This window comes from Lemur catta, chromosome 7 (genome assembly GCF_020740605.2).
Source record: "Lemur catta isolate mLemCat1 chromosome 7, mLemCat1.pri, whole genome shotgun sequence".
Classification (NCBI taxonomy): domain Eukaryota; kingdom Metazoa; phylum Chordata; class Mammalia; order Primates; family Lemuridae; genus Lemur; species Lemur catta.
Window position 1 is genome coordinate 98,745,815 of NC_059134.1, and position 277,690 is coordinate 99,023,504.

Here is a 277,690-nt window from a genome sequence, read left to right on the forward strand (position 1 = left end):
AGAAATATGAACCAAAAATAAAATCCTAAGCCCTCAGCTAACTGAATGGACCCCTCTCTGCCAAGGGGACCCTAAAACACCTTAAAACTGAGTTCCCGGGGGGGGGGGTGAGAGGGCAAGGGCAATATACGTAACCTAAACTTTTATATCCCCACAATATGCTGAAATAAGAATTAAAAAAAAAAAAAAAAAAACTGAGTTCCCGGCCATGACTGGATGGGAGAGAGAAAGCACAATTACATGCATATTTTCCTTCGTGAATATTCATCACTCCTCCTATAGCTTGTTGAATATGTATATTTGACTACCCAACTCAGTATAAAATCCTGTTCCCTTTTGTCTCTTCTTTGAAGCACATGTGCCTGGCTTCTCGCTGGGGCTCTGCTTCCCAACCTGTTGGAATGGCCACTCAACAGGTTGCTACTCTTCATGAGAAATAAAGCTCTCCTTTTTCCAAAGCATAAACCTTGCTCATTTTTTCTTTCTCTTTTTTTTTCTTTTTTTTTTTTTTTTTTGTTGTTGTTGACAGAAAATACTGCTGTTGGATTAGCTTGTGTTTATATTCAGCAATCTTTTCACTGACTGGTACCATGTTGGAAGATGGAATGTGGATGTGATGGGTGGAGCTAGAGTACTTTCTTGAACCATGAGGCGACCATGGGAACAAAGGCCACACCTGGTAGCATAACAAAATAGAAGAAGCCTGGGCCTTGACACCGTAGCGCACCGTGATGCTACTGGATGCTGCCTCTGGGCTTGTACATGAGGGGAAAATAAACCCCGTTGTGTAAGCCACTGTTTCAGATTTTATGTCACTTGTGACTTTAGGTCTTAGACTCCACTTCTAGAAAGCCCCTCTCCCCTCTCGTACCTAAGACTGGGTAAGTGCCCCCCTTCTGTGTTATTTAAACACTCCCCACTTCTCCCTTTCTTAGCATTTTCTATGCGCTTTTCTGCGTTTGCTCATTCACTCCCCCTAGATAGCAACTTCTCTAAGGACAGGCAAAGACTCTGTTTTACACATCATTTTATGCAGATGCTAGAAACTGCTAAAGATGCAACAGCAACAACAAGCCCTGTGAATGTGATAGACACGATGACTCCACCGAGAGTGCTGAGGGGAAATGACAAACTGCCGCCTATCTCTGCACGTCCTGGGTCACGGTCAAGTCATCTCATGTGGGGGGAAGGTGCTGGCCCTTCCGAATAACCAAAGACAGAGAATCAGGGCGCAGGAGGGAGGGGGAGAAAGTCGCAGGAAATCAGGTCAGCTGAGGCAGGCGGCAGGGAAAAGGATGCTCTTTCTATTTTGTTTCCTGCTCTTTCCCACTGTGGCCCTTTTCAGCTTCCACTGGCTCTAGTCCCATCCCCTCCCAGCCTGCCACTTACACCTATGTCCCCCCATCCTGTGCCTTAATTACAGCCAGTTTCATTCATATCTGGAGTGGCTCTGATACATGGGGAAAAAGAAAGTTATAGACACCAACAGCCGCAATTAGAGAAGGCAGCACCTTGCTCTTTTCTCTCATTCATTCATTCACTTGTTCACTGTGGATGCAAAGGTAAACAGACACCACCTTCAGCCTCGTCCCATTCTCTGCTGGGATGTGACAGGAAACAAGCTCTCCCTGCCCCAAGATATCTCAGTCCTTCCAATGACCTGTATCAGGAACAAAAAGTACTATAGTATCTTGAAGTATACGTTGTGTTTTCTCTCGACCCCCTTTTTCAAAGGAGGAGTTTCTGTTTTGCTAGCTTGATTTGTTTGTTTGTTGTTTACTGGCTGAAAGGACAGACACGTGATGTAAACAGAACTGAGGAAGGCGGGGACAGGTGGGTTATCGTTTGAGGTAAGGAGACATTTGAGCTTTGCAATGTGATATGTGTAATCCCTGATTTGGTCTTCAGGAGATAGTCGGTGAAGAGTTACTTTGTCTTTTTTCCCCTCTTAAAGTTGGAAGTCATATCTGGCTGACCAGTTTGTGGCTTCCACTCCTTCCTTCCGGCCTCCATACTGTGCAGGGCAGCCCAGCCTTCACAATCCGGAAAACATACTATGTCTCGGAGGTAGGGGCTGGTAGCTGCCTACAAAATTATCCATTCTCCCCTTTTCCTTAAAAACAGTATATTTTATTCAGGATAGTAATGTGTCCAGTCAGCCAAAAGACTGCATTTCCCAGCCTGCAGTGCTATTAGTTGTGGCTAGGTGACTTTGTGATATAAGCAGAAGTGGTGAAAGGGATTTCTTGGAAGGCCACTTTAAAGGAGCTGATTCAGCGGGGAGGTAAGTCGTTTTGCCTCCCCCTATCTTCTTCTCAAATACTGTCTGGATTTCAGATGTGATAGATGGAACTCCTGCAGTCATCTTGGACTATGAGGTGACCTTGGAAGTGGAAACCATTCAAACTTTGAAATCCTACAGATTTAAGTTGGAGGAAAAAATAAAGTATTTATCTTAAGTTATGGTTATTTTAGGTTTTCTGTCATGTGCACCTAAACTTAAACCTGATACTACTACATAGTTAATATATGTGTCTTTGCTCAGGATGCCATTAAAAAATACCATAGACTGAGTGACTTAAACAACAGAGATTCATAATCTCACAGTTCTGGAGGCTGGAAGCCTGAGACCAGGATGCCAACATGGGCAGGCTCTGGGGAGGGCTCTCTTCCTGGCTTGCAGACAGCAGCCTTCTGGCTGTGTCCTCACGTGGTGGAGAAAGAAAGAGTAAGCAAGCTGTCTGGTATCTTTCCTCATAAGAGCATTAATGGCATCATGAGTACCCTGCCCTCATGAACTCATCGAAAACTAATTACCTCCCAAAGGCTCCATCTCCAAATACCATCACATTTGGGAGGTTAAGACTTCAATATATGAACTTGGTGGGGGAAGGAGAGACACAATTTAATCCATAACAACATGGCACAACTTTATTATTATTTTGGAGGGGGTTTGGTAAATGAATTTATATTTTACAAATTTCTTTTAATATTTTATTAAATTAATGCATAAAGCCATACATATAATCATGCATAAATGCAAATTGTAATTATAAACATGGTTAAAATATAATTTGGGGATTTTTTTCTTTTCATTTTTTTGCTTGGTTTTCCCGCTTATTAACAGCCTAGTGTGTGTCGTCCCGTATAATCTCATTCCAATCCATATATACTGGCTGAAACGGGCCCTGGCACCCACCTACAGAGGATCAGACGTTCTGTCCTTTCCTGCAGCCCAGAATCCATGCAAGGAAGCCACCCCCCCTTTCCCCCAGAGCGGAAGTCCTCCTTCCTTTTAACTTGGCACTTACCGCTCTACCCTACTCCCCACCTGTGGGCACTCTCACTTAACTTCATCTTCTAAACATGGGCTTGGGGGAGAGTTTCCTTCAGCGCAGTCCTAGAACACGACAAAGTGATTAACTGCCACCTCTCACCCTCAAAGAACAGCCCTAGCCTGCAGTGTTAAATGTTCGTTCCTTCTCTCCTACAGCTGTGAGAACAAGAAGGAAATTAACATTTCAAAATATTATACACATCCCCCATCCGTGCAAGGTGCTTGCACACAGTACAAATACCAAAGTTGAGTTGATACAGAAGTTGTTATCAGATAAAAGTTAAATCTGCCTCCCTACGATTCCCAACCTTTGTCCTTGTTCTACTCTGAAAATTCGCCACAGAATAAGTCTAGTCCATTATTTTTGTATAAAAACCCTTTAGGTATTTGAGGTTGGCCCCTAAGCCCCAGCAAAGTCTTGATTTTCCAGTCTAAGCAACCCCCCAAAATATCTGTCTGGTCTCTGTCTGCTCCACTCACCTCTCTCTGTCCCTCCCCACGCTCTCTCTTTCCAGTGAAACGGAGAGTTGGAAGAGCACAAGGGGACATGCATTCAACAGGTGTCACGGGGCTCCTCCGACGAGTCAGGCTCTGTGGCTGGAGACCCAGTGGCCAGGGAAGGCCTCACTGAGCAGGAGACATTGAGACGGCAGCTGAGTGTTGAGGAGGAGCCAGCCATGCAAAGAGCTGAGAGAACTTTCCAGACAGGGGAAAGAGCAACTGCAAAGGCCCAAGGTAACCAAGCTCCAGAAATGGCTGCTTTTCCATCTCCAGCCTTCCTTCCATACTTGGACACACCATCACCAACCAGGGGACATGGAGGCCACAAGTTACCCACCGTGACCTCATCTCACACTTGAATCATTGACTCGAGGCAAGTTACCAGCAACAAGCCATCAACGACCCCCCCCAAGAATGGCAAGCTTGGGGCTACATGCAACCCGAGGCAGGAAACCTGGGGTATCAACAGAGCCGAGTTTGCTCTGGGCCCAAGGCCATGTGGATAAGCCAGTTATCACCAGCAGCACCCATCCCAGGGGCACAGTGGACATCACTGCCACCAGCAGTGACTCTGGCCCTCTCAGTTTGCTTGTCCTCCTAGGTGGAACCCCCAGCACACCCATGGGGCCAGGAGGAAAGTAAAAACCCTTGTCTAATCTCCCCCAGTGGGATCAAGGTGCCCCCGGAGGTGGCTGTTCCCTTGGCAGAGTCTGATTCCCCCATCCCTTCGTGGAAGGTGGCCGTGGACACCAGCACCAGCACCTGACCCCGAGGCCTGTTGGCTGGAATTCAGGGTGTGATCAGGCGGGACCGAGTAACACCCAGCCTTTCCGCATCCAGATCCATACAGCAAAGTCCCCACGAAGCATGAGCCTCCCAACTCAGCCAAGTATCTCCTGAAGAAGAAATAAGACATTGGGTTTCAGATGTCAAAGTCCGACCAGAAAATGCTCATTACTCTAAACACAGGCCAGTGCCGCGCCACCTAATGAGGGTCAGAGTTGTATGAACAAGGAGGAGAAGCCATAGGGCTGCCACGCTGGGCACAAGTCAGGCCCTAACTGGTACCACTGCCTCCTGCTTCCTGGTCACTCCAGCTGGGGCTGCCCCTCTGTGCCTGGCACCTGGCAGGGCCAGCTCCCAGTGTGCTTTCCTGCTGCTACACAGTGGCAGGTCTGGCAACACAAGTGGAGTTGGACTTGAGGAAGCGGAAAGAACCTCAGCTCTGGCACCTGCAGGCCTCTGGGACTCACCCACGGAAGCTGGCAGCAGTGAATGCAACGGGGCATTCTCTGACCTTTCCCTTCTCAGAGCTCCCCAAGCCTATGCCCGGGTGGGAAGAGATTGCCTGGAGCCCAGCACTTCACCAATCACCTGGCAACCTTTCGGTAAGTTACACACCCCAGCTCTCAATTTCCCCATCTCCAGGACAAGGAGACTGGACTTGTCCAGAACCTCCACACTGTTTTCCGTAGTGGCTGCACTAATTCACATTCCCATCACATTCCCTTTCTCGGCATCCTCGCTGGCGTTTGGTATTCTCTGCCTTTTTGATAATAGCCACTTTAACTGGGGCAAGATGATATCTCACTGTGGTTTTGATTTGCACTTCCCTAATGATTAGGGATATTGAGCGATTTTTTTAATACACCTGTTGGCCATTTGTACGTCTTCTTTTGAGAAATGTCTTTTCAGATCTTTTGCCCATTTTTAAATCATATCGTTTGGGTTTTGGGTTTTTGGGGGTCTTTTTTCTGTTTGTTTTTGCTATTGAGTTGTTTGAATTCCTTATATATTCTGGTTATTAATCTCTTATCGAGTGAATAGTTTGCAAACATTTTCTGCCACTCTGTAGGTGTTTCTTCACTTTGCTGATTGCTTCTTTTGGTGTGCAGAGGCTTCTTAGTTTGATGTAAACCCATCTGATAATTTTTGCTTTGGTTGCCTGTGTTTTTGAAGTCTTACTCAAAAAATCTCTGCCCAGACCAACATCCTGAAGCATTTCCTCAATGTTTTCTTCTAGTAGTTTCATAGTTTCAGGTCTTTCATTTAAGTCTTTAATCCATTTTGATTTGGTTTTTGTATATCTGCAGTCCCCAAACCCCGGGCTCCATGGCCTGTTAGGAACCGGGCCACACAGCAGGAGGTGAGCTGTGGGCTAGCAAATGAAGCTTCATCTGTGTTTACAGCCGCTCCCCATGGCTTGCATCACTGCCTGAGCTCCACCTCCCACCCAGCCCTCCCAATTTATGAAAAAATTGTCTTCCATGAAACCAGTCCCTGGTGCTAAAAAAGTTGGGAACTGCTGTTGTACATGGTAAGAGATAGGGGTCTAGTTTCATTGTTCTGCATATGGGTATCCAGTTCTCCCAGCACTATTCATTGAAGAGACTATCCTTTCCCCAACGTATGTTCTTGGCACCTAAGAAGCCAATCTTAAAATACTACATACTGTATGATTCCAACTATATGACATTCTTGGAAAAACAAAACTATGGAGGCAATAAAAAGATCAGTTGTTGCCAGGGGCTGGGGGAGGAAAGGATGAATGGGCAGAGCACGGAGGATTTTTAGGGCAGTGAAACTACTGTGTATGATGCTCTAATGGTGAGGACGTGTCATTACACATTTGTCCAAACCCATAGATTGTACAATACCAAGAATGAACCCTGATGTAAACTATGGACTTGGGGTGATAGTGATGTGTCACTGTAGGTTCATCGATTGTAACAAATGTCCTGCTCTGGTGCAGAATGTTGTTAACGGAGGAGGCTGTGCATGTGTGTGCGGTGGGGGGTATGGGGAAATCTGCACCTTCTGTTCAATTTTGCTGTGAAACTAAAACTGCTCTAAAAAATAAAGTCTGTTTTTTTTAAGTTGGGGGGGTGCTGGTTGGAGGGGTCATTTGTCCTACGGGATGCCCCACTTAGTAGATGATTGCTTCCTTGTTCCTCTATCTACATATTTCCTGTAAACTGGTAAGTAGATCTAGACTTGAGTTCAAATTTTTTTTTATTGAAATACTTCATAGGGAGTTCCATATATTTCTTATTGCATCACATCGAGAGGCACACAATTTCTGATTTCCCAATTTTATAGTTGCTCAGATTAATCAGTGGGTCCCAGTGCTGTCAACCTAATCCATCCATTATGAGCCTCCCCTTTGACCTTCTGCCTTATGGTCTTAGCATCCACTGAGCATCTTTGCCTAGTTCCATTGTTTCCTCAGAAGTTGGAAAACAGTGAGTTCCTGATTCTACCATTCATTCTGAATTTAATCGTTGGAATTTTTTAATTAAAAAAACTTTTTTATCAACTATCTGTGGTTACCTGAAATAACACTCTCTGCACTCTAGCTTATTCAACGGTCACCACTGGTGGACATTTCTGGTATGTTTCTAATCTTTTGCTATTGCAAATAGCGTTGCAATGAATTGCTTGTGCATACAATTTTTGGTATTTTGCCAGTGTATCTTTGGGATAGATTCCTAGATGTAGAATTGCTAAGCTAAAGGGCATGTATGTGGGTGTAATTTGCTAGATGTTATCAAATCCCTTTCATAGGGGTAAAACTGAATTACGACTATGCAGAAATGAGGAGTAAGACACAGAGCCCTCATTCCATCTGCCACCCAAGCCTGGGGATCAGGTCAGCCTCCACATAGTTCTACCCAAGACAGGCCTGGACCGAATCCGGATCTCACAAGGGAACACCAGGACCCTGGGAGTCTTGGAAGGAGACATAAAATTCTGTTTACTTTATCTTGGCTGGAAAGATGTCAGTTTAAGGGTGTAGCCCTGCTCTTCTCAGGCTGAGCAGAAGCTCTGGGTGGTCCTTTTCTGTCTTCTTTGATTGATAAGACTCTTAAAAAATAATTATTCCTTAATATGTTTGATTTGGCAGACAAATGTTTCCAGGCTTGGATTCTATCAGTGGAGTTACAGCAGGTGCTCATCAAGCGGAAGTTCTCATTAAGTTCTTTGGTTTGTCTGACCCTGGTGGTCTTTTATTGCAAATGGAAAGAAAATTGATGTGGTCGGGATGCGTTCAGTCTCTTACTCATTCAGCCAGCGTGAACACCCTCCCAGCCCCTCTCCGCTCCCACCTCTAGGCCAGAAATAAGCCCTCCCCACAGCCTGCAGGCTGAATCCAGCCCAGGGGTACTCAAGGGGTGGCCCGCACCGTGTTTCTCGGAAAAACAAACTGATTAGCTGCCAACCTTTAAAGATCAGGGATTTCACATAAACATCCAGACTTCTGATTTTTATGATATTTAGGTAGATAGATAGATAGATATAAAGTTTTTGTCCACAGTTCCTGGTTCGTAACTCCCATTGCCCTTGTTGCAGTCTTTTGCTGTAACATTGGGGAGCTTTAGGCCTCAGGAGCAGGCCTGAGAAAACAGCATCTCTCCCTCTGACCAGCTTCTCCTGCCCTCCTTTCACCTGCTCCTTTTTCTCCCCAAGGCAAGCCTTAGGAACTAAAAATGTACTCTAATCTTTCCCCACCTCTGGCCATGAGGAAATTCTCTGATCTGCTGTGTCTGATTGGAAGTCGTAAAACTCCCATTTCAAAAGAGGCCCTGCCCATCCCCTGTAGGAAGGAATGCTACACAGAGAGGCCCAGAAGAATCTGAACGGACAGGCCGAGCTGGGTTTCCCACCCGGGTCTGTTAGCATCAGCTCATCCTCTTCTTGTCCAGTCACGTTTCTCTACACGGTTGTCTATGAAGTTTCCTTAAAAGATCCGAGAGGAGGGAGCAGAGGGTGGGGTGGGGGATGAGAGTTCCTGGAGGGTGGCCACCCGGGCAGGGCATGGAAGCTCTGTACCCCTCCCCTGTACCTCTCTCTGTGCGTCTCTTCACCCCTGTCCTTTGTAACGTCCTGTGTAGTAAACAGGTAAACGTGTTTCTCTGAGTCAAGTGAGCCACTCTAGCAAATTAATGGAACCCAAAGATGGAGTTGTGGGATCTTTAACTTATAGCCGGTCGGTCAGAAGCACCGGTAAAACAACCAGGGGCTTGTGATTGGCATGGGAAGTGGGGGACAGTCTTATGGAAATGAGCCCTCAACCCGTGGGATCCGACGCTCTCTCCGGGTGGCTGGTGTCAGAATTGAGCTGGGGGACACCCAGCCGGTATCTGCTGCAGAACTGATCGCCGGCTTGTTGGTGGGGAGACAAGCTACACACATCTGGGGTCAGAAGCTTGTTGTGAGAGTATAGTAGGAGAAACACAATTTGAGTTTTCTCCACTTCTCTTGAAAACTTGGCCAACCTGGCATCACAGCCTGCCTTCCAGCATGGCAACCGCTGGTGGAGCAGAGAAGAGCCCGTGCCCCTGCAGTGGGACGGTACTACCCATGCCTACGAGGCCCGCCCAGCACTGCCACTCATTTCCTTGCTCCTTGGGCCTTGAGTTTGTGACCCTGGCCCCAGAATGCAAGCTCCCTAAAGGCAAGGGCTGCTCTGTCTTGCTCAACTTTGATTTCACAATATCTAGCCCAGTCCCTAGAGCACAGTGGGTCTTCAATAGATGCTTATCGCATGAAAACAATATCTTTCGGATGCATAAGTCACATTTCTTCCAACGTGAATATTGTACAGCTGTCATACTGCTGAGCCTAGATCCTGGAAGCAGATAGGCATCAGGAGTACCTGCGCTGTGCCAACCCACCGTCCAAATCCACTCCTATGTCAGTGGGCGGCTCCCAGCGTTTTCACTCTGCAGTTTGACCCCTCTTCCTCCTAGCGATCTCCTCTCCGGTGAGGAGGGCAATGCACACCTCCCAGGGTTGCTGAGAAGACTGCCTGAGACCATGGTTGTCAAACATGGCACTTATTTTTATCACATTATTCGCAGTGCCTTTATCTCCAAAATATAGCAAGAGTCTAGCGCTCTTTGTTAGCCCCTGTGGTTTGGTTTTGTTTTTTCAGCCAAGCCCCAAGGTAGAGATTACAATAGAAATCTTTGTTTTCTGAGAATTTTCTGGGTCTCCTCTGCACAAACAGTCATGGGGGTAAAGATCTTATCAGGAAAGTTTGCATTTCTTACAAGTCCAAGTAGTAGCCCTTAAGGGGATGATTAGGGCAGATCTGAGCATGTTTAAAATGAGCAACCTTTGACAGCCACCGCATACTCAGAACTTTCTCTTTCCTGAGTGCTGTAAACGCAGGAAGGAAGCATGAAGTGGCTTGGGGTCCTCAGCCTGGTGGCCCTCTCAGAATGCTTGGTCAGGTAAGCTATGGGACAAGTGGCAACAGCTCTCTTTCTGGACAGTTTCTTGCCCTTTTATTCTCTCACCCTTATTCTCCTTCCAATGCAGGAGTGAAGAATGAAACTTATTCTCTGATGCTCATTAAGTTCAAGTCTCCACTTATTGACGTGTAGTTTGCCACGTGCACTGTAGGACACAGGGGTCTTGGGGTAGGCCTGAGGGGTTGCACAACTCCAGGGGCACCAGTCACATCATAAGCTATGTGAATGGCATTTCCCAGAATTGTTCAGTGCACAACCTGTGCAGCTGTATAGTAGTCCCATCTAGGAACAGTGTGTGTTCTGCATAATTTTCTAGGCCTTCTCTCCGCTCTCTGCCCTCTCTGTTTCCTTGTGTATGTGTCTCTGTGACTACATCTCTATCTCCGCATCGCTCTCCTTTATCTCTCTGTCTCTTTTGGTGTCTCTGTGTATGCAGAACTCTGTTTCTTTCTGTTTCAACTCATTCTGTTTCTCTGCCCTCTTCATTTCCCTAATTTATTCCCCACATCATCATCCTTGAGTTTTCTGACGTCCTGGCTTCCTCTCTTGGCCCTCTCTTCTGATCAGAAGGGCCACACTGATGAGCAGTGTGACCACAGCCAAGTCACAACCTACCTGCATTTCATATTCCTCACCTGTAACGAAAGGATAACGATCCCCACTGTACCTCCCTCCCAGGGCTGCTTTGAAAAGGTTGCGTTGAGATGAGCACAGCAGTGGTAATGGCTGTCACCGTCGAGACCTGCTACAGGGCAGGTGCATCGTATCCACCATCTCATTTAATACCTCCAAACATTCTATGTGAGGGGAGTATTATCATTCCACCTTTTTTACAGGTAGGGAAACTGAGGCTCAGAAAAGTCATATGACTTGCCCAAGATTATACAACAGAACCTGGATTCAAACCTAGAGCCACTGCCATGGTCTTTCCATTGTATCGGATGGCCTGTCCTCATAATAAGATAGCACTCGTTAAAATGCTCAGAAAAGGCAAAGCACAATTATAAAGCATGTGACAGTCACATTGTTGGAAGGGGCAGTCGATTGCGTCTCTTACTTGTTTCCCTTCCCAATGCTCTGTTAAAGAATCCCTCTGACGAAGGTCAAATCCATTCGAGAAAACCTCCGGGAAAACGACACGCTGAGAGATTACCTTGAGAAGTATCCTTTCAACCCCGCCAGGTTTCTTAGCAAATATCATCAGCACCGGGAAGTGGCTTTGGAGCCCATGAAGAACTACTTGGACGTGAGTATGCAGGGAGGATGGAGCTCCAGAGCGCCCCCTACGGCTCCTGCCGGGCACGGGGGCTCAGCTGGGGGTGTGAGCCGGCAGGTTAGGGGCTCCTGCAGGCAGAAACACTGGGGACAGGGACCCGTGCCCAGGGAAGAAGGCACTCGTACCCTCCGTTGTTGCTCTGCATTGATTGGGCCCAGCAATGACCAGATGCCAGGTAAACGTCCATTTCTGTGCCAATGACACGTCACTGGGCACCTGTGAGCCACAGTGGTGCTTGGTTGGGGTCTTTTTGCTCTGTCTGAACTAAGTGAATCACTAAGCTAACAGAGCCGCACAGAAGGGTGAGCCGTGTCTGATCGAATGACAACAAAACCAAGTGCAAATCCAGTTTGATGCCCTGGCTAGAGAAGTTCAGCCTCTTCGGCCCCAAGAATCACACCAATAAAAGCTACTGAGCCCTGTGGTGTGGGAGGCTATGATACACTAACAATATGGTCATTGTCACTGATAACCAAAGACCCCATCTCGTCTTCAAGAACCTGTAGCCTGGCCAGAGAAACAGGCAAAGAGTAAATCAATGTCAAATAAAAGGGCCAACTGTGTGGTATTGAGATTATGTGATTTGAGTTTGGAGGAAGGAAAGAGCACAGTGGCCTTGGTGACTTTAGGAGGGCTGCCTGGAGGAGGAGGCACTCAGGCTGGGCCTTCCAGGGTGGAAAGGATTTGGAGAGCTGCAGGGAAGGCTGGAGGGCTTCTTGAGTGAAGGCATTGGCTTGAGCAGGGGTTACAAGGCAGAGCAGTTGGAAAGTGATTTTGGGGATGCATGGGGACACCCAATGAAGGCAGGCACCCTGGGAATCAGGGGATGGCCAGGGCAGCCAGGCCTGCCCTAACCACCCCTCCCTGGCCCTGGTAGATGGTCTACGTTGGCATCATCACCATTGGAACGCCGCCTCAGGAGTTCAGGGTCATCCTTGACACAGGCTCTGCTGACTTGTGGGTGCCCTCCACCTATTGCAACAGCATGCCCTGTGGTGAGTGTCCCCTGCCCCCCATCTCCTGCCCTCCCACCCCCTCCATCCTCAGCACCTGATGGACATCCACCCCTTGTGTCTGCAGGTGGCCACCATATCTTCAAGCCTCAGCTATCCTCCACGTTCCAGACCTCGGGACGGCACATGAACATCGCCTATGGCTCCGGGCAGATATCGGGACATGTTGGCTATGACACCGTTCGGGTAACACGGGAACCAGAGGTGGAGGCAGGGCTGGCCCTAGGTGTGACCACCACTCCCCAGTCCAGATGCAGAGTCAGCAGGGAGTACCTGTCTTTCCCAAAGTCCGCCACCGGCAGGCCACCGGCCCTGTGGGGCTGTGTCCCTGGGGAGGGAGTGGCCCTGCTGGCATGCAGACTCCTCCAGGAAGCTGACCCCAGACAGCAGAAGCATCCACTGGAGGTGCCTGGGTGGAGGAGGCACGAATTGCAGCTCCCTTCCCTGTAGTTAGCACGAGGCTGACTTTGCTGGGAGCAGGAAGAGAGGCGGGCAAAACCCGCCCCCTTTCACGCTCTCACACTGTCAGCCACTGTGCACCACTTTCACTGCAGCTGCTTGTTTCATCCCCCAGCAGCCCCACGTGGCAGGCACTACTGACATCTCCATTTTACAGAGGAAGGAACAGAGAGTAAGAGCCTTGACCAAGGTCACACAGCTGGCAAGTGGCAGAGCTGGGGTGGGACTCAGGACCCACGCGGGTGTGGGGCCCCAGTCTGTGGCCTCTGGCCCAGGCCGGGAAAGGGGGTGGCCACAGGTTCAGAAGGGCCCTGCCTGACAAATGGCTTCTAACCCTTGCAGGCCTCGGAGGCCTTCGAGAATCTAAGAAAACTAGGGGACTCCCTCCTCCAAAGTGCTGAAGTATACACAGAGACACACAGATACACACACACACACACACACACACAGTTTCCCAGGCAGAACTTTCATAAGAACCCTGGTGGCGACATGATATCACGGGCAACTGTTTCCCTAGCGGGTGCAGGAAAGACCACTTTTGGAGTTCCTCCATTCCTGTCCTCAGACCCTGGCGACACCAAAAAGAAGATGACTTTACTCTCTCTAATGGTTCCTCAAGTGGGAACCGTTTGGTCACACTCAGTCTCAGTTTCCCCGCCTGGGAAAAGGGGATCAGGCCTATTAGACTAACTCCAGGTGGCATGAGGGGGAGGGGTGTTGTCAGAACCTGCAGTTCGGCCCATGTGGAACCCGCACTCTTGTTCTGGCCGGTCGTGGTCATCTGAGGTGCAGCCCCTGGCACAGCCGCCTCAGTGACCTGACCGTGGTGCTGGTGGCATCTCCTCACCCCGTCCCCCCAGCCGAGCCCCAGCCCCTCCCCCAAACGTTTACACGGGAACATCCTCCTCTCCCACAGATCGGGGGCCTTGTGGACGAAAACCAGGCACTTGGCCTGAGCCGTAAAGTGCATGGCAATTTCATGGATTTTTCAGTCTTTGATGGCATCTTGGGACTGGGCTACCCTGGCCTTGCCATTAAAGGAACCACCCCTGTCTTCGACAACCTGTGGGAAAAAGGCCTCCTTTCTGAGAACGTCTTTGCCGTCTACTTGAGCAGGTAAGTGAGCTAGACAAGCCCTTTCTTCAACTCAGCTCTAACACACTTTTGGTTGCCTGAAAATTATAGAGTATCTGACCCAGAGTTTCCTTAGAGATAGTCTAGTCCAGGGGTCAGCAAACTATAGCCTGGGGGCCAAATCTGGCCCATCACCCGTTTTTAAAAATAAAGTTTTATTGGAACACAACCATGTTCACTCCCTTACATGTTGTCTATGGCTACCTTTGCATACAGTGGCAGCGTTGAGCAGTGCAATAGAGATTGTGCAGCCCACGAAGCCCAAGACACTGACAATCCGGCCCTTTACAGAAAAAGTTTGCTGAGCCCTGTTGTCTAGTCCCGTCGTTCAATGGATGAGGAAACACGTTCGGAGAGGGGTTTGCACAAGGTTTCCCAGTCGGGTATTGGTAGTGGCAGGACTCGAACTCAGCCCTCAGGGCTCTCCCTCATGGCAGGTGGTGAATCCATCAGCAAGTCTCCCGTCACTGGGCTCAGTAAAGAAAAGCTGCAGTTCCCTGACTGGCTTAGGGTCTGGTAGGGGGTGGGGGAGAGGGGTGGAGCACAGACAAGAGAAGGACCCTGTTGACAGACTGTGTCTTCCCCACAAAGGCAGCGATTGGCGCCATAGAGTCATGCAGGAGGCGGGAGGGTGTGGTGGTTGAGGCTGTAGCTCTGGGGGCCCTGGATTCAAAGCCCGGCTCCAAACCCTGACTGTAGGCAGGTGGTTTGAACTCGCTAAGCCTCAGGAACACTTGCATCCAATCAAAGGAGATAATTGGGCACCTACTATGTGCTGGGTACCGCTCTGTACACCTGAAGCAGACAGGCAAGTAGAGAAGGCAGACACGAAATAAGTAAATAAATAAAAGAAAAAGACAATTCCAGACAGTAATTGGTTCTGTGAAAGCAATAAACCAGGCTGATAGAACAGGCAGGGGTGAGGGTGCGTTCTGAGCTGGGCGGCGGGGAGAGGGCACTCCGAGCCGGGCCCTCTGCCATGGGAAAGAGCCAGGTGTGAGACTCTGCGAGCCAGGCGTGGGGAAGCGCGAGCCCAGAGCCCAGAGGAGAACCACACGCGTGTGCAGAGCTGCGGCACCGAGGACCCGCCAGGGCACCGGCGTGGCTGGAGCCCTGGAGGGGGAGGCAGGGACGATGCCGCCCTGGGGCTTTGTCCTAAGTGGGAGCAGAGACCTCTGGCAGGGGACTAAGCAGGGAAGAGACATGATCCGACTTCCGTTTTTGAAAGCTCACCCTGGGTGCCCGCTGGAGGGTGACTGGACGGAGTGGCCGCCAGGGAAGAGAAAGGGTGGCAGCCGGACCCAGGGGAAAGGAAGAGCCATGGGGAGGCAGGCTGGGGTTGCAGGGAGAGACAACAGGATTTGCTGATGGATTCCGTGTGGGAGGAGAGGGGTCTGCAGGGATGTTCCTCCCACACTAAGATTTTACCCTGAGCCCAGGAGCAGCTACGTAATTTGCAGGGCTGGGTGCAAATGAAAATGTGGGGACCCTTGTTCAAAAAGTATTAAGAATTTCAAAACAGCAATAGCAGAGTCACAGGGCCCTGTGGATGGCATAGGTCGCAGGCCCATGAAGCCAGCCCCGTGTGAGCCTGAACACACGACCCTTGGTCCCCCTCGGGCCTCAGTTTTTCTGGAAAATGACAGCCTACACAAGGTGGAGGTCAGACGTCCCTCGCCATGGATCCTCCAACTGCAACTTAGAGTCTGCTCTGATTGCTGGAGGGGACCTGGCCCTTCTCAGAGGAGTGGGGTGGTCGGAGCCCGGCTCAGAAGCCAGACTGGTTCAAAGCTCAGCTTTGCTACTCACTAGTCATGTGTGACCAGCCCTGGGCAGGTATTCAACCTCTTTGCCTCAACCTCCCCATCCATAAAATGCAGACTGCAGCAGTGCCTACCCCCCAGGCTGTGTGAGTGTGTGGATTGGGTGAGCAATGATAGCAACCCCCTAGGCAGCGCCTGGTGTGTCGCTGAGCCTGAAGAATGCTACCCAGTATTCATGGCAACGAGCCCTTCCTCTTCTTCCTCTGCAGCAGGAGAGAGAGAGGCAGTGTGCTGATGCTCGGCGGGGTGGACCCCTCCTACTACGTCGGGAAGCTTAACTGGGTGCCAGTGTCCCAACCCCTCTACTGGCAGGTAGCCATGGACCGGTAAGCCCCTGCCTCCGATTCCTGCCCCAAGTGATGCCACACACTGCCCCACACATGCACACACACATGCACACACAGACACACATGCACACGCATGCACATGCATGCACAGACACACAAACACACGTGCACACACAGCTACACAGATAAACAGTCACAGACACATACAAACTCATGCAGTCACGAGACATACACACACACAGCCATGCCACACACGGAAGCAGCCACGCAGACGCCTGCACACACAGCGCCCCTGTGGCTCCTAATCCCTCCAGGCCTCCTGACCAGGGTCTTGATGAGAGAAGACAGACCAGGCCTGAGCTCTGGGCACCAAGAGAAGGAGCGGGGCAGCCCCACAGGGCTGGGAAGCTGGGATCCCTGCAAGAGGCCATGCAGTGTAGGGGGCCTGGCGAGCTGTGACGTGGGCAGGAAGGGTGGTCTGAGGATCAGGGAGAAACCCACCGGGCCAAACAGAGCCATGGCAAGTGACCAACTGTCCTGGTTTACCTGGGACCCAGGGGGCTTCCGCTATGCAGGACTTCCGGTTTGAAAACAGAGGAAGTCCTAGGCATACCCGGAAGGTGGGTCACCCCAGGGAGAAGATGCCCAGCAATGGAGAGAGGTCTGCCTTATTCTCAAACTGAAAGAGAATCACACAAAAAGGCAGTCCCCGCCCAGCCGCCATCCTCAGCATACCGTGGGGCCAGGGACTGTGACAGAGAATCAGGAACCTGGGAGTCCTGCAATGCCAGGGAACACAGGAACAGTAACCAACTGGATTCCGTGTGATGCCACTGGCAAAAGTTTACAATGTCCTTTGGAGGCATCTGTAGCCCCTCGGGCTGCCTTAGGCATTGCCTGGGCCACGGGCCTCAGCGTCCAAGCTGGGACTCCTGGGAGTCAACCTCTTCTGGAGCAGCCTGCAACGCCTTCCCACCACTCAGAGCATCTGCTGCCTGAGAAGGCCTCCTGCTTCACTCTGGGGCCCCGAGATTGATCAGATACCGGATACAGGTCTCCAGTTTCCCTCGTTCATTCATTCAACAAACGTTGAGCATCCACTGTGCGCCGGACACCTGAGTGGAAGCACTGAGGACACAGCCTGCTCTTACAGTCCTCACCGTCCAGTAGGGCAGCAGGATATGAACCCGTGAGTCACAGAATGATGAATCCCCACTTCGGTACCTGCTAGAAACGAGCAAGAGGATGATGAGGGTGGCGAAGAGAGAAGCCGGATCTACTTCCCCGGAAAAGTGACAATTAAGCCGGAACCTAGAGGTTGAGCAGAAATTATCCAGACAGAGGGGTGAGGGCAGTTCTAGAAAGGGAGGCCAGCATGTGCAAAGGCCCTGAGGCAAGAAACAGGCTGGAGCATTCAAGAACCGAAAGGAGGTCACAGAAGGTCAGTGTGCCCAGTCAGTGCAAAGGGAAACAGAGAGTGGGGACACGAGCTGAAGGGCTGCTCTGGGGACAGGCAGGGACGGGCAGGATGGAGGGAGGCTGTAGAGTGACCCTGGTGTCTGCTTTGCCCCGTCTCAGCATCACCCTGAATGGGACGGTTATTGCTTGTAAAGGCGGCTGCCAGGCCATTATTGATACCGGGACCTCCATGCTGACCGGCCCGCATACCTCTGTCACCAACATCAACCACAAGATCCGTGCCCTGTACTCCTACGGAGGCGAGGTAAAGGGTCTTGCCAGAGGTCGCCCGGGGCCTCCACGCACTGATGGACCAGGTGGGCCAACCTTCTCTCTCTCTCCGACAGTACAGAATCCACTGTGACACCATCGACACCCTGCCTGACATCGCCTTCATCATCAACGGCATCAGCTACCCAGTGCCGGCCAGTGCCTACACCCGGAAGGTGAGGAACGGTTGGGCTGCGGGAGGAAGAGGCCCCCCCCCGGAGGCCAAGCTGAGCCATTGCAGACCCTGCCCCGCCCCCACAACAAACACCTGCTTGGCAGGGGCACCCTGGGACACCCATCACCTCCGATAGACGTGGAGCAATAGTCACCCCGTGCTGGCACGGTGCTAGGAACAGGGCGGGAGGGACAGGATGGGCATCTGCCCCAAGCAGCTTCAGTTCAACCAGGACACTCCGAAGGCCGAACACGGGAAGTCGGCTACAGAAATGCTTGAAATATGCCAAAGGAATAGTGACAGACAGGGTTGGCTGGGGACAGTCCCAATGTGTTGTCCCACCACAGTTACTCACAGTGCTCCCTTCCCTTCTCCAAACTGTCCTGGTTCGGATGATAACTTATATGGTCACCCTAGTCCCAGGCCACAGCTTCACTTTGCTGAGCCCCAGTTCCTTCCTCTGCAAAGTAGGGTAACAGCCCCTCCCTCTGTGGGGTGCTTAGGAGGTTGACATGAAGAAGGACACGCGGGGACCACATAGTACCTGGCATGTATTTGAGGCCCATGGGGGTCAGGGAGGCTGAATCGGTTAGAAGAAAGCTGTGAGGAGAGAGGGAATGTAAACAACCCTAAGCTCCAGCCTCGCAGAGGTAGGAAGAGGCCTGCTTGGCTTAGAGGCAGGTCTACACCGGGCTGCACTCAGATGGCACCCCAGGGAGCTGGGCAGCCGGGGGCAGATGAGCTGGCAGACCAGGTGAGCCACCATGGTAGGGGGCTGGGGGCGCAGCTGGGACCAGGGAACCACCGAGGAAAGTCACCTGTCCCAGCCTGTGGTGGCTGAGGAGGCCAAGCCTGGGTCCAGCAAGGCTGCCCTGGGGTGGGCTGGGGTGCTGGGGCTCAGCCTTTAAGGATGAGGGGTGAAGAGGAGAAGGAAAGGCATTCTCGCAGTGGGAACAGCGCAAACGGGGGTCAGAGGGAGAGACACGGCCGAGTGTGTGGGAAAACACAGCGGCTCTGGGTCCTGGGTGGGCAGCTGCTCCCCCCCACCCCCCGAGAGAGAGCCTCTGGGCCCCTGGCAGAGGAGGGACACCAAGCTGAGAAGCCACCAGGACTGGATACGGAAGGGGCGGCAGGCGAGGACGCAGGCTGACCGCTGCGTGTCCCCGTGGTCTTCTCCAGGCCCACGCAGGCACCTGCTACACCAACTTCGAAAGTTTCCACAGCAAATCGCCAGAAACCAACACCTGGATCTTGGGAGACGTTTTCCTGAGGCTGTATTTCAGCGTTTTCGATCGGGCGAACAACATGATTGGCCTGGCTCCTGCGACAGCATCGCTGTAACTTCTCCAGAAAGCAGCCAGGCGCCCCCCAAACACAAACTCCAACACTCCTCCGGGGGCTGCTCGCCGGGGGGAGCTGACTTGAGCTGTGTGTGGTGCTCTGCAAAGCCCTGAGCTCAGTGGAGAATAAAAGATTTTCTTTTCAGTGGTGCTAACAGTCCTGGTCTGCTTGGGCCGGGAAGGTACATTGCAACGAAGCAGGACTCTAGAATCAAGTCCAGACCACAAGGGAGGGGGGCCAGACCCAGCTGGCTGGAAGGAAAAGGGAGGCTTATCAGGGCAGGATTCTGGGGCAGTTGCAAGAACCAGACCAGGTCCAGAGATCTTGGTGACTGGACCCCAGAAGTCACAAACCATCCACTCACTGTTTACCTCCCTCCTTTCCTTGTCTCATCTCCGATTCTCTTCACCTGATGGCTTTCTTTTCCCAGGCTTCTGCCCATGGTGGAAGACTTTGCCGCTGCCCACCCCAGGGCGTTGTGCCCTTAAGGCATCTAACCAGGAAGAAGCTCAGAGAACACCAGGGCACCGGGGAGGACTCTGATTGGTTCCCCTCAGGTCATGTGTTCAGCCCTGGACAGAGCATCATGGCCCGGGAAGAGGGTACCATGATTGGCCTGGCCTGGGACCTGGAGGTGATTGACAGCTTCCTCTAGAACCACATGGCTGGAGCTAGGGAGGAGCAGGCCCCAAAAGAAGTGGCAGAGGGGTGCTGTAGACAGGTGGAACAGTCTGTGACTGCCCCACCCACGTTTGCCACCTCTTTATGCAGAAGGACGGTAAAGGATGATTAAAAACAGATTCTCTTCTTCCCACCTTCAAAGGGCCTTTGACGGTGGCCTTCTGCTCAAGGTGGGCTCTGGGTAAGGCCCTTCACATGGGGGTGGCTCCACCCTGGCTCCCCGCAAGGCAGGCACAGGACCTGGGCCGCCAGCTCTCTGCCACCTGCAGCTGCAATGTCCATCCCAGTCCTGCTTTACACAGGGACTCCTTGGCCATTCCCACCCCACAAACACCCAGCACGGCCCTTCCCTTGGCCTCAAAGACTGTCTTGGGGAGGGGGTCTGTCATATGGAAGGGCACCAAGGGAGACAAAGCCCCCAGCCTTCCAGAGCATGGCACCCTGAGCTTCCACCGGGCACAGCCACGAAACCACTTGGTTTGAGCTGCCAGGGTTTGGGAAGTTTGGGGTGGGGGCATCGCTTCCTCCCACTTGGAGAGCCCAGGCAGAGGCCCAGGATGAGCGCAGCAGAGGTCAAAGGCAGAGGGAGGGGAGCCCAGGTGGAAGAAGGAGCAGGAAGAATAAATAAAACAGAAAATAACGCCCATCTCAATGCACAGTAATACCCTTTACTCCGGTGGGATGAACATCAGCAAAAGTGCTGTTGTCTTCCTTCCTTCGTCATCCTGTCATTCAGCACATATTTACTGAGCACCCACCATGTGTCAGGTGCTGCAGTGGACCCCTGGGGTAGAGGGCTGGCCGTTGTGTCACGAGGACAGATAAAGAGACAAATTCTAACACTTAACACTGAGGGCCTGATGGGGACCCACAGAGGTGTCGGGAGGTCGCCAAACGAGCTATGCACTGTCTTCAGGGAGCCAGGAAAAGGTTTCCAGGAAGGGTGACGTTGAGCTCAATCTTGAATGACAACCAGGAATTTCCCAGCTCTGGAGGAGGAAGGCCACCCCAGGCCACAGAGGCAGGAAAAGGTTTCCAGGAAGGGTGACGTTGAGCTCAATCTTGAATGACAACCAGGAATTTCCCAGCTCTGGAGGAGGAAGGCCACCCCAGGCCACAGAGGCAGGAAAAGGTTTCCAGGAAGGGTGACGTTGAGCTCAATCTTGAATGACAACCAGGAATTTCCCAGCTCTGGAGGAGGAAGGCCACCCCAGGCCACAGAGGCAGCGTGTGTGCAAACACCAGGTCACAAAAGGACACCTTCCTGATTTCAAGGGACCCTCAGGCTAGAAAGAACCATGAAGGGCCACCTGGTCCGATGTCCTACCTCTGTCAAGGCCATCCCACAAATGAAAGGGTGTCTTCCCTGTGACAGCCCCAGAGGTCATCTGTCCCTGGACCCCAATCCCACATCCCACATCCCTCACCATTGAGATATCATCTTTGTGGACTTCAACAAACTCCACTCCTAGGCAGGTCTGCCTTGGAAACATGCCTCCTGGAGTTCCCCCAAAGACTAGCAGCCCTCTCTTGCCACCACCCCCTAAAACACACCCCAAAGCCCTGCAATTCCTGCCTATGTGCACATCCACTGTATGTGCACCGCTGTGTAGACTCCATCCCTTCAGGACAGCATAGGATTGTGTATAGTGTAAGGGCAAGGAAAGGGTGAGACCAGAGTGGTTTTGTTTTTAAACAAACTGTAAATATAAACTGGGCTTCATGGAGACTCAAGTTTGTAAAACTCATTTTCCAACTAGGTCTTCATGGAACCATACGCCACATTTCTCTTGGTCACAAACCACCAATAAGAGTAAGAAAATAGCTCCAACTGATTTATTGAGGGCTTTCCATACATTACTTCATTGTCTCCCCCAACTCCCTGCAAGGTGGTTAATGTTGTCCCCCCAGATGAGGGAAGCCGCCTCAGATCTGTCTGGCTCCAGCACCTGGTGTCAGGCACATAGTAGTCCCTCTGGAAATACATGCTGAATAAATGAATGAAGGCCAGGCGTGGTGGCTCACCCATGTAATCCTAGCACTCTGGGAGGCCGAGGTGGGAGGATCGCTTGAGGCCAGGAGTTCAAGACCAGCCTGAGCAAGACCGAGACCCCATCTCTACAAAAAATTTAAAAATTAGCTAGACATGGTGATGTAGGCCTGTAGTCCCAGCTACTCTGGAGGCTGAGGCAGGAGGATCACTTGAGCCCAGGAGTTGGAAGTTGCAGTGACCTCTGATGACACCACTGTACTCTAGCCCAGGCAACAGAGCGAGACCTTGTCTCAAAAAATAAATAAATAAACAAATGTAAATAAATGAGTGAGTGAATTGTAAGTGCTCCCACTAGAGCACACTGCTGCCCCTGTGTCAACATGGCTTATTTCAATTATGTCAACCACAGAAGATCGACGTTTGCTCCCCTAAATGTGCCTGAGGCCTAGGCTGGAGCTGGTGTCTATTAATGAACCAGGCCCCTTGGGGCCCTATACTTACGGCTCATGCCACCAACATGAGGATGAATTCTGATATTCATAGCAAAAATCTGCCCCCTCCACTTTTATCCTTTACCAATTGCAGGCCAAACAGATTTATTGCCTTTGGTGACAGAGAATGTGGAGGAAAAGACAGCTCTTACTAAATCTAAACTTTTTCTCTTTAAAACTTTTTAGAGTTGTGGCATCCTTGTGTTGTATTGGACCTCAACAAGAGAATTGGGTTAAATGATTCCCACTTCTGGTTTTGCATCAGAGTCCCTCAGTTTGAGAGGCTTTTGTTATTAATGCATGTTACCTGGGATTCGTTTCAGAGCTTCTATAAAGAATCTCTTTCTATTCTTCTCATTATTTTTATGCTGTTTCCTAAGAAGTGAGAAGAAATTGGAGCAACTGACAATAACTTCTATCAGTAGCTTGTGTTGAGTAAGTGTCCTTAGTTCTATGTGATAAAATTAGCCTGCAGTTATAATTTTGGTAACATGAAAAAAGCATTAAAGCATATTAAGAAATAAAACACATTTATTTGGGGAAAAAAAGATGGCTGTTGAGCACTTCTTGTAAGAGTATAAATTGGTACAATTTTTTGAAGATGATTTGTCCTTAAAATATGCATAGTCTTTGTCCCAGCAATTTTGCTTCCAAGATTTATGCTAAAGCAATGGTCAAAAATGCCCACAGACATGAATGAACAAGGATGTAATCTTTAGAGTCTCCCACACAAGGGAAAATCTGGAACCTACCAATGTCTGTTAAACACTGAATGTCCACAGCACAGATAGAACTTCATGCTGCCTGCCATCTTAAGTCATGTCTTGGGGGAATATGTAATGTCATGAGAAATATGCTGTTAAGAGAAATGAATAGAGTAACAAGATGGCATGACCCCAGGCTTGCTACATGCACAGAAGACAGTAAGGCATGGCCGCCAGGCATGCAAGTCCCAGAGCCTTTCTGACTGAGTTCAAACCCCAGCTCTGACAACAAGTCACATGACCTTGGAACAGTTCACTTCTGGACATCTGTTTCCTGTTCTGTAAATTTGGAATAAGAAGAGTCCCTTCCAGTCAGGACAAGAGTAGGAATGCTAATAAGAATGGGATTGCTTTCTGGGGTATTGAAAAGGTTCTGAAATTAAATCATGGTGTTATTTGTACAATTCCATGAATATAATAAAGACCACTGAACCGTACACCTTAAACGGGAGAATGCATGATATATGAAATGCATCTCAATAAAGCTGTAAAATTACATTAGTATAAACTAAAAAAAAAATCCCAGGAAAGAATAGTCCCTTCCTTCTTGGACTATAGTGAAGACTAAATGAGTTAATCATATAAAGCCTTTAGAACGGTGCCAGTCACATAGTAGCATAAACTGTTACTATTTCAAATATACATCAAGGACCAAAAGGTTAACAGTTAATCGAAAGATATAATAGCCATTATCTCCAGAAGGTAGCTCTATGGGCAATTTTTCCTCTCTTCTTATATTTCTCTTAGTTTTTTTCAGTGATTGCTTTTAAGATCAGGGGAAAGCCAAGCATTATTTTATAAAAGAAAATGAAACACCTCCAACAGAGAGAAGACCTTACCTTTGCTGGGCTGGCCTGGGTTTCTGCTGGAGTGAATTGTGTCACCCAGGAGCAAAGGGTCAGTGAAGGACTGACACCTAGTGGCCAAGATGGATATTACACACACACACACACACACACACACACACACACACACACACACACACACACACACACACACACACTCTCTCTCTCTCTCTCTCTCTCTCTCTCTCTCTCTCTCTCTCTCTCTGCATGTCTCGGACCTACCCACTGGTCCCACCTACTTGAACAGTTCTTTAATGACATGAAACCACTGTCATATAAACTCTCCTACCTTTAGACCTGCGAATTCCACTTTGACAAATATACCCCAGATAAATAAATATTTTATTTATTATTATTAGTCATAAATTATTTATTAGCTATAAAGATTCTCCCAGGGAATCTATTTATACCTGTGAAACTTGGAAACCAACCTATATTCTAACAGCAAGGGAATTACCAAAGCTACTGTCACCACTAATGGGACAAATCAACACTAGGTGCCTCCCGATATGATGCACCGAGAAGCACACACATCACTTCCATGATATTCCTGCTAAAAGGCAGATAGGCTCGCGCTAACCATAAGGAAACATCACACAAGCCCAAATTGAAGGACATTTTGCAAAACTGGCCTGTACTCTTCAAAAATGCCAGTCCAGAACAAAAAAGGCAGGCTTTTGAGGGACTGTTGAAGACCGAAGGAGACCCAAGAGACCTGGCAACCAAAAATAATGTACTATCCTGCGTCAGAAAACTAAAACTCACACACACAAAATCATGGTTTTGGTTGTACAATTCTGCAAACATACTAAAGACCACAGAACTGCACATCTTAAATGGTAGAATGTATGATATATAAAATACATTTCAATAAAGCTGTAAAATTATATAAACTAAAAAAAATCGCAGGACAGAATAGTCTCTTCCTTCTTGGGCTATAGTGAAGACAATTAATTTTAAGACAACTGGTGAAATGTGAATATGTGCTGTGTGTTAAGTAATAGTATTGTTGTCAGTGTTAGAGTCCCTGCATGTGATCACTGTGACATTGCCCGTGTAAGCAAATGTCTTTGGAGATACACACTAAGGATTTAGGAGCAAGGGGTCAGGATGTCTGCGAGTGACTCAAATCATCCCACTAAAATTGTGCATGTGTATGTGTGTGTGTGTGTGTGTGTGTGTGTGTGTGTGTGTGTAGAGAGAGAGAGAAAGAGAGTGAATATGGTAAGATGTCAATAATAAGTGAATCTGGGTGAAGTGTATATAGAAATTTGTTGTCCCATTCTTGCAACTTTTCTGTAGATTTAAAATTTTATTTATTTATTCATGTATTATATTTTTGAGAGAGGGTCTCACTGTTACCCAAGCTAGAGTGCAGTAGTGTCACCATAGCTCACTGCAACCTCAAACTCCTGGGCTCAAGTGATCCTCCTGCCTCAGCCTCCCGAGTAGCTGGGACTACAGTTGTGCACCACCACACCCACCTAATTTTTTAAAATTTTTTGTAGAGACGGGGTCTTGCTATGTTGCTCAGGCTGATACCGAACTCCTGGGCCCAATAGATGCCCCCACCTCGGCCTCCCAAAGTGCTAGGATTACAGGCATGGGCCACCGTACCCAGCCTTAAAATATTTTCAAAATAAAAAGTCAAAAAAAATTTAAACAGCTTCCTGCCAATGGAAAACACAGCTTCCTACCAAAAGGCAAATACTTTAGGAAGGGGAAGGCACGCGTGACTTCGTTTCTCATACTGTTCTACTGCTTCGGCAATAAATGAGGTCACACTTTTTTCCTTCCCACAACAAAAGTGAGGAGAGAAGGGCCCTACAGTTTTCTGTTGCCTGCTATGCACCTATTTATTCTGGTCAATGACCCGACAGGTTAGGCACGATTGCTGGTCTTTATAAATGAGGACATTCATACAGAAAGACCGCGCAAGGTCACTGATGTGGGAGCAGGATTCGAACGCAGGCCTGACTCCCAGGTCTCAGCTCCCCTGGCCATGTCTACCTACCAATTGCTCCGTGCTGCCTGCCAGGCCAGGGCAGGCGATGCAGTGCAAGGATGGTGAGACTGTTTCTGGCCTGGAGCTCACAGTCTGCTGTGGGTGGTCGGGCGCCATCTGCTGGGGGCTGGGGGACAAGGCAGCCGCAGGACTGGAGGGAGGGACGGAAGTGAGGGTAGGTGGCATTAGCAGGAGGCTCTTCTTGTTCCGCCCCCCACGCTTTCTGCCGCGATCTGCCCTGAGCCCGGAGGCTGACCCCGTGGCTCCGAGCCCTCTGCCTCCAGCCCCAGCTCAAGCCAGAGAGACGTGCACGCAAAGGGAAGGGCGTGTGCCCAGGCCCAGGGCAAGGGTGGACATGGCCCACCGGAGGGTTCACATGGCCCGGGGCAGCAGAGGGCAGGAAGGCGAGCTGTGTCGGCCCAAGTCATAGCTCTCAGCATTGAAATCAAAACTGAGACACCTCCTGCTTGAACCCCACGTCCACCACCCCCATACGGATCTATCGGCCGAGTCCTGCCCACAGCCTTACCTGGGCCAGTCACGGGCTGTGGGCTGGGGCAGCGGGGCAGGCCCAGGGCTCCACCCCCTCCATAAGCAACGGGATTTCGGACCCCGAGCCAGGCCCAGCAGCGCCTATCCCAGCAATTGAAACCTCATGCCAGAGGGCCAGCCTGAGTGCTCAATGCTCAGCCACTCTCTCCACGGTCCTCTGTGCCAGGCTCAGGTCCTTGTAAAAATCAGATCCCTCGGGAAGGGGGAACACACTGCTGGACTGAGTTCAGCTCAAATGCCTCCTCCTCCATGGTGGCCTCCCAGATGTCCCCTAGAAGGGAGCTACTTTTCCTGAATGACCCATAGCACGTCGCCCCTTCTCTCCCCTTTGAGGTATCTTGCCCTGGTTAACTGTTACTACCATTTTCTGCTTTACATTACAGCACGAGTATGGGTCTTCTATTAACAGGTAAACCCACTGAGGGCAAAATTCATGGCTGATTCATCTCTATCAAGCCTACTGCCTGGCGTGCGGAATGAAAGAATGAATCAATGAATGAACAAGGAGACGGACAAGGCAAGGGGCTCATGAGGGCTCTGGTACTCAGGGACCTGGCCAAGGATACAAAGCAGGAGGTAGCCGTAAGAAGATGGCAACGCCCTCCACTTGCGTTGGCTGCCTTGCTTCCCACGCCAGGCCAAGGCGTGAAGCCCCTCGAAGCTGCTGCTCCAGGTCCTTTGGGGGGCAGGCATCTGGGTGCCCCGGCTCTACCCATCTGGAACAGGAGACCCGGGACAGGCGTTTTAAATATCCTCCGGCCACACCCCCAGCCTCCCTCCCCTAAAGCCAAATGTGGCAGAGTCACAGGTTGGAAACCAGGACTCAGGTCACCACTTAAAAGAAACAAGACCGACATCAGGTCAGATTGGATCAGAAAAGGCTGAGGAAGCCAGGTCCAGAGCTGTGCTCACCTGGGAAAACATGGCACGTCACCGATACCGAGGACAAAGGAGCTGGAGGGGTAGGAGCCACTATCAGAGGACCTTAACCTCTGTCCCCAAGAGGGGGTCACCCCAGGCCACCAGCTCCACTAGGTCCACACCAGGTGCCTGACCAGGTGCAGCATGGGGCCGTGGGGGCAAAGGCGGCCAGCCCAGACCTCTCCGGCCCTTCTTGGAGATGGCAGGCCAACTCCTTGGTTATGCCCCAGCCCCCAGGAGTTTTCCATCTCCTGTTTAGTAGCTCCACGCTCTCTCCATCCTCCCCCAGCCCACTCCCAGGTCCTGAATATTTCCTTTTCTGCTCCCAGGTAACCCCTGCTCTGTCCAGTACAATTCCTGCCACCGCCTCCCTCAAGCCCTTCTCTCGTCTTTTACCCAAAGCAGGTGTCAGACCCTTTCCTGAGGGCCAACCAGCCTGGTGCTGGGAGGTGGGGGTCGAGGCTCCGGCCATCCTCGCCCTCTCCAGGGCCAGGGCACGAGCACATTCCTGTCCCCAGGAACCATTGCCTCTCTCTGCTTCCTGACTCTGCCTGCAGAGCTTGGACCACAGACCCCAGCGACCCCTGTTCAAGGCACACAGATTTGGAGCTATCAGGGATGGCTCTGTTTTTTCCAATTATTTCATCATAGTAAAATATACATAGCATAAAATGTATCATCTTAATCATTTTTAAGTGTACAGTGCAGTGGTATTAAACACATTCATAATGTTCTGCAACCATCACCACCATCCATCTCCAGAACTTTTTTCATCTTGTAAAACTGGAACTCTGTACCCACTAAATACTAACTCCCCATTTCCCCTTCCCCAAGCCCCTGGCAACCACAGTTCTACTTTCTGTCTCTAGGAATTTGACTGCTCTAGGAACCTCGTCTAAGACGAATCACACGGTATTTGTCTTTTTGTGACTAGCTCCTTTTGCTTAGCATAGCACTCTAGCCTGGGCAACAGAGTGAGCCTCTGTCTCAAAAAAAAAAAGAGGACATACAAATGGCCAAGAAGCACATGAAAAGATGCCCAACATTGTTATTTATCAGGAAAGGGAAATTAAAACTACAAGAGGATATATCCTTACAACTACTAGAACACTGGAATGGCTAAAATTAAAATGACTGACCTGCCAAGGTTGACATGGACGTGGAGCAACTGGAACTCCCATACACTGCTGGTAGGAGTGTTAAGTGACACAACCACTTTGGAAAACTGTTTAGCAGTTTCTACTAAAGCTGGACCCGTGCCTACCCTGTGATCCAGCAATTCCATGACTGGGTATACAGGTATATACCCAACATATACATATGTTCTCTAAAAGATGTGTATTGGGATGACTATAGTTAACAATAATATATAGGTTCAAACAGCTAGAAGGAGGATATTGAATGTTCCCAAAGCAAACAAAGGATAAATGTTTGAGTTGATCGATATGCTAATTACCCTAATCTGGTCACTATAGGTTTCAAAACATCACTATGTACCCATAAATATGTACAATTATTATATGTCAATTAAAAAATAAAAGAAAAGAGGAACAAGAAGTGTATTAGAATGTTCATAGACATGGCTTCTCAGCCTTTTGGCTAAGACCAAGTGTGGAATGTTCATGGAGCACTGTTCCAAAGACCCCCACACTGGAATGTGCATTGACTAGAAAAGAGATAAATGAAGGGCGTTTTCACACAACAGAATAATATACAGCAATGGAAATAACCGATTTACAACTGCACACAACATCATGGGTGATTCTTGAAAACACGATTTTCAGCAAAGAAACTAGACACAAAAGAGTACGTGGTCTATGGCGCTGTTTAGCTACAGTGCAGAAACAGGCGAAATGAATCTTTGCTGTTTGAAGTAAGAGTAGTGACACCCTTGCTTCAGGGGTGGGTTAGTGACCGGAAAGAGCCCAAAGGAGCTTTTGGGGTACTTGTAACGTTCCATTTCTGGATCTGGGCTGTGGCTACACGGGTGTGCTCAGTTTGTGAAAATTCATCACGCTGTTCCTCACAACACACATCTTTCTGTGTGCAGATTATATTCCAAGAAAAGTTGAAAAAATGATGATGTAGACTTACAAGAAATCACTTGGAACGTACAATACCACTTTATTTTTCTTTTAAGAGCAGATTGCAAAATAGCGTGCATTGTACCCTGTGGTCCGATCTCTGTAAGTAAATAAATATATTCATTTACAATACTAATGGTGGTTAGTTCTGGGTAGCGGAACTATGAGTCATTTTAAAAATTTCATTTATCGATAAATAATCTACAATGACCGTGCATTACTTGTAGACTTGGGCCAAAAATGTTATTATAAATTTAATTTTTAAAACCTTTATGCACCTCTGGAGAAGCAGGCCAGGTCTGGGGCTGGGGAATGGAAAACACAATGCTCTCTTTGTTGATGGAAGATTGTGTCCCTTTGGTAAAACCTTGTTTGAAAGCTCCTAAGGGACCAGCCGTCCAAGCCCTATCAGAGCAGCTCGATAACACTTATCACGTTTAATTGTTCTGTTTCCAGCTTGCCATGATCGGGCTCTTTTGATTTCATTCCATTGCTTGATTGGATATGTTCACAGAACATTTCTGAACACCTGTGCCCTTGCCAGGGGGCGCCTGCCTTAGAGGCCATGTTCCCAGTGCCCCTCAAAGCAAGGCACTACGATATCGAGGGAGGCAGGGCTAATGGCAAGGCAAACATTGTTGTCTAATCTTTCTGCTGGACCAGTCTGGCACCATGAGATCACGTGGCTCTGCTGCTGGCAGCCACGGATCGGCCCTGGCTGACCAGACCTCAGGGAGAGCACACAGTCCCAGAATCAAGGCTCCCTGTTCCCTCCCAAGAGTTCCTCTGGCAAAGGGGGCTGTGAAACGGCTTCTCTGAGTGGCCCTGGGATGGAGGCTGTGGCCATCAGGGAATGCCCACAGTACACTCTAACTCATGGGCAGAAACCAGGTGCGTGTTCGTGGACACAGAGTGTGCCCTGGGACAAGAGCCTTCTGAGACCCAGGTTCAGGTCCCGCCTATGTCACTACTCAGTTATGTGAGCCTCCGCTGATCACTTAACCCCTCTGAACTCAGTCAATGGGGAGAAAGCAGGATTAATAATTTTTTTAAAAAAGATCATATATCTCAAAGCTTTCAGAAAAGTATAAACAGCCACAGAAATGTAAGCCCTGCTGTGTTGATGGAGGTTTGCAGATAACTCGACTAATGATGTCAACTTCCTCCTTCTCAGATCGCTCACATTGCCTGAGCAGAAAACCACCTCACAGGGCACTAAAATGTCCCCCAAAAGAGGAAGAGCACGAACAGCCAGGTGGATCTTTGTGGAATTTTCAAGGAGGTTTCCAGTCCTGTTTTCTATTGCTGATGACAAATTAATACAAATTTAGTGACTTACAACAACTCACAGTTTCTGCGGGTCAGGAATCCAGGCTCAGTTTAGCTGGTTTCAGAGTCGCTGATGAGGCTGCAGTCAAGGTACCTGCCAGGGCTGTGGTTGCATCTGAGGCTCAGTGGAGAAAGATCTGCTTCGAAGCTCACGCGGTTGTTGGCAGGACCCGGTTCCTTGCAGACAGTCAGACTGAGGGCCTCAGTTCCCTGCTGGCTGCTGCCTCAGTTCCGTGCCATGTGGGCCTCTCCATAGGGCAGCTGTCTTCGTCAGAACCAGCAAAGGAGAGAGTCTATACAGAGAGTCAGCTAGCAAGACAGACTGTACAATCCTATATAATATAACCACAAAAGTGACATCCATCTGCTTTCCTGTCTCCTGTTGGTTAGAAGCAAGTCACAGGTCCTGCCCACACTCAAGGGGAGAAGATGACTCAGGGGCGTGAACCCCAGCAGGCATAGGTCACTGGGGGCCATCTAGAGTCTATCTGCTCTGTGCCCTGAATTGATGTTACCAAGCATGTCAGCCTCCCTCAGGATGCAAAAATCTCTAATGTGGGAAGACTTAATTACTTCACCAATCCAAGAGCTTCCTCCCCTGGATGTGATCCAAATACCCATCCAGGTGGGAAAGAAAGACCTCCCCCATCCTGACCACAGATTCACTGAAGACACGGCCTATTCCCATCTTGCTCACGGATGTACCCTCAGCTGCTAGAGCATCCCTGCACAGTACACAGCAGGTGCACAATAAAAAACATGTTGAATGAATATGTAAAGGAGCCTGCAGGTTTTTGCCTGAGGGTACTTCCTCTGCTTCCCAAACAGAGCTCTCCTCTCCAAAATTCCCCTGTGGGTCCCCAGACAAACTGTGCCCCCAAAATCAATGCCCATCCTTGGGCTCCAAGCCCTGCACACCAGCTCCGGGATGCCAGGGACCCTGAACACGATCTGCTCTTCCTAGAAGGAGCTGACACGAAAGAGCCTCTCTGGAGGGCCCAGAATCCAGGAGGTCTGAGAAAAAGGGGGATTCCTGAGTCAAACGGCAAGTGCAGGTTTGCCTTCTAAGAAACTGCTTAAACTGTTTTCCAAAGTGGCTGGACCATCCTGCACTCCCACCAGCAAGATCAGAAAGTTCCAGTTGTTCAGCCTCCTCGTCAGCACGTGGTGTGCACCATTGTTGTAATTTTAGCTGCTGTGGGTGTGTGGAGGTGAGCACTTCATGTTTAATCCTCACAACAATCCCACAGAATCAATGGTACCATTATCCCCACTTTACAGGCGAGGAAACAGAGTCTCAGAGCAGCTGGGTCACTAGTTCCAGGTCTTATATCTACTCAGAGGCAGGGCTGGGTTGAAACCCAGACCCTGGAGCCAGGGCTCTTCATACAATCCTTCCAGGGCCCCCAGCAAGCCCCAGCCAGTGCAGTAACGGAGAAGGCACAGGGATAACAGGGACCTAGATCCAAGTCCTCACTCAGTCACTCCTTATCTGGGTCACCTTGGACAAGAGGCACTACTTCTCTGAGCCTCGGTCTTCTCATCTGTAAAATGGAGATAATAACATTGCTTACCACACAGAGCTAAGAATAAATCTAAACGCCCCTCTCTCTTTGCCACAAGGAAGAGAAACACAAACTACGTTGCTCTGTAAGTTACCAGAATGGCTGGCAAATGGCAAAAATAGCACATTCCAGAAAATCCTGACCCCATTCTAAGGCACATTCCCAAGCTGTTCCTAACTAAGCTTACCTGGGATTAATTTTAAAAACTGCTTTGAGCACTTCCAGGCACCGTGCAATTCACTGAGAAAGATAAAAATGAATAAGCCTGGTTCCTTCCCCACACCCCCATCCTGAGGGTGCCCTGACTCTGCCAGTGGCCCACAGCTGTAATCCCAGCACTTCAGGAGGCTGAGGTAGGAGGATCACTTGAGGCCAGGAGTTCAAGACCAGCCTGGGAAACATAGTGAGACTCTAGCGCTACAAAATATTTTTTAAAAATTAGCCAGGCGTGGTGGCCCATGCCTGTAGTCCCAGCTACTCAGGAAGCTGAGGCAGGAGGATCTTTTGAGCCCAGGAGTTCAAGGGTACAGTGAGCTATAATGATGCCACTGCACTGCAGCCTGGGCGACAGGGCAAGATGACCCTGTCTCAAAAGAGTATGCATAAAGGACTCAGCCTTTCTTTCTTTCTTAAGAAATTATTATGAAAGTTTTCATACATGCATAGCACATACATAAAGTGTAAAGAAAATGACAAACACCGAAGTACCCGCCACCCAGCCTAACACACCAACACCTCTGAGGACGCCAGTGAGGGCTCCCCCGTCACATGCGTCTGTCCCTCCCACCCAGTGGTAGCCTTGAGCGCGGGGACTCCATCTGGTGACCCCAGGACTCAGGCAGGCATCTTCAAGACCATTGTGTCCTCCATACAAGTGCCGGCAGCAGCCCGAAGGTGAGAGCACGGCTCCAAGGAGAGAGGCTCCAGAGGGGGGGAAGAGAGAGGAGAAGCAGGCTCTAGACGTGAAAGTGGAACTGCAGGGCAAGGATTCACATCTGAGGCACAGAGATGTCTGAACAGGTGAGTGTGAAATGCTGACGTGCTTGGTACTGACAACCACTGGCCCTGACCTTGATCCACACTGCCCCCCCCTCCATACCCACCTAGAGGCATGGGGGGGATCTTTGGAGCTTTTATAGACTCTGTGGCTCTCAAGGCTGGAAAATCCAAGGATGGCCCAGGGGACCCGATTTCAGAGCAAGACCCTCAGACGAGGCTCCCTCCCTACCTCATAACCGCTCCCCACCCTCCTCCCCAATAGTTCATGAATTAAGTGTTCACTCCACTTCGCCCACTGAATAAAACCCCACAAAGTAGAGAATCTACTGGGTTGGTAAGCATCCTTTTCTAAGAAGAGAACCTTCCTGAGTCATTCAGACCCTAGTATGAATTCACGTTCACCGATTGCTTTGCTCCGTTGCAGCTGATTTCAGCCCAGTTTTAAGCATGGAGCATCCGGGGGAATCAGACACAGGCGGGATCCCAAAGGTGGAGAGGGTGGAAGGAGGGAGCAGTGGGAAGAGAAGGGGTGCAGAAAAGGAGGGACACGGTTCCCAAAGACAACCTGGCCTGTGTCCGGTTTGCCTCCTCCAGGAAAGGCAGGCAGCATCCTTCCCTAACCCCCTCCTCGCCAGACTCAACCCATCCGCCACAAAAGCAAGCCACGGTAAGCCCCCCAGGCTGGTTGGACACCCAACGACCCCACACAATGACATTTACGTGGGGAACTGTGTCCTGAGTCACAAACAACCTGCCTACCCATGTGTCTTGGGTTCACAACTACAGCAACCTCTGCTAAGAACCCCAGCTGTGTGTCCCACTGGGACCAATCAGGGTACACGGAGCTCCTTTGACATCTGGTCAATGGTATGTTCGGTGCACTGTTAATCAATTTTGTCAAAATACTCAGCCTGTAAAGTTTTGATGCAGGCCTTTTTCATTATTTCAGAAAAGCGACCACTCAATCTCTCCTCTCTCTCTCTCTGCGGGCCGTCCCAGTCCAGGCCGTGGGTACAGTGGAAAGCTACTCAACCGGAAACTTGTCAGAACATGCATGGCTGGGGGTGCAACAATCTTATCAGGCACTTTTCTGTTTGGGGTTAGGATAATCGGTGACATTTGAGGGCTGATAAGGCGGGTGACGGGGACCCGAGCTGTATATAAGGCGCAGCTCCCGCTGCTGCTGTACACCTCATCCCACCTTGCCTTCTCCCTCGACTTGGGCGCAGGAAGGAAGAACCATGAAGTGGCTGCTGCTTCTCAGCCTGGTGGTGCTGGCCGAGTGCACCCTCCACAAGTGCGTCCGCCACGGCTGCTTGCGGGACGGCTTCCCCGGGGCCACCTCCTGGCCCCTTGGCTGCTTCTCCTGTCACCTTTCTTTCCTCCCACATTTTTCTTCTTCCCTTCTCCCCTCAGTCAAAGCCTTCCTTTCCTGGCTGTCTCTCCCCCCTTCTGAGGGGCAGCCTAGACTTGCTTCCCGGCCCCGTCACTGGGCAGCAAGTGCTGAACTTCCTTGCATTATTGGGCAAAAAAATGGGAGCTTCTCCTCTCTTCCTTCCTTCTTTCCCTCTTGGACAAGCTTTCTTTCCCCTCCGGGGCTTCCGCAGCACCCCATGGGCAGAATGCTCGCCCACTCACTCTTCCTCCTCCGCACCGCAGGGTCTCCCTTGTCAAAAAGAAGTCCTTGCGGCGTAACCTGATCAAGCATGGCCAGCTGAAGGACTTCCTGAAGAAGCACAGCATCAACCCAGCCAGCAAGTACTTCCCCAAGGAGGCCACCATGCTGTCCACCCAGCCCCTGGAGAACTACCTGGACGTAAGAGCGTGGGCAGGCGGCGGGGCCAGAGAGAGGGCATCCCAGGGGTCTCAGAGGACAGGCCAAGGCTCTAGTCTCCAGGCAGTAAGCCAGGGCTGCTCCCTGGATCTCAGCAGCCCAGGGCTTTCGGGAAAACTCCTGTTGCTCTCATTTTTTCATTCATTCAATGTTTATTTCCACTGAGCACTTGTCAGGGCCCTTGCTGGGCCTGGGGGATGGCAGTGAGCAAAGTCACAGTCCAGCAGGGAGAGAAAGACAGTTATCAATGAGAAGAACAACCAGGATGAGGACAGGAAGTGAAGGAGTCGCACTGTGAGGGTCTGACGCCTGGTGGGCAGGGAGGCCCCTGGGGCAGTGAGGGAAGAGCAGGAGTTTCTAAGAGCAGAGGAGAGAGCTCGGGAGAGCTGGACCACTTGCGCCAAACCCCAAGGCAGGAGGGAGCAGGTGTGCTTGAAGCAAAGAGGCCAGTGCGTGCAGGGAGAGCAGAAAGGGACACAGGGTGCTGCAAGGGGAGACCCGAGGGGCCCAGGGGTAGGGCCAGAACAGAAAGAGGCCAGGGACGAAGGCGGTTTATATCCTAATCGCCACCGATTTATCTGAACCAGGGGGTTGACATGATCAGATCTGAGTTTCAGGAAGATCAATCTGACCCTTATTTGAGACCCAGTGGCAAGGCCACCGTATGTCCCCTCTGTGAATGGCACATGGCCAAGGGCACAAAGCAGTGCTGCCTATGGTTAAGAGCTTGGCCTCTGAAATCCACCAGGCCTTGTGCAAACGTGGGTTCTAATGCTCCCAAGCCCTGTGACCTTGGGCAAGTCATTTAAATTCTCTGAGCCTCAGTCTCCTGGTCTGTAAAACAGAACCACTAATATCTGCCATCGGAGGGTTGTTGCTGGTAATAACACAATAATGTTTTCTGGAGTGCTTAACACGGGGCCTGGCTGGCCCTCGGTAAGAGGCTTAGTTAGTCTGTTTGCTGATTTGACAAATAGTTAAGAAGCACCTAGTATGTGCCAGAGGCTATGCAAGTTGCCGAGGAAATAATGGTGAATAAGCAAAGATCCTGGAGCCTATATTCTAGGAGGAAAGACAAACAAGTGTGTGAGATAATTTCAGGAAATGACAAGGGCCAGGAAGAAAAATTAGTTAATTGGAACAAGGGGAAGAAGAAGGAGGAGGGGCAAATTTAGACAAAGTTGTCAGGGAAGGCCTCCTGGCAGAGGTGACATTTGACTAGAGCTCTGAATGATTGGAAAAAAAGGAATTAGCCAAGGAAAGATCTAGAATAAACATTTTCCTAGGAAGAGCAAGTGCAAAGGCCCTGGGGTAGGAATGAGCTTGTCACCATCAAAGGATAGCACGCAGATCAGTGTGGCTGGAACAGAGCTGGCCGGGAGGAGATGCTGCCACTGAGAATAAGAATATTGACAATGCCCTTTCTTGAAACCTGCTGTACACACCTAGATTTTGAAATAAGAGATCTCAGGCTGGGTGTGGTGGCTCACACCTATACTCCCAGCACTTTGTGAGGCCAAGGAGGGGGGACTGCTTGAGGCCAGGAGTTCAAGACCAGCCTGGGCAACATAATGAGATCCCATCTCTACAAAAAAATAGAAAAATCAGGCCAGGTGAGGTAGCTCACGCCTGTAATCCTAGCACTCTGGGAGGCCTGGGCGGGAGGATCACTTGAGCTCAAGAGTTTGAGACCAGCCTGAGCAAGAGCGAGACCCCGTCTCTACTAAAAATAGAAAAAATTAGCCAGGCATGGTGGTGCGAGCCTATAGTCCCAGCTACTTGGGAGACTGAGGCAGGAGGATTGCTTGAGCCCAGGAGTTTGAGGTTGCTGGGAGCTAGGCTGATGCCACGGCACTCACCCAGGCAACAGAGTGAGATTCTGTCTCTAAAAAAAAAAAAGAAAGAAAGAAAAATCAGCCGGGCCTGGTGGCACACCACACCTGTAGTCCCAGCTACTCGGGAGGCTGAGACGGGAGGATCATTTGAGCTCAGGAGTTTGAGGTTGCAGCGAGCTATAATGACCCCACTGTACTCTACCCCGGGCAAAAGAGCAAGACTCTGTCCTTCCCCCTAAAAAAGAAAGAAAAAAGAAATAGATCTCTAAAAAATAAAAATAAGAGATCTCGGGAGGTTTCCATCTTTAGGTGACTTGTTTATCTCCCAATCAGCAATTTAAGGAACAGACATTTACACCTCTACTCTGCTGGGTGCTGTAAGGCTCCATCCTGTCCTCGTCCTCGGAGAAGTGCTATCTCTAGGATGGCAAGACTAAGACATACGAGGCCATGGCTGGAGAGTGGAAAGCAGATTGCTGTTAGGTGCTAATGGTACTCAGGAGAGAACAGGCAGTGGGTAATCCAGGGAGCAATCTGGGAAGCCTTCAAGGAGGAAGAGAGACCAGGCTGGGCTTTGAAGGATGAGTGCAGAGAAAGGCAAGATGGGGGAGAAAGGCAAGAACTGTGAAGGGAAAGGCAGGGAGGTGGAGTGAGGAGAAGACCCAGAGACAGTCACCGGGGAGGCCCGGAGAGGGAGGCCGGGTCCCTGAACGTGCCACCCTGGCCCCGGCAGACGGAGTACTTCGGCACCATCGGCATTGGAACCCCCGCCCAGGACTTCACCGTCATCTTTGACACCGGCTCCTCCAACCTGTGGGTGCCCTCGATCTACTGCTCCAGTGCCGCCTGCGGTGAGTACCTATTGCCCTGCTGCCGGCCTCAGCAGGGAACCTGGGAACCCTGAACACTCACGGGCTTCAAACAGGTCCCACTTCAGGCCTGTCGGAGTCAGGGATTCACTCAACATTTACTGATCACCCACTGTGTGCCAAGCACTGGGCTCGGGTGCTCTGGGGGGTGCAGGGATAAATCAGACGTGGTGCCCACCCTCGGGGAGTTCAGTCCCAGGGCGGAGAGAAGCTCTCCTAAGTAACCACAGCCGGGGAAGAAAGTGTCTGGGGCCCAAAGCAAGAGGGGGCTACGGGGCGACAGGACGGGCAGCCGGGAGGAGAGTCCAGCGTGAGAAAATGGCTCAAGAGCCTGGCTAGGGGCACCTACAGGTGAGCAGTGAGCTCATTTTTTACAAACATCATTGGTTTGCTCATGTCAGAGAGTTCGTCTTTGGAAGTCACAGACACTGTTGGAACCTCCTTCCTCTTCCAAACTTTTAACCTGAGTTTTACCCAGAGCAGGTGCCCGTGGACTGGCCCACGTCACCACAGGAGCACTGGCCATGGCCGTGGTGTGATGGCTCTCGTCACTGGCAGCCACAGGCTCTGCTCCACTCAGTGTCTGCCGGGGGCGTCCTTGGGAGGACGGTGGGGTTGGCTGGGGACCTTCCAACAGTGAGACAGTCCCAACTGATCCAACGAGACGGGAACAGAAGCTGGCGTCTCTTGGGCTCCAAAGGTCTGGGGAAAAGGTCACCTCCTCCCCCGGAGCCCCACCGAGGACCACGGTGCCCCATCCCAGGGAGATACCCCCCCACCCACCGTGACCCCGGCTTCTAGAGGCTGAGGGTGCGACTTCTCCCACCCACAGAGAACCACAACCGCTTCAACCCCGAGGACTCCTCCACCTACGAGGCCACCAGCGAGTCCGTCTCCATCACCTATGGCACCGGCAGCATGACAGGCGTCCTCGGCTACGACACCGTCGAGGTGGGTACCTGCAGGCTGTCGCCACGTCCTGTCCAGCCCTGGGGCCAGCTTCTGAGGACCTTGGGGACCACAGTGCACCCCCAAAATAAACTCATTCAAGCAAGATGAGTCCCAGTGTTCACAAAAGTAACTAGTGATTGGGAGGGGGAGAAGAGGTGGCAGAGATGTCACAGACATTTCTAGCTGGGGCGGTAGTGGCTACAGCCTCAGCCCCACCCAAGCTGCATGTTATGGAGGGGTAGGGGTGGGAAGGAGGTAAGTAAAGGCTCAATTCTCTTTTTAGCACCCCCTCCTCCCCCCCATCTGCAGCCCCTCTGTGTCACGAAACTCCACAAGCGTCCCCCGCAACTTTCAGGGCAGGCAGGGTCAGGGCCCTGACTCGCCGGGGTCCGCTTTGCTCTGCTCGTGATTAACACAAGCGCACAGTGACCACCTGTTCTCCAGCAAAATCTCACACCGAGTCACAGGCTGCGGCCATCTGGAGATGCGCTGCCACGGGTACCCCCAGGGGAGACACCAGCATTCCAGGAGACAGCCCCTCTCCCCTCCTTCCAGCCTGACGCCCTGGAAGCTGAGTCCCACACAAAACGAGCCAGTGTCGCTCTGGGCCCAGGGCTGGCGCTCGGCAGAGCTCCATGAGCGTGAGCCGATGGTGAGCATCACCTCGGTCCCCCCCACCCCGCCCACTCAGGTTGGAGGCATCTCCGACACCAACCAGATCTTCGGCCTGAGTGAGACAGAACCCGGCTCCTTCCTGTACTATGCTCCCTTCGACGGCATCCTGGGCCTGGCCTACCCCAGCATCTCCTCCTCCGGGGCCACACCCGTCTTCGACAACCTGTGGGACCAGGGACTGGTTTCCCAGGACCTCTTCTCCGTCTACCTGAGCTCGTAAGTTGGGTGGGGAGGGGCCTCTCCCAGAGAGGTCACGGTCACCTGGCCCAGCAGGGAGCCACCCCGGCTGGGTGGGTGGAGAGGGTCTTGGAAAACAAGGGATTTGGAAAGTCACAGTCTGAGCGTGGAGAAGTGTGTCTTTGGAGAATAACGTGCTAACTCTCTCTGTGACGAACCAAGTGCGTTCATCTTATTTTATCAGCGTGGGTCACTGTCCCCTTGATTTGCACAACTCAAATGTCATCAGCCATTTGCCCTCCAGCCCCAGTTCCCTCGTCCTTGACCCCTCAAATGACAGCATTTAAAGTGAATCCACTTAAAACAGGGACCGAAATTTCATAGCAAAACAAAGAGAAGATTTGATCAGGACTTATATCTTGAACAAAGACATTTTAAAATGATGAAAGCAAGTTTCTTTGACGATTTAACAAAAATCTAGGTTCCACTTGCGACAGTGAGTTAATTCTAAGAATGAACAAAGAACAAACCAAGTGTTAGTTTTGGCTGAGTAGAGTTTCATGCAGGAATATCTGAGGGTGTCACCAACTTTCTCAAGACACTCACCTCCTCCTCTTTTGAAAGGGTTCCTCACCATTTGCATTAACCATTCTGCTAGTCTTCCTATACTGCAGGACGTTCGCAGCAAAGGTGGGGCGAGTTAAGTGAGTGGGATCATGTTATATAAATAGCGAGCTCTTAGGGTAATTAATTTCTTATTACTGCTTCCCCAACTAACCTAAAACTACAGGTTAGAAAACTACATTTAGAAAATGAACATTCCAATAACAAGGACCCCTGCAATTTACAACAGGAGGGCTCTTTCATCATTTTTTTTTCCTCTTGGCCACTTAATATTCATCTCTGCCTTTGGGCGTGCTTAAATACTTCATGTGGGGCCTCTTTATCTCTCCAGCGAGATCAGAGTCTCTCAGTCTCAGCACTGTTGCCATTTTGAACCAGATAATTCTTGGCTGTCAGGGGCTGTCCCACGCACTGGGGGACGTTTAGCAGCAGCCCTGGCCTCTACCCACTGGAGGCCAGTAGCACCCCTACCCCCACCGGATCACGACCATCAAAAATGTCTCCAGACATTGGCAATTGTCCCCTGGGGACAAGGCTGCTTCTGGCTGAGAACCTGAGCTACACCATCACGTCCTTAAGAGCCATTGCAGTCACGCCTTCGCTTCTCTTGTGGTCCCCAAGGCAACCAGTGAGAAACCACACATTTTGAAACCAGAGGACTTGGGTTCTTCTGGTCTCAGTTCTGCCACGTCCTGGCTGTGTGTACTTGGGCAAGTTGCCTCACCTCTCTGTGCCTCAGTGCCCTCATTGTAAAGTGGGAACAATAACAGTGACCACTGCATGGGCCTTGGCGTAAGATAGAAAGAAACCATTTCTGTCACACGCTTGTCACAGCCCCTGGCACTGGTAAGTGCTCAGTCAAGGGCAACTCTTAGGATGCACACAGCAGATGTCCAGATGAATGAATGAATGAATCCCTGTCTTCTCCCCTCACTGTCCACAGCGATGACGACAGTGGCAGCGTGGTGATATTTGGTGGCATCGATTCTTCTTACTACAGTGGAGAGCTGAAATGGGTGCCTGTTTCTTACGAGGGTTACTGGCAGATCACCGTGGACAGGTGAGACCACCCACAGATGGGCAGCGTCTGCCGTGGGCCCCAGATCCCCTTCCTCTGTGGACTCACACCCAGACTGCCAGACCCCCCGGAGCAGCCAGCACAGGGAGGACGTGGTCCAGAAGGAAGCCAGAAGTTGGCCAAGCCCGAGAGACTCTGAGCAAGGCATCTCACAGAGGCGAAGGGAGAGCTGTCTGGGAAGCCCAGACTCTCTGCAGGAGTGAGACAGCCACTTCCCTTCTGGTCAGAGGCAGGGCAGTCTTCCAGCACCCCGAAGGAGAGCGGGAGGACCCGCTTGACCACACATCTCAGCATTTAGGGGGCCTGTGAACCAGCACACGCAGCCTAGGGGCCAGGGCAAAATGGCTGAGAAATCACTTCCAGCCATCCCTTCCCACCCTACCCTCCAGGGCCTTCCCCTCAACCTGCTGTAGCCTTATTCCCCTACTGTTCGTCCCCTGCTAGCCTGCTAGGGTGACAAATTGTGCAGGTTTTCCCAAGAGTGAGCAATTTCCCAGGACACGACACTTCCAGCACTAAAACTGGGCAAACCAGGCCACATTGGTCACCTCACGTCTGCCCAGCCATGCTAAAACTTCACCAATTCCTGCAACCACCGCCCCAACGCCCTCTTGTCTCTGTTGCTCCCTGCTGCAATGTCTGCTCCTCTCTTCACCTGCCTGGAACCTCTGGGGTCTGCTCCCCCGAGAAGCCTCCCTGGCGGCTGTCCACCACCCCTCACCCTGGACCATGTTTCTGTCCCTGCCATGTGTCCTGCCTGTCCTGCTCCTCCACTGGCCAGCCACGTTGGGAGCTCCTTGTAGCTGGGAACCGTGTGGCTGGCACAGAGTAGGCACTCAGCAAATATTTGTTGAATACATGAATGCAGGATGAAGGAGGGAAACTGAAGTTGTATGTATTGGCCAATGGGTGGGATGGGGAGGGGCTGTCTGGGGTCACCTGGTTCCTTCTTGGGGAGATGCACCCCCAGGGGGCTCAGGGGACCCTCACCTGCATCTCGCCCGCAGCATCACCATGGACGGAGAGACCATCGCTTGCAGTGACGGCTGCCAGGCCATTGTTGACACCGGCACCTCTCTGCTGACTGGCCCAACCTCCGCCATTTCCAACATCCAGAGTGACATCGGAGCCAGCGAGGACTCAGACGGCCTGGTAAGTCCACCCCGACTGCTCCGTTCTAGACTCAAGCGGTGGCTCGTCAGGCAGAACAAAAACCCTTCTAACCATCTCACCCTCGCCCTTTCCAGCTGGTGGTCAGCTGCTCCAGCATCGACAGCCTGCCCGACATCGTCTTCACCATCAACGGCGTCGAGTACCCCCTGCCCCCCAGTGCCTACATCCTGCAGGTAAGGGGCTCGGCGGTCCCCTAGAGGGGCCCACCCAGAATGTGGCCACCCAGTCCTCTCAGCAAAGGAAAAATGCACTTTGACGAGCTGAAGGCGAGAGGCCCGTTGCCAGCTGTTCTGGACAGGCTTCAGAGAAAAAGAATATATTAAAAATAGATGCACGAATGAGAATTCGGATGCAGCCCCTAAGGGAAAAAGCAAGGCAAAGGATGGCAGGGCGAAAGGAGGAGTCTGTCTATTTGGACACCCGGGTCCAAGTCCTGGGTCTTAATTACTAGCCCACGGACTCTGAGCAGGTTGCAACCTCAGTTTCCTCAGCCTCAGTTTCCTCACCTAACACCTACCGATGGCAGCTTTCCCCACCCTCGCGGTGTGGCAGGGTAATCAGGTGAGACTGGCCACATCAGAGCTACCAAGGGGCGGGCCAGTGGAAATCCTGACTTCCATAGGTTTGGGGTTTACAACACTCCTCCTACCATCTCTACCAAGTAACAGATCTTAGCCAAAGGAGCCCCAGGAAAACTCTTCACCTTCTATTATACCGTCAGGTGGAAAACTAATTTTGTCCAGTGCACTGACGTTATTCAACAAGAGTACTGGGCCCGGCCCAGGTGATTCTGAGTACATGAGGAGGGAGTGAGGCCTGAACAAGTGGCGAGGGAGGGCGGTGTGCAAAGTTTCCTAGGTGGTTCTAACGTGCAGCTAAGGTTGCAGCCGGTGACCTAGTGAGGGAACAACAGTCCCTCTGGTCTGCCACTGGGCAGGATCGGAATAATGAGAAAAGGCTGTGCCATCAGGGTTTCCAAACTCCTTCCAAGCAGCTGAGTTCTCCCTGAACCCCTTAGCTCCAGTGCTGATGTCAGGGTTCATGTGCCTTCCAGAAATGTCCAGTCACCTGTGGACACCAATGGTTCTGAGAACAGCCCCGTCCCAGACACTGGGCCAGGAAGCGCCTTGCACGTGCCTTGCAGCTAGACCACGGCACCCCGGTGTTTACCACCCAGGGCCTGTCCCTGCTGAATCTGTGTCCCAGCTCCGCTTTTGTTCTCCTTTTCTCCAGGAGGATGGGATCTGCACCAGCGGCTTTGAGGGCATGGACGTCTCCACTTACACCGGAGAGCTCTGGATCCTGGGCGATGTCTTCATCCGCCAGTACTACACCGTCTTTGACAGGGCCAACAACCAGGTCGGCCTGGCTCCAGTGGCCTAAGCTTCCCGAGAGTCTGACCTCCGTCCCGTGCCCACTTTAGATGTACATAATTCTCCTGACTGTCCTTCCTCGAGGAGTGTGGAGGTGGATTCGTGGCCCTGTTCCCTGTCATACCAATAACGTAGAATAAAAACATAACCTACTGAAAAACATTCTGTGGAGCTGTTTCTCTTTGCTGACACTTGTCCTTCACATCGCTGGGGAGGGGGTGACACTGAATAATAGAGCTGGGAAGACAAACGGGCCCCAGCAGGTCATGCTGGAAGCATCGTCAAAAAAGACTTGGGGACTAAAAATGCTGGGATCGTTGTCTCTTTATGGAATCGGGCACCTAAGCTCTTGAAGAGTTGAAGGAGTCAACTTCTTCTCCCGAAGCCAGCTAGAGATAATGAGGAAAGGGACGAGATCAAGGAAGGGTAGGTGGCCTCTGTTGGTGACGTTCCTAAATAGACAGGACAAGGCAGTATTGTCTGCAAGACATGGACGGGAGAGGTGAGAGAAGCTGGCGCCTGGTCACCCTCCAGGCCGCCCTTGTGATTAGATGGCTGATGGAGGCTAAAAGACACTGAGCTGATCTGTTTCCCCATCTGTAATTTGAAGAGGACAGTCTCTGTGATTAAATGCATAACTGGGATGGCCTTCCCCCTCCCTGAGCAGAGGTTGTGAGGGGAGAACTAGGCACGCTCGTTAGCATATGTGCCCTAGAACGGCAAACAGGAAATAGTCACAGCAGTGCTTCTCAAAGTGAGTTTAGTAGCAAAATGTTCAATGACAAACACAATCTCAAAATAAGTGTGGAACCTGCTACATTCTAGGCCCTTCTCCAAGGTTCACAAAGTACAGTTCCCAATCCAAGGCTCTGAGAAGTCCTGCCGCAAAGTGCTGTGTTTCACTTTGACTCAGCTTAGTTTGATCCCAGGCTCTCTCTTGCTAGTAAACCTGTTACAGCCCTGTGCTCCTGGCTGGACGTTGGGAAAATTCCCACAGCTCCTGCCCCTGCCGACAGCTGACCCAGGCCGTTCGCTGCAGACACTGGCCCACAGGCTGGGGCTGGGTTCTGGGAAGGGTGGGTGGACTCCACTATCCAATGCCACAGTCACTCTCCCCCTCCTGAGCCCACTTTCCACAGCTGAACAATCTTTTTGAAACATCAATTTGATCACATCCCCCCTCGCTTCAAACCCTTAATCCCTTGCAATTACAGTTGGAATAGAACAACAAATCTTTGGCATGGCAGCCAGGCCCTGTGTGCTCTGGGCCCTGCGAACCTTTCCTGCCTCGCTTTGATCCCTTTACCCTGAGCTCCCTCCACCCTGGCCTTCTCTGTCCTCCACAAGCAGCCCAAGTTCTTCTCCAGACCTTTGCACATACTGTTCCTTTTGCCTGGCTTGCTTTTCCCTTTTTCTTGACTTACCAACCCCTAGCATCTGCAGACCCAGGCATTTATTACTTCCCTGCAGAAGGGGTCAGTCTTCCCAGAGCACTGTCTCACAGAGCCGGGCCCTCCTTTTCCCTCACGGCACTGGGTACGACCTGTAATCATGCATTACGTGAGTGTTTCTTTCACCCGAGGGCAGGGACTGTGGTCCTTTGGTTTACGATTGAAGCCCCAGCAGCAAGAGCAGGGCCTGGCACACAGTAGATGCTCAATAAGTATTTGTGGAATGAGGGATTAATTAGAGATGACTTTTTAAAAGGAAACGACTAAGACAGGACTTGACTGAGGACAACAGATCAGTCAGCTCCCACCACCAACATTCTGTGCCAGACATAGTGGGTCATGGGACAAGCAGGTGGGTTTCTCAGGTTTCTGGGAAGGGACTTCACTGTGTCCTGGCTGCTTTGCTGCATTTGTTTCCTGACGCTCCCCATGCACCTACTTTGGCGGGGCAGAGTGCTGGGCTCTGGACTGCAGCAGATCTTCCTGGATCCCTCCCGGCCTCCCACTCCTGGCCCCATCCTTCCTTCCTCCCCCTTCTCAGCTCCAGCAGCTGCAGCCCAGCCTCACCGCTGCTCCAGCCCCTCGTCCATCCCCACCCCAGGATCCCTGGCTCCAGACAGAACCCAAAAAGCCCCCCATCAGACAGGTAGTTTGCACTAGCAAGCCCCGTGCTCATAGCCGACCTGACACTTCCCACCGGGCTCCAACAGGTAGGACGGAGTCACGTTCCTTTCCCACGGTCTCCAGCCTCTGCGTCACGCACCTTTCTCCGAGGGCCCCACAGTCTCGGAGCAGCTCAATCGTCCTTTTCATCCACACTCGTCCAGGAGTGTTATTTTAATCTCACAGGTCTCTGCCCCACTCATCCCATCCCTCTGCCCAAGGTCACTCTTGCCACTGCTGTGGGGGTGAGAATCGGTATCACTCCTAAGGAGCAACCTGTGCCTGTAGCTATCAAGATTAGAAATGCATAAGCCTTTTGGCCCAGTAACTTGACCTCCAGGATTTATCTTAAAGAGACACTTGCACACATGTAAAATGATGTAAAAACATCATTCTTTGTAGTATCACGTGGAAAAGCAAGATTCAAAATGACCCAAACGTCCGTCCACAGGAGAGGGTTAAACAACTTATGGCGCGTCCCTGCAATGAGCCCCTACACGGCTGTGAAAAGGAACAAGTGGGTATGCTCCTAGGTAGGAAGACGGAAAGATCTTAAAAAGAGATTGAGTTTAGGAAGAAACAAACGGGTGCACAACAGGGCCTGTACTATGCTATCTTTGGATGATAAGAAAAGAAAATAAGAGTATCTGCTTACTTATCACAAAGGAATTCAGGAAGGATGCCCACGAACCAGAAACCATGGAGAGAACAGGGGAATGTCTCACTGAATACAATTTACATATTTTCATTTTTAATGATGCAGACGTACTATACATTCAAAGTAAGTTGTTTAAAGCTATTTTGAGCCAGGCACTGTGGCTGGCACCTGTAACCCTAGCATTTTGGGAGGCCAAGGCAGGAGGATCACTTGAGGTCAGGAGTTCAAGACCAGCCTGAGCAAGAGCAAGACTCCCATCTCTACAAAAAACAGAAAAATTAGACAGGTGTGGTGGCACACGCCTGTAGTCCCAGCTACTCGGGAGGCTGAGGCAGGAGGATCACTTGAGCCCAGGAGTCTGAGGTTGCTGTGAGCTAGGCTGATGCTATGACACTCTAGCTCAGGCAACAGAGCGAGACCCTGTCTCAAAAAAAATTGAAAAAGCTATTTTGAAACCTCTGAAAGTGTATCCTAACTAGAAACCTACTGTGATCTGTCTTCAGGCTCAATCACCTAATAACTTCCAAAATCAGGTCTCTTGAAACAGGTCTGATCGTTTGGCACGCTGGAAAGCTCCCAGGTCCAGGGGACGTGAGGCTGCGGAACAGGCTTCTGACATGCCACGTCCTGCACTGCTTCTCAGAACCCCAGCCAAGCGGAATCCTAGCTAGGAGGAGTGCAGGGAGTCTCCATCTAAGAACACACACACACCCTTGCTTGTTGGAGCCCAGGCTGCTGAGAATTCAGACCAGCTCATCCCGCTAAAAGCACTGCTCGCTCAGCTGGAGTCTCTGGGTGGTCCCCAGCCTTCTGGTGCCAGCCAGCCCTGGGCAGGGGCCATACACGCAGGGCTTGTCATGGCAGAACATGTTCTTACCTACCCCAGTGCGAGCCCCGGCCCAGCCCGGGGCCTCTGCAGATGGTGCCTGCACCTCTCCCCCAAGAGCCTCCTCATACCTGGGAGCACCAGAGAGGAAGCAGGTTCAGCCCTTGGGCAAGGCCAGCTGGACGTGCTGGAGAGCCCAGGAGCCAGGTTCGCCCAGGAAGGAACAAGAGAGAGGGGACAGCCACTCTGCAGCTCCACACCCTCAGGGGGACAAGCCTGGGGCATGAACATCCCTAGAAGGCCGGAAGTGCCGATTGTCCCAGCAGTGACCAGCTCATAAATGCACCTCAGCTGGTCTCCTTCCCTTGACTGTCACCCAGATACTTAGCTCTGAGTATGCTCTGGCGGGGACCCAAACTCAGATAAGCTGGTCAACTGTCTGTCCGAACTCCAGCGGAAGGACCTAAGCAAGTGAGATGTGAAGGAAAAAAGCCGGGACCAGGAGTCAGGGAAATGAGGCTTTCCTCCCAGCTCAGCCGCCATAATCTGTGCAACTTTAGAACCCTCTCCTGACCTCTCTGGGCCTCTGCTGCATCAGCTGGAATACTGGGGCTGGGGGATAGTCCACATAAGTATGTCTGTATGTATTTATTTATTTTTTGAGACAGAGTCTTGCTCTGTTGCCTGGGCTCGAGTGCAGGGGCATCATTGTAGCTCACTGCAACCTCCAACTCCTGGGCTCAAGTCATCCTCCTGCCTCAGCCTCCCAAGTAGCATGTCCATGCCACCACGCTGGGCAATTTTTTGTTTTGTTTTGTTTTGTCTTCGTAGACACAGTCTCGCTCTGTTGCTCAGGCTAGAGAGCAGTGGCATCATCATACCTCCCTGCAACCTCAAATTCCTGGACTCTTGCCCCAGCCTCCCGAGTAGCTGGGACTACAGCCAAGCACCACCACACCTGGCTAATTTTTCTTTTCTTTGTAGAAATGGGGTCTTACTCTTGCTCAGGCTGGTCTCAAACTCCTAGCCTCAAGTAATCCCCCCACCTCGGCCCCTCAAAGTGCTAGGATTATAGGCAAGAGCCATTGCTCCTGGCCCAGATAAGCATGTCTTTATACTTGGACCAACTTGGAGAACATGTTCACAGCTGTCTCCCTGTCCACTCCACTCACCCGCCACCTTTTATTTAACATTCAAAATGAACAACATTGACTTGGGTCCTACGGAGGGGGAGACTAGTATTAAAACTTAAACTACAGACGTATTTACTGAGTAGAGGGACAGTGATGAGAAAGTTGGCACTGATTTTTAGCCACTACCATTGTGACAGCCAGGCTGTGTGAGAAGGTGCAACATGGAGGCAGCGACATTCTACACTCTCGTCCTGAAATCAGATCGCGGTGGCATAGTGAAGCTGGGTGGGCTGAGGCAAGCTCAGGGGCCATTACTGCACGTCATCGTCACAGCTCCATAAGGCAGGACTGTTTTCTATCCCCACTGTCTGAGGGAGCAGAGACCTAAGCCCCCACCGCTAGTCAGCAGCTGAGCGGGGCCCACACCTCACCCCAGATAGACACCCTTGTGTCTTACTGGACAAAACAGCCGCTCAGTCTTGTGCTTGTCTAAACTCTTTGATTTTCATGCTCCTAACTCCCAACTTCATTATTCCTGCCACTGTACTCAGATCAGGATGCACGACTACACGGGGTCTGGGCTGGAGCCCCCAGATTGCCTGTGCAGCCAGCAAGCCCGTCAGCAGACCCCTCCCCCGGGCAGTCAGGGGGGGCAGCAGGTCAGGGAAGGGCCAAGAAGAGAGAGGGTGGCCCCGGCAGCCTCCAAGGGTTTCAGTGGTAGCCAGTGGCGACTCAGCGACAGGCAGCTCTCTGTCTTCCGGCCTCATCTCACCTCGCCCCAGGAATGATGGACATCGTGCTGCACTGCCCAGGGCCCCTACACCTGCTGAGGCTGTTGGCTGGCAACTCAGCACCAAGCCTCAGAGGGGGCAGCCTTGGCTGGGGAGAGCTGCCTCTCCCAAGCTCACACCCTTTCCTGGAGTGACCCAGTTGGAACTACTGGTCAGCATGGTGACACAAAGCCCTGGCCCCTAGCCCCAACTCAGAACAACTCTGAAGAGCCATCCCAGCCTCAGAGCTTGCAGAGGGGCCTGGCTGAGGCTTCGGGACCACGCCACAGCCCGACTCTCCCTGCAACCTGCCTCCCGCCCCCCTCCCGCCCACAGGTGTTCGTGCCGAGAACACGCCCTAAGAAACCGTCTGCCTGAGATTTCCTCTCAGAGCTTCCTTCCCAGGGAGCCCAACCTGCAAGGCCCTCTGCACTGTCTTCTCCCTTCTCACGCCACAAGTCTCCCAACGCCAAAGGCCACCAGCCGCTTACACCAGACCCCTCCCCATCCCAGCCCCAGTGTGGTGCCCGCTTCTCCCCCAAGCAGCAGGGTTAGGGTGGGCGCCCGTTTACCACCTGTGGGCTTGGGGTCATGTGTCCCACCTTCCCCCAGGTGAGAGGGGAATGAGCAGGGCAGCCTGGGGAACCGAGACAAGCTTTAATCGGGAAACCTCAGAGGACAGGTGAGGATGGCGGCACAGTCCCGGTGGCATCCTGGCCCTATCTGACGCTCCTCATCCGGGGGAGAGCTTGGCAGCCCTGCACTTTCTCCAACGACGAGCAGCGTGTGGTCCAGGGAGGACGCTGACAGTGGACAGCACCGTTTGCTTAATTCTTATAGCACGTTCCCAGTGCTGCTCGGGAACAGGCTGCATCCAGCCTGGGGCCTTCCATCCCTGCGAGGAGCCCCGCGGGGGTGCACCCCTGCACCACCTGCCAGGTTCGTGCCCGGAGCTGCCCTGCACGCGCCCTGCGCCACTGGCAGAGCTTCCTCTGTCCGGAGTCTCCCAGGCACGGTGACCTGCTTACGTGGTGGACTCTTGTCGCCGTGAGGTCCCCGCCGGCCGCTGCTGGGTGCCAGGGCGGGTGGTGGCTGCAGGGGCCTCGGAGAGGCTGGAGGTGGTAGGAGAGAGTGTGCGAGGCCTGAGGGGGGTGATGCGGGTCTCTGAGGGGCTGGGGTCCGTCGTGGAAAGTGCTGAAGCTTCAGTCAGGAGGGTGGCAGGCAGAGAAGGCCACCTGGATGCTGTCCGGGGCCCGGAGGCTGAGGAGGAGCGCTCCGGAGTCACAGCAGGTGGCTGAGGAGCCCCCAGAGAGGCTGGAGGTAGAGAGGAGGCTCCTGGAGGGGTCGAAGGCCGAGGAGAGAGTGGAGGGGACTGGACAGCCCTGGGCTGCCCTGGGAAAGTGCCCCGTGGCCCCAGAGCAGGTGCAGGCGAAGCCTGAGCCCCCGAGGGGCTTGTCGGCGAAGTCTGTGTGTTAGACAAGTTCGTTCTCAAGAGGAGCTGGAGCAGACGGAGCGCTGGCCTTGGGGGTGATGCCGGCGGGGGCCCCAGGCAGGAGCTGCAGTTGACAGGGGCCTCGGAGTCTCCACGGGGGCTCCGGGCAGCTTTGCTGAATTCCATGTCTCCAGGAGGGGAGAGCCCCTGCCTTCCTTCCAGAGGAAACGGAGAATCTAGAGAGACGGGAAACGGGATGCACCATGGTTCTTCCCAGCGGCTGAGGTGGCTCTGGGACCAGCGGGGCTGGTGACAGACACCAGGCCCTGTCCTTGGAGGGGCCTCAGCACACCTGGTCGGGACCAGCCAGCTCCTGCCCTCGGGAGAGAAGACTGAAAGGGAATCATGAACAAAGGGAGGCAGTTCACTGTGTGACCTTGCACAAGGCAATGTCACTTCCCTGGGCCTCCATTTCCTTGCCTGTAAAATGGTCAGAAGAATAAGGACTGATTCTCAGAGTCTCATGTGCGGGGGTGGGGGGGGGGAAGAAAGAGGAGTGAGTCTGAATGACCAGGTACATGGAGAGTCTCAGCCTAAACCCCAACGTGAACTACAGACTTTGGGTGTTAATGATATGTCACTGTAGGCCTGCAAATTATAACAAATATGCCACCCTGGTGTGGGTCTGTGGTAGATGTGGTGTCGGGGTAGACGGGAACTCTCTGTACTTTCTACTCAATTTTGCTATGCACCTAAAACTGTTCTAAAAAATAGTCTATTTAAAGAAAATTTGTTTAAAGTCTCAGCGTAGAGCCTGGTAAGTGCTGCATACACCGGGGAAAAACAAATTCAGATGCCCGTCGACTGACGACAGGGCTGCGTCCCAACAAACCCATCCTAAGTCAAAAACGCGCTTGCTACACCTAACCTACCAAACATCAGAGCTCAGCCTAGCCCACCTTACACGCACTCAGAACACTCACGCTCACCTGCAGTTGGGCAAGATTATCCAACACAAAGCCTATGTTACAATAAAGTGTGAATATCTCATGTACCACGCATCCCTCGCCCGCGGGAAAAGATCAAAATTCAAAGTACGGACAGTTTCACATCATCGGAAGGTCGAAAAATCATCAAGCTGAACGATCACGTGAGTCAGGAACTGTCTGTAAGGGAAGGAGGAAGCTCAGCAAGAGGAAAATGAGAGTGAAGAAGCAAAAGGAGGAAGAGATTCGAAGGCAGATCAAGGAGGAGAGGGATGTTGTCAAGCACATAAAAAACTAGGATGATCAGATTTGAAAAATCATTAAGAGGACGGTTGCACAGCTCTATGAACATGCTCAAAACCACTGAATCACACACTTTAAACGTGTGAATCGCAGAGTATATGAATCATATCAAGAAAATTATTATGGTTTTTAAAAATCATCAAAAGAGAATAATTTATATTCTGGTTCAGTAAAAAGTTGTTTTTCGTTAAAGAGAGCTCTGGGTAGGAAGAGGCATGTGGCAAACGTAGCCAGGGCAGTGTGTTCCAGGAGAAGGAGCTGGCCTCTGTAGGGTCACCTCTTTGGGCCTCAGTCTCCCCGTCTGGAGACAGGCAAGCAGTGGGAAAGAGCACAGGATAAGGAAAGAGACAGACCGAGGCTTGAGTCCAACACCACCAACTAGAACTTACCTTCTCTGAGCCGCCGTTTCCCCATCTGCAAAAGGGAGATAATGGGGCAGCCACGCCCAGACGTGCTCACGGGCATATAAATGCAGTAATATAGGAGAGTGCTCAACACACGGCCTGGCGCGTTAGCCAGCAATTAGTCTCTAGAACACTGGGGGAATAATATCTATCAGCTTGCAGAGGCATTTGTGGTGGTTAAAACAAAGTAAAATCTATAAAGTACTAAACAGTTCCCACACAATGAATTTACACACTCAGTAGATGTTCCCAGCCCCACCGTCCTAAGAGTAAGTAGCTCAGTGCGCACATCTGAAGAGCTGCCCTAAGAACAGGATATACTCTTCAAAAGGGCAAAGGAGGCCGGCGCAGTGGCTCAAGTCGGTAACCCCAGCACTCTGGGAGGTCGAGGCTGGAGGATTGCTAGAGGCCAGGAGTTCAAGACCAGCTTGGGCAATATAGCAAGACTCTATCTCTACAGAAAATACAAAAATTAGCCGAGCATGGTGGCATGCACCCTGTAGTCCCAGCTACTCAGGAGGCTGAGGCCAGAGGATCGCCTGAGCCCAGGAGTTCAAGGCTGTAATGAGCTATGATGACGCCATTGCACTCCAGCCTCGGTGACAGAGCAAGACCCTGCCTCTTCCAAAAAAAAAAAAAAAAAGGCACAGGAGGAGTTAAACAGATATTTTATATCTTATACAAGAGGAAATCCAGGCCACAGATCAGTGACAACAAAAATTCCCTGTCTTCCTAGAAGTTTAAAAACATAAAATAGACCCAGCAATCCCACTCTGGGTATTTACCCGAAAGATGTGAAATCAGTTTGTGGAAGAGGTATCTTCAGTCCCATGTGCACTGCAGCCCTATTCACGATGGCCAAGTTATAGAATCCACCTAGGCGTCCATCAGCACATGAATGGGTACAGAAAATGTCCTATATACCTACACAGCAGAACACTATGCAGCCTTTAAATGTATAACGTGTAAATGCATTGTGTTGGGAACTGTTTAGCATTTTATAGATTTATTTTGTTTTAACCACCACAAATGCCTCTGTGAGCTGACAGATCTTATTCCCCCAGCTTTCTAGAGACTGACTGCTGGCTCACGCTGTCATTTGTGACAGCGTGGATGGAATTAGAGAACACTATGCTAAGTGAAATAAACCAGGCAGACAAATACTGCACGATCTTACCTATATGTGGAATCTAAAAAAGCTAAACCCATAGAAGCAGCGAGCAGACAGTGGTTTCAGAAATGGGGAGACAATGGCCAAAGGGAAAAAAATCTCAGACAGGAGGAGTATTTTTTTTACTTCTATTGCACAGTGTGGTGAACAGAGTTAATAATAGAACAATTGTACATTTAAAATTGCTAAGAGAGTACATTTCAAATGTGCTCACCACAAAAATGTTAAGTATCCGAGGTGAGGGCTGTGTTAACTAGCTTCATTTCATTATTCCACGTCGTATTCATAAATCGTAACATCACTTTGTGCCCATAAAATCCATACAATTAGAAATTGTCAATTTACAATAAAAAAAGTTTTAAAAAACAAACAAAAAATAAGCCACATTTAGGGTACTTTATGGATACAGTTAATTTAAAAAATTAAAATTCTAAACATAGAGCTGTAGAATTGGCGGGAACAGGGAGCCAGCCACGATGCTGCACGGTGCTGCAGGTTCCCTCTTCCTTTAGGGCCCTGTCTGGCATCCCTTTTCCTTTAGGGCCCCGTCTGGCATCCTGTCGTGGGAGTTACCAAATCACTCTGATGCCCCGGGGCCCGGGGACTCCACCTAGTAACCAAACAGTCTGAACACAACTCACAAGATTTGAAAAATATATTGTCTGACCAAAGACTTTTCCCAGTAGTTCTATTATGGATAGAAAAGAGAGAAGGAAAGAAGCCACCTAAACGCCATCTGAGCAGGCAGGAGGGAGGCAAACCAGCCCGGGAGGGCACTTGGGAGCTTTCGAAACGGCCGGCTGTGAGCCGCAGCAATACAGGGCTTCGGAGCTAGGGGTATGGCAGGTCGTCGTGTCCTGCTTATAACTCTGCAGAAAGATGCACACGGACATGTACGAACAATGGAGAAAGGTAGACAGATGAGGCAGTAATTTTCGGGAATGACCTTGAGCACATCCTTGCACCTCTCTGTGCCTCAGTTTCCTCACCTGGCAAAGGGCAACGATAAGAATGCCTGTCTCAAGGATGGCTGGGAAGATGGGACGTAGACACATGAGGTGCCCGACACACAGTGAGTGCTTGGTGCACATTAGCAATGACTCTTCTGCAAGACAGATGCAGTTCCTAAGTTGTAATTCAAAGTAAAGAAGAAAGCAGAGGAATAGATTAAGGAAGGAGGTACTGAGGAAGAAAAAGGAACAGTAAGTAAACAAACAAATACATCAGGCGGCACATTCTGGTGTGGCATTATCAGCACTGGTCGAGTGTCACCAAGCCCCGCCATGGCTGTGCAACCTGGAGCAAGCCACTTCCCTCTCTGAGCCTGGGTTTCTCACATCCAGCCCTTTATAAGTTCTATGTTTCTGGGAAGAAGGGTGAAGCAGAAGAGGATGGCGGTGAAAGTCCAGGACCCAGAGGCCCACTTACCTGGGCAGGTGGAGCAGCAGTCCCCGGGGAGCAGGGAGGGGTCCGCGCAGGCCCGCTGGCAGGGGACGTTCTCACAGCTCACCTCTCCCAGCTGGGGAAGCAGAAGGACACCCGTGAGGAAGCCCTGAGCCTCTTGCCTGCCCAGGACAGTGTCCTCAGGGGGCTCCTGCACCAGCAGTGGGACCCCAGAAGACCCCGGGACAGAGGCTGCAGTGCCTGGTCCTCGCGGGGAAAACAGGCGAAGCAGCGACAGCGGGGCTGCCGTAAGGAAACCACTTCTCCACTGGACACCCACAAACAGGCAGGAGACGGCCAGAACCAAGGGTGTCCTGGCAGTTAATTAAAAGAAGAATGGCTCTTTCGAGTCCTCACTTCCAAGGTGACAAAGAAAGGAAGGAACAATGGTCACGTCCACAAGGGCCATGGCCAGCACAGCCTATTCATTGCACGACTGTGCCTGACATGCGCCCAAGGACAAGGCTATTGCAACGTTCGTCATTCAAAACATGGGGAGGACCCAGCTGTCAGGGACATGTCTGAAGCGAGTGTCTTCGCCCTAGCATGGGAAGCCGCATTGCTGCGTGAGTTGTGCCATTCACACAGGGTCGTCAGGAACAGATGGAACCCCCCCACCCCGATTTAGACCTGTGGGCGCCGCCCCGGACCTCGGCCCGAGCCCATGTAAGGAGCTGAGTCCTTAAGGACTGACGAAAAACTATAAAATAAAATGGAATTTTTTTTTTTTTTTAAATGAAGAACAACAGGAGAGAGTGGACTCACATTGGCTAAGGGCCTCCGTGTTTTGCAAATGGACAACAGGCAAGCAGCAGCCCCCTGGCCGGGCAGCTCCTGGGCTCCCAGGCCCAGCTCACCTGGCACGTGCACCGGGTACAGGGCTCATCGTCCAAGGTGAACACCTGGCCATTCACCACCTTCCTCCCCTCGTAGTTGCAGTCTGCAGAGGCAGGGGAGACAGGGCCCATGAAGGCCAAGGCCTACCCAGGAGCCCAGCACGGCGGGCAGCTGGTCCCACTCACCTCGGCACACAGGGCAGCACTCCCCGTCAGGGTGGAAAGGGTAGGTGCAGGTGATGGGGCAGTCCACAGGCGAACAGGCCACTGAGCCCAGCTGCAGGACACGGAAAATGTACAAGGCCTTTTGTTCAGGGCAGTTGGTGGATGCTCAGGAAAGCACAGGTTGTGCAGCCACTGAGCACCCATCAGAGCAATCACGGGTGGGAGAAGTCCACAGGGGGGCAGGCGGCAGGGACGGCATCTACTCAGGGTCCATTTTCCTGCTAGAACGCAAGGCCCACAAGGCCAAGCGCCGCCTTGTCCACAGAGTTCCTCTGTCAACAAGTGCCTGCTGTCTGGGTGCAGTGGCTCATGCCTACAGTCCCACCACTTTGGGAGGCTGAGGCAGGAAGATCACTTGAGGCCAGGAGTTAGAGACCAGCTGGGAGAATATAGCAAGACCCCATCTCTACAAAAAATTAAAAAATTAGCCAGGCATCATGGTACGTGCCTACAGTCCCAGCTAAAAAAAAAAAATTCAAATAAATTAAAAAAAAAAAAAAAACCTATACAAGTGCCTGTTGCTGAACTGCCCAGGAAGGTTAAGCACCAAAACCCAAGGAGAAAGAAAGACCCAGAGGCCAAAGCTCCCCACAGCACGTGGCTGTGAGCAAATGGGGCCCGTGCCATGGGTCACTCAGGGTAAACACCCCTGTGGATGTAAATGGCCACGAGGATGTTTACCCCGAGTTTCTCAATCTTCTGCAGACCACGTCGCTTTCCACGCACGCACCCAGCTGAGGCTCCCACCCACGCCCACGCCAGCAAGGCAGCTCCACTCAGCACTAACAGTCTCGGTGAGACAAGCAATAAGGTTTTTTTTTCATTTTTCGAATAGTAGATTATACTTCTATCTAACACGCTTTTTCAGACCGAGAGGCAGCGTGCCTGAGGGGTAGAGACGTACATCCCGGAGTCAGAATACCAGGGCGCAGTTCTAAGAACCTTCACTAACCAGCTGCAGGGTCTCAAGCAAATGACTTGGCTCTCCGGGCCTCAGTGTTCTCATATAGAAGAAGGAGCTGACTGTGGCACCTACCCCGTGAAATTCTCAAGGGCATTCACCGAGTTCATGCATATCAAGGCCTAGAACAGGGCTGTTAACAAAAAGATTCCACTACAGAGCCCTGTAAAGGGTTTTCACACCTCCTCGCTACCCTCACTACCCTTGGCAGGAATCCCTGGGCCTCGTTTTACACTTCGAGAAAAAGCCCCCAAGACTCTCCCTGGTAACTCAGAAGCAGAGGACTTTTGCCAACTGGGCTTAAAAATATTTCTCTGGCCCAGTCTAAAGATTCACCCTGGGCAGGGCCGGAGGGAGCCGACTTTCGCCATGAACCTGAAGCGACCCTTCTCTTGGGAGAGCTCTGGATTTTTGCATCTGGGGTTCAGGAGTTGACGGCAGTCGCTGGGGACTTTCCAGAGATGGGGTCAGGTCTGTGTGGTCCATACCAGGCAGATGCAGCTCAGACACGGGTCCAACACGGACGGGAAGGTCTCGTTGTTGTAGAAGATTCTGCCTGTGTAGGTGCAGCCTGCCAGAGAGCACGCGGTGAGCTGTGCCAACCAGGGGGGTGGCCAGTGACCCGGCTCCCCACTAGGGCAAAGGTCGGAGGCTTATCTGGAAGGCAAAGGTCAGGCCATGCGCCTCCACCTCCAAGGCAGTCACCCGGGGGTGAGGGAAGGGACAAAACACTCATCCGAATTGAACTGGGCGCTGACTTTTGTCCCACTGGATTCAGCAAAGGGATCACAGTGTCTCGGCCCTTGGTGTTCTCACCCCAGAGTGGGGGAGATTCCTCTACCCCCTCACCAAGGGGGACCGGGAGGTACAGGGTGTGTCGAGGCCTCACAGCAGCCCCCCGGCATCCTCTCTGCCCCTCCCCCACAGCCACACCTCAAGCCCCCCTGCCCAGCTCCCCCACATCGCTCCCTCTCTGACTCCTGACGCCGCCAGAGGCCCGGCCTGAAAGACGCCACCTTGACGATCTCATCCCGTACTGGGAAGTGGAAAAGCAGGTGGCGACACGGTGCAGGAAGATGGTGTAAAACAAAATACACATAATACACATCAATAAATATTACATATGTGTGCATGCGTGTGCACTGCAAAGAGACGAGAGGGGAATAACCATAAGATTAACAGTGGTAATGAGCCCTTTTAAATTGGTTTTTATTTATGCTGTCTGTATTTTCTGCAACAAAATGCTATTTTTGAAATCATGGAAAAGGTAAAAATTACCACGCAAAAATAAAGTATTGTGTTTTTCTCCCCTGGCTGTTCTCTGTCTCACAGGTACAGTTCCTACACGGCCCCACCCGGGCCGTAAACTCTGCGCCTTCACATCCGCCTCCAGCGCCCAGACAGGACCTGCCTTGGCCAAGCTGTTTTGCCTCTCTGAGCCTCGGTTTCCCCGTCTGTAAATCAGGGCTGCCCCTCAGGGTTGCAGAGAGGATGACAAGGGATGAAGCCTGTGTGGTGCTTAGCAGAGAGGAGCCTGGTGCAGGGTGAGCCGGATGAGGGAAGCCCTGAGTTGTCCTCCCCTGGGGCTGGGGGTGCTGGGCAGGGGATTACCTGCCGAACAGTCTGGGCAGCACTGTCCAGGGATCCGGATCGGGTGAGGGCAGGAGTCCACACAGTCTGTCCTCTTGCAGCTCACGGAGCCATCTGCCTGAAGGAAGGAGGATCTTCACCAAGACCCCACCTGTGACACCAGTCCCTGCCTCCCCACCCCCCAAAGAAAGGGCAACACTACAAACTGGCCAAGGCGTGCCCTAAGGGTGCCATGATGTGGCTGGGAGGTGACAAGTTCCCCCTAAACAGGATCAGCTACTTGGGAAAGGTGATGTGAGCCTTCCAGAAAGGTTTCACATATATAAAGAGAAGGAAAGTCAGAGCCTGTGGTCCCCTGGGCTTCCTGTCCACCCCCCGCAGCAGCCAAAGTCAGCACCCTTAGCCCATGCAAATTCTTCCCTCAGCCTTTCCCTGAAACCCTGGCTTACGCCAAATTTATGGAGTACAATAAAATTCTACCTTTATAGAAAACTATTCCACCAAAAACATCTGTTTCAGAAGACCAAAGTGCCATACAAGGTTTCTTTCTTTCTTTCTTTCTTTTTTTTTTTGAGACAGAATCTCACTCTTCTGCCCAGGATAGAGTACAGTGGCATCATCATAGCTCACAGCAACCTCAGACTCCTGGGCTCAAGTGATCCTCCTGCCTCAGCCTCCCGAGTAGCTGGGACTACAGGTGCACGCCACCACACCCGGCTAATTTTTTCTATTTTTAGTATAGACGGGGTCTTGCTCTTGCTCAGGCTGGTTTCGAACTCCTGACCTCAAGCAATCCTCTCGCCTTGGCCTCCCAGAGTGCTAGGATTACAGGCGTGAGCCACTAAGCCCAGCCTTTTTTTTCTTTTTTTTAAAGAAACTGAATGTTGGCCTGGGCAATAATTCACCTTCATGAAGAAAGCATCACAATTTCATAGAAACAGCCCTAGCACCTGGGTCCCGGGCAGCCCAGCTCCCCCCGCCATCCGATAGGACGCCTGACGCTAACTCCTTGTGCTAGCAGCTCCCTGGACAGACACAGCGTGTCACACACAGTTCATAAGGCACATTGCCGAGCTCCATTGTCCTGAAACCTCTACCAAGAGCCCGAAAACTGGACCCTGGCCCTTTCTGCAAGAGTGGAACGTGACAGCACGGGAGGGAGACCGAGGCAGCCTGCGGGGGCCCAGCCTCCGGAGGGCAGACGCTGGGTCTCTGCTGGCAGGCGGGCGGGCAGCGGGTAAAGCAGCTGAAGGCGAGCAGGTTGTCATTCACCTGGCAGATGCATAACTCACAGGGGTCACCGGGCGACCAGATCTGTCCAATCGGAAATTCAACCCCGTTGTCGTCGAGAGAGCAGCCTGGCCAGCGGACGGGGAGGAAGGAAAGGCAGTGGGCTCAAGTGCCCGCCAGACCTACAGCACCACCCCCAGGACAGACACCTGACACAGACACACGGACACACACGGACACATGGACACACAAAGCTACACACGCTCACACAGACACACTCGTACAAATGTACACTTACGCACACACACATATTCACATAGACACAGCAGATACACAAATATGCACGCTCACACAGGCATAGTCACACAAACACATACAGACACACAAACATACAGACACACTTGTACATACACTTACATTCACACGTATATATATATTCACACAGATACAACAGACACAGATACCTCTCACGCAAACACACACATACTACACACAACACAGACGCATGTATACACACTCGCACACACAGATACCACTAACACACATACTAACAGTCTCAGCAGGTGAATTTAACCTCCCTCCCCAGGGCATCCAAGCCCTGAGACGGCCTCACCTGTCGTGGGCGTGGGCTCCCGGCAGGTGAAGCAGCACTGTCCAGGGCCCAGCCACCATTCCTCTCGGGGACAGTCCAGCTCTGGACACGGCATGAAGGAACATTCCACCTCCCCATTCTGGAAGAGAGCCACGGGCCACAGGCCAGTGAGGGCAGCCCCCACCCTAGGCCACAGAGTGCTAAAGAGGATGCTGGCGGGCTGCCATCACCCTCCCCATCCCCTCAAGTAGAAGTGATAAAGAAGTCTCCAGGGAGTGGTGGTTGGGGGGACAGGCCAGTCCTTCATCGAGGACTGGGGTGTGAGGCTGGGGAATGTCCTGCGAATGTGCCAGGTCCTGCATGGTCACTTCCCCCTGCTGCGGGCAGCAAAGAGAGTCTGTACAACCGGCTCATGCTGGGGCACAGGGCTGGGCTCCCAGGCACAGTCCCCCCTCCAGAGCTCCCCAGGGGTCAGCCCGAGAGCACCCTGCACTGCCCTGTCCTGCCCGGGCCTCCTCCCCAGCTGCCTGTCCCGAGAGCATTCCCTCGGTAAGTCACCTGCACAGCCCCGCTCCTAGGGACCCAACCAAGGCAGGACTCCTGCCCGCGGCCCCGCCTCCAGCCAGGATGGCCAGTCTCAGTCCTCCACCCTCCCCCACCCAGTGCCCTCTGCCAGGCACAGCACCCGGCTCCCTGCCATCCTCTGGGTCTCCACCTGGCATCTCACCCTCCAGGAGGCCTCAGGATTCCCGGTTACCCGGCCATGGCCTGCCTCGGCTGTGGGCTTCTGGACTGAGGGCACGGGGGACCTCTTGTGCTTAGCCGTGTCCCCAGCACACAGTAGGTGCTCTACAAACAGCAGTGCTTAAGAATGAACTTCAAGGAGACTTGGGAAGGCCTGGGGAATCTCTGTAGTAGGTTTGCTGCCTCAGTTTCCCTTCTGCTGCATGGCAGCTCATCTTGTCCTGGTCAAGCCATCCTGGGTAAAGTCCTATGTCCTGCCCTCCTCCCCGTCACCCACCAGGACCCTCTGCCTCCCTACCTGGCAGACACAGGTGGTACACTCGTCACCTCCCCCACTGAACACAGCCCCGTCCGCGTACCACCGGCCGTGGAAATAGCATCGCACTGCAGATGAGAAAGGGAGAAGCAGCTCAAGGTCTGTGGGCGGGGGCAGCTAAAGAACAAGGGGAACGAGTGGGCGGGGGGTCCTGGGGCGACTGACACCCACCCACTACGCTCCAGAGCACACTCCAGGCCCAGGAACCCGGAGCGCTTCTTCGCCTCCAAACCCCGATGCAAAACAAGTCACTACGCAAAAACCAGCAGAGAATGAGTCACATGCAAGATGAGGTCCCCTCAGCCGAAAGGCCGGGGAAGCCCCAAACAGCTAAAGAGTAAGAGGAAAAAAGAAATAAGAAGTGACGGCCCCCGACACCTAAGACAAAGGTCTGGGAATGACGCCACCCTTGGAGGTTGTGAGGGTTTAGTGAGAGCCTCTGATCTAAAGAGCCCCCCTGGTGAAAAACAGCCCCAAACGCTGCCCAGGCCCACCTGCCTTTAGCTGGACCACCTGGGTGCAAATCCTCACTACACAACTCACTAGGGAGGGACTTCGGCAAGATACCGAGAGCTCCCTCAGCCTCGGTTTTCTCATCGGTACTGCTGATGACAGTTCCTACTTCATAGGGACTACACTGACAATGCAAAAACAATCTAATTTTAAAAAAAACATAACACTTAAAAGTTAGGAAAAAATATTTTAAAAGAACACCAGCATTGAACTCAGGTAGACTTAAGTTCAAGTTCTGCTCCCTTACTAACTGGTTGTGTGTCTTTGGGCAGTGACTTGACTTCTCAGAGCCTCAGTTTTCTCATCTATAAAATGGGACAATGAATCGTACCCCTCACAGTGTCAACACAAGGACTCAGTGAGATCCAGTGCTGGCAAGTGCCCACACAGCAAGGGGCGCAGAGCTGGCAGGGAGTATCTGTGAAAGGGTCAAGGCCATCCAGGCAAGAGAACCATGCTAAAAAACAAAGGAACAACTAAGGGGAGACCCCTCCCCATCTAGAGAGACAGAGCAATGCCAAGGGTGGACTCTGAAGGTACCTCCTGGGGCAGGGGGCAGGCCAGGCTGTGAGCACAGTATCCCTCCCTTACTTACACGAAAAAAGCAAAATGCCCCAAGACAATCACTTACCTGGGACACAAGTACAGCAATCAGACTGTGGAGGGGTCTGACAGGGGCCAGAGGGACACTCGGGGGAAATGCAGGACACGTTTCCAGCCTGAGGAGGAGGGAAGAGATGGCACTGGGGCTGTCGGGGGTGGGACGGGGCTCCTTCCCTATTTCACACCTGCCTTCCCAACACAAAAGCTGCCTAGAGGAAGCCAGCCGGAGACCTTCAAATGCTGCCGCGATCACAGGGACCACGTTCCTGTGTTTACTCCGGTGTGGTTTAGAACATCTGCTTTGCCAAGACACATTGTTTCATGAAAAAGGCCAGTGCGGAGGGTAGAGCCTGCCCCCCTCCTTACGCAGAGGTGCCAGAACACTCCGCGAGGGTGCCGAGGGGTGCAGAACAGTTGCCCCTGCACCTCCCTGTGCGTCTCAGTTTTGAATCAAGTGGCTCACATTGGCTATTCAAAGAATTAAATTTCAAAATAAATTTGAAAAATTTGGCTTTAAGACCAAAAAGCCCCCACTCTGGAGTCACCCAGAACTAACGAGGCTTTAGGCAAAGTACATCACGTCTCTGAGCCTCGGTCTCCCTGCGAGATGGACTGGAATTGGCGCCTCTCTCAGGGGTAGCCAGGGGTCACGTACAACAAGATCACACATGAGAGCCCTGGGCCACTGTGCACTGGCCTGACACACAGAAAGAACTCAAGAAATCGTGCAGTAACTGATATCATGCTGCAGCTTCCACCCTCCATGCCAGAGCAGGAGCCACTTGTTTTTATAGACAAGGTCTCATGCTGTCACCCAGGCTAGAGTGCAGTGGCATCATCATAGCTCACAGCAACCTCAAACTCCTGGGCTCAAGCGATCCTCCTGCCTCAGCCTCCCGAGTAGCTGGGACTACAGGTGTGTACCACCACACCTGGCTAATTTTTCTAACTTTTGTAGAGATGGGGTCTTGCTATGTTGCCCAGGCTGATCTTAAACTCCTGGCCTCAAACGATCCTCCTGCCTCAGCCTCCCAAAGTGCTGGAATTACAAGTGTGAGCCACTTTTAGATTGTCAGAGGGCAGCAGGATGAGTTGGTAGACTTTGGGCACATACAGACCTCAGATCAAACCCCAGCTCTGCCACCTCCCAGCCTCAATCTCTTCACCTATAGAATAGGGACAATAAAGCTGACCCTGAAGAGCTGCCAAGGAGCCTCGGTGAGGACAGAGATAAAAAGCACCAACTCTGGGCCTGACATGCAGTGGGTGCTTAAAATCAAATACATTTGACAGCATCTGGTGGTGTCTGCACACAGTAGGCGCTTAAAAACTATTTTTGGAGGAGGGAATTTGCCTAAAGCAAAATACCCTTAACAAGGTGCGTTTGGTAAGGAGCTTTCTGCCTCCCTGACGTGAGACCTTTATTGTGCCGGCAAATATTTTGCCTGGAGAGAAAAACAGCCTCCCCGGTGGGAAGTTTCCAGCGAGCTTGGTGCCCCCCCTTCCTCAACAGACGGACCCTGTTTGCCTGTTGGCTGTTTTCTGCCCGGCAGAAGCCTCCCTGACTCCACGACCTTCAGGTTTTACACTCCCCCGCCCTTTTAAATTCTGCAGGTTCTAACCAAAATCCACAACCTGAGAACTCTCCCTCCCACCCAACAGGCTCACCTTCAACATCCAGTCTTCCCCCCTCCTCTGAAACCCCAAAGGTTAAGAAAACAGCCACGAGGCTTTGAGCATCCTGTGATGCCTACCAGGCAGACACAGACGGTGCAGTTCTCCTCGGGAGGTGAAAACACGTCCCCTTCAGCTCGGACCACGCCACTGTGAAAACAGCCTTTGAAAGACAAACAGGAGGTGGTGGCATCAGACCTCTTCAAAGAAGAGGAAACTTGAGGTCTCACTACTTTTCCAGGCATAACATAACTGGAACCTTCCCTCACTGCCCTGGGTGCCCCAGGGACGGCAGATTCAGGTACCCTAAGTGTGTGGTCCTAAGACCCCTGGGGAACTACCCAGGAGACATCCGCAAGGATCAGCCCCTGGTGGCCCCAGGAGGGTCTATTCATGTCTGGTAAACCCACAGCTGTCTACAGGACACAGCATCTTATTCCCAGAAGGCAGGAAAAGCAGCCTGGGTGCAAAACCTGGTCTGCCGGCTCAGTTTACCCGAGTGGCCTTGGACATGCCATCAACATCTCTGGGACACAAAACGGGATATACCACCATATACCCTGCAGGGGACTTGAAGGATCTGAAACCTCAGATATAAAGTACCCAGTACTTTATATTCAGGGCTCAGTGCATAGTAGGGATATAGCAAAAGATCACAATTATCATTAAGAAAATCACTAAGTGCATTTCCATTTTAATCCTTTTTTTTTCCTCCACGCATACTCAAGTCCATCCATTTTAATCCTTAGGAAGACTCTTTAACTGCTGCTCAATGTCCAGCAACCTGGGCATCCTATCACAGAGAGCATCAGAGGAATGAAGATTCTCAGGCCTCTCCCCAGACCTACTGGATGAGACTCTGCGTTTCAATAGGAGCCCAGCGATTCTTGTGCAGGGCAAGTTTCCAGGAGGTCTGTGAAGGCCCTGTTAAGAATTTGGGTCCTATCCTCACCGCCGGGAGAAGCAAACGAAAAGTTAGAAGCAGATGGGAGGGAGTCAATAGGGGGGGTTGGGACAGAATTTAGAAATGACGACTCCTCCATCGGTAGGAGGGGCATTGGGGCAGGGAAGGGGACTGCAGAGTGGATTTGGAGAGGCTCATTGAATGAATGAATGAATGAAAGAACAAATGAATGAGTCTCTAGAAGGATTCCCAGAAGATAAAAAGCTCCCCTTGAGGGATATTACTGCATAGACAAGTGGTTCTCAAAGTGTGGCCCCGAGACCCGCCGCACCAGCACCCCCTGGGAACTTGTCAGAAATGCACATTCTCAGGCCCCATCCCAGATCTGCTGAATCAGGAGCTCTGGGGGAGGGCCCAGGATCTGTGGTTCCATAAGCCCTCCCGGCGATTCTAATGCACACTGAAGGTGGCGCACAGCCTTCGGCTGCAGGAGGGCTGGGGGAAGGGAAGAGGCAGGACTGTGTCGTCCCCTGGCACCCGCTCTCACCTGTGCAGGAGGGGCAGCACCCTCCGTCTTTGGAGGGAATCGGGTGGGAACAAGCAGCTTCACACCTCACCTTTTCACAGGTCACCTCCCCATCCTGAAAGCACAGGCAGGAGTTACAGCCACCACAAGGCCCCAGATGCCAGACCGGGACAACTTCAACGGCCCCTGGCACCCACCTCACACCAGCACTGGGAACACCCAGGCTCTGTCCAGTGGCTCCCTGATTCGTATATGGCTCCCAGGCGCCAGCAGGGAGAGGGCCATGTTGCCAGTCCTGGGGCCTCGGGGCCCCTGGGTGAGGAAGGGGTCCCCACCACCTCCCCCTGGAGGAGTGAGGGAGGCCTGAGGGTCCCCAGCAGGGAGGCAGTAGGCACTGGGGTGGCCATGGGACTAGAGAGCAGCCTTGTAGGGGCAGAAGGGGAGGATGTGGGTAGTGGTGGGGTGGGAGATGGCAGGCGGGTGGTCCTGACTCCAGCTGGGGGCCCTGGAGCCCCAGAAGGAGGGCTGTGTCCTGGGGACAGGGCAGGCCGGCCGGCCTCTGGAAGCAGCAGGAGCATCTTGGGGGGGTGCTGCCGGGGCTGCAGGATGGCGGATGGGGCCAGCACGGCTTTTGGGAACGCTGAAATGGAAGCACAGGATCTCTTGAGGGGGAAGGCAGGGGCAGGAAGGATTCAGGGGGACCCGGACTTGGCACCACCACCAAAAGTCACTGAACTGGGCCAGTTTCTTCATCGGTATAATGGGTCTAACTGCTGGGGTGAGAAGCCCAGGAGAATATGGATGGAAAACCACCAACGAGCAGGAGGAAGCTACACTTGGACATGTCGGAGGTCTGGCTGCTGCAGAAGCTGCATGACCGCATTCTCCTGCCTCCCGTTCCTCACCCGCCACGAGGGAGCTGCAAGTGTTCCAGGCGGACCTGTAATCCCTCAGGGACCCATCCTGGGTAACCTGCCCCCACTCCTACGTCCTGACAGGTCGGAGTGTGTCCCCTGCACCCACCCAGCTGTGGCTTTCCTAGAGGGGTCGCTGAGGCTTGGGATGGAGGAGCAGCCCAGCGGCCGCTGCAGCCGCGCAGCAGACAGGTCCTGCCCTCGACACACACACTCAGGACAAGGAACGGCATCTTCCCTGCAGACGGACTCCCACTGCCCAAAGGTCTGAAAGACCGAGAGAGAATCAGAAAAACTAAGAGGAGAGAGAAGGTGGCAAGTGAGGGATTCAGGATCCCAGTGAGGCCAGGGAGACAGCAGGCACCAGGCCAGGAGAGGCAAAGGACAGGTGAGCTCAATGGTCATCCCAGGAGATTTACAGGATGTGAAACTCGCCGTGCACTGGAAGGAAAGAGGTCGCTTTCTCAGCGCTGACAAGGAGAGACCCCACGGCACCCTGAGAAGTGAAAAGTGGAGGGTTCTGGCAAGGCCCCCCCCATTACGTGCACGACATTAGGCATGTGTTTGGGGCACTATAAAAGCGCAGAAGGGTGGTCCCTGGGAGCTCTGTCACATGTTCTGGCGGTTTCTTTCCTTTTACCATTTGGGAGGAAACAGAAGAGCTGGGGAAACAGTGAAAACAAAAGGGAAGAAGAGAGGATGCAGAAGTGGAAAGAGAAAGCGAGGAAGAAAGCAAGATGTTGAAAATAAACAAGATGGGCCAGGCGAGGTGGCTCACGCCTGTAATGCTAGCACTGCGGGAGGCAGAGGCAGGAGGATTGCTTTGAGGTCAGGAGTTCGAGACCAGCCTGTGCAACATACCAAGACCGAATCTCTACAAAAAATAGAAAAATTGAGGCTGAGGCCGGAGGATCGCTTCAGCCCAGGAGTTTGAGGTCACTGTGAGCTATGATGACGCCACTGCACTCTAGCCAGGGAGACAGAACGAAACTGTTGTCTCAAGAAAACACTGAAGATGAACTGAAAACAAGGTGGGACAGGAAAAGGGCTGCCAGAAGGGCGGGGCCTGGTGCTGGGGGCAGGGCCAGTCTCCAGGAGGGCGAGGCCGGCGCTCACCTTCACAGGACACGCGGTCAGCTCGGAGCCTGAAGCCAGGTCTACATGTGCACAGGAAGCTGCCCACGGTGTTATGGCAGGAATGGTGACAGACTCGCCTCTCCAGTGGCCTCCGACACTCGTTTACATCTGCAGGAGAGCGTCGCTGCAGACAGCTGCCTTGTCCAGGCTAGGGAGCCCTTCTTCCTCCCATCCCTTAGCCCAAAAGACTGGGGGAGTCCCCCTCCCAGGTTCTTATGGGGTCCATCCCTGCCCCAGGGTGCGGGATGTGGCTCAGACAGCTGGAAGCAGGGCTGCAATCTACTGCTAGTCTCCTTGCAAGGTTCATACGTACAGTAGGATTCAATGGGTACCTCAGTGACTCATCCCAACACTATGAGCAATGATTAAGCACTAATGAGCAACGATTAAGCGCTACCTGGGAATCTCTTCACCAAACCTTCCACCCTCCTGTTTTCTTTCTGAAAAAGTCTCCACGTTCCCTGAGCTGCTCAAGGTAGGCTTCAGGACAAATACCTAACTCCACTAGAACAAGGTCTTTTTTCAGGCCCACGGGACCCCACCTTCAACCCATGAGCCAAGCTCAAGCCAAACATGCCAATCCCTTTCTGGAAATTTCTGCTAATGGGCTGAAAACACAGGGGTCTCCTTCTAAACCAGAGGAACCAAGACATAACGTGCTTTATTTACCCAGGGGAGCAAAGGCAGCCAAGAAAATGGGTGAGCAGAGAGGAATCCTTGGGGTGTATCTGGGGGAGGAGCGGAAGAGAAACATAACAGGATGAAAGTGGCACGTGGCCAGGAAAAGTCCGAGCCGGGATCTCCCGTGGGGAGCCACGCCAGCCCGAGACGGGCAGGCTCCCAGCAAAGGCTCCAGCCCCTTCAGGCTCCAGAGGACCAGGAGGTCCAGCTGTCGACCTTCCGGGTCCCTGGGCTTGCCCTGTCCATCTTCCTGAGTGGCAGCCTAAGTGTGCAGGCCGCAGGGCCCTCCAGGCCTTACCTACGCAGGAGTGCCGGTTGCCGTGGAGGTGGAAGCCGCTTCGACAGGAACACTTGTAGCTGCCGATGCTGTTTTTACACCTCTGCTGGCAGGGGGTCCGCAGGCATTCGTCAGTGTCTGGAAGGGAAAAGTCCAGGGCGGGGGTCCATTTCCTCACGGAGCTTTGGAAATACGTGGTCCCCTCTTCCTCTCTCATCACGATCTCCTACCCTACGCAGGGTCGTGGGGACCACCTTAACTCCCTCTCTTCCTCGCCACCCACATCCAGTCCATCACCTCCTAAAAATGCCCTGGACCGGCCCGCTTCTCCCCACCCTCACTGCCACCCCCTGACCCGGGCCACTTTCATCTCTAGTCTGGAGAGCAGCCAAGCCTCCTGCACATCTCCCTGCCTCTACCTGTTGCTCACAAGCCGTCCGCCACACAAAGGGGACTCCTAAATCAGGCCACCCCCTGTTTAAAGCCTCTCGCGGCTCCCAAAGGCCACAGGTCTTATCCTAGGATAAAGCACCAACCTGCACCATAGCTCACAAGGCCTTGGAACACAGCCCTCGGCTGTGTTCCCCACCTCCTTCCCTGCCCTCACCTTCACTATGGCCTAAAGTCTTGCCATCTTCCGAACACACCACGCTCTTTGGGCCTCTCCCTTTGCCCACGTTCTCCTGTCTGCCTGGTATGCCTTATCCTCTTGTCTGGCTGGAAAACTCCTACTCATATCTCAAAACTCAGCTTTGATAGCACCTCCTGTATAAAAGCTTCCCCATGCTGTTGTTTGAAATTGTGAAAACTGGAAATAATCTCCATGTTCATCAATAAGAGAAGAGTTCGTAAACTATGGACTGCAGGGTCAGCAGGGAAAAGGAACAAGGCAGGTCTATTTATCCTGATCTGGAAAGATCTTCAATACCAATTGTTGAGGGGGACAAAAAGAAGCAGAGGAATGACTGGGTTCAAATCTTAGCTCTAACATGATCTTGGTCAAGTCATTTGATTTCCTTAAGCCTCAAGTGTTCCTATCACTATGACTTTTAAAACTTTTTTATACTTTATGAAAATTTCGAACACACAGAAAATAATAGCACAGTATCAAAGGGGAGCTTTTATCTGATCTCTTTTGTTTAAATGAGAATGTTTCCTCACATAACTCGTGTAAATGCAAATCATTTTAAAAGAACAGTGATTATTATACAAGATCTCTCCTCCTGCTCACCTAGGAAGAAAGGTTCCTCCTCTTCCCCAGGTTCCTACAGCACTTATCACGCCCGCCCACCTTGCTCTTCCCCTCCCCACCAGATTATGGGGGCAATCTCACTCCCCAGGTGGCTCCAGACACCTGGGCCAGCACAGGCAGGTAGAACCAACGAACGAGAGAATGAATGGCCAGTGTGCCCCTCCCACAGCTCCTCTGTTCAGGCTCACAGCCCTCCGGCCACCTCCACCCTCATCCTGGTGGCCTCCTTCCCCAGGCTAGTGGGCCCCACCCCTCCCAGGGGCCTGTCCTCCCTCCCCACCCTCTAGGCTACACTAGCAGCAGCAGGTTCTAATTGTCAGACCTGCTGTGCCAAGATTCAAACCCTGACTCCACCTCTTACTAACAGAATGGCCTTGCGCAAGCCTCAGTCTTCTTCTGCAAATGAAGCTGATAACAGCATCTCCCCCAGAAGATCTCGGGGAAAGCGATGCGTGGATAGCACACTGCGCTGGGCCCAGCAGGGCCTGGTGTTCAACTTGGCATCACTGTCACCCCTCCCAGAGCGGCCATCCCTTCCCTGCAGGCTCACCTTGGCAGCTGTGGCGATCGGCAGACAGCTGCATACCCGGCCCACACTCGCACACGAACCCGCCTTCCGTGTTCACGCAGTGGCCCTCGCAAGAGGAGCTTAAACATTCATCAATGTCTGGGAAGAGAAACACCTTTGCACGATCCACTCTGAGCATGGCTGTGACTCAGGGAACAAACTGACCCCACGAGGACCCTGTGCCCACACTGAGCCTGCCCTCAGCAGCCTGGAACCTCCACCTGCACCCCAGGAAGAACAAGAGAGCAGTGGACGGGAAGAGGGATCAAATTATCAACAGCGTCATTCCCTTAAATGTTCACTGAGCACCAATTGTGTGCAGCAGACCTGGAGAGGGACCATTAAGGACACACATGTGGCAAAGACACAGCTCTGACTCTCCAGATGTTTACGGTCTGATAACATAGGAGCCACAACGCACGCCCAGCGGGGCCAGTGCGGGCCAGTGATAGATGCCCCACCCAGGAACCACTGGCCACAGCAGGTGCCCTGGAGGCGTCATGGGCTGGGAGGACCAGGGCATTAGGAGGAGGAGGAGCCCCCAAGTGGAGAAAGAACTTAAGAGGCTTCCGGGCAGCAGCTGGGCTCTGTGGGGACTGCACTGAGGCCCAGGCTGGCTGAAGCGTGGGTTACCATCCAGAGAAGTGGCTTAAGATAAGACCAGGCTGTGGAGCACAAAGGAGTTCCCTGAGGCCTCTGCCCAGGGTGGGGTGACCAGATCCAGGCAGTGCTTAGGCAGGTGAGCTTAGGCTTGGTGAGATGCTCTGGCTTCAGGGGTGCGGGCACTGGGAGCTAGAACCCCCAAGTCCTGTTGCATGGCACCTCTTCCCCACCAAAGAGCCAGGGCAGCTCCTGAGGCCCCACAGGATCGGCCAGCCTGCTCCAGTCTGCACCGTGTCTCCTCACCGCCTGGCCCCCACGCCCACTGGACACCTCCACTCCCCTTACCCCCTACTCAGCCTTCTCCCTGGTATCTACTTGCTCTTCCCACCGGCAGGCCCTTCAAGACCATGCCCACCACCTCTAAGAAGCCCACCCTGACTAACCCCATCCCACTGGGATCCCTCATGGCTACGGCCAGGGCCACTCTGTCCTGCACCCTGTGCTCTGACATTGTTCTCTGGTTTTCCCTTGGTCCAGTTTGCCCCGACAATGAGAAGTGCGTGCGGAAAGCACCCCATGATGAAAGACGAAAGGCATTCTGGGGCAGGATCATTGCTCAATTGCTTCTCCTTTCTGGAGGACATGGAGCAACAAGCAACGAGCTCTAAGACTCCTTCAGGGAGACCCTCTGACCCAATACTTCTCCTTCTGGGAAATAACCAGAGTAGCAGACAAGAAGCCTCTCTGCTGCAGCATTATATAGCAGTGAAACACTGCAGACTGCCTAATGAGGGGTAGCAGGCTAGTATTGCAATTACAGCAGCCAAGTACACAGCTGTCAAAAACTATTTTGCAAGTATTTAGTGATTCAGTATAAAGCTAAATGGGAAAAATAATAAATAAAAACTACAGATAAGTTACAATCGCAATTTTATAAAACGTATATATGCATGCCTATCATAGATATATACGCATGTACACATATACACACATAAGCACTCACAAAAAAGGGCAGAAAAAATAACTTCATTTTAGTAACAAATGTCTCCAGGTAGGGACTTCCAGGAAATGTTTATTTTGACCTTTCTCCTCTTATTCCAAATGTTCTAAAATGAAATTATCTCTTACTTTTCACGGGGACAAACATTATTTTTACAAAGTTAAAACTCCAAAAGGCTTTCGCTGCTCTGGCAAGACTGGCGAGAAACTTGTCACAGTGGCTGCCTCTGGGGAAGGTAACAGACTTTGTCAGTAGGAACTTATTTTAATCACAAATAATACTTTTACAAAATAATTAGTGAGTTTAGCTTTCCCAAGGAGCCTTCCCTTGCCAACCCCCCACCCCAGACTCCAGCTTCGTGCCTCTCTGCAGACCTCCCCACCTTGCACGTCCCAGTTAAGGTCCCCATTACGTTGGGCTGTCCCGTTCCTTGCCTCCCTTCCACATATACGGAAGCTCCATAACAAACAACAGGGACCAACTGTGGCTCCAGTAACCCCAGGCCCTAGCTCCGTTCCTGCCCACAGAGGTGCTCAAAAAATATTTGGGAAGTACCAGAAGTGACACATTTCTTTCGTTTGCACGCCTCCCTGCCCACTCTCAAATGTCAGAGTTTGCCCTGGCTCAGCCTGGCTCTTGGAACTCTCTGGAGACCATCCTGGCAGGACAGGGAAGAAACACAATTCCCGCCCTTACCCTCCCCCTCCCCCACGGCTCCCAGGCCTCTCACCTGTACATCTGATGCCAACAGCTGTCTCTGTCATCGAGAAGCCCACGGGGCACACCCGGGCCACCTCCTGACAGCCGCCATGGTTACACGTAAGGTCACAGCCGTACTCCCCACAGGGTCCGTGGGCCTCTACAACAGGCATCGCCCCCGTGAGCACACACCACGCGGCAGGGCAGCCCCAGCCACCCCCACCTCGCCAGGCTCATTTCTGTTGGGACGGTGGCTCTGGAGGCAAATAGGCCTGAGTTTAAATCCAGCTCTGCCACTTACTACCTGTGAGACCCTGGGCAAGACAGTAATTTCTGTGTCTCAGTTTCCTCCTCTATAAGATGGGAATAAAAGGTCTACCTAACAGGGCTCTTTGTAGATGACATTCTAGAATGCATCTCAAGTGCCTGGTGCCCGGCGTATAACCTCAATGTTACTTCAGTCCTTCCCATCAGCCACTGCCCATCCCCAGTTACCTGGGCAGGTGGCCCCTTGTTCTCCATCCTGGCAGGAGCAGACATTGGGGGCGATGCAGACGCCACTCCCACATCCAAAGGAGCAGAGGGCTGAGGGGAGAAATGCAGGTGAGGGACTAGGCACTGGGGCCCCCAATCTGCCCGCAGACCAGGCACTGGGTGCTGGCAATGCACACTGCTGGTGGAGAAGGCTCGGGGCACAGGGACAAGCACTTACGCAGGGTGCAGTGCCCACTGCCCATGGAGGGCGCCCAGCCAGGGCAGCAGCCACTCCCGAACCCAGAGAGGCAGACGTGGGGGCCCAACCGGCGCCTGCAAGAGAAAAGAAAGCACTTTCCACGTTCTATGTCAGGGGAGGGACCGGCCAACAGGAAAACTTCCCAGCCAGTCTGTAAGTCAACCAGCAAACAGTTCTCAAGAACCCCAGGAGGGGCAATAGAAAGTTTCCAAAGAAAAAGGACCCAAATAGTCTCTCCTGGAGGGAGGACAAAGACACAAGTGTGAGAGCAGATACCTGCCACATGGATACAGAGCAGAGTGGCCAGGAAGAGGGGACTCAAAGCTGAGGAAAGGCTCTGGGATGAGTGAAGAGCCCGGGGATGGCTGCCTCAGGACCTTTGCATTTGCAGTTCCCTCTTTCAGGAAGGTTCTTCCTCAGACACACACTCAGCTCACTCTCTCCCTTCCCCCAATCTCTGCCCATGGCACCCTCTCAGAGAGGCCTTTCTTGTCTGCCCTTCCCTTGCTTTATTTTTCTCCATTACACTTCCTGGGACATTATTCATTAATTTGTTGATTTGTTCATTGTCTGTCTTCCCTACAGCTCTCTGAGGACGAGGGCTTCTTGTCTGTTCCCCCCAGCACCTGGAGCACTGTCTGACACATAGTAAGTGCTCAATAAATGGCTGTCGGAAAACCAGCTGAGAAGGGAGCCCAGAGGGCCCCCACAGGCACTGGCATAGGTGACAGCTCTGCAGTGAGCGTGGGAGCACCAGCGAGCTGCCCAGACTGGAGAGGGCAAGAGAGTCTGCTCAACCAGGAACGTGGGAAATCCGGAGTCCAGAAAGGGCAGAAAGCCGGGCACACCGAACCATGGGCGAGGCATGGCCACATGGCCATGAGCAAGTTACCATCCCTACCTCTGAGGGATGCTGGGCAGACCAGGGACTAGGTGACAACAACATAGCATGACGAGCGCCACATAGGGATGAGCTATGGAGCCCTGGGGGTGGGGGGGCAGTTCCTGGGAGGGCAGCACTGAGGCTGAGGCAGCACAGGAGACTAGGAGCAGCCAGCAAAAGATGAGGAAGGGAGAGGGTGGTCCAGGCGGGGGAGCAGCACAATCACAGGCCTGTGGGAGGACAGAGATGACAACCGCAGCCAGTTCCAGTAGTGAGCTGGACAGAGGGTGATGAAGTCCAGCCTGGTTTGAGTTGGGAATCCCAGTGCAACAGAACAGGGACAAGAAAACCCTCCCAGCTGTGCTCCACCGCTGTTCAGAGGCTGATGGGAATATCGTTCTGCCAGTCCCACACTTCACAGAGCACCAGGCACTGGGGACGTGGGGTAAGACAGATTCATCCTGTTCCTGGGGAGAATAATCCGTGTCAAATATGACAAGTATTCTGGAAAGGGAAGCTCAGGGCACCACGGCACTTTTAGAAAAGTCTACGGACATCTGTTCCTGGGGACTCAGGAGCCTTTTTCCCTCTCTGAAGTCATCACAGAAAAGAGGAGGCACTCCTGGCGGGGGCCGGAGGGGGGGTTGGGGGGCTGGCAGTGAAGTTTCATCCCCCCTTGCTGGATTGATTACGGCAGCAGCCTCCGAGGCAGGAGCCGGCAGCTCCCGATCCTCAGACCGGCCTAATGAGCTGAGCCTTGGGAGGGCTCGGAAAGGGACAGGCAGTGCCACCAAAGCGCCAGATGTAAGGATGCCCGGGAGGCTGGTGCAGTAGAACCCTCAGGTGGGCAGGAGCCGAGCACCCGCCAGAGAGCCCCAAGGAGCCTCCTAGGGCCGGTGGTCACCGGGAGACAGGTGGCAGGAGGCTGTGACAGGCCGCGGAGCCGGCAGGATCTGAGCAGGAACGGGTGTTGGCTGTGGAACACACGTGCGAGCAGCGAGACTGGCTGGGCCGCCCCCGCTGCGCGCCCCCCGAGGACGTGGCCACGGGCCAGGCCGCCCGCTGACACCGTGTTCCTCCGCTCCGAGCATCACGCACACAAGCGCAGGGCCCCGCGGCTGCCGAGCCTCGGCCCGGGGACCAACACGTGCGCAGGGCGGCATCCATCGTGAAAGACAGCGAGGGGGCACACCCCCATTCCCCCACCCGCGCGCACGCACGGACAGAAACCGAAACATAACCCAGAGAGACCCGGCGGTTCCAAGGTCCACGATGTGCGTAAAGCCAGGACACTGGGAAAGCCCCCAGCCCAGAGCGGCCAGCGCAGCGGGGAAGGCCAGGCGCTGGCACGTTTGGGAGCGAAAGCCAGCCAGTCCCAAGACCAGGTGGCATGTCCCGGGCTCCCCTCGCCAGGGGTCCGCGCTCCAGGGCACCCTCGGGCTCACCCAGTGCCTGGATCTCCACCTCCCCAGGTCCCAGCCAGGACAGTCCCAGTCAGGGGCGCACGACGGGCACCCGCCCAGGGGCACAAGCTGCTGTCTCTTTGTCCGGACCCCCCGGCTGCGCCCGCGCGGACAGCGCCCCAGAGCGACCCCCGACCCGCGGCTGCCGGCGGCTCCGGGGCGCCCCTCGGCGCCTCCAAGCTCCATGCCGGTAGCACCCCCGCGGCGGCGCCGGGAAGGGGCGCGGGGCGCTTACCTCTCCGCCGCGAAGTGCCCGGGCGGCTTCCTCCCGGTGTAGCTCCGGGCCGGGGCCCCGGGCAGCAGGAGCGCGAGGCAGGCGGCCCGGAGGAGCAGTCCGGCCCACATGACCGGCGGCGGCGGGTCCCCCGGGCTGGGCTCGGCTCCGGCGCCGCGCGGGGGAGGGGGCTGCCGGCCCTCGCCCCTCCTCCTGGCGCCGCGGGGAGCGAACCAGCGAGCCCCGAGCTGGCACGCGGAGCTGAGCGGGGGGCTGGGGACGCCGAGAGGAGGGGCCGGGACCGCGAGGGGACGCAGCCGCCGGCTGGGGGTGGTCTCCGGCACCGCGGAGCGAAACACACAAAAGGCAGCGCCGCCCGCCCGCCAGTGCCTCTCCGGGAGGCGCGGAGCCCGGGGCGGGGGCAAAGATCAGGGACCCCTGGGGGCGGGGTTTCGCCCTCGGCCCACACCCCCTGCCCGGGTTTGGGAGTCGGCTTCCTGCGAAGGGCTGAGGGCGTCAGACTGAGGCCCTGAGAGGAAAGAGACTTCGGGAACAAGCTAGCGCCAGAGGCTGCGCTCCCAGGGCATTGCCCGCCTCGGTGGAACCCGAGACGCCTGTGTTGTCCGAAGGTGAGAATCGTGGAAATCCGAATCCAGGACGCTGGGTCGCTGAGCCGCTGGGCAGCTCTAGGCCTGCCCCGGCCTGCAGGTCTGCACCCTGACCCCTGAGTGCGTGGATCGGTGGGTCCAACCGTCCCGGGCTACGGGGCAGCCCCCGGTCTGGTAGCCACAGGCTCCCCTGGGCACCCAGAGGGCAGAGAGAGGCCTGGCCTCCCCGGCTACTGGTTGGGGGCGAGGAAGCAGTGGAGCCGGCAGAAGCAGAACTGAAAGGCAGCCCCTTTGCCCCTTCTGCCACTGCCCCAGGCCGGGGTCAGAGATGGGTGGGCTGCGGAGGGATTGAGGCAGCACAGTGGTGAGCCAGTGGTGGACGGAACTCAGTAGCATCCAGCTGGGAGAAAGCTGGGAAGATGACGGACTTTTACCTTCTGCTCCGGGTAGGAACCTTCCCTTGGCCACCCAGACCTAATTAGTTCAAGATTTTGCTTAAACACTTCCAAGTGTAAGAAACTCACTACCTGTCAAAAAGCAGCCCAATCGTTTTGAATAACTACATTGGTTAGAACTAGTCCTTACTTCCCAGCTAAACAATCCCAATTCCTTTGGTCCTGCCTCTGCCATTGCCCTCCCGCTGACTACCTCAGTCTGCTGCTGAGGTCCTTCACGTTGGTGGCCACAAATGGACGTGGTGTACCAACAGTGGCTTGGACTCTCCCCTCCTTCCTACAGACACCGTATTTTTACTAATGCAGCCTACCAGGACCATGATACCGTTAGCTCATAACACAGAGTTTGCATTGAAGGAAAACCTCAGATGTTTTTATTGTTAGTAAACACAAGCTGCCAAGCCAATCTCCCTACGTGAACCCATGTGGCTGAGTTTTAGCAGACATTCATTCACATTTAGGCCTCTCACCTTGTTAGTTATGACCCATCTTCTAATCTAGTCAACAAATTCTCAGCAAGCAGGTTCCTGACATATTCTGCATTGTAAGATGAATGCAACTTCTGCTTTTATGTCCATTGAGTCCTAAAGACTCCCAGAATCTTCCAGTATCTTTTCTTCCTGCCTCAAACATCCAAGGGCTGCACTTTCCCCCTCCCCTACCACTGGACCACCACTCAGTGTCAAATAGGTGTTCCTTCTTCCTGGCCCTAGGAGCTAGCTACCCACACATTTTCAACATGTTTATTCCGGACAAAAGTGAACTTTTTCATGGCTGTCATCTCTCATGCTATCTTCTTTCTCCCACACTCCAGCACACCTCGGCTACCTCCACTCTTAACTATTAATACTACTTTTTGGAGCCCCAGCCCCTCCACCTCACCCTGTAAAACTCATTCTCTGGCAAGGTTTGCTCCATATTGGTAAATGAGCAGCTGGAATAGAAAATGCCACTTTGTGCTTAAATACCTCCCCTAAGGAGGCATTCAGGATACTTACTACACAGTAAATTCCTGTTGGTGAATCTCTTAAACAACTGCCCCTGGCATTTCTTTCACTTCCCCATAAAGTTCATGACCTTATGGCATTCACCTTGCTCCTTGTACCAAGGTTGCTCCTTTAGTTTGTTTGTTCCTGCTTTTTCTTGTCTTTTTGTTTGACCCCAAGGCTTCTCAGTTTGGACTCTGAGTCTCTAACTTAATAGTGTTCATCTTCAAGGACTAGTTTGGGCATATCACTTAATTGAAGTTCCTCAGTGTTTCTTTCCCACTTCTGTGGCTTGTGGCTTCTCAGTAACAAAAGGGACCCTCCACTAAGGGTGGAGGATCCAAGTTGTTGTTGGCTGCAGAATGACAGCCTCTGGCTTGTGACCCTTCCAAATGGTCATGTGATGAGTCAGTGTTTCTATTATTCTCCCAAAGGTCCCTTCATGCAGAGGCCTGGAGTGATGCTAGCTCATCAGCGCCTGCATGGAATGGAGCTGTTCCAGCTGGCTAGAGCCACGCTCCAAGACAACCTTTCACCCCTAGAGAGGTGATTAATGGTTTTTAAGAAGGGGATGTGGAAGTATGGCTGTAGGATGTCAGTTTCCAAAGGGTTGCTGGAATGCAGTCCCGAGTGAATATACCCAAGATTATAGGAAACAAAAAAAGCAAAACATTGAAAGGACTCCACAAGCTTCCAAATTCCAGACTGAAGCCACTGATAACAACCTTCTACTCAAAGTAGCAGGTCTCAGTGGCTGCAGTCAAACTGTGAAGAGTGCACCAGAATAGTAATCCCATTTTGCCTCCTGATCATGGGACCTTATAGTCAATGCTCCCATCTAGGATTAAATTTTGGAAATAATCATAATCTGGAGACTGTTGCTTGCTTGCTTGATTAAAGCTCGTCTCTGGCATGGGGGCAGGCCTTTTTCAAATTTCAAACCATGACTTTAAGAATTCAAATCACAGTGTTGAGTTTCAAGTTCAAACTGTGGTTTTTGAGCTGCTGATTATTTTTTCTCTTAAGACCCTTATCCCCCACCCTCAGAAATCCCAGGAGAATAAGGGGCAAAGAAAGGTAATAAAACACAAAGAATTTCTCCAGGGAAGGAAACTTACTCCAGAAGACCCCTGAAGCAAGGATGCTTCCTTGATCTTTTCCTTTTAAGCTAGAATCTCTCAAAACCACTGTTTGAACTTGAAACCACAATTTTCCTGACACTGTATCAAAGGCTAGTCTTAAAGGAGCCAGCCAATATGCCTAGGATCAACCCTACTCCACTGCTGGGACACAGCAGCCTTTATTCCCACTAGATCACGGGTAGAAATATGGGCCCAGACACTCTGACCCACTGAGCTGTAAAAAGACAGGCTTTGTTTGCTGGACAGAAGGGTGAACCCCAAATGTGCCCTACACCTGTATTTTTAAACTAAAAGCACCAAAACTTCACTTGATTAGACCAGAAAATAAAATGAGAACCCAAAGGGCATGTGGCAACAGGAAGCTGGGAGGTGCATGAGGAGCCACTTGGTGGCCTGGGGGCTAACTGGACACTGCACACAGAGCTAGCTGTAAAGTGAGCTCAGGAAAGGCAGCCCAAGCAACCCCTGGGCATGGCAGGTTATTAGCAGATGCAACTGAGAATCAAAGTGTTCTTGCGTCAAGGGCAACAGAAAGGCTGAATTTCCAAAACCTGACATCCTTGAGATCCCACCAAAAACAATCACATGACAAAGGAGAGGTACAGATGTCATTTCACTACTTGAGAGAGTTGTTCTAATAGCAAGGACAAGTGATTGCAGCGGCTGCCATACAGTGGGGGACGCTGCCTAAGTTTGCAGTAAATTGGGAATAGCATGCCTGGGACGCCAGATAGCTGGGCAGGGAGAAGAAAAGCCAAAACAAATGTACTTTTCCGCTTAGGTTCTACTTTATTTGGTAAAATTCAGGAACTAACAACCAATTCACATCCCCCCACCTCCTTCTCTCTGAAGAAGGCAGTTTGCAGAGACAAAGAGCAGTGGCTTGAGGATCACCCACCATCTCCAGGTTTTATACTCGGGCAGCCCACGGCCTGGTAACCCAATGCTCTCAGAGGCAACAGAAGAAAAGTAAAAGGAAGGTTTCACTTCAAGACAGTGAAGCCCTCCCAACCCTCTTCCCTACTAAAGGCAACCCCCCCACACCCCCAACCTAAATAAAAAGACAGTAGAGGACAATGCATGAGTGTGAGATACACACACACACACACACACACACACACACACACGCGCGCGCGCGCGCACACACAGAGCTTCCTTTCAGCCAAAGAACCGCAAAATCCCTCCCTGGAAGGAGGACAACTGGCAACACCAATCAAGGCTTGGTGGTCCAAGGTGATGGCTGGAATCATGTCAGACTGGTAAAAATCCAGGGAGAAAATGGTTCACCTTTAGCCCATTCCCAGGTCTCTAGTGAACTGGTTTTAGTTCTAAGAAAGCCCCATTTCCACACAGGTGAACTGTGGCTTTGGGGCAGCTGGCTTAGGGAAAGGCCCCCCCATGGCCTAGAAGACAATGGTAGGAGAGGAGGGGGAGGACAGCAGGGAGAAGCCTTTGGGAAGGGTCAGAAAAGGGTACCCTTGCCCTTGGCTAATGGATCCGAGTCAGCTCCTCCACAACTTTGATCAGGTCATCTGCGGTGGCCTCTCGCTTCATACCGCTGCCATCGTCATACTGCAACAAGAAAAGGGGCAGGGCGGTGAGGGCCAGGAGGGTACTCTCCCTCAGCTGGGGAAGGGAATGCCCCCAGCAATGGAGGGACATGGCTCCCCCACTGCCTCGGCAGGGAGAAAGGACTCAGCAGAAGCCCACACCTCCCCCTTGGTGGCACAGGTCTCCTGAGGCAAAGCTGACTCGTAGGCCACCCCTTGGCCTACATTTCTCCCTCTTTAAGGATGTTCCCCAGAGGTACCATCTCCAGTGAGCAATATCCCAAACTCCAGAATTGTGGAAATCCCTCCTCCCTGTAGGATCCTGACTCTGCCTTCCACCTTTGGGTCTTGCCAGAGATCCCAATGTGCCCACGTTGATAAGGACAGAGGTTAACATGGGTAGAGTTCCTGGTGGGTACCCATGAGCTCATCCATATAAATCTCCTTTCCCTCAGACTCCACCTTCCCACCTGGTAAGGATCATAAAAGGCCATAGAGGGCCGATGGCACCTTAGAACTGAACCCGGAGCTTTCAGAGTCTCCTAGCATGCTGCGACCTGCAATGACTTATTTAATTGGCCCAGGTTTGAACACCACATGGCTCACCTGTAGGTTTGCCACAACCTCCTGCATCTTGGGGCGGCTGATATCCAGGAAACTCTCAATCAAGTCGCCATCGATGAAGCCGGTGGCCGGTTCTGTCTTGCGCTCAGTGTGAAAGGATCTCCAGGTAGACAGGCAAGTTAAGGAACACGTGCTTACTGGCAAAGAACCTTTCTCAGTTATCCCCACCTCTAAACAAGACCCAAGTCTAAAGCAATCAGGGTTAGAATAGGAAATGACAGTTTCAACTAAAAATCACATAGCTTTTTGGACTTTTTTGGAATTATAAGAAATATAAAATTATCATATTGAGAATTAATTCTCAATTGGGGTAATCTTCAAAATACTATTTTTAAAAATCCAGATCAGATTCTATTAGTGTGAAGCCTGGGCATGTCTGGATATTTTTAAAAAGTGCTTTAGATGAAGCTGAGGCACAAGAACCACTCATCTGAGTCTAGCCTCAAAGCCTCATGGACGAATAAACTGAGGCTCAGCGAGCCAGGGGCTGCCAAAGGTCCTGCCAGTTAGCAAAGAACCAAGACATCAGCCCATCAGCCCCCCCTGGCTACAGCTGGGCCAGACTCCCAGGGAGTCCCTGCCTGGGAAGGACTCTTTGTATCTCCCGCAGCAAACAAACTTCTAGTAGCACTTGGGTTCTGCGTGTCCCAGCGCAGCTGATTCTTGAGCTTCCAGCATGTTCTTCTTCCCTTTTCCCTTGCTCCTCTGCTAGTGTCTCTAGCCTCAGACACTGCTGCCCCCAACATAGGAGAAAGAATATTCTCCTATGTCATGTTCTAAACTTATGTTTGAATTCTGGTAACAGGTACACTAAAAGCCCTGACTTCAGTATTATAGAATTCACCCATGTAACAAAAAACATTGTATTGAATGTTTGAAAGGTATTAAAATAAAAAACATAAATAAATAAATAATCAAACAAACATGTTTGAAATGCAACACCAAGAAGGCCAGGAGCAGCCATATTTCAGGGACATAAACGTACATTTCCAAGATGGACCAGTTGAAGCCGTGTGGTGAGTATGTGGGAAGTCATTATGCCATTCTCTCTCTACTATGCTGTATGTTTGAAATTTTCCACATAAAAAAGTTAGAAAGAAATTTAAAAAAAAAAAACCTGATCCACACAGGAACTTAGTGAAGACATTTTGGATAGCAGTTTCCCGAAGCAATTTAGGGTAATGTGACTCTGCACGTGGTAGGATGTACTTTCCAGTAACGAGACAGCTCTGGGAAGGATATAAGGAGTGTTCAATCTTGCCCACACTTTTGATGACTTTATTGAGTCGATTCTGCATGTCCAACAGGAGGTTATACCAGCTCTCTGACAGCGAAGTCACCAGGCCTGAGGAGGCGAAGGAGGCAGTGAGCTGCAGAACTCCGGAGCCCACAGCCCCGGGAAGCACCAGCAGGAGGGACAAGCTTGCTGCAGCCTGGGTGAGTAACCTCCCACCAGCCTCCCACATCTTGTCCAACCGTTCTCCCTAGTTCCTCAGAACGGCAATCTCAGGAAGGAGGCATGTGGGGCTGTGCCCTGCAGCGGGGATTAACCTTACCGATCATGCCGTTGACTGTGCCGAACAGCACTGAGCCTTGTGTGGGGGTGGACGTCTCGCCCAGATTCTGCATGACCAGAGAGCCATGGCAAAACACATTGACAAACTCGCCCAGGTGGAAGAGACCAACCTCCTGAAGGTGTTGCCGCTCCTCATCAGTGGTGGCAGCGCTGAAAGGCAGCAAGAAAGTCACTCCCTGATCCTCCTGGTCTCCACAAGGCCCTGACACACGACCATGTGCTGTGGACACCACATGTTGAGCTTCCCTGGGGAGCCCACACACCCCAGAGCAGGGGAGCCAGTCTGGAGAGGCTGATTTGTGTGACCCTTTCTTCTCTCGTGAAGAAAATGCTCCCTCTGTGAAGAGGAGCACCCGGACCTGATACAGACCCCCACGTTCTCAACACCACAGACCTAGGAGCTCCAGCCCCTCCCCACCGTCCCCAGAGCTGGTCACTCACCTATCCTTCTGACACACAAACAAGTTAAAGGCATTTTCAGCCCCCAGGAAATTGTCATCATCCAAGATTTCCACAGCACTCATCCAGTTGGGATTAAAGTCTCGAGCAATCTTAAAATAGATAAAGTACAACAAGAAAATCCAGTCAGCAGTTTGCATGGAATCCAGTTCTGGGACTTCTCTTTTTTTCAGTCAGAAGCCAAGACCCTACCCTGCAGAAGATGCAGCTCTGTTTAAAAACTGTCATGCTAGAAGGAATATTCCCCCAAATCTCTGGCCTACATAGCCTATTTCGTTGCAATTGCCCAGAGATGAAGCCTACTCAGAGTTCAGGTTGGGGGTCTCTAAAAATACATAATCGATGCAGAATGTATGCTTCAGGGAAATTCTGCCCCCACTGGGGCAGAATTATCCTCCACCACCAGAGAAACACTTGCAGGGATAATGGCTTAAGCAAGACATTGGTCCCTCATCCCCCACTACCTCTTCGAAGTTCCCTTCCATGGGCTTGTAGGCCAGCAGCAGCACTGAGCGCATGAGGTCGCCCACCAGGATGAAGTCTCCCTTGGTCTTCAGGTAGAGGGCCATGATGTTGTTGTAGTGATTGCACTCGGTGCGCAGCTCCTTTTCTGTCGTCCACTCATAAAGCCGCACCTGCAAGGGCGTGTTGCTTCTCTCAGCCTAAGGGGCTGGAGTCCTCTCAGAGCAACTGTCCCCCATTCCTCAAACCTCCGTCTGCAGCACCGCTTCCCAAAGTGCAGTGGGGGGTGGGAAATGGTCTTATGTGTTTACTAGGGTGAACATTTTTTTGTTTCACTATTACATATCTATGAAACATGAAAATAGAGCACACCAAACTAGGAATACAAAGTTTTGCTTTACATAAAACAATGAGTCCATGTAAAGGAAATAGTAATGCAAGTATAATACTATGGATATGACAAAAAGATAATCTTCTTATGACTCAAGTTTGGTAACCAATCTACAGAAATATCTGCTAGAAGATCCAACTCCAGTTTCCTAATCAGAATGGAACAAGATCACCCCCCAACAAACTGCCTTTTCCGAACCCTTCTCAAAACGTATATGTTCCTGGAACTTTTTAATGTAAACCCAATGAGTAGAGAAAAGCAAATGAGAAAGTCCAACAGAACCTGTCAAATAACTAAAGGAATCTAAAGACCTTGATTCTATGGCTACCCCCTACCAACCCTAAAAGGGAGAAAGAAACCCTGCTCTTCTCTTTCTTCACTGCAGTGCTTCTTCAATCACGACCACATCTCCAAAACACTGGCGATGTCTTACCATCAGCACACAGATGGGGGGACATGTGGTACAGCCCAGGGCCGAGGAAGACAGATGCAACCTGTCTGGGTTGACAAGCTTCCCTGGCAAACCCCTCAGGATCCCAATAATCCCACCATGGCCTCTGCACATCTAGAAACTCCTGGACAGAATATATTAAGCCGATTTCTCAAGGTGTGTCAGAAGAACCCTGCCTCCACAGGTGTATACTCTAAGAGTCATTCATAATGATTATAATGGCTACCATACCTCTGCCAGCAGGGTCAAGGGCACCTCCAGAGTGCTCCATCTTCAGGGGAGCTCAGCCTTGCTGGGCCTCCACACCTCCAACAATGGGAGTGAAAAAGGGGTACCAGGGCTCCCTGTGTTCCCACCAACACCTGCCACCCTCCCTCTCCACACTCTCAGCTTCCCCATTACCATCTGCCATGAAGACAGACCAACGCCAGATACCACCAAGCCTAGGACTCCCACCTCTTCCCAAGAGGTTCTAGACCTCTGCTGTCCAATATGGTAGCCACTAGCCACATGAGGCAATGAAACATTTGCAATGTGCCTAGTCTAAGTCGAGATGTGTTGTGAGTATAAAATACACATCAGATTCTGAAATCTTAGTATTAAAAAATGTAAAATATCTCAGCAGTAGTTTTTAATTGATTACATGTAGAAATGATAATATTTTAAATATTAGGTTAAATAAAATACATTATTAAAATTAATTTCACTGGCTCTTTTTACAGCACTGACAGAGCTGAATAATTTCACCTGCTTTTTACATTTATTAATGTGACTACCAAAAAATTTAAAATTACATATATGGCTCATACAGTATTTCCACTGGCCAGCAACAGCCTAGACCACGCCCACTTCCCACATCCACACACCATACCCTCTGGAACACACTCTCATTAATCCCCGGGAGCCTCTTCTCTGGCCTGACCCTTCACCTTCTCATTCTGACTGATACCAGGGGCCCTCTCGGCTTAGCTGTTTTCCCTCCCACTGTTCCTCCCAACACGGGGACTGCAGGTGGGACAGTCTTCCATGCTCCTCCTGGCCTTCTTCCTCCCCCTCCCTAAACATCCCAGTTCTGAAGTTCACATCATCCAACTACACCCCCACTATTGTGCCCTGAAGCAGTCAGCTAAACTCCCACCCCGCCACTCTCCCTCAGCACTCCTGTGATTCTCCGTGCCTTAAACATTCACAAACAAGGTCCTTCCAGTAACTTTTCTGACCCTCCTCTTTCCTACTTATTTTGTCTATTCTTATGATCACCTGTAGAGCCCGTCATTAAAAATAACTGCACCCCCTCCTCAGTCTTGCGTCCTCAGTTCCACCTGTTCTCAGATGCCCAGAGCCCACCCCCTAAGCACTGTCCTGCAGACTCTCAATTCCCCTGCCCCTCTCCCTTCCTCAAGCTCACCAGATAAAACCTAGCTTTGGCTAAATTCTCATCTTCCATACAGGTGAGGGCAAACAACCCACCAGGGTGACTGCTCTCATTTTAAAGACCACTAACGGAAAGGGGGGCTCTTAGACCTCTTGGTAATTGTGCATTTTCCTAGTGCATTCACTCTTCTGCTCCTAAAACAAATTTCCTCTCCTCAAACCACTAATACGTCCCCTTCCATCCTCCCTCTCAGCTACGTCACAGAGAAGATGGACACAACCAAAAGAGGACTTCTACACACTTCTGCCATCTGTTCCCTTCTCTGCCCTCTCAGACCAACACTGTGTTCGAGACCCACCTCCATTCTGCCTATTCAAGAACATGGCTCCAAGCAATCCTCCTCTATCTGACGGATCATTTCCAGAGAAACGTGCAGCAACATTTCCCAGCTTGAAAAATTAAAAACAAAGTCTCGTCCTGAAATTTCCCTCTGAAGTCACTGCCCCCATCACTCTCTCCTACGCTGTGAAACTCCTCGAAGGGGTTTTCTTTACCAGCTGTCCTCTCCTCCCACTCTCAGCTGAACCCATTTCATCCAGGTTTTTTTCCCACCACTCACCGGTCAAGGTCACCACCAACTTCTATGTTGCTAAAACCAATGATCAATTCTTTTTTTTTTTTTTTTTTTTTTTTTGAGACAGAGTCTCGCTGTGTTGCCTGGGCTAGGTGAGTGCCGTGGCATCAGCCTAGCTCACAGCAACCTCAAACTCCTGGGCTTAAGCGATCCTACTGCCTCAGCCTCCCAAGTAGCTGGGACTACAGGCATGTGCCACCATGCCCAGCTAATTTTTTTTATATATATATTTTAGTTGGCCAGATAATTTCTTTCTATTTTTAGTAGAGACGGGGTCTCGCTCTTGCTGAGGCTGGTCTCGAACTCCTGACCTTGAGCAATCCACCTGCCTCGGCCTCCCAGAGTGCTAGGATTACAGGCGTGAGCCACCGTGCCCGGCCCTTTAATCCTTGTTACTGGCCTACTGGCAGCATTTGCAGTTTACCAATTCCCTCCTGTTTGACATGGTCTTTCCATGGCTCCCCGAACACTGTCCTCTCGGTTCTCCTACTTCACCAGTCACCCTTGCTCAGTTTCGCTGGATCTTCTCTATCACCCCAACTTTGAAATGCTGGACTGCCCTGGGATCAGTCTTCAGCCCTGCTCTACCCACTCCAGTGGATGGCTGGATCCTGGATGATCTCATCGCGACTTTTAGCTTTAAATGTCACTGAATAACTGCCATGCTGACATCTCCAGCCTACCTCTTTCCTAGGTACCTCTCTGATCGTTACCGAGTTGACATCTCCATTTACATAACCACTGAAACTTAGTGTGTCCAAACCCAAGTTCCGCTCCAAACCTGCTGTACTCACAATCTTCCCCGTATCAGTAAATGGCAACCCCATCCTTACTGTTGCTCAGGCCAAAACTCTTGACCCTTTATCTGCCACCTGTCACACCTCATCTACAACCCATCACCAAAGCCTCTCAATCCTACCTTCATAACACATGCACAATCTGACCACTCTTCATCCTCTCCTCCGTCACCGCCTGGTCCCAGCAACCACCGACTGCCGTCTGGACTATTACAAGAGTCTCCTAACTGACCTCATTGCTTCTACCCTTGGTCTCCTACAGCCTTTCCAGAGAAACAAAATGATCTTTTAAAATACAAGTTTAATCACGTTCAAACCCTTGCTCAAGCCTTCCAGAGAAAATGGAAAAAAAAAAACCCAAAAAACAAAATCAAACCCTTCAGAGATTTCCATCACCCTCATAAAAAACCCTAAGTCCTTAAATGGCCCACCAAGCTCTGCCTGTTCTGGTCCCTTGCTGCCTCTCGGGCTCATCTCCCACCACCCCACCGGCTCACTCCTGCCAGACACCAGGCCCGCCGGCAGCATTCTCACTTTCAGTCTCTCACTCTGGCATCTGTCCTCCCCAGACACAGGCATAGCTCCTCCCTCCCTTCCTTTAGAACCTGCCCAAATGCCACCGTATCTGCAAGACCCTCCTGACCATCTGTTATGAAACTGCCAACCCCCACTTCCCATGTTCACCCCAGTGCTCCTCCAACCCCAGGCCTCTTTTATTCCCTACCATTTCACATACTATATACTTTATTTGCTCATAAGTTCCAAAAGGGCAGCTCTTTGTTCATTTTGTTTACTACTACATCCAAATACTAAAACAGTGCCTGGCGTACAGCCAGTGTTCAGATGATATTTTCTGAATGAACAAATCACTTACAAATGCTCAATTTAAAATATCTGCCAGTCATGGTGGCTCACGTCTACAATCCCAGCACTTTGGGAGGCCAAGATGGGAGGATTGCTTAGGGCCAGGAATACGAGACCAGCCTGAGCAATACAGTAAAGACCCTGTTTCTACAAAAAAAAAAAAAAAAAAAAAAGTTAGCCAGGTGTGGTGGTGCATGCCTGTAGTCCCTAGTTACTGCGGAGGCTGAGGCGGAAGGATAGCTTGAGCCCAAGAATTCAAGGTTACAGTGAGCTCTAATCCTGCCACTGTACTCCAGGGCTGGGAAACAGAGTGAGCCTATCTTTAAGGAAAAAATAGACACACGCACACTTAAATAATGTTTCTTTACTCTCAGTCTTCTTTGCACTTTTAATATGCTACAATGCACTGTGACAGCCCAACAGAGGGATCCAAGATAGTGCATTTTTCAAATATATTTGACCATGAAACTTATGTTAAAAATTTTTAATCAAAACATCAAGTTGTACATCTTAAATATACACAATTTTTGTCAATTATTCTTAAATAAAGCTGGGGAAAAAATTTTAGCAAGGAAGGAGGCAGAGTCATGGCAGAAGGGAAGTGGAATACTTCAAAGGACTGGGATGTCTTCAGGATATTCTGTCAATACAGATAACATATTCTTTTTTTTTATTTATTTGGAGATAGGATCTCATTCTGTTGCCTAGGCTAGAGTGCAATAGCGTCATCATAGCTCACTGCAACCTCCTCCTGGGCTCAAGGGATTCTCCTGCCTCAGACTATGGAATGGCTGGGACTACAGGTACGCGGCACAACACCTGGCTGATTTTTCAATTTTTTGTAGAGACAGGGTCTCACTCAGGCTGGTCTTGACCTCCTGACCTCAAGTGATCCTCCTGCCTCAGCCTTCCGAGTGCTAGGATTACAGGAGTGAGCCACTGTGTGCAGCCTAACCTACTTTTTTGACACGGAACACCCCGCACTCTCTCCCTCCTTCGATTCCTGCAGCACCCAGGATTTGATACACATGGGGTTCACTTAACCCAGTCGAATGCCTGGTGCAACCTCAGCTCCCCAAATTCCCAGCTTAGAGCTCTATCCTCCATACCCACTACTTTGCTATCCTTAAAATCTCACACACACAGCCCCAGAAAACATAAGGGAGGTACGTTCTATAGACAACAATGTACAACAACTGGTGTGCAACCTAAAGCAGGGTATCAAGTGGTACGGCCTCACCGTGCTATTGATGCTGGCTAGCAGCTTCCCATTAAATTCCACCATGGAGTACACAGCCCCTTTCACTTCCTTTTCAGCCACAGTCTGCAGTTTTCCTGGGGGGGAAAAAGGATTAATTCTTGAGTCTCTTTTAAAAAGCCTACACTTTACCTAGTCAAAAGAATCCTGTGGTTGCCCTCTGGCCCTTATTTTCTGCCTCCAAAAACCACTCATCTGAAAAGTAACAGAGTCATCAGTATATATGCTGGGGTTAACGACCACCTAAAGTATGAGCCCCAAGGGAATGTGTAGTGATTCCAGATGGTATCCAAGATCTACCTCCCACCCTAACTCCAGATCTATCTCTCAGGATGGAGACCAAATTCTATCTTAGCTGATCTGAGATTGCCGGGCTGATAGCCAGTCTTTAGAACCATCTTGGGTAGGAGTAATGAGAAATGATATAAAGAAATAAACACAGTGCTGAAGCTGGAAAGAGCACCTAAATGCCTGAGCAACCAACTGGAAAACAAATCTAGGATTCTCAACTCTGATTCTGGCCACTAGATTCTCTTACCCATTGTTCACCGCCCCCTGCTTTTTTTTTTTTTTTTTTTTTTGCCTTTCGAAGGGTAGAAAAGGAAGAAACATAAGCTAAATTTTACTTAAGCCCTGCTCATCTGCTCTAAAACTCAATCAATTAATGGCTTGAGAGGAAGGAATAGAATGGCTCTTCACAGCAATGAACCCAAGTTTCTTCCACTGCTTAACTGAGGCTCTGAAATCTCAAATGGTCTGCTTAGTTTCCCAGCATTTCACATCCCTCAGCAGCTGGAGACTGAGCCCACTTACCATCTGAATACTGAAAGACAACAATGCGACCCTGCTTGGGCTCCGCCTCTTCAGGATATACCATGGCTGTGCCCACGATGAAGTAGGTGTTAGGGTCTTTGCCCAGCTTGCAAGAGACCAGGCTGAGGGCATACTCGTTCTGCAGAAACTGGTGGGCATGAAGCACTAGACAGAGTAGAGAGATGACTGGTTGATGACACCTTGCTCACACCCCACTTGCACATGTAACCCTGTGCTTCCGTGAGGCCTGCAGCTTAGGCAGTGAAAGAGTATGTGCCACCTGCTGTCCTTGTCTCTTCACATTGTCTGACTCCCACCAGCTTATGCCAAAGAGAGGATGCCCAACCCCAGCCTCACTGCCAGCTCAGAGCTCCCAGCCCTCTTTTCCACTCTGCCACACTGTCTGTCCAACAGGGCCCAGAAGCCCAGTTGAGGAAGGACGTAGGTAAAAATTATAGAAGACCCAACTGCACCTTCAAAGGTGTGCTGGTCGATGATGAGGAGGTTGTGCACCTCCACCTCTTCTCCAAAGGAGGTCTCGTGCGGAGCTGTGCTGCTGGAGAACAGCTTGCTGGAGCTGACACTGCTGGACAGGGCCTACGAAAGAGAGAATCCCCATCATCCCGCTCAAAAGCAGAACAGGTGCTCAGAACGGCAGTGTGAGGGGACCCATCAGAGCAGGGACAGGCTGAGCAGAACTCTAAAGGCGGGCAGTTCAGTGGAGCCTACCATAGGAGCCAGTTTACATATGTAATGACACATCCTTCCCCGACACCCCAGGAACCTAGCAGTCATTAAAGACAATTAAAACAGTGATGTGCAAGTCAATCAAGCAAAGCTGAAGAGGAACCCTGGGGCCTAATAAAATGATACGCTCCACCTCTCGATGGGAGGAGCAGAGGAGCACTCCAAATAAAAGGAAAAACGTAAAGACTCTGGACTAAGGGAGAGACACTATGACAAGTGTCTGGGAGCAAGAAAGACCGAGAATACACAGAAGAAAACGACCAGCTGCTATCTCCATCGAACCTCTTATGTGCAGCTCTAGACCATCCTATTATCATCTTCATTTTACAAATGAGAAAACTAAAGTCTAGACTTTCCCGAGGTCACACAGCTGGCAATAAACCTTGAAGCTAGTTCTGTTAGACTCAACATCCCAAGCTCTTACCTACTCTATTACTCTGCCCCCAATTACACATACCCTACAAAGTATCCACACTGATGACAGAAAAGGAATTATTCATGCTGCAAGGCCACCAAGCAGCAACCATTTTTTATAAATAAAGTTTTACTGGACCCCAGCTATGTCCCCCTGTTATCTATGGCTGCTTTCGGGCTATAATGGCAAAGTTGATCAGTTAGTTACAACTGAGACCACACGCCTGCAAGCCAAAAATCTTTACTATCTTGCCCTTTACAGAAAGCCTGCCAGCCCCTGCACTAATGCCATCTTCTTTGTCCACTGCTCTCACCTGGGTGCTGGCACTGGGCCTTAGAGCAGTTGTGCCCCCACTTGTGTCTTGGACCTCAATGCGGCTGGAGAGGACCCCGAAACACTGGGACACTTCCTGATAGCATATCTTCCTGCAGAACAAGTACAAACAACAATGCCACTCAAAAAAGCCAGGAACACCCTATACCAACTCCCAGATCGCCACCCTCTGCAGCTCTTTTACCCTGGCCCTCACCTGGGAGACTCGTAGAGGGGAACTGTGCGAATGTGCAGCTTCTGGATCTCGTCGATGGTGCCAATGGTGAGGGTGCTGTTGTTGGCCAGTGCCAGGCTGGAAAGAAGGGTCTAGGTTTAGACTGAGTAGACCCAAGGAAGGAAAGGACTCTACGAGGCAACTCCATAAGGGGAAGAAAAACAAAGCAGAATTACACCAGCTCACTCCAGGGCAGTGGCTCTCAACTTTGACTCTATGCTAAATATCACCTGAGGAGACAAACAATTCTGGCGCTTGATCTCAACCACAAGATTTTTTTTTTTTTTTTTTTTTTTTTAAAGAGACAGGGTCTTGCTCTGTCACCTAGGCTGGGGTGCAGTGGCAGGATCAAAGCTCACTGTGTCCTTGAACTCCTGGGCTCAAGCGATCCTCCTGCTGCTGCCTCGGGAGTAGCTGGGACTACAGGTGCTTGCCACCTCACCTGGCTAATTTTTTGACTTTTTGTAGAGACAGGGCTATGTTATCCAGACTGGTCTTGAGTGGCCTCAAGCAATCCTGGTGCCACCCACCAACCTGGCCAAGATATTCTTTTTTAATTGGCCTGGGTGGGCCTAGGCTGAAATTTTTAACAGATTTCCATTGACTGCTAATGTGCAGGCAAGGTTCAGAATCAAAATATCACTGTTCTAGGACAGTGACTCTCGAACTATTGTGTGCGTAAATCAATCAGCTGGAGGGCTTGTTAAAGTAGACTGCTGGGCCCCACCCCCAGAGTTTCTGATTCAGTGGGCCGGGCAGGGCTCAATAACCCAATAACCTGCATTTCTAACCGATTCCAGATAGTGCTGTTGCTGCTGGCTGGGACCACCTTTTGAGAACCCCTGCTCCAAGGGAATGCATAATGATCTCTTAATCAGGTGTTATGAAACTTGACTAACCATCTGAATCACCTGAGAAGTTTTCTGAAACTATAGCTTCTACAGCCCAACCTCAGACCTACTGAATCAGAATCTGAGGATTCAAAAAAATCTTGTATTTTTTTAAAGCTTCCCAGATGTTTCTAATGGGTGGCCAGATTTGAGAACCCCTGCTCTACGCTGCCCATCTCAGCCATTTACTGACTTTGACATTAGGAAAAAGCTTAAGGGAAAGGGTTTGAAGAAAACATCATGATGCCCTCAATCAGTGACTTTTGTTGAAGAAAGAAAAAGAGACTCACCTGTCAGGATAGCCATCTGAGTTGAGGGGACACATGTAGTTCACTTCCTTGAGGTTGACATTGGAGAAGACCAATTTGTGGTTGCTGCTGTAGATGACAGTGGGGCGGTCAGAGCAAGCAAAGACGTTGGTGGTAGAAAGAGAACGGAAAGTCCTCAATACCGTGGGCTGGGTGCCCAAAGTCACCTTCTTACGGTCGCTCAACAAGCCTACAGAGGGAACGGCATCAGGAGAAAGAAGGAAGGAAAGGAAACAGGACAAACAGCTGGATTGTGAAGGTTCAAAAGCAGTACCCTAAGGCTAAGAACTCTATGCAACTATAATACTCTCCATTTTTGAAAGAGCCCCTCACTCCAAGTGTTATTCTCACCTGTCTCAATGTTGAGCCCAAAGTAGAAAAGTGCCCCATCTCCCAAGGCACAAAGGAGGTAGTGGCTGCTCTCAAAGGTGGTCATCAGAATGGAGCGAGGAATGATCTCTGTGGAAAAGGGGTACATTAAGTTCTTGTTCCACATGATGGCTCTGATCCCAAACGAGGTCCCTAAATGACACATACCTCCACCCAGCATCTCCTTATGCAATAGTTCAAAAGAGGGCAGTTTCAAGATACGAGCTGAGATGTCTGTCCAGAGGCCAATGGCACAAAGAGGAGACATCCCATTGCTGTCCCCTAATGGTGTGATGTCCAAGCATGCCACTTCATGTTCCATCTCTGTGTGGCTGAACAAAGAGGAATATGGCAGAGGAAGGAATCCAAGGATCAAAGAAGTCCTAGAGAACAGGGGAGGAAAACAAGCAGACAGGAACACACACACACACACACACACACACACACACACACACACACCTGATCTGTCGGAGCTCCTGAGGATGGATCTGCAGGTAGTAGAGGGCCCTGCCCACAGCTACCACTACCTGGCTGCTGTTGCAGGAGGCCACACTAATGTTCTTGCCCTGAGGCTCCTTCCATTCACTGACCAGAGCTTTGGGTTCTTGAGAGACCAACCTCACCGATGCTGATGTGATCTAGAGAAAGAAGAGCAGACAAGCAGGTGTCTCTAAGCACCTGCCGGGATCTACACAGGAGTGGAAATGTGGTAAATGCAGCCCTAGCAGAGCCCTAGGAATAAGCTACATGAGGTCTCTTCTGCCATATATATATATTTTTCCAAAGTCCTGCTATGAATAATTATAACAGATGTCATTTTTGGATGAAGCCCTGAAGGAGACTGGCTTGAAGCAGCTTACAGCTTATAAACCTCCAGCAAGGGGGGAAAAAGGCCAATTTCATTCCAGCTGAGGCTTGCTTGGGTAACACAAACTGCATCCTGTGGTAAGGTATTAATAGAGTAAGACCATGTGACCACCAGTCTAGCAGTTTTTTCAAACCCCAAATCAGACCTCTAAAACATCCAAGTTCTTTACTGTACATGAGCCATTAAAATTATTTAAAGCTCCTTAATAAAGGTTACAAAATTATATTGAAAAATGTTTTATAAATTCATTTTATCACTGAAATAAAACAAAGAATAGGTTGATGACACTGTTACCTACTGATTCATCTTACCTAGCATGATTGAGTTTATATTTAAGGATGAAAGCTCTTTAATAATAGATAGGTGAGCTGGTGCCAGTCTTCAGGCCAATAGTTAGATAACACTGACAAAGCAATGACTCAGTATCTGGGCACGTCCCACACTTGGTCCACAAACCGACAGAACTTTCCCTCCGGTTTTTACCAATCTACCACTGCCAGGTGGCTAAAAGGAAGACCAGGTGGATAAAAAGATGGAGACAGTTCATTAATTCTCAGGCACCCAAGTGTCCTACCCACCACTGGCAAGACACAGACTCTGGCCACAGAGCTGAGAACAGCTCAGAAGGCAAGGAGGGCATGCAAAAAACTGAAGGGCATCTGGGGTGGGCAGTGCAAACTTCAAAAGATTGCTGTGGGGTGGCAGGGTGCTCAGAAATTGGGCTCTCATGAATAACAAACGCCAAAAGGCTATCTGTCCCCATACTGCAGATAAATTGAAAACAAGGATCAGAATAGAGTAAGAGCTCTGGCTATAATTAATATGTGGAAAGGGCTGCCAACAGTCGTATGTGGATGGTGGCATTATGACTATTTTTCATTCTTTCTGTTTTCTAAATTTTTATAAATAAGCATGTATCACCATTATAATGAGAGGAAAAATTTGAGTGTCTCAGAAGATATAATTAGTGCTAAAACAGGACCCCAAACAATATATGATCCCAGTCTATAAAAGAAAATGTGAAAAATATACATACATTTGCAGAGGAAAAATAAGCTAAAAGGAGCAACTCCAAAGTTGAGTTGTGATCTGAGTAATGGATTATCAGGTAATTTTATTTTTTTCCCTAGCATTTCTACATTACTTTTAGAGCCATACCAATTGACTGGTTTAGAACCCAGCAGTGCTCCGTACCACACCCTAGATCATATTCAAGCATGCAGTCACATCTGCCCCGTTCTCAGCTGTTACCTGGATAAGCTGTTGGTGAGCCACGTTGCCACAGAAGAAAGTCTGCTGGTCGTCCACAAAACCCATCAGTTCAGTTTCTTCCACTTCCTCTCCATTTAACATGAGAACTCTGCAGCAGAACGAACGGAAGGCCTAGGTCAGCCTGGGACCAGCCTCCCCACCTCACAAACTTCACACCAGCACCTAGAGCTGGCACCAGACCCTTCCTTACCTCGTCTGGCCCACAAAAGAGAGCACCAAAGTGTCATCAGTCTCACGGTTAGGTTCAGACCGCAGTGGCCATAAGCCTGGAACAAGGACCAAGGATTCAGATGTATAGCACAGACTGACACGCAGCGTGCACATCTAAGAGCGGGGCAGCCTAACACCACAGGAAAGGCAGCAGCTTCAGAGTCAGAATCCTGAGCTCAAACTCCCTCTCTATTTCTTCCTGCCTTTAAGACTCCAAAGGAGTTAGATATTTTAAATTTGGATAATACATTTTCATGACTCAAAGTCAAAATTTATTTTGAAAAAGTACACAGAGAAGTCTTGCTCCCATACCTCTCCCCTCCAACTCATCCCCCAAACAAGTAATCAATTATAGCTTCTTGTTTAACTTATTAATTTTTTAAAGAGATGGTGTCTCACTATATTGCCCAGGCTGGCATCTAATTCCTGGGCTCAAGTAATCCTCCAGTCTCAGCCTCCCAAGTAGCAGAGACTCCCAAGTAGGCGAACGACACTACACCCAGCTTACTTTTCTTTTTAATTTAATAAAATAGGGTAAGCACTACTACAAGCAAATACAAATATGAAATAGGCTATCATACACTATTCTACACCTTGCTTTTTCACTTACAATATATGCTGGAGCCCTTATCACAACACAGTGTTTCCTCATTTTCTATACCTGCGTAATATTTAATTGTGTGGATGCACCAGTTTATTAACAAGTCCCTGCTAATGGACACACTTTCAGTATTTTGCTATAACACACAATGACCCATTCCAAAAATATAAATAAAAGAATTTACCAACTTTTTCTTTTAGTTTTTGTATGGCTTCATTTTTCATATTAAATGTTTGATCCATTTAGATTCTGGCAAAGCACACATTTGGCAGTGTGGATACAAACTTATCTTTTCCCAAATGATAGCTAGTTATCCCAAACGATTTATTAAAAAGTCCCAACTTTATTTCACTGAATGGAGATGCCACCATGATCATACACTAAACTTCCACATGTAACTGTGTCTATTTCTGGACATCTGAATCTGCCCATCAGACTCTGCCTTTCATCGCCAATACTACAATTTTAATTACCAAGGCTTAATAGTAAGTTTTAATATCTGGTAGGGCTAGTCCCATCCCACTGCTTCTAAGTTTTCCTGGCCTTTCTTGCTTTCTTGCTTTTTCCATTTGGACTTGTCTAGGTCAAAGAAAAAACATAGATATCTCTATTGAGAGACATTAAATATAAAAATAAGTCAAAGAGAGAACACCTTTATGATGTTGATTTGTTAACCTTGGTATGTGTTTTTCACTTGATCACTCTATTCTTCTCATCCTTCAGGAGTATTTTAAAGTATTCCTTGCATAGGTTTTGCACATTTCTTGTTAAATGTATTCACTGGTATTTTTTTTTTTTATTGTTACTGTAAATTGCTTCTTTTCCTCTATTATACCTTCTAATTGTCTGTGTTTACATGAAAGCTACTGAATTCGGTACATTAATTTTACAACCTGCTACCTTAATGAATTCTTATAGTCTATAGTAGTTTTTCAGTTCATTCTCTTGGGTTTTACAGTTATGCTCTCTCCTTTCTAATTTCATAGTCCTCTATTTCCTTCTTCATCTTTTCTCATCCTTTTTTATTTGAATATTCTGAATTGCTCTTTTAAAGATATGCCTCCTATATACAGTTTTGAAGTGGTTTTGTGATTCAATCTGATTATGTTTGCCTCATAACAGGTGAGTTTAGTCCATTTACATTGACTGCTGTGACACTCACATTTGACATCAATTCTGTCATATTGTTTTGGATTATATTTACTGTTAACACATTGTAAAAGTCTTTCATTATGCGGCCTTTCTCTGATCTTTTTTAATTATAATTCTTCTGGAATTTAGAAAGATTTTACATTTCTGTTCCAGAAGTTACTTTTATACTTTGTATGGTATCCTCATCCTCTCTTTCTTCGTGGATTCTATCACTCCCTTATGTAAACAACATTAACTTGTGATCTTTCCTCCTCCACACCTCTACTCTACCACCCAATTTTGATCAACAGTAGTCTTTTTTAAAGTTTTCTTTATATTTTTAAATATGTCACTGCTTCACTTGACTAGCCTAAAAAAAATTTTTTTTAAATAAATGTTTAAGCTTCTACCACTTGATCTGTCATTATGACTGTTTTCACTCTTCATTTGATCTGCTTTCCCCTAGCTCCCACCAAAATGCCTTCATGACATGTAATGAGGCCAATGGCCAAAGTCACTCAAATAAGATCTGCACCCTATGTCCGCCAAAAGGCTACCTTTGATGCCGGGTAAGTCAATGCTGGCATGCTCATGGATTCCAATTCCATTCCGGATGATCCGCAAGGAACCTTCCTTGAAAGCCCCAGAGCAAGTAACCAGCTGCAAATAGAGAAAAGGTTTCTAAATAACCCTCTCAAGAGACTGCAGGAATCATAATGAGGCCCAGAAAGCAAATGTGTTATACCTAAATTCAAGAACCCTTATTGTCGAACTAGGTTTGAGGATGCAGACTTGGCAGAGGTTGATCTCCAAAGTGTCTCAAATTTACCAAGCAGAAAAGATGTCCTAGTCCAAGGAGCAAAAAGCTCCCCTACCACTGCTGCTCGCAGGCTTGCCTAGATCCTTAGAATCTAGTTTATTAGAACAAGCAAAGGATCCAGAGTCACACACACCTGCCATTTATTAGTTGGATGACCCTGGGAAGTTACTCAATTTTTCTCAGCCCTAAGTTTCCTCACTTCATAGATGGCCAAGAATCCCTATCTAATAAGGGGCTCATGTGATTAGAGATAATGTATATAAAGTGCCTGGCAGGCTAAGATAAGAACTCAACAAACAGCAATTATCTTTGTATCATTGAGATTTCGTTGAGTGAGGCTCTTAAAACTATCTTCAGTGCACATACCCAACTCTGGATAAGCAAAACTAGGAGGACACAGTTTGAGTGGGCATACCAACTATTCATTTCCAGGATAAGCCACTTACCTGCCCCTGCCCCTGCCTCTCCAGGTCCACCACGCACATGTCCACAATGGGTCCTAAATTGGTAAAGGTTTCCATGGCCACTACATAGGAACCTTGTTCATTACTGTCAACGTTGAGCTAAGAAGAAAGAACAATGTTAGTCCTGGAATGCCTCTAGCAGACTCACCTACCCTAAAGAGATAGTTATTATCCAGAAGAAACTCTCAATCCTGCTAGATCTGCCCTTCTTGGGCTCCGATGGATGCTTCTAAAAGGGGACTGTTGACAAAGGAAGATGGTATCCTATAGGTGACCCACTAACCAGCAAGGATTTTGCTCTGTCATGTAGGCTGGAGTGCAGTGGTGAGATCATAGCTCACTGCAACCTCAAACTCCTGGGCTCAAATGATCCTCCCACCTTAGCCTTCTAAGTAGCTGGGACTGCAGGCACATGCCACCATGCCCAGCTAATTTTTTTTTTATTTTTTTTAGAGACAGGCTGTCACTATGCCACCCAAGTTGGTCTCGAAATCCTCCAGCCAGGGATTTCTAACCTAGACTCCCAGTCCCATGGATGGATCTCATAGAAACAGTGAATTTTTGCATACATTTTTCTATAGGGAAGGTCCAAAGTTTTGTATTCAAGAGATCCATTACATTAGACTATGACCCATTTGAAGGCAGGAGCTGGGTCTTGTTCATCACTGTATCCACAGCACCTAGCTCCTTGCCTGGCACATTTGTTGAATGAACCCTAAGGACAAAGGGCTAGATGTGGATAGGATGTTAAATTACAGGTAGAAAGCTGGATAGTAGTGGATAAACTGCAGAAATTCTAAGAGGCAGCAAACACAGGAGATATTTGATGAAGTAACAATGATGACAGCAAAAAACAAACCAGAAGAAAGAAAATGTCATCTTACCTTCACAAGCTGGGAGTCGCCCAGGCGAGACCCAACAAACACAACACCATTATCCAGGTATGTCAAGCACTCAGCAATAGAGGTCTGGAAGAAAGTCAGCGGCATGGAAGAAATGAGAATGGACTCCATGTGGGATCCAGACACTGCCCTACCCACCTCTCAGACATCTGCTGGAAAAACTCCCAACTGCAGCCCTAACTTAGGAAATAGCTCTCTGTTTCAAATCCCCAGGTCACACTAAGCAAACGTTCCTAAATCTCTGAAGTTTGTCATTCTTCTTCTATCATATCCCCACACTCAGAAAAATCTGTAACCTATCTTGCAGGCACCTGTTCCAAATGATAATCTTAATCCCAACAGTTCCAGTCCACACAAATAATTAGAAATCTCTAAAATACTTTGTGTAAGTATTAAACTTTTGGGGAACCTCCACCCAGAATTGAAATCAGCACTGATCTTTAATTCTGGATTATATCCTTTTTGTTTTCCTTTGTTTTATTTTTCTCACAGGCTGCTGGGGATTGCCTAGCAGCCTGTGAAATTCTCCAACATCTAACTCATTCAAAAATCAACTTCCACAGCAGGACACTTTATTGCTAGGTATTAAGTAAGATAATTTCCAGAGTTAAGATGTGGGACCAGCCATCTGGGGTCCTTAGGAACCTGGGAGACTGTGGCAGAGAAGTAGGAACGAGCCCTACCTCCCCAAGGAGTTCCACTCGGAGATCCTTGAGGGTGACAGTGCCATCCATCTGTTCCTCCTTCTCCAGAAGCAGCATGAAAAGCCGTCCTTCCATGTCTCCCAGCAGGTACCTTGAACCATTAGGGTCCACTCGATTGTGGCACACAATCGTGCTTTGCTGCCAACAGGGAAGCAACAGGATTACAGACTCAGCCTCTCCTACTCCAGAGAGCAAACCCTAGCAGACCACTCCCTTTACCAAACCCAGCTATTTTTACCAGCAAAGAAGCCACTCAGCTAACATATGTATAATAGAAAATAGGAAGCTTCTTTATTTTGAAGACAGTTTTCTGAGGAGCTCAATCAATATACTATAAATGTTTATTCACATACTATTGTGCTGGAAAATAGAAATACATAGAATAGGAAGCTGCTGCAAGTATTCACTGGACTATAAATCCTACCACAGATTTTATTTATCCTCAATACCACTAATTACCCCCTACACCTAATGCTACCAAAGATCTTGTTCTGTATTCTCAAAAGGAAAGTAAAATTAAGTTTTTAAGACTTAATTCTTATGACTTGAATTTTTATGACTAACTTTCTAAAGTCTATACATTTATTACTATATTACCTTACATGACTTAAGCCCTGAAAATAATACATTCAATAGAATTTGCCAAGGGAACATTTTCTATTTTATGGAATAAAGTGTGGCCCATAAAAACAATACAAAATAAAAAAAGTATTTGCCAAAATTTTCCCTTCTTAAAGTGCCCCAATCAATGGAAAGAGCAAGCCTATTTTGATTATTATTTCTCTTAGTTAGCAAGCAAGCTCTTTGTAAGCAAAACCAGGCCAACCTCTCTCTGTATTCCCAATGACTAACACAACATCTCATATCCATAGTGAACAGTGTGACAGACCTCTGTGAATCTCCTTTCGACAAATAGGAAGAAAAGGAAGAGCAGGATGAGAACAAAGGAAGAAAAGATGTAAAGAAAAAAAAGGTAAAAGAACGTTGCTCACCTTGATGATAGGAGGGGCAATCGCCAGGTATTTGTCGCCATTGTGATAGGTGATTGATTCCTGTCCAATGATGATGGCCCCCCCAAAGGGCTCTGGGACTACAGGGGAAAGACAGCAGTATTAGAATGCTCAGAACTTTGGACCTGCCAAGCCAGGGGTGGAAGGGCATGGGTCCAGTAAGCCCTGAGGCATATTTGAAGATAATCGTTATTTTTAAAAGGACATGAAAGCCCAGGAAACATGATAGCCTTTTGGAGATTGCTGTCTTGGAAATTTTAGACTATCCATTATCTAATCCTGGCAATACTTTTATTGTCCTTCTTTTGGTGTTTGGCATTCCTTTGGGTAGGGAGTCTTCCTAATGGGCTTCCACAGACGTCCTCTCATTTCCCTCCTAAACTTCTGGTCCTTTCCAACTGAAGTCTTTTACTTTTTTCCCCCTAACCTCTTCTCTTAGCTTAATTTCTCCCAATTATCAGGGCCACCATTTAGAAGATTTTCTCTTAAGACTTTTTCAAAACTCTTATGAGTTTTAAAACTTCTCTACTGAGTGAGACAGACAACATAATGTGGGGGGCACAGTGCAGGATACAGAGTGAAGAGGCTGGACTCCAGCCTAGGCTTTGTCAATCATGTACAGGCACGGGCAAGTCCCTCTGCCCCATTTCCTCATCTATGAAATGAAAAAGTCAGATAAGTTCTATCGATCCTTTTCAGCCTTTTTTTTTTTTTCTTTTTTTTAAGACAAGGTCTTGCTGTGTTACCCAGGCTGGACTCAAACTCCTGGGCTCAAGTGATCCTCCCACCTCAGCCTAATGCACCACCGCACCTGACTTCCTTTCAGTTTTTAAATGTTATGCCTAGCAATAAAATAATGACTCATTTCTGTGTGCCACTGTGCAAATCAATCTCAATGGTTTATAATCAATCCCTCCACCCCAAATAAAAGGAAAGTCATACTTTTGGAGAGAAGAGCAAAAAACAGAAAATCCCAAAGACAGAAAAAACAAAAGAAAGCACATTTTAGAGAGAAGAGACAGAAGGGAGTTGTAAACAATGCACCTGCTCCATGATACCGATCACTGAAACAAAGAGTAGAGAAGGTGACGAAGGGAACAAGAATAGGGAACTAGCCCAGACCTGGGGTGGAGGCAAATTTCCTAAAACCCCCAACTAACCTGCAATCACCATGGAAGCTTCAGCTTCTACATTTTCCTGTTTCCAAGGGCCTTTATTGAACTCCTTCTCTCGGAGAGACACCTCATAGGTTTTTACGTGCCGCCCCTGAGGGTCCTGGGGGGAAAGGTGGAATCGTTAGCCCTTAGGAAAGATGAACTTTGGGCTGGAGAGGGGTCCTAAAAGGGACAAGCCACCACCACCACTCACCATCTGACAATACTGTCACATCACCCTTCTCATCCTTCTCCATCAGTATACCGACAGTCACCAGCTGAGCCTGAGAGTAATTTCTAGGTGAACTGGGATATCTGAGATCTACTGTTTCTAACCATTCAACCAACCAAGAAAGGTTTAAAGCATTAGAAAAATGAGTCTGTCATGCTGCACTAAGCACTACAAGAGATACTGTGTGTGTGTGTGAGAGAGAGACAGAGAGAGACAGACAGACAGACAGACAGAGTGTGTGTGTGTGTGTGTGTTTCTTGGCCTCAAGGATCTTACAAAATGGCTAAAAAGAAAAAACACTGAGAAGCTAAAGTTAAGAGATTAAAAAAAATGATACAATTCTTAAAAATGTTCTGACAGGGTGATGACACGGAGAACAGAACTTACTGCTCCTCTAAAGTGAGTCAAAACCGTCAGTCCTGCCATTGTCAACACCATCTTCCCCTCCTTTTTCTAAATCATGACTCATGTCAGTCCTGGGGCTGCTAAAGTCACCTTTAAGAGGCTAAAGACTAGGGCTGGGGAGAATGGAGCCCCAGTGGAAGACAGCTTCAACAAAGCTGAGACCAAAGTCTAAGAAATTATGAAAGTTATGAAAGGAATTCAGCAACATGTTTCAGGACAGGGATCACATCTCCTGAAGCATGAAATTGAACCTTTGGCAGAAGATAGGAAACAGTAATTTTCAGTTGATGAAAAGAATTTCCCATCAATCTATCAACGAGTAGGGATAAGACCCAACTTCACAAAAAGTTCAACAAATTCAACAAAAAGTTCAAGCAAGGGTTTGGACTTGGGCCTCTGAGACACACATGCAGAAATGAAGATCTGATCCAAACTGGTTCCCTGGGGGTGGGAACAGTCAGCCAGCCTTGAATAATCAATAACATCAAGGTTTTCTTTCTTTTTTTTTTTTTTTGAGACAGAGTCTCACTCTGTTGCCCGGGCTAGAGTGCAGAGGCGGCAGCCTAGCTCACAGCAATCTCAAACTCCTGGGTTTAAGCAGTCCTTCCGCCTCAGCCTCCTGAGTAGCTGGGACTACAGGCATGTGTCACCATGCCCGGCTCATTTTTCTATATATATTTTTAGTTGTCCATATAATTTCTTTCTCTTTTTAGTAGAGACGGGGTCTCGCTCTTGCTCAGGCTGGTCTCGAACTCCTGACCTCGAGCAATCCTCCCACCTTGGCCTCCCAGAGTGCTAGGATTACAGGCGTGAGCCACCACGCCCAGCCAACATCAAGGTTTTAATGACCTGACATTTACAAAACTAAAGAAGGGAGAGAAATTCTAAGTTTTTATTTTAGCAAACAAAATCTCCTAAACTAGTTTCAATCTTATTCAATTGAACCTTATTCCAATCAACCTCAGAACTACAGCACTTATGGTAACACTAAAAATACATAAAAATGCATCAGTATTTCCAATATTTAATATGGTTATCAAAGTGTTCACATGCACCCACATTCCCCATGGAACTGGACTATCATTTCTTTCTGTCGTTTATTCAACTACATGCAAGTGAAATGACCTCATATTAGTCTTGTGCTTTGCCACCCCACCCTTGCTTAACAGATCTGGACCAGAGAACAGCTGCCCAGGATCAGCCCTGCTAAAGTTTTAGGCACAGACTAAAATAGAAGTCAAGAGCCAGCAAGTCACCACAAAGTAAGTGCTGGACAAAACACAAACCTTTTCTTAGAAGACACAAATAAAAGACATCTTCTCTTAGCTTGTAAAGGCAAGTTCTAGATCACTTCTCTATAGCTAAGTTTTAATAATCCCCTAGCATGCCAGTAAAAGACTCAAAGTATAAACTGGGTCACCGTATAAAATCTCCAAGGCCCATAACCAGAGTGTAATCTCCGGATTAAAACCTGCTACAAGCCCCAGAGAGCTTGCTGCCCCCACAGTAAGCACTACTGCACTCAAGAAGCAACCAAAATCTGACCAATATTAATTGTATTGGTCAAAATATTTATTTCAGGACATACACATTAAACACTTCTCTCTACCCTACTAGCAAATCCACACATTCCAGTTAATAAAAACCAACTCCCACCAAGCCAAATCACAGTTTCTCCCTCTCTCCTCCCAATCCAGTACCTGGTAGACAAAGCAAATGGTAGGTGCTTGGCAACCATATAGGAATTTGACGTCGATGACGTGCAACTCCTCCAGGCGGATATTAAATGCCTTGAGCTCTTTATTGTCCCGATCTAGTGGAATAACCTTGAAAAGGCCATCGTACAGTCGCAGGCCAATCATCCGGCACTCAGGGTCAATGATGCCAATAATGCCAGTCTCTGAGGGGCGGCCAATACGGTCCTGAGAAAAAAAACTGGGATTAGGGAACAACCTCACCACTCACAGAGCAACAGAAGACACTGGGCACCACTTTCTCAGGATGATTTTAGGAGAGGTAGTAAAACTAATGGATCTGCTTGACATGTCAGGGAGCCCAAATGTCAGTGCATACTTTTTTTGTGAAACACTGAATCTCAATGAATTATTACCCTGTCCTTTGGACCCTGAGTGAATTACAGAAGTCCTTTCTCCATAAAGCTCAGACCCTTAGTGTCTTCTCCGTTTCTCTGATCATACAGAAGGCTGCTCCCAGCACTTTAATTTTCATCAATGAATCATGACAGCCCTACCTGGAAAACTCTCATCGGCCTGAAGCAACCACCTCACCTGGACATTGCCATGGGCTCTCGTAATGATATCAATGCTCTCGCCACTCTGCTTATACTCCAGGATGCAGGCATTGTACTTAGCTGTCAGGATAAACAGCAGGTCCTTGCTCTCCCCCTGGAAACCAACATTATGCCATCAAAACAGGTTCTTTTTAAAACAGGAACAACCTGTCCAGTCTTAAAGCATCATTCTTTAAACATGCCAAATTCTTTAGGAACATTCCAAATTCTTCCCTCCCTGAGGATAAAACACATGGTGAGTTTGTAATCCACACTAGGTACACACACACCCTAAGGGTATGTACAAAAAGCTAGAACTGAAGCTGGTAAACAAACCAGTCCCCATTTTCATGATCTTCTATCTCTCTGTTCTATTAATATACACAATGTCTCCATCTATTTCAATCTCAAGCTGATCTCAGTCATTCTGAAAGATGAAAGTAATGCCTTCTCTACTCCTCTCCAAGTAGTTGGAGAAAAAGAAGAAAAATGTAGGAATAACAATGGAAGCTAAAATGGATCTACAAAGTCTTACTTATTTTACACACCACAAAAAAAATGACTGTTTTGTTCAAAGGGCTATAATTACAGCTCTGAATCTACTGCTTTCTTGCCAGATTCAGTTAAGACATAATGAAGCAATGTAGTGGCAGTTATTTGGATGAAAACATTTTGATTAAAATAATGACAATACTAATGATGATGATAATTGTTAACATAACACTGAATGCTTGCTATGGGCGAGGTTCTGTATTACTTAATGATTTAATCTTAACCCCAGGGACTGGATATTGTTATCTCCATTTTGTAGATGGCGAAATCCAAACTCTGAAAGGTGCCTTAAATGCTTAAGTGACAACTAAAGTGACACCCAAAGTCAGAAGTAATAAGGAATGAAGCCACGACTGCCCCACACTGTAGCCTATCCTCTGAATCACCAAACAATATGGTGACCCACATTTCAAACTTTTAATTTCCCCTTCCTAAAGAAGTCAACTTCATAAATGTTTCCCTAATGAATCTCTCCTATTTCTAGGAAGCTTGGTCAAGAAGAGAATACACTGCAATCTGCCATTCAAGGAGAGCAGAGAGTTTCTCTGCTAAATCATATTCCACCCATCCCCAGCAATCATAAAAACAACCTACAACCAACAGTTCTCCCTTCATTGCTTGTCCCAACTCAGAACACTTACCTTGGGCCTGAAAAGCTCCATGACGGCAATCTTCCCATACATGCCCACCTCTTTGACCGGCCGAAGCCCCTCAGCGGTGACCACATAGATCTCTAATCTCGTGTTTTTGGCAATCAACAGGTTCAAATCTTCAGCCGAAGTAAAATGTCCTGAAAGAACAGATGCTCTAACTTTTGAAGCCATTGGAAGGGCCTCCCAAGCCCTTCTAAATAATCCTATCGCTTATACCTAAACACCTCCACAATTCTCATTTACTTCCAACTCCCTCCATTCACTCCCCTTCTTGCCAAAGCCTGAACCTCGAAGAGTCTCACTTCACGCATTCAGCAACTTCCTTAATCAGACTAAGAAAATTGGACTGGACCTAAGAGCTGCATGTCCTTCAACGGACAATGACTGTGTAAAACCTTCACGTGGCTCTGACCTCTCAAATTTTACTTTTCCTATTACAGTGGCAGACTCTAATTGAGAATGCCGGAGAAAGTGTTTATCTCTTCCAGTCTTCATCCAAAGTCTCAAAAAAGTTTTATCAAACAGATCAGGTCAAATGAGGAAAATTTCCAGAGCTTTATGTTAAAACATTGTTTCGTTCACACCTTTTGTCCTCCCAGCAGTCTACCAATAACCTCATCCACACTCTTAGCCACCTCCAACTCTGAACAACAGAGTTTTGTTTTGGAATCATGATGAGGATTTACATAAACATACAAGTTTGAGGTATGCAACTAGACATTGGTGTCCTTAATAACCCTTGCATATAGTCAACATGACAAATCCAGCCCAGGGCCAGGCAAACCAAACCCTATTTTCCAGCAGCGCCCTCACGTAAACAACAGCCCCAGGCAAAGCAGAGAGCCAGGAGAGAGCTCCTCTCCCTCTCAGAGTGAATGCGGACATTCCTCACATCCCTGGGCACCCCCCCCCACTCCCACATATGAAAACTCTGACCCAAAAGTCGCCATCACCACCACCGCCCCTTTCCTCGGCCACAAGAGGCCAATCTCTGCGCCCAAGCAACACTGCAAAATCAACTCACTCCGTTCGCTGTCCCAATGGACCCAGCCCTGCCCTCGAGGCCAAGTGACCTCCCAGGACGAAAGGGGCCCCTCAAGCACAGCTTCTAACCCCCCAAAGGCGCGTGCTGAGACAGCTCCTTTGAGGTCGTGGAGCTGGGGGAGGTTCCTCGGGCGTCAGCGCCTTCCATTCCCCGGTTCTACCCGGCCGCCCATGGGGCCCCAGACCTCCCGCGGCCTCGGTTCCCTCCAGCTGCCTCCCTCGCCGGGGGCTCCTGCCCCGGCAGACTCACCGGTCACGCAGCCGTTCACAGCGGTGGGCTTCTGTGCCGTTACCACGTAGTTGTACGACATGTCCAAGGCTGGGGTTGCCCGTCGGGACTCGAGGGCGACGAAACAGAGACGGACACCAGCGAAGAGACAGGTTGCCCCCACCCGCGCGCAGCGAACTCCACTGCCGCTGGCTCCGCCCCGGAGACACGTTGCAGGCCAGAGCGGCCGGGGCGCGGGGCATCACGGGATGGCCTCACCTGGCCTCTTGGAGGACTCCCGGAGCCCGAGGCAGCCAACCACGAGAGGCCCCGCCCCCTCGCTTACCGCCAGAGCCCGGCGGACCCGGATGAGGGTGTGCTGTTTGGGGTCCTTGTGGAGCGGCGACCGCTACCGGGGTGGTTGTTGTGGGCGTGAGCTGTTGGGGGAGGTGCGCCAAGGCCCCCCAAACCCCGCTCGTAACTCCTCGCCTTTCCCCAGACCCCGTTCTCTCCCACTTCCATTGCTCCAGCAGCTCTCAGGCTGTTCCGCTTTTGGAACGGGAAGAATTGCAGAGTCCTACAAACGGGAGGGAGGTGACGATTTTTACACATCCCAGACTAGAACCGTGCCTCCTGCCGCTTCACTGTCCCAGTTCCTCCAAAGCCGCTGCCCCCACCTGCCCTTAGAATGACCATGCGCCTCACCTGGGGGGCACCAGGATGCTCACCTCTCCCCTTTCAAGTGTTTGATTTTTCCGACTTTGAAGGGCTCCCCCAGTCCACGTGCCCAACAATATTAGTGTCCCCATTGCTGTACAAATTCTGACCTGAAACATGAAACCAGAATTTTGCCTGTGAGAGTCTTAATAATCTAGGAGGGCAGTTAGCCCTGCAACCTCTAGGCCACCGCCCATTCAAACAGGTTCCCCAGGGAGCAGGAGGAGAAACACGTGGTTTAGTGCACCTGTAGAATGCCAGAGAGGAACCAACCCCCATTTTACAGATGAGGAAGCTGAGGCTCAGAGGGGAATTGGTTTGCCTAAGCCCCCCTGAGTAAGTTGGGGCAGAGCTAGGTGCCCAACCATGTCTGGGTTGTTCCTATCGTGCACTCACGTTCACCTGTGCAAAGCCCAAGACCCTGAATGACCCAAGACCCTGAACCAGGCTGAGCTTAGGGAAACTAGGTGTCATTGTGGTTTACATGCTGGGTTTTCCACAGCAGGGGCTTTGCCTGCTTTTGGAGGCACTGAATTATCAGTAGAAAGAACACAAGCTTTGTAGAAAGACTAGACACGGGTTTGAGTCCTGGCTTTTACCTGTATGACCTTGGACAAGTCACTAGAGCTCTCTGAGTCTTTCCCAGAAGTAAAATGGGATCACAAACTCAGCTGGCTCCCCCCTGGTGTGGTGCCAAGGCCAACGAGAGCAAATGTGTGAAAGGCTTTGTAAATTTTTTCACCACATTTGATGCCTGTGTAAAAGATGAAGTTATTCTGTGGGTTACTTTGCTCCTTGGTGATAAGGTGGGCGCTACTCCTGGGTATAAAGGTGGCTCCCTGCCCAGCAGGAATTGATCTGTCTCCTGGCAGCCAAGTGCAGGCGTGAACCTTGGTCTGCCCCATGCCTTTCTCCATTCCTAGCTCACGTACTAGAGTTTGGACTTGGACCGAAGTCTGGGGCAGCTCCCTAATTACTAGGGCACTGGAAGCGTGATCGTGCCAGTAGGCTGCAAGTGCCTTCAGCAGCTTGTATTTTTACCCATTCCTGCAGGTGCTGCTGCTGCCTCCTCTGTGCTCAGATCCAGGTAGCACCCACAGGATCATCCATCTTCCAGCAGCTCTGTGCGAAGGTGTGAACTCAGTTTGTTTCAGAGCCTCCCCACCATGGTGAGTCTTGTGGGGCCTGGGCATGGGGAGGACACCGTGGTCTCAAAGCAGGATCCCAGCCCTGGGCATGCTGGAGTTCCTTACCCCCTGACCAAAAGCTGCTGCTGCCTCTTGAGGTTCAGAGGTTGAGAGGTAGGGCCATGATCTCTGTCAGGACCCCCTGCTTCTCTCCATTTCCTGGAGGCCACTGGTCCCAGCCAGGCCTGGGGCTGCAGCCTCTAGTCTCTCTGGAGCCCCTCAGCCCCCAGTCCAGGTCACACATTTGGATTAGAACATTAGCAGATACCTGCTTTGTGGTACACCTTGTACCAGTCACAGAAGGAACTGTGATGATCAGCATTGTCACTGTTCCTAAGCCTGGGGCATGTGAGGGCTGGTCCCAGAGCTGGGTTCTGCAGTGCAGGAGGCTGCCATGCCCTTGGGCTTTGTTCCAGGCCGACTCTTAAAAAAAAAAAAAAAAAAAACGATCTGAGCCAAAGCAAACCTTGAGCAGATGTGGGTTCAAATTTCAGCCTGCCACCAACCAGCTCTGTGATATTTTCCAGAAGACTTGATCTCTCACAGCCTCCTTTTCTTCATCTGCAATATGAGGTGGATTAGGCCTACGTCAAGTGGCCATGAGGTGTTGATCAGAGCAGAGTCCTAGAGGCCTTGTCTGACTTCTTTTCCTTTTCCATTTCCTCAGGCCACTGGGGAACCTGGTGTGGCTCTGGTGCAGGGACAGTTGAGAATCCCAGGCAGGACAGATTATCAGGATGGGGAGCAGGGCACATTCTTGGAGGGAGGTAGTACTGGAGGCTGGTCTTGGGGGTGAGACCAACTTGCAACCTCACTGTGTATCCCAGTCCCTGGTGAGCTCTGAGAGTCACCAGCCCATGCCCTTCCTCTGGCAAGACCTCTGCCACCCTCCCCCTCCCTTCCAGCCTCTCGGGAAAGCAGCATGATGTGGCCAGCATGGAACCAGCTTTGGAGCCAGGCAGACCTGGGCACTTGCTGTGTCACCTTGGGCAAAGTCATTTAACTGTGCCTCAGTTTCCTCACTGGGATAATCTTTCCTCTATAGGGCTGTTGGGAAGATGAAATGAGACATGTTCAAAAACACTTAGAACCAGGCCTGGCTCTTAGTCACTGCTGGGCAAATGGAGCCAATCTTATTATTCTGCTTGCTCCCTTCTGATCTGGGCTTCTCGCCTCATCCTGAAGCAGGTGGCTTGACCCGCTGACTGCCCCCACCGCCCCCCCGCCCCGGCCCTGGCCAGACCCAGGAAAGGTTGACAGGGAGACATCAGGGCCAAATTTTGCACAAAGGAACCAGTGCTGGCACACTCAGGAAGGAGCCGCAGCCGGAAGTATACCTTGCCAGGACCTGGCTCAGCTGCAGGCTCTCACCGGGCCACCAGGTGGCACTGGGAGCCCAGGCTTCCGGGTTCATTTGGGCCCCCTCTCGCTCTCCAGGACAAAGGCAGGGGCTGCATCCAGCCTGTGGCCCCGGTTCAGCTGGCTCCAGCTTTTCACAGCCTGTTCGAAAAAGGAAATAGCTCTCTTTGTTGACTGTATCGCAGGTGTGTACTCTGTTCTAGTAAACCCCATTTTACAGAGGTGGAATTGCAGCTCACAACAATGATGCGTCTTCACTGAGTTCTCGCAGCTAATAAGAGACAGAAGTGGGATTTGAACCTGAGTCCCTGTGACTGGAGAGCCCAAGACCTCCTCCACTCTAGCCCTGACACTGCTCCCTTCTGCCTGCACCCCATGTCTGCTCAGACAAGCCCAACAGCATGAGTTCTGACCAGCCTGCCCATGCCCCCATCCTGAGGCTGCTCAGAGCCAGCTTCTTCCTACGTAGGCTGTGAGGCCCCTGCCCACCTCCCCCTGTAGGCCACGCTGGCTTCCTGGTGCCACCATACTTACTAGTCACACCTGCAGGCCTTGCAGTATGCTGCCCCTCTGCCTGGAATAGCTTCCTTTTTCCCTCCCCCCACTCTCCCTGCCCCCTTTGGCCCACCCAACTGCTTATTCTTCACAAAGACCTCCAGGCCCCCTCGGTGCACCCAAGGTGCACGCAGGCTCCTCTGGGATAGCACTGCCCCACAGCACGTGGGCATGATCTCTTTGTGTCTCCATCGAGGGCGGGGACAGTGCTCTTTTATCTCCTTGCCCAAAGTGTCTAGCACTGGGCCTGGCACACCGAGCGGCTCAGGAAATGTTGTTTGCCTCGTGTCAGAGGCCCCAGGGGAACAGCAATGGCTCGGGCCTGCTCAGCTCCTTTCCCCAGCACAGGAGCCTCAGCCTGGAGCTTCTCTTCCTTTGACAGAAGACATGGGACCCCAATTTTATTAAAATGTTTCATACCGAGGATTCCATCTCCCCCATTTTTTTTTTTGTATTTTTCATTTTTCAGGATACATTAAAGCCATGGTGCAAAATGCTTCGTAAGTTAGGCACTGAGTAAAACTTCACAAATTAAAACGAGGACTCACAGAAACATCTACCTGATAAAATTTCACATAACTCAAAGAACTGGTGTGTCCTTGGAGTTCCCAGGTGGATGTGGAGAGGGGTCTTCACCACAGCACCGTGCTGGGCAGGATGGGGCTGTCCCTACTGACCATACTCTGAAACTTCCCCTCTCTTCTCCCCTGCAGACCTCCAAGAAGCTGGTGAACTCAGTGGAAGGCTGTGCTGATGACGCCCTTGCTGGCCTGGTGGCCTGTGACCCCAACCTTCAGCTCCTGCAGGGCCACCGCGTGGCTCTCCGTTCCGACTTAGACAGCCTCAAGGGCCGGGTGGCACTGCTGTCGGGTGGGGGCTCTGGCCATGAGCCTGCCCATGCTGGTGAGTGCCCTGGGGTGGGGGTGGGGTGCTGGGTGGAGCGGGCAGGGGCTTCTGGAATGAGGTGCAGCACAGAGCCCAGCCCAGAGTCTGCAGCGGGCCTGGTTCCCACTCCCGCAGGCTGTGCTCTGGCGCAGTCACAGCATGTCTGGATCTCACCTACAGAAGTACATTTCTATATCTATAAAAGCGTGAGGTTGGGCCAGATGATCTCTAGGCCTTTCCAGCTCTGAGAGTCGGTGGTTCCATAAATCCTGGCCTTCTGGGCCCAGCAGATGCACCCCTTCCTCCGTGAAGGCTTCCTGACTTTCCCAGCCCAGAGCAATATCCCTCTTCTGAATTCCCACCCTGCCACTTTCACAATGGATAGTCTTGGGTCGTGTCCTGTTTGGAGCCAGGGATGGATATGAACTCTCCTGGAGAGCTCCTGGAGGGCAGTGACCAGGCTTGGTATCATTTGTCCCTTTCCTGTCTCCCTTCAGCAAACCCATTCATTCATTCAGCAAATGTTACTGAGTCCACTGTGTGCCTGGCACTGTACTGGGCTTTAGGGATACCAGAGTGAACCAAACAGACAAGGTCCCTGCCCTCGGGGAGCTTATATTTGACTTTGGGGAGACAGATGATAGGCAGGTAAATGCATAAGCAAATAAGATCATTTCAGGGAGCACTAATTGACATAGTGAAGACAGTAAAAAGGGCAAAGGAACAGTGAGTCCCTGAGGGTGGAGTAGGTGACTGCTTCAGGCTGGGAGGTCAGGGAAGGCCTCTGGACGGTGACTCCTGAGAGGGCATCGGCGATGTGAAGTCCTGGGGGGATCTAGTAGCACCAAGCACACAGTAGGGCTCACCAAACCGTGACCCCCAGGCGTGTGGGAAGCCCCAGTGACTGCAAGCATGGTTCCCTCCTGCCTCCAGGTTTCATAGGGAAGGGGATGCTGACCGGGGTCATCGCGGGAGCCGTGTTCACCTCCCCGGCAGTGGGCAGCATCCTGGCAGCCATCAGGGCCGTGGCCCAGGCGGGCACAGGTAAGCCTGGCGTGCAGGGGAGGGACACTGTGGGTTGGGGCAAGGGCAGGCACTGATGGGGCCCGCTGCTCCGGCAGTGGGGACCCTTCTCATTGTGAAGAACTACACTGGGGATCGGCTGAACTTCGGCCTGGCCCGGGAGCAGGCCCGGGCTGAGGGCATCCCTGTGGAGATGGTGGTCATTGGGGACGACAGCGCCTTCACCGTGCTGAAGAAGGCGGGCCGGCGGGGGCTCTGCGGCACGGTGCTCATACACAAGGTGGGCTCCCTCCCGGCCTGCTCTCTCCGGGCAGCACCTGGCCTAATAGCTTCTCAGTATGTTTTCAGATTTGTTTCTTTGCAGCAAAAGCCCAGTTGAACCAATTACTGCTTTTGTTTCCCTTTGTATACACTGAAATATAGAAGTGTTAGGCCGGCGAAACTCTTGAGAGTACCAAGTGTTAGTTATGGAGGAAGAAAAAAAGCTCAATTAGTAAAACATTCTACTCTCTGGTCTTCTACACTCTCCTTTTAGGATGCAAAAAGGAGGGTAAAACCATATTTTTGCTGTTTTGATTAAGTTAAAAACATAAGCCAAAAAACACCTCTGTAGAAAGAATGTATTGACAAGTTACAGCTGTCATATGTATAGTGAAATAGTACCAGAAACAATCACAGCACCTTTCCAACCACCCATTCCCTCCCCCAGGAATCCTCTCCTTCTTCTTCCTTGGTGTTCCCTGACCCCGGAAGGCCCTGCCATCCCATCAGCTACCTAAGCCTAGACACAGGCATTCTCCAGACCCGCCCCTTCCCTTCCCTACACCCGGTCCTGGCGCTTCTACTCCCACTCGCCTCTGTAACACCATCCTTGGTTCAGGGTCATCTGCTCATGCCCAGATGGCTGAAGCCACCTCCTCCCCGGGCTCCCCTGCCTGCTTCCTGCCTTCCTGCCTTGCCAGTCTGCTCCCCACACTGCCACCAGAGGTGTCTTTTAAAAATGTGTATCTGACCAGGTTGTTCACCCGCTGAAAGCCCTCTTGGGTTCAAAAAGTGACCGCACACTCCCTGCTCAGGCACCCTCCATGCTCTTGCCCCACCTCCCTGACTCTCCAACTGCATCTTCCATCACTCCTGCCTCCCTCATGGTCTGTTAACGCCAGGTTCCTGTACCCACCTGGCTGCGGCTCACCTCTGTGGCTTTGCTTATGCTATCTATGATCTGGAGAATCCTCTCCCTGTCCAGCCTCCTTTTGGCCTGTCTGACTCCAGCCTTTCTGCAGAGGCCCAGCCTGATGTCTCCCCGCTACCCTGAGCAGGCTAGCAGCCCCTCCTCTGTGCTCCTGTGGCATCTCTTGTGGACACCATCATTGCATTTAGCACCCTGCAGATTTTCAATTTGTGTGTGTCACTTCCCCACCCCTTGCCACATTGTGAGTTCCTTGAAGGCAGAGACTATGATTTAGTCATCTTTTTCCTTTTCAGCACATACTAGATGCTTGGTAAAAATTGGGTGGATGGGCGAAGTGACCCACAGTACGTATACTGTGGGAGAAAAAACACTAGACTAGGAATCAGGAAACTGGCTGCCAACTGGCTGTGTGACATTGGACAAGTCACTTCCCCTCTCTGGGCCCATTTCCCCATTTCCAAAGTCTCTTCTGGTTCCAACAGACTGAAATTCTTAAAGATTCCTGGTAGGTACATTGTGAATGAGGGGAGCACACTCTTTCGCCCTAAATGTGATGGGCCAGGTTGAGTGTGGAAATGCTGAGAAGTTCCCATTCCCAATAAGAAATTCATCCCCAAGGGCCAGGCACAGTGACGTGTGTCTGTACTCCCAGCTACTCAGCAGGCTGAGGTGGAAGGATCGCTAGCCCAGGGGTCCAAATCAAGCCTGAGCAGTATAGTGAGACCATTTCTTACAAAAAAAAAAAACTGGCCTGGCGCAGTGACTTACGCCTATAATCCCAGCACTTTGGGAGGCCAAGGGGGGAGGATCATTTGAGGCCAGGAGTTCAAGACCATCCTGGACAACATAGTATGAGACCTCATTTCGACAAAAAACAATAACGATTTAAAAATTAGCTGCTGGGTGTGGTGGTGCATGCCTATAGTCACAGCTACTTGGGAGGCTGAGGCAGGAGGATCTCTTGACCCCAGGAGTTTTAAGGCTGCAGTGAACTATGATCACACCACTGCATTCAACCTGGGCAACAGGGCGAGACCCTGTCTCTAAAGAAAAATTTAATTATTGGTAATTAATTCAAGTAAATAAATAGATAAGAAATTCATCCCCAGCCGGTCTTCTACCCCCAAGTGGTACAGTGACTCCTCCCCTCTGTGTGGCTGCAGGTGGCAGGTGCCCTGGCCGAGGCAGGTGTGGGGCTGGAGGAGATTGCAAAGCAAGTGAGCATGGTCGCCAAGGCCATGGGTGAGTGCCAGCCCGGGGCCTGGGGAGGAGCAGGTTCCTGTCGGCTGCATGGGGGGCTTTCCAGCTCATGCCCTAGGGGCCGAGGGAGGGTGTCCCTGGGGAAGCTCCCGAGGACTGGTGGTCTCGAGTACAGAGCTCGGTTCTCTCTCATCACTGAGATGAGTCTGACAGCCTTTCTGAGAGGAGAGGACGCCTGCGGGCTGCCCAGGTATTGCCACTGCCCTTCCTGACGCCTGACACCAACAGCAGAGCAGTCATCCCTTTCATGCCTCGCTTCTCACAGGTACCCTGGGCTTGAGCCTGTCCTCCTGCAGCGTCCCTGGTTCCAAAGCCACCTTTGAGCTCTCAGCCGATGAGGTCGAGCTGGGCCTGGGTAAGCTTGTGGCCACCCCGTGTCAGCCGTGCCTGCCTTGGATTTTGCCCACCTCCTGTACCCTGGGAGCCATCTATCCAGTCCTCTCTGTCTCTCCCCAGGTGGTCTTATTTCTCACCTGGGCACTTGAGGCCCAGCCTGGCCCAGCCTTCCGATTTCTACCTGCTTTGCCACCCACATCCAGGGCTCCAGCCACAGTGTACACTGCCCGACTCCCTGCCTTTGCTCACACATTTCTGGGTCGTCCTGCCCCTGCCAAAACTTACCCTTCTTTCAAGAGCTGTCCAAAGTCCACCCCAGCTACAAACTTTCCCACCTCCTTCCCTGTGCTTCCAAAGTGATGGGCATCGGCCTCCTGTGGCCCTACCTAACTTTAGGGCCGATCTCTCTAAACTTAAAGCCATCTCCACCACCAAGCCACCAGCTCCCGGAGAGCAGAGAGTGTGTGTGTTTCATTATTCTGTCCATTTCCCTCACCCCTCCCCCACTTACACAGTACCTAGCCTAGCGAACAGCACTAAGTTCTTAATAAAGGTGTGATAAGTCAGCAGTGACCACCTCTATCCACAGGGATCCATGGGGAAGCTGGTGTGCGCCGAATAAAGGTAGGTGGACTCCCTGGCCCAGCCTGCCTAAGGCCAAGAACGCCCAGACGCAGCTCACTCCTGGCTCCCTCTGACAGATGGCAACAGCCGACGAGATCGTGAGGCTCATGCTCGACCACATGACAGATACCTCCAATGCATCCCACGTGCCTGTGCAGCGCGGTGAGTGGCCTGCCATCCCCGTCTCCCAACCCCTCAGTGTCGGAGGTGCCCCAAGAGCCTCACCTGGGGTGTCGTGTCTGCCCACAGGCTCCTCGGTGGTGATGATGGTCAACAACCTGGGTGGCCTGTCATTCCTGGAACTGGGCATCCTGGCTGATGCTGCCGTCCGCTCCCTGGGTGAGCCCCGCACTGGGCATGGGACCCTCCAGCCCTTTGACTCTGGTCATAAGAAAAGCAGCTGAGGTAGGGTCTTGTGATGGCATAGAACACGGCTGTGTGGTCAGATGAGCCTGAGTTAAATCGTCATTCTGCCACTTCATTGCCGGGTACCTTGAGCCTCTGTTTTCTTGTCTGTATATTGGGGGTAACAATAATAGCACCTGCCTTATATGGTTGTCATGAGGATTAAATGAGATTAAACATATGTAAGATGCTTAACAGTGCCTGGCACCTCGAGAGAGCCCAGTAAGAGACCTATAATTACTCATCTGTCCCTCAGAGGGGACACTTCCAAGGAATGTGGTCATTGAGGGTGTCACTGAGAGAGGCCCTGAAGAAATCGGGCCATCTCCCTACTGACCTCAGGGCCCTAGCTCCTAAGGTCCTTGCTTTTCTGTTCCTCTGTTTCTTTCCCTGGTGCCCGTCGTTCCCTCCTGGACTTCCGTGCTCTGGGGTTGCAGAGGGCCGCGGGGTGAAGATTGCCCGTGCCCTGGTGGGCACCTTCATGTCAGCACTGGAGATGTCTGGCTTTTCCCTCACCCTCCTGCTGGCGGATGAGCCCCTCCTGAAACTGATAGGTGAGACCTGGAAACTGGGGTCACCAAAGCCAGGGGTTCATGTAGTTGGAAGGAGCCAGGGAGACTTGTAGAGATCCCCAACAGGGCTGACCCTGACCCTTTCTGGCTTCTCCAGCCTTCCCCAGCTCTCCCTGGACTATGGAGTGTTGGTGTCAGGGTCCTCCTCACATCAGCCTGACCCTTTCCCCAGGGACCTTCCCTCCTTCCCCTTGTACACGGTAGGCACTCAGTACATGCTTGTTGAGATGGACTCTCTTCCTCTGGGGCTGCTGAGGGAGCTCTGCTGGCAGCCGAGTCTAAGAGAGTTGTCTTGCTGTCCTAGATGCTGAAACCACCGCAGCAGCCTGGCCTAATGTGGCCAAGGTCTCCGTGACGGGGCGGAAGCGGAGCCGGGCAGCCCCCAGCGAGCCCCGGGAGGCCCCTGGTTCCACTGCAGCAGGAGGTACCAAGCCCTGCTGTTGGGGAAGGGGCAGGCCTCCCAAAGGACACAGGGCTGTGCTGTGGGGCACACAGGGGCCCTGGCACCCACGCCTCCCACTCTGTTTGGTCATGAGGAGGGCTGGGCAGGCCTCTTCCCTCCCATTTTCCCTTTCTAGGCTTAGCCTCAAAGCGGATGGCACTTGTGCTGGAACAGGTGTGTGCCACCCTCCTGGGCCTGGAGGAACATCTGAACGCCCTGGACCGGGCTGCTGGTGACGGGGACTGTGGTACCACCCACAGCCGTGCAGCCAGAGGTTGGTACCAGGGCCCCTGTGAGGACCCGAGTGGGGGTGGTATGGCAGGCATGCTGGTTCTTAGATTTTGGCATTTCATGAAACAGAACAATTTCCAAACCATGTGAGTGCTGACTTGGAGCGGCCAACTTTTACTTTGCCAAGTGAGGTCATTCAAAACCCCAGCACCCGTTTCACCTGTTTTCCTAAAGAAAAGGACCTTCTGCGTTACAAGTAGGAGGTCGTTGTCTCAAAAATAAACAGAATCCTTGACAGTGAATAACTTACAACTGACAGAAAATGCATTCTGTTGTCCTTACTTTTCTCGGTTTACCCAGACCAGTGAAAAGCTCTGAGCTGCCCAACATGATTTGTTCAAGAGAAAAGTCTTTAGTACCTGCCATGGGCCAAGCACTGCCCTCAGCTCTGTGGATACAGCAGTGAGCAGAGCAGACAAATCGCTGCCCTCGTGGCCCGTGTGCTGGGAGGAGAGACAGAGTAAATAATAGAAATCAGTGAAACACACGGGCATTGGTGCAGAGGACTAGGGGGACAAAACGAAGCAAGGAGGCAGAGTAAGAATGTCAAGCTGAGGGTGCTGGGGCAGGCCTCACCTACTGGGCAACTCCCAAGGTCCCTTCAGCTCCCATCCCCAGCCCCGCTCCAGGCTGCACGCTGGGTGTGGAAAGGGAGCCTTGGGATCCCTTCGTCCTGGTCCCTGCTTGTCTCCTCACAGCCCCCGTTCACTCTGGCTGGCAGTCAGGCCTGCGTGCTCAGTGGGGTCCAGGCAGATGGAGGGGAGGTCTCTGAATTCCTCACTGTCTCTCTCCGCCTGCAGCGATCCAGGGGTGGCTGAAGGAGGGCCCACCCCCTGCCAGCCCTGCCCAGCTGCTCTCCAAGTTGTCCGTCCTGCTGCTGGAGAAGATGGGAGGCTCCTCTGGTGCGGTGGGTGCTGGCAGCCCCCAGGGCTTATGGGGAGGGCTCTGGGTGGCCAGGGTCCAGGCAGGCATGCTCAGCATTCTCGCCCTCCCCAGCTCTACGGCCTGTTCCTGACTGCAGCTGCCCAGCCCCTCAAGGCCAAGACTGACCTTCCAGCCTGGTCTGCTGCTATGGACGCCGGCCTGGAGGCCATGCAGAAGTGAGCCAGCACCCTATGCCTTAGATCAGGGTGGGCTGAGGGAAGTGGTCAGTGTCATCTGCTCCTTGCAAGACCCTGGCCCCACCCCCAGAGCGAGTCCCTTGGTTCCTGCAGTAACCCTCTTTCATTCTCTCTCCCTCCCAGGTATGGAAAGGCTGCCCCAGGGGACAGGACTATGGTGTGTACTTGGGGTGTAGCCCCAGCCCTTCCCCTTTTGAGCTTATAAGCCCTAAAGGCCACCGTCAGTGGCAAGGCAGCTCTCCTCAGCCCCCTCTCCCTCACCTTGTCCAGCTGGATTCTCTGTGGGCGGCAGGACAGGAGCTCCAAGCCTGGAAGAGCCCAGGGGCTGATCTGTTCAAAGTCCTGACCAAAGCAGTCAAGGTGAGTGAGGCAGGGCCCAGCCACCTGGAGAGACAGGCTTGGAGCCACCAGGTGCCCACGTCCCTGTGACCTTGAGCACGTTAATAACCTGCCTGCACCTGAGTTTCTTCCTCTGTAAAACGGAGATGAGCATCTATCTCAGAAGGCTGCTGTGAGGCTAAGGAGGTGTATAGAGCCCAGCACAGTGCCTGGGACATAGTAGGGCCTCAGTAAATGGTGGCCCCTTTCCCTGCTAGAAGTACATAAAAGGTAACCTTTCACTTGGTGACAGTGCAGAGGGTGCTGGCAGATATGTGACAAGAGGGTCCAGGGCCAGCCTGCACAGCACTCTGCCCATAGCAGGAAGGAGAGGCCTGTGGGCCTGCCCTTGAGCCTACTCCCACCCCTACCCCCTCAGAGTGCCGAAGCTGCAGCCGAGGCCACCAAGAATATGGAAGCCGGAGCTGGAAGAGCCAGTTACATCAGCTCCGCACGGCTAGACCAGCCAGACCCTGGGGCGGTGGCAGCTGCCGCCATTCTCCGTGCCGTCCTGGAGGTCTTGCAGAACCAGGGTGTGTGACTGCTTTCCTGGGCCTCAGCTCCTCTCACTGCTGTGCTGATGTGGCCATTGTCACCCCGCTTCTGCCTTCGAACCATCACCGCCCCCCTCCCAAGCCCCCATGGCCTGTCCTCCAACAAGCCGCCAGAGCTACTCCACTGCAGAGACGGCAGCCAGAGCAAGCCGAGTAGGCCACGGGCCTCCCCAACTCTGCCCTTTCCCTCCTCGGGAGGGTAGAGTCCCTGGGTCACCCCACCCCGTCCCAGCCAGCTGTGGGCTTCAGAGATAAGGCATTTTCCCTGAGCCACAGCACAACTTGTAACTGGCAATGCTGTTTGATTCCAAGAGTCCCTGTGAAAGGCCTTCTGCACTGGAACCCCAGTCAATTGGAAAAGAAAGCTAACAGAGCACACTCAACCAATAAAGCTCCTGCTTCCTCTGAGGGACCTTTTGCCAAGTGTGTGAACAAGCTGGCTCACAAATGCCCAGGGCCTGAGCTTCAGCCTTGGCTGCGGTGATCGAGACCCGTCTTCTACCAGGCAGCGCTTTACCACCTGTGCCCCAAAGGCAGGGCCTGCTTGGCTGGGCTGGTTCTGCTGGGATCTGCTCCTGTCCTCCTTCCAGTACACACATCACGCCTTATACATGTAGGAATGGTAGAAGGCTTTTCTCAGCTCTGAGTTAATATTAATAATTCCTTGGGAACTGAATGGGCATTTGGGACACCAGAAGGAAAAGAAGTCACCATATTCTAAGGTGCAGTTGTAGCTGAGAACCTGCAGCCCGCCAGCCCCCACTGACAGCACCTGGGCAGCAGGATGCCGACTGTGGTGTGCAGTGGAGACGTACAGCACACGCGTGGTACGTCCTCAGCGTGGGGCGTGGTTAAAGGCACTGGGTGTGGACACACACACGATTTGCAAGCTGGTTCAGCAGTAACCAAGCTATGAGAACTCAGGCCTATTACTGAGTTTCTTGGAATCTGTAAAATCAGATGGTACCAGCTCATCGGAACACGAAAGGATTTAGATGAGTTGGCAAAGGTGAAGCCTCAGCGCAGTCCAAGTGTCCACTCCCTGGGAGTTACTGTCATCACCAGTGTCAGCCACTCCACCACTGTCTGTCACACTAGCATCACCTACCTGGTCCAGATTTGGCTGCAGGCTCCTCAGCCCTTGGCTTCCCTCCCCAGGGTCATCGTCTGCACCACATGTCCCTGAGCACCAGGCGGGCACCAGTGTGCACAGGGTTATGTGCCCAGGGGCTGGGAAGGAGGCTGGCACCAGACAGGGCCTGTGGATCCCAAGTCTGCCATTCCCTGGCTGGGTGATCTCAGCCGTTTGAGTCCTGTTTTCCAGATTGTAAATAGGAAAAATTTCCTTCCTCATGAGATAATCAAGTACTCAAAAGTCAGTAGCTATTAAGGACATCCACACATAAATGAGTCACATGTCATTCCATGAAGACAATCCCATGGCTCTTTGGTGCCTTCCCATTGGCCCTTCCCCAGGTCTGAGGGTCAGACCTGTACTGAGGCTTTCACAGGTTGCCCGGAACTCATTTAACCACAGTGCATGTCATCAGTCAGGGCCATTATTACAGACTGAATGTTTGTGTCCCCCCAAATTCCTATGTTGAAATCCTCACTCTAATGTGATAGTGTTAGGAGGTGGGCCTTTGGGAGGTGACTAGATCATGAGAGTGGAACCCTTACGAATGGGTAAGTGACACTTCATCAAAAAGGCCCCAGAGCTCTCGTGCTCTTTCCACCCTGTGATGTTAGGGTGAGAAGACAGTCTATGGGGAAGGGCCCTCACCAGGCACCGAATCTACCAGTGCCTTGATCTCAGACTTCCAGCCTCTAGAAATGTGAGAAACAAATGATTGTTGCTGAAGCCATCCAGTCTATAATATTTTTGTTATAGCAGCCCAAACAGACTAAAACAACTTTGATTCTTAAAAACACATTTAATGAAAAATCAAGCTTTATGAACCAGTAAAATGCCTACACACATGGAAAGCGGGCACTTTCACGTGAGCACAGTGGCTGGCAGTCATCCCAATGGCTGTGAAGGCATCATCCCATCAGCAAGTTCAGTCTTGGCCCTTCTGCCACCATCTGGCGATGTGGGGCTGGGCTGGACAGTCAGCCTCATCGCTACTCGCCTGCAAGTAGGCAGGCTCCAAACCCAGGCTTCCCACTTGTCTACTAAGCACAGCAGCGTAGGGCCTGGCAGGGCTTGTTTGGAGAAGGCAAGAAAAGCCACAGCAGCGACACTTAAGAGAGGAGTGAGGCTCCTCCCTCCCCACCCCAGCTCCTCTTCAGAAGAGCAACAGCTCACACTCAGACACGACACAGAAGACTGAGTTTAGCCAGACGTGCAGCCCTTGCGGGGGCAGGTGAAGCACTTTGGTTCTCAGCAAGGAAGCCCTCTGAGGGTGGCAGCAGCTCCCAGGGCTCTGCTGGACATAGGAGACCACAACTTTGGCACCAGTTTCGTGAAGAGCTGGAGAGTAATCAGCAGGGCCAGGGCCCTGTCAACAGAGCAAACTTGGACCTGCCAAGGGGCAGGTCAGGACCCAGCAAGGAGAAGCAAAGGAAGTCCACAGCCACCTCTGTCACTCATCACTATTGGGACATCTGGGGACAGGTGGTCTGTTCTTGGGAGAGCAGGTTACCAGGGTTCATGGGGCCGCCTGGTGGTGACAGGCATGTAAGTCACAGGGAGAAGCGGGGATCCATGCCTCGGCTGTAGCAGCAGCTGGAAGAGGTGGAGCCACACAGTCACAATACACACAGACACAAAACGCAGCGACAGAGGGGCTCAGAGAGGGCAGCTCCTCAGCTGCTCCTCTGCGGAAGCCACAACTGCCACCCTTCTCCCCTTCTCCCCTTCTCCTGCAGTCACCTTAGGATGTGAATCACATCCAGGAGGGGCTGGATGGGGACAGCTACTCTGTGGCAGGGTGGCCTAACTGAACTGCTTGCCTTCAAGGGGAAACCTCATGGGTGTGTCACCTCCCTCATTTTCCACGTCATGGATTGCACTTGAGTCCTGGCTCTTCTGAGCGGTTGGGATTTCCCACGACAGCCCAAGGAGGTGCAAGGGCAGATCAGCCTGACCTCCTCAGACGGAACGCAGGGGCTACCGGAGCGGCCAGGGCAAGGAGGACCTTGTGTAAGTGGAGGACCTGAGAAGTCGATGCCAAGAAGGGTATAGAAGTTGAAGCCACCAGAAAAGCAGACAGGCAGCAAGTGGCTGGAGAGGGGAGGCCCGGCACTGAGGCAAGGAGAAGTTTGGGCCCAGAGCCCAAAAACAGTCTGTTGCCGACACCAGCTGGATGCCCCAGGTAGAGCAGAGCTTCTGAGGGGAGCACAGACCACACCACTGGGTGCTCCTGGGAGCCCCTACTTCACTCCCCATCATGCAGCAGAGGCTGGAGAAACAGGCAGATGCACCAGAGTTAATGATACGATGTCAAAACGGCCCCTCCCCTGCAGGAGACACACCAAGCCTGAGCTATTCAGATCGACCCCCTGACCTGCAGGGTGGCCCCTGCCCAAGCCACCAAATCCTTCAGGAAACCCTAACGTCTCTGAGCCTGGCACACAACCCATCTCCTACATCCCATAAAGACCTGTTTCAAGCACAAGCTTGTCACCTACGTACTGGTCCCATTAGACTAGCTCCAAAGCTGGTAAAGGAGAAATCACTGTACACCCTTGTCATACTCGAGCCCTTCCTAGAGGACGACGAGGCCACGCTTCATAGAACCACAGGAATCTGGGGAGGGGAATTCTGTCTCCCGATGGACAGGCCCCTGAGAGCCCCGGGGCTTCACTGGGGTGGGCTGGTTTGGTGCCAGTGCTCCCCGTCAGCCACCCTAACTCCACCTTCCAGCTACTTGGTTTCCCACCGTGCTACTGTGTTGGCCTTCTTGGCAAGGCCTGAGCCTTTCCTGGGTGACCCTTCTCTAGACCCAGCCTACCCCACCTGGAATGGGGGACAGGAAACCAAACCTGTCTGTCAGTCAGGATCCCTGGTTCTGGGCGCTTCCAAGAGGACGCCAGAAGGATGTAGAGCACCAGCAGCCCAAAGGTCACCACCAGCATCCCGGTGCTGTTGGCAAAGACAGCCTGGCTGGGCAGGCTGGAGTATGGCCGGGTGGCGTTTTTCCTAAAGATGACAAAACAATGTGGCCCCTTGAGAGACTTTTCCCCCTGTTTTTGCCCAGTAGGAGACCCAGTGCCACTAAGGGAAGATGAGAAAACCTTCCCAGGGCCACCTGTGACCTGGAATTTAAATCTACTAAGTCCCTGCCACAGCAACAAATATCTGTGTAATGCTTTTTTTTTTTTTACACTTAAGAGACAGGGTCTTGCTATGTTGCCCATGCTAGACTTGAACTTCTGGGCTCATGCAATCCTCCCATCTCAGCCTCCTGAGTAGCTGGACTACAGGCACACGCCACCATGGCCAACTGTATAATGCTTTTTAGCCCAGAGGAAACTGAAGCTCAAAGTGGCAAAATTAACTTGCCCAAAGTTACATAACTAGTAAATGACCCAGCCAAGATCTAAACCCAGGCTGACCTCAAATCTTAGTTGCTTTTCACTACACTGCACTGCTCTAAAAGTATGGGCGGAGGTGTTCAGGCATGCAGGCTATGGAGGCAGACTGCCTCACTCGAGTCCCAGCTCTGCCACTTACTGGCTGTGTGCCCTTAGATAAACTACTCAACCTCTCTGTTCCCTCATTTGTAAGTGGCAATGAGAACACCAATGTTGTAGGGCAGGTGAGAGGATTAAATGTAAGGTGCTTAGAACAGTTTCTGACACATAGTAGGTGCTAAATCAACCTGTTGTCAATAAATATTTGCTGACCAATTTACCAATCTTGACCTAAAGAAAGATCAATTCCATTACCTTCCAGATCAGAAATGTGCTCAACCCCCACAGTTCTCTTCCCTTGGGTGGGTCCTATGATCCCAGGGTACATCTTTTGAAGGCCCTATTCCCTCCCTTCCACCTCAGAGTTGGGGAGCCCATTGCACTCACAAAGTGAAGAAAAGCTTCTCATTGATGCCAGAAATGACAGATGCAATGGACAGAGAGAGGATGGAGGCTCCAAAGAAGACGTGGATGGGCTTAAGGAGGCTGCGCAGCCACAGGGATGCCCAGGGCAGGAGGAAGATGGCAAAGCCCAGGAACCACTGTGGACACAAGGGAGGATGCACCTTACTGTACCGTGTGTGATCAAAGGTGCACCAGGTCATCCCACCCCTTAAGTACCTCCTCCTGTCGCTGTACCTTGGCCCTTCTTTCCCAGTGCAAACATCCCTCCAGGCACTGCCCACCAGCACCCCTCGCTTCCTCACCACGCTCTGTCTGTTTCTATTACACCAGCAACAAGACCAGTACAGGAAATGCTTTGCTCCAATCCCGCTCTCCTAGCAAACCCAGCCAGCCTCGTTTGTCTTAGTCCTTGCTCCTAAAACTCCTCACTTGTACAAGCCTGACATCAGAATATGGAAACCACTTCTGGAATTGCTCTGCGTCAGAGAGGTGGGAATGGAGAAAGTGGAAACCAGCTGGCTGCCGAGAGCCAGCATGGCGTATGCAGTCAGCACAGAGGGCCCGGGGAGCACAGACGGGCAGTGAGATGGGCGAGAGGAACAGGGTAAGTGCTGGAGCCACCGACCCCCCATAGCCCTGTAAACTGCTGGTTCTATGGGACGTGGCCTGCCAGGCCCTCTCCAGACAGTGAACAGAGGGAATATTTGGTCGCACAGCTGCCAGGCGTGGCAGTAGGAACCCGGAGGAAGAGGGTGAAGAGAACCCACCTGGCAGGCGAAGAGGAAGACGGTGGTGATGCCCAGCCAGCTGTGCAGGGAGTAGAGGTTGGCAATGTGGTTGTGGTTGTGAAACTTAAACACAGCAACCAGCCCCACGACAGTGAGGCTGAAGGCCATCAGGTGCAGAGCTGCGTGGAGGAGCTTCCAGGGCAGCTTGGGCCCCAGCCATGACTGGGGCAGGCGGTACACCAGCGACCCTGCAGGAGAGAGCAGTCCCAGGACTCAGCCTCTTCCCCTGTGCTCACCCACACATCCGGGCAGTTACCCCGAGAGGATCCCACACAGCCTGCCAGCGAGAGAAGAGGAAATGCTGGGACACTGTTATCAACTCCTTGTCATCTTCTATCCCCCCATCCTTTGTGGGACAGCAGTCAGCCATGAAGGGAGGACAGAAGGGCCAGTTAGAAAGGGAGGAGCAGATTTCTTAGACCTGCCATTCTGTCATTACTATTGTAAGTGCAGCTTGTATGCAGTTTCCAGGCTAAAAAGCACTGTCACGGTCATTATTTCATCAACTGCACTCTCACAGCTGAGGTTGGTTGTCGGGAACAGGCATCAAGGTCAGACAACAACCTAGGTCCAAATCTGGGCTCTGCCTCTTAGCTGTTTGGCCTCTTCTTTCTATGTCTCAGTGTCCTCACAATATGGTGGCAGAATTGAGTCACTGCAACACAGATCCTATGGCTGGCAAAGCCTAAAATATTTACTGTCTGGCCCTTTACAGAAAAGCTTGCCAACCCCTGCCCGAGAGTATCTGTGAAGCTGCCCTTCTGAGATGCCTGCACTCTTACCGCTTCCTCCCCCAAATGACAGCTGGGCCCAGGGACAGCCCAACCCACCCTGCCCCTATAACCTCGAACCCAACACTGACAAAGGCCAGTCTTGGAGAGGGAAAGGCTGTCCAATCCAGGATTGGGCCGTGACACGCCTCCCTTGCTGACCTCTTACTCACCAGCTCCGTAGAACACCACCATGCCAGCAACTGTGAGCACCGGGTGCCAGTTGAACGTGTGGGTGCTGCCATCCCAAGCAAAGCCGCCACACCAGAACTGCATCCAGTAGGCAGTGAAGAGGATGCACATCGAGCCCAGGGACCCCAGCACCAGGCAGCACAGATAAAACCACCCTGAAGCCATTCTGATCAGGCACTCCTAGAAGAAGCGTAAGTCACAAGTCTCGGTTAGTCCAGGTGTGCCCCAAACACTGGCTGAAGGAGGTAACCCTGACCTTGCTCTTGGCCCATGGGATGGAATCTTTTTGCTTCAGTGTCCCTGTCATCGGCCCAGGTACTGCCCCCATGAGGCCTGATGGCACGGTGGCCCTGATCTCTGGTTACAGACAGTGAGTGAGGCCCCCCCCCCAAGCACCTGGCAGTCACAGAGCAGCAAGTTCAGGGCTATGGCTGGCCCTGGAGAAGGCCAGATGCCAAGGCTTTAGGAGCAGAGTCCTGGGATGAGTCTCCCTTCACAGGACCAGAAGGTAAAGAATTAGCACCCCCAGGAAGGAAGGAATAGGAATCATAATCCAGGCTGGATTGCACAAATGCCCAGGCTCTGGATGCTAACATAAGGAGGCAAAAATCACAATCTGAAAGGGGCAAACACACTACTATTATACTAGCAGGGAAGAAGTCCTATGGGCTCCCACTTCTACAGAAAGTTCTTCCCTAGATGGTGAACTCTGTGGGGCTAATCTTCCCGGGGTAGGTAAGATCAGGCCTTCACTCCAGACCCCACACTGTACACCATGAGTTGGGTGATAGCCCTCAGCTGTCTCCAGGCCTGAGACTTCTGCTTTCCCCACCTCTGGGGAAAGTCCAGTGAAGAAAAGAGGAAGCAAGAACTCATGGTCTAGAAAGCAAGAGGTTTATTTTGAGATTTCCACATGTGCTCAATAAACTCAGAAACCAACTCTGGTTTCAGGCATGGCAAATGCTTAAGCCCCTAAGGAGTAGCTTTTAAAAGCCAGTCAAGTGGACAAAGCCATAAGACTGGCCCTGCTTGGGCCCAAGCCTCAAGGCAGTCACCCTGTCCCATATACTTTTGCCAAGAAGGCAACAATATGGTCTCCTACAGTTGAAGTCCCTCACTCTGAACCAGCTAATAGAGAAAAGTAGCCAATAATTCCCAAGAAGATAAAGCACGTGACTGCTGACCTTTAGCCCTTATGGTAGGCTGACAGAATGGTGGCCTGGGCTCCAAATATCACAAAGAGGGCACCTTGAGCAAATCACTTAATGTCTGCAGGACTCAGAGTCCTCATCTGAAAGAAAGGCATGGCAGTAAGAATAGTATTTATTAAACACCAGGTATGAGTGCTGGAACCTTACACACATGGTCCCATCTACTCCTCCTGACAACCCTTTGAGGATTATTATCCCCATTTTATAAATGAGGACACTAAGGCTCAGAAAGATTAAATAGCATCAGGACCCAGTGAATGGGCAGGGAGTTTCAAACTCTTGTCTATTTGGCTTCAAGACCCATGATTTTTCCTTGACCACAGGTTGTCAGAAAATCAAGTAGGAGCTAAATATTGTAACTCTTCTTAGTTATTGCTGTCATAGCACTTTATCCTAACTACTAACAAAAACCTGAAGTTCATGGTTCCCATGCCTGATCAGGCCTCTCAACAGCCCTGAGCAATGCCATGCCACCTCTCCCCTTGCCAGGTGTCCACCTAACCAGGAACAGATGCTGGGCTCTCACAAGGTGTCCTAAGTTGGCAGTATTCTCTGATAAAGGAAGGTCCGAGGGCTGGGGAAAAAAATACAAGCTTCCATGAGGCTGGCAGGAGAAAATCATGTCACCAGTTCCCTGGAAGCTTTGTGACTCAACTACTCAGCTCAGAAATTTGCTACCCATCCTTGAAGCTGCCTCACCCCCCAACAATTCCTGCAAGGGCAGAGGAAGTTTCAGGTCATCTGATGTTCAGTTAAAACACCCTCCATCTGCCAGGGGAATGTTAAGTCAGCATTTAGGAGCTCTTGCTCAGCAGGCTCCATCCATCTGACACTATCTACTTCTACAAGTTGTTTTTTTTCTTTTGTGAAAGGAAAAGTAAATATAGTCCAAAAGGGATTGTGTCCACTCCTCTAGAAGAGGTCCTGGATTGCTGTTCCTACAATGGATGGTAGGGACACTTTCCTGACAGAGGAATGTGAAGTTATACTGCTCTGCTCACAGTACATAGATAAGCCCTGCTTATTACTGAGAGAGCAAAGCTGGTGAAAAGGAATAATGCAGTGAAAATTGCAATGCAAATGCAGAGAATATCCTCTCATTTGTTCTAAGAGCACAGTCTGGGCTATGATCTCATTTTGTAGATCCCTATTTTAAGGCAGGGGTCAGCAAACTCTTCTGTAAAGGGCCAGGTCATAAATATTTTAGGCTTCCTAGGACACATGGTCTCTGTCACAACTCTGCTGATGTGATACAAGAGTAGCCATAGACAATATCTTAACAAATGAGCATGGCTGTGTTCCAGTAATGTTTTATTTATGAACAATGAAATCTTGAGTTTCATATAATTTTCATGTCACAAAAATATTACCCTTTTCATTTTTTTTCAATCATTCGATCACATAAAAACTGTTCGGGTGGGACACATTTGGCCTGTGGGTTGTAGTTCATTGATCCTGACCTTAGGAGTCTACTCTCCAACCTAATACCTTTCCTCAATTCCTTGGCAGAAAGGATTCTTCCAGGCTGAGCTAAAACAGGTCAGGCCCAGGGGTAGGAAATGGGTATTTCCATTCAGCCCTTAGACTTAGAAAAAGGTTCTATTCCAAACTACCACAATGTTACTTTTATAATTTACAACTACAAATAGATGAAGGGGCAAAAAATCAGTTTGTTTCTCCCCCTTCCCAAATGGATTGGGGGGGGGGGCGGACTTTAAGAATCCTGAGAACCAGACTTACGGTACCAATCCTAAACCCTCATGTCATAGATCAAAAACACTAACACTGGGGCCCAAAGAAGGAAAGTGACTCAGCCAAGGTGAGTGGCAGAGCTAGTACAGGAATTCAGGTCAACTTCCCTTCAGCTCTGAGGGCTCCTTATTTCCAAATGTAGCTTCTGTTAAAGTCAAAATTCAGGAGGGGCCCAATATTACAGCCAGGAGGTAGGTAAGCAGCAAGGTCCTCCTTAGCACCAGAGTAATTACAGGCCCGTCCTTCTGACTGCACAGATCTGGCTGGCTCAGGTGTCCGAAAAAGAACCGTTCCAAGCATCCGGGGTCGGATCCCTGACCCCTCAGCTGGGCGCTTGGTGTCAGCTAACATTGGGTGAAAATTGGGGCAAGGGGCTCCTCCTGCTTTCTGCGCCTTCCGAAGAGATATCGTGCATTTACAACCACCACCTTGGAAAGAAGGGTGCGGAGAACTGTACCTATTTCCTAAAAGAGAAAACTGAGGCCAAGCGAGAAGATCGCGAGAGCGCGGGAAGCAGCGGAGCCAGCACTGAAACCCAGGTCCCTGAACTCCCAGCCCGGGCTCTTTCTCACCCCTAGCCACAGTAGGACGCAGCGGGCCGGGGCCTCCGAGATCCGCCTCCGCCACTCTGCGACCGAGCTGCCGCTCCCGAGGCTCCAGGAGACGGAGGACTCTCGGACACCCGCAACCAGGTAACACCACCGCCCCAGAGCTGAGCCGCGGGCGCCGCCTCGCGCTCTTATAGGCTCGCAGCACTTCCGGTCTCGCGCGAGGCCGCCTGGGACATGAAGTCCGAAGCCCCAGACTGGCCTGCTCCCAGCGCACCCCCTCCAATTCTGGTTCCTCCATGGGAGTTTTCGCCAAGTCCGGAGTCGAGGCCCAGGAGTACCGCGACGCGTCTGCCCTGTCCCTCACCCCCCCATCGCGACTAAGCGGAAATGTTCGAGTTGACGCGAAGCCTCCCGCTAGGGACCGGCCCTCCGCAGGGCCGCGCGCGGCGTGGGCGGGAGGCCTCGGTCAGCTGGCGGCGACGCTGGGAGGACCGAGAGCAGGGTGGGCCCGGAACAGGCAGGACCCGGGAGACGGAAGGCGCAAACATGGCGGCCCGGCTGGCCACAGAGGGAGGAGCGCGGCGCAGACGGAGCTCGCGTCTGTCCTCTACTTCCGGAATTTAAAGCCGGTTTCCGGAAGCCAGGACGGTGTCCCCATGACAACCGACGTTGAGTCTTGGAGGTGAGCGTGGTTGATGAGGAATGGGTAAAGTGACCAAAAGTGAGAATTTTTGTTGCTATTGTTTTGGTTTAGGTTTTGTTGCCAAGGCAACTCCATTTTAAGGTGGATTGGGAAGCGTGAGGAATGCTGCTCTGGGGACTAAGGCAAGGCGGCAGGTAGCGGTGGACGAACTGTGAGGAGGCTCGTTACCTTGCAAATCACCACTGCCCTAAGCGGGAAAAGGTGATCGATCGATCGTAGAGCGAGCGATGGCCGTTTCTCTATAAACAGATCCTCAAAACAGCCCTCGGTGGTGGCCTGTACAGTAGTGGTTAAGAGCACGGGTTTGGCGTCACACCTAGTTATGAATCCTGGCTCTGCTTACTTGCGACCTGGAGGAGTGACTTGAACCCTGACCCCTGTGTCCTTGCTTGTAGAATGGGGATAATTCCCACCTTGCAGAGTTGTTGGGAGGATTAAAGGAAATTATGTTGGTTGACAAGTTTACCATGGTGCTGGTACCTAGGTGATAGCTATCAATATTATTTAATGAATGAGGAAACTCGGGCTCAAAATAACCATGTTCATAATCCAGTAAGGTGGGACTTCTCCGCCAGGTGAGGTGGATGAGGTGCCTTAACCTCTCAGAGCCTCTGTGTAAAATGGGGACTATATGCATTATAATGGCTACTTTTCAAGATGGTTGTAGGATTAAGTTTTTAAATATGAAGAGAATTTGTAAATTGTAAAACATTTTACAAGTGTTAATCACTCTCTAGCAATCCAAAGCATTTTGAAATTTGTTTATAGACCTGATTCAGCTGCAGGGTCACAGGACACCCCCAGAGCAACTTGTGAGTCTTGAAAATAAAGGTCCAGCTATACTCACCTGGTGCCACTGTGTTGCTACCATCACCTTAAACATAAAGTTTTACAGAAGAACACTATTTCCTCTCAACCTTTTCTGCCTACACCACTTCCCACTTCTGTGCTGACATTTTCTCTGCCTAGTTACATATCAGCCTATCAGTTACATAAGTGGCAATTTAGTGCAGTAGTAAGAGCACAGACCCTGGACCCAGACTGCCTGGATCTGAATCCCAGCTCTGCCACTTAATAGTTATGTGACCTTGGACAAATTATTTTACCTGCCTGGGCCTCAATTTTCCCATCTGTAAAATGGGGAAAGTAATAATGTATCTTCAAGCTCATGAGGTTATTGTGAGCTTTAAATAATGTTCATGCATAGGACAATCCCTGGCATGTTGTAAGTAATATATAAGGGTTTGTTGCTATTACTATTGTGACTACTACTATTACTGTTACTAGATGACCAAGCAATCACTCTTCTCTGTAATACCGCCAGATTCCTTTGGTTAGAAAGAGCTCTGCATTTAGAAGTTTCCAGGCATGGAGAAAGTTTAGAGGGTAAGGGTTTGTAGAAGAAATGACTTGTTGGGGTTTTTTGTTTGTTGGTTTTGTTCACTAAGGTATCCCAAGCACCTGGAATGGTGCCTGGCACACACTAGGTTCTCAGTAAATGTTTACTGTATTAATGAATTTCTAACCTTGCCTTTCTTTTTGCCCCAACAGGCCCTTGCTTAGAGCAAGGGAAACAGCTCTGAGTCAGAGGAACTAGAAGCCTCTCCCTCAGTGGTGGGGAGAGAACCAGAACTGTTTTCTAGGGAACTGTGGAATGTGCCCTTGGGGGCCCAAGAAAACAAAAGGAAGATGCTCCAGACCAGTAACTACAGCCTGGTGCTCTCCTTGCAGTTCCTGCTGCTGTCCTATGACCTCTTTGTCAATTCCTTCTCTGAGTTACTCCGAATGGCTCCTGTCATCCAGCTGGTGCTTTTCATGTGAGTTCTGTGGGTGGTTCTCGAAAGCTGAACCTAAGCACTTTGAAGGCCCTGACAGTCATGATTTAACATTTTAAAGTTAGTAGAGATGTATCAGGAAGAAAATTTAACATTGTCCTGGGCTCTCCAGGGTACATAGATATGATCAAAGGTCCTGTTTTTATATACTTCTAACAAGGGTTGGGGATAAGGGAAGCAGTTTATATATGGAATAGGGTTAGACTGCTGACCCTGTCATTCTCTCCATCTGTGAGTAGAAATATTGTCTTTGCCATGAAAGAGAATTGCAAAATGACAGGTTAAAAGGAAAATCATGTATATATATATATATATATTTTTTATTAGAGACAGGGTCTTGCTCTGTCACTTAGGTTGGAGTGCAGTGGTGTAGTCATAGCTTACTGCAGCTTCAAACTCCTGGGCTCAAGTGATCCTCCCACCTCAGCCTCCTAAGTAGCTGGGACTACAGGCTCACACCACCATGCCCAGCTAATTTAAAAAAATTTTTTGTAGAGATAGGGTCTCAATATGTTGCCCAGGCTGGTCTCAAACTCCAAGCCTCAAGCAATTTTCCCCCATCAGCCTTCTAAAGTGCTGGGATTATAGGTGTGAGCCACCGTGCCTGGCTGACAATCATATTAATAACGTACATGAATCCCATAGGATGGCAACTGTTAGCATTTATCCTCCCCAATGATTTATAGACTCTATGAGGCAATTTCCAAGCTGAAAACTAGTCATGGATATGATCTTCCTTCATTCAGCAAGTATTCATTGGCCTACCAGCCAGTGTGCTAGTTGCAGTGGTAAATATGACAAGTTCCTGCTCTCACGGGGTTTCCATTCTAGTGGAGAGGGACAATGATAGCATAAAGAAAAATAAGATAATTTCAAATAGTTATGTCATACACTGGGTATGGAGTAATAGAGATGGGGAGGAGAGAGCTACTTTAGGTAGTGAGGTTAAAGGAAAGTCTTTCTTTCTTTTTTTTTTTTTTTTTTTTGAGACAGAGTCTCACTGTGTTGCCCGGGCTAGAGTAAGTACCGTGGCGTCAGCCTAGCTCTAGCTCACAGCAATCTCAAACTCCTGGGCTTAAGCGATCCTACTGCCTCAGCCTCCCGAGTAGCTGGGACTACAGGCATGCGCCACCATGCCCGGCTAATTTTTTTTCTGTATATATTTTAGTTGGCCATATGATTTCTTTCTATTTTTAGTAGAGACAAGGTCTCGCTCTTGCTCAGGCTGGTCTCGAACTCCTGACCTCAAGCGATCCACTCGCCTTGGCCTCCCAGAGTGCTAGGATTACAGGCGTGAGCCACCGCGCCCGGCCAGGAAAGTCTTTCTGAAGAGGGGACATTTGAACTGAGACTGAAGTGGCACAAAGGCACTAGCCATGCAAAGATCAGGGTGTTAAGTACATTGTTATCTTGCTAGATGACATTGTCTGACAGGAACAGGTTATATGACAGACTGGGCTAGCATTTTTCTGGACATAGGAAGGAAACTAGTTTCTCAAAAGTGCTTACTTGGTTTATTGAGTTGAATGTCAGAGCAGGAAAGCCTTGTCTGTGGACTGCAATTGAGCTGATAGGGCCAGTAGGTAATTTTAGCTTCATGTCATTTGGGTCTCCAAACCCACGCCATGTCTTTGGGGGTTTCAGATGACTATAATCACAGGGAAGGACTGACCTCATGAACTTAGGGCCAGCTCTTGGGTCCTCACACAGGCCTCCATTTGTCTATACTTTGTTTTCTGTCTGCAGCATCCAGGATATTGCAATCCTCTTCAACATCATCATCATTTTCCTCATGTTCTTCAACACCTTCGTCTTCCAGGCTGGCCTGGTCAACCTCCTGTTCCATAAGTTCAAAGGGACCATCATCCTAACAGCTGTATACTTAGGCCTCAGCATCTCCCTTCATGTCTGGGTCATGGTAAGCGTGGAATTCTGACTTCCTGAATCTTTAAAGGGCTAGGAATATCTTTTCTCTGGAAACCCAGCATTGTTCTTTTTTATGGCACACAATCCTTAATGGGAAACAGGTGAAATGAAAGTGGTCGGAGCTGGAGCACTAGGAACATGAGAGTTTCATAAGGCACCTTTGGCCAACCTTATGTGTTGGAGAACAGCCTTATCCAAGAGTTGAGGAACTCTTCTGGAATATTCAGTTCACCCTTTGCCCTAAACAGGCCTGCCAGGACTAAAACAGGTAGTTGAATCTATTTCATCATTAGCTGTTTTGGCCAGTGGGTGTTGATAATGGGATATTCTTATACATCAGTGTCACATGGCTAATGCAGTAGGCAGTAGATGTTTCTGGGAAGTAGCCAAGCAAGAGTGCTGCTTACCCTTGAGTGCTTCATGCCTTCTGTTGGGTCCCTATCACTTAACTGGAGAACCAACCTCCAAGATGCCTCCCTTTGGTTCTAACATAGGCCCTCAGATCAGATCCAGTTTTCATGCTTTCAGATTTCTTCTGCTTCACAAATTTATCCATCTCTTTGGGTATCCTGTGTGTTTCTCATATATTCATTTTGATGGAACACATTAAAATCTCAGAGTTCTCTAGTCACCTTTTTTTAATATTTTTATTTTTTTAGAGATGGGGTCTTGCTATGTTGCCCAGGCTGGAGTATAGTGGCTATTCACAGGCATGATCATAGTGCACTGCAACCTCGAACTCCTGGCCTCAAGCGGTCCTCCCACCTCAGCCTCCCAAGTAGCTGGCACTACAGGCACACACCACTGCGCTAGCTCTAGTCACTTTTTTACTAAAGCCCCCTTCTCAACCAAACCCTCTATTAGGTTGCCTTTGTGATTCCATAGGGAGAAGTAGAGCTCCCACGAAAGAAGCAGAGCAGTGCCAAAATCTCCAGGTGCTTCTTGAGGAGGATTCTGTGCTCTGGTTCCTAGAGCCAAAATAGGTCCTGGCTTTGTACTATAAGGCTGTTAATCTGATTAAACCCTGAGCGCACCAGAGCCTTTATCTGATAGGAGCTGAGCCTGAGATTTTCAAGGCAAGACAGTGACCAGATGAACTCCTTAGATAATGTATGTCATTTTCCTTGGCAAAGGCTATGAAATGAAAGATGATAAATCACTTAGTTCAGGCTGGTCCAAGTGCAGTGGTGTTTACAACTATTTGATCACAATCATTTACAGATTGCTTTGTTCCTTCTCTACTCCCACTGCTTCACTTGACTAGTCTAAAAGAAAAGAAAATAGCTTAGTTCGCACTTCCTGTCTCAGGGTTAAAAGTATATTCCCTGTATAGCAAAAAAGGGAGCTTGAGGCTCCTTCAAGAAACATTCCTTGGAGTTGTAGAAAGAAAGAAGGTGAGTGAGATAGCATGATTTTAAACCAAGTGGCTTCTCTGCAGCTAACCAAGTTGGAGGTGTTAGGGCCTCAGGTGTCCATTAACCTTTCTCTGCCTACTCATATCTCCTTCAGAATTTACGCTGGATAAACTCCAACAGCTTTGTTTGGACAGATGGACTTCAAACACTATTTGTATTCCAGAGACTAGGTAAGAACCAGAGCAGTGTCAGGCTCACTTGGCCCCCTTGATCCTGGCTTCCCAGCCCTGTCACAGCTGGCTGGGGGTGGTTGGGACAGCCATGCCAAGAAGAGGAGGGATTACTGCCCTCTGCCCTTGCTGGGAGACTGTGGGGAACCATGAGGCAGGGCTCCTCAGCCTCGTTAGGTTCTGTTCTTACCCTGAAACGCATGCTCAGGAGCATCCCTAAGGCTTCTCTTCTGCTTGCCATCCACAGCGGCAGTGCTGTACTGTTACTTCTACAAACGGACAGCTGTGAGACTGGGCGACCCTCGCTTCTACCAGGACTCTTTATGGCTGCGCAAGGAGTTCATGCAAGTCCGAAGGTGACCTCTTGTTGTCCCACTAATGGATGCCTTACCTTCCTGATAGAAGCCATGTTTGCTGCTCTGCAGGGAGGGTTGTCCCTATGTACCAGGAAGCAGCTGGATTTTCCTAGGAGGGCTCAGGCCAGTTGTGTTCAGCATTCAAGAAGGAAGATCCTCCCTCTTGTAAATAAAAGTGTTCCCCGACAGACTCTAACACATAATCCCTTCCTTGCCTCCCACCTCAGTTCTACCCACTTTCCTTCCTTTGCTGCTCCATACTGTTCATTCTCTCTGCCCCTCTTTCTTATAGAGGGCTCTGTAGCTCTTACCCTTGTGAAGCTTTTCATTTAGCCTAGGACTGGAGGACCCCCCAGCCCCCACTTTCCTTGCACCACACACGAGTGACTGAAGGTTGTGAACAGTGATAGTTATGTGCTCCTGACTGATCACACCTTAGACAGCTAGATTTTGTACCCAAGGCACTTTTTTTACATTTTATAAATAGGAAATAAATTTCCTTTTTCTATAAATAGTAGAGTTTATCTGTCCAGCTGGATCTCATCATGGTTAAAAGGCGTGCCAAGTCCTAGCTTCAGCATCTACGTGACACATGAGCAGTTTGAGCCACAGATCAAATCCAAGTATTTCTTAAGCCTCATTATAAGTATAAGGTATTTTTGTAGAAATTCAAGCTGTAATCTGATGCCCCATCCCCTGCCCCTGGATTTCCAAACTAATATGCTTCATTCAGACTCTCTCTCCCTATCAGAAGTTTAATCTGCCTTCAGAAGAATAAAAATGTTCTTTTGCCTGTTTTGGCAAAAGAAATTTTTAAAATTCATATGCCCATGACATTACTTTTCTATTGCCAGAATAATGTATAACAAGCCACCACCAAACTTCAGGGGCATACAGTAATAAACAGTTACTTAGCTCCCAGATCTTGGGCTACAGCTGATCTGGACTGGGTTTAGCTGATTTCAGCCAGGCTTGCTCATGTGTCTGGTCAGCTGTGGGTCCAGTAGACAACTGTGATGGTCTTGGGATCCTTCGGCTCTTGGCTAATAACTCAGGGTGACCTTGGCTAGAATAGCTGGGGTTCCTCTGGTTCACATGATTGACTAGCAGACTAGCAGGGATCCATCCACATGACAGTGGCAGAGCAGGAGAGAATAAGCCCCAGCATGCAATCCCATTTCAGGCCTTTGCTTGTACTGTGTCTTGTGGTCAAAGCAAGTCATGTGATTGAGCCCACAGTCAGGAAAAGTACTGCAAAGTTTCAAGGCCAAAGGGGTGAATACTGGAAAGGTGAAGAATGGGGGCCATTAATTCAATGAAGTCCATCACACCGCAGAGTTTCTCTATAAAGTGTGTTATTCAGAGACACTTTGGCACAGGGGTTAGCACATTTTTTTCTCTAAAGGGCCAGATCATAAATATTTTAGATTTTGAAGGCGCAACTATGTAACTCTGACATTAAAACATGAAAGCAGCCATAGACAATATAATACATAAATGATGTAAATGAATGAACGTGGATGTGTCTATTTAGGTACACTGAAATTTGAGTTTCATATGATTTTCACATGTCACAAAATGTTCTGATTTTTTCAATCATGTAAAAATGTACAAACTATTCTTGGCTAGATTTGGCTGCCAGGCCATAGTTTGCCAACCCCGGCTTTAGGAGCCTGGAATAAATTCTGTGGAAAGAGGTAAAAGAGAGAATAGGTAATTAGATGTCTAGATTTTAACATACATTAAGAAAGGAACAACATTCAAATAAATGTTTAATGCACCAGCCTATCATCTAATTGGAACAAGTGATCTGAAATTCCAACAAAGCCGTCATCTACACTTACTGTATCTTTATCTGTGAAAAAATGAACAGTAGCCTGATTTGAATCTTTTCATAAATGCTTTTAATGGACAAAACAAACTCTGTGAAATAATTTAAAGAAGTTTATTCTGAGCCAATATGGGTGCCCATGGCCTAGAGAATATAGTCCTAAGAGATCCTGAGAAAATGCATCCAAGGTGGCTGGGTTACAGTTTGGCTTTTTTATTTATTTTTTTATTTTTAGAGATGGGATCTTGCTCTGTCAGCAGGGGCTGGAGTGCAGTGGTGTGATCGTAGCTCACTGCAGCCTCAAACTCCCAGGCTCAAGCAATCCTTCTGCCTCAGCCTCCTGAGTAGCTGGAACTACAGGTATGAGCCATGACACCTGGCTAATTTAAAAAAATTTTTTTAGAGACAGGGTCTCACTGTGATGCCCAAGCTAGTCTTGATCTCCTGGGCTCAAGCAATCCCCACCTCGGCCTCCCAAAGTGCTGGGATTACAGGCATGAGCCACTGCACCCAGCCACAGTTTGGTTTTATACCCTCCAGTGAGATGGGACTTGCAGGTAAAATCATAAATCAACATATAGAAGATATACATTGGTTTGGCCTGAAAAGGCGGGACATCTCAAACTGGGGCCTACAGGTTATAGGTGGATTCAAAGATTCTTTAATTTGTAATTGGTTAAAGGAATAAAACTTTGTCTGAAAGCTTGGAGTCAGTAGAAGGGAATGTTTTAAGATAAGGAAGTCTGCTAATCATATAGCAAGCCACGATATGCCAACTCAAAGTGATCTGTTAAGCAAGTTAATGGCCTGCAGGTGTGAATTAACCTTTGTCTTGCATGGCCTTACGTTCTGTTTATAATTTAGTATCTTATTGCCACAAAGAGTCTATTTTGTCAGTCTTATGATCTCTATTTTTTTTGTGAGACAGTCTCACTCTGTTGCCCAGGCTAGAGTGCCGTGGCATCAGCCTAACTCACAGCAACCTCAAACTCCTGGGCTCAAGCAATCCTTCTGCCTCAGCCTCCTGAGTCACTGGGACTACAGGCATGCGCCACCACGCCCGGCTAATTTTTTCTATATATTTTTAGTTGTCCAGATAATTTCCTTCTATTTTTTAGTAGAGACGGGGGTCTTGCTCTTGGTCAGGCTGGTCTCAAACTCCTGACCTCGAGCGATCCTCCTGCCTCGGCCTCCCAGAGTGCTAGGATTACAGGCGTGAGCCACCGCACCTAGCCTCATGATCTCTATTTTAACAATGCTCATCAGTTTTTATGTCCAAACTCCAAGGGGGAAGGAGTATAAGGAAGTGGGTCTGACCTCCTTTCCCTTCATGGCTGGGAATTAAGGTTTTTTTGCGATCCCTTTGGCCAAGAGGGCATCCATTCAGTCATAGAGGGTGAGGAGGTTTAGCATTTTATTTTTAATTTATAGCTCTTACAGGAATGATTGATTTCTTCAATATAATACTCAATATATTGATAACTGCTGTACTGGAAAACCACCAAATATTTAGAAGTTAAACAATACACTTGTAAATAGTCCATGGGTCAAAGATAAAATCATAAGGGAAATTAGAAAACACTTTGAATTTCAATGAATGATAATGAAATTCAACATAGCATAGCAGGCCGGGCGCGGTGGCTCACGCCTGTAATCCTAGCCCTCTGGGAGGCCAAGGCGGGTGGATCGCTCAAGGTCAGGAGTTCGAGACCAGTCTGAGCGAGACCCCGTCTCTACTAAAAATAGAAATAAAAATTATCTGCACAACTAAAAATATACGCAGAAAAAATTAGCCGGGCATGGTGGCGCATGCCTGTAGTCCCAGCTACTCGGGAGGCTGAGGCAGTAGGATCGCTTGAGCCTGGGAGTTTGAGGTTGCTGTGAGCTAGGCTGACGCCACAGCACTCACTCTAGCCCGGGCAACAAAGTGAGACTCTGTCTCAAAAAAAAAAAAAAAAAAAACAACACAGCATAGCAAAATGTCTGTAATGCAGTTTTTTTTCTTTTTTTGAGACAGAGTCTCACTCTGTTGCCTGGGCTAGAGTGAGTGCCGTGGCATCATCCTAGCTCACAGCAACCTCAAACTCCCGGGCTCAAGTGATCCTCCTGCCTCAGCCTCCCAAGTAGCCAGACTACAGGCATGCGCCACCATGCCCGGCTAATTTTTCTAATATATTTTTAGCTGTCCATATAATTTCTTTATATTTTTAGTAGAGATGGGGGTCTCTCTCTCTTGCTCAGGCTGGTCTTGAACTCCTGAGCTCAAACAATCCATTCACCTCGGCCTCCCAGAGTGCTAAGATTACAGGCGTGAGCCACCGCGCCCGGCCTGTGATGCAGTTTTTATTGGACATGAAGAAAGAACAAAATCAATGGTCTAGGCTGGGTGCGGTGGCTCATGTCTGTAATCCTAGCACTTTGGGTGGCTGAGGCAGGAGCATTGCTTGAGGCCAGGAGTTTGAGACAAGCCTAAGCAAGAGCAAGACCCCGTCTCTACAAAAAATAGAAAAATTAGCCAGGCCTGGTGGTGCATACCTGTAGTCCCAGCTACTCGGGAGGCTGGGCTCTTGTGAGCCCAGGAATTTGAGGTTGCAGTGAGCTATGATGACGCCACTGCACTCTAGCATGGGCAATAAAGCAAGACTCTGTCTCAAGGAAAAAAAAAAAAAATTCAATGGTCTAAATTTTCACCTTAAACTAAAAAAAAGAAAAAATTAAACCCAAAATAAGTAGAAGGAAATGAGAATAGTGATAAGAAATAAGCAAAAAAGTGAACAAATAATAGAGAAAAATATGTGAAATCAAAAGTTAATTCTTTGAAAAGTTAATTGATAAGTCTTTAGTTAAACTATCAAGAAGAGAAGACACACATTATCAATATTAATAATGAAAAAGGGAGGCCAAGGGAGAAGGATCACATGGAGCCAGGAGTTCAAGACCAGCCTCAGCAACGTAGCGAGACCCCCATGTCTAAAAAAAATGAAAAATGACAAATTAGCCAGGCATGGTGATGCACACTTGCTAGCTGTGACAAAATTCAACACCCATTCATGATAAAAATTCTTTGCAAACTTAGAAGGAAACTTCCTCTACCTGATAAAGAACATCTATGAAATACCTATAATTAACATCATACTCAATAGTGAAAGACTGAATATTTTTTAAGATCAGGGGAAAAGGCCCAGATAATGCTTATGCTACTTCTATCAACATTATTCTAGATGGCCTAGCCAGAGGAATAAGAGAAAAAAAGAAATAAAAGGCATACAGACTGGGAAGGAAGAAGTAAAACTGTCTTTATTTTGAAAGTGATTTAAAAATCCTAAAGAAGCTATAAAAAAAGCAATTATTAAAAGCATTAATAAATTAATTGACTTCATCAAGGGTACAAGATTCAAAGATATTTCTATCATGTAGAGAGGAATTTACAGCCTTAAAATACTCATAGAAGAGGCTGGGCACAGTGGCTCATGCCTATAATCCTAGCCCTCTGGGAGGCCAAGGCAGGAGGGTTGCTTGAGGTCAGGAGTTCTACACCAGCATGAGCAAGAGTGAGACCCCATCTACACTAAAAATAGTAAAAAATTAGCCAGACATGGTGGTGCACACCTGTAGTCCCAGCTACTCGGGAGGCTGAGGCAGGAGGATCGCTTCAGCCCAGGAGTTTGAGTTTGCTGTGAGCTAGGCTGACGCCCTGGCACTCTAGCCCAGGCAACAGAGGAAGACTGTGTTTAAAAAAAAAAAAAAAGAAGAAGAACAAAGGCTAAAAAAAGGTACGATCAAAGTTTCCATTTCAAAAAGTACACGAAGTGAAACCTAAAGAAAGTAGAAGGAAGGAAATGATGAGGTGCAGAAATCTATAAAATAGAAAACAAAATGAAAAAAAATAAAGTCAAAAGCTGTTTTTTAAAACACTAATGAAATTGATAAACACCTATCAAAACTACTCAAGAAAAACAAGAAATTAAAAATATCAGGAAGGAAAAAGGAGACATCACTGTAGAGTCTACAGGCATTAAAAAATATGAGGAATGTTATGAAAAACTTCACACCGATACATTTGGAAATGTATACAAAATGAGAAACTCTATGAAAAACACAAATTTATCCAAAGATTACTCAAGAAGCAGAAAATCTGAAGGGTCTTATATATATTAAAGGAATTTAGCTCTTTTAAACTTTTCTACACAGAAAATTTCAGGTTTAGATGGCTTCATCCATCAGTGAATTCTTCCAAGTATTTAAAGAAGAAATGTTACTTGTCTTACACAATCTCTTCCAGAAATAGAAAAAGAAGAAACTCTTCTTACTTCATTTTATAAGGCCAAGTTAACCAAGCTGATAAACAACTTGACAAGATCCTTCCAAGAAAGTCAAATTACAGACCAATCTCTCTGATGAACATATGTAAAAACCTGAACAAAATTAGCAAATAAAATCCAGTGACATATAAAAAGGATAATATATCTGTGTCAAGAATCCCCAAGACCACACCCAGGTTTGATGATTTGCTATAAGGACTCACAGGACTCAGCATACAGTTGTACTTATGGCTATGATTCATTACAGTGAAAGAATACAAAGCAAGGTCAACAAAGGGAAAAGGGACATAGGGTGAAATTCAGAGGAAACCAGGGGCAAACTTCCAAGAGTCCTCTCCCAGTGTACTCACAGAATGCATGCTTCATTCCCCCAGCAACGAGTTCTGATAACATAAGTGAAATGTTGTCAGCCAGGCACGGTGGCTCATGCCTGTAATCCTAGCACTCTGGGAGGCCAAGTGGGGAGGATCACTTGATGTCAGGAGTTCCGGACCAGTCTTAGCAAGAGTGAGACTGCGGTCTCTACAAAAAACTAGACTGCATGGTGGCCTGTGCCTGTAGTCCCAGCTACTCAAGAGACTGAGGCAGGAGACTCACTTGAGCCCAGGAGTTTAAGGTGCAGTGAGCTATGATGACGCCACTGCACTCTAGTCAGTGTGACAGAGCAAGACTCTGTCTCAAAAAAAAAGTGGGGGGAAAAAGCTGATCACATAGGCACCCTCTGCCTAGTATGTACCAAAATTATAGACTCCCAGAAGGAAAACAGGTGTTCAATATAAGCCACACTGTAAAAACAGTTTAGGTACAGTAAGCCACTTTGGTGAGCACCCTTCCAAAATCATTCCAAGTTCCCAGATGCCAGCCATGGGCTAACCTCACAAGTAGGCCTTTCTAAGGATAGCAATCTCAGGCCTGCTATGTTAACTTTTTCTGTACAATATCATAACGAGATAGGTTTATTTCCAGGAATCAATATAATTCATATTAGTAGAATAAAGGGCAAAAATCATATGGTCATTTCAATAGATGCAGAAAAAGCACTTAATAAAATATATCATAAGCTTTTCAGCAAACTAGGAAAATAAGGGAATTTCTTAACCTCATAAAGAGTATCTACAAAAAAATCTGTAGCTAACACATTAATGGTGAAATACTGAACACTTCTTCCTGAGGTTAGGAGTGAAACAAGAATATCCACCACTTCTATTCAACATCATACTGAAAGTCCTAGCCAGTACAATATGGCAGGAAAAAGAAATTGAAATTATAGGTATTGAGAAGGAAGAAGTAAAAATATCTTTATTTGCTGATGATGCGATTACATATATAAAGAGCCAAAAGAATCTACAAAAGCCTATTAGAAATAATCCATTTAGCAAGGTCACTGGATGTTGGGACAGACAGTTGGTCATGTGCCCTAAGCATCCTTGCACGTTTTTACTGACTGTGCCAAACCAAAAGGCCTGACAGTTCCCTGACAGTGAGCACATACGTAATTAAGTAGTCTTAGACGACCATGGTGTGACTATCGTGTAATTTCATCCTCTCCAGTGGAAGGGGCTTGGCTTTATTTGATGCTTGCTAAAAAAGGCACTGAGCCCTTGGCCCTGGGTTCCTCAGCTGTGGCATAACCCATTGCACATGCCATCATCTGGGCTCATTTTGTCACTCATAGGACTTGAGAGTAGGGGAACCAGGCTGCCATGCCAATGCTCCTGCTGTTTGCTGTGCTGCTGTGAGTAATTGAGTCTCGCTGTCTACTTTTGGCATCTGTCGAGTTGTGGCATACTTTGCTGACAAGGGTCAGCAAAATTTTTCTCAAAGTTTTCCAGTAAGGTCATGGGCCACATGGTCTCTGTTGCAACTACTCAACTTCACCATGATGGCATGAAAGCAGCAATAAACAATATGTAAAGGAGTGGACATGGCAGTGTTTCCCCCAAAACTTTATTTACGAAAACAAGCAGTTGGCCCACCTTCCTTCCATCTGAGGCTTGGAGCAGGAACTTTTTTTTTTCTTTTTTTACAGTTATTTTAAGAAAGAGTAGTAAATGTTTTGCCTCCTATGAAATACCCTAAGGAAAATAAACACTTCACCAACGAAAGATCAGAGCAGGAACTTGTCTAATGTCTCATGTCTAGTAGGCAATGGAGATGCGGGTGTAGGATGCGGGTGCAGAATCCAGATCCCTTTCCACCTTCCCCTCCTTGCTGTGCGCTTTGCAAGACTGACCCTAAAGAAATGCACTTAAGGATTTCCTTGCTCTCCTGCTTGCAGTTAAATTCTGCCAAAGGGAGGCACAGAGATCAGAGAGTGGAGAAGAGGGAGGTAGTGGAGGTCAGGCAGGTATCTATCCACCAGCTCCCGGTGGGAGGCTTCTACACACCCGCTGCTCCGTCCAGGCTCAGCGAGTTGCCTTTCTGGCCCACTCCATCCAAACTAGCCAGGGGTGCAGCACTTTCCTTAAAGGTTAGTCACTCTCCTCAAATTACCCGGTTTGAGCGTGCCATCTGTTTCCCCGCTTTATTTACCCTGACTGGCAGGGGCTAACAGCCAAGTCCACCTTTCAAAACCCCATTCATTTTGCCGTCCCCTGCCACGCAGCAACAAACTCTTACTGCTCCAAATCGTCATCGGGCTTCAAAGCCCAATTCACAGGCAATCTCTTGGAAACTTCCTTCAGCCTTCACCTGGGAGTGTAGCACTTTGTTCTCTCAACTCCCACAGCACTTTATGGGTCACTTCACAGGTGATCTTCCCTCGTTCATACTTGTCGGAAAGGTGGCTCTATTTCCGACTCACTTTGGTCTGTACCTGGTGCTAAACCCCACCAGGCATTTGCAAAGAACCATTTCTCATTTTCAGACGAAAACAGAATTGTGGGAGTAGAGCGTATGTGCCAATCCTCTGGGCACACGGCCACATCCGGTCACTTCTGCCCATCGGCCTGTAACCCGGGGGCGGGGGAAGCCCGAGAGCTGCCCCTACCCCGGGGTCCTGCTGACGAAGGCTTCGTGGGCGGTCACTGTTCTCCCCTAAAGAAGGGACATCCGAACCAAAGCCACTTGCAGTCGGCCTCGAGATCGCCCACGCCCGGGTGACCATAGAGTACCGCAGGCTGGCAGAAAGGCCAGAACCCCGAGCCGCTCCGTCTCCGCTTCCGGCAGCACCTCGTTGCTCCGGGAGCGGCTGGTGCCGCGTACGCAGTTTCCATGGGGACTGAAGATGGCGGCGGCAGGTGAGATTCCGGAGGTGTGTGTGAGTCGCTGGCCCTTCTCCCTTCAGTACCCCCTGCCCTCTGCTGTACCAGAGCTCGACCTCAATCCTCCATCCTTGAATGTTAGGGACGTCGCCCCTCCCTTGCCCAAAGCGGGGTTTCGCAGCCCCGCCCACCCTGGGTGCCTCAAGGTCTCAAACATCCCCAAATCCTTGGCTGGGCCTGTTCGAGGCTGGCATCGAATGGGCCAGTGCTGGTTTCTGTGCCCCAGTTTTCTCTCCCAGACAGTGACGGGGTTGGTTGGATCTTTGAGGACCCTTTCAGCTGTGATGTCCTCTGAGTTACCGCTTGACTTTCACCCCCGAAGTCGAAAGAGTCGAGTTTGACGGTGTTTCCTGGGAAAGAAGGGGAGTGAAGGAAGCCTCCTTCGCGCCCACCCCCTCACCCCCGCCACCTCATTATCAGCAATCAGAAGTGTCCCCCAAGTGGCCGGTCCCACTAGCTGCGACCTCGTGTTTGCTCCAAGTTAGACACCGAACAAGGAACAGAGATTGAGCCGCCCTCCCGCACATCCCACTTCTGTATGCTCATCTTTTCAGGTAAAAGGTTGTCCTCAACCCCCCTGGAAATCCTGTTCTTTCTAAACGGGTGGTATTACGCTACCTATTTCCTGCTGGAGCTCTTCATATTTCTATATAAAGGTAAGGCTTGGGGCTTGACGACCCCTGCCCCAACATTCCTTCCCCACTTCAGCCCAGAGCCAGCTCCCACCGAGAACCTTCTTATTTTTCCTTCTTTTCTGCCCTCTGCAGTTCTTTTTCACTGCGAGGCAGAAGTCTCTTCATCAGGTGGCTTCTTTGAGAATGATTCTGTAGGAAGCTCCTCAGCAAGAATTTCTTGTGTTCAGGAAATGCAAGCTTCTCCATCCTGACTCTTCCTCCATCACTTCTCTTTGCTGAACCCCACGTTAAGCCCATTGGTGACACTCAGAAACTCTTTAGTGTCCTGGGTACCCATGTACATCCAATCATTTTGAAGAGTGGAGTCCCCACAGACTTTTGGAGTTTGGAGTAAAATGTCATAATAATGAGCCTGCCTCTCACAGACGTACTTGCACTATGAGTGAATGTATCCTGCAGCTATAGTAATACTCTCATCTCACTAACTAGTTCATGGAAAGCTGAGACTGATGGCCTCTTTATTCCCAAGTGTGGCAGTTCTCGAGGGTGCTGTTGTATGTTGTTTGCAAACTCTCGCTTTTGTATTGGCAGGTCTCCTGCTACCATATCCAACGGCCAACCTAGTACTGGATGTGGTGATGCTCCTCCTTTATCTTGGAATTGAAGTCATTCGACTGTTTTTTGGTGAGTGTTGTCCAGAGAGCATTTCCATTCCTTATGAGATGAGTTGGTATCTGTAACTTGATTAACAAGAAAAGTACATAATCTAGGTTCACTATCAGAGATTGGATCTGCTGGTATATCCCATTACTCACTCTCTTAAGTTTCAAGTTACTGCTTCATATTTTGGGTCAAGATTTACCTGATTGTTGCCTTGTAGTGCTAGAGGTGGGCCGTAGCTTAGGATATTAGAGGATTCCTTCCCAATTGCCTCACTGCTACAAGAGTGCATAGTTCCTCCCACTGGTTTGCTGGGAGAATAGATTCAGTTGCAACTCCATGTCCAGGGCTAGCCGTGGATGCCTGCACAAATCAGCACTAACATTCCTTCTACTTCTCTGACATCTCTGTACGATGAGTTCTATAACTGCTGAAATACAGAGCAAATGCCTTATTAGTTAGAATATCTCATCCCTGAAAACAGTGTTAAAGCACAAACTGAGGAAAAATATACTTGCAACACATTTAAGAAAGTATAAAGAAGGCTCACATAAATCACTAAGGAAAAGACAAAGTAATTTTAAAAATTGGTAAGGGATACTAATAGGCAGGTCATATAAAAATAATTACAGAGAACCAGTAAACTTGACAAGATGCCCAAACTCACTAATAAAAAGCAAATTGTGGCTGGGCATCGTGGCTCACACCTGTAATCCTAACACTTTGGGAGACTGAGCGGGAGAATCACTTGAGGCTAGAAGTTCGAGGCCAGCCTGAACAAGAGTGAGGCCCCGTCTTTTATTTTTTTATTTTTATTTTTGGAGACAGAGTCTCGCTCTGTTGCCTAGGCTAGAGTGAGTGCCATGGCGTCAGCCTAGCTCACAGCAACCTCAAATACCTGGGCTCAAGCAATCCTTCTGCCTCAGCCTCCCAAGTAGCTGGGACTACAGCCATGTGCTACCATGCCCGGCTAATTTTTTCTATATATATTTTTAGTTGGCCAGATAATTTCTTTCTATTTTTAGTAGAGATGGGGTCTCGCTCTTGCTGAGGCTGGTCTCGAACTCCTGAGCTCCAGCGATCCACCGGCCTCGGCCTCCCAGAGTGCTAGGATTACAGGTGTGAGCCACCGCACCTGGCCAGACCCTGTCTTTTAAGTAACAAAAAAAAAAAAAAAAAGCAAATTGAAACAACAAGGTAACATTTTTCACCTATCAGATTTGCAAAGATAAAAATATTTACAATTCTGCACAGGAGCACACAAGGAAAAATTAAAAAAAAAAATTTATAATACCCAGTATTAGAGAGAGTGTGGGGAACAGGTTATTTATATACTTCTGTGGAAATATGAATTAGTACAACCTTTTTGGTAATAGTTATTACCATGTAAATTTTTTTTTTTAAGGCAAGCATGAAAATGAGGTTTATTGAGGAGAGAAAGCTAGGATTATAGGGCAAGAGCAAGATATAGGTTTACAGAGCATGACACATATACCACAGACGACAACTAGACCCATTGTCACAGCAAAGGGTGAGCAAAAGGAAGGCAGGAAAAAAAAAAGCAGCATGTAAAATTTTTACTTTTAGCCCTAACAATTTCACTTCTAAAACTGGATTAAAAAATCATGTACGTCTACAGATATGCAAAGATAGCTATATGAAGATATTATCACCACAAGTTTTATAATATCAAAATACTAGAAACAACTTAAACAGCTATATTATACAGGGTTAAATAAATTATGGTATTGATCCAATGGAGTCTACATAACCATTAAAAATGAATTAAGGTAGTTATATGTTTGGAATAATGTAGGAAAAAATAAGTTGCAAAACAGTATATAGAATACGATTCTATTTTTATAATAAACAGTAATATGTGAGCATACACATACAAAAATCTGAAACAATATATATCATTCAGTAATAATAATAGCAATCTTCAGAGGGTGGGGACATGGAGGCCTTTTACTTTCTATATTCTCTAAAATCATTTTCTATATTGAAAAGTTATCAATGATTATATATTATTTTTATAATTAGAATTTTTTTTTTTTTCCTAACTAAAGATCCCTTTGTCCTTTGAGTAGGAGCCAGGCTGGAAGCAGGACCTCTGGAGTAAATGACTCCAGTCTTATAACTTTCCCAAAGCCTCAAAGTTTTGTACAGTGGGGCCTCACTTACACATCTGCACATCCCCATTCAGTATCATTTTTCTCTGCCTCACCCATCACATCTCACCCACCTTTGCCCTGAGGCCAGAGAAAGCAGACCACTTGGAGGTGACTCCATGGGCTGTGTCTGACAGGTACAAAGGGAAACCTCTGCCAGCAAAAGATGTCACTTGGTATTAGCGTGGCTTTGACCTTCCCATCTGCCATGATGGCCTCCTATTACCTGCTGCTGCAGACCTACGTGCTCCGCCTGGAAGCCATCATGAACAGCATCTTGCTCTTCTTCTGTGGCTCAGAGCTGCTCCTTCAGGTGCTCACCCTGGCCGCTTTCTCCAGGTACTGCTGCTGAGGGACCATTTCCCATCACCAGAGGGTTGGGTTCCCATCCCAGGGAGGGATTCATTGTTCTTCTGAGGCTGAGGGATCTAGAAACCTTTTTTCTAGAGGGGGAAAGGAGTGTCTATGGGACTGCCTTTTCCGTTTAGGGTAGGTAGAAAATTTCCCACTTAGGGAAGATATTCTCCTTGTTCTTTGGGGCCAAGAGGTTTGGAATATAGAAGGGTCCAGGCCAGCTGCTCTTGTTCACTGGTCTTTTAACATTTTCTTTCTTTCTTTCTGCCGTCAGTACGGACAGGATCTGAAGTACAGAAATTTCAACCAGCAGCCCATCAGGCTGAGACCACACATACTTCTGGTACTTTAGTCACACCAGTGAGAACTGGTGGGTCAAGTTGTCCTGGGAAAGGTTGTGCAGCACAGACATTTGGGTAACCAACCCAGCATAAGGCCAGTGGGCACCATCTTCTAAACCAGGACCATCAGCCCAAGAGACTCTTCCACACTCCAGTATAGGGAGGGGCACGGCTATCCCCATCCTGGCCCTTCTCAGAACCAATTCCCTGCTGACCTCAAGTTCACCTCTTTGATCATCGTGGCCAGAGCGTCTTGTGTGGACCATCTAGGCTCCTTGGGCTTCCAGCAGGACTTGAGCCACACGCCCCCTGTACGTGCTGTGCCATACCTGTCCTGCATGAGCACGGAGAGCCTCATGTTGGTGGGCTCCCACAGCGATGCAAAAGCCTCTCACCGCATTCCTCAAGGAGACTGAGCTCCAGAACTTTTTTAGTAGCTCATAGTGTTATTTTTCTATTCTCATCATGAAACAAACGTTATTTTATAATAAATATGTATTTTCTGTTGTGGGGGTTGCAGCCTTTTCCTTATGGCACCTGTCCCTCAAATTTCATCCACTTTAAGAGAGGGTAAAGACTGTCCCAGCGGATTATTCTTAGGCCGTGCTTAGTGTTCATCGTGGACACAAAGGCCGAGATGACCGATGATTTTCTTCCCCAAGCTGCACCCTGAATTAGTCCCTAAAGGCATCACTGTGCTCTTTTATCTTCTTCAGGTCTGTCATCCTACAAAAGATTGCTTATGTGCCCCACTTACGCCCCAAAGTCAGCATCTTGTCTCATTCCTCTTACAGATAATTGTCAGTTCCTTTCTAGGGTGGGTTATGTGTAACTGGAAGAAGCATATTCTAAACTTACCAAAATTTTGATTATTTTGGTCATTTATTTTAAAATTTTGAGTTAACATAAAAGGAACACATACTTTTTTTTTTTTTTTTTTTAAGCTGAGGACTGTCACTTTAGGTGAGTGTATCAGTTCTTTCTCCAAGTAACCATCTTTAAAATTGTTCCTCACCTTCCTTGGTATTGGCCATGTTTTTTAGCCCCAAGAAGCCACCAGGAGCCATGAAAGAATCCACTTTAGGAAACCTTGAGACCCTTTTGTCTGCTTTCAGATGAACCCTAGAATATCTGCTCTTACTCAGAGTAAAAAGTAACTGACCATTAAGTATTCTATGCTGGTTTTTAACTTGGCTTATCTCTTGTGATCAGGCTCATTCTCATCCTGTGAGGGCCTCCACTGTCCAAAGCACTGATGCTCTTCTTGTTTTCTATCCCTCTGTGCCCTTGCCTCCCAGCTCCCCTTGAGATCTACCAAAAAACTGTAGTAGACAGGTCTAATCAACTATGAAATTGTAACAAAAAGTCCAATAGGAACTGCCCTTATTTTTCAATCACAAATCCCACTGATACAGATTTTTGCTGCTTCCCTCACTGCTGCTTTGAAGAAATCGCTGGCATCAAACTGGGGAGGAGCCCATGCTCTATGGCCCTCCTTTCATTCAGAGGTTCAGTGGTTAAGGTACGCTTCCAGCAACACAGATAAATGAATGGAAGGCTCAGCTGGATGTTTAGAGGTGGCTTATAAAATCTACATGTTAGAATTCAAAGGGACTTACATTAGCAATCAACTAAGTCTAATCCCCCACTTTGCAGGCTTAGAGGTAAGGAAGTAACGTAGCCAGCACCACACAACTGGTTATTAACAGGTGGCACTAGAAGCCTTGCCTTAGGAGTCTCCGTCTCGATCAAGTAAATTCCATTGCTCAACAGGTACCAACTGAGGCTGAGGATAATGGCTGAAAATGTGGCTATGGCCAGGTGCAATGGCTCATACCTATAATCCCGGCACTTTGGGAGGCTGAGGCAGGAGGATCGCTTGAACCCAAGAATTCGAGGTTGCTGTGAGCTACGATGACAACACTGTACTCTAGTCGGGGGGACAGAGCAAGTCCCGGTCGTAAAGAAAAAGGAAAATGCAGCTAGGATTAGGAAGTCCTCTCATTTACTTCATAGTTATGTAGAAGTTTAGTGCATTGTGCTTCTGGTGGGTTGCTTCCTGAGTGTTCATTCTTCCTGAAGCTTGTTGGAGCCACCAGTGTAGATGCAGTTAGTCACACCAGAGTAGAACATCATACAACGGAAACGGAGGCAGTGGAGGATGGGAATCGGTGTAGTCTTTCAGGGTTAATGTGGCCAGAGGCTGTGCTCGCTAGAGTCAAGGGAAGCTACTACAGCCCACATAGACCTGGAGGCACTAACATTCTGGGACAGGGGAGAGGGCTGAGCAAAGGATCAGGCCCTGGTCACAACCGGGTAGAGGCTGCTCACACTCATGGCTAGAACCGGCAAGTGACTGCAGTGGCCACCTCTATGAGCTGAGGCCTGGCCCAGTTTATGAAGCATTTGGGACACAAATTCAGGTTTCTGGCCCCATACCACAGCAGCAACTCGTAGGAGACTAATAGTCATCCGGTGCCTGGCAGAGTATATTTAATCCACATAATGATCCCATGAGGCAGAAGGAAATCACCTCAGAAAGTCATGTGTCCAAGGGCATTTGGCTTAGAAATAAGAGGTGGGATTTGAACCTAGAGTAACCTAAATTCCTTCCCTTTTTACACCACCATGGTTCCTCCTACATGAAACTCAAATGTATTTATGTCTTTAAGCTAGCAGCCCTCATGCTTCAGTTTACATAAGTCACCTGGGGTATAAAAAGCAGCTTCCTAAACCTTAAGTAGAGACTGATGCAGCCCAGGAATAGGCATTTTAGCAGATAAATGGCAGATAAATGAAATGCAGGTGACTATGGAACCCAACTTGAGAACACTGGTTTCCATTCTGAGCGGCACTCCAACTATTTTTTTTCCTCCCTTTAAATTTCACATAATCATAGACCCTCTAGGGAATTTCCCGTCCTAAAAGTTATTTTTACACTGATCTTGCCTTTTTTGATACCAGTACACATCTGGTCTGTGGGTCACCTTTTTATCATCTAACCCTCTTCTTGTTCACTTGGCTTTTTAAAAAGCCAAAAGCTTTTCTGGAATCCCAAGATCACCCCACACTTCTACTAAGCTTTCTGATATGTACTTCCTCATATTTAGGTAGTTGACAAAACAAATTCATGTATGTCATCTTTGCTTCTTAAAACATCCCTGTGGAAGGCAGAGAGTAGCTGTTATTTTCATCTTACAGATGAAAAAGACCAGGGTTATGTTGCTTGTCCTTGGTTAAATAAACAGATGTGGAAGTAGGCACTAGCAATCAGGTTTTCTAACTCCTACTGGAGGATTCTTTCCTTTCTGGACTTGATGACATTGGAAGTGACTGTACAAGGTAGGAAGTCTGCTCTGAAAATGTCTTAGGCATCTTGAAGGGTAAAGAATGACTTGGAAGTTTTCTTTAACCAGGTTGTTCAGGTGGCCAAAGAAAAAAACTAAACCTCAAGGGATGCTTCCAAAGGTTTGCACTAGACTTCTAGGCTAACCACAGTGAACTAAAGCCATAGAGAAGCCATTGCCCAACACGCAATTCTGGCTGAGAACCTGGGGTTTCACTGCCTTCCCGCAGTGTCTACATCAGCCCATGCCCACGCCCCAGACACCTCAACAAATCTATTCAATGCAGAATCCATAAAACAGCTCACACCCCATTTATTATTTAAAAATATTTTGTTACAAAAGGAAAAAAAATACAATGCAGTATAAAAGATTGACAGCGTCATCAAGTTTATTACACAATTTTCAACCTATCAGAAAGACAAACAAATCACTGACAACAGGGGGATGGGACCTTGGCCTTTTTGAGGGTTGGGTTTTTTCCTTTTGCTATCAGGAAATAAAACTAAAAATTGTGTCATTGAGTAAAAACAAAACAAAAATGGGGAGAAAAAAATTCTCCGGGTAAACTGCATTTCTGGTATTCTATATATATATTTTTTCCTTAAACTGTCACCTTACTTGGTTTTCTCTACGTTTTAAAAAGACACCCGGAGCTGCTCTTGAGGATAAGCACATCACTTAACACTTGGCCGGTGGGTGGGGTGCCATGTTCTGAAGTGGAGGTGGGGATGGGGTTGGGGGACAGGGGAAAAAAAGCTACAACCTGTAGCCTCTGTCCCAAGGGAATGTGCCTCTCCAACCCTGGGGGGGACTCCCTCAGTGACTGAGGGCTATGTCAGAAACGTGCTAGGAACAGGGGAAAGGTTCAATCCAATTCAGTCTCTCCCCTCTGAGCCAGAAGGGTCTCCAGTGACCCTATGTCTCACATGCCAAGTCTTGTGTCACATGCCACGTCTCATGTTAGATGTCATGTCCTATAGATGCATGCAGAAGTAGCATCACCCCATGGGTACTGCAGGACCCTGCTGTTGCCTCCTCCTCCAGCAGCAACCACATCACAATTTGGATGTTATGGGAAAAGCAATTCCATTTGCCTGTGTAGAAAATGGCCCCCAGAGTGCTGATCCTTAGAAGTCTGAGCTGAGTTCATTCAAGTCAGGCTCCATTTCTTTCTGCTCCTTATCAGAGGCAGGAAGTACCTCCAAGCAGAGCAAGAGGAGCTATTAATAGTCAAAAGGTGAAAAAACACCAAATTTGTGACTTTACCTGCCTACTGGTGCCAGGCTATCTCACAATAAGTAAAAGTAATGTACCGGGGATGCAAGCCCATGCTTACATCAAACCTGAAAAAAGAAAAGCCTATGGAAGTAGGCCATACCCTGCCCAACTTGCCTCCTTCCCCACTCCTCCTGGTACTTCACAAGGGTCTTCATTGCTGAGGTCCCAATGTCCCCATCTCCCAATGGCAATACCTTCCTCTAAAACAAGGAAGCAGCCTTGGGGGAAGGGCTCCATGTGTTAAATGGGAAAGCCCCAGGGAAATGGAACAACTAAGAGTTGGTTATTGCAAGAGGCAACCAAGCACTACGCAGCAGAGGGTGGTAATCGGCTCTGCCAGGCTTCCCAGCAGAAAGCAACCTCACAGGCTTTCTCTGCTTAGGAGGGGCAAGTCTACCGGGAAGGCTGGGCAGCAGAGAGGTGAAAGGATTCAGCCCTCTGGGAGGTCAGGGAAATAAACCGTCAGTATGTGTGAGGGAAAAGCAAGAACAGAAGTAGCTTTTCATAACATAATTTCTGTTCTCATGGTCCCTCCTCAAAGGGCTGGGAAGCTAAAGGAGTTAAACAAAGAAGTGGTATGTTAGCAAGGGGTTTAGACCCTCTTGGCCCCATCAAATCTAGTGCTGAGGGCAGGACCCTGGGCATATTTGGCATACCCAGTCACTCTCCTAGATCCCACATGGAAGATCCATTTTTGGGGGGAAGAAAGTCTTCCCATCAACCTCACCACTGAATTGCTCTTGGAGAATCAGAAACTCAAACGTTTCCTTGGACAAAGCACCATTCTCTATGGAGACCAGGGGCCTGGCATGTTGTTTTCTTTTCTTCTTGTCTGCCACCCTTCCCAACCACATGAAGTCTTTAGGTTCTTTCTCCTGGCAAACAGGAGGTGTGGGACTGGGAAGGCTGCCAAGCAATCTTCAATCCTGTAGGGCAGAGGGTATTCCCTGGGTGTCTGGAGGGAGTTAGGGGTTTGGAGGAAGGGGAAGGGGTGGAGCGGCCTCCGTCCTTTAGTCCTGATCAAGGTGAGGAGATGTAAGTCCATTAAAAAAAAATTTGCTTCCAACCAGACTCCTGCAATGAGAAGATCAGAAGAAAAGAAAGAAAACACAAGTTAGCGGTTACTTTCTGATTGACAAGAGCTTACATGAAACACACAGGTATTTTCTAAAGTTACAACATAAGAAGCAGGGGATGTAGACAAAGAGACAGTACGAGCCTGGGAAAGTAAAAGAAAGCAGGGCTGTCTGACACTAGAAGACACTTGTAACATGGCCATTAGACTTAAGGTCCCTAGTATACTTAGCCCTTGTTCCAATGTTGTAATATCAATCTCTGGGTGGTAGCATGGTCAATATGACCACATAAAACAGAATCAGTAGTCAAAAGGAGGGGAATCAAATTCAGGCTTAGAATTTCTATTAATGTTCAAACTGGCAACACAGCCTATGCTTAATCCTTTCTATATGTACTTTTGTAAAGTGGCAACATAAAACCTAGAGGAGCTATCCAAGAAGACAAGACATCCACATGCTGCCTGATCTTTCTACACACTGAAATGGCACTATTTTCAGCTTGGAAACTCAGAATCTGTGTGGCTTCTGCCTTTTTGGCCTCTCTAAACACCTATGCAGGCAGGTATTTGTCCCATTTTCTATAAGGGAAAAATCGAAGCCCTCAATGTATTCTCAATTTCACACCATTAGGGCTTCTGAATCTTTGAATTGGATAAAAATTGACAGAAAGCTCAGTTTTGAATGGATTGGCAATAAGAACGAGATAACAATGACTATATTTCAAGTAGGACAATGTCCTAAGATAATGAGATAACTGACATATTGAGGGAAAAAAGTCAAAGCCACAGATTACCCAAGAATATCCTCAAACTCCAAAGCATACACACATATACCCCAGAAGAGAGATAATTTTGTGAACTGTTCCTTCAAAACAAGTTGCAGAGAATAACTTGTACATCATGAGAAATAAGCTGTAGCACCCAATTCTTAAAGGTCTATGGCTACATTTTCGTGGTAATGTTGGAATGCAGGCAGAAATCAGTAATTGCTTCAGTGGGCCAATGAGCCTTCAAGATAGGCCCCAGAGCTGGGCCCTATCCCAAAGAAAGATGCATAAGGAAGGTTGCTGTTCTACTGCTGCCTCTGCACGGACCACACCTTTCACTCTGAGAGAACACCTGTTCATAGAATATAAATATGATTCTTTTCTAACTAAAAAGTTGCTGTACACAGAGCTTGCAAAATTAAGTTCTCTAAGGTACATGAGGCCCTCGCACCATCTCCATAACATGAAACCTCCTAAGCCATAGCGTGGTAACTGCAGATGGAATTAAGAGTCCTTAGGATGAGAATGTGAGAAACTGACATTTTTTGGGTATCTGATTCAGTTCTTTCGTACTGAATTTTATTATTCAGATGGAATAACCAGCATATCTAAGGGTGACCAGAAAAGTGGGTAAGTAGAAAACTTGCCTCAGTTAATTTTCCTCACCTTGTCATGGACTTACACCAGTCAAATGACTGTTTCCCAGGAACTACTGTTACAGGATTTTCAGTTATCCAAATGCAGTCATCCTCATAATGGCAGAAACAGTCCCATTTTATAAGTGGAAGACATTAAGCAAACTGACAGCTAAGATTCAGGTTGAGATGTTCAATCCCCAAAGCACTAATGGATCAGTGTATCTCACTGATAATTTCCCTGTCAAAAGGCTGTCAGGAGCAAAGCCATCAGGAATGGTGACATGCAGTTATATGTTCTAACTAAACTGAATGTGGCCCCAGAGAATGTAATTCATGCTCTGCACAGGCCGATTAACACCTCCCTGGTCACTCTTATCCCAGGCAGCTCCAAAGGATATATAATGGCCTGCATGTGGGTTTCAACCCACAAGTAACACTAGCAACTGTGCTACCTCAAACAAGAGGGAAATGCTGCTACTAGTACAGAAAGGATGGGACTGGACCAAGACCTACTCTAACACCAACCCTCCTGCCCACTCCCTGACACTGAATTAGGCCAAAGCTGTCTGTGGGCTCCATCTACATTACAGTCTGCTTTTCCAGAGGATATGTGGGTACCTTCCAAAACTCAATCTGCTGCAAAATCTAGAAGTATGTAGAAGCTACAGCCTAACTGTTGATTCTATGTGGGTTATCCTAGGTTTCAATGTCAAGCATTCTAGGATTTTGTGGAATAAAAGAGTGGTTAAGAACAGAGAAGGGAGGCAGATAAAAAAATATTAGTAACTTTTCATCTTCCCATTTATCTGCCTCCTATGGAAGCTATATTCCCACTTATTTCCTGCCAGTTCCTAGCTATAAATCTGTTTAATGGTAGATAATGCCAAAGAACAAGGTAGAGGGCAGTAGCCAAACATAAGACGAATATTTTGTTAGTAGGGTGTCACTCGGCAAAATATTACAGAATTTTCCAATTGTTAACAGTCTAGCCATTGCTCAACTCTAAGGACTCACACAGGTGGTAAGGGTTTCTTTTTCCTTCTTCATCCAGTCATCCATCTAACCACCCCAAAGACACCAAACAGAACTATTTGTTCTTTCCTCTCACCTTTCTCAATTATTACATCAGACCAATCAAACAGGCAAAAGACCAAGAAAGAACATCTTAAGGTAACTGATGTAAGACATAAAAGTGGGAAGTCCCAGAGACTTATAAGTTTGTAACCACAAAAATCGAGAAGAGACGCCCAAGTTATCTGGGTCATGCAATAGCCTCTAGGAACCACAGAGAGACTCTCCTAGCCAGAGTCTGGCCGATTATAAAGATCTCCACAGAAACAGAGTCAACAGCTGCACTTGTTTACTATGAACGATCTTTGCTAGAAGCTTTCTTTCAGTTGGGATTGCTAAACTGGTGGGATGTAATCTGAAGCTATAGCCTCCTCCACTACCCCCTACCTGGAGCCTGTCGGAGAATGAAAACACCACAGCAAAAAGCAGAGCTGAGAGATGCAGATAGCATAAGTCTAGATGACATAGCCAGAGCCCCTGGATCCAGCCAATCCTAATTGAACTTCCCAATTACTTGAGTTTTTCAATTACTTAAACTAATAGTTTTCCTCCCAACTCCTCCTGCTTTTGTTTTCCATTAAAAAAAAAAAAAAAAAAACTTAGTAAGTTTTTTTCCAAACACAAAAATATCCTTTCATTGAAGTTAATTATCTTCCATATAATCTCTAAGGCTATAAAATATAATTTTTCCATATCAGCTTTATTCTTACTGAAGTATACCAATTTTCAAAATCTTTGTAATAGATGTTAATTCTTAAAATTATTAATGTCGTGCCTTGAAAACTAAATAGGCAATGGTTTTACTTTTCTGTTTTGGTCAATTTTCCTAACTTTTTTACTTGAAAGTTTGGTGGAGTTAAAATATAATAATAATGGCTATCACTGGTAGGGTTAAAATATAAAAACAATGGCTATCATTTATTGAGAACTTATTATGTGGCAGGCACTGTGAGTGCTAAATGCTCTACATCGATTATCTCACTGTATACTCACCAAGCCACTGAGACATTTGCTCTTACTATTCATTTACAGATGAGGAAACAAAGAAACAGAAAGTGATATGTCTTATTATTGGAACTGGTGTCTGACTGGTGCCACGTTCTCAGCCATTATGCCATGCTGTGACTGAGATATCAGGTTAAGGCAGTCAAACAGCTGAATCTCAGTGTGAGATTACGCACAAAAAAGCAGGAAACCTGCCGTGAACTTCCAGTTATCTAAGTCAAAAGTCTTTAGCACCCCCATTGCCTTTACTTTTACTTAGAGAGAGAGAGAGAGAGAGAGAGAGAGAGAAATATTCACTATAAATCTTTCTTTCACAAAAGATCATCCACCAGCCAGGAATGGGGCTCCTTCCCACCTTTCTCAGTGGTGCCGGTCCCGTTCTCTATCCCGGTGTCTCTCGTGCTCCCGGTTCCTTTCTTGGAAATAATCATCATGCCGATCTTCATTATGAAGCAGATCCCGATGCCTCCTGCTGCTCTCCCGGGACCGGCTAGGTGACCTTTCCCGGGACCGATGTCTTTTCCTATTAGAAAGATCCTTCAGCCTCACTCAGAGGGCCTACCAGATTCCTTTCAAGGGGTGCTGTTTTCATGTCTGCCATTATTTGCCTAAACTACTCTCCTATTACTCTATCATGGGCCCACTATCTGAGGATCTTAGCTCTTTGAAGACTAATCTTTTTTTGGAAAGTAAGTTAAATTTGTGAAGATCATACTAATGTATTGGGCACAGTGAGAATTTTACATGCATTATTTGACCTAATCTTTACAACAGATCTGTAAGATAAGTACTAATACTGTTCTTTTTCATAAAAATGAGAAAAATGAGGCTTGGAAAATTGACTAAATTCCACATGCAAGAAAGTCATACAGGTACTTAGCAGCAGAATTGGGATTCCAATCCAAGCTTGTATGGCTCCAAAGCCCATATTCTTAAATATACCAGTCCGTGTTTTTCCCTAAATGAGCCCACTGCCTCACCTAACACAGATTCCAGATTCATTTCTTCCCCATAAAGATATGAAGGCTAGGTCCACTCTTTCAGCCAGGTCCCTGTCAGATACCCTGGCTTCCTTTCCTTCCCCATCCCTTGGAAGAGTGCTGCTCAGGGCTGGGAGGCACTGACATAATCATCAGCTCACCTGGAAGAGCTCCCGCTGGCACCCACGCTGTAGGACTTGGCTTCAATGCCATGAAGACAGTCCTTAAGAGAGGAGATGAGGACACGGCAACGCTCATCATTGGCAACCCGGGACTGTTTGATAACCGCAATGGCTGTGAGCAGCGTCTCAATCGCGTCACTGTAATCCCCTGACACGGGACGGATGAGAAAGGCCAAGGATGAGCAGAGGCAGTAAGCTAACTAGACCAAAAGGAGAACTCAGAAGGACACAAACCAAGAGTGACTAGCTGTCCCAAAGAACCATGGTAAAATGACAAGGCAAAAACAGCACGTATAAAGTTGGATGACACCTATCTTTCAGTGGTTTAGAATCTGACAGATGTTGTCAGATGTTGCTAATGGATGTACATACAAACTGGTATGCTGTTGTCCAAGGACTATTTGACAATATCTATTAAAATAAACAATGTACGTATTTTTTGACCCAGCAATTCTACTATGTTTTCTACTTCTGTTCAAAGTGTGTATCTTCAGCAGTGTTTCAGTGTTGTTTGTTATATTACCTTCAATAAAGTCTGGCTACATAAATTAAGGAACATTGCTTCTGTTCAATATTACATAGTTGCTAAAAAGCAGGAGGTAAGTGTATGTAAACAAAGTAATCCATGTAAGGCACTTAGAACAGTGCCAGGCTCACAGTAAGGGCTCAATAAATGCCATATTACATATTGATATATTAGGGGCCCCAAATACAGTAATTGAAAAAAAGTTGCAAAACCACATTCCATTTTTGTAAAAACAATCAAAATTATGTGTTGTTATATGCACAGAAAAAAATCTAGAGTACGCACTAAATTGTAAAGGGTGGTCTTGTCCTTGTATAGAAGAGTTTCATTTTTTTTTTTTTTGAGACAGAGTCTCACTCTGTTGCCCGGGCTAGAGTGAGTGCTGTGGCATCAGCCTAGCCCACAGCAACCTCAAACTCCTGGGCTTAAGCGATCCTACTGCCTCAGCCTCCCGAGTAGCTGGGACTACAGGCATGTGCCACCATGCCCAGCTAATTTTTTCTATATATATTTTTAGTTGGCCAGATAATTTATTTCTATTTTTAGTAGAAACGGGGTCTCGCTCTTGCTGAGGCTGGTCCTGAACTCCTGACCTCGAGTGATCCACCCGCCTCGGCCTCCCACAGTGCTAGGATTACAGGCATGAGCCACCGCGCCCAGCCAGGAGTTTCATTTTTTAACACTGCATTACTTTTACTGAATTACTTTGAATAAAATTTAATATAACCAAAAATGTGTACACATATGTTATGTATAAAACATGTATATAAAGTATATGTATAAGTTGAAAAAAAATTATGCTGCCATCAAAAACTAGCCCTTTAATTTCTCAAATCTGAGCAATGTCTGGCTCAGGGTTAGTGGTCATGGGGTAGGTACTTGCACTTTGCTTTTCCAAGCTAAGTCAAGAACATTAAGGACAGAAGACATACAAAGAAGGCATGAATCCAGACGGGGTCCAGTGAAAATGAGGACTGTGCAAGGCAATAAGAATAGAAACTACAGGCCGGCGCGGTGGCTCACGCCTGTAATCCTAGCACTCTGGGAGGTTGAGACGGGAGGATCGCTCAAGGTCACGAATTCGAGACCAATCTGAGCAAGAGCAAGGCCCTGTTTCTACTAAAAAATAGAAAGAAATTAGCTGGACAACTAAAAATATATATAGAAAAAATTAGCCGGGCATGGTAGCACATGCCTGTAGTCCCAGCTACTCGGGAGGCTGAAGTAGTAGGATCGCTTAAGCCCAAGAGTTTGGGGTTGCTATGAGCTAGGCTGACGCCACGGCACTCTAGCCTGGGCAACAGAGTGAGACTCTGTATTAAAAAAAAAAAAAAAAGAATAGAAACTACAGAGGGACTGTGATCCTGTGGAAGCCAGAGAACACCAAGATACCAGCTCCATCCTGGCAGCAAATTTTTGCCTGTTTTGTTGGCACATTCTATAAATATTTGTGGTCTGAGTGACTGGAATGAGAACAAAAAGGCAAAGAGATAAAGATTCAGTTACTGATCATCTCAGTGTCAAGGAATTGGAGGGAAAGAAGGAACAATGATGATTTTCTTTATACTCGTCTGTATATTTGACTTGTCATGATGAGCATATATTACTTTTTAATTTAAGAAGATTCACTTAGAGGTCACTGTAGATTTTCTAGTGGAAAAAAAAAATTGAACATAAACATTTTCTGTCTTTAACTTACTCTGTGAATTAAAGTTTTGTAGCCAAAGATGAGAAAATATGGAAAACAGATAATATTTAAAGCTAACATACTTCTTAGGAGATCTAACAGTCTACAGACATTTATATTCAGGTGGGGTACTCACAGGAAGAAGTGAATATGGCAAATAGCATGATGTAAAACCTGGACCCAAACCCTGAAACTTTCTAAAGCCTCTTATTTTAGGAACCACAGATTTTATGGCCAGGGCTTTCAGAATCACAACTGCTGGTTCTGCCCACTTAATACTGAGACCAGGGCAAAAGTTAGCTGTAAGGGTATAATATGCTTTAAAATGGTGCCCAATAGACTTGCCTCTTTCTAGGATAGGCTACATGGATGCCATCAGCTCTGCTTAGACTCCTTAATGTAATCATTATCATATCATAATCCATATCAAACCATCACCTAGTCAAGGCATCATTTCTAAAAACCCAGGGTTTATACTTAGCACCAGGTCTACTACACAGACATTAGATCTAAAGATCAACCACTGAGATCAATGGCTGATTCCCTGAGGCAGGAATGACAAATATCACAATGAGATGGTATTTATTATTTATATTCTAGGCACTAAGTTGGTTTTCATGGGAGCAGGTCTAGACACAGGATAAATAAGCAATACCACTGGAGCTTCCCAAAAGCCAAGAAATCAGGTTACATATTGCTCTGCAAAGTGTGCCACTCCTGATATCTAACACTGCTCCCACTTCTATCTTGTTGAACTTTTGCCAATGGAAATGACAGAATCGGGGAAAAAACTAAAGGTACGGGGAACACAGCAAAGTGTGAGTTACCTGCACTGGCTCCAGATACAGCTTTGGAAATGGCACTGCTAGAAATTGCTCTGTTTCGCTTCATGATCTCTTCAAATTCAGCTTCGCTCACTGTAGAGGGTGGAGGGCCCGAATCTCGGCTGCACAGAGAGAATACCATTCCTGATTGCCCACACTCGTTATTTTTACCATCCTCTATAGTTCAATGTTATTTAATTATAATTATTTACTATGAAATGTTTTAAATGGTTCCCAGCCTGTTTGTGTGGTTTACATTCATCTTCTCATTAAAGATAGAATTTATGTCATATATTTTTGTAATTTGGATGACCCAGTAGTGCTACACATTTGTAACAGCTACTTATGGCACTCAATTTAATTAAACTCCTTAAAAGGTGCTATGAAGGACATGGTTTGGGTCAAGTGGTTAAAATGCAATCAAAACACAAAATAAAAATACTAACAAATAAATAGTAAATTATTTCCTAGGACTCAACACTATGACAACAGAGTATCCACAAGGGAAAGCACAAGGATTCAGTGCTTACTTCCTTAGGGAGAACAAAATGCTTAACACACTTGTCTACCCTACTATATCTTGGCTCAGATCTCAAAGGAACACAACAGTCCTTACCTGCCATGATGGTTATAGGGTGCAGAGGCCTTCATGTAAGTATCTGGTGGAGGCCCCACTGTAGCATTTGGTGGGGGGAAGAAGGCTGGATTGAGGTGAAGGGCAGGTGGGATAGCCCCAGGGGGAGGTACAGCAAGATGAGGAGGTAATCGAGGAGGGGGGGGCATGAGATGCTGGTAGTGGATACCAGGAGGAGGAGGAGGGACCCCAAAGCTTGAGGAGAGAGGTGGAGGGGGTGGAATTGGTGGTGGGGGCAGACCCATCAGGGGAAGGGCTGAAGGAGGGCGATTGAAGTAGGGCAGCACACTGGGGGGCTTATCCACACGAGCAGATGAGGGTACAAGGTTCTCAGAGGGTGTGGCCCGTCCATCAGCAGAATCACTAGAATCTCGGGAGTGGGCCCGTGGAGGTATTCCTATGAAGCAAAACAAAACTAACATTACTGCCCAGGCTTTAGACAGACCCACAGGACCAGCTCATCCTTCAGCAAGAGTCATCTGACACCATACAGAAGAAGGTGACTGAAGCAGCTGAGAAATGAGGTAAAATCATCTACTGCCCCTTTTCTTCGGCTTCAAAGAAAAAGGTGACAAACAACTCAGTGGAGACATAAACCCAAGCAGCAATACCACTCTAATCCTGTCAAAGAACACTCTTCACCCTGAACTCTCAAAGTACTTTACTTTATCCTTCTATGTTTTCTATCTTTAAATGTAGCAAGATCCTAATAACCCACAATGAAATGACAGTGCTGAAGTACGTTCGCTGATGCTCAGCTGGATTCCAGCTGACTTAAACCACACTCCCTGAAGAGTTTCAGGGTCTCTCTCCTTTGACTAGTACTAGTTGACCTTCCCCATCACAGCACACTGTGATGTTCTCTTTGCCAGAGTGCTTTGGCTAGGGAATTTGGGGGAAAAAAGGGAAGGGCAGGAAATGGATGGCACTTCTATCCACACATCAAAACTGGTAATTGGGGTAGGAAAGAGACACACACACAGAGTAGAAGATTGGAGGTTAAGTGAGAAGTAAGAGAAAATGGGAGATAAGCCAAGAAAAGATATGCCCACAGAATGAGCTGATGGCAAGGACTCTGGGCAAAAGTCTGGTACAAAATATACCTTGAATCTGGGGAACTCCCACTGCATTTCAATGGCCTAAATTTTTTTATCTCTCAGGGCAGTCTACCAGGAACACCACCATGGCATGCTGGTATGGTGTGGTGCAACACAGGGGCTCAGAGTATGTTTTATATAGCTGGACACATGGCTTCTGACATTGTTAAGTCACTTGGTTAAACTTGTTCCCTCTTTCCAATTTATCAGTCTAACTAAGCCTGTTCATGTGGAAGGCAACAGAAGAACAAGATAACATGGCTTTGGGAGTCTTGGAGGTGGAAAGATGCCACTGGCAGCAATTGTGGAGGGAAAGAAGAGTGCTACTTAAACTAAAACTTGATAGTTAATCCCAACTCCTGAGTAAAGCCTAAGGTGGGATCAGCTACCCTGACAACCACCTTGATTTCTCTATTACAGAATATTGCCAGTGCTTGTGAAAGCACTTTCTTGCTCTTTGTCTCAAACACATCACAACCTGCTCCTTCCTCAAATTCTCTCAAATTGAAGAAAGAAGAGGTTTCAGGCAAGTGTGATCCTCTGACAGTTAACCACCTTCCCAGCTACTGTTTCCACATCTGCAAGTGTTCTGTTTTGTATCTATGGCTACAAGTCCCAAGACAGGCAACCATTTTTAAGCAGAGGAAGTCCACCAGCTTTACTTAGTGAATTAACAGAGCCCAAGTCCAGCAACATGACAGAGCAGAAAAACAGCACTCAGTCACCATGATCTTTTCAGTCAAGAAAGGTAACAGTGAGGAGTAAGCAGAGGTAGGAATGTTACCCCCAACACAGCCGTAAAATTATGCACCTTAGGAAAGTCAGAAGAGGGTTGAATTACAGAAAGACTCCAAAGCAGAAGGGACTTGAAAAGTTGTCTAGGAAGAAAAATGTGTCTTCTAATGTGGAGCAATAGGAGCTCACAGCAAATCCACCTAGGCTCTCAATCTAGTTAAAAGAATAGCTGTTCCTATACAAGAGAGAAGTGGCCATTATTTCCAACTGGCGGATACACCCATTCAATATAAGGCATTATTTTGAGAGCTGGACCTCAGCAGTGACACAATGTGGGTCATGAAACTTTTCCTCCCACTGTAGTAAAAGCAAAGTAAAGGCGGTTGGCTGTCTCAGGCAGGGCCTTGCAGGGTGGCTGCACCTTGTGAGGTCAGGACAATCCAAGGTCTGGTCCTCAGGTTTCGCAGGTTCAGAAACTTGATTTTAACAAGTTCACTCAGGGCTGATCGGACCCTAGGAGACTGATTCATGCTAACCAAACTCACAAGAGACTGATTCATAAACCAGAATACCAATTTATTAATTTACAGTGAGAAATATAACTGCCAAGCAGACCGGAATACTTGTGTCGGCTGGTCAGCGCATTCTCTTCCCAGTAGGAGAGCCTAGTTGGGAAACCAAATTAGTATCAGAAGGTGGCTTGGTGAGTACAGAGTCAGAATAAAGGGAGTAAGATGAACTTAAGTGATACTGTCATCAAGCTAAGGTAGTACAATACAATTTTCTTTACTAATGGGATATACTTGCCAAGCAGACTAAAATATTTGGTAATCAAGAGCACCCTTTCCCCTGGACAAAGCTGGAGAAATATTGTTAAATTCATATTCTCCAACACTCCTTTTAGTTGATTCCTTATAAAGCACCCTTCCAATGTATGTTTATGACAAGATTACAACCACCTTTACATATCCTAGTTACATCATTGGGTGGCTGCTTCTTGATAGTTTATAGAGGCATGTCTTAAAATTAAGCACATTCACTGTATTCCTATTTTTAGATAGAAACACAGAATTTGGAGTCGAGAGGAACTTTAAACATCATGTAGCTAGTTCAGATGGGGAAACGGGCCCTAAGCAATAAAGTGACTTGCCCAAGGTCACACAGTGAGTTAGTGGCAGAACCAAACTATAATCTGAACCTACCTGACTCCCAGCGCAGTGCTCTTTCTTCTACATAAACCTTATTTTTTGGACTACCTATTGACCACGCCACCACCCATAACCACCATAACCCTCCCTCAAACTCCTCCACATTGTAGGCTGAGCCTACACTTCAGAAAACAAACCCACAGACCACCCCCCTTCATACAGATGGTCTCCACGTACCCCCTCTTGGGACTCGGACGCACTCACGTTTCCGAGCCTGTGCCTCAAACTGTGACAGATTCTGCCGGGTGGCCGGCCTCACATCCACTTTTTCTCCATTAAGAATTTTTCCTGGAAGGAGTTCCAACAATTTGTGGACAGAGTTTTCAGAGGCTACCACCACCTCAGCATACCTTGAGGAAGAAAAATTTTAAATGAGTGAGATCTACTAGACAACCAGAAGAGGAACAAAGAAATTCTCTTCCACTTTTAGTGAAACTTGGTAAAGCAAAGGACATCTTGCTAAATTAAACACACATACACACACACAGCACTATGCACAACAAAAAGCCTATAATCTTCCTATTTTTTTGGAATTAAGAATCAGTGTTCTTTGCCCCTCAATGGATGGATGTTCTACTACACTGTGCTGGGTTCCACTGTAACGCAGTTTGCCAAAACCAAGGCAATAAGCTGGGCCAGGGGTGGGAAGGATTAAAATCCAGGGCCAAAATATAATGCAGATCTGTTATCCCAATCACTACAAACTAAAAGGGCTTCTCAAATCCAGAGCTCACCCTTTGGACTGGCCATTTGCTCGATTCTCTGCAAATTTCAACTCCACCACATCATAGACTCCTATAGAGCGAATAACCTGGATCAGCTGCTGGTCTGTGGTCCACTGGGGCCGGCAAGATGGAAAAGGAAGAAATGTCAAGAGCTACACCCCCAACCCCGCCCCAAACATCCCAAACCCAGCTCCCGAACCTAGGATTCTAGTCAACCATGACCGCCCAACAGGAAACCCCAAAGCCCAGCAACATCTCAATTAGTGCAGACTTTTCTTTCCGTTCTCACCCATACAGAATTCCAAACCCACCCACTCCCCAATCTCCATTTATAGTGATTAAAAAGATTAAAACCTACTTCAACTTTGACTGCCATTTGGGCTGGCTGGTCATCAGTTCAAACACTGATTGCTAGCAACTATTAATTACAGATCTGATAGGCTAGAGTTGACCACTGCCAGAACTTTCCCCTCAATATATTCATTTCCTAATTTGGAAAAACCATCCCCACCACCAGCCCAAAAACATGTCACGCAATAACTTTTGTAGAACAACAGTCACCACCTACCCCAAGTGCACTAGAGCTATCAAGGTCTTTGATCCCCATCACCCACCATTATCACAGGACCATCTAATGACCACCAAGAGTTCAAGGTGTTCACTCTGAAATCTCGTCCCACAGATGACCCTGCTAGACATAAAGCCCCAGGGTCAGGGGCAGTAACAAGATGGCAGAAAAAGCAACTACCCACTTAATCATTGCTTTCTTCGGCACCAGTACGTCCTCAGGATAGTTCTCTTTCAGAGATCAATCCAACCTGATCCCAGGAAAAAGAAATCCAACCCCATCAGAGCACAAAACAGTGCAACAGTGGTATCTGAAAATGCCATCACCTCCCAGTGCTCTCCCTCCAGCCCACCCATTTTGGTTGCCCACGCTCACCCACGAAAAGCTGCCCACATAGACGGCAGCTCGCCTATTACGCAGGCCACTGTAGGTATACAGGATTGCAGGGGTCTTGTCGTTGGGCTTGGGAGATGGCTCCTGGCGAACAGGAGGAGGTGGCTCAGTGCTGCTGCTTCTGTCATCTGAAGGCTGTGAGGTGGCCGTCAACACATCATCATACAGGTCAATTTGATCTGTATTGTTGAACTCTGGGTCCTAAGACATGAGAGGTTGGCAAAGGTGGGTTTACATACCATTCATTTTGTTCATTCTGTTTCACTCTAGTTGATTTAGAATACACAGTCAAATACTTTGTTTACAAAGTACAAAACTTCCTTGTCCTACTCTGGGAAAGAAGGTAGGAAAAACTTCCTTTTGAAACGGTATCATTTAGTTATGTTTATGTAGGTTTTTCTCACAAGACCCTGTTAGTAGTCTGTACCATTTTTTAGCTTTAGCCACCAGTGAGAATCAAAAGGCACAAAATGATTAAGCAAGCAAAGCAAGAATGTATAATGAGATGCATGTGCTACTGTTATCAATGAGGTCAGCTTCTAAAGATCACATCTAAGATACACTAATGGAAATTTCTTTTTAACATCTTATGCTATTTCTAAAATGAAGTGTAACAAAAAACTCACTATTCTATTTAGTAAGAAATAGAGTAATTTTATTCAGAAATAGAAAGCAGGGGAAAAGCAAGTTAAAGTGAGTACCAAAATGCCAAAAAGACTGGGAGTTACTGATTTAAACCTTTTGGTTTATACAAATGACTTAGGGAGGCTTTAAAACTCATAGTATACAATCCCATATTTCTAATAACCATCAAAGAAACATTAAAAACAAAAGTAAAAGAGAAGGGAATAACGTTGGGGGTTTTCTAAATTCCATGTCTCAAATGACACGCAGACCCAATAGACTACCAGGACATGTATCTAGGAGATGACAAAGATAATCAATGATATACAAAAACAGATAAAGTTGTCTAAAATATAAGGGCCAGAAAACAGGACAAGCACCTATATTACAACTGTGTCACAGCAGACATTTACAATATGAATATGTATTGTGGAAAATGTGGGAAATATACATTTTGCCTGTGATATATTACTATATACTAAAACCCCTAAAACCACAACTGCAACAACTGCTATAAGGGATCTTAATGTTTCAGATTTTACAATGTAATTATCTCAGAGAAATCTTTTTATTTTAAGGGTCACATAAGTTTTTGTATTACAAGAATCAGACAAAACATTCAAACTCAGGACAGGGGGCTCCAATAACTTTCCACCTCCAATACCATCACAAAAATTGCTGATCCTGAAGGGAGACTAGAGAGGAGAGACTCAGTACAAAACTTACTCTTAGACCTTTTGTAATCTTCACATCATCACAAATCTTTGGAAACAATCTTTAGTTTCTCAGTTAATCTGAAGAACAGTAGAAGAAAATACACTATGATCTTGGATTGTTCTGATAGTGAAGGGGAAAGGATTCTACTTCTTGAAGCATGTAAACAACTCAAATATTATAAATAGTCTAAGAGGAGACTATTTATAGGAGAAAGCTTAAACCTTGTAAAAACCCCAAAGGAGAAGGAAGGCTTAAACCTTGTAAAAACATTAGAAATGGCAAAAGAGAGTAAACTTCTTTTTGTATACCGTTCTAGGAGGACCCAGGGAAAGACAGTAAACTTTTTAGAGGCAACTTAAAAACAAGAAAAGGAATCAGTGAAGCCAATAAGCACAGGAAGACTGTTCTAGTGATCAAACACATAACTAAGAATCTTTCATTAAAAAGGGTAAGCATGTGAAGAATGGGGAAAGAAGCTACACTGGAGAGTATACGGTGGATAATAAATTGAGTAAGGTGAGGTCAGCTAGGACTAATAACTTGACACTGTGTGTAGGTAATCTCCATAAAATACTGCACAGCTCTTATGTCTCAAACCAACCCGACTCTAGACAAATCACTTATCTATTTATGTACCAGGTACGGTGAGTTATCCTTGTGGTTCAAGGTAGAGAAAGCCTTATAAGTCACTTGTTCCTATCCAATGCCCTCATCCTTAAAGAGCACTACTTCATACCAAGGTTCTTTTTTTTTTTAAATCAAGGATTTTCAAATGAAAATAAGAAAATATCCCATCTTGGACAGTCAATGGAAACAAACTGAGGTTCCTCCCATGCAGTATCTGTGATTCAGAGATATGTATGGTTGTAATACAAAAATTATCACTGAAAACTGAGCAGTGAACATGTAGATTTGGACAGCTCAAAGACCAAAATACATCGCTAGGAAATCCTTCATACTGTAAGCTTAGGCAACCAATCTACTCTTAAGATCCCTTAAAGAACAGACTTGATTCTGGAGGACCCTAGTGTATGACTACTACTTAAAGAAACAAAAGGATTCAATCAATCCAAAATTATCATAAAATTCAAATGGTCTCTCTGGGCCATAGAGCCTCAGTTCAAAAAGGTTGGTGGGAACTGCACATGGCAGGCCTTTTGAGGGTTCTACTGAAGAAACAATGTATCAAATAGTGTTTGGATCTAAATGTGCTAGCATCACCAATTCATTTTACCTGTTCAGCTGGTATAGACAGAAAAACAAATAAAGGCCTGAGGGTTTTCTGGTGATTTATGCAGTGATAGATGAGGTTAAAGCAAAACCTAATTCTACAAATCAAGATGAAAGTACAATGTTTTACAGGCAATGATGCTGAAAGTTTCATTCCAGGGAGATCAAATAGGAAATATGTATTTAATACAGAATGAAAATCTCAGGAAGAATTTTGTGTTCAATAGCACAGAAAGAACTGTGACTGCTTCTTTGTAAACAAAAGAGAACTTGTGTGATTTTCAATTCAAATAAGATCTTCCCCACCTGTATGCTCAATGGTTCCTATCCTATAGCCCCCTCTTCCTGGTATCTGACAGGAGATAAATAACTAGCCTAGGATTAGTCTCAAAGCAACCAACTTGATACCATTGTTTCTTTCCACTGTTACCAAGGCTCAATTTAAATTTCTGGCTTTACAATGACCATTTCCACAGTTCTCACCTCACACCCTCCTTCCCCATCACTGCACTCGTTACCCTGCGTTATCAATGTCCATCACCCTCAACCCACCAGGACTGGAACCTGTTTCTTAAAACAGGGATACACTTTTTTTCCTTCTACCTCACTAGGCCAAGCAAAGTGCTTAGCAAACAGAAGTAACCCAATAAATACTTCTTGATAGAAGCAACAAAGAGAACTGGGCATACTGTGCAAAGCCTGTCTCAGCAAGAAAAGAAACAGAGACAAAATATTCAGCAGAGCGACAGCTCTCAGTCACCTTTCCAGAGTTGTTATCCCTAGCCCAAGGGAGCCGCTGTGAATCCCAGGACTCCCCAAGAGAAATAATGTAGCTTTGTCAAAGAGGCTTTGCAGCACATGCTGTAAGAGATCAGGGAACAAGCACCATAGGATTCCATCTAGGAAAAATGTTAATTTTCCTGGAGAACAAAGTTCACACAAGGGGTTCTCGTGCATGGGCCAGGTTGGGACGAATTAATAACATTTTTAAAACATTCTAAAACAATTTTACTGGCTGCCTTCAGCCTAAACCAGCTTCTAACAATTCTAGCCAGACAAAATTTTTATCATTTCTTTAGCAGCTTTCAGATTACGCTAAAATCAGCTTTGCCAAAAATTAACACATTTGTGTGTGTCTGGGGGGGTGAGTGCCACTCTCCCCACCTTCCATGAAACATGAGATATTCAAAATCCATACTTTCTTCAACTTACCCAATGTCAAATATTGCCTACGTGGTATAAATGTCTACTGGAGTCCACATACTATCTTTGGCCAGTCTTAGACCCATAAAAAAGTCCTTTTAAACTAAACAGACCAGGGAGAAATTGTTGAGGCCAGTAACTTCTACTGTGACAAAGCAATGACCACTGGACATGGCCTGTGTCCTGTCTGACCTACAAATTTTATTGCTTAGAAAATGATGAAATTTCATTTTCTTAGACCAAATGTGGCCTGAGGTTAGGGGCCCCATTCTGCCTATTTCCCAAAGTGAACCAGCAGCATTGTTATCAACCCAAAGATAACAATTCAGGGGGAAAAAAGCTTTTCATTAACAACAGTGGAATTAAGGGAGTCTTCTTTTTTTTGTTATCTTGAAAAGCAAAACCGCATAATTTGCAAAAAGTAGTAAAAGTCTGACTCAAAGAAATACAGAAAACTCAGAAAAACAATGGTTTTGTTAATAAATTAATTTACTAAACCTTGCTCTTTTACCCATAAATATTTGACTTGTTTGAAATGAAAAAATCTTTTTCATGTATTTAAGACAATCAACAGGCCGGGCGCAGTGGCTCACGCCCGTAATCCTAGCACTCTGGGAGGCCAAGGTGGGAGGATCGCTCAAGGTCTGGAGTTCGAGACCAGCCTGAGCAAGAGTGAGACCCTGTCTCTACTAAAAAATAGAAATTATCTGGACAACTAAAAATATATATAGAAAAAAAGTTAGCCGGGCATGGTGGCACATGCCTGTAGTCCCAACTAGGAGGCTGAGGCAGGAGGATTGCTTGAGCCCAGGAGTTTGAGGTTGCTGTGAGCTAGGCTGATGCCACAGCACTCTAGCCCGGGCAACAGAGCGAGACTCTGTCTCAAAAAACAAACAAAAAAAAAAAACAGCCAAATTTAGATGACTTCACAGTTTACCAGGAGATACAGGAAAATTGCTATTAAGAAGTATAATTGGTGAAGCTGTATAATGGGTACGACATCGTTACACTATTCTACCTCTGTGTACACTTTAAAATCTCCAAGTTAAAAAGCCATAAGGCATCAAAAAAAATTTTTTTTAATGTAAACTTATGTGGAAAAAAATGGCATTTATCAGCCTCTTCTGTTGCTTCATATCAAAGTCAAATCCCAACAAGAGCACTTTCCTTCTGTAGCCCACTCATTACATGCTCCTTCCAGGTCCTTATGTGTACCCACTGGAAGATGTCAATGGCAAGGACCAGCTTACTTAAGTACAATGATGCTGAAAATAACCCAGGTAAGATACTAGTAAGTTTTTTTTTTTTCCTGAGACAGAGTCTCACTCTGTTGCCCAGGGTAGAGTGCTGTGGCATCAGCCTAGCTCACAGCAACCTCAAACTCCTGGGCTTAAGCAATCCTACTGTCTCAGCCTCCCCAGTAGCTGGGACTACAGGCATGAGCCACCATGCCCGGCTAATTTTTTCTATATGTACTTTTAGTTGTCCAGCTAATTTCTTTCTATATTTTTTTTTACTAGAGATGGGGTCTCGCTCTTGCTCAGGCTGGGCTCGAACTCCTGAGCTCAAATGATCCTCCCGCCTCGGCCTCCCAGAGAGTAAGTTTTAAATAAAGACTTGGGAATATTCTTGAGATTTGATCTTAAGATGGCAAAACTGAACTGTATAGATTATTGTTTCAAGGGCAATTTTTGTATGATGCTGATACAATAAAAACATCAAGAGACCAACAAACCCAAGTTATCGTAAGTGGGTCTATGCCTGCCTTTTAAATGGTTTGTCTAATATCTGTACCCTTTATTTCTTCCTAGCAACAGTAAGGTTCATCAATAAAATTTATTTTACCAAAATGCCTATGGACGTCTCATGATTGGAGTCAAGCTACTTATAAAAGTAAAACTTAAAAACAACTGGAATGGAAATGAAACTAAACGTTAAAGTATCTTTTTTACTGTGTCTTTGCACCATTACAGGGGAAGGGACTACATTTCTCCAATTGCAGTCTGAGAAAATCATATAAAGGAACAGGTATCAATATTGTCCTCATTAATAAGAACTGTAGCAAATTCGGGTGTTTAAGTGTGGTTAGTCTTTGAGGAGACTGACATCCAACTTTGGCTTCCTGGGGGAGCAAGTTCCACAGGTTGATTCACCATTCTATTACACCTGATTTTTATGTACTCTTAAATCACCACCTTTAAAGTTAAGCCTGGAGGTTCGAATTAACATAAAGCGGAATGGTAAGTTGTCTTTACAGTCTCTGCGGGGCGGGGGGATTTTAGACCTGAGAGAGAAGCGCTCAAGTCTAGGACTGGGACAGCCGGGAACTGGCACAGCTCAAAACCACTGCAAGTTCGCTGGAAGTGATTCCTTAGCCGATCGAGGAAAATCCCAAAGCTCCTGATGACCCCTCACCTGGTTGAACTCTTCGTCAGCGTATATATCAATCAAGTCCACTCCTTCTGACATGGCTCCGAAAAGAAGATCTCGAGCCGGGAGAATGGACAAAGTAAGAAAGATGCCACTGCAGTATTCAGAAAAGGGCAAGAATTAGAAGGTACGAGGGTCCCAGGCTGGGAGGAAGGCAATGGTTGCCAACCTCCCATCTCTAGAGACACAGCATCCCGGCAGCCCAAGCTCGGCCCCACCCGCTCCGCCCCGCCCCCGGCCTCGCGCCGCCCCCCGCTCTCCCAGGCCGCCGAGGCTCGCGGGGCTCGCTGCCCATCACCCTCCGGCCCGACCCGGGTTGCGCCGCGTCGGTGTCGCAGCTGCCTGTGGCGCGACGGAAAAGTCCAGGCCTCGGCTCCCAGCGGCCCTCGGACCGCGTTGCGAAGAACGACCGCGGCGAAGCCCGCAGCCCCCGTCCGCCGCACCTGCCTAGGCCCCAGAACGGCCCCAGCCAGAGCCTCTGTGGGTCCGGGAACTCCAGCCGCCTCTGCTCCCCACCCAGGCCCAGTCCTCGCCCCCAACTAGGCCCGCCCCGCTCCCTCCCCACAGACCCGGCCCGGCGCCCTCGGTCCCCTCCCTCAAAGGCCCGCGCCTCCCTCCGACCGCCCCATCTCAACCGACCCCCTCCCCGCCTCAGCGCCGGCCCCGACCCCTCTTCCGGCCCTGCCGGCCCCCGGCCGCGCGCCCCCGTTACCGGGAATATGGCGGCGGCGGCGGCGAGTCCGGACTAGGCCCGAAGCGCGCGAACCGCTCTCCGCCTCAGGTCCCGCCCCCCCGCCGCCGGCGTCACACGCACCGCCACTTCCGCCATACGCAGGGACGTACCTTCCGGTTCAGGTCCTCCGCGGCGGCCGAAGTCGTCTGGACCGGCGGGCGGGAGTTCCCGGAAGTGGCCAGACAACAGGTTTCCGGTGCAGTTTCGGAAAAATGGCCGTGGCTACCGTTTTCCCTACTCTGGCGCGGGTGAGCAGAGCGGTGGTTCTAGCTTAGGGTCTGGGCAGCGGGGACGGAGTTTTGTCTTCCTCTGTGGTCTCGGAGTCCGTGGGGAGCGTCCCACTGCCCGATAGCCCAGGGCAAGGGCAGACCCAAGGAGAGACGGATCCTGCAGCCCAGGAAAGTTAGGTCCATCCTTTGGTGAAGCTCCTGTGTGCTGGTCTGGTAATATCTGGTTGAACGATCCATCATCGTGGGAGTCCCAATTCTGATCTCACCTATGCCCCAGGCGGTGTTAGCCCAGCTGCCTCTGGCGCCCCTTCTCCCTGTTCTTAAGTATTAATGCTTTTCGTGGTTTCGCATAGTATTTTGAGCTCTTTATTCTTTGTTTTGTTTGTAATTGACACATGATAATTGTACATGTTTACGGGGTACAGTGTGATGTTTCAACACATGGGTGTACGTTGTACAATGATCAAATCAGGATAGTTAGCGTGTCCATCACCTCAAACCTTTATCATTTCTCTGTGGTGGTAAATTTCAAGATCTTCTTTTCTAGCTATCATTGTTATTACCAATGGTCACCCTGCCCTGTAATAGAACACCTGAACTTATTCTTTCTAAATGTAACTTTGTACCCGTTGGCTGACATTTCTTTTCCTTCTCCTCCCCCCTTTATTCATTTTTAATATAGGCCTTCACCACTATAAACTTCCCTCTAAGTACTGCTTTTATTGCATAGCATAATTTTTTTTATATGTTGGGCTTTAGGTTTTTTCCTAAAGGTATTTTCTAATTTCCCTTTTCATTTCTGCTTTGACCCATTGGTTGTTACAGAGTATGTTGTTATTTTTCTTTTTCTTTTCTTTTCTTTTTTTTTTTTTTTTGAGACAGTCTCACTCTGTTGCCCAGGCTAGAGTGCCGTGGCGTCAGCCTAGCTCACAGCAACCTCAAACTCCTGACCTCGAGCCATCCTCCCGCCTCGGCCTCCCAGAGTGCTAGGATTACAGGCTTGAGCCACCACGCCCGGCCAAGAGTGTGTTATTTAATTTCCACATATTTGTGAGTTTTCCAGTTTTCTTTCTGCTGTGAATTTCCAGTTTTATCCTATTGTGGTTGGAAAATATACTTGGTATGATTTCAGTCTTAAATATGTTAAGTTTTGTTTTGTGATGTAACGTGATCTATCCTGGAGAATGTTCCCTGTGATGTGTATTCTGTTGTTGTTGGGTGGAATATTCTGTGTATGTGTTAGGTCCATTTGGTCTATAGTGTCATTCAAGTCCTCTATTTCCTTACTGATTTGCTGTCTGGATGTTCTATACGTTACTGAAAGGGCAGTGTTAAAATCTGTGATTGTGTTGTTATCTATTTCTCCCTTTGGTTCTGTCAATATTTGCTTCATATATTTGGATGTTCTTATCTTGGGTGCATATATATTTATAATTGTTGTACCTTCCTGGCAAATTGACCATTTTATCATTATGTAATGTCTGTTTTTATGTCTTGTGACAATTTTTGACTTAAAATCTCTTGTCTGCCATACATATGGCTATCCCTGCCCTCTTTTGGTTACCATTTGTATGGAATATCATTTTTTCATCCTTTCATTTTAAGCCTGCATATGTCCTTAAATCTGAAGTGTGTCTCTTAACTGGGCACAGTGGCACATACCTATAATCCCAGCTACTTGGGAGGCTGAGGCAGGAGGATCGCCTGAGCCCAAGAGTTCAAGTCCAGCCTGTGCAACATAGCAAGCCCTCATACCCTCATATCTCTCCTGGCCTCAAGCGATCCTCCTGCCTCAGCCTCCCAAAGTGCTAGGATTACAGACTTGAGCCCACCATGCCTGGCCTCATCTCTTAAAAAATAGTAATAATAGGCCAGGTGCCGTGGCTCATGCCTGTAATCCTAGCACTCTGGGAGGCTGAGGTGGGTGGATTGCTCGAGGTCAGGAGTTCGAGGCCAGCCTGAGCAAGAGCAAGATCCCGTCTTTACTAAAAATAGAAAGAAATGATTTGGACAGCTAAAAATATATATAGAAAAAAATTAGCCGGGCATGGTGGCGCATGCCTGTAGTCCCAGCTACTGGGGAGGCTGAGACAGAAGGATTGCTTAAGCCCAGGAGTTTGAGGTTGCTGTGAGCTAGGCTGACGCCACAGCACTCTAGCCAGGGCAACAGAGCAAGACTCTGTCTCAAAAAAAAAAAAAAAAAAAAAAATGGTAATAATAAAATAAAGTTAGTCTTTTGTATAACATATAGTTGGATCTTGGGTTTTTTCTTTTTATCCATTCAGCTACTTTATGTCTTTTGACTGGGGAATTTAATCCATTTATATTTAAAGTAATTACTGATATAGGAAAATATAGTCATCCCCCAGGATGACTGTTCCAGGACCCCTCGTGAATACCAAAATCCATGGATGCTCAAGTCTCTTATATAAAATGGCATGGTATTTGCATAAAACCTATGCACATCCTCCTGTATACTTTAAATCATTTCTAGATTACTTACAATACCTAATACAATGTAAATGGTATGTAAATAATTATTATACTGTATTGTTTTTTATTGGTATAATCTTTTATTGTTATGTTGTTATTTGCTATTTGTTTGGTTTTTTTCCCCAAGTATTTTCAGTCCACAGTTCATTGAATCCACAGTTGGTTGAATCTGCAGATGTGGAGCGCCAGTTGTACTTACTATTGCCATTTTGTAAATTGTTTTCTGTCTGTTTTGCAGCTTTTTTGTGCCTTTTTTCCTCTCTTACTGTCATCCTTTGTGTTTTGTTGATTTTTTTGGTGGTGACATGCTTTGGTTCATTTCTCATTTTCTTTTGTGTGTCTTCTACAGGTATTTTCTTTGTGGCTACCATGGCGCTTACATAAAACATGTTATAACAATCTATTCTAAGCTGATATCAACTCAATTTCCATTAGATATAAAAACTATGCTCTTTTACTCCCCTCTTTTATGTTATTAAGGTCAAAATTACATTACATCTTTTTATGTTGTATGGCAATTAAATTCTTGGAGTTGTGGTTATTTTTATACTTTTGTCTTTAACTTCTATGCCAAAATTAAAAGTGATTTTCATACCACTGTTAGAATATTACAGTATTCCCTGTAATACTCTGAAATAAAAAATAAAAAAGAATATTATAGTATTCTGTATTTGTATTTGCCTGTATGAGCTTTATATTTTTATATGCTTATGTATTGCTGTCTAGCATCCTCTCACTTCTACTTGAAGGACTCCCTTTAGCATTTCTTATAAGGCAGGTCTAGTGGTGATGAACTCCCTAGGTTTTGCTTATCTGGGAAAGTCTTTATTTCTCCTACATTTTTGAAGGACAGTTTCGCCAGTGTAGTATATTTGGTTGGCATTTTTTTTCTCTCAGCATTTTGAATTATATCATCCATTCGTAACCAGCAAGGTTTCTACTGAGAAATCCTCCGATAGTTTCATGGGGGCTCTGTTATATGTGATGAGTTGCTTTTTCTTGCTGCTTCCTAAATTCTCTTTGTCTTTGATTTTTGACAGTTTCTTTCTGGAAAAATAATTACCTATAACAAAGGATATAAATATGAACCAGAGAAGCATACTTTTTAAAACAAAATAATTATAAAGGTATTCATGGCTGCAAAGACAACTCAAATATATTCTGTTATCAATTTCCAGTGATAGTTACTTTAATGTAGTTCATAAAAGTGTCACATAATTCCCAGGACTCATGGATCCATGCCACACCCAATATCCTTTCGTTTCTGGAATGCTGCCTTGAAACTAACAGAAAAAATGGGTGAAATTTGGCTACAGTATTAAGAGATCCCAATTTTTAGAACAATTTCCCAGTACTGCTGCTTCCGGTCCTCCTTATCTTCTTTCGTTTCTGTAGAAATTGCTTAACACACTGTATTATTTTAGTGTAGAAAGTAGGAATCCTTACGTTCAGTGTGCATCAGAATTTCCTGGAGGACTTGTTTAAAAATGCACTGGGCAGTGCCCAATCCTAGAGATTCTAATCCAGAATGTTTAGGGTAGGGCTTGGGAATCTGAATTTTCGTTATATGCTATATTAGTTTGCTAGGGCTACCATAATAAAAGACTAAGTGGCTTAAACAACAGAAATTAATTTTTTCACAGTTCTGGAGGCTAAAAGTCCAAGATTAAGGTGTTGGCAGATTTAGTTTCTTTTGAGGTTTCTCTCCTTGGCTTGCAAATGGCCACCTTTTCACTGTGCCATGGTTTTCTGACTTTTTTTCCTTAAGAGGGGATCTTAATATGTTGTCCAGACTAGGCTCGACATCCTGGGCTCCAGTGATCCTCCTGCCTCAGCCTTCTGAGTAGTTGGAACTACAGGCATGTTCCATGGTGCCAGGCTTTTTCTGACTTTTTACAAGTTCATTATACTGGGTCTCAGCGTGGACTTCTTTGGGTTCCTGCTAGCTTCTGGAATCTAGATGTCCATTCTTTCCCCAAATTTTGGAAGTTTTCCTCCATTATTTCTTCCCATTTTCTTTCTTCTGTGAGGCACCCATAATGTGTATATTGATCTGCTTAAAGATGTCCCATAAATCCCTTAGGCTTTCCGTGCTCTTTTTCATTCTTTTTTTTCTTTTACTCCTCTCATTGGTAATTTCAAATGACCTGTCTTTGAATTTGCTGACTCTTTCTTTTGCTTGATCAAGTCTGCTGTTGAACCCCTCTCATGAATTTTTCAATTCAGTTATTATATTCTTCAACTCCAAAATTTCTGTTTGGTTCTTTTTTTATGTTTTCTATCTTTTTGTTATTCTCATTTTGTTCAAGCATTACTTTCCTGAGCTTGTTGAACATCTTTATTACGGTTATTTTATTAATGGTTATTTATTAATTCTTTGTCAGACATTCTTGTACCTCTGTTTCTTTAAGGTTAGCTTCTGAAGATTTATTTTGTTCCTTTAATTGGACCATGTTTTCCTGTTTATTTTTATACCTTGTAACTGTGTGCTAGAACCCCTGCATTTGAAAAAACATCCATCTCTCTCAGTCTTTATGGACTGTCTTCACACTAGCGATTGACCTTTTCCAATCAGCCTGGTTAGACATTCTGAGGGCCTCTCAGTCCTTTTCTGAGATGTGTCTTCTGTGTATCTGTGGGTGTAAATTCCCAGTTAGAGGGATTTGCCGCTTCCCTTGTCAGAGCTCATGATTTTTTGTTCCCTGTGGTTATCTGTCTGTAATACTGCAGTTTCTCTGGAGTTGTCATAAGTCACGCAGCTCTCTAATTCAGAAGGGCCTTCAGACTTCTAGAGTATGCCGGGTCCCATCAGTGTTCCAAGCCGGGCAAGACAGAAACCAGTGCCCAGGCAGCTCCCCAAAAATCACAGCCCCAAGGAGAGGCCACCAAATGGTGTTGGCCTTTTTCTGCTGTTTCAGGAGTCCTCTGGATGAGCAGCAAACCACTCAGCTATTTTGTTGTCAGTGGCCTCCCAGCATCTAGAGTGTGCTAGATCCTGTCAAGTGCTTCAAGACAGAAACCGGTCTCATGGGCAGCCCCCTGACAAGCTGGAACATTGGATGCACACTCCAGCTCTTTCTCTGCTCAGGGAGAAGCTGGGAGGTAGGGGTTCTTGTTCTGCACTGAACCAGGGATTGGCCCTATGATGAGTGAGTGCTTGCTAGTCTAAACTGTCACTCTTGTTCTCCATTGCCCTTGACATGGTTCCCTCTCCTGTCAGCACTTAGATTCAGGCAAGACAGAAACCAGCCCCTTGGGTGACCTCCCCCCCCCAAAAAAAAAGTCTGAACATTGGACATACTTTTCAGTTTTCTCTTTCCCTCCTCAGGTAGAAGGCTGGGAGTTTGCTCATGATTGCACCACACTGAGCCTGGGTAGGGGCAGAGGGACTGTGGCCAATGAGTGCTGCAAACTTTTCTGCTGGCTTTGATGCAGCTGCTTTTGCCATCATCTGGGGTGCAGGAGCCTCTTGACTGGTTTCTGGATTTCTCACAAAGGGAATTAGACTGTGTTTTCTTGTTGAGCCAGTGTCTGCATCAGGGGAGAAGGTTCTGGGGCTTCCTGTGCTACCATCTTGCTGAGGTCACCAACTTCACGTCTCATCTTGATAATTTATGCCCTTCTCTAGATTGGGAGCCTTTGGGGGATTAGGGACTATGCTATCTGTATGCTCAGGGTTTATGGGTGAGTGAATAGAATACAAACTATACTGTAAGAATTTTAAGGGAATGCAAAGGAAAGAGAAATTTCTGCTGGGTTAATTTCTGGAAACGCACTGGTTAAGAACACATTTGCAGTTAGGACTGTGTTAAAGTCCTAACTATAATTCTTATTTGGACAATTTGGAGTAAATTATTTAACCCCTCTGAGCCTCTGTTTCCTTGGCTGTAAAGTGGGGACAGTATCAGCATAATTTCTTAAAGATTAAATGGGATTGAATGCATTTAGCACCTAGTAAGCATTGGGTAAATGACAGTGATGATAGTTGTTATTATAAAGATGCTTGTGGTTTGTTTCAGATGCTTGCTCAGTCAATGGGATTGAATGCATTTAGCACCTAGTAAGCATTGGGTAAATGACAGTGATGATAGTTGTTATTATAAAGATGCTTGTGGTTTGTTTCAGATGCTTGCTCAGTCAAGGCGCAGCCTGTTTTCTCCTTTGCTCAGCACGACATTGTTCAGACGCTTCTACAGAGGTGACAGCCCAACAGATTCTCAAAAAGACATGATTGAAATCCCTTTGCCTCCATGGCAGGAGAGAACTGATGAATCCATAGAAACCAAAAGAGCCCGCCTACTCTATGAGAGCAGAAAAAGGGGAATGTTGGAAAACTGCATTCTCCTTAGGTATGGGAATAGGAGTCTTGTTATCACTTCTCTTTGCCTAGAGGCAGCCTTTTCAACCTCTTTCTCTTTCTTTCTCATTTTTAGCCTCTTTGCTAAAGAACATCTGCAGCATATGACAGAGAAGCAGCTGAACCTCTATGATCGTCTGATTAATGAGCCTAGTAATGACTGGGATATTTACTACTGGGTCACAGGTACTGGGCATGATAAGCAGCATCATGTGAAAATAGGATGACTTAGGCCAATTTGAGTCTGGAATTGTAGCCTAGAAAATTTTGTTTCTTTTATTCATGCAATAGACACTCAACCCAAACACTGTTCACATTTTTCTAAAGTGTCTAAAGTTTGTTTTAGCAGTTAAGGTTCTTTGTTTGCAAGACAGAATAGAAACCTATCTGTCTCACTTAAGCAAAAAGGGAATATAGTGGAAGGGTATGTGAAGCTCACCACATCAGAGGTTGAAGAAGAACCAAGCTAGGAATGGAGTGGAAACAGACAGCTCTGTAAGTCCATGTAGCAAGAGCTCCTCAATAGTCTCATTCAGTCATTGCCTTTACAAGGAATGAATTTTAACTGTGTATAGTTAGGATTAGCTTTGGCTGTGAGTAAATCTAAAACAATAATGGCTTAAACAAGATAGAATTCTTTCTTCTCTTTCTCATGATGGAAGTTCAGAGTTAGGTACTCCAGAGCTCACAGAGGGGCTTCAAAGAGTTCTGAGGTCCAGGTTTCTCCTAACTTGCTACTCCCTCATCCTCATCATGTTTTGTCTGCCTCGTGATCCAGGATGGCTAGTGAAGCTCTATCTGGCATGTCCATATTTCAGCCAGGAAGAAAGTTTGGAGAAGAGCATACCCCTTCGTTGTGGATCTTTCTTAGGAAATTATACATCATACTTCCACTTAATTTCCGCTGGCCACAATTTAGTTACATGGCTACATGTAGCCATAGGGAAAAAATAATACAGTCTATTCCATGTGCCTAGGTACATTGGGGATTCTATTATCAATGAAAAATGGGAGAATGGATATTAAGGGACATCTCATTCATTTCTGCCATACTCTTGGTCTCCTATTTTTGTGTCTTTACTCAGTATTTGTGTCAGAAAGTAGAAGTCACTCTACGTGGTTCTAGGAATAAACAGTGATAACACAGAGTCTAGAGGCATATACAATCATTGGAAAGCTCACAAAGTCTAAAATATTTACCGTCTGGCCCTTTACAGAACAAGTTTATCCCTGACTTAATGCATTTGAGATTCATTCATGTTGTTGTTTGTGTGATCAGTTCATTCTCTTGTATTGTTGAGTAATATCCCATTGTGGGGATGTATCACAGTCTGGTGGTCCATTGATGAGTTGAGGGACATTGAAATTGTTTCCTGTTTTAGGTGATTATGAATAAAGGTACTGTAAACATTTGCATACAGAGTTTTGTGAACATAGGTTTTAGTTTTTCTTGGGTGGGTACCCAGGAGAAGGACTTGCTGGGTCATGGTAAGTGTGTATATTTAAACTTTACAACTAGCTTTCTCTGTAATGGGCCAGATGGTAAATATTTTAGGCTTTGCAGGCCATACAGTCTCTGTCATATCCACTCAACTCTATCTTTGTAGCATGCTAGCAGCCACAGACAAGGTAAACAAATGAGTGTGACTATAAAACTTTATTTATGGCACTGAAATTTGAATTTCATATAATTTTCATGTGCCATGAAATATTCTTTTGATTTTTTCCCCCAACGATTAAAAAATCATTCTTAGTTGAGAGGCCCTGCAAAAATAGGCAACAGGCCAGACTTTGCTTACTTCTGTGATAAGTGAAAAAGGTCGGACTCAAAGAATACATACTGTGTGATTCCATTTATGTGATATTCTGGAAAAGGCAAAACTATAGGGACAGAAAACAGATCAGTGATTGCCAGAGATTGAGTGTGAAGGGAGAAGTTGATATTCTACAGCTTTACCAGCACTTGGTATTATCAAGGTTTTGTTTTTAGCCATTCTAAGAAGTTTGTATTCGTATATCACTGTAGTTTTAATTGGCATGTCCTTAATGACTAAAAATATTGAGAATCTTTTCAAGTGTTTATTTACCATTCATATATCATTGGTGATGTGTCTCTTCAACTCTCCCCCATCCTTTTTTTTAATTGGGTTTTCCTATTATTGAGTTTTGAGTGTCCTTAATTTATTCTAGATCAAAATCCTTTATCAGGTATGTGTCTTGCAAATTTTTTCTCCCTGTCTATGGCTTGTCTTTTCAATTTCTTACGTTGTCTGTCAAAGAGCAGTTTTTAATTTTGGTGAAGTACAGTGTATCAATTGTATATAGTGGATTGTACTTTTGTTATTTGTGTCTTAAGAACTCTGCCAAATCCAAAGTCACAAAGATTTTCTGTTTTCTAGGACTTTTATAGTTTTATTTATTTTTTTTTTGTTTGTTTGTTTGTTTTTTTGAGACAGAGTGTCACTTTGTTGCCCGGGCTAGAGTGAGTGCCGTGGCATCAGCCTAGCTCACAGCAACCTCAGACTCCTGGGCTTAAGCGATCCTACTGCCTCAGCCTCCCTAGTAGCTGGGACTACAGGCATGAGCCACCATGCCCGGCTAATTTTTTTGTATATATATTTTTTAGTTGGCCAGATAATTTCTTTCTATTTTTAGTAGAGACGGGGTCTCACTCTTGCTCAGGCTGGTCTCGAACTCCTGACCTCGAGCGATCCACCCGCCTCGGCCTCCCAGAGCTAGGATTACAGGCGTGAGCCACCGCGCCCGGCAGACTTTTATAGTTTTAGAATCAACAGTTCAATTTTTACCAAACAAAAACCTGCTTAGATTTTGATTGGGGTTGTTAACACAATAGATCAATAGATCAGTCTTCCTGATATGAACACGATATACCTTCCATTTATTCAATATGTAGATCTTCTTTCATCAGTGTTAGTTATCCATTGTTGCATAACAAATTACCCCAAAACTTAATGGCTTAAAGCAATCTACATATATTATCTCACAGTTTCTGTGGGTCGGGAATCCAGGTATGACCTAGCTGGATCCTCTGCCTCACAGTCTGTTGCAAGGTTGCAGTCAAGCACGCTGTCAGCCCACGGTCTGGAGGCTCATCTGGAGGCTCAACTAGGGAAGGATCTGGTTTCAAGCTCATTCTGGCGTTGGCAGAATTCAGTTCCTGCTCTTCGACTGAGGGCCTCAGTTCCTTGCTGGCTATTGCCTAGAGGCCACCCTCTTTTCTATCACAAAGACTTCTCCCACATGGCAGCTTGCCACCATCAAAGCATACAAACTGAGAAGGCAACAGAGAGAGTCTACTAGCAAGATGGAAGCCACAGTGTTTTGTGACCTAATCACAGAAGTGACATGCTGTTATCTTTGCCATGTTCTGTTGGTTAGAATCAAGTCAGTAAGTACAGCCCACACTTGGAAGGGATTGTCCAAGGGCATGATACCAGGAAGTAGAGATCGTTGGTGGCCATTCTAGGGGCCTGACACAGTCAATGTTTTATAGTTTTTAGCATATTTTGCACATATTTTGTTGATTTATACCTGGATATTTCATATGTTTTGGTTCTATTGTAAATGGTACTTTAAAAGATATTAATTTGTAATTGTTTATTGCTAGAATGTACAAGTACAATTGGTTGTAGAAAATACTGACTTTGTATACTGTGGCCTTGCTAAACTCACTTAGTTTAGAAGACTTTTTTAGATTGTTTGGTATTTTGTATATAAACAGTTGTGTCCTCTGTAATAGAGGTGGTTTTCTTTATTCCTTTCCAATCTATATGTCTTTTTAATCTTTTATTTGCCTTATTGCATTGTCTAGGACCTCTAGCTTAATGTTGAATGGTAGTGGTGAGAGCAGGTATCTTTGCCATATTCCCAATACTTGGTGGAAAGTATAGTATTAGCCTTTTATCAGGTTGGGAATTTCCTTCTGTTTCTAATATATTGAGTGTTATGAATAAAACACGAGATTTGATTTTGTCAGGTGATTTCTATGCATCTGTCAAGATAATCATTTCTTTCTTTTTTTTTTTTTGAGACAGAGTCTCATTCTGTTGCTCTGGTTAGAGTGCCGTGGCGTCAGCCCACCTCACAGCAACCTCAAACTCCTGGGCTCAAACAATCCTCCTGCCTCAGCCCTCCTGAGTTACTGGGACTCCAGGCATGTGCCACCATGCCCAGCTAATTTTTCTATATATATTTTTAGCTGTCCATATAATTTCTTTCTGTTTTTAGTGGAGACGGGGTCTCGCTCTTGGTCAGGCTGGTCTCGAACTCCTGAGCTTAAACAATCCGCCCGCCTCAGCCTCCCACAGTGCTAGGATTACAGGCGTGAGCCACCTCTCCCGGCGGGTTTTTCATTTTTGAAAGATATTTTCACTGGATATAGAATTCTAGGTTCACAATTTTTTTTCTTTCAGCACTTTAAATGGATGTACTTCTGTTGCTAGGGTGTTAGTGTGCGGGATCGAGTCAGTCTGGTCAGGAATTGAGCTGGATTTAAGTTTTGTTGTTGCTTTGGTTACCTTCAATCCACCACCCCCTTGAAATTCCTGTGGTGTTAACTATGTCCTGTTTTCTGGTTTGCATAGTTTCTGACAAGAGGTCTGCTACATCTTTGTTCCTTTGTATGTAATGTATCTGTTCTTGCTGAATGTTTTCAATATTTTATCTTTGGTTTCTAGCTGTTTGAATATGATGTGTCTAGGTATTTGTTTTGGTATTTATCCTGCTTCGGGTTTTCTGGGCATTTTGGATCTGTGTGTGTGTGTATATGTATATATAACATACATACATATATATATATATAATTTTTTTTTTTTTTTTTGAGACAGGGTCTTACTCTGTTGCCTAGGCTAGAGTGTAGTGGCATCATCATAGCCCTCTGCAGCCTCCAACTCCTGGGCTCAAGCGATCTTCCTGCTTCAGCCTCCTGAGTAGCTGGGACTGTAGGCGTACAGCACCACGCCAAGCTAATTTTTTTATTTTCTGTAAAGACAGGGTCACACTATTGCCCAGGTTGGTCTTCAACCCTAGGGCTCAGGCAGTCCTCCTGCCTTGACCTCCCAAAGTGCTAGGATTACAGGCATGAGCCACTGATCCTGACCTTGGATCTGTATTTTTATATCTTTTCATTATTATTGAAAAGTTCTCAGCCATTATCTCTTCAGATATTTCTTCTATTTATTCTCTCCCTCTTTTTCTTCTGGGATTCTGATTATACTTAGATTAAACCATTTAATATGGTTTAAACCACAGCTTTTAGATTCTCTGTTCTGTGTTTTTAACTCTCTTTTCTCTTTGCCTATCAGTTTGGTTAATTTGTATTGGTTAACATCTGTTGACCTATGTCCTATTTCTTTCCTTGACTATGTCAAATTTCATGAGCCTGTTGAAATCATTCTGCATATCTGCTACTGTATTTTTATTTTTAGCATTTCCATTTGACTTTTTCAGTTTCCAGCTTCCTGCTGGAATTCTTCATCTGTTCATACATTTTGTTTGCTTTGTCCACTGGAGCCTTTAACAGTCTAGTTATTTTAAGTTTCTTGTCTGATAGTTCAAACATCTGGGTCATCCCTGAGTCTGTTTCTATTGACTGCTTTGTCCCTTGTGTTGGTTTTTTTCTTCTTTTGTGTGTATGTATTTCATACTTTTTTTTTTCAGCTTATTATGGGGGTACAGTATTTCATACTTTTTGATGGAATATTAGACATCATCGTAAGACAGTAAAAACAGAGAGAGGTATGTATTTATGCCTAGAAATGGGCATGCTTCTTCTGCCGTACTGTTAAGTCAGTTGAGTTAGGAGTTAAGCTCAGCATGAATTTTGGTTTTGCTTTGGTTACCTTTAGTGCATCACCAGCCTCTACTGTTAACATGTGTTTCGGCTGAAAGCTGTTTCCAGAGGGTTTCTTAAGAGAGTTCCTATTCTGCCCTCAGCTGTTAGCCTTCCCTGTATTTCTGTGCCTCAGAGGGACTCTCTCTGCATACTCTTGTCTTCTCCCAGTGGTAGATTGCTGTTGTTTTCCACTTGGTGCTTGTTAGTTTGAAAGAGGAGAGGTTGTAAGGGCATTCTCTGTTATCCTGGTCCAGCCTTAGTTTCAGGCAGTCCCTATGGCCCTGGGTCTTGGAGCTGGGCTTTCTCAGTGATACTGCCTCTCCCACGGGGGTAGAGGATTTTTTTCTTTTACCCTTCTACCAACCCAAATGGGTCCTCACCTGTGCATTGGGAGAGACAGGGTTTTCTTACCTACTCTCAGTTGCTTGAGGCTTTTGTTCTGTAGAGAAGGATCCAGGCTGGGTTTATGCTTTTTTAGCCATGTTGGTGGTTTCCCTCCTCCTGGCCTGCATCGCTGAGGGAGGCTCTTTCCAGCCTCTTGCTCTGTACCCAGTCTCTGTCAGGAGCACAGCCAGTGGAGGTTTGTTGAGAAGAACCTGTGAGTGGGTGCAAACTCCATTTGTGTATGTGGTTTTATACTCCCATGCTAGGCCACATGTGGCTTTTAACAGTTCATTAAAAATTCTAGCCGAGAGCCAGGCATGGTGGCATGTACCTGCAGTCTCAGCTACTCAGGAGGCTGAGGTGGGAGGATCGCCTGAACTCAGGAGTTTGAATCCAGCCTGGGCAATATAGTGAGACCCTGTCTCTAATAATAAATTTTTTTTAATTTTATTGAATTTTTCCTACTAATTTGTATGATGCAGTATCCCTTCTTCCTGTGCCCTATCACAGGTGAGCAAGTACCCATGTCCAGTTGCTCCTTTGAAGGGCCTCTCTTTTCTTAGGTTTCATTCTATTTGGTAGCCCTGTGACCTCAGCTCTCTGATAACTTTAAGAAAAGTCATGATATTTGTAGTTTATCTGGCTTTTTCTTGTTAAGGTGAGTGTGATATTCTTTCCAACTTTCTTCGGTCTAGGAGGAAGCCAAAATCTCTTTGATCTTATTTTGATCATCACAAAAAATAGAACATTCACTAGATGCCAGAGCCTGTGCTAAGTAAAGGGGACTCTGACTTGGATTTGAGGAATTCCCTCTCTTGGCATAGTATTTAGTCTTGATTGAAGGGTAATTCCAGAGCACATTGCCTAGGCTTTGCCAGCGGGAGGCTTTGCTTGTAATTGGCATCTTAAGTGAGCATCTCGAGGGTGGAGAGAAAGGGCAGAGAAGAGCAGCGCCCTGCCCGACTCCCCACCACAGACCGAGGCTCGCGTTCTCATTTCTTCAAACTCAGTGCCCTTGGTGCCTATCCACTGAAATCTGGTTGTCCAAGTTCATGTCGATTCTGTGTGCCTCTTATATCCTTCCCATAAATTTCTTTTTGCTTAAGTTTACTTACTAGTTTCTGTCACTCACAACCACGGACCTCTACCTAATAAGAATAGAGCTCTTGTCTCAGGAAACTTATAGATTAGAAGGAAAACACAATACCTGGAAAACAAATGAAATGCCAAATGCAAAGCAAAATAGTACAGCCCAGGATTGTGCAGGCCAGGGGTCAGCAAACTTGTTCATAAAGGCCCAGATAGTAAATATTTCAGTCTCGCAGTCGTATGGTCTCTCCCCACTTCCCAATTCTGCCATCATAACACAAAAGCAGCCATGGGTAATATGTAAGCCGTTGAGAGAGGCTGTTCCAATAAGACCACTTACAAATGCAGGCTGACACAGTTTGCCATCCCCTGCTGTAGGCTTACCATGTATACTTAGAAGAAAGATGGAGACGGTCTATGTATCTGCCTACCTGTGGTTCTTGGCCAAGGCCAGAGTTTCAAGTTTTATGATCCTTATACCTGAGCATCAGCTGACTAAGGCATAATTCTTTCTGCCCACTCTTCTCTTGCAGAAGCAAAACCAGCCCCAGAAATATTTGAAAATGAAGTCTTGGCACTGCTGAGAGAGTTTGCTAAAAACAAAAACAAAGAGCAGAGACTGCGTGCCCCAGATCTCGAATACCTCTTTGAAAAGTCACGTTGAGCTGTGCACCACTGCCTGGCTTGGAGGCTCAGTCTGTGGACAGTAACTGCGTATGATGGACACTAGCCTTGGCTTTCTGCTTCTCTTTAGACACTCAGCTCCCCCCAGCCCCAGACTGTGGGTCCTGCCTCAAGTGTTGGATGTACTTCTCTTCCAGGACATAGATGTAAATGTTCAGTGTGACTCACTCTCATCGTTTTTGTTCAGTTGAAAGTGGTTTGCGAGTGTTGCTGGCTGGCAGACCTGGCTGCTTTGTCTGGCTGCTAGCGCCGGGGGCAGGTCTGCCGCAAGAGGGCACTGTAGGGGAAGCGATTGTGCTCGCTCGTTGCTGCAGCTCATTGCTTCAGCCCAAAGTGTGCTCAAAGAAAAGAGGCAGCCGGCTGTGTGTGCTGTATGCAAAGCCGCCCTCCCTCCCCACCTCCCCACCCCAGTGGCACACGGCTTTGTCAAAGCCCTTCCCACTGATACGGTTCTTTCTGCCAAGGGAAGCTGATCCCAGCCCCCTGAGCTGCATCCTTCAAAGGCACAGCAGGCAGAATGAGGGGAGGCAGGCTGGTGTGGGCACGCTGCTTAAGTCAACATCTTTATCGTCAGATTTTCTTTGAAACATGAACTTTGTAAATTGGAAGATAATTGAATATTAAAGAATATTGAAAAAGGAAATTTACAATTCCCTAACCCTCACAGTTATTTAATTTTGTCTATTCTTGTATAACCCCTAGTCCTATGTTTATAGGGTTTTACAAGGCCACAATCATGGGTTTTATTTCCGTGTAACACTGTAACAAACTTTTCCCCTCATTTTGACAGTCCTCACAATTATTTTAATCGACTAAATAATAATACATAAGAAATAATATGTTAGGATGAATTAGTTGAATGTGTTTAGCTCTAGGACTGGGAGAGTTCTATGAAGGCCGGCCAGAATTGACAAGGTGGTTGGTGATCACAAGAGCTGCACCCAGGGAGGAAGGACACGTATCTAGTGTTCCCACAGAGCCTCCTCATGGTTCCCCCTGCCCTTCAGCTTCCCTGGCTAAGGAGGGAAGGGAGGAGAACTAGCCTCTACTTACATAATCGTAGTGAAGCCTCACAGCACTCCTACAGACAAGTGGTGTTGTACCTGTTATATAGATAAGTAAGTGGGCTTAGAGAGAGAAAGTAATTTATCCATAGTCAAGTAGCTATTTAGTAAAAAAAAAAAACAGAATTTAGCATAGCTCAATCTGCTTCCAAAGCTCCTGAATTTTCTGTTAAAGCACACTACTGCTGGAAATTTAGTAGAAACCTTTAGGACAAAGAAACTTGACAGTTCTGAGACACGATCTCTGTGTCATATATAGTGGGTAGGAATCTGCAAGGTGCTTCCCAAATTGAGTAGATCTGAACTTGGCCAACCAGTGAAGCTCTTACCAGTGAGGAGGCAGTGCGGTGCGCTGGTTACAAGTGCAAACCCTGGCTCTGCCGCTTGCCTGCTGGATATGTGCATTGACCTGAGCCTGGGTTCCTCGTCTATAAAATGGGGATGATAATGCTTCCTGTCTCAAGTGGTTGATGAGATGAGATGAGATAAAACACACACAGCTCTTACATGGTGCCAAGCACACATTACGTACTCAGTAGATATGAATGTCAGCATTGGGTCATGGCCTCAGCCTGAGACTTAAAACTGTCCCTAACACCGTTTGCCTAGCATGTCAGTGAGGTCACCATAGCTACATGCAGGGCAGTGTCGTGCTGGTCGGAAAGCTGAGCCTATTAAAGTAACCATGGAGTGTCTTACCAGCTGGTGAAGATGAGAGAGAAAACAGACCCTGGTGACGATGAGACCTTTGATGGAAAAATCTAGCACTCTCCCCTGAGCAGGGAATGGGATTGAGACTCAGGAGGCAGCGGCAGGACAGGCGGGGAGACGTCACCCTGGGAGCTTACTGAAGACGCTGGCTGTTCTTTCAGGCTGTGTTTGATGTGCTGTGGGGAGAATGCTAAACAGGCAAGGGAGTTTATATATAGAGATATATCTGGACTGTAAGAAGTGCACATGAATCGGGCAGTGACTTACCATTTATCCTGTGCACGTTATGCAACAAACCCCAGTAGCCAAGTGTGCAGTTAGGACTATATCCCCCCTTGGGTTTGATCCCTTCTTACCCTGATTTTGTCTTATTTAACATAATGTTCAACTGCTGCCACTTTCACCTGGAATGGCATGCTTCTGAAGGAATTGTTTTCTTCCCAGGCTGCTGGCTTGTGTCACCTTTGAAAGTGAAGGATCTTGCTAACTTCAGCTGCACAGTGTCAGGCCCAGGGGTGCTATGTAAACAGTTTTTCCCTTTATTAGGCATTAAGTAAAACTAGGCTGGCCAAAGTACATTTTTTAAAAATTAATAAACATATAGCAAGGGCCAGCAGCCCCCCCAAGGATCCATGACAAACAGAAGCTAGACTCATTCCTTTCACTTTGACACATCGCTGCTCACTGACCTCATTCAGAGCCTGCGTGGGACAGATGAGCGTCTGGCCCTGCCTTGACCCATCTGAAGTGGTCTTGTGAGTCCTCTTGCGAAGGCTCCCACGTGACATATCAAATTGGGTCAGGAAAGACTGTTCTCTTCCCATCATTTCCTCTCATTCATTTGAAGTCTTAAAAATCCATAAGCCAAACACCTTGTACCCGAGCTGTGCCTTAGAGTGTATCTTTTAGGGGCCGTGGTAGGAGCACCTCTTACTGGCTTTGAGCATTATCTGGAGGTCGTCCGGTCTGTCTCATCGGCTCCAGCCACGGCAGCACTGGCACAAACCTGGTTCATATTTTTAAACATCACTGGGGAAAGAGATTCTGCGGGGATAGTTGAGAGTCTCATGTTTATCCTTCAGTCCATCTGCTGCGATTGTGGCTGGACAGAGAGAGGGGTTGACAATAAGCTCAAGCAGCCTGAAATGGCAAGTGAGTCTGTAGGACGTTGAAGCTGACAGCCTCCCTTATTAGCACATCCTATAGTATCTGAGGATAGTGGACTCACTGTCCTGCAGCTGTCAAGTTGATGGCACTAATCAGCACCCAGTTAAGCCACATTGTGACACCTCAATTTCCCAGTGCACCCTCGGGGAATGAGCAATGGTGTTCGACTCTGCCCCAGTCCGGTGAAGTGGCACTGGTGGGACAGGTGGCTTACGGCAAGCAGTGCGATTTGTGGCTTTAAGAGACCAGCATCTGTTAGCAGTCCATTAGGGGGATTGTAGAAAAGTTAAAGCTATCCAGGACAACATCCGTCTTTAAAGGAGATGTGTAGACTTATAACCTGTAACCACAAGAGAAGAGTTAAAGCCTTTTGCTGGGTCCCAGATCTCACCTGACTCCAGATGTTCCTTCCAAAGAGGCAAGCAAATATTCTGTTTAAAGAAGGCAGGGTAGACACGTCACTTCATGTAACTACGCATCACAGCATGTAGTTTTTGAAAGCAAATGATGACATTAAGGTGTAGATTTTGTGTCCCAGTGGATCTCAGGTTATTTAGCTAGTATTTCATGAAATCTTCACTTCCAGCGATGCCCTGGAACACGTGTTTAGGGGAAGCAGGGTTAAGAGCAGGTGTTTGGGAATCAGACCTAAGTTAGAATCCTGGAGCTACCATTGACCAGCTGGGTGACCTTGGACGTGTTATTTAACCTCGCCACACTTCTGTTTCTCATCTGTGAAAAGGAGAGAAAGGGAACATGCTTCACAGCGTGGACCAGGTGAAGTAATGCCGGTGAAGAGCTCAGCACAGTGCCGGGCGCCCTAGTAAGCCTTGGTAGCAGTAGCAGCTGACAGTGACCGACTACCGTGCGCCCGACGCTGCTAGAGCTCTGCGTGGATTATACCATCTCACCTCATGATGGTGCTGTGAGATAGGTACAATTATTATTCCCCGATTACAGATGAGGAAAGTGAGGCTCAGTGAAATTAAGTTGCTTGCTCAAAGTCATAGATAGGAAGTGGTGGGACTAAAGTTTGAAGCCAGGCGGTGGGCCCTCGGGGCCCGTGCACTTAGGCACCACGTGCATATGCTACACTGCCTGGAAACAGGAAAACCATGATCATTCCTTGTTTGCTAACAGCTTCTCATCCTGAATCTTGTCTTGGCCCATGGAAGACTTTGCACAGATTGAGCCAATCTTGGTTCCCTGTAGGGGACTGTCACAGAGATAATGTCACAACCTCAGCAGCTTCAGACTTAGCCACCTGAGCCCTCCAAGCAGGACACGTGCAACCTAGCTCTCCAGGTGACAGTTTGGAGTTCAGAGAGACTTCTTTGATTTGGAGAGGAGCCAGAGGGAAGGGCTCAAATTCTTCCCTGCCTCAAGTTCGTCCTTGCCCTGAGCAGCAGAGATAGATGAGCTCTGATGCTTTCTGGGTCTTCCCATCATTGGCTGTCTTTTCCCTCCAAGTGGGAGGCTGGCTCTGAGAGTTGGGTGTGTCTGTCCGGAAGCCCAAGTGAACCTCATGCCAGGGTCCCAAGATGAGCTATACACCCTCCATCGCACCCGCTGGCTCCAAGGCCCTGAGGCAAGGCCCCCTGTGAGCAGGACCCGTCCTCGCCTGTTGGTCTTGGCTCCGTTCCCTCAGCAGCATTGTGCAGAGGTGAGAGGGTTTTAGAGATGTTGCATTAGTCAGCTTCCAGCACAAGTAGAAACACGTGGTCAGCTTGGTCCAAACAGGTAAAGTGAAGCCCAGAACCCTAATTTGAAAGATACACAGTAATGGTCCTCATTAGCTGCTGGGGATTGAGAAGCATGCATCTTGTCTGTCCTTGAGGAAGTCACTGTCTATTCTCCCATGCTTTATTTCATTGATTGCCAGCAGAACTCTGCACTAGCACTACGTGCCCAGTGCCTGACACAAGACACAGAGATCAGTGAGACACAGCTCATGCCCAGAGGACCTGTGAAGAAGGGATAAGTGATGAAGAAGGGATAAGTGAATGGAAGGCAGGTGAGGACTTGTCCACATCTCTCAGGCCTTGACGTCTGGGGAGCAGGCAATAGAACATCTCGCCTTGTGTGGCAGGTCTATCCTTATGGTAGGAATGAGGACACCAGCCCCGCTGAGCTCAGAGACACCTACTTTTAATATCATACAAATAACTGTTTTGTTCTGAATTCACCCTTGGCAATCAAGTTTTATGATTATCTCTTAGATTCTTAACCCCTGTGTGCACACTCTGCGGTGTAGCTCTGCAGGGCCCTCTACTCTGACTCGGGTCAGCCAAGGGCCTTGCTTTGGCCCATGAGATGTCAGTGACTGTGAAGCAAGCAGAGCCCTGAAGAGCACTTGCCCTAGCTCTTGGACCTCTGCCACCACCTGAACACCTGCCCGGGATAGACTTCTGGAGGATGAGAGACACGTGCCCAAGTCACCCCAGTCACATCAGCCAAAGTCAGCTGACAGCTGAGCCTAGTCAAGACCAGAAGAATTATCCAGCCGAGTCCTGTTCAAATTGCCAACCCACAGACCCTTGAGCTAAAGAAATGCCTATTATTTTACACCATCAAATTTTGGGGGGATAATTTGTTGTGCAGCATTATCATAGCAAATGGTAACTGGTGCAGATGGTAACTGGGCTTTCCATGTAGATATTTGTATGGGGAGGAGGGGATCGGTGAAAACCCATCTAATGGTGCAGTGACCACCATCTGGGTGATGGGCACACTTACAACCGTGTCTCAAGCATTATAAAAGCGATTCATGTAATCAAAAATATCTGTACTCCTGTAATACTTTGAAATAAAAAAAATTCATCAAACTATAATTCTCAAGACAGTGTTTTGTGAATGTTAATCACATAAGTGACCTTTTATATTTTATTATCTATAAATATTGTTCTACAATTTGAAAATATATCCTGTTTAGCAACAATAAAGAATTTTGTCAACAGCTAAAAAAAAGAAAAAGAAAAAAGAAAGATCGATCACTGACTGGTCAGCATGAGTATCTTGTCCCCTGGACAGGTGAACCTCTCATTTGAACTTTCTTTAACAAAGTAGCTACTTAGTATATCAGACTCTATGGACTTAGTATAGCAACCTCATATGAACACACATGATTCCTCCTGAGCTCTTTGAACAGCAGCAGAAACAACATTTACTGAGCGCTTATTCCAGACCAGACATTGGGGTAACACTGTGCATACATTACCCTACTTAATTCCATAGCAGCCCAGTGAAGTAGGTGGTTCTGTTATATTCTTTTTGCCAATGAGGAAACCAGCCCAGAGAGACTGAGTTACTCACCTGCGGTGACAGTGGCTTAGCAGCTGGGCAGAAGTACAGAAACTGATGTGGGACCCTTGAAAAGCTGGAGATGCATGTTACGCGTTAGCGAAATGTTTGGTAAAACTATTGCCTGCGCTAACCTGGGAGGTGCCTTATTGTGTTTTCCAGGCTGACAGCCAAAGGGAAGGAGGTTGGGAAGCAGAGAACTAGGCGTCTCCGTTGGCTGCTGTTGGCTGTGTGTGTAGAGGATTTACAGGGAAGGGGTGAGCTCAGGAGAGAATTACCTGGTGTTTGAGCAGTAATGAAAGGAAATAAAGTCCAGAAATCAGGGCCTTCCAAAGTTGAAAAGTCCTCTACACCCTAAACAGAAAGAAACGAGATACTCAATGCTGTGTGTGGAAATCATCAAAAAAATAAAAACCAAAAAAAAAAAAAAAGAGATGTAGGACTCATGTGGGCAACAAAGGCCCAGTAAAACTTCTCCCTTGGGTAAATAAAGTTGCTGAGGACAAGCATGAGGTTAAAGGTGTGCCTGCTGTTTATTGTCCCAAACAAGATAGCCGTTGCCTGGAAAGGGAGAGGTACAGAGGTTGAACAAGCAAGCAAATTAGGCTCAAGAATTGTGTCCAGGAAGACTCTGGGTGAGTGTGGCTACTGGCAGGTGAAGCTGATGAGAAACAAGTAGGTTAAGAGCCAGCCATGAAGAACTGTGTTGCCAAGGAACCATGAGCACCCCGCCCCAATAAAAGTCCTCGACAGTTTAAGCTAGAAAACAACCTTTGGGCCTCCATCATCCATGAGCAGGGGGGACAGTCTGCAGCGCCCAAGGAGGGCATGCTCTGCCAACCCCATTTCAGCGGTGGCCAAGGAGGGTGATGGAAAAGGGAGAACTTCCCAGGGAGAAGAGCCAGGGCTGATGCAGAGTGGACCATGTCACCAGAAGAGCAGCACCAGAGCCTGAAGGGGTCTCCCCTGCCATGCTGTCCCTATTCTATGGCGTGGGACGCAGGGGCCAGCTGACTTGTCTGTTTGGTTTGTGGCTAGCTGGACCAAGAAGAGCCGTGTTTTATGAGAAGAGACTATGTCCCATCACCAGAGACCCTGGGTTTTGAGCCAGATGCAGGGACTGGATGGGACTTTGGATGGTGTCCCTTGAGGAGAGGGTGAGTGTGTGCCCTGAGTAAGAAGAAAATCTTGATGGTTTGGCAAACAGAAGGGTGGGTTGTGGCAGAGATGATGGTATCTGCCCACCACTCCATTTCTTCTTCCTGAGCACATAGAAAGGCAATTTCCTATAGCATATAGGAAACTTCCTGAGCATGTAGCAAGTTGTTAGGAGCCTCCCTAGTAACGAGGCTGGTGCTATGTGATTGAGTGACAGTGATGAAAGTCATTTTCAGGCCTGGCCCTTAGAAACATCTTGAGTGATCCCCAGCTGTTACCCTGCTGCAGATATGCAAGAGGCCACTTCTTCGACACAGTGTGCTATGAACGAGGAAGGTCACCTAAACCCTTTGAGACTGTATAAGTGAGAAATAACAGTCGGGGATCTCATGCTTTATTCATTTCCTTGTCATTACCAATTCGATCCCGACGAGCACATCCTAGTATGTCAGACCTCATCTTGGCCCGGCTTTCTGTTTCTGTGCTGTGGCCTCTAGGGTGGACTTTCAGCCTTTCATCCTGTCCACAATCACTCCTGCCACAGGGCCTTTGCACATGCTCTTCCCTCTGCTCAGAAAGCTCTTCTCTCCCTTCCCCTCTGGATGCCCTCTGACTGGGGAGAAGAGTTTTAATGAATTAGATCTGTCTCTCTTTGCTGTGGGAAGTGGAGAGTTCTTGGTTCTCTGCCTAGGCCTCTGGAAGATCTGGGATGTGAAAGGAAGCAAACTCCCCAGTGCAGACGTACTTCAGAAAATAGACGCTGCATCACAGAGCCCTGGAGCCCGGGGCGCCAGGTCCATCCACCCCCGCTGAGGGTGGGCATTGCGTTTCTCACTAGGAGGACGTGCTGGAGAAGCAGAAATAACTGAGTGTCTGTGTGGGTGCTGAGTACTGGCTCGCTGTCTGCCTTCTCACTCCCCATTGAAGCTGGTGGGCCTTCTTAGACTCTCTCCCCACTGCCTGCCCCACTTGGATCCTTCAAACAGTTTTCCCAGACAGGAACGTCCGGCCGCTTACTGGAGCCTGCCAAGCTGTGCTTTTCCGGGGTGTCTCTTAGTACTCACGAGCCTCCCTTTAGAAGAGATTGTATCATCCCGTTTTCTACCTGGGAAACTGGAACTCACAAAGGCTTGTCCAAGGTCACACGGCTGGGAAGCAGCGGGTCGAGATTTAGATCCAGGTTTCCCCAGGACTTGTGTTCTTCCCAACACCCAGCTTGTACCAGCCTTACCTGGGCACGTGTTGCCTTCATGAGCTTTGCTGTATCCGTGACCATCTATGCTATTGTGATATGTACTTACTATCTTTCTTAAATCAACTGCATTTCTTATCTAATGAATTACTTTTAAAAGGAAACGTAACATCACAACTGTAAATAGAAAAATCGTATCAGCTAGTGTCTCTAGCCCAAATTAAAAAGACAATGCTAAAAACAAATACAATGTTGTTGAAGTTTTTCTAACATTTTATTATAAAAAATTTCAAGCATACAGCAAAGTTGAAAATTCTACAGTGCACACTCATATAGGCACCACGTAGATTCTACCATTAACTTTTCCTGTACTGGAGTCATCACATACCTGCTCCATCTTTCCATCCCTTTATCCATCCATTAATCCAGCTCCTTTTTGGTGCATTTCAAAGCAAATTAAAGATATCAGAACACTTCCCCTAAATGCTTTAGGGTGCATATCATTAGCTAGAGTTCAATGTTTAAAGGGTGTTTTTGCTGTAAAATTTACACACACTGAAATGCACACATCTTCAGTAGACATCTGCAGAGTTTTGACAAATGCTTACACCAGACTTCTACCAAGATACAGAAATTGCCATCACCCCAGAAAGTTCCCTCTTGCTCAGTCAGTCCCCACGCCCCAGCCCCAGGCAACCATACCTCCAGCCAGCCCCCAACCTCCCCCCAGCCCCAGGCAACCATACCTCTGATTTTGTCCAGCATAGGTTGGTTTTGTCTAGAATTCCGTGTAGACGAATCATACAGGATATGTTCTTTTGTGCCTGCCTGCTTTCACTTTGGGCAATGTTTTTGAGGTTGAGCCATGCCATTGCACACATCAGTAATTTGTCCGTTGTTGAGCTGTGTGCTGTTGTATGACTCTACCACTTTTAGTCTATTCCTTCCACTGGTGGACACCTGAGCTGTTTCCAGTTTGGGGCTATTATGAATAAAGATGCTACAAACAAATCTCTTTGTGAATATATGCTTTTATTTCTCTTGAGTAAATACCTAGGAGTAGAATTGCTGAGTCATAGTTTAAAAGAAACATCCAAAGTAGATTTACCATTTTACACTTCTACCAACTATGTATGTTGCCCCATCACCTTGTCAACATTTGGTGTTGTCAGTCTTAAATTTTAGCCATTGTGGCAGGTATGTATTGGTGCCTTGTTGTGGTTTTAGTTTGCATTTCCCTGATTATTCATGTTGAATATTTTTCACGGGATTCGTATATCTTCTTTTGTGGGATATCTGTTCAAGTCTTTTGCCCATTTTTAAATTTGATTGTTATTTTATTACTGAATTGTAGGTATTCTTTATATACCTTACATATCAGTCCTTTGCCAAATAGATGTTTGCAAATATTTTTACCCAGTCTATGGACTGTCTGTTCATCTTCTTAACAGTGTCTTTTGAAGAAGAAAAGTTTTAGGTTTTGATGAAGTCCAATTTATCCTTTTTTTCTTTTATGGTTATTGCTTTTTGTGACCTAAGAAGAATTTTCTTATCCCCAAGTCATGAAGGTATCTTCATATCTCAAATGAGTTTTTAGGTATGGTGTGAGGTGAGGATGAGGTTATCTTTTTTTCTGATATAAATACTCAGTTATTCCAACATCATTTATTTTTTAAAAAACTTCTTTTCCCATTGGACTGCTTTAGTATCTTTGTCAAAAATCATGTCTATAACTGTAAAAACAAACATAAAGCAACAACAGTATTATTTAATTTTTTTAAAAAAGTTTAAATGAAAATAAAGTGCAAGTAAAAGAAGTCTGAGTTACAAATATTCATATTTAAAAATACATTCCTCACTGAGAAAAATGGAACTGATTATGACTAGTCTGTGATAGGATATAGTTTAATATCATTCATATACAAAATGAAGACAAAATCCTTCATCAAGAGGCAATTTTCTTTTTAAACTTTGATATTAACCAGCTTTGCAAATGCCAAAGCCATATGTACGTAGGTGGGGAGAGCAGATGATTTTAACTGCCTTCTCTGACACAAGTAGTTATCAGTTTGTCACATAAAAAATGGTCATCAACCTCCAGAACTAATGTTTTGTTGCAGTGACGTGTGTGTAAATTCAGTGCTCAAAGGTCTACACCGTCACCTGCATTGTCCGTTGACAGTGTGGCAGGAGGCTCCGGGAGCCTGGGGCCACGTGATCCCTGTCCTGGCCAGGAAGGCAGCCAAGGCAATGCCTCCTTTAGCCTTATCCTGAGACAGTGAAGTGTGCTTATCACGTGTGAAGCACACTTCTAATCTACCTCAATTATTTGTCATAAAGGAGAGCAGAGGCACTCTTATCAGCCCCACTTTAACTGGGAAACTGAGGCACAGAAAAGTCGTGCAGCTTGCCCAAAGTGGCTCAGCTGGTTAGTGGAGGAGGTGGGACTTGAAGCCAGGCAGCCTGGGCCCATGGCCAGCCCCCTTCACACCTCTGCTGTGTCGCCATCTCATAAGAAAAGGGGTTTGGTGTGCTGGTTAGATTTACTGTCCATTACTCAGTAATTTAAAACTATGAATAGTTTAAGAAACTGTCTATATCCTTCCTAAAACAATAGGGAACATGCCCCCTTTTGGAACTCTACCTGCTCTTTGGGGCCTGCTGCCTGCATCCTGCTTGAAGCCAGCTCTCTGATCTCTGTGCTCCTGTCTGGACCACGCGACTAGCCCTCATTATCCACCTTGCTCTCTGTTGTTGGTAGCGCTTATTAAATATGGCCATCATCTGTGAAAACAAAACACTGATACAGCTTGAGAATGATCTCTTCTAGGCATTCCCTCCAAGAATGACCGGAGGGATATAAGCAGAGAAGTGCCTTATGCAGATCTATGCTTTAGAAAGAGCACCCTGGCAGGCTTCTGGGGAAAGGCATTCCAGGCAGAGGGAACTGCGTGGGCAAAGGCAAGGAGGTGAGAGTGTGCAGGGCATGACTGGAGAGAACGGAAATGGTTTGGCTGGCGAGGCTGAGCAGAGGGCACCTCTGGGAGGGGGTTGGAGATGAGGCTTGCAAAGGAGGATGGCAAATTTTCTATGTCAGGGTAAAACGTTTTCATTTAATTCTGAAATAATACTTAAAAATTATAAGGTTTATAAATTATAATGCTTAAAAGTCAGGATGGGCTCAGTTGTGCCGCAATAACAAACAATCCCCGATCTCAGTGGCTCCAAACAGCACAAGTCTATTTCTTGCTTATGTTGCCTGTCACTGAGGGTTGATTACAAGCTCGGCATGACATCTTTGTTGTCCTCACTCTGGAATAGTGCACGTCACAGTAATAGAGGTGTCTTAGTCTGCCTGGGCTGCCAAAAGAAAACATCATAGACTGTGTGGCTTAAACAACAGAAATTTATTTTCTCACAGTTCTGGAGGCTGGAAATTCCAGGACCAAGGTGTCAGCAGCTCTCTTCCTGGCTTGCAGACGGCTGCCTTCTCTCTGTCCTCTCATGTCAGAGAGAGCGTGCACCCTGGTGTCTCTTCCTCTCTTATAAGGACATCAGTTCTATTGGGTCAGAGCTCCACCCTCACTTAACCTTAATTGTCTCTTTAAAGGCCCTATCTCTGGTAGTCACATGGGGGGAGGGTTAGGGCTTCAAAATATGAATTTGTGTGGGGGCACAATTCAGTCCCCAGCAAGAGGGAGACAAGAGCTCTGGAGGGTCCCATGATGGCAATTAAATGCTCATCCTGGAAGTGACCCTCTTTACTACTGTTTAACTCATTGGCCAGAACTCAGCAGCCAGGAAGTGCAGTCCCGCCCCATGACCAGATGGTGGAGAGTCAGAAATAGGGTTGAGCAGTGCAGATTTCCACCATCGTAACATTTTTGAACCTTTACTACGTGTAAGCACTGTCCGTGTGCTTCCATGGATTAGGCGCTGGAGACCCATGGAAATGGCGTGGTCAGAACTGTGTGAAGTGGAGCTCGATGGGTGAGAGTGAGACCATCCTGGCACTGAGCCATGGCACCATCGCTGACATGCTGTGTGACCTTATGCCAGTGGCTTCACATCTCTGAGCCTTTCTGACCATGCCTATAAAATGTAGACAATGCTTTTGGCACACTGTATGTATATAAAGCACATAGAACTGTGGCCTGGCCATTGGAGAAGCAGCATTTCATGGCAGCTAAGCTTGCAGGATTCAGAATCAGCCAGGCCTGGGTTTGAATTTTACCCTGCTGCTTTTGATTTCTACGGCTTAGGGCAGGGTGTGTGTGTGTGTGTGTGCGTATGTGTGTGTGTGTGTAGCACTGGCCACGTGTCAGGCACTGTGCTAAGCAAGCACATTATGTGGAATTACTTGGAATTGGAACCTGCGTCAGCCTCTGGTACCCATGCTCGTACTGCGGTGCTGCGGTCCCTCAGGCTGGCACGGAGAAATTATTTATGTGTCACTGTCCTCTACTACAAGTTCCATGGGGGTAAGGACCATATATTACATTCCATTCTATTCCCTGTTTTAGCACCGTGCCTAGCACATAATTGGTGCTCATTAAATAAATTGAATGACTAATAGAGCGATGGAATAAATGAAGGTAGAGGCTCTTTTTGGAGTTGACTCTGTTGGATCCAAGACCATTTAAGGCTGTTGTGAATGGAAGTTGTTTTTTTTTTTTTTTTGAGACAGAGTCTCACTTTTTTGCCTGAGCTAGACTGAGTGCCATGGCGTCAGCCTAGCTCACAGCAACCTCAAACTCCTGGGCTTAAGCGATCCTCCTGCCTCAGCCTCCCCAGTAGCTGGGACTACAGGCATGTGCCACCATGCCCGGCTAATTTTTTCTATATATACTTTTAGTTGTCCAGATAATTTATTTCTATTTTTAGTAGAGACGGGGTCTCGCTCAGGCTGGTCTCGAACTCCTGACCTCGAGCGATCCACCCGCCTCGGCCTCCCAGAGGGCTAGGATTACAGGCGTGAGCCACCGTGCCCGGCCGCGAATAGAAGTTGTTAATGAGACCCAACATGTTAATGGAAAATGTTTTGAGTGTTATATGAGGTTCTCTTAACACCCCAAATTTATCACACTTTCTAGATGTTTCCTTTCCCTCCTGTGCATGATATAGCTAGCTACTGTCTTTCTAATAGAAAGGTGTACTTGTCGGGTTAGGCATGATAATAAAAAAACTCCCAAATCTCAGCGACTTAACTTTATTTCTCACTCGTGCCAAGTCCAATGTGAATCAGGCAACCGGTCAGGACATCTCTTTCATACAGTGACCCAGGGACCCAGGCTGTCATCTCAGCCTGTGGTCTCCAACATTGCCACCAGAGGGGATGAGAGAGTGTGGAGACTCACATCCACTTGCAACCCGGAAGCGACACTTGTCGCTTCTCACAGTCCTTGGGCCAGAGCCAGTCACACGTGCCTGCTGCACTGCAAGGAGCCTGGGGGCGTGGTTCTCCTGCTACCCAGGAAGGAGGGGACCAGACCCGCTGAGCCCCGGAACCCTCCACCACAGTCCGCCGTGCTGGTCTCCAGATATTTCGTGAGATTCCCTTTTCTTCCCGCACACAATGCACACGAACCCCTTTCTGAGCAAGGAAGCCCAACGCGATGCGCAGCCCCTGCCTGCAGCCCAGGCTCCGTGGGATACCCTGAGCCCTCCTCCTCGGCTGTGGATGCGGCCCCTCTTATCCAGAGGTGTGTGAATTTGAAAGACAAGTTACCTGCACTCCCCACCACTCAGGTCACAGATGCGGAGCAGGGACAAGATAACCACAGTAAAGATGCCCTCTGGGAAGGGGGACATGGGACAGGCCAGCCGTCACTGGGTATTTCTGTGAGGGTATGTCTGGATGAGATTAACATTTAAATTGGTAGACGGAATAAAGCAGATGGCCCTCCCTAATATGGGTGGGCCTCACTAATCAGTCGAAGGCCTGAATAGAACACAAAGTTGCCCCTCCCCTGAGTAAAAGGGAATTCCTCCTGCCTGCCTGCCTTTGAACTGGGACCTTGGCTTTCTTCCTGCTTCAGACTCTTCCTGAGTCTCAAGCCTGCTGGCCTTTAGGCAGGAAACTACATCGTTGGCTCTCCTGGTCCTCAGGCCTTTGAACTTAGACTAGACCTACACCATTGGCTCTCCTGGAGCTCCGGCTTACCAGGCAACCCACCCTGAGCATCTTGGGACTTGCCAGCTGCTATGACTGTGTGAGCCAATTCCTTACAACAAACCTCTCTCTCTCTCTCTCATTATAGATGATAGATAGATAGATGGATGTATCTGTTTCTCTGGAGAATGCTGACTAATACAGAATCACATACTAATTTCTTTCCCAAGAAGTTCTCAGATCTTTCTTTGCTTATGCTGCAGTAACAAACAAAACCCCAAACTTCAGGGACTTAAAGCAGCAAGGCTTATCTCTATCACACCCCAGTTCGGTGCAGGAAGAGCAGCTCTGCAGGGCAGCTGACTCCACGCAGCGACTCAGGGATCCAGGCTGCTTCCACCCTCTTGTGCTTCCATCCCAAGTGCAGTCTCTACCCACAGAGATTGGAAAACTCTCACCTGCTCCGAACTACCCACCCACAGCACATTGGTCAGAACCAGCCACGTGGCCCTTACCTAACTGCAAGGGAGGATGGGAAATTTAATGATAATCATAAACACTTATTGAGTGCCTTCTAATGCCAGGTGTGTGCTAAGCACTTCAATATTGTCTTTTCTGTTCCTCAGCCTAACTCAACTAAGGTCTACTGTGACTTCATCACAGAGCTAAGGAAACAGCTTAAAGAACGGTAAGGAAATTGTCCAGGAGCACAGACCTCATGCTGGCAGAGCTTGAGATCTGAACACAGACCTCTGTGCATCTGGAACCCACCCTCTCGACCCCTGCCCTGGGTGTCTTGCTGATCACTGCCGAGAATATCTTCATTCCATTTGAGGATCGGGATTGGGTTATTTTCTGCTCTGTTTCATCTTCCTGTTTCATCTTCCCCAGGAGTCATGAATTTTTAAACCTTGTGCAAGATCAACAAGTTCACCCAGAGGAGACAGTAAAAGAACAGAACAGGCAGAAACAGAACAGCCGTCACACAAGCAAGGTAGAATTCTTCCAGGAAATGTCCACAGAGGGGGAAATGGACAACAAGAAGTTATGCCAGGATGGTGGGAGGCAGGGAGGAGCGTCTGATCATCAAGGGAATCGTTGCCTTTCAGGAAGGAGAAAGAGAGAAATTGGACTTAGGCCATTAGACTTGGGCTATTTCAGTTCCTGGTAATGACATAGCTCAGTGACTAGAGGCCCCAAAGCACTTTTTACAGGTGGGCCCCCATTCCGGGCAGCTCTCCTCCCTCACTCACCACGAGTCACAGTGCAGAGAAACTGGGAATGGGCACAGTCGACGACAGTGGGGCCCTGACTGCTGGCCCGCTCCCTGGACCCAATCCGTGCACCCAGAATAATCACGTCCCCGCACTCCCTGGTGACACCGTGCAGGCTCCACGCTGAGCTCCTGTCTTACGGTCCTCACGTTCTCACAACAGCCCCGGGAGCAGCCATCCTCCTCCTGTTACCACAAGGAGAGCGAGGTGCAGGGACGTTGTCTGAGCCACCTGCCTTCCTGGCCTGTCTGGGACGGAAGCCAGAATCCGAATGCAGTTCAGTGAGGCCCCGAAGCCAGGGCCCTTAACCTAACGCCAGGCCACTGAGACCCAGCAGCCTCTGCATCCACTTCCCCAACTTGTTACCAAAGCATCCTCAAAGCGGCTGAGCTCATGGCGGGGTAGGGGGGGAGTCCCCACCCCCAGGACTAAACCAAGCGGCAGCTGCAGGGATCCAGGCCCCCCTGCTGTGTCCCATCCCGTGCACAGTAGGGCCCATGGCATGCTGTTTCCCCAGTCAGCTCTTCCCAGCCATGACCCCTCCATGCCATGTCCCAGCTTCAACTTGTTCCCCAGGAGGGTCTGCTGGAGCAGCTGGGAGCCAAAGGTCACACCATGGGGGCACCCGACCTAGGTGAGGTTTGGGGAGAGGGGGCTCAGAAGAATCTGGGTTTGGAAACAGCTTTCTCATGGGCAGAATGAGAGCTTTGCTGAGCTCCGTTCTGAGGACCGTGTGCGGACACACCTTAGGGTCTGGCCCAGGAGAAACAGCCAGTGAAGGTCCAGCTGGCCTCAGAGGGCCAGGCTCGGTGTGGGCTGGGGTGAGGCAGACTCCCTTCCCTGCACCCCTATAACAAGGCAGAGGGGAAGGACCTTGGAAGGGGGTAGGCTGGGGCCTGCTGTCTCACAGATGGTGGGGTGTGGGGCGAGAGGACCGTGGAGCCAGCCTCCTTTCAATATGCATTTGAAGAAAGAGTTCCTTGAGCAAACAAGCAACACCTCCTATTCTGGCTCAACCCCCTCTTGGCACAGGCAGCAGGGCCAGAGAGGGGCAGCTAATTAAGAAAGGTCACGCAGCACTATGTGCCAGAGCCAGACCTCAAACTCAAGTTCTAGAAGAGGCTCAGAAAGGAGAGGATGTGACCTCAGTTCACCGAAGACATCAGCATTCCTGCCTTTTCCTTTCCTGCCTAAAAGGGCTTGGTCCAGGCTGTTCCAGGGGGCAACACCTGATCCTATCTAATCCCCGCGTCTCAGCCCTTCCTTGCCCCAGGGCCCACCTGGAGCCAGGAAACATTCTTCGTGCTTGCCCGGGCCTCCATCATGGGAATTTCAAAAGCACGAGTACAGCAAAGTGCCCTCTCCCAGCCACCCCAGCCTCCAGGCCGGTGAGGGCTCAGTGTCATCAGCCCCGTTCCAGGGACCTGCTTCCCACTTTGCCATCTTGGCCGGTCTGCATGATTTTAACCCTTTCTTCTGTGAGTCTTTCACCCAGCAGTGCCCAGCCCAGACCAAAGACTAGGTGTAGGAGAGACCACAGGAGGGACGAACTTTTAAAAAGGATTTTAAAAAACTGTCATCGAAGGTCAGATTTTGAAAAGAGCTTGGTTCAACCTATGAGGTGATATCAAGGTGGTCACTAGCATGACCTTTGGAGCCAGGCTGCCTGGGTTCAAATGACAGCTGTGTGACCCTGGACAAGTTATGCAGCCTCTCTGGTCTCAGTTTCTTCATCTGAGAAATGGAAGAGCTGATACCACCCACAACATAGGAATATGGTAAGATTTAAAGGTGCTAATACATGGGAAGTGTTTAGAAACAGTATCTGGCACCCAATGAACCCCGAGTGGGAGTTTGCTATTATTGACATTCTATCAAGCTCCTGCTCGAATGCCTCCTGGGATGGGGAACTCACTCCTCCCAGGGCAGCCTATTAGACATTTTGGTGTATTAGGAAGCTTTTCTCTATTAAGCTGAAGTCTGAAGTCTGCTGACCTGCTCTTCTTTACAAGAGCCCTGGTTCCCTCTGGGGACAGCTATGAAGACCCAGGTCAACCGAAACAAAACACACTCTCGGTAGTGTACTGTCTCATCTGCTTGCGTTAATGCTCCTTTGGGGGACTGCAGCCCACGCAGCCCAGAGCACAGTGCAAATATCCGTCTCCCTTTGAGACTCAGCTGTCAAATGTTGGTGTACTCTGGCCTCGGAGGCCTGGTAGGGCCTGACCCCATTTGTTCCAGCTAAGGGTCTTCACTGGAAGCCTTGACATTCCAGGCTTCAGAGGGGAGGCACGTGCTGATGTCCAGGGCCAGCCCTGGCATACCTGTAGCCCCTGCCTTCTTGTAGGAGGGAAATGAGTGAATCTTACTGCCCAGGACTGGGCTAGTCAAGAAAGAAAGAGGCTGCCTTTCTGGCCAGGGCCTGTCATCTCTTTGGAAAATCACTGAACTTGACCAAGTGGTGTTAGAGCCCACTGCTACAGTCCCAGGACCTTACAAAGAATTTGCCAGTATGTTCAAGCAGGCAGAGTGTGGATTCCCAAGTCAAAGCTCTACTCCTTCCTGCATGTCAGGCAGTCTCCTCACATGTAAAATGGGCATAATAACAATAGCTGCTGTCTTGCAGGGCTGGGGCAAGAAGCGATGAGATGTCAGGCAACTCAGCGCCTGGCACAGCACAGAGGAAGTGCTTAATAAATGGGGACAGTTAGAAGGGGGGCCCAGAATTTCCAACTTAGACTCAAAGAAGGAAGGATTTTTTAGTCTGTTCCTTCACATTACACGTAGAAGAACTGAGGCCTACAGGTGGAAGGTCCGAGAGTCACCCAGCAATTCGGTTACAACTGGGACCTGCGTCCAGGTGCACAGCCCCTAGCCTCCTGCTGCTTGTGGGCTCCAGCCCTTGCCCTCCCAGAACACTCCTTGCCCAGGCCCGCCCCTTCTGTTCCGGAGGGCGGACGAGCGAGGCTGGGCGGCCTGTGGCCGGGGCGTGGAGCCACCTGCCCCCTAGCCTGGTTGGGGCAGCACCTGCAGTTTCGAGTAATGGCCGCTAGGTGTCGCCACACAGCAAAAAAACACGGGCTGCGGGTGTTGCGCGAGGACCGCCCGCTGCCGGGCGTGACGGGGACTCAGGCTGGGGGAGCAGCCCTGGGGAATTCCTGCCCGAGTCCTGTGTCCGCTGCAGCCCAGAGCTGCCCCAAGGGACGCCCTAACGGACCGACGATTTCAAAGCTTTCTCCGTCCCTTCCGCTCCTCACCATCTGCTAAAAGGGAAACCTGGCCACAGCCTCCCTGCCCTGCCGCGCTTGCCCCTGCCGCCTTCCACGTGAGTGCCCGTCCTCATCTCTGCCTGGGGCAGGGAGGGCCACGACCTGCAGACACCGTGCGTGCGGCATTTCAAATCCAGCAGCCCCGCGGGGTGGGCGTGGTTATTCCCTGCCCGCAGGTGCAGAAACGGGCTCAGAGAGATGAAGCCTGGAGCCCTGCGGCAGAAGTAGGCTGTGAGCTCAGGCTCTGGAATTGAGCTTTCTTTTGCTACATGACGCTGGCTGGCTGAGTCCCCCCCAGGCTGTGGGGGGGCCACGTGGAATTCCTGCTTACAACCCTTGGGGCCAACGCTTTTCCTAGCAGGCAGTGAGCACTCAAAGGCGCCTCTGTCCAGGGCCTTTCCCTAACTCTTAGATGGCACTTACTGTGTGCCAGGTGCTGGGCTAAGTGCTTCATGTGTACCACAACCCCACAGGTAGGGACCATCATTACTCCTGTTCTCCAACAGGGGAAACCGAGGCACAAGTAACATGCACCAAGTCTTTTAGTTACTTAGTGGCAGGGCCAGGGCCCACGCCATCTGGCTTCAGAGTCTGAGCTCTTGCTTATAACCCTTCTCCAGGCACTTTGAAGAGAGCTGCTCTCTCCCTTCACCCTGCGTGAGGCCCCACCTATGGCTGTCTCACCCTTCCTTGTGTTTCATGCATGGAGCTCATGGGGCTGTCAGTAGGCTGGGAGCTCCTCCTGGAGGGCAGGGCTGGATGCAGTCACTCCTGTGTGCTTGCCGCCTCCGACCCCTACATAGAATTGTTGCTCGGATGGTGAGCACCCAGCACACCTCCACGTGAGGGCATCTCCCGGGTGAGGGCGGCCCCCTCTCCCTCCATTCCCACCTCACGGTCCCCTGAGAGCAGGGGTGCCCTGGGGCCAGCTCATGAGAGCTGAAGGCGAAACTTCCAGGAAATTTGCAAACTGGTTGTTAAACTCTGCCATTTCTAAAAAGTTAGATTACTTAAACTTACAATTTAATAGATTATATTAAAAACAAAGATAATATATACTTAAAACTCATCACCCCCTAATTATATTTGTACATTTTTCTGTTATTTGTGTTCTTGAGGTAACTTAACGTCTGTCGTATGTATACGGTGGAAACACTAGTGGTGAGCTACCTTCCCAAGTCCCCATTCAGTGACATTGCGTTGGTGGTTTGACAGCAGCCCTGATGGGAGTATTTATACCCCAGATATTGGCAAATGCCACAAATCAGGGCTCCCCCAGCCCACCCGGAGATCCAACTGTTACACCATTTACAAGCCTAAAAGCCAACTTGAGGCAATCGGGCTGTCACAGAAGGAGCGTGGACCGTGGAGTCTGCTCACAAGATTTGGGTCCAGGCTCTGACTCCACCCACGGTGGGGCCTGGGCTATTTGTCCCTGAGCCTCACCTTCCCACCTGCAAAATAAGGCTAAAGAGCAGCAGCTTTTAAAAACTGAGCCTTCACTATCTGCAAGGTGCTGAATCCACGCTCTCATCAAATCTGCCAGCACCCCGTGAGGTGGCCAGCTACATCCTTCGTCAGACGGGGGGACGAGGGTGCTAAGAGGATATTGAGGATAATACCTCATCAAGGGTGACAGGGCAGATCTGAACCACACTCTTCCCTGTTGTGGTTTCTCAGCCCCATAATAGTACCCAGTTCACAGGGTAGTTGGGGGATTATACGAGGTAATGTGTGTAAAGGGCTTAGCACAGATTTGGCTTCGGCAGAACATAGTAAACATTAATTTACCAAGAGGCTTAAGAGTGGGATCTGGTCCACCCACGTCGGACTCTCAACCGGGCTATTTTCTGATTGTGAGATCTCCGGCCAGTCAAGTCACTTTGCTCCTCTAAGCCTCATGTTCCCCATGTGAAAATAGGGATAAAAATAGCTACCCGGAAGAGCTGCTCTGAGGACGGAGATAAAGGATGTAAAGTGTCTGGGGAGAAGTGGGTACTCAATAAATGGGAGTGAGTGTTTCGGATTATCTTTTATTTCATGTCACTCAGACAGCCACTCTTCCCAGCCCGGTGGCGGAGGCTGGGACAGCTGGAGCTGTGGAGACAGGGCCTTGCCTGGGCAGCTCCTGGCCCTCACCTCCTGGCCAGGTCAGCCCCGAGGGGGCCCTGGCCCTAGAAGGGCTCAGAAGCATGAGGACGCTGTTGCTAGGCGCCAGTTGCTAGGCAACGCACTGTTTCTCCTGGCCGGGCCAGTCCGGGAGGCCCGGCTTCTCTTGAGAAGCTCCTGGCCGACCTCAGAGCCACTGCGGAGGGCAGGTGAGGGTGGGGCCGGCTGCGGTTGGGTCCGAGAGCAGAGCCAACTTCCAGCGGGAGGCGGGCAAGGCTGAGGGAGAGACAGCCGGCCTGGGGCTGGGACCAGCCGGGCGCCCAAGCCTGACTTCTTGGGGAGGCCAGGAATTCCCTGGGGTGTCAGGTCACTCATTCCCTGAGAGGAGGGTGTGTGGTGGTTCGGTTCAGGGTTCAGGGCCGAGGAGTCAGACACCCTAGGTCTGAAGCCCGGCTCTTCCACCTATTGTGAGCAAATCCTTTGTCACTTGGGGCCTCACCTTCCCGCTGTGAAATGGGGATGTGAAGGTTCAGGAGAAGGGTGGGGAAGGGGAAACGATACCAAGTAACCCCGAGGGAAGTGCTGGAGATCAGTCTTTCCTGGGCCTGGGCGTGGGGTCAGGGGGAGGGACCGAGGCCTGGGAGAAGCGCTGGCCTCGGTGAGGTGACAACTGCCACCTCTGTGCTTCCTCCCAGGCCCGGGCCCTGCCCCAGCATCATGATGGGGAAACTCCCCCTGGGGGTCGTCTCCCCTTACGTGAAGATGAGTTCGGGGGGCTGCACGGACCCCCTGAAGTTCTACGCCACTAGCTACTGCACAGCCTACGGTGAGGCACCTTTGTGCCAGAGCCACCCCCAGGACACGAAGGGAGAGGCCCTCTCGGGGGGAGCAGCCCCTCTGGTCGGTCACGCTGCAGAGTGACCCCATCACACCGAATCACTCTGTCCCTTCCCCTGTTCTGTCCCTGTTGTTCTGTCACTGTGATTCTGCCACGCCGACCCTGTCCCCACCGTGTTGACTCCATTTCCTGTTGTCATAGTCCTGATGGGCCAGGCTGGCTCAGCTCTGGCCCATGGCTCTGAGCCTTCCCCTGTCACAGAGACCCCAGGGCCCCCCAGGGGGAGGCCGGCCCTGCCCAGGAAGCCCTGCTCGCTCCTCCCCCGACTGACTCTGCTGACCTGTGGTCCTGTCTCCCTGTTTCCCCTCGGCAGGCCGGGAGGATTTCAAGCCCCAAGTGGGCAGTCATATGGGCACAGGGTACAAATCGAATTACCGGCCCATGGTCTCCTACCAAGCCAGTCTGGACACCCTGGACAACCCTGCCATGGGGTACGGTCCCTGTGACCCTTCCCACCCCAGCCCTGCTGGGCCTCAGCCCTCAGGGACATCAGAGCTCTTCAGAACAAATCTGGGCTCTGTGGATGGGGACCCTGAGCCTTGCCTGGCCTAGGCCTGGGGTCCTGGGTGACTTGGGGCCCGGCTCCCAGCTTGGAGCCAAAGGATGGCAGGCTCCTGAGGCAACTGCGGGAGGTGGGAAGCCCCTGGGCATAAGCAACACAGCCCCTAGACAAAGGCAGGTGGCCCTGCGGTCCTAGCGCCTGCTCCTGCCTCACCCTCAGGGAACAAGTCCGGGACAATTATCAGACAGTGAACAGTCAGAGTTACCGTCCCCTGGAGGTGCCAGATGGCAAGTACCCACTCCCCTGGAACATGCACCAGACCAGCTCTGGCTACGGGCGGGAGAAGCCTGGTGCAGGCGTCCCCACCAAGGAGGTCAGTGCTGGGCCGGGGCCAGGACGGGTGGGGGTGGGGCACCCTGGGCGGGGCTGGAGAGGGCTTGGGGGCTGGTCAGGGTGGGGTCCCTCCAGCCGGCTGAGACTGCACTGCCAACGGCCGGTCATGGCAGAGGTGACAGGGCATGAGGAGCCACAATGTGGAGTGGGGTTCACTCACCTTTCTCCCCTTTGTCCTCCTCCCCCTCCTACTTCCCCACCCTCTCCACCCCCCAACCCCGTCCTCACCCCTACTGTCCCCACCATTGTCATCATCACTCCATCTTCTTCATTTCTATGGTCACTATTACCATGGTTCTCATCACTGTGCCAGCAGAAGGGCTATGCATTCCCTCATTCAGCCACCATGCTCTGAATATCTCTTTTATATTGATGGTGACGTGAGCCCTGGGGAGAAATCTGACAGGGGAGGAGTAGGGAGTGAAGTCGTGAAGGAGTGGCAAGTGCCCACGGGGGAGCGTGAGGAAAGAGCTTGCCCTGCAGACACTGGACAGAGACCAAGGGAGCCTAGTGTCCTCCAGGTGCAGCGCCCTGAGGGGAGAGTGGAACAGGCAGCGCCAACAAGTGCAAAGGCCCTGAGGCAGGAGTGTCTGATGGCAGGAGGCAGCAGGTGGCTGGGGCAGAGTGCTGACCCCAGGTCCTCCGGGGCTGCTGTCAGGACGTGGGGCTCCCTGTGGGTGTGGTGGGAAGGCGGCAGGGCTCTGGGCAGAGCAGGGCGTGGCCAGTTTGGCTGTAAAGGGACGACTATGGCTGCTCTGCAGATACTGTACCCCGTAGATAGAGGTCAAGGGCAGAATCGGGGCCAGGAAGTGACTGCCACGCCCTCACCTGCCGGGAGGGTAATTGGCACTCCCTCCTCCCAGGTCAGGAAGGTCCATTTCGACACCCAGGAGCATGGGCCCCAGGCTATCACGGGCCTGGAGCCCAAAGACATGCCCCTGCTCCACCAGCAGCAGGGCAAAGGCTCGCTGGAGTTGGAGAACTGGAGACACGTGAGTGGTGCCCAGCTAAGGGCTGCAGGGTGGGGGCAGAGGGGCCACACCTGCCTCGCCTCCCCCCCACCCTCGTGCTGCGGGACTCCCCCCAGAAGCCGACTCTGGGCTCGGCACCAAGACAGAGGGGGAGAGCAAGGGATGTGATATGGGATGTTTCCCGAACAGCTCTCACGGGCTTCTAAGGATTTAACGCTTCCATCCCCTTCTCTCCTCTGTTCCCATGCTCTGCACCCAGGGCTATGAGAAGAGGGCGTCATCTTCCTCATCACCTGTCTCCTGTTTACCGTCCCTTCTGGCCTGGGTCCCTCTGGGCCCCTTGCTCATTCCTAAGCATCCCCTGCGGCATGTGACTTAGCATGCGTTGTCACAGGGGAGCTGTGCTCTTGTAGTGTTTCTGGCCCGGTGACGGCCCGTCAGAGAGAGATTTACGTCTGGTGTGCTGTGCGGGCCGTCCGTCCCAGAATGTGCCCTGCAGGCCTGCACGGAGCACACACCAGCCAGGAGCTGCCCCATCACTGCCTGCCCGGGCACCTGGGTGCCCACTGCCCACCCTCTGTGTTCCAGGGCCCGCGCTTCATGACTTCCGAGTACAACTCCAAGTATCTCCGGGAGCCTTCGAACCAGCCAGGTAGGCCCATGTCTGAACTCATGCCTCCCTCCCGATCCACCTCCCCACTTCCTACCCAAAGGAGAGACCCCCGGGGGGCTGGAGGTGGCATAGGACCAGGGAGACACCAGAGGCAGAAACAAGCCATTCAGTTGGCCTGTCGGAACGTTGTCTCCCAGGCTGACCGCAGTGCCTTAGGCCTGCTGACCCCCAAAGGCCAATGCGGCTTGTGCCCAGCGGCTGCCTGGCCTGCCACGGTGGCTCCTGGCCTGCTGGCTCTCGCCCTTCCTGCTGCTCCGTCCCTGTTCTCTGGCCCGGACTTTGCAGTCCTTGCCCTGGTGCCCACGATCCCCATGGCTGAGGTCTCCAGGTCCTTGGAGGCTGCTCCCTACCCACCTGCTGGGACATCGGGCCTGGGAAGCCACGTGGGGGCTGTCTTTTGCAGATCTCCTGCAGAAGAGATCAGTCGGCGCCAAGGAGAACACCGGCTTCACCGAAGAGTCCAACAAGAACCCCATCGTCTTCCAGCCACCCTCCCAGGCCCTCCCTGGGGACCCGGTAAGTCCACTGGGGCCCAGCTAGAACTTTAGGGTGCTTGAGGCCCTCCAGTCTCCGGGTTTCTAGCTTTTCTGGCTTTTTTCAGAATGTGAGCTGCAGAGCCCTTTGTTCAAACACATGGTGAAAGAGCCTGGGTGAAAACCACTGCTTTGGTCCAACTCTCCCATTTTATAGATGAGAAGACTGAGGTCCGAAGAGATGGAAGGGCATAGCCAGGGTCACTCAGAGTTCAGACAAGAACCCTGGCCTGCTGGTTCCCGCTCGGGGTCTTCCTCTTCCTTCTCCCCAAACTCTTCCCTTGTCTCAGTTTCCCCAGTTCTGCCCATCTTTGCTGCACTCACCTCTGTGCTCAGTGCAGTAGGGCCCAAGAGCAAAGTGGGTGGGGACAGCCAGCTCCACTGAGGACAGCCGAGCTGCCCCTGTTGGGCTGACCTCCTCTGCGGGCCTCTTCACAGACCCTCCTCCCAGGCCGGAGTGTCACCAAGTCGGACTTCCTCCCCATGGCCCACCCGCACGTAAGCGGAGCTGGGGGGAGCTGGGCACTGCTGAGGCTGGGGGGTGGGTGGCAGTTAGGACAGGGCCCTGGACAGCGTGGGGGGCGGGGAGGCAGCCACACTTGGTGCCAGCGGCTGCTTTCTTCCCCCAGGGAGCCGAGTTCCTGCCCGTGCTGCCCAGAGGCTCGGAGCGGGAGTCAGGCTACAGCCGAGTGAATGAAAGGACCCTGAACCCCAGAGTGAGTGACTTTGGCGCCTTCCTCAGAGAAGGGAGGAGACGGGGAGAGGTTTCCTGGACCAGGTGGCATTTGGGCCAGGCCTTGAAGAATGGGAAGAATTAGCATATTTGGAGATGTGGAGGTCGGGCCCCAGGTGGAGGGGTGAGGCCTGGGGGCTGGAAAGGGAGGCTGTGTCTGAACTGGCAACTTGCACTTGGCTGGAAGGGGAAAGGCAGGTGCCTGGGGCTGCGGCTGCCTCTGCCTCCCCATCCGCCTGCCCCAGCTGGCCACCACAGCCTCCCTTCTTGCGGCTCTGTCCCCTGCAGGTGCCCCCTCCCAGCCCAGAACTCAGCAGCATGAGCCACCGGCAGTTCCAGCCACCCCAGCGGGTGCGACAGACAAACGTGGCCCTGCTTGGCCGCGAGACTGTGGGGAAGAAGGTGAGCCCTCGGCACCCAGCCTGCACCCCCAAGTCCCCACCCTCCTGCCCTGACAGCTGCCCTGTCTGCCCCTCTCTGCAGGAGTCCACAGGCTTCAGCAGCAACAACCCCACCTATGTCTGGAACCCCCACGACCCTGATAAAGATAATCGGTACCTGACCACCTACAACCAAGGGTGAGGCCCCTTCCCCTGCCAAAGCTGAAACCCATTTGACAGACAGATAGACTGAGGCTGGGTCAAGTAATGAGCCTACAGCCCTGTGGAGAATTAGTGTGGGGTCCCCCAGAAGCAGGCCCCAAGCCAGGGACTCGAGTGCACGCACTTTATTGGGCGTGTGGGGAGTGGGGAAGTGGGTCGGGGAGGAAAGGCAGCAATGACGGGTGTGTTGTCACGCCAGCTATCCTGAAGGGAGGCTAGAAAACAGTGTTAAGACACACAACTCAGAACTACCCCAGCCACAGGGAGAGGGAGCTGGGTGTTTATACCCCACAGCCGGCCAGCACTGGTTAGAAGCCATCCCCAGGGCGACAGTAAATCCCAGGTCCTTGCTCAGGTAAAGCAGGTTCCAGCAACCCCAGGGTAGCTTTCCCACAGAGATGCAGTGCAGGGCATTGGTGGCCAGGCTAGTGGCATGGGAAGGACAAGGGGAGTGCTGGGAGGTTGGAGCAACGGCAACATCTGCTAAGACATCTAAGACATCAGATCCAGGCCGAGGCAGGTGGCTCAGTGATCCCTCAGATGGTGAGGTCTGTGCTGTGTGGGCCCAGGGTGAGGTGGGAGTATCTGGGCATCAGGAAGGGCTTCCAGGAGGAGGTGGCCCCCAGAGCCATGGGGAAGCCCCCCCACCCCCCAGGGCCAGCACTGGGTGGGGAGGGCATTACAGGAGTGGTAAAGGAAGTGGAATTCTTAGGACAAACTCCCCCAAGCTGGGAAGCCCAAGTTCCCCTCACGGCATCTGTCACCTGTGTCCACACTGCTCTCCCTCTAACTGGTCTTCAAAGGTGTCCCTGCCACCTTCCTGTTTACTCAGGCTCCCCACTCCCACCCCTGCTCCAGGTGTCTGTGTGTCCAGCATAACGCTGGGTGTCAGGCGCACTTGCAGGTCCTTGCTGGTGTGCACAGAGCCCCCAAGGTGGTAATCACTGACTTCCGTGTTGATCTACCTGCACCCCCTCTTCGTAAACTCAAGGGCAGGGCCCACATCTTACTCATCTTTGCACCCTCTGAAGCTGGCCCTCATATACTGGTGAAATGGAAGGCAGTCGAACGCCTGGAGAGACAGGGAGGAGACAGGGTCCCGCCCCAGGTGCAGGCAGGCAGGGAGGCAGGGGTCCCTGCAAGCCCAAGTGCTCAGCGTCAGCGTCAGCGTGCCTGGGGCAGCAGCGGGCTCAGGGCAGGGGAGGGCAGGCTCCTTGAGGAGGAGTTCCCCAAGAGGACAAGCACTTAGGGAGCGCCAGGGAGAGGGGACAGTGTGGGCAAAGGCCAGGAGGCTGGAGGGATCAGAGGGGAAGGCAGGAGAGGCTGCAGGGGGAGCAGAGGCTGGCTTCTGGCCAACAACCCTTCCTCCACTCCAGATACTTTGAGAACATCCCCAAGGGTCTGGACCGGGAAGGCTGGACTCGAGGTGGCATCCAGCCCCAGACGCCGGGAGGCTATGGCCTCAACCAGCCGGTCACTCGCATGGAGGCCACCCCCAACCCCACGGAGAGCCTGCGGCGCCTGCACCCCCACGTGGGAAGGTGGCACTCCCCACCCAGCTCTGTCCCGTCTCCATGCTCCTCCCCCTCAGTCCCAGCCTCAGGCAGCCCTGCTGCAGGCCTTTCCCTGTCCCTCTCCCCTCCTCTGTCTGTCTGTCTGTCTGTTGGCTGGAGAGGCCCCTTTCCCCAGGCTGGCTTTGTCACTGTTCCTGCAGCCACCAATGGCTTGTCCGCTCCCCTCTCTCCAGGGACCCCTCCCTCACCTGCCTCTAGGCGCCCAGGCCTGGTGGGAGGCAGGGGCAGGAGGAGGGCGGCTCCAGAGATGAATGGACTGTGGTCCTGCCTCACTCTCCTTTCCACTCGATTCAATTCCTCGAACATTGCATTATGCCGACGTGGCCCGGAGTTGGCAGGCAGAGAATGTTTGTGGCTTGGCTGCCCTGGCTGGGCCCTGACCAGGCTCTCAGGACAGGCAGGCAGAAGACAGGTCCGGGCTCTGCCCCCCACCCCCCTTCAAACGAGCCCCTCCCTCCCCGCAGAACCCTGACCTCAGTCGACCCCTTCTACCGAGACACACCTCACAGCAGCCGCTTCGTGGCACCCAGCTGAGCCTGAGACCCGGTAAGGGCCTGGGGACCCCCACCCACAGCGGACCCCTGTGTGGGGGTGGCTGCTGTGGGCCTGACTGGGGACCCCAGCCTGGGTGGGGTTGGGAGATCAGGGGCCTCTCAGGGGCAGGGGAGGGCACAGCACCACCAGAGCCCCTCACTGAGGCTTTCCTTTCGCCCCCACAGGTTTGCCCACCCACGGACAGGTGCAGCTACTGTCCCTACTCCCACCCCCTCCCCCACCAGGACTCCTCACTTTCCTAACAGAATAAAGAGCACTGAAGCAGAGAAGTGTGACGGCCACTGTCATGGCAGCCAGGAAAAGGAGGCTGAGCTGGGGCGGTGGGTGCCGGTGGGGCAGGGTTAGGGCCAGGTCTGGCGTCAGGGGCTCGGTTGGAACCTGAGTTACTGTGACACCATGGACAAGGCACTTTACTCTTGGGACTCAGATTCCTGTGCTGTAAAGGGGTTCTCTGTGGCCTGTGCTGTCTGGGAAAGCGCTCAGTCAGGCGGGGCAGGCAGGAGGGGGGGGGGAGGTGGGAAGTTGGGGGAGGGAGCCAGGACAGGGGGGCAGGCGGGAAGTGGGGGGAGGAGGCAGCCAGGACGGGGGCGGGGCAGGCGGGAAGTGGGGGGGCAGAGGTGGGGGCAGGTGGCCTGAGGGGGCGAGTCACTGCAAGTCCTCACTAGGCCTCAGTTACCTGGTCTATAAAATGGAGAGGGGGTCAGGGTAGGACTTCCAGGCCCTTCTGTGTCCCACACTGGGGGGCCTAAGGGAGAGAGGAGGGCTGTGGGGGGGCAGTGGGGAGGGAGTGGCAGAGATCTGTCCCCAGAGAGACAGAGGAGAGTTGGAGGAGAGTCCTCGACAGATGGACACCTGGATGCTGGCCCAGAGAGGGGAGGGGCTGATCACGAAGGCTGGTGCCCCCCTCCCTCCAGCCCAGGTGACTAGAGCAGGGCAGCCCCTTAGTGAGAATGAGAACAGGATGCGCCCCGGGCGGGGCCCCACGCAGGTGCAGGCCCTGATGCGCCAAGTCAGAGAAAGGCCTCCCTTCCCGCAGGTGCTGCAGCCTGGTGCCAGGCCCCCAGCCTGCCAGGCAGCGTCTGGGCCAGCTCTCAGCACTTTTTGTCACCTCGGCCAGGTGTGTTTGTGCAGCGCACAATGCTGCAACTGTATATTGTGGCCCTGCTGGCACCAGCCTCTTGTTCTATAAATGAGGAACCTGGACCCAGAGAGGGTGCACGAGCTGCTCAAGGTGACGGGGCAGAAAGGCAGCAGCAGCCTTGGGCAGGGGATGTCCCCTGCGCCTTGCAGCTCCTTCCAGCATGCAGAGGGGTGCACTCTGTGGTTCAGGAGCTGTTCCCAGCATCCCAGCAGTCTCGAGCAGCAGGCCCGGGCCTGTCCACAGCCTGGCTGGGGCTCCATGTGGGCTGTGGGCGGCTCCAGCTGGTCCCAGCATTGGAGGAGGGGAGTAGAGGACACAGAGTCTCTCAGCTAGAAACCCAGCCAGACTAGGACCCAGTGACAGCCCAGACTGTGGGTGGGGACCTGCTGGTCCATGCCACCCAACATGTGGGGTGAGTCACCAGACAGGAGCCTGGGCCGCAACCACGGCCCAGCTGCTATAACGAGGGGCGTGAGAGTTGGGGGTGAATCAGCCCCTCCCCACCCAAAGACACGCACACACAAGAACACACTGCCAACACAAAAGCGCACGCAGATACAAGTAACACTGCACACAGATCCCTGAAAACACACACATGCAAACACACGTAGGCACAGAGATACGACGAGTACACATAGACTCACTGACAATAGACACAAAACAAGTAAGTGCACAAACACACAGATCTTCACATATAGACAGACACACACACACACACACACACACACAGAGGCAGCCTGCAGACACACCAGCGTGCACAGACATGGACACACAGACACACGAAAAGAGATGTCCGGAGACTCACAGACAGACATGCACGCCCCACCCTCTTCCCACTTCTCCGTCCCTGCCCCCCAGGAGGAGTGTCGTCTTACAGCTCATGTTCCTGCTCACCCGTCCTCTACCTGGCTCAGCAGGGGATATGGTGTCAGGGACCCCGGAGGCTGACTACACCCCCTTTCTCATTGTCCTGCGCCCAGTTTCCAGGACATGGATCTGAGGCCACCCCACGAGCATTGCTGAACTGGAGCTGCGGATCCCACCCCGGGGGGGGGGCCAAGCAGTGTCTGTGCTCCCCTCAGCCCCTGCCTCCCCCCCAGCCTCCTCAGGCAGCCCGGCCAGACCTCCCTGTTTGGGTCCTGGGCCCTAGTCCAGGTGCTGTGTGAGGACGGTGTGGCCCAGGGCATGGTGGCAGGAAGGGGGTCCAGGAGGGGGCAAGGCCAAGCCCAGGTGGCTCTGGAGCCCCTGCTCTGGAGGGCACGGATTTTCCCATTTCAAGGGAGGAGACAGATATGGAGTCAGCGAGGACCTGCTGGCAAGGGGTGGGCAGGAGCCCAGAGCGGCAGCAGCCTGGGGGGCATGAGTCAACTCCGAGTCCCCCCTCACTCTTCCTTCCAGGCCACTGCCCGCTGAGGCACTCCAGGCAGGCCTCACTGGGAGGGGCCAGGATACAGTGGAAGGGACCCACGGCTTGGCGGGGGAGGGGAGAGCCTGTGAGGCTGAAAGCGGGCACCCCGTGGAGAAGCCAGGCTGGTCAAACTTTGTGGGGCCTTGGAGGCCACACTAAGGAGCCGTCTGTGTCCCCCTCCTAAATTATGAGGCTCCACAAGGGCACAGACCATGTCTGTGTTGTTCATGCTGAAACTCCAGAGCCCAGGACAGATGAAGGAATGAATGAATGAATGAATGAATGAACGAATGCACACTGTCTGCCAGTGGGGACACCAGATGTGGGCTTCTGGGCATCACTCACCCTGACGCCAGGAGGTCAGGTGCCAGACTCCATGCGTCTGTGTAGCCTGGCAGCTGAGCCCCCCTGTGCCACTCCCATGTGCCCAGCTGCCGTGGCTGTGGCCCTTTGGGACCACGGCTTTGCCCACCAGGCTGTGCCTTTCCCTCTGCGTGTGCCTCTCGGTCCCCCTGCGTGGTGCCCAGCCTCCCACCACTGAGCTCCCTGTAGTGGCCTAAGCACCTCCACATTCCACCCTTGACCCTGGCAGGCCCCGAGACCAGGGAGTCAGTGCTGCACCCCCAGGGCAGGAGGGGTAGACACTTCCTACCTTGTGGCTCCTTAGGGCACTGAGCCCTGTTGAAGGGACCATCTTGCAGGTGGCATCACTCTCCTGCTCTGTGCCCTCAGCAGGCCAGGGGCCATGAGAGCTTCAGTGATGAGAGTTTGGAAGAGCCATGAAGCAGGAAGAACCCTGAGAGTGGAGCAGGCTAGGGGTGCTGCCAATGTGGCTTCATTTTTGGTGGCCCTGTCCCCTTGCCTCTGGCCAGCAGCAGCCCAGAGTGCTTTCCTCGCCAGGCCCAGGCAGTCAGCAGAGCGTGGCTGTCACAGGCCTGAGCTCTGGAGTAGGTGTCTGGATTCAAATCCCAGCTCTCCACAACCCAAGGCTGCTCCCTGCCACCAGCGGTGTGACCTCCAGCCAGTCACCTAACCATTCTGAACTTCAGCTAAGAGCAGCAGCTACCTGGTGCATGCAACAGGATGACACGCAAAGAGTGCTTGGTGTGCAAATCGTAGCTGCTCTCATGATGGAGCAGAGGAGACAGAGGCCAGGATTGGGCGGGGACTTGATTGAGGCCGCACTGGAGATGTCACAGGGTCTGGCCTCTGTCTCCTGCCTGGCCCTGGACAGGCCCCCTGAAGACCCCTCTCTGGGAGCAGGCTTCCTCTCGCTTGAGGGTGGGTGATCAACCTGCACAGACCTGGAGGCCTCGGCTGCCGCTCAAGGGGGCTGCCCACCCCCATCACCAAAGCCACCTGCCAGCCCTCCTGGCAGCTGCTGCTCCTCCCTCACCTGGTCACCAGGCTTTGGGCGTTCAGTGGAGTCACTCCTTCCTGTGGGTGACTGTTGTAGTTGTTACCAAAGCTCTCTGCCCCGCCCCCCAGATATTTCGGGAAGCTCCCTGAGGTGCACAGGGACGATGACTAACCTTTATTAAGCCCCCACAGCCTGCGGGTGCTGAGAATATTCGTGGGCCTTCACCTTTTCGGCAAGAACACAGAGGGGCCTCCCTCTGGGGGAAGTTTGGGGACGCAGGTGGGTGTGTGCGCTGACGGCATCGGTGTGGGGGTGTGGAGCCAGAGGGCTGGTGGCACAGCAGGTGGGGACGGACGCGGGGTGCTGCACAGTGAGGCCCCACTTGTGATGCATGTGGACGTGTGTGTGGCGGCTGCTCGTCAGGGCCCCATGGCAGCTGATGTTGACAGGTACCATCTGGCTTGGGTCACAAGTCGGCAGGCAGCACCACCAGCTCACGGGCTCAACAGCTGTCCGGCTCCCGGAGGGGGCGGGGGGCGCGGGGGCGATGTTTAAAGGCATCTGTCGGCAGGAACCGGGGGCCTGCGGTGGTGGGAAGGCCCGCGTGGGAAGGCTGAGGACGGTGGGCATGGTACGTGCAGGCAGATGGAGCGCGTGAAGCTCTGAATCGGTTCCCCAGTTTCCGCTCTGGCCATCTGGAGGCCCACCCATTCCCGCGGGCCTGTCCCCCAAACAGCCAAATACGCAAGGACAGAGGAGGAGTCAGGCTCAGGGCCTCTGTGAAGGGTCAGAGGGTCCTGACAGGGTCTGCTCGTCACCCGGCCACCTTGCCTCCTCAAGATGCCACCACAGGCAGGGCTCTGCCAAGTTCCTTGAGTCACGAGCGTCACCCCTTTGGGATGCCCAGGCCACCCTGACCTGAGGCGAGGAGACCTACCCAAAGCCACACACTCCGTGAGCACACGCTGTCACTGTCCGCTCCGCACGCAGGGCCTTGCCCGTCCCGTTGTTGCCCAGGGGTCTCGGGGGGGCAGGACTGGGGGCCTGCACACTCTGCAGGACAGCAGCCAGCGATGCGCGTAGAACTGCGTTTTCTTTTTCTCCTAAAGAAGGAGTATGTGAGTGCAAGTGTGTGTGTGAGCATGTGAGAGTGTGAGTGTGAACATGTGCGGGTGTGTGTGTGAGTGTGTGGGTGTGAGAGACTGAAAGGGCGAGTGTATGTGTGAGTGTGGGTGTGAGAGTCTGAAAGAGCGAGTGTATGTGTGAGTGTGAGTGTGAGAGTCTGGGTGTGAGAGTGTGTGTGACAGTGAGTGTGAGAAAGTGAGCATGTGAGAGTGAGTGTGAATGTGAGAGTGGGAGTGGGAGTGTGAGAATGTGAGTGTGGGTGTGAGAGTGGGTGTGAGAGTGAGTGTGCGATGTGAGTGTATGAGAGCAAATGTGAGAACGTGAGCATGAGTGTGGGAGTGTGAGTTTATGTGAGAGTGTGTGAGTGTTAAAGTAAATGTCAGCGTGGGACTAAGAATGTGAGAGTGTGAGCATGTGAGGGTGAGCCTGTGTGTGTGGGTGTGAGTGTGGGTGTGTGTATGTGTGTGGTGGGAGTGTGTAAATGTGTGTGAGAGTGATTGTGTATATGTGTGAGAGTGTGAATGAGAGTGTATATGTGTGTGAGAATGAGTGTGAGAGTATGTGTGTGTATGAGAGTGTGTGAGTGTGTGACTGAGAGTGTGGATGTGTGTGTGGGTGTGGGTGTGTGCCTGTGAGAGTGTGGGTGTGAGTGTGGGTGTGAGTGTGGGAGTGAGTGTGTGTGTGACTGTGAGAGTGTGGGTGTGAGTGTGGGTGTGCGTGTGCGAGTGAGAGTGTCTGAGTGTCTTCAGAGGTCCCAGGTAAAGAGCCGGGTGAGGAAGGCGTCTGTCCCGCCCAGCCACCCTTAGATGGGTGAGATGCGGAGGGAGCTGTGTTCAGGAAAGACGCCGTGAGACCTGGGCCCAAGCAGCCTGGCCATGGGGCCCAATGACAAGGTGTAGTCCCCACGGAAGGACAGCCTTGCGGCAGGGCCACGCTCTCCTGAGGGGAATGTGTCACCGGGGGCAGGCGGCTGGCACTGAAGGACGTGGGCAAACCTCCTCCTGAGCAGAGCAGGCATCTCGCGGTGCGGGGGCGCCGGAAGGGGGTGGGTGGGGTGACCACGTGACCCCGGAGCGCTCACAGGCTGAGGAGTCCGACCGTGTGGGCTATCAGGCAGAGTTCTTTGCAAGCAAGCAGAAAGGAATTTATTATTGTAAAAAGCCTCCGGCGCCCACAGAATCTTCAGGTGGGCCTGAGAGCGAAGCTTGGGGCCGACCCAGCCAGGGACCGCCGTGGAAACCGCCCCGTGGCCGAGGGCCCGTGAAGACCCCAGGGCCTTCTGCCGCTGGGCGCCGGACACAGCCCCTCCCCACACGGCCCTGCGAAGGGATCCTGCAGCTGCTCTCATTTCCCATTCAAAATCTGGGGTGGGCGTTTCTGGGGGCGACTCCCAGGTCACAGGCCTGCACCCAGCTTGCAGGGGATGCTGGGAAAGCGACTTGGCAGCGTTTTCAGCTTCCAGGGTAGGAGGGGCGGGTTCTGTTTTGTAAGGCAGGTGGGAGTCTCCAACATAGGGAGGGGCTTCAGATGCTGGGAGGCCCAAAGGACTGGAATGTTCTTCACACTCAGGTCAGCATCACCCAGAGGGCCGAGTCTGGTCTGCGAAGTGCCTTCTGTGCACTGGCTGCTCCAGATACTGCCGGTGTCCGGGGGCTTTCCCTGCCCCCCACAGGGACGCTACTGGCGTGCAAGGACCCTTTGTGAGACACGGAAAATGATGCCCTTTTTCAAGACACTCGACTCCAGTCTAGGTTCCGGGTGCCAACAGGGCCCTTGAACGTGATTGCACTGTGCATGGCATCACCTGTGCAGCCAGGCATGGACTTTGCAGGGTATACTCAGGAGTTCAAAAACGTTTCTTGCTCTCTCAGTAACTGAACTTAGCAAAGACATGAGCTCCACCAGCCTACTCTCAGCCACACCCGATGTCTTCTAGGAGGTGTGGAAACTTCTGGAAGCTCCTCCTAGTGGTGGGGGTGTGTGGAGGATTCAGGGAGGGGCTAGCTCACCTCCATTTCTGCTCTACTGAGTCCTTTCTGTACAGGGAGGGGACTTGTGGGCAGCCTGTTGCATCCTCAGGCCACACCTGAAGAGAGAAGTGCAGGTTGGTCTCTGCTGCCCAGGTGTCTCTCAAATGTACCTGGGGCTTCTCTCAGGCCACTCCCAGGCTCAGCCCAGAGAAGGTGTGGCTGAGCCATCTGTGGGCTGGCATCTGTGTTAAAGGGCGCTGCTCCGCCCCTCCTCTCCCACCTGCCTGTTGAACCTTTATCTCCTTTTGGGTGGGATCTTCCCTTCTGAGATGACACATGCTTTCCCTGTCCAGGGCTTATGGCATCAGCTCCATGCTCTCCAAGTTCAAAGCCAAGCTCTTTTGGACCTACAGAAAAGATTTCTCTTTCAAAACCCAGCTCTTGTAAGGCTACAGTCTCAGCTCTGATTTCAAAGCCTCTTTTGCAACTCAAAGCCAAGGATTTGACTCTTTGTTCTGGGTTTCCCTTGGAGAGGAGGCATAGAGGAAGCCAACTTAGCATTTGAATGCCAGGGAATAGCTATAAGGAAATTGTCTACAGCGAACAAGTTAATATCTCAAAATGATAATACGCAGCTCCGTGTTAGCTCACTGATGCTTCCCTGTAAATCCTTCCAGGACAGGGAGATTTTGCCCCTTGCAGGGCTGGGACTATGGGGAGGGGAGCACAGCACTTGCCCCAGGCACAATATTTAAAGAAGTGCCCAAAACTCCATAATCAAGATAATAGTTTGATGCAATCAATCATTTACAAAATAAAGACCAGATCAGTACAAGGCTATGCTGAGCCATTTTTGGAGGCTGCAGCAAAAGGAAAAATCAGTGACACTAATTCTCTTTATTTAAAAATTTGACGTTTTGTTCATCATGGATTTTTTGGCATTGATTTTGAATTTTTAAAAATATTCCATTAAATTATTATTTATCTTGATTGTGGAGTTTTTTTGTCCCTTCCCTTTTAAATTTTGTGCCCAGGGGAAATGCCTCCCTCCCCTCACCCTAGTCCTGGGCCAGGCTTATCCTGCAGATGTAAGAACTGAGGTCCAGAGAGGATGAGTAGGTGAAGTGGACAGTTGGCCCCAGGGGGACAAGTGGGAGAGAGGCTCTTTACGCTCATGGAGCTCACATCCTAGTAGAGGGGAAACAGCTTTCAGGCAAACAGTTCACAGTTAATTATTTATCTAATTTTGGAATAAGTACTTTGAAGGAGAAATGTGGGGGCTCAAGAATCTAAAACATGGGTGCTTGTGCTCTGGGGGATCCTGGAAGGGAGGTTTCAGCTGAGACCTTAAGGATGAATACTGCAAACCAAGCAGAGTGAGAAGAGGGTTCTAAGCAGAGGGCCCAGCATGTGCAAAGGTCCTAGGGTAGAAAGAAGCTGATGAGTTTGAGAAACTGAGAGCAATTGTGTTAGTCAGTCCAGGCTGATTCCATGATAAACAGCCCTGAAGTCTGAACAGCTAATCATATTAAACATTCTCATTCTCTTCAATCTAATGTGGGTCAGGTAGCTCATTCTCCATGTGGTGACTCAGGGATCCAGGTTCTTTTCCATCTTTAACACTGCAGAAGATAAACGAGAGTGCAGGAGTGGTATGTTTCACTTCTTCCCACATCCATCAGCCCAGTGTTCCTGCCCGAGCCCTACCCCCTAAGCCTGGGAAAAGTAGTTTTGCTGAGTGTCCAGGAAGAAGAGGGGAAAACAGAAGTTGGTGATCCTTAGCAGCCCCTGCCACAGGGGACCAGGCCAGGTGAGTCCTTGGTGGTTTTGTCTGGGACCTGAGTCTGTAGTATCAGAGCAGAAGATCCGACTTGCACTTGGCAGCAAGTCCAGGAAGGTATTAACATAAGGGCAGCTGCCAGCCATGACCACTGTGACCTCTTCCCAGGAGGAAGGAGCTGTCATGCCCGGAGCCCATTTTGCAACATGGTGGCCTACCAGAACCCATTGGGATGGTCAGGTTCCCATCCACGACAGATCCACGACAGGGAGGCATGGCACCAAGTCAGCCTCTCCCCTTCCTCACTCTCCCTTGGCCTCTGTTGCTCCAGTTCTGGTGTCCTTTGTTGAGGGGGTGTTGGGGGGCGGCAGAGTGTGTGCAGGAGAGGACTCTCAGCTTTCAACAGACCAGGCAGGTGACTTACAGAGGTAGAGTTCCAGGGGAACGTGATCCACGGGGCATGCCTGGGCTCCAGTTTCTTAGGGGGTGAGGGGAATAGGCTGGCGGTGTCTGAACCAGCCTGGCTAGTTCGGCCATCCACTGAAGGGCTCTGGGTCAGTGGTGGACCAGAGAATGCATAGAATTTGGTATCAGGTAAACCCTGAGCCCAGATCACAGGCCTACAGTGATCCAGGACTTGGGGGCTCTTTGCTTTGTCCTCTTGAACCTGTTTTGGGGTTCCTAGGCTTGCCCTGTGGGTTTTAGGATGCCCCCACCCCAAGCTAGGCAAACCCACTGAGCCGTGGGGCCTGGGTTGGGAAATGGGGAGTGGTGTGGTTCTTAGCTACTGGTATTCTCTCTGGCAACATCAAAATCTCCAAGCAGGGCACTCCTGGAAATCTTTTGCCATTTACAGAATGGGGCGAGCTTTGGGCACCCTGGGTGGTGTCTCTGATTTCTCCCAGCTGAGAGAGTCAATGAGACTTAGTAGCAAAAGGCCAGGCTTTGCAATAAGATGGACTGGGTTTGAATCCTGGCTTTGTCTCTTACCAGCTGTGTGGCCTTGCTCAAGCTACTTAACCTCTCTGAATCTGTTTCTTCATCTGTAGAGCAGGAGGGTGGTGGGAAATACAGTACCTGCCTGGCAGAGCTGCGGTAAAGGGTAAATTTGACAACCTGTAGGTGCTCAGTAAATGACAACTATCATTATCATGTGGGAGGGAAGCAGGATGGGAAAGTACCAGTTACACAAGCTCCTTCCCCCGACACACACACACACACACACACACACACACACACACACACACCTTTCTTGCAGCTGCAGCCAAAGAAATCCTATTAAATTGTGTGTCCTCTGCACAAAGCCCCTCAGTGGCCTCTCACCCAGAGTCAAAGTCAAAGTCTTCAAGATTGCCCTCTCAGGCCAGCCCCGACCCCACTTTCTGTCTCTCATCTCATCAGCTGCCAGCTTCCCCCTGCTCCCTGGGCTCCAGACACACTGGGCTCCAGACACACTGGGCTCCTTTCTGTCGTGAAGGCCCAGGCACACTCCCGCCCCAGAGTCTTGGCACTATGGTCCCCCCCTGCCAAGAATGCATCCCCTGCAGACAAATGCATGGCTCTCACCCTCACCACTGTTCAATGCCATCTGCTCACTGAGGGCTCCCCGGGGCCACTCAGTTTTAAATGACAGCCCCTCCCCCATTTCTCAGCCCTCCAGCTCCCTCTTCCTTGCTTCATTTCCTCCACAGCCCGATTCTAACCTGACACGTGCATTTTGTTGACGATCTCCACTTGCAAGAATGTAAGTTCCACCAAGGTAGGGATTTTTGTCTAGTGTGTTCACATTCGTAGTGATCCCCAGTGCCTAGATGCTGCTTAGGTGCTTAATGTTTGTTGAATGAATACCTGAAAGATGGCAGGAACTCAAGTTCTGGCTGGTGCAGGTAAGGGGAGTGGGCCATAGCATGAAGGATGTTATCACTTTCCTTTTATTGCCAAATGAGGGAGTTGGACTAGACCCCCCCCAGGAGGCCATGAACCCACAGGAATTGTGCACATCATTGGGTGAGTCCCTGTCCCCATTCGTTTTTCTGGGACAAGAGTCCCTAGCTTCTTGCAGACATTTAACAGATCCTATGATCTCCCAGAGGAGCTGAGCACCCTCCCGGCTCTGACTTTTCATGGTTGGTTCTAACAGGCTTGAATCCTTGCTGTCTTAGAACCTACGATGCTAACATTCCATGATCTTATCCAAGTCTCCGCAGCCACAGTGATCCTGGCACCAAGGTAGGCGGGGGAGCAAGAGGGGCCCTGGCAGGGTCAGTGCGGAGAGGGCGGATGTGACTGTGGGCACACTGGGGGGAACACAAAGGAGACTTTTATATTCCATGTGCTGTTTTCTTCCTTTTAGTTAAAAGAAAGTAGATTTAAAGTAAGTATGACAAAGTGTGAGCAATTGTCAATGCTGGATACTGGGCATGTGCGTATTTATTACAGAGAGCTTTGTACCTTTTCTGTATTTCAAAAAATTCTCTAAAAAATACAGAGTTGAGGGTGAGCACAATTGTTAAAGCTCATGATTAGGAGCAGAGGCAGTTTCTGGGGGCCTGAACTTGGGGTATTTTTGCAGCATGTGTGTGGGCAGAGGGCATGGCTGGGTCTGGGACCCATGCCTGGAGCTGGCAGAGCCCTCTCCCCCCCGCTTCCCCGCCCAGGTCTCAGTTTCCTGCCTTCCTGTGAAGTGGGGAAGGCTGAGAGGCTCCGTGCTGGGGGTGAAGCTAATTCATTAGTGACGCCTCGACAAGGACTGGGCGCCCGCGGTGCCAGCGTGATTCATCACGATGATTGCCCCACTGCCAGCCTGCGTGGGCCCGGAACGCCAGCACATTTTACCTTTACCCACTGAGAAGGGCCTGGTGGGAGGCGAAGGTACAGGATCTACCAAGATCAAGAAAAAGACTTGAAGAAACAAGAGGGCTGGTTCTCCATGCTCTCAGCCCTGGGAAGCTGTGCCAGGCTGGTGCTGGGGTGGAGGGCTCCTGTGGCCGGTGCCTGTGCCAACAGAGCCCTAGGGGGCTGCTTGGTACTGGAGTGCCAGCCCAACCATGTGGCCAGGCTGGGCTGGCTGAGCTTCCTCCTCCACAGCCCATGTTCCCTCGGTGGGGAAACTGCTGGGGGTAGTGGGGGGATGGGGGGAGGGGGGAGGGACTCATCCTCATCCCATCAGCCTGGCTGGGCAGTCACCACCTTTCTGGCTTCTGAGGGGCCCTCCTCTTCCAAGAAGTCCTCCCAAAAGAGGAGACGGGAGAGAGTTGGATTGGGGCTTAAGTGAAGTCTGGGGTGGGGCTGAGAATCCTTCTACACCCAGGTCTGGGCTCTGGGTTCTGCCCATTCTCTGCCTGGGTCCTCTACCTTGGCCTGGAGTCCTGATTTCACCCTGTCAGTCTCTCCCAGGACGGGGCTCCCTTGCTGGTCCCTGGCTCAGAGCAACACCTGCCTCTGTGTCCCCATCACCTGTTTTCCCCCTGACACCCCTTGCTGTGTTACAATGGCTATTGCCCTGCCCTTTCATTCCTTTTTAACAAATAAATGTATGAGTATCTGAGCACACACACACACACACACACACACACACACACACACACAACAGGAGCAAAAATAGTATCTGCTGAATAATTTCATTTGTATGAAATTCAAGAACAGGTAAAACTGATCTGTGTTGATAGAGGTCAGGATCATAGTTGCCTCTGGGAGGTGGGGATTGACTGCAAGAGGCTTGAGGGAACTCTCAGGCTGGTGACGTGACAGGTGTGTGTATATCTGTCAAAACGCATCCAATTGTACACTTATGATCTATGCATTTCACTGTATGCAATGTTTGCCTCCATTGCTGTTAAGGTGAAAATTTTTCATTGAGTGTCTACTATGTGCCAGAGCTTATGCCAGCAGGGAAGGAGACGTACACACCCGCCTGCCCGGGCAGCTTACACTCCAGCAGGTGTGGTTCTCATCCTCGGGCTGCGCTGCCGGCTGCTCTCTGCCCTTGCGCTGACCTCCCTCCCTCCTGCTCCCCGCAGCAGGGATGGGCAGTGGGGTGGGCCAAAGGGCAGGGTGCTGTCCATTCAGCCAGTTACTTGGGTCACATCAGCGGGGTTCAAGAGAAGGCAGAATGGAAGTGGCATGGAGCCTGCAGACCCGGCTCCTGGCTTCAACTTCTACTCACGGTGCGACCTTAAGCAGGTTGCCTAATCCCTATGGGGCCAATTTCCTCATCTTTCATATGGGATTATAATGTCTCCTTGTCGTTTTGTCATGAGAGTGAAAGACTCTGGTGTGAGAAAATTCATTGCCAGGGGTGGAATGATCCTCATTTCCGTTTATTGCTGTGGCACACAGTTAAGAGCACAGGCTGTCACAGGAGTCACACTACCTGGCTTCAAATCCCAGCTGCTAATCAGCTGGGTGACTTTGGGCAAGTCAGCCAGCTCAAAGTCACCCAGCTCAAGTCAAATCTCTCTGAGCCTCAGTTTCTCCATCTTTAAAATTGGGGTGATGGTGACAAGGGTATCTACTAGGCTGTGCCAAGGACTCCATGCCATGCTTTTAGTATAGCGCTGGGCATATGGTAGGCTCGCAGTAAACGGGAGTTTTTCTGCCAGGAGCGCTGGCAGGAGGGCCCCACATGGGGAGGGAGAAGGCAGGGGCAAATGGCTGCTGGTGGTAGCAAGCAAAAGGAGGAGCGTCACGGAATGAGGGTGGTCATCGTTGGTGGCGCTCAAAGGCGTCCACCTGTCCCAGTCCTCTGTCCGCTTCAGCCACACCCAGACCTTGCACATCGGTGGAGGGAACGTGGCAGGAGATAGTGCACTAAAGAGGAGGTTGTGGGCAAGGGATGGGCATGGGGTGGAGCCAAGTCCTGGTCTCCACTGAAAAGTGACAGAAAGTAACACTGTTTCGAGTTACTGCATGGAAGTAACTCCAGCAGAGAGCCTGATCGCACGCCGCTGGACGTGAATGGCCAGCGGTGACCGAGCCCCCCAGCCCTCCTTGACAGCCGCTTGTCCAGAGGCCTTGGTCTCGTGCCGGCGTTTCCTCGGGCATCGGTTTCTTCCTCTTGGACCCGCGGCTCTGGGGCGCGCACGACCGCACGCCCAACGGCTCGCTTTGTTGGAGGTGTAGACAGCGTCGGACGTCGGGTCTCAGAGCCAGCACCGCGCCAGGCTTGAAGGGAGGGGATCCTTTGGCTCGTGCTTGCCCCGGGGCGGGCGGGCTGGGCGGGCTCGGGCGCCGGGACCCTGCTCCGGAGGCACCTTGGCCCCGCCCCGCCCCGCCCTCCCTCCGCCTCATTGGCAGCCACACGCGCGTCGAGGTTGCCAGGGCGACGGGTCGCTAAGCTGCGTGTCAGCGCCAACCCGAGCCAGTCGGCCTCCGGCGGAGGCAGCGGGGGAGGCCCGAGGGCGGGCGGCGGAGCTCCGCGCGCGGCGGCGGGGCCCCGAGCGGGCGCCTCCTCCCGGCCCGGCACGGCCCCCCTCCCGGCGCAGGGCCAGGCCGGGGCGGGGGGCCCCGGGGCCGGTGATTCTTTGGCCCCGTCGGGGCGGCCGGGGGACAGCAGGAGAGGGGAGATGCCGGGCGGCGGCGGCGGTGGCGGCCCCGGCCGGGGCCCGTGACCATGGGCATCGCCGAGTCCACGCCGGACGAGCTGCCGTCGGACGCGGAGGAGCAGCTGCGCAACGGCGAGCAGCAGCTGGAGCTGAGCGGGCGGCGGCTGCGGCGGCTGCCCAGCGCCGTGTGCGCGCTGAGCCGCCTGCAGAAGCTGTACGTGAGCGGCACGGGGCTGCGCGAGCTGCCCGAGGAGATCGAGGAGCTGCGCGAGCTGCGCATCCTGGCGCTTGACTTCAACAAGCTCGAGCGCCTGCCCGACGGCCTGTGTCGCCTGCCGCGCCTCACGCGCCTCTACCTGGGCAGCAACCGGCTGCTGGCGCTGCCCGCCGACTTCGCGCAGCTGCAGAGCCTGCGCTGCCTCTGGATCGAGGGCAACTTCCTGCGGCGCTTCCCGCGGCCGCTGCTGCGCCTGGTGGCGCTGCAGTCGCTGCAGATGGGCGACAACCGGCTGCGCGCACTGCCCGCCGAGCTGCCGCGCATGACGGGCTTACGCGGCCTCTGGCTCTACGGCAACCGCTTCGAGGAGTTCCCGCCCGCGCTGCTGCGCATGGGCCGCCTGCACATCCTCGACCTCGACCGCAACCGCCTGGGCGGCTTCCCCGACCTGCACCCGCTGCGCGCGCTGCGAGTCTTCTCCTACGACCACAACCCGGTCACTGGGCCCCCGCGCGTCGCCGACACCGTCTTCCTAGTGGGCGAGGGCGCCGTCGAGCGCATGGCCGAACGCGACGAGCCCACTCCCCGGCCACCGCCCCGGCGCCCGGCGCGGGCCTTTGAGGATGAGGAGGAAGAAGACCTGCTCATAGGGGGCGCTGGCTCCCGGGCCCTGCGACCCCCCGGGGACAGCCTCCGGGCCCTGGAAGCCGCTCCAGGACTGGGCACCTGAGCCTGTGCTCTGGGTTATGGGCTTTGGCTGCTCTGGGAGGAGGGGCCCTGGGAAGTTTCGGCTGCCCAGGCCTGTGGGACCCGTAAGCCCCTACTTGGAGCAACGGAGGGGCCGCTTTGGGCGAGCTGCCTGGGGTGCATCTTCAGATACTCCTGAGTAGTGAGAAGACCGGCTCTGGCTGAACTGTGAGCAGTTGTCAGACCAAGAAGTCTGGGCTGGGTCCAGTCCCCACAGAGCCACTGATAACACGACAGAGGTGCCAGCTTCCTCCTGGAACCAGGGCCACAGATGTCCACGGAATCATCACCTCTGGCTGGGTTTGGATGCACAGGGCACCCACCACCCTCCCTTCTTCTAGGGTTTGGATCTCCTAGACCTAGGCCCACCCTTTCTGGTGCAGGAGCCGCTACCTCTGGGGTGGACTGTGTGCCTGTGTGAGGCTGAACTGCCCTTGGGAGGAGGATCTGGCCCAGGGGCAGGGGCTTGCAGTGGGGCTGGTGCCCAGGACAGAAGTGGGAAACTGAGATTGAGGCCCTAACACCGCAGCTGCCCTCACCCCTCGCCAGGGCTCATAGTACATACCTCCCCAGGCCCCTGAGATTTGTGGGGCACAGAAGGCAGGGTATCCTCCCCCACCTAATATTTTGTTCTCTTCTCCCAGCATGGGCCTGGAATCTTGCTGGGCAGAGAGAGCCCTCCCTCCCTTCCCCACAGCCTGAGCCTTCCAGCTGTCAAGTTTGAAAAGAAGCCACTGTGCCTCCAGGGCCTCCTGCACCGAAGAGAGGGGCTCTCTGCTCCGGGAGGCTGCTCAGCGCCTCTCCCGCTGCCTGCACTCTCCATTCCCTTAAATGGGCACAGCCAGGGTGGCTGGCACAGCACGCGGCACAGGACGGGCACTGTGTGCCCCCACTCTGTCACCAGGGACAGCCTTGAGGGGGTGAGGAGAGGGGCCTTGTTCTGTAATTCCCAGGGCCAGATCTTTCCTATCCAAGCAATAACAGGAGGAGGGGGACAGGGCCGAGGACACTCAGGGACACTGTCGGGGCAGGGGCCCCACATGGTAGTGTTTTCTTTAGGAAAAGAAAAATACTGGCTGTAAACATAAATTATATTTCTTGGAGAAAGAATGTGCGTTTCCCATGTGCCTATTTATTTATAAGCCCTGGGAGCATTGAGTCCCACTGCTGTGGGGACCCTGGGCTCTCTCTGGCACTGCCCCGCCCACGTGCCCCGGCTCTGCGTCAGGCTGTCTGTCTGGGGAAGGAGCGCTCCTCAGACAGGAGTGGCTTCGGCCACTCAAGGCTGCCCTCCCATCCAGCGCACCCTCCCTTGGCCCGGCTGTCCCTCTTCTCCGGCTCAGTTCTCAGGTTCCTGGCTCTTGGGCTCTTTATATGGGTTGACCTTTCGCTGGCACTGCCGCTCCTCTGCCCCGCTGCGCCCCTACACTTGCCTCCCTTCGTCCCTCTCACTCCAGTTTCATCTCTCTCTTTCCTTCTTAGTCTCTTTTTGCTTAGTTTTGGCATTACTTTCCTCCTTGTTCAGGAGAAAAAATAAATAAATAAAGGTTTAAAGAAAGGAAGAAAATTGTAAAACCTCAAGCCTGGCGGCTCATCTCCCATGAGAAAATCCTGCCAGGCCTCCATCACCATGGCAACAGGGGCTGATGTCATACGGGGCCAACAGGTCAGGCCCTGCCCAGTGGCTTTGCTGGTACAGGCTGGGCCCTGGCCGAGGAGGAGGCTGGGATCCAGAGCAGCCAGTTTGCAAGCGAAAGGGAAGGCCTTGAACGGACAGAAAGAGGCAGTGGGCTGGGAGGATCGGAGCAAGAGGGGTCTGGGGCTCCGGACCTTGTCCCCTCCAGGGTTCCCCCAAGTTGATGTTCCATCAGGGTCAGTGGGCCTTCCTGGGGCCTGGGAACTTGCAGGGAGGAATTCGAGAGATCAGACGATCACTCAGGTGGGGCAGGGCTGCAGCCAGCCGGGACTGGCCTCTTGCCTGTAACTTGTATCACAGCGCAGGGGTGGCCCCTGGGCCTGGGAGCAAAAGGCATGGGTTCCAGTCCAAGTCCTGTTATTGGCAGAGTGACCTTGTCAGTGCCCCCCTGGGCCTCAGTTTCTCCATCTGTACACAAGGAGTTGGGTTTATTTAGATGTGATGCTGCAGCTCGATGCTCCATCCACGGTGTTTCTCTACCTTCCTTTCACGCAAATCTTAGACAGGGGAAGGGGACTGCAGAGGGAGCCACAGTCACCCTGGAGTGACTGCTGGCATCAGAGAGCTCAGACTTCCTTCCCCTCCCTGGTCTGTTTCCGGGCACCTCGTCCCCTGCTGCATTCACTGAGGACTCTGGGGGCACAGGCCCCGCCATCCTGAGACAGGCAAACACAGCACCCTTAGCCACGGTCACTGCCAACCAAGCAGGGGGCTGCCGACGCTGAGTTTCTCCCCAGGGAAAGGGAGGAGATTGTCAGAGTTCGTCCCCGGCTCTGCTGCCTGTTCACTGTCCACTGTCAGGAGCAGTCCGTCCCTTCTGGAAAGTGAGAGAATCCGGTTAAAGTGGTGCTGCTGCCTGGCTTTAGAGCACTGTGGAGGCTCTCTGTCTCCGTGTGGAAATGGGGGGACAAGGGTAGGGAGGGAGCTTTTGCCAGGGACAGCCAGGCATCACGGCTGCCCTCGGTGACAGAGGGAGCACTGTATTGGGGGTCCTAGCACTCCCCCATGCCCAACTTCCCTGGGCTTCGCTTGGCCTCCGGGGAGCAGGGGGAAGGGGCCCCGTGCTGTGCTGGGGCAGTCCAAGGTGGGTGGGTTGTGGGGGAGCAGGGCAGGGAAGGCCCAGAAGAGTCCTGTTGTGCCAGGATTCAGGGGCAGAGGCCAAGGGAGCTGGCGGCCAGAGGAGGAAGGCCGGCTGTGGGAACCGTGATGAGGAGGGAGCAGAGGAGGCGGCAGGGCAGGAAACGGGCCAGGCGCGTGAGTGACTTGCCCATAAACGGTGGGGGTGGGGGGATACTTAGCCCAGCTCAGTGCTGTCCCGGGAGGAGCTGCTCTGACCTGGGCTGGCCCTCACGTCTGCGAGTGGAATGGACGAGTACTGTAGCCTCATCTTTCTCTCCCTGGAGCCTCTGGGCAAGCAGACCTTGGCCGGCAAGGCAGCAGGGTGTCTGGTGGGAGGGAGGACCCTTTCCCAGCTTTGTTGTCACCATTCTCCCCTACCCTCAGGGGCTTGGGAGAGGGGAGAACAGCATGCAGCAAACGCCTCCCTGTTTCTAATGCCACCTCACAGGCATATGCAGCCATCTGTCCCAAAGCTTCCTCAAGACACCCGTCACTCTCGTTCTGAAGATGAACATTTATTAGCACACCGAGGCGTGCTACACACAGCTTGTATTCAGACAGGGATCCCTGCCCGGGGGCTCACAATCTAACGAGACACGACACATACACACAGGACACAGACACGGGGATCGGGGCGAATTCACGGGAAACAGATGGTCAGGGAGCCACGAGCTGGGGCACACAGCGTGTTGGAGCCATGTCCTTCTGGTCGTCTTTGCGGGGGAGGGAGAGAAGAGCAGGATGGGGCCCAGGACGGCCTTCCAGAAAGCGGTGGTGTCTGGGAGGGACTTGTAGGAGAAAGAAAATACCAGAAGGCAGTGATCCCGAGTACAGGCAGAGATGGCAGAGATGGCCGACTATCTCAGAGTAGGTGTGGATGAAGACAGGCCCAGAGAGGTGGAAGCAGAGGAAAGAGGCCAAAAGTCCAGGGAAGAGGCCAGAGCTGGTGGCAAGGGACTGGCACTTCTGCTGGGCCCGAGCTGTCTCTGCTCTCAAGCTCAGTTCTCCAGGGCTGCTTTCACAGAGAACGCCAGAACAGGAGCTCTCACAAGGGTGCTCCTGAGGCTACTTACCTGACCCCCAGGGCTCCCTCCAATCTCTGGAACAGAGATAAAGAGCCACAAAAAATAACCACCTTTTAAAGAGACTTTTAAACTGGATTGTAAGAAAGGGAGGAGGCAGAAAGGGAGGGGGCGCACGGCTTCAGGTGGGGGACTGAGTGCAGCCGAGAACACAGCTGCCAGCCCCAGGTGCTGGGGGGCAGGCGGCATGCGGGCCTGCTTCACCCCAGAGCAGGGCGGGGACCAGCAGGTGGACGCGTGACAGTGGGGATGTGATCGTTCCTTGCGCCTGTGTCCGAAACAGATGTAGCACCTTCCTTCTGAAGTACCCTGAGAGCTGCCAGGCCTCAGCTTGCCCTGGGCCGTGTGTGGGGAGGGAGGGGTCGGGTGGTTATTGCTTTGTTGCGGACGGAAAGAACACAGAGAAGGAAGGAGGCGGCTTGCCCAGGGCCACAGAGGCCAGAGAGGGAAGGGATTGGAACCCAGATTCCCAGGCTCTCAGGCTGGAACTTGCTCTTGAGTTGGAGAGACTTTTCTAATCCTAAAGAATTCAACTAAAAGAGGGTTGTGATAAGCCACAGGTCCAGCCAACAAACCCAGAGCTCTGTCTTCCCTGCGGGGACCAGGAAGGAGACAGGGGCCTGAAACTGCAGTGGCCCAGCAGGCGGCAGTGGGGAAGGTGAAGGTCCCTGCTTTGATCTGCCTGACCTGCTTTGGAGGGTGGCCAGCGTCCCCTGGGAACTGAGGGAGGGGATGTCAGGCTGGGTGAGCTCGAGGGCACCCCGAGGCCTAGAGAAGACGCCTCTCCCAATAAGCCTGGCCTTGGGCTGATCTGGGAGAGGCAGCGGCTCCCCTGCTCTCTGCGCAGGTGATGGGTTCATATTCTAGATCTGAGGATGGGCCGAAAGCTCCAGAAGGGCCTGGTCACTAGTCAAATTCCAAAGGTGACAATCTTGGGGGAGACTCAGCCCAGGGCTCCCCATCCCCTTCACCCCACTGCCTCTTCCGCCGGGGAGATGACAGAGGGCTGGGACCCACGGAGGAAACAGCCAAGGCCCTACTTTTTCACGATCCTTTATTAATCAGAACAGGCCTTGCCACAAAAAGCTGGGCCCATTCCCACAAAAATATGATTTTGCAAAGAGGAAATCTTGCTGGCTTAGAGGGTGCATGTGGTGGAAAAATTTTCTATGGTTGTTTTTTTCCTTTTTTTTTTTTTCTTCAGTTTTTCTTCATTTCTCTTCGCTGCAAAAAAAATTTTTTTTGTGACAGTGCGTTTTTGTTTAATTTTTTATAAAACACTTGCGCTCAACGACTCAAACACAATACAAACAGCGGCCACCAATCCCCACCCCTGGGGGCCTTGGGGGCCCCCTTGGCTTTTTTGTGGCTGTTTTCCTTTGTCCCTTCCCTGGCGTCTGGTGCCAGTGGGCAGGTGTGGGGTCCTGGGGCAGGTGGAATTTGTACAGCATTTACGTGGGGAAATGGTCACAAGAAAGGATACCTGAACAAGGTAACAACTAAGTCTAGGGCACCCACAGACGGCAGGTGACGCTCATGAAGGCGCCTGGGACACAGTGAAGAGACAGATGGGCCTGGGCTGGCCTCGGCTATCTCTGGAGGCTCTGGTGGGGACGGGCAGGTGGTCCTTGCTCTCAGGTTTCACTAATAACGCTTTGCTCCCAGGTAGCACCTTCAGAGTCCTCCTGCCATGACCCCCAGGTCAGGTGATGGTGGCCTCACAACCTCCCCTATGAGGTAGGTGAAGTATTATTACCATCATTTTACAGATGGGGAAACTGAGGCCCAGGGAGTGTAGGTGACTTGCCCAAGGTCCTGGGATGGTGGCAGGGCTCCGGTGCCCTCCCTCCACCCTCAAGTTCCCCCATTCCCTGCTCTCCTATGCCCTAGACTGACCCTGCCCCCTACCACCTGTCGCCTCCCATGGCCAGCTCACCTGGCCCACCGCCCACCACTCGCCGCCCTTCCCCAGAGTCCCGGAGCTACAGCTGCACGCGGGGTGCCGGGAAACCCCAGGCAGGGCCCCCAGTGCGCCTGGGTGGGGTCCGATTGGGAACAGACCCCGCCAGGTGACGCTCTCTGCAGGTGATTGGCCAAGAGCTCTGTGGGCGGGGCTCGGAAAGGGGGCCGCCATTGCCTGGCCCGCTGCACAGGGGCGGCTGGATTTTGGGGAGCCCTCCAGCGAGGGGGGGCCCGCGGAGGGGAAGAGGGCACAGGAAATCCAGGTGGATCCAAGGGAATGACAGACTCCCCTCCGCCTCTCCAGACTTGGACAGCACCCTCCCCTACTTGCACACAGCCTCCGAGGTCGCCGCCCTGCCGGCCAGGAGGGAGCAGTTGGGCCAGACCCCATTTTAAGCAAAGCTACAATATAGAAACATTTGGATTTACAAGGAACATGGATGCCTATTTGCTTTACATTAGCATTCTTCACTCTACAAAACGATTCACCTACTACGTACGATACTCCTCCAGGTCCCAGGGAGAGGGGCTGGGGGCGGGGCTGGGGGAGATTCGACTTGCGAAAATTTTGTTCCGGGCAAAAGGTGACCCGTCTACTGCACAGAGCAGAAGGCTTGGCTCAAGGGGAAGCCTGCTGAAGGAGAATGGGTCCCTGGCGTCTGCGCTTTCGCCGAGCTCTGGATGTGGGGGTCCTGTCCAGAGACCCCTTCCCTGGGGAGTCAGGCCCATCAAGGGTAGACCTGTGGTCGAGACTGTGGTGTCCGGGCGCCACCTGGCGGTGTGTTCCGGGAATGTCAGGCCCAGGCTCGCGGACCCCCAGGATTTGAGGCTCTGTCACCAGCTGGGTCTTATATCAATATCAGGACGCGTGTGGGGATGACAGAGCTTAAGCAGGGATCATCTTGAAATCTGCTGTCTCCAAGGGGAAGCCAGTTCTAGTCTGAGCAGTGGCGGAGGCAGAGAAACCACAGCTTCTTTGTGTGGGGCAACCTCAGAACTCAGGGTCCTGGCCTTGCGCTGCCTCCCTCCCTGCCCTGTGCATGGTGGCGGGACAGCTGGAGCTGCTCTGGGGACTGAGGAGTCGGGAAGGGTCAGAAGACAATCCTGGAGAGGTCAGGCCACGCGACATCAGAGACCACGCATGACAAGAGGGAATGAAAGGGAAGGGCCACAGGCAGCGTGGGACTGGGACGGAGAGGCGGAAGAGTCGGGGGTGGGGGCCTGCCCAGGCAGGGAGAGGAAGGGCAGGAGGCTGGGAGGCAGGAGAGGACGGCCAGCGTAGCTGGGCTGAGAGATCTGGGAAGGTTGGGGGGGGAGTCTGTGGATGAGGGGGTTAGGGAAGAGCCAGTGGGGGCCTGGGACCCCTGAGAAGGAAGGGAGCCCTGGTGGAATGCTGTGCACACAGTAGGTGCCTAAAAGGTGTGAACTGACATTCAAGAGATGAAATTGCTGAGGAAGGAGCGACTGGAGGATCTGAGCAGCGGGAGGCACCGAGGGGGGAGGGGAGGACAAGGGGGATGGCAGGAGGCAGCCCAGTTCTCAGCCCAGCTCCTGGGGGGGGGTCTGCCCCTCTCCCCACTCCCCACTCAGCCCTGCCGGCCTCTCCTCTCCCACCCTGGCCTCCAGCCCCGCCTCACCTTCACGAAACCTGACTTCTCTGCATAGCCTTCAGCACTGCCAGCCCCAGGGGACAGGGAGGGAGCGCCCCCCACGCGCACACACACAGTGGACACAACACAGGGACACAGGGCCACGGCTCCAGGACCTGGGAGCGGGCTATACACTATCGTTGGCATTCAGGGCCCAGCCGGCACCTGAAACTGCCCTGGGGATGGGCCTCTCCTGGCCAGGCCGGGGCCAAACGCCTCGGCCTCCCCTCCCCTGGGCCCACGTCAGGGCTGGGGAGCGGGTGGCCTCTCTCCACTCCAGGCACTGCCTTAAAGAAAACGGGGGACCATGCCCACCTGGCGGGCCTCTGGAGGGATGTGCCCATCTGCCCGTCTGGCTCTCGAGTTCTCCCCCACTTCTTTAGTATCAGCAAGTCAGGAAGGAATGGGGCAAAGCAGGAAAATGGCTCCCAGATCCCCTCCCCCAAGCTGGACTGGTGGGGGGGTGGGGCTGGTACTTCCTAGAAATGGGGCCCAGTGGAGTCCTGGGACCCTTCCCTGGCTGAGCCCTCAGGGTCCTCCCCTCACCCACGGCAGGGGGGCCAGGCCGGGCATTGTGCATAAAGTGGTAAGGGCATGATGGGGACCCGGGCCCTTGGCCCCCTGGGCCTCCCTTGGCCCCAATCAGGCCTTCAGCTGGTGCCACTGGGCTACAGGCTGTCGGGGACGGGCAATCATGTCCTTCCAGTGTTTGACCTCCCCTGGCCCGCTCTTCCAGGACAGGTAGATCTGGGGAGAAAGGGGAGAGGTTGGCGTTAGTGCAGTCTCTGGGGCACTGTCTCATGCCCCCACCAGAGGGTGACACTCCAACACCATGACACCCTAGCGTAGGGACCCCAGGACCTCTGCCTGTAGTGATAACCTATCCTGCAGAGGCTCCCTCCTCCCTTCCCCTGCCAGCCTGACCTCTTTTCCTGGTCCATCCCTGCCACTCCAGCCTGGGCATGCCTGGCCCTTTGGAATTAGACTGCTGACCTATTTTGTAGAGGGGGCTGAAGGTGGGGGTGACGGAGTTCACCCCATGGCCTCCCCACCCTACCTGTCAGGCACTGTCTCGCTCACCTCAGTTGCAATTGTTCCCGCCTCCTGGCACTTCCTACATGTCAGGCATTGAGTCAGGGGCTTCGTACACAGATCTGTGGTCCCCAAACCCCAGGCCATGGACCGGTACCTGTCCGTGGCCTGTGAGGAACTAGGCCGCACAGCAGGAGGTGAGCAGCAGGTGAGAGCAAAGCTGCATCTGGGTTTACAGCTGCTCCCCATCACTGGCGTCACCACGTGGGCTCCGGCTCCTGTCAGACCAGCAGGGGCATCAGATTCTCACGGGAGCGCGAGCCCTGCTGTGCACTGTGCGTGCCAGGGATCTAGTTTGCTCTCTTCATGAGAATCTAATGCCTGGGATCTGCGGTGGAGCTGAGGCGGTGATGCTAGCGCTGGGGAGCGGCTGCAAATCAGATTATCACTAGCAGAGGAGTTTCACTGCGCAATAAATGTAACGCACTTGCATCATCCTGAAACCATCCCCACCCCCAACCCCTGGGTCCACGGAAAAATTGTCTTCCATGAAACTGGTCCCTGGTGCCAAAAAGGTTGGACACCAATGACACAGATCATCAAATCCTACAACTGTGAGGTAGGTTTATTGTGTTATCATCCCCATTCTTCAGATGGGGAAACTAAGACGCAAGGGTTAAGAGACTGACCCATAGTCAGAGAGTCTACAAGTGGTGCAGAGGGATTTAAAGCCAGGTCTTGGGCTCTGCACTACCAGCCCAATCTTGCCTCCCGGTTAGGGGCTTCCTAGCCACTCAGGGGTGCATGTGTGTGTCCCCAGGGTCCCCCAGGGTAGGCCCAGCTGACCTAGCCTTGGGACTGGTGGGTGATTAAGAGCACAGGCATTGGGGAAAAGGAGGAGGTGCATGGATTGGGGGCCTTCTTGAGGGTGCTGGCCAGGGCTCCTTAAGACTGGCAAGGTCATAGAGAATAAGGAGAGACAGAGGCTGTCACAGGCGAGCGGGGACAAGGAACTCAGTGCAGCGTGATACCCTGGATTAGATCCTGGAACTGAGAGAGGACATTAACGGAAAAGCTGGTGTAGTACAACTAACGCCTGGAGTTTACTTCACAGTAATGGCCCCATGTTGGTCCCTTCAGCTGGGGCACACGTGCCACTGTAACGTGAGGCTGACAACTGAGGTACACAGGACTCTCTGCCCTACCTTTGCCACAAATCTAAAATTATTCCAAAATAATAAGAAAATCAAAAAAAGAGAGTGGAGAAAAGCCCAGCTCTGCCGGGTGCAGGTAGAGCGACCCCGCCCAGCCTCGGGCCTCCTCTGCACAACGGGCTGGCGGGGGCACCGCCTCGCAGAAGCCTGGACGGTGCATGTCGTGTGCTCAGTGGGGCATGGCGCGGCCCCCACACGGTGAGCTCTCTCAGTCCGTGGGCTCCATCCCTCTGACGCTGGCTGACTAGTCACCCCCATAGGGTCACGGAGCCTTAGCCACTAGGCGTCTGCCATGTTTGCAGCCTCAGCCCAGCATGCCTGTCACAGCCTGGCACGATGCCTGGTGGACAGCAGGGGCAGACTCCTGGCTTCCAGGGCTGAGCCAGGTCTGGGAGTCAGAAGGATTCAGAGATCCTTGGGCTCCCGAAGCTACCCGGGCCAAAACGAGAATAAACCCACCTTTGCCTTGGTCTGGCCAATGGAAGGTAGGACTGTTTCAAAAGGAGCTGTAATTGGCATCTACGGAACATTCAACTCCCCAGGGCTAATTCAAAAAGAACCTAGATGCAGATATTGTTACCTGGCCCTTGGCCTGAGCTGGTCACGGGGGGCTGGGCAGACCCCAAGCCCTGCGCGGAGCACATGCTCTCTCTGGAGTATGTATGGGTGGCACTGTGCCGGGAGCTGTCCCACCTGTGACCACAGCTTGGCCAGTCACACTCCCTGTGCCGTACCTGGTGGCAGACAGGAGCAGCTCTCCTCTCTGAGGCCAGGCTGTCCCCTGGCCCCAACAGCTGACCTCCTTATTCTCATCTGTCTGAGGGACGCCTCACCTCAGCTGCCTTCCTTGCGGGTGCCCGGGTCCCCCTCTCCCTCTCTCCCCTCCCACGGCAGTTCCCTGGGTGAACTATGCTCTCCCCTCACTCACTCCTGGCAACTGCCCTTGCCCCGCCCGCCTGCTCACTGGTTCCACGCACCGCCCCTGGGCAAACGGCCAGGCCTGAATGAACACACACGCCCTTAGCAGGAACCTGTCAAAAGTAACTCTTAGTATAACACTAGCTAACACATATGTCCCAAGTATTACGCTGAACGTCGCAGCTGCGTTATCTTATTTAACCCTCCCAGCACACGGGGAGGTTAGGCCTGTCCTACTCTCGTTTTGAGAGGAGGAAATGAGGCTCAGAGAGATTACCGCTGTTAAGAGGTGGGGCTGGGACCTGGACCAAGGCAGTGCGACTCCCGGGCCCACACTCTCAACCCTAAACTGCAAATAAACACAGGAAGAGACATTTCAAAGTAGAAAAATAGAAGGGTTTATGTCACAGAATCCCATCCTGGAAAAAGTCAACGTATAAATTTGGTTACCATGTGTTAAGAAGAGGTTACTTTCTACAAGACTGCCCACATATTTCAGGCAATTCTTACACCACCCTGTGAAATTCTGCAGGGTCACTGTCGGTAGCTCCATTTTACAGATGAGAGCACTGAAGCTTGGAGGGGCCGAGCGACTCGCCCAAGGTTGTACCGCTGTTCATTGGCAGATGAGGTGGGAACTGAAGTCAGCAGTCTGACTGCTGCTCTCAGTACCGCCTCACCCCGCCGGCCCTGTGCACGGGGGACCCCGGGCAACACCGTGCGAAGGTCATTACCCTGTCTGAGACTCCTACCCAGAAAACCTTCCTTTGAGATCAGGGCATTTCTCTCTCCCACTTCCTTCTTTCCCTGCTCTTCCAGAAGTCTGTCCTGAGCTGACCAACCCACAGGAGGACAACTTAGGGAGGGTCTCATCCAATCTCCTCATTTTTAGATGAAGAAATGGAGGCCCAAGCAGGGAAGGGACTGGCCCTGCCCTCTTCTGGTGCCCACCCCCTACCCCTGCTGCTTCTTTTAAGGAAGGGACCGTCGCTGGGCACCAGCTGTGTGCGCCACACCGCCTGCCTCGCCCCTACCTTGCCGATGACGTCGTTGCGGCTGAGCCTGTCCTTGTCCATAACGGTGATGATGATGGTCGTCTCCCTCAGCTTCTCCGTGGGGATATCAAAGGCAAAGGACTCGTTGAAGATGGGGTTCAGGTTCCTCTTCATCGTCACCGTCTTCTTTTTCTCCACCCGCTTGTCCTTGTACATCAGCCACACCTTCACGTAGGGGTCTGGGGGCGGTAGCGGAAGGGTTAGAGGGATGGCGGGTGGGGGCCTCCAGGTGGGGAAGCCAAGGCAGGAGGGGCTGTGCGCTTTTCCCAGGGGGCGAGAAAAGGCCCAGCAAGCACACGAGGGATCTGAAGGAGGCAGTGGGTTAACATGCACGAGGAAACCAAGCCCCAGACAGGCCAGGTCTCGCCCGAAGTCACACACGAGTAGCGTCAGAGCTGGGGCTGGAACCCAGGTCTTCCCGACACAGTGTCCCCCGTCTTCCTGATTTGGGAAAGACAGTCCACACGAGGCCAGCCCTGACGGTACCCCAAAGGAGCCACCAAGGTGTCTAGGGTGGAGCTGGGACTGGAGGTGGTGAGGGTTTGACGATTGGGTGAGAGTCACAGCACAGACCCTGCTGTCCACATCCAGCATAACCCTCGTGTCCCCAGGACCTCCCCAGCCCATCTGCCCTCTGCCGTGAGGAGCCCCAGCACCTGATGTGCCCCCGATGTCCATGGCTTTGAGGTTCCGGGCTTTGATGATGTTCACGATGATGGAGTTGGCAGAGGGGTTGTAGCAGAGAGACAAGAGCAGCTCCCCTCGGCTCCCCTGGGGGACAGGAGGGGGGGTGTGGGGAATGGCTGGAGAGCTCTCTGGTTGTCCCAACTGCCACCAGACCCCCTCTGCCCTGACCTGGGAGCTTACCCATCCCCTCTGTCTGTCACCTTTGTCACACTGCCCCCCCCTCGTCTGGCAGGTCTGCACACTGTCCCCCCTCCCAGGGCTCTGGCTCCCGGAACAGACCACCAGGTTCTTTCCCACAGACCAGGTGAGGCCCCAAGCACCAGGTGCCAGCGCTTAGGCTGCTGGTGGGAGCTCTGCTCCCTTGGGGCCCGCCCATCTGCGCCTCCCCACAGCCCGAGCCCCCTCCAGCCAGGGCCCCCCAGTGGGGTCCTTACACTCCCATCGCTGCATGGCTTCAGATCCTTCCAGAAGGTCTGCATCTGGGTCAGGTCCACCTTGTTGAGGGGGATGGACACCTCCCCGATGGGGTCGTTGCGGCTAAAGCGGTCATAGTCCAGGACTTGGAGGTAGAGGACCCTCTGCACCACCTTCTCGTAGGGAAAACCTGGGGGATGGACAAGTGCCAGTGAAGAGGGAACAGGGGACCACGCGGGGCCCGGGAAGAAAAGCAGGCCCGTGAGGAGGCGCAAGCCCTCTGCCCTCCCCCTGCCGCCCCACCTAGGCCAGCAGGCAACACCTGGCTGCGATTAGACCTGACTGGGCAGCTAGCAAGAGCTGTTGTTGTCTCATGGGAATCCCTCAACAATTCTCCAAGGTGGATGGTATCTTGTCCATTTTACAGATGAGGAAACCGAGGCCCAGGTGGCTTGCCCAAAGTCCAATGGCTAACAAAGAGCAGAACTGGCATCACCCACTCACTCATTCACCTGTGTCCTTCTCGGTGGCTGGGTAGTGGCCCCTCGCTCTCCGGGCAGCCACTACCTACTACACTGAGGCAGCCTGGGCAAGTGGCTCCACCTGGGTGGCCGCAGCTGCCAGAACGCAAGCCCCAGGGGCACTCAGGGCACAGGGAAACGGAGGCATCAACGCAGGAGAGGACATGTGTCCTGTGCCCCGCTCCCTCCTCCCCTCCTTGCAGTGCATCAGTCTGTCCTTCCGTTCTTCCTCCCGCCGCTGTCCCCTTCTCACTGCCGCCTCCCTCGTCCAAGCCACTGGCACCTCTTGCCTAGACAGCCGCAAGTGCCTCCGAATGCCCTCCCCGCTTCCACGCTGTCCTGCGGCCCATTCTCAACACAGCAGCCAGAGTGACCTTTTAAAAATAGAAATCACATCATCATACTCTCCTGCTTAAAGCTGCTCAATGGTTCCCAGTGCACTCAGAATAAAAGCCGGGCACCCCTATCTTGGCTTGCAGTCCTCCCACAGTCTGGCCTGGCTGTCCTCTCCCTGCCTGTCTTGTGACCGCTCTTCGCTCAGTGGTTGGCTCTAGCCCCCTCGGCCTCTGCACTGGCCCTGCCACAGCCTCGGGGCCTGGCACACGTTGGCCTCCACCACACCCCTCCCGGCCGTCCTCATCCTTCAGGTCCCGGCTCTCTTTCCTGACGTCCCAGGGGCAGGGTCGGATCCCCTGCTACACGCTCTAGCACTTTCCTTTCGCAATGCGTGTTGAGAGCCGCAACAGCGATTTCTCCGTCTGTTTCCTTGGGTATTGCCTGGCTCTCCCAGTAGGCCAGGAGTTCCAGGAAGGCATCTCTGTTATCAACCTCTGGATCCCAACGTCTAACACCGTTTTTGGCACGTAGTAGGCACTCGATAAACATTTGTTAAGTGAATAAATAATTGAACAGGTGAATACATGCCAGTGAGCTGCCTGGTGGAGCCCAGGAGCATGCTCAGGTGAAGCCAGAGCTAAGTGGGGTAGGAGGAGGCTGGAGGGTGGGGGAGGAGCCAGCGCAGCGTCTGGAGCCGGGAGGTGGGGCTGGCCTGGGAGGAGCAGGGGAGGCCTGAGGCCAGGAGATCCTGACCCCAGGCTGAGCAGGAAGCAGAGGACGCCTAACACCTCTGCTGACCGGTGGCGCAGAAGGAAAGGAAGAGCTCCAGCACATTCTAGCACCTTCACCCAGAGCGGGTGGAAGCACAGAGAACGAGATGGAGGAGGAGATCCTTTGAATTCACTCAGGGTCCCTTTCCTTACATTAAGGGAAGCTGTGTGTTACTCATCTCCGAGTTGCCCGGGGACCTTGCTCGGGTGACCCCTAGCATCTGTTCAGGTGAAATGCATGAGGACAAGCGTTCTGGGAATGTTGGGGGCTCCAAGAGGTCCCAGCACCCGAGCCAGTGCTCTTTAAAACCAGAGGAGGCAGGCTCTAATCTGGCAAACTCCTACTCATCCACCAGAACCCATCTTGAATGGCCCCTCTTCTGGGAAATTTTCTTCAGCACCAAGGTGAGCTCACACTGGGCTCCCACAGCTCCTGTCATGCTGTGCATGGCGTAATTATCTGCACAAGTCCTCCATTGCACCAGGGATGCCTTGAGGGCCGTAACAGCGACTCATTCTTTTCTGCATTCCCACTACCCAGGAGAGTGCCCAGCTCACAGCTGATGCTGGGTACATGACCGTAGAAGGGATCAGTGGGTTGGGGCTCTGCCCATAAACCTCACCCCACCAGCTGGCTACACACACCTCGAGACAGCCGAGCCGCTCGCTGGTTGTGCTGTCTCTGGCTCCCACACTGACCTGGGGGGCCGGAGTCTAGCAACACACGGGCATCCACTGCTCATCCTCAGTGACTTACTCGTGGGTGAGCAGGCTGTCACCTTGCAGAAGGGGTGGGATGCCCAGTGGCTGAGACAGAAGATGGGGAAAGGTCCCTGGGGGCACACACTGAAGGTTCTGGAAAGCAGGGCTCCGGGCAGCTGGAGTAGGGCTTGACTCTCACTGGCTGAACCAGGCTTTCAGGAAAGGCTTATGGCTTCTCTAAGCGGGGTCCTAGCACCCACAGGCCCCGGGATAGAAATTGCTCCCTAATCACACGCCCAGCTTCCTGGTTACCTTGAATCCTCAGAGATAAAAGATAAAGGTGGGGCCTTCGAAGAGGGCTTGCAGGAGAGAAAGGACATTTGTCTCAGCCGCCTGCAACAGGGTTCAGAGCCCTTGTTCCCAATCCGTGCAGGGCAGGGTCAGCAACAGATGGAGTGTGTTTTTTAACAACCCAGTATCAAGCATTTTCTAGGTGTCAAGTACTGCTCTAAGTGCCTTTACAACTTACTAATTTGTTTGATCCTCATTTCATTATTATCTCATTTTATAAATGAGGAAACCAAGGCAGAGAGAGGTTCAGGAACTCACCCAACGTCACACAGCTAGTAAGTGGCAGAGCTGGGATTTGAACCCAGGCAGCCTGGGCCACAACCTGTGCTCATAACACTACACTCTGGGCGCTCCACCTCTGAATCCCATGGGTGCCTCCCTCCCTCCCTGGCCTCCTTAAGAGGAGCTCTGTGTCTGGGCTGAAACGCCAGGCGGGGGCCATGATGCTGGCTCTACTGGGCTCCTGTGACCTGCTCTCAGCTCGACACAAAGTGCATCAGGTTAACCGGCCCAAGATACATGCCTGTGTGGGTGTGTATAGGCGTGCGTGCATGCGTATCTGTACACGTGCACGCATGCAAGTGTGCACACATGCATCCCTGCTTGCATGTGTGCTTGTATGTTTGTGTACCTGCAGGTGTATGTATGCATGTGTCTGTGCATGTGGCCACATGTGTGTGGTTGGGTGGGGGAGGCTGGACGGCAAGAGTGACCATGGGTGGGGAGGGTGGCACCAGCCTCACCTTCAAAGAGGAAGGTCTCGTTCCAGTGGGGGTTCAGGTTCTTCCGCTTCACCTTGGTCTCCAGCTTGTGCTTCTTGTCTGGCAGCAGGTAGATCTTGACAAAGGGGTCGCTGGTGCCGCTAAAGTCCTTGGCCGGCAGCTCCTGGGCCTTCATGATCTTCACGGTGAGCGTGGACTCCTGGAAATTGTAGCCGACGCTGAACTGGATCCGGCCCAGGTTCTCTCGGCTGCAGCCCTCGTGGGCCTCGTCTTCCTCAGAGCCTGGGGAGAGCTGGGGGCAGGGGAGAGGCCATCAGGGTTGGGGGGCACCCTGCTGCCCCCAGGCCCCCACTGCAGCCCAGCACAGTTGAGAGGCCTCCCTGTGCCGAGGCAAGTCCAGCTGCTTAGAGCTTCCCTCTCCTAGTCACAGTGTGGGGTTTCGCAGGCTAGTGGGGGTGGCCCGTCTCACATGCACCTCCAGCAGGGGATGCTCAGGCCAAGGGCAAGTGCCTTGACCAAGGTCTCCCAGGGAGGGAGGCAAGGAGGGGGCAGAGCAGGACACCCTGTGTCGTGAACCCCAGAGCAGTGCATGGCACCCCACTTCCCAGCCTCTCCTTGCCACCCTGGGTCTGCCCCGGTCCCAAGCGCCAGCACGGGCTGCCTCGGCCTCCAGGGCCCCAGCTGCCCGGTGGGTGCTGGGATCCTGAGCACCCCTCCGCCACTGTCCCCTCCTGCTGCAGGGCCCACTGTGGGACACACCTACACAATCCTGGGCTACACAACAGATTCGGGAGGTCGCTCACATCTCAAAAGAATTTACTGCAATATTTCTTTGGAAAGTGACTCTCTGGGGTGCTGAGAATGATGTGATTTATAAAATGAGAGAGGCAAGTTTTCAGGAGCAACGTCTATTTGTGCAAGGCAGAGTCACCAGGGACGAGAAAAATACAGATTCCCCAGGCTGCGTCCCCAGGCAGTCTGACCGCATGGGGCTGGTGGGGTGTGGGCATCAGCGTCGTTTAAAAGGCGCTTCAGGTGACCGTGTTGCCCACGGGGGCTGAGGACTGCTGGAAAGGAGGGCACGTGGGCTGGCCCAGCAATGGACGGTCACACAGAGGGTGGGGGGCGCGTCACATTCCCATCCTGACATTGAAAAACAGGAAGCAGTTGGGACGAGGGACTCCCAGCCAAACGTCTGAGACTGTGGCTACTCATTGGGAGTACCTGGAGATTTCAGGACCCTGCCCACCCTCCGGCTGCCTGGGCCAGCCCCAGATGACCCCCAACAACAGACCCCGTCAGGGGGGTCCACGTGGCCCAGGCATCTCTGTCTGATGATTGGATGAGGGCCCAGAGTGGGGCCCAGGGTACCATGGTTAAGACGAAACTTCAGGCACCTGTTTTCTCTCCCCTCCATCCCCTGCAGAAACCTCCGTGCCCCCTCCTGCATCCTGGAGAGGTAGCCCCGGCTCTGAAATACTAACTACCACAGATAATAGCAATGCATATGGTGTGCGCCTGCCATGGCATTACATTGTCTTCTTACTGAACCCTGACACCAAGGCAGGGCAGCTGTCACCACCCTCCAGCTGAGGAGAATGGCTCAGAGAAGTTAAGTCACATGCCCAAGATTGCACAGCGGTATGGACACTCTCTGCCTCAAAAGCCTGCGCCTTCCGCCCGAGCAGGCCCACCCCCCAGGGCAAGGGTGAGATTTCCCCACCAGCTGGCAAGGACTCAGCCACGCCAGGTGAAAAGCATCCAAGTCACACTCACAATAAATAGTAACTACAGGCCTGGCAGGCCGCCTTCGGCACCAGGCCCTGCCCCGTGCCACATGCTGTGCCCTCATTTACTCCTTACGACCCCCCAGTGAGGCAGACACTCCCGTGTTCCAGTTGTGGTTGGGAGCACCGACAGGTTAGGTGACTGGCCTCAAGTCACCTGTGACTGAACGGCCAGTCGGAACTGAACCCCGGCTGGTGCCCGGCAATCCTGAGTGCCCTTCCGCCTGCCCCTGGCTCTCACCCTCAGATCGGGGGCTGGGGCTTCGCCCTGGTCCTGCCTGGTGTCTGTGAGCTGCCTCACAGTGGAAGAGGGTCCCTCCATGGATTGGCTGGGCGGCCAATCCATGCCACCCAGCAAGCCCCCCAGGCCCACTGAGAACGTGGCTTCCCTGCCCAGAGCCTGCTCCGCCAACTCCTGCCCTCTGCTCACAGCAGCCCGCTCCCTCTGGACCTGCTTCTGCATCTGCAGCAAGGCGACCGTGGGGCCTACCGCACAGGGTCCTGGGAGGGTTAAGTAGGCCCCTGTCCCTTCCATGTCCTGCTCTGCGTGGCACAGAGAGCCTGGGGCGCGGCAGAGTAGGCAGTGTCAGCAAAGACCACCTGCCCCTCTGCCTTCATTCTGAAGTTGAGGTGGAGTCGCTGGTGACTGGAGCCCAGGTGGCCCCAGTCCCACCTGAGGTCCCTCTGGTCACTTGGTGCTTGGCTCCCAAACATGGTGGCCTGGGGGAGGCCTGGGCTGGCCAGGTGGGCTTCACCTGGGAAAGAGGCAGCGGCTCTCCCAGCCTTCCTGAGCCACAGCCCCAAGCCCTAATTATCCAGCCGGGGCAGTGGGCAGAGCCACCTCCAAGGCAACCAGGCCGTCCACCCCTGCCACAGCCCGGGGAGGGCTGCCTGGCCCCAGCCCCAGGGGAAGTCAGCCTCAACAGGCAGCGAGCGGCCCCTGTGCCTCAGATGGGTGTGGCCCAGCCTCTTGTCGGACACCCCTGCCTCTCAGTCCCTTCTCTGGCCACCTCTGGGTTTCCTGACTCCCAGCTTCTATAGACCGGGGCTTGGAGATCAGGACAGGCTGAGGTCACATCGGGCTTATTCTGCCCTGCTTATCTTATCATCGCCATAAATGTCAATGACCCAGCTTTGGCACAGGGCTGGGCAATTAGACTCTGCTTTTCCACCTCTGAGCATCCGCCGAGCACATGAGAGGGACGTGGGGCTGGCATTTCCTTCCGCCCCTCCCTGGGGGCAGCCAGGGCAAGGCCAGCTGGCGAAAGGGCCGTCTGGGAACCTGTAACGATTTTGGGCTGTGACAGAGGCAGGGTGGGCTGTGGCCATGGCCCATCCAGAGCGCAGCATGGCTAGGGCCACCCTACCTGGGCGGGGAGATGGAAGGAGGGCAGGGGAGGGCCAGGCATGCAGGCGTCTCAGGGTGGCAAGGAGGGGAGAGGCACGGAGGCCCAGGCAGCCAGCTCTGGGATGGGGAAAATCTGATGCTCTAATCTAGATCCAAGGGAAATGCAGACCCTCGGGCCCCGCCTAAAGCCCGTTGAATGGGAACCTGCACTTTAACAAGGCTCCCCAGCAACTCACGTGCACACAACAAGCTGAGAACCCCCAGGCTAGAAGCAGCAGATGGGCGGCTGGGGCTGGCTGGAACCCTGCATGGCAGCGAGTGGGGAAGGGCGGCCACAGGGGCCTCAGGGAGAGTGTGGGCTGTGGTGCCAGGGCAGTGGGTGAGGGTCCGAGAAGCCCCAGGCCCTCTTCCCTTTCTCTACAGGAGGGAAGGGGACCACGATGCCTTGTCCGAGGTCATGTCCAGTAAGAACAACGCAGGTGTTGGGTTCCTGGCCTCACGCCCGGCCTCTTTCAGCCTTCCTGGGACTTCTAAGCTGCCAGACCCTTAACTGATTCCTGCCTGCAAATCGCCAGTGTTTCCTTCCCCTGCGCTGTGGCCCCTCCAGCGGCTCTTTGGAAGGTACAGGTGGGGCCCTCACTGCTGCCCCCGGGCGCCATGGGAACCATGACCTCTGCCTGGGTGAAACAGCCTGGGACGAGGGTCCCCCAGGTGGGGCGTGGGTGTGGACGGGAACGCCCCGGCACAGCTGTCCCCTCACAGGAGTCAGGGCCCGTGGGCTCCTGCCTGCCTGTTCTCTTGGGGCCTCCGAGCAACGGGGAGCGGGGCAGGTTGCTGGCATGCGGACGTGAGGCTCTGCCCCAGACCTCCACTCAAGAAAATGCTGCTCTGGGGGAGGGGATGCCTTCTGCCCTCAGTCTTCTGCCCACCGGCCTCTCCGTCTAGGATCGTAAGAGTGTCTTGCATGAGGAGGTTTCCTTAGGCCCTTTCTCACTACGGCAAGAGATCAAAGGAGGACGGGCATTCCTGTTCTCACTCGACAAATGAGGAAACTGAGGCACAGAGACAATGTTCTGGAGAAAGCTGGGAAAAGAACCCAGGCCTTGCACACTCAATCACCAAGTGCTGAGTGTCACCACACTGGGCCTGGCTCTCCAGGCCACATTTGACCCTCCTGGGCACACACGCTCCTCCCGCTGCCGCAGCCTCCCAGCCCAGCCCCTCCAGGGTGGGGCTGTCTGCTTCTCACCATGAGCATCTCGCTGGTGAGGGAGTTGACGAGGTCCGAGACGGAGGAGTGGGGCTCGGTCCGGCGGTCAGACTCATCGTGGGGCGTCTGGCCTGGCACTGGGGCTGTGCTCACCGCCTTCCCTCCTGCAGGCAACCTGGGGGGTGGGGAGTCTGAATGAGCCCAGGCCGGAGGTGGGCTGGGCTGGGCACCCCAGCCTGGGGAGTGGCAGGACCTTCTCTGAGGACCCCAGCGGCTGCCACCCCCTGGGGCCGGCAGGAGTGGCACTCTTGTCCACGGGAGGCCTGGTTTTCCCTGGAGACCAGCGCTCGGCCCATCCTCCTTGCAGCCGCCGCCCCCAGGGACTCTGGCTTAACTACCCCTGTGGGGGCTGTTTTGGGGGTGCTCTCACGCTTCCTGTTCCCCAGAAGCTCCATCCCCCAGTTGCTGGCTTGCCCCTCCCCAGAGGCCTGCTTCATCCTGGCTGCCCTGGCCTGGGAGGAGGCCCATTGCCGAGGCCCTGCGTGGCGTAGTGTGCCCAGGTGCCTCTCCGTGCCACTGCCCTTTGCAAACAGCCCAGAGCGTCTGTCCCCCAGGCCCCGCCTATGTTTGCTCTTCCCACCCTCCAGACTCAAGACTGACCAGGTGGGGTCAGGCCCACTGTCCACACAGGTCTGTCCAGCACGACTGTCTACGATGGCAGGAGTGTTCTGTATCTGTGCTGTTCAATGCAGTAGCCACGAGTTGCATGTGGCTACTGAGCATTTGCAATGTGGCCAGTGCAACGGAGAGCTAACTTTTCATTGTATTTAATGCAAACTCATTTAGGTTTACCGCCCCATATGGGACAGGGCAAGCCTACACCCTCACTCCCCTGTCCTCACCCTTCCCCACTCTGAGGACCGCACATCTGAGAAGGCTCTCACCCAGGGTCAGAGAAAGACAGGCGCCACGGAGAAGCCCTGTCTGCACACGACTCCACGCCGTTCCCAAGATGCTGGGCTCTCTGGCCCAGGGCTGGGTGGTGAGCCCAGGCTCCATCCACCTGGGGCTCAGGAAGGGGGCACTAAATGCCTGCCCAGGGACCAGGCTGGAATGTCCCATGAGGAGGAGGAGGTGGGGGTAGGCAGCAAGGAGGACACGGGGGACTGCAGCATGAGGCTCGGGACAGGCTAAAACAGAACAGCTTTGAGAGCACAGAGCCACAGACTCGGAGCCACATAGGCTGGACACAAGCCACGGCCCTCTGGTACGGACCCTCCGCCAGCACACAGGCAGCCACCACAGGCACAGGCATGCATGGAATATGCCAGGCCCTGGAGAGGGGACTCCCGGAGCCCACAGCGGGGCGTGCACACACGGACACAAAGAGGCATGCACACACACACACGTACAAATGCACACGAGCCCCACAGACACCCCGAGGAGCGGGGAGGGATGGCACGGGCAACGGGCAGGTTGACCAGGGCAGCGCGATGACACACATACGGCACGGGCACACTCAGATCCCGAGAGGAAACACATTCGGGGAGACCCAGGCATGCCACGCGTGTGCGCAAATGGGGACAGACTGGAACGGAAAAAGCAGGGAGCGGTTTCAGGGACAGACACCCTGATGATCTGATAAACAATACACCTGCTGTGAAAACCTGGCCCTGCCTCAACAACACGGAAACGCCCACCCCGCCCCGCAGCACACACACCCCTTCCCAGAGGTGCGGACCTGGCAGCACACGCACCGGAGCACACGCGCAGCCACGCACCCGGACACACACACGCACACACAGACACACACACACACACACACACACACACGCACGCACGTGTGGACATGTGTTCACGTAGACAGGCACGGGGAGGGAGAGGAGCCGAAACAGCTGGAGAGGTAAAGTCAGGTTAGAGAGAGGGCGGGTTGGAGGGGAGCGCGAGGTTGACTGCTGGAGGTATGAGAAAGTCGCAGTTATTTTGGCCACGCCGCAGCGTCGGCACGGCTGCCAAGCAGCCTGGGAAAGACGGTCAGCGCCACTGAAGCTGTCGGAGGTCACGGGACAGAGAGACAGAGGCGAAAGGCACAGAGAGAGGCAGAGGCCGAGGCCGAGGGGCCGTCAGCGGCCGGGGCAGCCTGTGAGGAGCAGATGGGAGGAGGAGACAGACGGAGAGAGGGGCTGAGAAAGGTTAGTCGGAGACGTGAGAGGCTGCCGGGTGGACGAGGGGACAGGAGGAGCGAGCGGCCAGAGAGGCGGGGACATACACCGTGACAGAGGAACATGGTGGCTTCAGGGCAAGGAGAGCAATGGGGGTGGCCTGGTCCCCGCCCTGCCCCGCCCCCCACTCGGGGTGGGGGTGGGTCACGGTGGAAACCATTTGGATCCCAAGGAGCAATGGAGGGGGGATGGCAGACAGCACGGGTGGGCTGGGTGCGGGCGGGATGGCTGAGGGTGGAATGGCACGGGAGCGCATGGGAGCCAGGGCCACCTGGGCCGCCCTCCCCCCAGGGCCCACAGGCACTCTGCAGGACGGGGGCTTCAGGGCCACCAAGAATGATGGAGGCTGAGACAGTGACCCACCCGCCTGCTTCCTGTTGCTTGCTGGACTCACTCCCGCCTCGCTCAGGAGCTGGAGTGGCCACTCCTCTGCACAGGTCCCTATCTCCCACGCGCCTGCCGCTAACAGACCAAGGGGACGGAACTTCCTCCCCAGTGACAGCCAAGGGCTCAGCTGGAGTGTAGGGTGGGGCTGCGGGCAGCAGGGCAGGCCCTGGGTTTAGAGGGAAAAGCTGACAGGGAGGGGACAGCTGGCCCAAGGCCACTACTCCAAGGTCTAAGGGTCCAGGCACCCAGAGTGGCGGAGCCCTAAGGTGCCTGGTGCCTGGTGGGTGGTCCTGACACTAACTGAGCTTCACCATGGGGAGAGCCTGCTGGGAAGGGGACGCTCGATTGCGGACACCCCGAGAGAAATGAGTTTCCAGCATGGGTGGCATGAGCAGGTGGGAATGGCATGTGTCCACTCGGAAAGTGAGGCGTGGGGTCGGGGGTCGAGGGCCCGTGGCCTCCACCTCCACACCCACCTTTCCTGGGAAAGCAGGGGACAAGCTGATGTAATGATCAGATGGGGGTGTTAAAATATGGAGGGAGAGCCAAGTGACTAGAAGGTAAAAATAGGCTGTGGTGACAATGGAGCCATTAATTAACACATGGGTGATGTGAAATCTCGTTTCCAGCCTGCATCTGCTCCCTCACACTTCACACCTTTCAGGACTGGGGCCTCAGGTTCTTACCCCACCCGCTACATCTCTTGCCTGCAGCCCCCCACCTCCCCCCAGCCTGTGGCACCCGCCCAGAACCTCCCAGAACCTCGTTGCAGCTCCTGCAGGGCCCAGGTGGGTTGGGGGGTGCAGACTCTGCTCCTCCTGTACCCCCAGACATGGACTCAGGGCCTGACGTCATCTGTGCCACTGAGTGAAGGAATTGGTGCCACTCTCCGGGGACTTCCAGCTTTGCCCACCATAGACATGCAGCGGTGGACTCGGGACAGGAGTAAAGTGAGAGGGCTGGTCTCCAGAAGCCACCAGAGGGACAGGCCTGTCAGCTTTCTAACCCTTCCCCCACCCACAGCCCTTGGCAGCAGCCTGGGACAGTCCCTTCCTGCCCCTGAGGGCCAATTCATGAGCCTCAGGATCACTTGTCCAAGCAGTCCCTGCCCAGCTTATAGGATCTGACAAGTGCCCCAGCCCCAGGGCCCGCTGTCCTCATTAGAGGCTTAGTATGTCTGAGCTGGAATGGCCATTCCTTAGAAGTCACCCTGTCCAATCCTTCCTTGGACAGACGAGGAAGCAGAGGCCCAGAGAGGGCTGCGACCTGCCCAAGATTGCAGAGCGAGGCTCTGGCAGAACCAGAGCTAGAAGGCAGGCATCGTGGCCGCCGGGCTGCACGATCTCCTGCAGGCCTTAGGTCTGATGGGAAGCAGACCCCAGCGAGGTGACGAGCCCCCTCCCATCCTGGGGGCTACAGGAGTGTGGCCTAAGGCCAGGTGGGGTGAGGTGGCCGCACCAGGCGCCCGATGTCTTCACCCTTGTGATGACCTCCGACCCTTCCCCTTCCCCATGAGCAGTGCCCCACCTCCTTCCTGAGACAGGGGACAGGAGGACACACTTCCCTCCCTGAATTCCTGCTGCCCAGCCCTCTGCTCCGCCCCTGCTGTGGCCACACAGGCCACTCCCGGTTTCCAGGGCCCTGAGGGCCAGCAGTGCTGCCTCGGAGGCTCTTGGCCCCTACCCTGGTACCCCAGGCTCAGGGGCTGCCCTTCTGGTTCCTTCTGGTCACCAGGCCTCTCCCATGTCGCAGACCCTCCCCCCAGGGGCGCCTCTTCCATCAGCCGAGCAGCCCAAGGGACCTCCAGGCAAGAGGGAGGTTGAGGGGGCGGGGATGAGGGAGGCCAGGCTGGCGCCCCTTCCCTGACATCCCCCCCGCCCACCAACCGCCAGAGAAACAGGGATTTCTGGGGCGGTGGGGACAGACATGAGAGATGGAGAGGGCGGCGAGGGAGCCAAGCGGGAAGATGGGGCAGAGAAGGCTGGCTTGCTCCGGGCCAGGGCAAGCATGCCAGGGAGCAGGCTTGATCCAGAATGGTCCCAGGATGGCCACAAGTGGCCTCAGACCCAAGGGACATCCCCGAGGTGGCCTTGTGTGAGGGCACCAGCTGGGGAGGAGGCTCGCTGTCCCGCTCCAGCACCCGCTGAAGGCACCACCGCCTCGTCCAGCAGCCGGGCCGGTCAAGGCAGGCGGCCTCTCTGTGCCTCCTTCTCTGCTGCTGCTGTCGCCGCCGCCGCAGGCCCTCTCGCCTGTGCTCGTACCTCTTGTCCCCCTGAGCGCTCTGGTTCTGCTGGGTTCCTGGGTTTTGCAGGTCAGGGATATTGGCAAAGTCATCCTGTTCCGAAAGCCCTAAGACCAAGGATAGCACCACCATCCGGCCTTCCCTGCCCGGGGTGGGCAGCCCACCAGCCGGGGTGAAATGAGGAGGCCCCGCAGGCAGGGGCAGGGGGTGGGGAAGGAGAGAGAAAGAGAAAGAGACAGAGACAGAGACAAAGAGAGAAAAGAAAAAAGCGTAAGAAACTGGCCCTGCAGGAAAGAAACCAAACATCAGCACTGTCAACAGTGGCAGAGCAGAGTGGGTGGAGGCAGGAGGGAGGGGGTGGCGGGAGGTGTCTAAGGCCTGAGACCCGGCTGTCTCCACCAAGAGCAAGATTCTCTGGAGCAAACCAGGAAGGGGCTGGGCAGAGGCCTGGGGGGTCAGCCTGTGACTGGGACAGTCCCAAGGAACACGCGTGGGGAAGGCTGGGGGAGTGAGGCACAGGCTCTGGAACACGGCAGATTTCCAAAGGCTAATTCGTCCCCTGCTGAACTTGCTCTGACCAGCTGGGCCACGGGGAGAAGAGGGAGGGGCTCTGTAGCCCTCTCGCACGGGCACCGAGCAGGCAGGTTTGGGCTCCCAGCTGGGAGGGTCTGATAAAGTTTTGAAATCCAATGGGCACTGCACCCTGTGCTTATGGAAGACCTTCATAGACAACTCTGGGTCGTGGTCAACCAGATGTCCTTGAAGCCCGGACAGGGAGGGTCTAGGAGCTCCCTCTGCCAGGCTCCCACATATATAAGCCCATCAGAGGAGAATGAAAGTCCCTTCTGTATATGGTGTCCCGGCCATCATGGGCCATCTCCTGTGTCCTCCTTCCTGGATATCCAGAGAATGACCACCAAGGCCCCTGGGTCCAGTTCAAGGGCTTCTCACTGGAGCAGGAGTGCAGAAGGCACCAAGACACAAACGCGGAAAGTGCAGGCACTTGCAGGGTCTGGAGAAGTCCTGGCAGGGCTGCAGGGCGCTGTGCCTGCAGTGGGAGGTGGTGCCTGGAGGGAGGACGGTCAAGGCAGACGAGGACAAGGCAAATCTCCTACACTGGACGTGTGGACAGCAGCGTGGGCCCCGAGGTCAAGATGCCACACCTTTAGCATGGGGCATTCTCAGAGGACCACTGGGCAACTGCCCAGGGGCTTTGTGGGGTCGCTTGCATTTCCCAGGGAGGAAAAGGAAGCGTCGGTGGCCTGCTGCCCCTCAAAACCATCGGAGTCCATGAGTGTTTTCTGGGGGCTTTGTGCAGCTCATACAGAGCTGGGTCTTTCATGAGAACAAAAGGCGAGGGATTCTCAGACCAAGCAGGCACAAAAGCACGTCTCAAGATGGGTGAAGGGACAGATGGTGGGGCTGACAGAATGTTCCGGAAGGGAGAGGATCCTGGGACAGGAAGTCTACCACTCCAACCATCATGAAGGCAGGCAAAGGCAAGGTTTAGAGAGGAAGAACTAGTTGTGGTTATTTCTCTAAGAGGCTGTCAAAAGGGAACTCACACAGGAGGATGGTGTCTGAGCTGCCGGATGGGGGCACAGGGTCCGGGAGAATCGGGCACACCACTGGGGTCTGAGCGGGGAGCTCAGAGGCTGCAGCGCTGTTCCGTGTCTTTGCACCTCTGTCCTGGGCACAGTTACTCCAGGCCCACACTTGCGCTGGCATCTAACTTTTGGGAAGCAACTCCCCCCTTCCGTCAGGACAAATCCTGGTTTCCCTGTTCTCTGCCCATCGGTACTGTTTCAGAGTTGGTAAAATTCCATTTGGCTGCCTGGGAGTTAGTTGTGCTGAGGGAAGGCGAACCCAATGAAAACAACATGTTTTTCCCTGGTTAATGCAGTTTTCAGATACTCCTTTTGCTCTTCTTAAAAACAGAATGGCTCCTCTGCAAAATACCCACGTTGTCACTCTCTCCAGCTTTGCAGACCGCAAGGGCGAGAGTCAGGGGAGAAGCTGGTGGGGTGAGGGTCTCACCTACCGGGCAGGAGGGATGTGCTTTTTCTACAAAGGGAGGGTAGGGCCGTGGGGGGCCTAGAGGGCCCTCTCAATGCGGCTCTCCAGTGTGGCCACCAGCACGTGGGGCAAGGGAAGAGACTCACAAGTGTGGCGGCTAAATTGTAAAGCAGGTGTCAGCAAAGGATGGCCCACACGCTAAGAATGGTTGTTACATTTTTAAAGGGTTGTTTAAAAATGGAGATCACATGGAAATCACATGTGTCCCACAAAGCTGAAGCTACTTATTATCTGGCCCTTTCCAGGAAAAGTCTGCCGACCCCTGCTGCCAGGGACTTTGGTGGAGATGGTGGGGGTTGGGGTGAGCTCTGGAGGGGGCTGGCAGCTGCGGGGCACGAGAGCTGCCGTGGGGAGCAGAAGCGTGGGCCAGAGGATGCTGGTGCATGAGGGGCAGTCGTCAAATCCTGGTTGACTAGGAAGGCGGTGGGCAAGCAAGAGTTGGTACCCAGGCTCCGCCTGCAGCTGGGGAGGGCCGGGGGATCCCCTGGCCCAGTCTGAGGGCTGCTGGGATGGGAAGCAGGGCGGAGACTGTGCCAAGAGCAGCCTGAGGTCAGGAGAAGCAGAGGGGTACAGGGGCCCCTGGCTCTCAGTTCTGTTCACGCCACGGCAGAACCAATTCTCTAGCTTCTTCTGGATCCACAGCAGGGCCACAGCCTCTGTCCCAAAACAAACTGCCACCTGGAGGACAGGAGGCTGTGCTGGGCATCGTGGCCGGCTAGATTCCTGAGGGTCCTTGGTGGGGCAGAGCCCCAGGGGGTACGCTGCTCCGATCTGCCAAGGAGAGTCACAGGCCGTGTGTCCCGCTGGGCCGGGGCCCTTGCACAGGTGTGGGAAGCTGGTGTGGGAGGTCCCCTTCTGGTGGGGCGCTCTCCCGGGGCAGTGCTCTGTCCGCCCTGGAGGCTCTGCTGAGGTCTCAGCTGTAGAGGCAGGGTGCACCTTCAGAGCCCCTACGTCTTGCCAACGAGCCGGACCTCGGCCTTCCCCTTCCCCTTCCCCTTCCCTTTCTCCGCTCCCAGGTTTGGAGCGCTGGTCTCCTGCTCCGTGCGAATTGCCCTGTTAAACCTGGGCGATGGGAATAACCCCCAGAGCCTGGAAGCAAGTTCATATTAGGCTGAGGGTGGGTGACACCAGAGACTTCAGCCCAGACCTGTCTTGGGCTCTGAGTGAGAACAGATGCCCAGAGGGATGCAGGGGAGGAGGCGCCTGGGTAGGGCTCCTCCAGGTGAGGGCAGGGGCAGGGGGGTGAGTGGCCAGGGGGATTGGTTAAGGTCAGACACTGACGGTGCGTTGTCACTTCTCAGACCTGCACACTTGAAAGAAAACTCTGATTTAGAAATAACATTTTCTAAGGGTTTAGGGGACATCTCAGGTTTGTCCTCAGGATGGGTCATTACGGGCAGGAGCTGGAGGACAGGTGGCTACAGAAGGTCAGAGAGACAGGGGGCAGGGCTGATGGCAGGGACAGGGGAAGTGAGAGGGTAGGAGGAGCAGAGTCGGGTTTCAGGGAAGAAGTAAATGGAGAGGAAGAGGTGCCCTGGAGACGGAGTGAAAGGGATGGGTTTGGGGGAGGGGAAGGAGAGAGGTGGCAGGAGCACCGGGCAAGGCTGGCAGGGACGCCAAGAGCAGCCTGGGCCTGGCCGGGGAGAGGAGAGGTTGCAGGGATTTCAACAGTGTGGTCTATTCTCCACTTAACTCTGGGCGGTGGGTGTGGGGTGGGTGGGAAAGGGGGCTGACTTTCTCAGAGCCCTGGAGGCACTGAAGGGGACGGGGGTCCTCCGAGGGGAGTGGCTCAGAATCCTTCCATGGGGGGGCTTCAGGCACAAGCCACGAGAGGCTGATGAGGGGGCAGCCAGAGTCTGCTTGGCCCCCTGCCAAGGAGACGGAGAGCCAGGAGGCTGGCACGGCCAGCTGCTCCCAAGGAGCTCTGGGGGGAGAAGGCTGGGTCGGGGAGGTGGGGGCCGGCCGCTCAAGGGGAGGACTTACAGGAAGGATTTCATGTCCAAGCCTCGGTTTCGAATCTGCCCCACCACGTGGTCCCAGCTGCCCGGGTTGGAGCGGCTGCGGCCCCCGGCCGCCCGGTACTTGGAGCCGGCAGAGGTGCCCTGCCGAGCCTGGCCCCGGCCGTGGGCCCGGGGGTTGGGGCCCGGCGCCGAGCCCGTGTGGGCCTGCAGCTGGCCCAGGCTCTGGCTGGTGGTGGGCTGGCTGGGCTGCCGGCCCCGCTGGTGCTGGCTCAGCGGCTGCTGCAGGCTCTGCTGCCGCATCAGGGTGCGGGGTCGCTGGCATTTCGGCTCTCCCGTGGAGCTGGGGATAGACTCAAGGGTAGTGGTCGTGGACAGGGTGGAGTCCTCGAAACTTGGGGCAGGTGAAGGAGAGGAGAGAAAGGAGAAGCAGGTGAAGGGATCACAGTGGAGGAGAAAGAAGCCGAGCGCCAGGACGAGGAGGCCCCAGTGCAGGTTGCGCTCTGCCGGACCTCGCCAGGCCTCCATCGGAGTTGTCGCTGCTGCCGTCGCTGCCACTGCCTCTTTCAGGAGGCCACAAAGCCCACCCTGAGGCCCCCGGGCTGGCCCTGCCCACCCTGCCCCCTGGCCCTGGCTCAGCTAGTGCCCAATACCTCCTGTCTGGGCCGACCTCTCTGCAGGTCTGAGTGGGCCGCGAGCGCCGGCGGCTGCGTGGTGAAGGCGGGTCCCCCGGGCCCTGCAGCTGCCTGTAAGGCTGGAACGGGAGGTGTGGGGGAGCTGCTGCCACCCCTCCCGCTGTCTCGCTGGGGGCTCCAGCAAAGTCTGCCTCTGTGTTCTAAGGACTCCTGTCCTTTGGAGACAGGAGGAATCCAGGCCAGTGCCGGGCTGGCCTAGTAATCTCGGCAAGGCTGGGGAAGCCAGCAATTCTCACACGCTGTCCTCAGGGCCGAGGAAGTGGCCTCGGGCTCACAGACCTGCCTTGTGGCCAGGGTGGCCTCAGGACTCAGGCTGGGCAGCAGACATGTGCCCCCATCTGGGGTTCTTTGTTGTTTCTGAGGTGCCACATCCTCTCCTGGGACCTTGGGAATGTCCCCCAGTCAGAGGAGGGGACCAAGGACAGAACGCAGATGAGGCGGGAGGCAGGTACCTGCTCATCTGGCCACTTTGATGCATTTACAAGGGGGTGCCCGGCCCACAGGCCTCGCGTGTCTCTGAAGGAAGCTGGGAAGTGGGGAAGGGCAGGCAGGAACCGGGACGTGGCCGGTCAGATGCAGCGCAGGCTCAGAGGGGCCTGGATGCTAACCCCATCTCTGCCACTTACTAACTGCGGGACTTTGGAAAAGTTACTCCACCACTCTGAGCCTCAGTTTCTTCATCAGTAAAATGGGGGTATAAAACGAGCCCTGAGCTGCCTCTGTCACAGGGCTGCCGTGGGGACCTAATGAGGTTGGGCCCAGGGAAAGGCTACATTGGTAGACACTCCCTACGCCAGCGGTGGGAGTCAGAAGTTCCTGGTCTCCCCCTGGGAGCCCTGCCTGCTTCATGCGCTGGCCAGAGATTCCACCACGTCCCACAGGCAGGGCCAGGGCCGGGCTCCACCGGAGTAACCCAGAGCCGAGCGGAGACCAGGCCGAACAGCTCTGGACGAGTCACTTCCCCTCTCTGGGCCCCACCCTCCTCCTCCTCCTCCACTGTCCTTCCCTCCACCTCCCGGTCCAGTGGTCTAGGGCAGAGGTTGGCAAACTATGGCCTGTGGCCCCATCTAACCTGCCACTTGTTTTTGTAAATAAAGTTTTACTGGACCCCAGGCACTGGCATTAGTTTCCATACTGTCTGTGGCTGCTTTCATGCTACAACGGCAGGGTGGGGTAGCTGTGTGAGAGGCCATACGGCTTGCAAAGCCTAAGCGGTTCCCATCTGGCCCTTTACTGAGAAAGTTTGCCGACCTCTGTTCTAGGGCCACGGGGCAGCCAAGTGGCCTGAGGCTGCCCACGGGAGGAGGCCCCAGGGCCCTTGGGAGCCACTTTCACCACTGCAACCAGAGCTCAGCTTTGCTCACCCCCTGAGCCTACCTGGGAACCAAAAGACAACAGTTAGGCTACCCCTGTGGGCTGAGAGAGAGAAAGGGAGAAGAGAGAGAGCGAAAGAGGGAGAGAGAGTCAGAGCATAGTAAGGAGAGAACGAGAGAAAGAAAGAGAAGGCAAAACATGGCTGTAGCTGGGGTCTTGCAGGGGGTGGCAGCCTTGCCCAGCCCAGGTCTGGAATCAGGGGCTCCCGCCAAGGGCAAGCCCAGGCCTGGCCGGCCAGGTGTGCCCACAGCTCCCCGGGGCGGGCTGAGGCGGGGGAGGATGGCACGCTGGCGGCCACCTCCTCCTCCTTGCTGACCTCATTTTGGTTTCCTATCACATCCAAAATTAGTCCAATTTACAACCTCTCAGTCACAGGAAACTAAAATTGGTTCCTCCAGGCCCAGAGCCAGCGAGGCACGGAAGCCTGGCGAGCCTGGAGACCGGCAGGAGCAGTCCGGGAGGGCGGGGCCGGGCCTGGCTCTCTGAAGGGGTGTGGGGCTTCCCTCTGGGCCCCTCCTGAAGCCAGATGTTGGGAGCACTCGGCTTGTGTGCACTCGAGGCAACAAGCGAGTGAGGTCTCAGCGTGGTGGCCCTCAGTGGTCCCAATGGTGGCAACCACAGGTCTTCTGAAGAGAACCAGGAAGGCCTTAAGCGGAGGTGACAGGATGGCCTGACAGCTAAGAAGGGGTCAGGGCTGTTGGCCTTTTAAGTGGGAGGCTGCTCCATCAGCTGGGAATGAGGCAATTCCAACACCTGCAGATGGAACTTACATCCCAATGGGTGAGGATGGTCATAGCTCAAAGGACTCAGGGCCTAGAAAGGCTCCGCTGTGGGGAATTGGAGTTTCTAACAGTCAAGATGAGAATAAGGCTTTCCCATGGGGAGGGACATCTGCAGGGAATAAGGGTCAACCCTATGCCCATCACCCAAGAGTGGGTGTGTTTGCCAAGGTCAGACAGCTGTGAAAGAAGGAACAGTTCTGCCTCACGTCCAGACCACCCTCTGACACCTGAACAGAGAAGCCAGCTGGGGCTCAGCCACCCAACCTCCAGGAACACACAATCCCAACAGCGGATGGTGGGGCAGCTTGCTGACCAAGATGGGGACAGCCAGTGGGGATGGCTGAGATGCGGATGAGCCGATGAGGCTGCCCGTGGCTGTGCACGGGTGGCCTACACGACAGATGGTGTCATGGTTCAAGCAAGACTGGGACAAGCCAATGGAAGTCGTCTGATGGTCAAAAATGGAATGGCTCAACCGCTAGGTCTAGAGCCATCTGCTGGCAGTAAGAGGGAAGGCCCGGTGGCTGATGAGAGGGCCGGCTCCCCAAGGATGGGATGGTCCAATGGCTGAACAACCACAGGCCTGCTGCCCACGGAGGGACGACCCGATGGCTGAGATGGGGCGGCCAGTCAAAGAAGATGGGATGACCCAAGGACTGAAATGAAGCTGCCCTGGGGGCAGAAAATGGAATGACCTGGTCACTGGTAAAGGAAGAGGCTGATGGGGCAGCAGCCAGAGGCTGAAATGTGACACTGCATGGCTGAGTTGGTTGTGCCCGATGGCAAGGACGATGGGAGAGTCTGGTGAAGGGATGGAATGAGCCAGGGGCCGAGGACGGCACCTCGGAGGGCAGCAGCGGGCATGCCAGGGGGCCCGCTGGCCACCCTGGCGGGCAGGCCTGAGCTCGAGGCTCCGGCGGCCATGGGGCGCCATCACTCACTTGGACAAGTTGAGCTTCCCTGCGGCCAGGTGGCTCTGCACCGTCCGCCAGCGGCCTCTCCCCGCCTTGCCACCGCTGCCCGGCTCGCTGGGGGCAGCCCCGCCGCTTCTCAAGGCGTCCTCTCCGGGTGGCAGCACCGGCGCCGGCTTCTCCCCCAGCCGGCCTTCCCGCTCCACCGCCAGCCCCGCCGCCGCGGCCACTCTGGCGCCCGACAGGAGGGTGCCGCTGGAGGCGCGCACAGGGCAGCCAGGCCAGCGGGCACCGGGGGTGGCGGTGGGGGAGAGAGGGCAGGCCACACGTGGGGGGGGTGGGAGAGGAGAAAGAACAACGACAGATAAAAGGAAGAAAGAGACAGTGAGAGAGGAGGAGGAGAGAGACAGACGGACAAGAGACAGACAGAGAGAGAGAGAGAGACATCAGCACTGCAGATGGGTTAACAGCGGAGCCTGCGGAGAGGAGAGAGGGGGACCGGGCGGGCTGGGGGTCGGAGAACAACGCACCACGACAACGGAGGGGGGGCCCCTCCCCACCGCCTGGGGCAGGGGCGGCGGGGGTGGGGGGAGGGCAGCCACCTCCAACTCTATCCCACAGGACAACGAAGGGTTAACGACGGAGGAAGAGCGGGCTGTCCAGGCCAGGAGGCCCCAAGGCAGGGAGAAAGAGAAAGCCGTGTTAGTCAGAGATCATCACCACCACCACCACCATCACCGCCACCACCGCCACGGACCACCGACCACCGACCACCGACCACCGAGCAGCCACGGCAGCAGCACACAGCGGGGAGGAAAAGGCGAGCCACAACCGGGAGTGAGGGACCAAAACGGGCAACCCCATCCTGACTGCAGAGGGTGGGCTGGGGCCCGGGAGTGGGGGGCCAGGCGTGGCTGCGGAGGGGACTCTCCTGCGTGGCTGGCCCTGGGGGAGGGGACGGGGCGGGCAGGCAGGCGCGGGGGCAGGAGGGGTTGCTCGTCTCCATGGCCAGCCTGCCCATGGGGTGGATGGGTGGGGAAGTCGGGGACAGGAGCAGGAGAGAGGGAGTGAGGGGGCCAGGAGGCAGGTAGGGTGGAGGAGGGGAGGGGGTGTGCGCGGATACTCGGTACATATGATCAAACCAGGTAAAGTCACTCACTTGAGGGACAGTCGTGGGTCGCCATAAGGGGCGTAGGGTGAAATGTTTAGAATAAACTCCTTGGGAGGGTAGGAGCTCCATTTCTGCTGCACTGTGCTCTCATTGTTATTCCAAAAGTCTCTGTCTAGATCACTGGAGGGGCAGAGAGAGAGGGGAGAAAACAGGGAGATACAAGAAGAAACAAGAACTGCAAGTCCTGCGGGGGCAGAAGGGACCGGGACCCCGGGGCCGGGCATACAGAGGGCAGGGCTTCGAGGGTCTGCTCCTGCAGGAGGAAGAAAGGCAGGGGGCACCGCACAGCCTGCGCCTGGCATGCGCGCGCGCACACACACACACACACACACACACACACACACACGCACGCGCGCGAGCACACTCAAACACGCACGCACCCACTCGAGGGCCTGGGGAGCCGCACAGAAAGGAGGCGAGCTGCAGGCGGTGGACCGGAGCCTCGCACCCGGGAAGCTGGTGAGAGAGAGAAAGGTGATGAGAGAGCAGGGCAGAGGGGAGAGGGGCTGGGGACAAGGCCTGGGTGAGGCAGGGGCGGTGGGGAAAGGAGAGGGTGCTGGTTTCTGGCTAGAGGGAGCGGAAAGGTAGATCAGACCCTGCTGCCAACTTGCTCCCTCTCCTGGCCTCAGTTTCCCTGCCTGTCAAAGGAGGAGATTAGCTGTAACTGCTATGCCATCAGCTCACAGCGGGGTGGAAGCCCTAGTTCTGGAAGACCCAAGGTTCTCCCCTCTTCTGTCTTCTCTCCACTGAGCCACTCCCGGGGCAGGCCCAGCTCCCGGCCTGTCTCCTCCTCCCCTTGGCCTGAGTTGCCTGCAGCCGCCTCTGCATGCTCTCCTGCTCCGGTGGGCCCGGATGCAGCCTTTACATGAGATTGGGGGATCTCAGCTGAGCTGGAGACCAGCTCTGTTCACTGCAAATGGGGGTGGCAGGGTCACCACCCAGAAAAGGGAAGCATCCCAGGCCTGGGACCTTGCTTAGGACATCACCAAAGTCACGAGGGGCCCTTTAGCCTTTCGTCCTGGGGCCTGTGTGGAGGGAAACCCTTCTCTGGGTGGGCCAGTGGAGCACATCCAGCTTCAGGCCCTTGGCATGAACGTGGCCGGCCTGCTCGGGCAGCCGCTCCGGGGCCCCGGCCCTTTCCAAGGTGGAGCTGCTGGGTCTGGAAGGGACCTTCACCCTGGTCTCCCCAGCCCCTCCTGCTCTGTGCCACATCCTACTGAAGGAGCAGATGTGTTGAAAGCACAGAGAATATGGAGACTTTCATGTGGGGTGGGCGGCAGGCAGAGGCAGGACCTGGAAACCCCAGGAGCCCAGGGCAAGGGGCTCTGCCAACTTGTCAGGCTACTGGGGCCCCAAGGAGCAGGGCTGGGAGGACAGGGAGAAGACAGGCTGCTCCCAGCCAAAGGACTATTCTGGAAGGGAGCTATGCCCGAGCCATAGGACTGTTTCTAGGAGAAGGGGCTCTGGAAGGAGTGTTGGCCTGGAGTGTGTGGAGGCTGCGCAGCCGCTCAAGGCCAAGGTGAGGGTGCTGTGGGGAGGCACGCCCCCTGACGATCAAGCAAACATGTTCTTGGGGGACCTGCTTTACGCCCCGCTGAGAGTTTGACCTTGACCTTAGTTCTCAACCAGACTCAGGCACAAAGGAGAGAAAGAGAGAAGCTGAGCTGGCACCACACGCCCAGAGACAGTGGCCTTGGGTCTCCCTGGTGTAGACAGTCTCTGTCTGTCGTCCAGTGTACACATAGGAGACTCTGTGCACAGAGTTCAAAGCCAAAGCCTTGAGCCAGCTCACAGGGGCAGTGGGGGCTGGGGGCAAGGGAGTCAGGACAGGCCCCAGGTGAAGCTGCTCCCTTGACAGAAGACCCCCTTCCCACCAAAGACGTCCTCTGGTCTCCCTTCCCTCCCCCTTCTCCAGCAGGGCGTCGCACAAGGGTATAGATGGGGCCTCTCTGTGTCAGGTGCAACAGAGAGACGGAGCAGGTAGGAAGCCTGCCTCGCCTGCTCCCTCCAGATCTCCAAAATCCAGGGCCATCCAACCCAGGTCCTAAAGAAAAATATCTACCCAGAACCTTCACTGCCAGGCTGGTCTCCCACCCTGTGTTCCACAGAGCTCCAGGGCCCCCCAGGTTTCCACTGTGGTACTGGAAAAAAAGGATCTTTAATTAAAGAAGTCTGGGAAACACTGCTTTCTTTACTGCAGGACTTCTCAGAGCCTTTAATGTGCCAAGGAACATCAGTACTGCCAAAAGGGAAATACAGCATGCAGTGTTCCCCAAGCTTAGTTGGCCATGGGACCCTTGATCCATGGAATAGTAATCATTTATGGGGCACAAGTGCTCTGAGGAACACAGTTTGAGAAGCACTGCTAAAGAACATAGCTTCCCAGAATCCTCGACGAGACGATCCCTTTGGAGGAGGTCCTCGCCACAGGGAGCTGTGTGGGAAGTAGGCTCTTCTCTGGCAAGAGGCAAAGGCCTGGGTGCACGTAAACATGCATGGAGGCTCTCTTCCCCCGTGGCCAAGGGTCTGACCGCTCAGCAGGGTGGAGGGCAGAGCCACAGAGAGGCGAGCCGGACTGCTGCTGCCTCACTTTGTCTCCGAGAGCCCTCATGGGCACTGGTCCCAGCCTGGCAGAGCCCGCTGCCCGCCCTCCCCCCTGGTTGGGAATCCTGTCTCCTCTCGTGGGCCCTTTCCGGGACTCCTGGCCCTGCCACATGAACCCCTATCCAGGAGGGGTGTGGTCACCTGGCAGACGGGGCCCCTGCCCTGGGCTGTGGCTGTCATTGGCCTGGCCTGGAGGCGGCGGGTGCTGGGCTCCCCCACGTGGTCCCTCTCGCCTCCAGAAAGCCTGCGGCCTGTGCCGGGCACCAGCCCCTGAGACCTGCCAGCTCTTGGCTTTGAAGACTGGAGAGTGTGCAACCCAACCCAGCTTCAAAGGCTCGGCTCCCTGCAGCCTCCTCCCCAGCCTCCTGCCCACCCCCGGCCTCACCGGCCCACCCCTCCACTCACCCCCACCCCAGACACATACCCGAAGCTTCTGTGAAGGCCCAAAATGGGTCAGCGTAAAGATGGAAAAAAGGGGGGGCCGAGGAGGGGCAGGGAGGGAGGGAGTCTCAGGAGTGGGGGTGGGAGTGGGGTGAAGGGAAGGTGGGAAGAGAGGAAGGGAAGGAAGGCAAAAGACAAAGACAGAAAGACAGCACAGGGGAAGCGGGCAGACGGGAGGGTGGGGGTGGGCCAGCTGGGGCCTTGAGCTGAAGGCGGCGGCTTGGCTTCGGCACAGAGCCCTCGGCCACAGGCTGGCCTGGCTGGCTGAGAGGGCAGCCACCTATCCGTGCCGTGGCCTGACAGCCTTCAGTGAAACTTGGGCTCAGTAGAGAGCAAGGGGCAGGGGCCACTGGCCAGTGGGCACAGAGCCCTCCAGTGGGAGCCTCTGTTCCCAGAGCCTGGGTCCCCTGAGTCCCCAGCCAGGTGGGCAGGGGGCTTCTCCCAGTGTCCCCCAAGGTGGGCTGCAGGGGGAAGGTAGACCTGCCATTTGAAAAGGGCTCTCACTGCAAAATGGGGGAACCTGGGCACCTCAAAGGTAGCAAGACATGTGGAGAGGGCCGAGGGTGACAGGGGAGGGGAGCACTCTCCCCAGCGCTCGGCCTCCCCTGAGTGGCCCAGCAACAGCGCCAGCTGGGGCCCCCAAGGTTTTTCTGCCTCTCCCTTCCAGGTCACCCTCAAAACATCAGCAGGATCTGGGGAAAGAACCTGGGCCTGCTAGGAGGGGGTCCCTAGCCTAGAAACAGGGGCCAGAGAAGAGCCTGGGTCCCCCAGAACTGAGGAAGGTGAGAGCCGGTTGGAAGGAGCTGGGGTGAGAGCAGCCAGAAGGAGGGGCAGGGGACTCTGGAGCACCATGAGGGTCTGGGGCACAGGCAGAAAAGGGGGGCCCCGGAGCTAACCTGGGAGTGGGGGAGGGGCAGTGAGCACAGCATCAGGGTGTGGGAGGAAAATGACAGTGTGTGTGGCCATGTCTGCGGGGGCGGGGGAGAAGGGGCTCCTCCCACCTGGGCTGCCTGTGTGGCCCCACCCCAAACTGGCAGCCTGGCACCTACTTGATGGCCTTCTTCTCACTGCGCCCACGCCCCGAGTCTGGTGTGCCCACCGTCTCCAAGGAATTCTTGTAGCGTTTGCCCTGTGGAAATAGCACCAGGGTCACTGCTAGGGGACAGGGCTGTACCCTCCCCACCCACCCCCAGAACAAGGACCCCAGGAGAGAGGGAGTAGACAGGGGTCTAGCCTTGGCAACAAGGCCCATCGATGCCTGTTTCCGGTTGGCAGCTCCTGGACCCCACCGGGCTCTGGTACCTCCCGTCCCCTCAATCTGCGCCTTGTCCCTGACCTCCAGGGATGAGGTCCCTCCTGTCTGCCCATCTCCTGGGGCTCTGGCCCGGCTCCCAGAAACACAGTTCCCTCTGCCACGGACAGACGGCTTTCAGGCGCCTCGCCACGTCACACTGTCCACGTCACCACCCCCAGATGGTGGGGGTGGCATCCTGCAGGGCAAGGTTGGCAGCGGCCGGTGATGTGAGCGGCGGGGGTGGGGAGAAGGCCACGTGCCCATTCCTGCCTGGGGCCGTGTCCATCACCGTCTAGGGGGCTTCCTGGGGGTCCTTGTGCCTTGTGCCAGTGGGGTAGGGGCAGGGCCTTTTTGGGAAGATAGTCTTAGGAAGAGTGACACAGACTCTGAGGCAGGTGGGGGGCAGTGTGGGTCCCTGGACAGCCCCCCAGAGCCCCTCACACAAGCAGGAGGAGGGCGAGGGAGGCAGGGGAGGGGGTGGGCGCTCCCAGTCCTCCAACTAGAGGAAGGGCCCTGGCTGCAGCGGCAACTGGGCCGGCTGCTGGGAAGGTGAGCACCATTCACCTTCTCAGTTTGGGTTTCTAAATATAGCTCATGCGGAGCCCAGCCCCATTAACATTCCTGGCTGCCACCAAGTGTCCTCACGCGCACCCATGGGCCACCGGCCTGGGCCAGGCCCAGGGCTGATGCAGGCCATGGGGGGCTAGGAGCTGTGCAGGGGCGGGGGCTGCCCCCCAGCCCACTCTCCCAGGGGGCCCTGCCTGTCCCTTCCCAGCTGGGCAGGAACACACACACATGCACACACACGCTCCTGAACGCCTCCCCAATGACCTGTCACGTGCACCAACACCACAGCCACAACAGTCAATTATTCCATCCTCCTTAAAGCAAAATAAGAGCTGCCACAGCCATGTTCCCTGACGCTCCTGCCAGCTGCAGCCCTGTCCCGGGCACGGGAGCTGTCTAGGAAGATTGCCAATGGAGCTCCCGGGAAGGTGCGGGTGGGGGCCCCTACGTCTCAGGGGTGCCTGGGTCTTGGCTCAGCAATATCACATGTCCCCTGTCACCCTGGCCAAGTCCCTTCCCCTCTCTGGCCCCTCCTTCCTCATTTCTGAAATGGTATGGAATCTGGTACCAGACAGTTCTCAAAAGTCAACTGGAAGTGCCCCTTCTATGCCCTGCTCACTCTGGGGTCTGGGGCCCGGCTGCTGCCTCCCAGCCAGAACTTTAAGAGTTAAGATACAGAGATGCTGCACCCTCTGGGTCACGAAAGCTGCCCACTCTCAGCTCTGTCTCTGATCCCTCCCATCACTACCCAGAAGTTTAAATCTCAAACAATCTTCCCAGTTCGGATTGGGAAGATTGGGGCAGAGCCACAGAGCCACTACACGGTGGCCAAGGGCTCCCTCCTGCAGGACCCTCAGGCAGGAGTGCAGGCCCCACTATTCTCCAGCAAGGTGGGCCCTGCCGAGGGCATCCCCAGTGCCAGCCTCCCCTCTCCTCCTTTCTGGTCAGCACCCTCTCCTAAGGTTGGCCAGCTTCCCCTTCCCCAAGGCCACATGCGGCTGGGTCAGCCTCCCCAGCTCCACCCAGGGCATTACGTGAGCTTCTGCCTGCCCCTCTTCCTTGCACAGCTTAGAGAACCTTCCCCTCTGGCTGCGCCTATCCCTCTGCAGTAGGAACTGGGGTACTATGGGGACAGGGATCAGGCCAGGACTTGACGTGGAGGGCAGGGGGACAACCCAAGTTAACGGGAAACCCAAGCAGGGTCCAGGTGACATTAGGCAGCTCCAGAGGAGCCCGATACTTCTAGCCCGCTTATGAGGGCGGGGGTGGCCAGGCTGATCCAGAAAAAGCCAGCTGGAGATTAAGGAAGTTATTAATGTTTGGAAATGGGATCTGGACTGTCAGTGTATCACGTCACCACTGCTGAGGGGACAGGCAGGCAAGGAGAGCCCAGCAACCATGGGGGTGTGTGTGGCATTTTAAAGTCCCTTCCATGGAGCAAGGAGACAGCCTGGGCAAAAAGCTCCCTGGTGTCTGGAGCCCATGGGGCCAGGGAGAGGGGGTGACAGGGTTTAGGTGGCTGGTGAAAGAAACGTTCTATCAAGAGCAAGTCCAGAGGGGCAGATTGGTCTGAGCCCTTCAGGG

General features: G+C 51.1%; 13 protein-coding genes across 32 annotated transcripts; 8 read left to right on the top strand and 5 right to left on the bottom strand.

The window, feature by feature from the left end:
• Positions 1–10,021: 10,021 nt before the first annotated feature.
• LOC123642154 (pepsin F-like) lies at positions 10,022–19,986 on the top strand. Its single transcript, XM_045557064.1, has 10 exons — positions 10,022–10,074; positions 11,182–11,341; positions 12,249–12,366; positions 12,452–12,570; positions 13,760–13,959; positions 16,010–16,126; positions 17,666–17,810; positions 17,893–17,991; positions 19,170–19,327; positions 19,821–19,986. The coding sequence occupies exons 1-10, from the start codon at positions 10,022–10,024 to the stop codon at positions 19,984–19,986; spliced, it is 1,335 nt and encodes a 444-aa protein (XP_045413020.1).
• A 14,768-nt stretch (positions 19,987–34,754) lies between these two features.
• On the top strand, positions 34,755–44,309 carry LOC123642778 (pepsin A). The gene is made up of 9 exons (XM_045558195.1): positions 34,755–34,857; positions 35,220–35,376; positions 37,963–38,080; positions 38,931–39,049; positions 39,741–39,940; positions 41,469–41,585; positions 42,611–42,755; positions 42,851–42,949; positions 44,010–44,309. Exons 1-9 carry the CDS (start codon positions 34,802–34,804, stop codon positions 44,157–44,159), a joined length of 1,161 nt encoding a protein of 386 aa, XP_045414151.1. The 5' UTR covers positions 34,755–34,801; the 3' UTR covers positions 44,160–44,309.
• Positions 44,310–50,292: 5,983 nt separating this feature from the next.
• VWCE (von Willebrand factor C and EGF domains) lies at positions 50,293–77,038 on the bottom strand. Of its 2 annotated transcripts, none has more exons than XM_045555802.1 (20): positions 76,549–77,038; positions 73,947–74,041; positions 73,730–73,819; positions 73,266–73,394; positions 70,915–71,031; positions 69,134–69,250; positions 68,134–68,262; positions 66,301–66,743; positions 66,125–66,218; positions 64,754–64,836; positions 63,028–63,115; positions 61,866–61,951; positions 60,845–60,962; positions 60,294–60,359; positions 59,023–59,115; positions 57,900–57,982; positions 56,412–56,502; positions 56,247–56,329; positions 55,375–55,465; positions 50,293–51,318 (listed from the first exon to the last, which is right to left on the bottom strand). In XM_045555802.1, exons 1-20 carry the CDS (start codon positions 76,656–76,658, stop codon positions 50,675–50,677), a joined length of 2,850 nt encoding a protein of 949 aa, XP_045411758.1. In that variant the 5' UTR covers positions 76,659–77,038; the 3' UTR covers positions 50,293–50,674. The 2 variants fall into 2 exon arrangements, with proteins under 2 accessions (XP_045411758.1, XP_045411757.1); XM_045555801.1 differs by having other exon boundaries at positions 59,023–59,119; positions 60,274–60,359.
• Positions 77,039–80,484: 3,446 nt separating this feature from the next.
• DDB1 (damage specific DNA binding protein 1) lies at positions 80,485–109,237 on the bottom strand. Its single transcript, XM_045555800.1, has 27 exons — positions 108,811–109,237; positions 107,505–107,653; positions 106,310–106,426; positions 105,722–105,943; positions 103,391–103,505; positions 102,213–102,310; positions 101,200–101,358; positions 100,499–100,582; positions 99,597–99,713; positions 98,888–98,990; positions 96,579–96,654; positions 96,368–96,476; positions 94,708–94,886; positions 94,417–94,580; positions 94,231–94,338; positions 93,862–94,069; positions 92,664–92,759; positions 92,448–92,559; positions 91,446–91,569; positions 90,973–91,137; positions 90,142–90,236; positions 84,392–84,562; positions 83,910–84,019; positions 83,449–83,618; positions 83,135–83,237; positions 81,875–81,998; positions 80,485–81,290 (listed from the first exon to the last, which is right to left on the bottom strand). Exons 1-27 carry the CDS (start codon positions 108,869–108,871, stop codon positions 81,207–81,209), a joined length of 3,423 nt encoding a protein of 1,140 aa, XP_045411756.1. The 5' UTR covers positions 108,872–109,237; the 3' UTR covers positions 80,485–81,206.
• TKFC (triokinase and FMN cyclase) lies at positions 109,132–122,077 on the top strand. Of its 2 annotated transcripts, XM_045555804.1 has the most exons (19): positions 109,132–109,217; positions 110,539–110,654; positions 112,110–112,216; positions 113,300–113,489; positions 114,405–114,515; positions 114,593–114,774; positions 116,850–116,928; positions 117,212–117,301; positions 117,872–117,906; positions 117,984–118,068; positions 118,156–118,245; positions 118,749–118,865; positions 119,188–119,307; positions 119,462–119,599; positions 120,417–120,523; positions 120,613–120,716; positions 120,861–120,894; positions 121,008–121,097; positions 121,495–122,077. In XM_045555804.1, the coding sequence occupies exons 5-19, from the start codon at positions 114,422–114,424 to the stop codon at positions 121,654–121,656; spliced, it is 1,527 nt and encodes a 508-aa protein (XP_045411760.1). In that variant the 5' UTR covers positions 109,132–109,217; positions 110,539–110,654; positions 112,110–112,216; positions 113,300–113,489; positions 114,405–114,421; the 3' UTR covers positions 121,657–122,077. The 2 variants fall into 2 exon arrangements, with proteins under 2 accessions (XP_045411760.1, XP_045411759.1); XM_045555803.1 differs by lacking the exon at positions 112,110–112,216.
• A 1,506-nt stretch (positions 122,078–123,583) lies between these two features.
• LOC123641253 (lysosomal membrane ascorbate-dependent ferrireductase CYB561A3) lies at positions 123,584–132,311 on the bottom strand. 4 transcript variants are annotated; one of them, XM_045555805.1, is made up of 7 exons: positions 131,998–132,081; positions 129,647–129,753; positions 128,444–128,642; positions 127,480–127,688; positions 126,695–126,849; positions 125,657–125,813; positions 123,584–124,397 (listed from the first exon to the last, which is right to left on the bottom strand). In XM_045555805.1, exons 3-7 carry the CDS (start codon positions 128,625–128,627, stop codon positions 124,311–124,313), a joined length of 792 nt encoding a protein of 263 aa, XP_045411761.1. In that variant the 5' UTR covers positions 128,628–128,642; positions 129,647–129,753; positions 131,998–132,081; the 3' UTR covers positions 123,584–124,310. The 4 variants fall into 4 exon arrangements, with proteins under 4 accessions (XP_045411761.1, XP_045411763.1, XP_045411762.1 ...); XM_045555806.1 differs by having other exon boundaries at positions 124,304–125,073; XM_045555807.1 differs by lacking the exon at positions 129,647–129,753 and having other exon boundaries at positions 131,998–132,308.
• A 217-nt stretch (positions 132,312–132,528) lies between these two features.
• On the top strand, positions 132,529–147,494 carry TMEM138 (transmembrane protein 138). Of its 5 annotated transcripts, none has more exons than XM_045555810.1 (6): positions 132,529–132,697; positions 134,231–134,496; positions 136,261–136,432; positions 137,950–138,025; positions 138,273–138,381; positions 147,401–147,494. In XM_045555810.1, exons 2-6 carry the CDS (start codon positions 134,369–134,371, stop codon positions 147,486–147,488), a joined length of 573 nt encoding a protein of 190 aa, XP_045411766.1. In that variant the 5' UTR covers positions 132,529–132,697; positions 134,231–134,368; the 3' UTR covers positions 147,489–147,494. The 5 variants fall into 5 exon arrangements, with proteins under 5 accessions (XP_045411766.1, XP_045411765.1, XP_045411768.1 ...); XM_045555809.1 differs by having other exon boundaries at positions 132,529–132,658; XM_045555812.1 differs by lacking the exon at positions 147,401–147,494 and adding an exon at positions 144,495–145,013 and having other exon boundaries at positions 132,529–132,658.
• A 201-nt stretch (positions 147,495–147,695) lies between these two features.
• Positions 147,696–152,466, top strand: TMEM216 (transmembrane protein 216). 7 transcript variants are annotated; one of them, XM_045555816.1, is made up of 5 exons: positions 147,696–147,773; positions 148,352–148,453; positions 149,024–149,116; positions 151,401–151,602; positions 151,892–152,466. In XM_045555816.1, exons 1-5 carry the CDS (start codon positions 147,761–147,763, stop codon positions 151,905–151,907), a joined length of 426 nt encoding a protein of 141 aa, XP_045411772.1. In that variant the 5' UTR covers positions 147,696–147,760; the 3' UTR covers positions 151,908–152,466. The 7 variants fall into 7 exon arrangements, with proteins under 7 accessions (XP_045411772.1, XP_045411775.1, XP_045411776.1 ...); XM_045555820.1 differs by having other exon boundaries at positions 147,749–147,787; positions 148,352–148,874; XM_045555819.1 differs by lacking the exon at positions 148,352–148,453 and having other exon boundaries at positions 147,745–147,773.
• Positions 152,467–155,675: 3,209 nt separating this feature from the next.
• On the bottom strand, positions 155,676–177,697 carry CPSF7 (cleavage and polyadenylation specific factor 7). 5 transcript variants are annotated; one of them, XM_045555823.1, is made up of 10 exons: positions 177,615–177,697; positions 176,888–176,996; positions 170,681–170,899; positions 169,747–169,850; positions 169,217–169,362; positions 165,955–166,369; positions 165,342–165,460; positions 162,281–162,449; positions 161,495–161,662; positions 155,676–157,657 (listed from the first exon to the last, which is right to left on the bottom strand). In XM_045555823.1, exons 2-9 carry the CDS (start codon positions 176,939–176,941, stop codon positions 161,500–161,502), a joined length of 1,389 nt encoding a protein of 462 aa, XP_045411779.1. In that variant the 5' UTR covers positions 176,942–176,996; positions 177,615–177,697; the 3' UTR covers positions 155,676–157,657; positions 161,495–161,499. The 5 variants fall into 5 exon arrangements, with proteins under 5 accessions (XP_045411779.1, XP_045411778.1, XP_045411780.1 ...); XM_045555822.1 differs by having other exon boundaries at positions 169,190–169,362; XM_045555824.1 differs by lacking the exon at positions 177,615–177,697 and having other exon boundaries at positions 176,888–177,137.
• Positions 177,698–177,754: 57 nt separating this feature from the next.
• SDHAF2 (succinate dehydrogenase complex assembly factor 2) lies at positions 177,755–193,369 on the top strand. The gene is made up of 4 exons (XM_045555828.1): positions 177,755–177,883; positions 184,484–184,707; positions 184,792–184,901; positions 192,576–193,369. Exons 1-4 carry the CDS (start codon positions 177,848–177,850, stop codon positions 192,704–192,706), a joined length of 501 nt encoding a protein of 166 aa, XP_045411784.1. The 5' UTR covers positions 177,755–177,847; the 3' UTR covers positions 192,707–193,369.
• A 20,864-nt stretch (positions 193,370–214,233) lies between these two features.
• Positions 214,234–221,782, top strand: PPP1R32 (protein phosphatase 1 regulatory subunit 32). The gene is made up of 14 exons (XM_045555827.1): positions 214,234–214,291; positions 214,778–214,908; positions 215,294–215,411; positions 215,702–215,855; positions 216,739–216,867; positions 217,435–217,498; positions 217,923–218,035; positions 218,491–218,550; positions 218,682–218,768; positions 219,074–219,187; positions 219,269–219,363; positions 220,764–220,928; positions 221,426–221,507; positions 221,681–221,782. The coding sequence occupies exons 2-13, from the start codon at positions 214,800–214,802 to the stop codon at positions 221,493–221,495; spliced, it is 1,278 nt and encodes a 425-aa protein (XP_045411783.1). The 5' UTR covers positions 214,234–214,291; positions 214,778–214,799; the 3' UTR covers positions 221,496–221,507; positions 221,681–221,782.
• Positions 221,783–235,661: 13,879 nt separating this feature from the next.
• On the top strand, positions 235,662–237,917 carry LRRC10B (leucine rich repeat containing 10B). The gene has a single exon (XM_045555830.1). It carries the CDS (start codon positions 235,912–235,914, stop codon positions 236,788–236,790), a length of 879 nt encoding a protein of 292 aa, XP_045411786.1. The 5' UTR covers positions 235,662–235,911; the 3' UTR covers positions 236,791–237,917.
• A 6,491-nt stretch (positions 237,918–244,408) lies between these two features.
• Positions 244,409–267,934, bottom strand: SYT7 (synaptotagmin 7). The gene is made up of 8 exons (XM_045555831.1): positions 266,293–267,934; positions 262,253–262,375; positions 257,422–257,557; positions 253,059–253,329; positions 249,656–249,825; positions 249,191–249,305; positions 248,514–248,713; positions 244,409–245,062 (listed from the first exon to the last, which is right to left on the bottom strand). The coding sequence occupies exons 1-8, from the start codon at positions 266,793–266,795 to the stop codon at positions 244,958–244,960; spliced, it is 1,623 nt and encodes a 540-aa protein (XP_045411787.1). The 5' UTR covers positions 266,796–267,934; the 3' UTR covers positions 244,409–244,957.
• Between the last annotated feature and the right edge of the window lie 9,756 nt (positions 267,935–277,690).

Bases quoted from the DNA above. Each gene is read 5' to 3' on its own strand.
- TKFC (XM_045555803.1), top strand. The intron at 118,069-118,155 runs GTGAGTGGCCTG...GTCTGCCCACAG, and splicing joins CCACGTGCCTGTGCAGCGCG to GCTCCTCGGTGGTGATGATG. The intron at 121,098-121,494 runs GTGAGTGAGGCA...CTACCCCCTCAG, and splicing joins TCCTGACCAAAGCAGTCAAG to AGTGCCGAAGCTGCAGCCGA.
- DDB1 (XM_045555800.1), bottom strand. From the start codon at position 108,871: ATGTCGTACAACTACGTGGTAACGGCACAGAAGCCCACCGCTGTGAAC. The intron at 105,944-106,309 runs GTGAGGTGGTTG...TTTTTTTCTCAG, and splicing joins GAGCCCATGGCAATGTCCAG to GACCGTATTGGCCGCCCCTC. The intron at 92,560-92,663 runs GTGAGGGCCAGG...CTTGTTCTGCAG, and splicing joins CCCCTCTACGAGTCTCCCAG to GAAGATATGCTATCAGGAAG.
- LOC123641253 (XM_045555807.1), bottom strand. From the start codon at position 128,627: ATGGCTTCAGGGTGGTTTTATCTGTGCTGCCTGGTGCTGGGGTCCCTG. The intron at 127,689-128,443 runs GTGAGTAAGAGG...TCTCTCCTGCAG, and splicing joins GGTGGTGTTCTACGGAGCTG to GGTCGCTGGTGTACCGCCTG. The intron at 126,850-127,479 runs GTGGGTTCTCTT...TTGTGTCCACAG, and splicing joins TCTTCCTCTTCGCCTGCCAG to TGGTTCCTGGGCTTTGCCAT.
- LOC123642778 (XM_045558195.1), top strand. From the start codon at position 34,802: ATGAAGTGGCTGCTGCTTCTCAGCCTGGTGGTGCTGGCCGAGTGCACC. The intron at 38,081-38,930 runs GTGAGTACCTAT...TCCCACCCACAG, and splicing joins CTGCTCCAGTGCCGCCTGCG to AGAACCACAACCGCTTCAAC. The intron at 41,586-42,610 runs GTGAGACCACCC...TCTCGCCCGCAG, and splicing joins TGGCAGATCACCGTGGACAG to CATCACCATGGACGGAGAGA.
- VWCE (XM_045555801.1), bottom strand. From the start codon at position 76,658: ATGTGGGCCGGACTGCTCCTCCGGGCCGCCTGCCTCGCGCTCCTGCTG. The intron at 66,219-66,300 runs GTGGGTGCCAGG...CTGTGCTTTCAG, and splicing joins GTTCCCAGTGCTGGTGTGAG to GATGGGGAGGTGACCTGTGA. The intron at 56,330-56,411 runs GTGAGTGGGACC...CTGCCTCTGCAG, and splicing joins GTGCTGCCCTGTGTGCCGAG to ACTGCAACTACGAGGGGAGG.
- LOC123642154 (XM_045557064.1), top strand. From the start codon at position 10,022: ATGAAGTGGCTTGGGGTCCTCAGCCTGGTGGCCCTCTCAGAATGCTTG. The intron at 12,367-12,451 runs GTGAGTGTCCCC...TTGTGTCTGCAG, and splicing joins TTGCAACAGCATGCCCTGTG to GTGGCCACCATATCTTCAAG. The intron at 17,992-19,169 runs GTGAGGAACGGT...GGTCTTCTCCAG, and splicing joins CCAGTGCCTACACCCGGAAG to GCCCACGCAGGCACCTGCTA.
- LRRC10B (XM_045555830.1), top strand. From the start codon at position 235,912: ATGGGCATCGCCGAGTCCACGCCGGACGAGCTGCCGTCGGACGCGGAG.
- TMEM216 (XM_045555814.1), top strand. From the start codon at position 148,336: ATGCTCATCTTTTCAGGTAAAAGGTTGTCCTCAACCCCCCTGGAAATC. The intron at 148,454-149,023 runs GTAAGGCTTGGG...TTGTATTGGCAG, and splicing joins CTTCATATTTCTATATAAAG to GTCTCCTGCTACCATATCCA. The intron at 149,117-151,400 runs GTGAGTGTTGTC...TGTGTCTGACAG, and splicing joins AGTCATTCGACTGTTTTTTG to GTACAAAGGGAAACCTCTGC.
- PPP1R32 (XM_045555827.1), top strand. From the start codon at position 214,800: ATGATGGGGAAACTCCCCCTGGGGGTCGTCTCCCCTTACGTGAAGATG. The intron at 218,036-218,490 runs GTAAGTCCACTG...GCCTCTTCACAG, and splicing joins AGGCCCTCCCTGGGGACCCG to ACCCTCCTCCCAGGCCGGAG. The intron at 219,364-220,763 runs GTGAGGCCCCTT...CCTCCACTCCAG, and splicing joins CTGACCACCTACAACCAAGG to ATACTTTGAGAACATCCCCA.
- SDHAF2 (XM_045555828.1), top strand. From the start codon at position 177,848: ATGGCCGTGGCTACCGTTTTCCCTACTCTGGCGCGG. The intron at 177,884-184,483 runs GTGAGCAGAGCG...GGTTTGTTTCAG, and splicing joins TTTTCCCTACTCTGGCGCGG to ATGCTTGCTCAGTCAAGGCG. The intron at 184,708-184,791 runs GTATGGGAATAG...TCTCATTTTTAG, and splicing joins GAAAACTGCATTCTCCTTAG to CCTCTTTGCTAAAGAACATC.
- TMEM138 (XM_045555810.1), top strand. From the start codon at position 134,369: ATGCTCCAGACCAGTAACTACAGCCTGGTGCTCTCCTTGCAGTTCCTG. The intron at 136,433-137,949 runs GTAAGCGTGGAA...TATCTCCTTCAG, and splicing joins CCCTTCATGTCTGGGTCATG to AATTTACGCTGGATAAACTC. The intron at 138,382-147,400 runs GTGACCTCTTGT...TCTCATTTTCAG, and splicing joins GAGTTCATGCAAGTCCGAAG to ACGAAAACAGAATTGTGGGA.
- SYT7 (XM_045555831.1), bottom strand. From the start codon at position 266,795: ATGGAGGCCTGGCGAGGTCCGGCAGAGCGCAACCTGCACTGGGGCCTC. The intron at 262,376-266,292 runs GTAAGTCCTCCC...CACCCCGGGCAG, and splicing joins TTGGACATGAAATCCTTCCT to GGAAGGCCGGATGGTGGTGC. The intron at 245,063-248,513 runs GTAGGGGCGAGG...CTTTCTCCCCAG, and splicing joins GCAACGACGTCATCGGCAAG to ATCTACCTGTCCTGGAAGAG.
- CPSF7 (XM_045555822.1), bottom strand. From the start codon at position 176,941: ATGTCAGAAGGAGTGGACTTGATTGATATATACGCTGACGAAGAGTTC. The intron at 169,851-170,680 runs GTGAGCGTGGGC...TGCCGGCCCCAG, and splicing joins ATGTGGGCAGCTTTTCGTGG to TGGACCACAGACCAGCAGCT. The intron at 169,363-169,746 runs GTGAGCTCTGGA...TTCTTCCTCAAG, and splicing joins GCAAATGGCCAGTCCAAAGG to GTATGCTGAGGTGGTGGTAG.